Source organism: Pleurodeles waltl, chromosome 5 (assembly GCF_031143425.1).
Source record: "Pleurodeles waltl isolate 20211129_DDA chromosome 5, aPleWal1.hap1.20221129, whole genome shotgun sequence".
Lineage (NCBI taxonomy): Eukaryota > Metazoa > Chordata > Amphibia > Caudata > Salamandridae > Pleurodeles > Pleurodeles waltl.
The window spans coordinates 1,852,897,114-1,853,185,471 of record NC_090444.1 but is presented as its reverse complement, the minus strand read 5'-3'; the positions used below and the strand labels follow the sequence as shown (position 1 = coordinate 1,853,185,471).

The 288,358-nt window shown below is 47.4% G+C and overlaps 1 long non-coding RNA gene across 1 annotated transcript; it reads right to left on the bottom strand.

The window, feature by feature from the left end:
* Positions 1 to 55,744: 55,744 nt before the first annotated feature.
* On the bottom strand, positions 55,745 to 245,154 carry LOC138297446 (uncharacterized). The gene is made up of 3 exons (XR_011204111.1): positions 245,073 to 245,154; positions 147,901 to 147,984; positions 55,745 to 56,180 (listed from the first exon to the last, which is right to left on the bottom strand). It is a non-coding gene; the product is annotated as an uncharacterized lncRNA (long non-coding RNA).
* Between the last annotated feature and the right edge of the window lie 43,204 nt (positions 245,155 to 288,358).

Below are 288,358 nucleotides of genomic sequence, written 5' to 3'. Positions count from 1 at the left end.
TCAACCAAGTAACCAAGACAGATGCTAACCCTATACCCAGGGCAGATGATCTAATAGATATACTGGCTTCTGCCAAGTATCTAAGCACTTTTGATTTAACGGCAGGGTATTGGCAGATTAAATTATCAGAAGATGCTGAACCTAAAACTGCATTTTCAACCATTGGAGGGCACTATCAATTCACTGTAATGCCCTTTGGTCTGAAAAATGCACCTGCCACTTTTCAAAGGTTGGTGAACACAGTCCTGCAAGGGTTGGAAGCTTTTAGTGCCTCATATCTAGATGATATAGCTGTCTTTAGCTCCACCTGGGATGATCACCTGGTCCATCTGTGGAAAGTTTTGGAGGCCCTGCAAAAGGCTGTCCTCCCTATCAAGGCTTCAAAGTGCCAGATAGGGCAGGGGAAAGTGGTTTATCTGGGCCACCTGGTTGGTGGGGAACAGATTGCACCACTGCAGGGGAAGATCCAAACCATTATGAAATGGGCTCCCCTACAACTCAAACCCAGGTGAGAGCCTTCTTAGGCCTCACAGGGTACTATATGAGGTTCATCAAGAATTATGGCTCCATTGCAGCTCCCCTTAATGACCTCACTAGTAAGAAGATGCCTAAGAAGGTATTGTGGACAGATAGCTGTCAAAAAGCTTTGGATGAGCTCAAACAGGCCATGTACTCTGCACCTGTCCTAAAAAGCCCTTGCTACTCCAAAAAGTTCATAGTCCAGACTGATGCTTCTGAATTGGGGGTTGGGGCAGTGCTATCACAGCTTAATACTGAGGGCCAGGTTCAACCTGTTGCTTTTATCAGCAGACGGTTGACCCCTAGAGAAAAGTGTTGGTCTGCCATAGAGAGGGACGCCTTTGCTGTGTTCTGGGCACTGAAAAAGTTGAGACCATACCTGTTTGGTACTCACTTTATTGTTCAGACAGACCACAAACCTCTACTATGGCTAAAACAAATGAAAGGTGAAAACCCTAAATTGTTGAGATGGTCCATCTCCCTACAGGGAATACACTATACAGTGGAACATAGACCTGGGAGTACCCACTCCAATGCAGATGGACTCTCCAGATATTTCCACTTAGACAATGAAGACTCATCTGGGCAAGGTTAGCTTTATTGTCCCTCGTTTGGGTGGGGGGGGGGGGTTGTAGGAAAGTACCAGCTTGCCTGGCATGTTACCCCCATTTTTACTTGTGTGTCAGTTTGTTTTTGCCTGTGTCACTGGGATCCTGCTAGCCAGGACCCCAGTGCTCATAGTTTGTGGCCTATATGTGTTCCCTGAGATGTGCCTAACTGCATCACTGAGGCTCTGCTAACCAGAACCTCAGTGTTTATGCTCTTTCTGCTTTTAAAATGGTCACTGCAGGCAAGTGACCATTTTCACCAATTCTGATCGGCACACTGGAACACCCTTATAATTCCCTAGTATATGGTACCTAGGTACCCAGGGTATTGGGGTTCCAGGAGATCCCTATGGGCTGCAGCATTTCTTTTGCAACCCATAGGGAGCTCAGGCAATTCTTACACAGGACTGCCACTGCAGCCTGAGTGAAATAACGTCCACGTTATTTCACAGCCATTTTACTCAGCACTTAAGTAACTTATAAGTCACCTATATGTCTAACCATCACTTGGTGAAGGTTAGGTGAAAAGTTAATAATTGTGAGGGCACCCTGGCACTAGCCAAGGTGCCCCCACATGCTTCAGGGCAATTTCCCCAGACTTTGCAAGTGCGGGGACACCATTACACGCGTGCACTACGTATAGGTCAATACCTATATGTAGCTTCACAATGGAAACTCCGAATATGGCCATGTAACATGTCTAAGATCATGGAATTGTCCCTCCATGCCAAATCTGGTATTGGGGTGCCAATCCCATGCATCCCCGGAGCTCCAGCATGGACCCATGGTACTGCCAAACTAGCCCTCTGGGGTTTTCTCTGCAGCTACCGCTGCTGCCAACCCTCAGACAGGTTTCTGCCCTCCTGGGGTCTAGGCAGCCCAGTCCCAGGAAGGCAGAACAAAGGATTTCCTCTGAGAGAGGATGTAACACCCTCTCCCTTTGGAAATAAGTGTTAAGGGCTGGGGAGGATTAGCCACCCCCAGCCTCTGGAAATGCTTTGAAGGGCACAGATGGTGCCCTCCTTGCATAAGCCAGTCTACGCCGGTTCAGGGATCCCCCAGCCCCTGCTCTAGTGCAAAACTGGACAAAGGAAAGAGGAGTGACCACTCCCCTGTCCATCACCACCCCTGGGGTGGTGCCCAGAGCTCCTCCAGTGTGTCCCAGACCCCTGCCATCTTGAATGCAGAGGTGTGAGGGCACAGTGGAGGCCTCTGAGTGGCCAGTGCCAGCAGGTGACGTCAGAGACCCCTCCTGATAGGTGCTTACCTGGTTAGGTGGCCAATCCTCCTTTGAGGGCTATTTAGGGTCTCTCCTGTGGGTTTCTTGTGGTGATCTGTGTAAGCATGGAACATCTTGACATCATTACTATGATGTCATAGTGTTCCATGTTCTATTGTGACAGTTGGGGCCACAGAGAGCTTTGTGCCCCTTTTCCTGGATACACGCCTGTTTTATGCTCTCTTTATCTTTCTGAATAAATTCGTCTTAAAACCAATGCTGCTTTGACCGCCTTACTTCAATGGCGACGAGGATCAAAATGGATTGATAACCCTGGAAACTGATCGCTTGAAGCTTCTACTGGCACTCGGAAGTTCGGTCTCCACTAAACTCTCATAGGTGTCTACGTGAGCTTCAACATCGATGTTTATGTGAGCTATTTTTATTACATCTTCAATTTACAAGGGGCACAGAGCGTGTGGGCGGCGTGGTACACTGGTTGCGCAAAAGATTTTAACTTTACCGATACGTTGTGCATATTCGCTCGTGTCACTGCACGAGCGCTACCAGTTTCACGCGGCGTTGTGCAGGCACGAGCACAACCGGCTTCATGTGGTGACTGTGAATGCTTTTTCTCGCGCATCTGCACGAGCGCGCTCAGCCTACATTTTTACATTGTATGCGCGTCTCAATACGAGCGCGTTTGAGTTTAAAAAAGAAAAATAGAAGGAAGCAAAATCACTTACCTGAGACCGGCGATCGTTCACACTGAACGTCATAGTCCATAGAATCCTGAGATCGGCGATCGCTCAAACTGAACGTCATGGTCCATTGAATCCTAAAAAAAAAAAAAAAAGTTTGGTGATAAACATAGAAAAGGGTTTCAGTTTTAACCCTAACATTGCAATAGAAGAAGGACTTTTACAGGTTGTTCATTTATTTTTCGGCCATCTTTTAGTTGGTGACTTCGCTTGTACATCTAGAAGAAATAAATAAGAAAAAAAAAGCAATATAAGAAGCAATACAAACATATGTAAGAAGCAATACAAACATATTGAAATAAAGAAAAAATATGCAAAACTTTTTACCACCAGCACCTTTTCTACAAGATCCTGGTGATCCAACCCTTGAATGGAAATTGTGGCAATGCTTGTTTAAGGCATATCTCGGTGCCATAGATGGCCACAAATTTAGACCGGAAAGAAAAAAAAGTTTATTATATTATCATTTAGGGGTTGAAGGTCAGAACATTTTTGATCACCAACCGGCTTATGAATTGGCTGAAGAAGAAGAGCTGGATGAGTTTGAAATGGCCACTGCACAGCTAGATAAATATTTTATTAAAACAAAGAACATTGTAGTACATCGTTACAAGTTTTTTACGAGATCACAGAGCTCCAGTGAAAGCATTGACTCTTTCATTACTGCGTTGAAGGTGTTAGCAGCTAAGTGCGAATTTGAGAACTTCAGATCGCAACTCATCAGAGATCAGTTAATTGCCAGATGTCATTCGAAAAGGATCCAAGAGAAATTATTAACATGCAAGGTTCCTTCATTAGACAAAGCTATTGACATTGCTAAAAGCATTGAGTGTTCGATGGAAGACGCCAAACAACTGGAAGCTTCTATGTCCAATACAACTATTTCTGCAACAACTATTTATGCACAGAACAGCAACAACAAAAAACAAGATCATTTTGAGAAAAAAACTGACAATTCTTCAGTCAAGAATAAGTTTAATCAGAGACCAATTTGTTATAGATGTGGTTCTTCCATGCATGTGTCATCTTTTAAAAACTGCCCAGCGATTCATCAACAGTGCAGAAATTGCAACAAAACTGGGCATTTTGCGAGAGTGTGCAGGAGTGCCAGAAAGAACAACATTCGCTGTGTATTGCATGATGAAGCTGAGAGTGTTGTGGGAGAACGAATGAACGAGTATGTGTTAGTTGTCAAGGATGTTACTGGTATCAACAAGGTTATCATTGATCCGGATGTTGATGTAATTATTGAAGGGACTAAAATTAAATTATTAGTAGATACAGGGGCCCGTTTAACTATAATAGCACAAGACAAGTACAAGGAAAGTTGGGCCTCCAAGATTCTTTATTCTCCAGATGTGGCCACTGTTGCATTTGAGGGCAGTAAAATTGACTTATTAGGTTACTTTTGGGCATCATTGACTATCCTGGATAAGACTTTGCGAGGTAAGATTTATGTTGCCAAGAAAGGTATCAATGTTTTAGGGCTGCTTCATCAAGCAGAATTCAATCTTACCATCAAGCCGGGTCGAGACAAACCTGTTGTAATAGAAAAGGAAGATTCGAGTTCCATCAAAGTTGCTTCTAGTCAGGTACTTGATTGGCAACAGAAATTAAAAAAGTTATTTTGTGAACGGCTAGGTAAAATCACCAATTATACACATAGGATAAAACTCAAGCATGATGCTGTTCCTGTCAAACATAAACTAAGAAATGTCCCTCTAAGCGTCAGATCTGAATTGTCTGATCTATTAAAAGAAATGTGTCAACAAGGGGTGATCGAAAAAGTTGAAGCAACCTTATGGTTATCTCCTATAGTTTTAGCCAAGAAAAAGACTGGTGATTTAAGAATGTGCGTGGACTTGAGGAGTGTAAATGAGGCAATATGGGTGGACAGTTATCCTTTGCCCAGAATTGATGATTTAATTACTAAGATTGGTAAGGCCAGGTGGTCCACCAAACTGGACTTAAATTCGGCCTACCATCAAGTAGATTTAGATGCGGATTCTAGACATCTAACAGCATTCATTACTCCGGATGGAACTTTTCAATTCTGCAGATTACCCTTTGGCTTAGCTTCGGCGGCCACAGTGTTTCAAAGATTAATGTTGGACATGTTTCCTAATAATCCTAATGTTGTGATCTTTCAAGATGACATTTTGGTGTTTTCATGTTATGAATTGACACATGATAAGGCTCTAGAAGAGGTTCTATGTACTTTAGAAAATAGAGGCGTGACATTAAGAGGAGACAAATGTGTATTCAAAGCCAGGGAGATTGAATATCTTGGCCATGTCTTTTCAGAGGGTGGTGTTAAGCCTAAACCAAGTTTGGTCAAAAGCATTTTAGAAGCACCAGCTCCAAAATCTAGAGACCAACTTTTATCTTTTCTTGGTTTATGTGAATTTTATGCTAAATTCCTAAAAAAGTTCGCAAAAAACACAGAATGTTTTAGAGTGGCTTTGAAGAGCTCTGTATTCACGTGGTCTGATGAATGTAACAGAATGTTTGAACAGATCAAACGTGAAATTGTTGATGTTCCTGTTCTACAACCGTTTTCGTTAAAAAGAAGTACTGTTGTAACCGTTGATGCATGAGAATATGGTCTTGGAGCTGTTCTTTCTCAATTACCTGACGATGGGAGAGAAAGTACAGTGGGTTTTGCATCAAGAACACAAGTTGAATGCAAGTATTCTGTTATCGAAAAAGAACTTCTAGCTTGTGTGTGGAGCATTGAGAAATTTAAGCAGTATCTGTGGGGTAGACCCTTCACGTTGAAAACTGATCACAGGCCTCTGGTGGAAATACTATCTGGCAGGAAAAGGAAGCGTTCAACTGCACGAATTGCTAGATTGTCTGCCAAGTTACTGGAGTTTACCTTCACAGTTGAATATATTCCTGGTGGGAAAAATAGGAGGGCAGACTGTTTATCTAGATTACCTGTAGAGGATAGTGAGGAACAGGAATGGGAAACAGAAATAGAGGAATGTTTTTTTTGCTTGTGTAACTGAAAGTGACATGCCTTTAGATGAAAAGGAATGGACAAAGGCAGTGTTGAATGACAAAATGTTGTGTGAGGTAATGCGCATGGTCAAAGTAGGCTGGCCTAAGGAAAAATGTCTACCTTCAGAGTTACAACCTTTTTGGAAGATCTCTGACGAATTCTCCATCAAAGGTGACAAATTAGTTAGAGGGAAGAAACTAGTTCCACCATTGTGTCTGAGGAGGAATTTGATTACTGCATCACATGCTGGTCATCTAGGGGCCACAATTACTAAAAGAAGGTTAAGATCTGATTTTTGGTGGCCAGGGATGGACAGAGAAATTTATGATTTTGTGAGAAACTGTACGAGATGTTACACCAGTGATAAGGTGTTAACTACTGAAGGCGTGACTAGTGCATTTGTTCCATCTCCCACGAGAGCTTGGCAAAAGCTTGGTCTAGATTTTCTTGGCCCTTATCACATTCTGCCTCCCGATATGAGATATTTTGTGGTCATCATTGACCATCTATCCAGATGGGTAGAAGTTGAACCAGTAAGGTTTCCCACTACTCAAGTTGTGATTAACTGTCTTAAGACGTGAAGGTTTCCCGGAGCAAATTTTAACTGACAATGGAGTTCAATTTGTTTCATCAAAGATGTTCCAATTCTTGAGTAAATGTGGTATCAAGCACATAAGAACTCCACTTTATCATCCACAAAGTAATGGCATGGTAGAGCGATTTAATCGTGTCTTAGTAGACTGTATTCAAGCTTCTTACAGGAATCACTCATCAGTAGATCAGGCTATAAAGGAGCTAGTATGGTCTTATCGAACCACACCTCATGTTGCCACAGGGAAATCCCCTTTTGAACTGATGAGAGGGAGATTAGCTTCTACAGAAATATGTCCTTTTTGGATGATAAAGTTATTCCATGAAGGTAGTGACATAAAAGAGACCTGGGAAGCTGCAGAACACCACGCCAATTTGAGTAGTTTACAGAGGTTAGACGAGAATAACAGATTTAAGATTAAGAAGTTGTAAGTGGGTGATTGGGTAAGAGTAAAGAATCCTGTATTAGTTAAAAAGGGTTTATCCAAATATAAAGACTCGCAACAAATTTGTGAAATACGTAAGAATGCAGTAAAGCTATCTGATGGGAGTTGGTGGAGTACTTCACGTATTGCATTGGATCCGGTTGCTCGGAAACAGGTTGAGAATACAAAACGGCTTGAGAATACTCATTTTAGCAAAATAAGTAGTCCCGGTAGTGAGTACTATAAAAATAGAATAAGTACCAGAATTTGTCACAAACCTAAGAAATGTCAAGACTTTGTTGTATATTAGCAATATTAGTATGGCATTTATATGCATTTTTTATGTATTTCAACATATGTGGACTACAGCAATGTGGAAGTAATTTATTTTTTCCTTTGGTTATGATGTTGTTTTATTTTAGTCTTCAGTATTTCAGTCTTCAAAAAAAAAAAGGGGGAAATAATGTGGTGATCTGTGTAAGCATGGAACATCTTGACATCATTACTATTGGAAATAGGTGTTAAGGGCTGGGGAGGATTAGCCACCCCCAGCCTCTGGAAATGCTTTGAAGGGCACAGATGGTGCCCTCCTTGCATAAGCCAGTCTACGCCGGTTCAGGGATCCCCCAGCCCCTGCTCTGGTGCAAAACTGGACAAAGGAAAGGGGAGTGACCACTTCCCTGTCCATCACCACCCCAGGGGTGGTGCCCAGAGCTCCTCCAGTGTGTCCCAGACCCCTGCCATCTTGAATGCAGAGGTGTGAGGGCATAGTGGAGGCCTATGAGTGGCCAGTGCCAGCAGGTGACGTCAGAGACCCCTCATGATAGGTGCTTACCTGGTTAGGTGGCCAATCCTCCTTTGAGGGCTATTTAGGGTCTCTCCTGTGGGTTTCTTGTGGTGATCTGTGTAAGCATGGAACATCTTGACATCATTACTATGATGTCATGGTGTTCCATGTTCTATTGTGACAGTTGGGGCCACAGAGAGCTTTGTGCCCCTTTTCCTGGATACACGCCTGTTTTATGCTCTCTTTATCTTTCTGTATAATTTCGTCTTAAAACCAATGCTGCTTTGACCGCCTTACTTCATTTCTCTTCAGATAACAAAGGCATGAGCTCACCAGAGTTCCTCTGCATCTCTCTCTTCAACTTCTGCCAAGGATCGACCGCTGACTGCTCCAGGATGCTTGCAAAAACTGCAACAAAGTAGCAAGACGACTACCAGCAACATTGTAGCATCTAATCCTGCCGGCTTTCTCGACTGTTTCCTTGTGGTGCATGCTCTGAGGGCTGTCTGCCTTCACCCTGCACTGGAAGCCAAGAAGAAATCTCCTGTGGGTTGACGGAATCTTCCCCCTGCTAACGCAGGCACCAAACTTCTGCATCACCAGTCCTCTGGGTCCCCTCTCATCTTGACTAGCGTGGTCCCTGGAACACAGTAGCTGGATCCAAGTGACCCCGACAGTCGAGTGGTCCTTCTGTCTAAATTTGGTGGAGGAAAGTCCTTGCCTCCCCACACCAGACAGTAATCATGTGTACTGCGTGATCTGCAGCTGCTAGGGCTTCTGTGCACTTTTGCAAGGATTACTTTGTGCACAGCACAGCCCTGGTCCCCAGCACTTTGTCCTGCATTGCTCAACTCGCTGAGTTGACCACCGGCTCCGCGGGACCCTCTTTTGTTGTGTTGTGACGACCGCCATGCTCAGATTTCTTGAACGCCTGTTCAAGTGCTTTTGTGGGTGCTGCCTGCTTCTGCATGGGCACTTTCTGTTGCTGACTGCCCCCTCTGTCTCCTCCTCCAAGGGGCGACCTCCTGGTCCTTCCTGGGCCCGGGCAGCACCCATTATCTTCAACCATGACTCTTGCAGCTAGCCAGGCTTGTTTGCGGTCTTAGTGCGTGGAAATGACTCTGCATCTTCCAGCACACTGTGGGACATCTTCTGAACAAAGGAGAAGTTCCTGGCACCTTCCGATGTTGCAGAATTTTCGGCTTCTTCCACCTGGAGGCAGCCCTTTTGCACCTTCATCCGGGGTTTAGTGGGCTCCTGCTGACTTTTGGACTTGGTCCCCTTCCTTTGCAGGTCCTCAGGTCCAGGAATCTGTCTTCAGTGCTTTGCGGTCAGTTGTTGCCTTTGCAGAATCCCCTATCTCGACTTTACTGTCTTTCTGGGGTAGTAAGGTAACTTTACTCCTACTTTTCAGGGTCTTGGGGTGGGGAATCTTGGACACCCTTAGTGTTTTCTTACTCTGCCAGCGACCCTCTACACACTATACTAGGCCTGGGGTCCATTTGTGGTTCGCATTCAACTTTTGGAGTATTATGGTTTGTGTTGCCCCACTGCCTATTGTATCCTATTGCATCCTATTGTATTCTACAGTGTTTGCACTACTTTTCTAACTGTTTACTTACCTGATTTTGGTTTGTGTGTATATTTTGTGTTTTTTACTTACCTCCTAAGGGAGTATATCCTCTGAGATATTTTTGGCACATTGTCACTAAAATAAAGTACCTTTTTTTTAGTATCTCTGAGTATTGTGTTTCTTGTGATATAATGCTATATGATATAAGTGGTATAGTAAGAGCTTTGCGTGTCTCCTAGTTCAGCCTAAGCTGCTCTGCTGTAGCTACCTCTATCAGCCTAAGCTGCTAGAACACCACTTATCCACTAATAAAGGATAACTGGACCTGGCACAAGGTGTAAGGACCATCAGGTACCCACTATAAGCCAGGCCAGCCTCCTACATCCCCTCTTCTACCGTCCTTACTTCTTCTCATGTTCTCACTCCTCGACTCCTAGCATGTTCCTTCTCTCTCTTCTACCTTCCTCACTTCTTCTCATGTTCTCACTTTACTCCTAGCATGTTTCCTCCCCCTCTTCTACCTGTCTCACTTCTTCTCATGTTCTCACTCCTCGACTCCTAACATGTTCCCTCCCCTCTTCTACCTTTCTCACTCCTTCTCTTCTCCCTACACCTTCCTTGCTCTCTCTTTTAGTTTTTCAATGACTCAATGTTTCTCCAGTTCTCTCTGTTCTCTCCACCCTTTGCCCTTTCTTACTGTCTCCCCAGCTTTCACTCACCTCCAGTCCTTCCTACCTCCCTGCTTAGACCTCTCTCCCACTGCTTCGTCCTCACCCTCTGCTTCTGCTTCCTGCTCACTTCCTCTGTCCTCCACCGAACCTTCACTCTCTTTTCTTTGCTTCTTCTTTGCCCCCTTACCTCCCTCTCTCTATCCTACCTCCTTACCTATCTCTAGTACCTGCTTATCCCCTCTCTGCACCCTTTCTCCTGCTCTCTAGTCCTCACTTCACTGCTTTATCTCCGCCTTCATCCCACTGCATCTTCTTCACCTACCTACTCTGTAGTTCCTTTGAGTTTTCACTGCTCTCCTTCCTTGCTCTGCTGGCATTCATTCTGTTGGACCTATTATTAGTGCTGTGATGTTGCATTAGTCATCCAGTGTGTGTTATCTGTACAACCTTTGTATCACTGCTGTGCTTTGTAAAGCCCTCTTATTCATACCTTCAGATGCTCGACATACGGGCTGATGGATAGATAGATGGATAGATAGATGAATGGATGGATGGATGGATGGATAGATAGATAGATAGATAGATAGATAGATAGATAGATAGATAGATAGATAGATAGATAGATAGATCACCTCCAGACTACATTTTAGGACAACCTAGGGGGTTAATGTGTCTGATGGAAATATCCATGTGTGCAGCTGAATTCGGGGTGTAATCATGGTACAAAATAACCCCAGTGGTTAATGCACATAGAGGAGACCCCAATCTGTAATCTCTGATCACAGGATGAATCATTATGACAATGCTCAGAGAGTTGATGTGCCTGATGCACTGTGTATGTGTAGATTGGATGATCATTCAGTACATACCCGTGCCCTGAACCTCTTGTGGCAGAGACCCATGCATACCTCGCAGCTCACAATTTACAATCCTGGTACATATTTAGTAAATTATGCATACACTGCACACAGCTGCTTTTAGAGGTATACATTTGAAACCGCTCAGGTTTAATCTTTCACTGGTCTAAGGTTAATTGAGTAGTAATAAACATCTTTTAATAAGCGCCCAAAATGCAGTTCAGATTGTATTCTGTATAAATGGTTCTTGTTAGTGCAATGACACAGAGATAGCCAACACTTCGCTCTACCTCTCCTAGGGTGATCTAGGGCTTGAGTCCGACCTCTCTTCCTCTCTTGGTAACAGGTAAGGCGGCCCGCAGAGGCGGCCTCTGGTCCCTTGAGGTGCTGCTGCTCTACAAGGTGAAGGATGCTGAATGCCACAGGCCTCTCTTCCTCTCTTGGTAACAGGTAAGGCGGCCGCTGAGGCTGCCTCTGGTCCCTTGAGGTGCTGCTGCTCTACATCGTGAAGGATGCTCAGAGCCACAGGCCTCACTTCCTCTCTTGGTAACAGGTAAGGCGGCCACTGAGGCGGCCTCTGGTCCCTTGAGGTGCTGCTGCTTTACAAGGTGAAGGATGCTGAGAGCCACAGGCCTCTCTTCCTCCCTTGGTAACAGGTAAAGCGGCCCGCAGAGGCTGCCTTTGGTCCCTTGAGGTGCTGCTGCTCTATAAGGTGAAGGATGCTGAGAGTCACAGGCCTCTCTTCCTCCCTTGGTAACAGGTAAGGCGGCCACTGAGGCGGCCTCTGGTCCCTTGAGGTGCTGCTGCTCTAGAAGGTGAAGGATGCTGAGAGTCACAGGCCTCTCTTCCTCTTGGTAACAGGTAAGGCGGCCACTGAGGCGGCCTCTGGTCCCTTGAGGTGCTGCTGCTCTACAAGGTGAAGGATGCTGAGAGCCACAGGCCTCTCTTCCTCTCTTGGTAACAGGTAAGGCGGCCCGCAGAGGCGGCCTCTGGTCCCTTGAGGTGCTGCTGCTCTACAGAGTGAAGAATGCTGAGAGCCACAGGCCTCTCTTCCTCTCTTGGTAACAGGTAAGGCGGCCGCTGAGGCTGCCTCTGGTCGCTTGAGGTGCTGCTGCTCTACAAGGTGAAGGATGCTGAGAGTCACAGGCCTCTCTTCCTCTTGGTAACAGGTAAGGCGGCCGCTGAGGCTGCCTCTGGTCCCTTGAGGTGCTGCTGCTCTACAAGGTGAAGGATGCTGAGAGTCACAGGCCTCTCTTCCTCTTGGTAACAGGTAAGGCGGCCGCTGAGGCTGCCTCTGGTCCCTTGAGGTGCTGCTGCTCTACAAGGTGAAGGATGCTGAGAGCCACAGGCCTCTCTTCCTCTTGGTAACAGGTAAGGCAGCCGTTGAGGCTGCCTCTGGTCCCTTGAGATGCTGCTGCTCTACAGAGTGAAGGATGCTGAGAGCCACAGGCCTCTCTTCCTCTCTTGGTAACAGGTAAGGCGGCCCGCAGAGGCGGCCTCTGGTCCCTTGAGGTGCTGCTGCTCTACAAGGTGAAGGATGCTGAGAGCCACAGGCCTCTCTTCCTCTCTTGGTAACAGGTAAGGCGGCTGCTGAGGCTGCCTCTGGTCCCTTGAGGGACTGCTGCTCTACAAGGTGAAGGATGCTGAGAGTCACACGCCTCTCTTCCTCTCTTGGTAACAGGTAAGGCGGCCACTGAGGCGGCCTCTGGTCCCTTGAGGTGCTGCTGCTCAACAAGGTGAAGGATGCTGAGGGCCACAGGCCTCGCTTCTTCTCTTGGTAACAGGTAAGGCGGCCGCTGAGGCTGCCTTTGGTCCCTTGAGGTGCTGCTGCTCTACAGAGTGAAGGATGCTGAGAGCCACAGGCCTCTCTTCCTCTCTTGGTAACAGGTAAGGCAGCCGCTGAGGCTGCCTCTGGTCTCTTGAGGTGCTGCTGCTCTACAAGGTGAAGGATGCTGAGAGTCACAGGCCTCTCTTCCTCTCTTGGTAACAGGTAAGGCGGCTGCTGAGGCTGCCTCTGGTCCCTTGAGCTGCTGCTGCTCTACAACGTAAAGGATGCTGAGAGCCACAGGCCTCTCTTCCTCTCTTTGTAACAGGTAAAGCGGCCGCTGAGGCTGCCTCTGGTCCCTTGAGATGCTGCTGCTCTACAAGGTGAAGGATGCTGAGTGCCACAGGCCTCTCTTCCCCCCTTGGTAACAGGTAAGGCGGCTGCTGAGGCTGCCTTTGGTCCCTTGAGGTGCTGCTTTGTTCCACCCCCTTCCCCTTCTGTCACTGGATCTCACTCTTGCAGCTTCTATGTCATTTCTTGGTTATTTCTTTGCCACGATTTCCACATCTTTCTCTTCTGCCTCATTTCTTCCTTTTCTGCATTTCTCTTTCTTGATGTGGATCAAAGTCTGTAGATGAAAGCTGCTCGTGATGCCCAGCGCCCGCCCCTTGAAGGCACCAGCACAATGTTGTGAAGTCGAGATGGGCATCCAAAGAGCACCCTTCTTAGGAGAGAGAGAGGCTATGGCCCTGTGTACCCAGTCCTCGTGGGACTGGCAGTGGTGCCAATGAGTGGGTGGCTTTTTACCTGTCTCCTTCAGGGAGAGATATCTACTGACCTTTCTTGCTGGAATGGCTGTGCCAATCTCCGCTAACCAGGACCTTTCACTCCCATCCACACGAGCGGAAGGGCTATGTGCGTTACCACTAGTGTGTTACCATGGCGACAACCTTGCTTTTGATGCAAAACCCTATCTATGGTTGCTCCAAAACATAATGCCACTTTGAAGCAGGCGTTGAAAGGAGCAATGCTTTTATTTCGCCTTTCTTTTCTAGCTCTGCATGTGCGCTGCACTGTTCAGCACACAAACAACGTGGGAAAGTTTTACAGTTTATCTAAGCATGGTATATAGCAGTGTTGTCCAACCTTTTTACCGCTGCGGACCGGTAAATGTTTGATAATTTTTCCGTGGCCCGCTTGTCCCATTGTGTGACAAGCGGGCCACGGAAAAATGATCAAACATTTACCGCCCGCCACAGTGGGGCGGCCCGGTGCCGATTGATCCACGGACCGGCACCGGTCCGCGGCCCGGGGGTTGGGGAACACTGGTATATAGTACTCAATGGGTACCCTTCCAGTACAGAACGATGCTAGACTCACGCAGACACCCTTGCACTATGGCGCTTAGGTGTGACTGCGGCGCTCGGCAGCCTACTTGTGCCCCAGGTTTGGGAGAGGGGAGGAGAGAGCCGTATCAGTGCAGGCATGGCGCTGTCCTGCTCTATTCTCACACAACGCAGCGCAAAGCAGCAAGTTCGAGTGCTGTGCCTGGAGTCCTTACGTGTGCCATCAAAGGCACTAAACACTGAACAATGCTCCTTCCCTCCGTTTTATGGCGGAACTGAGTCACCAGGGCTCTGGCTGGGGTTTATGGCCATCCAACCCCTCAAGCGCATTGAAGCACGCTCCCTTCATTAAAGCACACACATGCACAGTTCATCGCTGGATTTTTTGATCTGGGATTTACAAACCCCATGTACAGGACAGTGCCATTAAATTAACATTGACTAGAATATAGCACATAGTGGGTAGCCACTATAAAGACATTGGGGCTGGTGCATAAATGTAATCTCAGAGGCAAACATGCACTCACAACCAAAATGAGATCAAGTGCACAGACCTCCAGAGCTGTAAAGCCCACCCAGTGGGCGGAAGTGGCGTTCCAAGGCGTGGTTTGTCTTGGAAGTTTGTGGACGCTCACAAACATGGATCCTGAAGGGCATTCACAAGCTCTCCTTTGTCCCCTTCAAATCCTTGAGATGCTTGAAGATTTACTCCAGGACAGGGCTGAAGTAACTCCCCTTCCAGAATGGAAAGAGGAGTGGATCAACCCCAGATTTGGTGGGGGATAGGAAAAGGGGTTTCTCCAAAGAAAAAAATACTTTCCCCACAGAGGAAAGGGAAAGAGTGCATTTGCACATCAGGCTGAATTCCCCTTGCGTAGTGTTTTTTCAGTATGAAAAACATCACACAGAAGAAATAGCAGCCCTTTGTAAAAGTCACATGACTTTCATAGCAGCGCACCTAGAAACAGAGCTTTGCGCAGTCTTCCAGGCGTACTGTTGGAAATGTTTGTCAGTTCCCTAAAGTTGTAAATCTGCACTTGCATGTTGGTGTAACTTCGCGGGTGAATTAGGCCCAAGGACTCAGATCCAATGCTTAATTTGAGCCGGTGCTTTCCGGTGCTCCGCACCGGCACTTAATTGTCAACACCCGCACTTATGACAGTCTTCCACATGGTGGCGCTGTCTGTCTAATTTAGAAATAAGCAGTGGCTAAAGATGTGCTTGAGAGCTCTGATGTTCTGTGCTCGTCTTCTCTTTATGTGCACAAAGTACTTTTCATGTTAAACATAAAACACTGACAGAAGGGGGCATCCTTACTGAGAGATATTACTGTGTTTCAGTGTTTGTGGGGGATCGGTCCGACAACATTTCCTCACTGTTCAGAGTCAAGTGTTCAAGGGGAGTCCTTGGTAATCCAGTCTGGGGACCAGTAGTACAGACACCAGGACACTAGGGGGCATATTTATACTTCGTTTGCGCCGGAATTGCGTCGTTTTTTTTTACGCAATTCCGACGCAAAACTAACTCCATATTTATACTTTGGCGTTAGACGCGTCTAGCGCCAAAGTCCATGGAGTTTGCGTCATTTTTTAGCGTGGACACCTACTTTGCGTTAATTATATGCAAGGTAGGCGTTCCCGTCTAAAAAATTGACTCCGCGGCATGTGCGCCGTATTTACACTCCCGGGCAAAATTCACGCCCGGGAGTGGGCGGGTCAAAAAAAATGACGTACGGCCGATTTTGCGCCGTTTTTTAGCGCCTGTAAAAGGCAGGCATTAAGGGACCTGTGGGCTCGGAAGGAGCCCAGAGGTGCCCTCCCATGCCCCCAGGGACCCCCCCTGTCACCCTTGCCCACCCCAGGAGGACACCCAAGGCTGGAGGGACCCATCCCAGGGACATTAAGGTAAGTTCAGGTAAGTGTTTTTTAAAAAAAATTATTGGTGGCATAGGGGGGCCTGATTTGTGCCCCCCTACATGCCACTATGCCCAATGACCATGCCCAGGGGACAGAAGTCCCCTGGGCATGGCCATTGGGCAAGGGGGCATGACTCCTGTCTTTGCTAAGACAGGAGTCATTTCTATGGGGGTTGGGAGTCGAAAGAAATTGCGCAAACCGGGTTGAGGCGAAAAATTTGCCTCAGCCTGACTTGCCCCATTTTTTCACGCCCAAGCTCCATATCCCCCTACGCCGGCGCTGCCTGGTGTACGTCGTTTTTTTCAACGCACACCAGGCAGCGCCGCCGGCTAACGCCGGCTAACGTCATTGATTAAATACGGCGCCCGCATGGCGCTTCAGAATGGCGTTAGCCAGCGCTAATTTTTTTGACGCAAAACTGCGTTAGCGCAGTTTTGCGTCAAAAAGTATAAATATGGCCCTAGCTGTAAATATCTCAGTCTGTCACAGTTGTATCCCAGTGACCTTAGATTGCTGTGAGATGATTCCAAACCTGTCTCACACTGAGGCCAAGACAAAGGGGGACCTGGGGAGCACATCTGGGAACAAACTGACAAAGCATACCCTGGGGTAACTGGAGACAGCATCTGCCTCAAAAGGGAACAGGAGACTGTGATCCTTGCAGAAAATATTTTAAAAAGGAAGCCATAAATGGGGAAGTTCTGGAGTAGTGATGGGGGCATGGGTGCTACTTACAGACATCGCATGGGGTGACAGGCGTGGAAAGGAAGCTTTGGGACATAGAGATCTGTTTCAGACACTTGATTAGGGAGATGAGGGCACAGAATCTCATCAGTTGCTAGTGTTTGAAGAGGAACCAAAGTGGGACAGAGAGCGTGGGAGGGACCAGGGTGTAGGATGGCTCTGGATGCTTGGAGGGGTCCATAGTCGGTTGCAGAGCACCAGTGCTCACCTTACTGTTCCATCCAAGCTCAGAGCCTGCAGAGCTGCAGAGCCTGTGTGTGTACTTGTAAACTGGCATTTCAACCTGGCAAGTGCAACTACTGGCCAGGCCGAAAGCTTCCTTTTTATTACTGTAGGAAGCTGGCTCTGTATATTCTATATCAAAGTGAGATATAGTGTGCACAGAGTCCAGGGGTTTCCCGGAGGCTTAACAGAGGCTAAAGTAGATAATACTAATGCTCTCTTTTGTGGTAGTCTGGTCGAGCAGTTTATATTTTTTATATAGCAAAAATATATTTTCTTAATTTATTTCTAGAATCACAAGATTCAACTTACAGGTAAGTACTTCAATAGATTCTATTTCACACATATATCAATACCACTTTGTTTGAAATAGATAAGTAATACAGTTTGCGAAATAATGGCACAAATCTGTTTTAAAACCTAACACTGCAATTTGTAGAAACAGTTCCTGGGGGAAGAAAAGTTGGATCGATTTGTAGGTAAGTACAACACTTACAGTTCCAGTCTCCACAGGTTTGGAAGTCCACAGGTTGGGCTTCAAGTTAACCCCAAACACCCACCACCAGCAACACGGGCCAGCTAACACGGGCTCCTCTGGAGACGGGGGGCACTCGGTTTCAGATCCACAGGCAGGTAAGTACCCGTGTCTTCGGAGGGCAGACCTAGGGGGGGTTAGAGGAGCACTGGGGGGCCACAAGTAGGCACCAAACGTACACCCTCAGCAGCACTGGGGCGGCCGGGTGCAGGGTGCAAACAAGATGTCGAGTCTCTAATGATTCTCTATGAGGGGTCCCCGGGGGTCACTCAGAGGCTGCAAGCGAGGTCCAGGGAGTCCTCTCAGGCTAACCACAGGCTGGACAGGGAGGAGAGTTGCCTGCTGAACATTGCTGCACTGGGGGTTGATTTCTCCAAAGCCTAGGGGCTGCGGGTGCAGTGTTTCTTTAGGCGTTGAATATCTTTGTCCAGTGCTTTCGCGGTCAGGGGGTCCTCGGGATTCCCTCTGCAGGTGTCTTTGTGGAGGGGTGAAGAGGTCAAACCAGGGTGGGCTCTTGCTCCGAACCGCCTGGGGTTCCTATCTAGCTGGTTGGGCCACCTGGACACGGGCCATGGGCGTCAGGTGCAGAGTGGTTAAGACTCACGCATTCGGCGTGGGGTTGGAGTCCTTAGTTGTTGTTTGTTCTTAGACAGGGCTGCATCCACAGGAGTTCTTGGTCCTCTTGAGTGCAGGGCTGTCCTCTGGAGCATGCCAGAGGTACCTGGTCCCACTGGATGCGTCGCTGTTCTTTTGCTGGTTCTCTGAAGTAGGAGACAGGTATGTAGGGATGGGGCCAAATCAGTTGTCGTCTTCCTTCTTCTCTGCTGGGGAATTCAGCTATGCAGTCCTTCTTCTTGTTGGGTCACCAGGAATCTGGTGAGTTGGGTTCAAGGAAGCCCTTAAATACAAGATGTATGGGCGTTACAGGGGTCAGAGGGCAGTAGCCAATGGCTACTGTCCGTGAGGGTGGCTACCCCCATCTTGTGTCCACACCCTTTGGGGAGGGGGACACAGACCTAACCCTATTGGTCCCTGTCCTACAAACCAAGATGGAGGATTCTGCACGGAGGGGGTCACTTCAGCTCTGGACACCTTAGGGGTGGTCCCAGCTGAAGTGGTCATTCCTCCTTGTTTTTCTTAAGTTTCCAGCCAAACTGGCTGACAAAAGTGGGGCTTTGTCCTGGGGTGGGCATCTCCACCAGCTGGAGTGCCCTGGGGCACTGTAACACGAGGTCTAAGCCTTTGAGGCTCACCACCAGGTGTTACAGTTGCTGCAGGGGGGAGGTGTGAAGCACCTCCACCCAGAGCAGGCTTTGTTTCTGGCCTCAGAGAGCACAAAGGCCCTCACCCCATGGGGTCAGAAACATGTCTGCTTGTAACAGGCTGGCACAGACCAGTCAGTCCTACACTAGAGGATTGGGTAAAATACAGGGGCATCTCTAAGGTGCCCTCTGTATGCTTTTAAAATAAATCCAGCACTGGAATCAGTGTGGGTTTTTTGTGCTGAGAAGTTTGATACCAATCTTCCCAGTATTCAGTGAAGCCATTATGGAACTGTAGCGTTCGTAATGACAAACTCCATACTTGATATGGCCACATTGCACTTACAATGTCTAAGAATGGACTTAGACACTGTAGGGGCATATTGCTCATGCAGCTATGCCCCCACCTGAGAGGGATCCCTGAGAGGGATGCCATGTCGACTTTGCCTTTTTGTCCCCACCAACACACACAATCTACAATGGCAGTGTGCATGTGTTTGGTTAGAGGTCCCTTAGGTTGGCATAACACATGTTGCAGCCCTTACCTTAGGGACCTTCCCTTATCACAGTGCCCTTGGTACCACTGGTGCCTTTTCCAAGGGACTTATCTGTGTACCAGCGGTGTGCCAATTGGGAGACAATGGTACATTTGTAGGGAAAGAACACTGGTGTTGGGGTCTGTTTAGCAGGATCCCAGCACACTCTCAGTCAAGTCAGCATCAATATCAGGCAAAATGTGGGTGAGGTAACTGCAACAAGGGCCACTTTCCTACACAAGCCCCTTCCCCTCCCCCAGCCCACAGGCCAGGAGACTCACCCAAACCTGGAAGAGTCTTCCTAGTCCGTCAGGCGAGGAAGAGTAGGGAAACAGACTGGTTTGTTGCAGGGCCTACTCTGCCTTAGATCCTCCTGTCCAGGTCATTCCCTCTGGGGAATTGACCCACTTCCACAGTGATAGGACCTAGTCTGAATTGCTTCTTGTCTGTGCTTTTAGTGTCTTCACCCATCCTTTTTATCTTGGGGCTAGAGGTATCCACCTCTGCTAATCCTATCTTACCCAGGGCCACCCCCAGCTTACCCAAAGAGGTTACCCAGAGCTGGAGTAACCCCACCATGACCAACAGGGTCAGGGGGCCTAACTTGCTATTTGGCATGGGGTCAGACCACCATGCCAAGGATAGTGCAGCCATAAAGGCTAACACCCAGCAGAGGCCACTGACAGCTGTCACTGCCCAGAACCACACCTTTAGCTCTTCACCTACAAGGGAAGGGGCTAGGGTACAGGGTTCTTTGGGTTCAGGGTGCCTGGCTGCTGTGGTAGAGTGGGGTTTGCTACATCTCGTAGTAAACACCCTTCTTCCACTCTCGGTGTTAGCTGAGGAGCCACCCACTCATGCTTAACAGTTGCCTCACTGGTCAGGACTTCTTGTGGGTCAGTTACCAGTGCCACTTGTGGAGTTCTCCCTTATTTGAGCAGAATCTCCTGGGCTTGCTGGAACCTTGGCTAAAAGTTATCCACCTTTCCTGCACTGCTTTCTCTTTTTTTCTCTTCTGGGGCCTACCTTTAGACACTGACAGGGCAGCACCTCCAAAATCCTGGGGAAAGCGTTGGTATTGGACCAGCTCCTCTTATGGGCTCTGACTGACCTCTGGGTAGTCATTTCCAAGGAGACAATCACGGGAGAGGTCTGTACTGACTTCCACCCTTCTCCAGCTAAAGTCCCACCCACTTCTATGGGCACAAAAGCCACAGGCCTATCAGTGACCCTGTCTGGGCTAACTCTTACTCTGGCAGTCTGACCTGGGATGTACTAGTTGGAGAACACCAGCCTGTCATGCACAATAGTGTGACTGGCACAAGTGTCTCTCATGGCAGTGGCTGGGATTCCATTCACCAGTAGGTGGTAGAAGTGTCTACTTCCCTCTGGAATCTCCAACTCACCTGTGGGGCCCATTTTCCAGTTGAAGTCTATGAAGACCTCCTCATCTGAGGAGTCATCCCCAATGGCTACACTGGTCACCCCTGGGATTTTGCTAGGGGGTTTGTTTTTGGGACAAGTGTCCTTGGTGTGGTGCCCTGCCTGTCTACAGTTGTGGCGGCATGCCTTAGTGGCATCCCAGTTCTTACCCTGGTACCCACTTTTGTTTTGGGGTGTGTCTTGGGGCCCACCCACCTGGACAGGTTTTTTGGGGCCTACTAAGGAATCTTTTTCTTTATTTCTAGTGTCACACACTTTCTCCTGAGGAGGCTTTGTACCCCCTTTCTTTTGGTCACCTCCATTGGAAGTCTTGGTCACCCTAGTCTTGACCCAGTGGTCTGCCTTCTTTCCCAATTATTGGGGAGAAATTGGACCTAGGTCTACCAGATATTGATGCAACTTTTCATTGAAGCAGTTACTTAAAATGTGTTCTTTCGTAAACAAGTTATAAAGCCCAACATAGTCATGCACTTCATTTCCAGTTACCCAACCATCCAGTGTTTTCAATGAGTAGTCTATAAAATCAACCCAGCACTGGCTCAAGGGTTTGTGAGCCCCTTAACCTAATTATATACTCCTCAGAGGTGAATCCAAAGTCCTCAGTCAGGGTAGCCTTCATGTGGTCATAGGATTCAGCATCGGCACCAGTGAGTGTGAGGAGCCTATCCATACACTTACCAGTAAACAGTTCCCAAAGGAGCGCTCCCCAATTAGACTTTTTTAATCTTTTGGTTCCACAGGCCCTCTCAAAGTCTATGAACCACTTGGTGATGTCATCTCCATCCTCATATTTGGGGACAATCCCTTTGGGGATTTTAGGGGTGTTAGAATACTTTCTATCCCTAGTTCTTATGTTGCTGCCACCATTAATGGGTGCTAAACCCATTTCTGTTCACTCCCTTTCTCTAACCAGGAGCTCTTTCTCCAAAGCTAACCTTTTGGCCATCCTTGCTAGAAGGAGGTCCTCTTCATTAAGACTGCCCTCAATGTTCTCAGAAGAACTGGACTCCCCTGTGGGAGACCCAGATCCTATGAGTACTATCCTTGGGGACAGGGACCTTGGGACCTAGGGGTTAGAGAGCACAGCTAGTTTTCCAATGTAGAGGCCAGGGAGGATGGGTGCTGTGCAAACAGGTCAGCCAGGAGTCGTGCATCCTAGGGTCCTTGGAGCCAGGGCAGGTCACTTGGAGGGTTGCTTGCAGGTCAGCAGGGCCACTCTGGGGGCGGTGCTTGTGTGTCCTGCAGTCCCTTGAATGGGGCTATTTTTGATCCTGTGGGAGTCAGGAGTGAACTTTCTTTCTGGGTGTCCGGCATTGGGGATCCAGTACAACGGGTATTGGGACGTTTCGGGCATAGAAGATGCAGTGCCAAAAAACATGGCACACAGGTAGGTGTTGCCCTCTGGGTCAGTTAAATTAATTTTGGTCAGTCTGCTATGTCTGGTTCGTCGGTCAGCAGCTGGCCAGTTAACTGGACTTCACGCAGTTCTTGCCTGTGGGGTGCATGGAGTGATGCCTTCACCCAGAGGGAGGTACTTTTCAATTTTCAGAAGGCTGGAGGTCCTCTGGGGTTTCTTGAAGTCCCTCCAGTGTACAGTTGACCCCTCAGCGGTGATTGTCGAGTCCTGGGTGCAGCAGGCAAGGTTTGGCACCTTTTTCTTCTTGCAGCAGGACTTCTGTTCTCAAGCCTTGGGTCTTATTTGTCACTGGTCGTGTGTCCATTGAATCGGATCTGCTGGTGTAGGGGTGCCCACTAAATACTGCATTTGGGGGCTCTATAGGGGGTACCTGGAAGCGGCCAATGGGCCACTTACCCTTGGGTGGCTTGTGGGAAGGGGTCACATCCCTAACCCTGATATGCTATTTTCCTACCATACAAGGAGGAAGAAAATGAAATGGAGTGGTCACCTAGCCAGCCACACCTGAGGTGTGGTTCAGGCTCAGGGTGTCCACTCCTACTACCTTTCTTAAGTTTTCCCGCCTGTTTTCCCACCCAAAGTGGGGGAGAAACTTTGGGCTGCCTTCTGCTGCTAGGTGGTAAAGCCTGCGAAGCTGACCACTAGTGCAGAGTGCCTGCCTTGGGGAGGAGGTGTAACACCTCCACCCAGGAAAGGCTTTGAGTTCCGTCTCCTGAGAGCAGATGCGCTCACCCTCGGAGTCCAGAATCGTGTCTGGCGGTGGCAGACTGGATAGGATCCGTTAGCAACCATGCCAGGGCTGTTAGGTTTGGCAGGGGGCACCTCTAAGGTGCCCTCTGGGTACATTTTCGGATAAATCTCACACTGGCATCAGTGTGGGTTTATCATCTTGAGTTGTTTGATACCAAACAACCCATGGTTCAGAGAGGCCATCATGTAGCTGGGGAGCTTGCAGTGACCAGTGTCCAGCACACACATTTGCTATGGCTTCCCTGTACACTTACTATGTCTTAAGGGTTTTGCAAAGACACAGTAGGGGCATATTTGCTCATGCACACACGTGCCTTCACATGCAATATAGTGCACCCTGCCTTGGGTCTGCAAGGCCTGCCAGAGGGGTGACTTACCTATACTGCATGCAGTGCTGGTGGGCATGGCACTCAGGGTGTATGCCATGTTGAGTTTGTAATTTGGGGACACACCTGGTCATGTACTTGCAATGGCAGCCTGCATGAGGCTAGTGTGCCCCCCACCACCCCAGAGTGGCACAATTGATGCTGCAGCTCTGGGGGGGTCCTCTTCAGTACCCATGCACTGGGTACCAGGGGTACCATTTAGTAGGGACTTACAAAGGTGGCTGAAGAGCCAATACACAGAACGGTTTTAAGAGAAAGAGATCTAACCCTGGTAACCTGTTTAGCAGGGGCCCAGGGCATTTACACTTGAAACCACATCATTTTCCAGGCACAAAGTGAGGGGTTAACAATGCAGAAATAGGCTTTTCTCACAGCTGTAAGGTCGTGCTCATTCAGTGTCCAAAATTAGACTTTGTCCGGGGAACAGAACATGTTACTTGATTCGATTGCGAGTTCAACATGTTTGGGGACTGTATTATTTTATCCCATATGAGGTCGAACACCAGACAACATGGAGGTAGTCCGTCCGACTTGAGTCCTACGGTCAGTCCATGCTCTGGAAGCAGTGGTTAATTGCCTCTTGGCAGTTACGCACCTCCAATTCTCTAAATAGAGGCTTGAACCAATATCTCAATATCGGTTGCTACAACATGTCGATTAAGGGCTTTTAAGTGTAGGACCTGGAGATCTTCCTTTGCTGAGAGTGTTTTTACTGCCTTTCCTAAAAGGGATTTGAAGGCCCCGTATGTTATGTTCAGATCCCCTAGCTGATCTACCAAGGACGTCCGCACTACATCATGCCACAGCAGTGCTGGTGACTTAAGCATATCTTTGCCCAGATAGAATCTGAGGGTCCCATCTTCAGCTTTCTTCAATTTAAACCAGAATTTCAACAAGGCAGCCCTCTGTGCCAATGTTTGTTCTGTGAGACTAAATTCTAGCCTTATCTGTGGTTCTCTTGTGCACTTTGGGAGTCTGAATATTTGAGTCTTGATTGATGTTTATTTAACCAACCGCCAAATCTATCAGAGAATATCTCTGAGCCATAAGCTAATGAAGGCAAAATTTTGCTTTTATGACCTGTAGAAATGGTAGTAGCGAGGGCTCTGTAATATGATTTCCAATTTTGCAGAGGGCAGCCGCGATCCATATACTCAGTTTTTGCTGAGCTTCCAAATGGATTACTGAAGTTCCGTAGGACTGAAACTCACTGCCCAGATACTTATGAGAGCTGAGCTTAACAATCGTGTGCTCCCGTAATTTCCAGCAGCAAGGAAGCTACTTGCGCATCCTTATGAAGGTGACAATTGTCTTTTCCCTGGATTAAGTAAAATGGGTTATTAAGAAAGTTTTGAAGCCCAACCACAGAGACGTCCAGCAGTACTCTGTGATCAGTATATTGCATGATGGGCAGTGGTTTGGGCATTATGTCTTGGGGAGCAGGTTTTAGGGTTTTTCAAAGCTGTTTTGATGTCTGCAGTGAATATCTTAAAACGGATGGGGGCCAAAACATAACCCTGCTTTAGTCCTTTATTTATGGGGACTGTTTTGGACAGGGTGCCATCCCTACTGATCTTGACTTAAGCCCAATTGTTGGAATAAAGGGTGATGATGGGGTTTACTACTTTTGATGGCAGGCCCCTTTTGCTCAGCTTCTGCCATAGCTGGGGCCGGTCAATACTGTTGAAAGTGTTTTCATAATCAATTAAAACATGCATGTAAGGCTTGTTTGTTAACCACGGTTCTATGTGATGGAAAAGTGATTGTCATAATATTGTCTGTGGTTCCCACGTTTTTATGGAACCCTGTCTGAGTCCAGGGATTATATTCTTCCTGGAGGCCCAATTTTTAATGTGAGACACAAGAAGCAAAGTGGATGTCAATGTGTTTATTAAAGCAATTGCATTCTGGTATAAAACGCATGTGCTGCAATAATTAGGCAGATGAAACATGGTAAGGTAACCAACAGTACAGCCATGGTGAAGAAGATAAACAACCCCCTCATGTTGTGTGTTTTTCTTTGTTAGAAGTAAATGAAAGGATTTGTTATCTTATCATATTTATCTCATTCTGTCATGCTTACTTTCATCACTTTACTAGCAAGAAAGCTTCTGCTTACTCCAAATAATATTCCTTCTTACTCTTGCAGCTATTCACTGTCGGTTACTCTGCTAAATGTTCCTACTCTTAACTCTACTTCCTCCTTCTTACTCTGAATAATCCTATTCTTACTCCTACTGAGTCCCTCCCACCTGCAGCTGCGGTTCCTGCTCTAACCTGCATTTCAGTAAAGAGAGAGATGGGTGCCTCAACTGCTACAGTTTTGCATGTGTGAGAAATGCAATGATGAGCGCAGGGTTTGGATAGCCATCTTAAAGGGTGCTCAGAGGTTCGCGCTGCCCTTCTTTTCCTTTAAGGAAAACAGTGACCTGCCTTCTGCTGGAGGAAGGTTGGCTTCCTCAGCATCAGGTTCATGTCTGAGGAGATATCACCTTCTTAGTGTACTGGCACTGAGATAGTTTGAATAGGAAGTTACTCCCATTGCATTTCAGTTATAGCTCAGCTATATATGGCATTCAGATGCCATCTGCAGCAGACTTTTCTATTGAAGGTCCTTCTGCGAATGTAGCCAACACTGCCCTTTTCAGATTGCTGATGTTAATGCCAGAATTCCCAAGAAAATAAATGTTTAAATTGGCTGCTTAGTGGTTGTGCCATATTTGTTGCTAAGGATTGTCAGAGATATGTATTCTATTTAGTTCTGTGACATGCAGAATATGATGCAAGCTGCTGCCACTGAAGAAGATGCTTTCATGGCAGGAACGTGTGGTTTAAGGCTTCAAGGCCTGGAGTAAAAAGGAGAGGTGGTAAAGTGAGTATTTGTTACTGATAAAGTGCTTTATTACAGGATCAGTTCAGTGACAAAGTAGATCACAACTACGATTATAATACCTTCATAGCAATTAATTTCAGGGAGGAAAATGGAAGTACCCCCGATGCCGGGCTTACATCCTCCCACCGGCCAAAAAAAGTAACGTAATGGCGAGCCACGGCCAACTGCCAATAGGTCAAGGGAGCCGCGGGTCGCAAAAGTTTGGGAAACACTGCCTTTGGGGATCTAATTTACTTTTATGTCTTTTTTGGGGAGGAGGTTAATTTTTTTGTATGAGATTCTGACAGGATCTCTATTACTGTTGTCAAACAGAGGGTCGTCTGGAGTATTAGGGCAAGTGGCAGGCATTCCATAGCACAGGAATATGCATTCTGTCTGGCACCTTAGCCTACCAACTGGGACTATTAAACAGAAGGGTGCAGTAACAAATCTTACAGCATGGTTGACGAACGTTGTCGCCCTCTCCTCCCTGCTCCATAGATTAACACCAGATATATGAGCTTGCAGACTAAGGGGGTAATTTAGAGTTTGGCAGAGCAGGTGAATGGTTCAAACGCCATTTTTAGAGTGTGGAACCGATGATGACCACCAAAGGAGACCATCGGCTACCAGGCCACCAGCTTGGAAGCTGCTTCCCTGCACGGATCCATAATGCGAAACACTGTGGACCAGGACAGAAAAGACAAACAATGGCCCCCACAGCCTGGGAAGGACCACCATGCCCATAATTGTTCTTTCTTCGTGGTAGAAGCACTTTTGTTAAAATGATCTCCGCCATGGAAATAGAGCTTTATCAATGCTCCAAAGAGATAGTTGCTGGAAAAGTTGAGGTGTTGGCACCCGTCAAAACATTTATCTTATGTTTTTTAACATTTACTCTCTTCTTTTTAAGATTTACTTTCTTCTTTTTAAGATGTACTCTCTGTTTAGGTCACTAACATCTTCCCAAATCCTATCTTTTATTTCCCTTTAAATTTCGTCTGAATCGAAGAGGAGGTCCCTCGGTTACCCTGACACTGAGAGACATGACACATCTTTCAAAGTTTCTGAAGGATTTTAAAATCTGGTTCTTTTCGGCTTCTTACCAATCTGGCTGCACCACATGTTATCATTCCTGGGGTTCTTTTAGTGCCTAGAAGACCATTTGAGGATCAGCAGTACTCTATGAATATTTTTTACTGTACATTACCCAGTGGCCTTGTAGACATCCTCCTAGACCCCCATGGACTCATGACTTGATCCCGGAAGATGCTAACATTTCTCACTTTTTTGTATTTCAAAATATAATCATATTTTTGTACTTGCACGTAAATACAAACTTATTTCTTCTTTGTAATCAATGTTGAGTTAATTGTCTTGTTTGATTGTGTCTATAACTCCCAGCATGTTTTTGAAGAAAATAGTGACATTTCTCTGCTGTTTGTCAAACCACCAAGCAAGCAGCACGTGATCTCATATACGGGTGACCAGAGACGCTTCTTTGCGCTTTGTCCAGATGCTGGCCAAATAGACAAAAGGCGCATATTTACAAGAATGTGGCTCATCACAGCTGATGCACCAGTTTTCTCGCGCCCCCTACTGGCACCTAACGACACCAAAGTTGCACCGTATTTACAATACAGCGCACCATGTCGGTCATTAGCAAAATAGCGTCAACATTTTTTACGCTATTGTGGCTCTTTGCTACACTAGCGTAAAAAATGTTGACACTAGTGCAACAAAGCTTAGGGAGGCCCATTAAACATATTGGGTGCATCATTATATTGCCTGCTCTGAGCAGGCATTAAAAATGATGATAAAAATGGCGCTGTGAAATTGTGTAAATTTCACTGTGCCATTTTTTCGGGCCTCCCAGCGCAGGAACGCCCCCTTGCATACATTATGCCTGACGCAGACATAATGTGGCAGAAGGAGTTGCAAAGTGGGCAATGCAAGCATTGCGCCACTTTGTAAATTTTGTGCATCGGTAATGCCTACCTAACGCCACATTAGCGTAAAAAAATGACACTAATGTGGCGCAAGGAGGCGCAGGGGACTTGTAAATATGCCCCGTAATCTTTGCTTTTTTACGAAAATCTAGCTACATAGCAGTACTCAGCCTGTGTTAGTTTGCTAATTTGCACCTATATAAAAATTTTAACTACTGAAAGTATAGAGATGGTCGAGGGAGATCTGTGCAGGCTCACGTGGGTGTGCCGCCCCCCCACCAGAGATGTGCAGTGCTTCACTTTGCAGAAGTAAAGATATTCTCTTCATTTGAGCAGGGAAGTTGCGTGTTTTGAATGAAAGAATAGCTTTGCTAACTAACAGTCCTAAATACACATTTTTATTTCAGGAATGGCTCTGCTATCTTGGAAAATGGGGGTTGGCTCCAGTAACATATGAGGCCACTCCAGGCCCTGCACACATCAGTTGCTCGCCTTCCATTGGCTGATCTGAGCCAGTGAGAGGGACCACGGGATTGGCTGGCCTGTCATTTGGGCGACCAGATTTACATTCAGGACTCTTTAAAGAACAGACCGGAGCTCTCATTGTTAACTCAGTTTTGTTCATTTAATTCTGTTATTTGCAGTTAATTTTCCTTTTTATTACACATGCAGGACTACAAATACCAGAATGCAAAGTTAAAACAGCACTGAACCAGCTACTGACACCACGTTGGAGCAACTCATTTTAAATCCAGTTTGTAATCGATATATTGTGGGAAAGAAACAGACTAGAAAAATGCAGAATCAAAAATGTAATCTATTATAAAGAATAGAGTGAAATAAAGTTACAGTCACAAAAACATCAACAAATGTTGCGCCTCGTCGGAGAAAGTGGGGAGGGGGTACTAGAAGCGGGGGGAAGAGGGCGTCCGTCACCTTAAACAGAGAAGACGTACTGTGAGGAGGGGAAGCGGACGTAGGACAAGCCAAGAGGTTTTTAGGGTTCACCGAAGTATAACGTTAAGGGCAGGTAATGCGTTGGTAGTTTTAAGCGGTTGTTAGGGGCTTTCGGGGTTCAGGGAGGATAGTGTTAAGGGGAAGTTGGGTGTTTTACGGTTTAGGGGAACAAGAAAAGTGGTAGTATTAAGGGTTAGTACACTTTTTCCGAGTTCAGAGAAGGACTGCAATGAGAGCAAATAAAGGGTTTTAGAATTCAAGGAAAGGTAGAATGGGGGGGTAGTTTGAAATTTGAGGGTTCAGTGTTGGGAAGCGTAAAGAATTCTTAAGAGGTTATTAGGGTACGGCTAGATAAATTAAACAGTGTGTGTAACAAAAACATTGACATTTGTGGAACTGTCATGGATAAAAGTGAAAGACACGACATTAATGCCTTGACAATTTCAGCTCGATCTTAACGTAATTGAAGTTTTAAAAGTCGACTTTTTTCGCAAAGAACCCCCAATCCATGTCTCTCTTTGAAAGAAATGTCAAATGCTGTGATGTGTTGTTATTTCCATAGTGCCTCGCAAACCTAGTTAGAGATCAGTGGGCAAAGTAATTAAAATTAGGACTGACATTGGAATGAAGTCTGGTGATAAGAGTGAGAGAGAAATATCTGCACTGGTGGCTGCTTTGGCTTTTATAAGCGGTGGTTGGCGGCGGCCACCTCCAAAGTTTGGTCAGTGGCAGTTATTTATAAGTTTTACAAATTACGCCTTGGGTGTTTGTTTGCCCTGCTCAAATCAATTTATTTAATTTAGCACACATCCGTGCCTGCAGGAGAGCTTGACTAATTGCATCCTCGATTCAAGTTAAACGGTCTTTGGCGCCCTCTGCTGTTACTGCAGGTCATTTGTAAGTCACCGGCAGGTTAACCTCGAGTATCTCACGGTCTTTGGCGCCCTCTGCTGTTACTGTAGGTCATTTGTAAGTCACCGGCAGGTTAACCTCGAGTATCTCACGGTCTTTGGCGCCCTCTGCTGTTACTGCAGGTCATTTGTAAATCACCGGCAGGTTAATCTCGAGTATCTCTAGGTCTTTGGCGCCCTCTGCTGTTACTGTAGGTCATTTGTAAGTCACCTGCAGGTTAACCTCGAGTATCTCACGGTCTTTGGCGCCCTCTGCTGTTACTGCAGGTCATTTGTAAATCACCAGCAGGTTAACCTCGAGTATTCCACGTTTTTTGGCGCCCTCTGCTGTTCCTCTTAGTGACCTTTTGAATGTCTTCTAGGTACCTTCTCGTTAACTAGCGCCACATACAATTATTTTAAAATACTATTTTTTCAGATTTAAGGTCATTTGAATTTATGTCAAACATTCTGGCTAGAGAGTCTTAAACATATTTCAAATATATTATTATTATTTGATACAGAATCCTAAACACTTGAGAATCCTAAACATTTTTCAAAGTATTCGATCAAACTCATTCTTTCAAACCAATAGTTTTGTAAAGTAATTCATTGAAAGCTGACGGTGAAATCTGATATTAATGTTTGATTCACAAAGCTCTGGTGTGATAAAGTGGGAAAGTTGCTCCATCCGATTTTGAAACACATACTTGCTCCTTGTAAGTGTTCACCCCAGTGCTTAATTTGTATAATAATAAGTGCCGGGCCCAAAGTTTTGCTCAGAGGCCGGCAGTCACTGCTATTGAACGTTGGTGCGGTAAATACCGAGGCTTCCGTCTCAGTCTTCTGTAAACGAGCACCAGACGCTCCCTGGCCTCTTGGTACCTGCTTTTTTCCATTTGTCCCAGTTTTTCTGTCTTTCTTTCTGCCATGTGTCAGTTTCACTCTTTCACAGGGTCAAATTCTGATGAGGAAAAGTAAATGCCGGTCCCCAAAAACGAATGTGGTTGGACCCCACATGCAGCCACCGGCTCAAATTTAGCACTGGTCACTAATACTGAGGGGCTTATTTACTTTTTCTTGTAAACAAGGCCCTGAGTTTGTAGGTAGGCTGATGCTTCTACTGCCTCCCTGCAGTATGGACAGGTATTTGGATCATCTCACTGCATATTGATAAGTGACAGATTGATCCTAAGAGGTCAAACCTGTAGTGCTTTGAGCCCGACGCCCGCACACTGCTAAAATAATTGGCACACACAAGAATTTGATGGGTAGAACTGGCCCAGGGCATGTTCACCTGGCCTCTTTTATTGACACGGTCACCTGACTGGTGACGTCTGTGATGGATGGGTGTGGGGTGGGTGAAGAATATCTTCAATGGAGGGACTGAATTATAACGTGTCCAATAGCACACTACATTCCTCCCAAAACCCAAACGAAAAAGACAAGTCCAAACTGTGAAAACAAAACAAACTGGATGCCACATAGTCCTTCAACCTCTAGATGGAATCATCAGGACAGCAGTGGATATTTGGACAAATGATGCTGGTTGCAACAGGACATCTCTGCTCGCATTTATATTTTAATCTGTGAGAGACAGGACACATACACACTGTTTCAAGGGAGACTGAAACCATCTGGCTCCATGCGGACTGGAGTCATGTCCATTGGTTGGAGTTGGACCACTCTGCTGATGCTCTGATGATTCATGGTTGGTGTCAACAGTTCAAAAACAGGGTGCACCAGAAGGTTTGTCGGAGTCCATAATGAAGCTTGCATTGGTGGGGTTGCTCGACCCCTTGAAGACAGTCTTGGCATGCTGCAATCATTGGAAGCATCCGCTCTTAGGCACCACTACCTCCTGGTGTCCCTTGGTGGGGCAGTGTCAAGTCCATCTCTCGTACTTGTGGTGTTCCCTTGGTTAGGTTGCCAAAGGGCTACATGTGGTCTGCGCTGGGGCTGCATCTGTGCTGCTGCAAGACCACCGTGCAGCCACTGCTGGACTCTTGTGCAACCACAGGGGTAGATGTGTCCTGGTCAAGACATGCTCCTACCTCTAGGATCAGGGTGAGCATGTAGTGGCTGGTTGACTGATTCTTCAGAGCGTCACTGGTGCCTCTTGTCTGTAGGTATAACAACTTTGCTGGACTCCACTCTGGTTGTTCAGTGCTGCATGGGTGGTAGTGATGATGCACAAGACGGGCTTGCCAGTTGTGTGGTGAGCATAATGCCATGTGGCAAAGACTTGCCTTGATGGTTACAGGCATTCATTCTTGGGTCATCAACAACTTGGACTGATGATGGCCAGGTGCTTATATTCTTTCCTTGTGGAGGAAGCTGTATCCTTCAGCCTGTGTTGCTCCCGCTTGTCAAACCATACCTGAGCATCTACGGGGCTGGCCACTGCTGTTGGATTTAGGTGGGGTGTCTCTGTAGACGGTGCCACCCTGATTCTCTTCTGCTGTCTCTCTTTGGCAGTGTTGGCAGGCAGTGGGTTGGAGTAGCGCTGGATGCTGACGCTATTTGCTTTGACAGATTGTGTAATGAGGTCCCTCTGTGAGCTGTTGGCCATCCAACTTCTCCTGGGTGTGATTTGTGCAGTTCTGAGTGGGCTTTGCGCCCCTTGTGTTGAGTGTTTGCCTCTGCTGTGCTTGCTGCACTCTCAGACAGTCCACGAGGGTCGTTCTCCACTGCCATCATGGCTTCGGTTAGTCAAAGTGACACTGAGGGGGGCTTGGGTGGCTGCTTCCCCTGTCTCATCTACTTGGGTTAGTTTGGGTAGTTAGCATGGCTTCGTACTTCCTTGATGGGCTGTGCCCAAGATGCAGCGCTGATTGTGCTTTGTGCTGTACTTCTCTGATCTTGCAAATTGGTACTGATGGGTTGTCATGGGAACACATGGACTCTCCTCCCTAACGTCCAGTCTCTCTCTCTGGGAAGCTGGGTAGCACCTCAACCCGAGCATCGGGGTGCTGATGTGTGTGCAGAGGCTGCACCGGGACAATGAATCTGAGGGGCAGCAGGGGCCTATGCTGCATGGAAACTCCTCAGTGTTCCAGGCTGTCTCATGTATGTGCAATCACATATGCCGCCAGTAGGGGGCGTATGGTGCTGTCCGCAGCTGTCACCACTTCTTGCTCTTGTCCGTCTCCCTTGCCTGTCTGCCTTTTTTTTACTCCATTCTCCCGTGGGCAGGGTCAGATTGGCAGGGCGGGCAATCGGCCATTACCCGAGGGGCCTGTGGCAAGGGTCAGCTGGTGGGCTGTTTTTTTTTTTTTTTAAAGGGGGCTCACTTTTTCCATTGAGCAGAAAAAAATAAATGAGGCCAACAACCTAACTGAGTAAAAAGAAAACTTTGACAACTCAAAACAGTTGTATGTTCTCACAGCATTACTGGGAAAAACATTAATCCTGGGACAAAATGACATAGGGAAGGGAGGATAGACATGGCGGGAGTGTAACAAAATGGAAAGAGCGAGGGGCACAGTGTGGAGACAAAAGGAAAAGTGAGAAGTGCAGAATGGAGAAGAATGACAAAAAGAGGGGAAGAGAAAAGGAAAAAAAGAGAGAGGAAAATAACTCCCCTGAGACTTAGCAACAGTTTATGAAAAGACATTGGGCTTGATTACAACTTTGGAGGAAGGTGTTAATCCGTCCCAAAAGTGACAGATATACCACCAGCCGTATTACGAGTCCATTATATCCTATGGAACTCGTAATACGGCTGGTGGTATATCCGTCACATTTGGGACGGATTAACACCTCCTCCAAAGTTCTAATCAGGCCCATTATCTGCAAGTGGAGGCTACTTTTTCGGTTTGTGCCCGGGCCTAATTTTGATCCCAATCCAACCCTGCTCATGGGGACTTCAGCCACTACACCTAGTCCTCAGCTTGCTCGTGTCCAACAAACTAGTACAGGACTGCTGCTCACCAGTGGGGGCAGCAGCTCAAACAGCACAGCTTTCAATGGGAAGTTGAGGCAGTGTGGCTGCTGCGGAATCACTGGTGAGTTCAGAGCAGGTATGTACTGGGCTGCAACAATAACAGAAAGGGAAGGATTAAATTCAATGCAAGAATTATTCATATAAACATTGAGGCGTCCGATTCACAAAGGTAAACGTAGACCAAAAGTATAAGTTTAGACCAAAAGTGTAAACTTAGACACAAAGTCTAACTTTACTTTTACTAAAGTTAGACTTTTAGGGCTATATTTATACTTTTTGTGGCAAAACTGCGCCGGCGCAGTTTTGCGTAAATAATTTTACCGCCGGCTAACGCCATTTCTTTGCACCGCTTAGTCGTCAAATTTATACTTTGACAAACGGCGGCGCAAACCACTGGTGTGAGTCTTTTTTTTTTACTCAAACCAATGCGTCACGTCGTAAAGAAAAACTACGTTAATGTGGCGCAAATGACTGTGAGACGGTTTACGACGTCGCAAACCGGATACGCACCTTTTTTTGACACAATTGCATCAAAAAGCGGCGCAAACACAGCAAAATGTGCTAAGGAGAGTCAAAATGGATCCCAGATGCTTGCACAGACCCCAGGAAGATGACAACAGACCAGGAACCAGCTAGGAGGACCCACAGAACACCCAGGAGAGGGATAAGAAGAAAAGAAAGTGTAGCTTCAGTGTAGAGGAGCAGGAAATTCTGGTGAAGGAGGTGATGGAACACCAGCACCAACTGTTTGTCACCTCAAAGTTGCCAATCAGTAGGAGAGAGGCAATATGGCAACAAATTATTGACAAGATAAACAGTGTGGCAGAAGTACGGAGAACAGTAATCAAGTGCAAGAAACGCTGGCATGACTGCAAGCGCAGGACCAAGGAAAGGATGGCCAGGAACAGGAAGGCAGCACTGCAGACTGGAGGTGGGAGTCCAGCACCGCAGGAGGCCCTGGACCACATGGAGAAGATGGTGGCAGCCGTCATCCCGGAGGAGATCGTCACAGGGATTCAAGGACAGGACAGCACAGACTACCAGGAGACAACACAGATGCAGGGTAAGTCGCATGGGGAACTAAAATGCACAAATGTTAACTGCAAGCGGTGAGGGGGACATACCTACTACACAATGCCTGTAAGTCATGATATTCAGGGAGTGGCATGGGTAAAGGGGCACGGGGGCATGGCCCGTTCAGGGGAAACATGCGGCACAGTCCTACACTACAGCAACAACTTTTACATGGGGGTATGCTGCCATGCCAAGGATGTTGGAAAGGTAAAGCCAGGCCAGGAGGGTAGGGTACAATGTTAAACTGGCCTGCTGTCACACGACAGCTGGTATTCTCCCTACATGAACTAGGGCTCAATTAACAGTCTCAGGCCATATCTGCAAGTGGAATTTACCATTGACGACAGTTGCCACTACCACCTCCGCCGTGTGTGCTGGTCAAGTAGCTAATGGCAGTAACGTCCCCATAGATCAAACACACCCAAATTAGAGGGTTCAGGATGACAACGTTATCAATCCCCTGAAATCAATACAAATGTTCCAATCCTGTCAAATGTGATTGTCCAGAGTTGCTACAAACATCAGCCATTGTCATAAACATTATAAGGTACACAGCACTAATGTCATACCCATGCTGCATATGTCAGGGTCCACCCTGTGCCTGGGTCACAATAGCTCCAATGACACCATGCAACATCCCAAAAATTATACTGCTCAGGCAACAGCATTGAGGGGGAGGACATACGTAACTGGCTAGTGAAATACACCCGCACAGTCAGAGGAGGAACTGGAACACTGCTAGGACCATCAGTGCATTCCAATGTAGCACACATTTCCCAACATCAGCAGTACACACTACCAATGCTGACACCTGTATCGTGCCATGCCAATGCAATACATAGTATATGCTAGGTCTCTGCAACATATAGGTGGATGTGAAATATCTGAGACTGGGTCAGTTCCAGAATGTTAACTGTGGTGCAAGTGCCATTAGAATACCCACAGCCAGTGAAAGGCCTCACCATGAGAATGGAAGTAGATGGAGGGTTGAGTAGGACAAGAAGGTGGCAATTCACAATTTGACCAGAACCAACACCTAGAGGATGTGATGCTGACAAGTCCCCAAACTGACCACAATACATGTGACATGCAGGTGGGGCATAGGCCTGGGAGAATGCTAATAAGAAAGACAGGAACAATGAACAGGAACCAAGATCACAATGTGCAACTAATAGGAAGGCAGGCACGTCACATTACAAATCCCACAACACAGACACACTAATTGTACCATATCTCACTGCAGAGGACAATGACTCTCCTGCGGATATGCCTGCCCTAGACTTCCCTAATGACATGGATGGCGAGCTGACAAACATCAGCCAGCAGACCCTCCAAGATGTCCTTGGGACCCTCCAGACCCCACCTTCAGTCACAAGGAGGAGTACAGAAGTAGCAGCCATCACAGAGGACCCACCCACCACCCCAATTGTACGACCTGCCAGCTCCAAAACAGCTGAGGACTCTGAAGACACTGGCACCAGCTTTGAGAGAACTGTAGTTGGAGTGCAGCAGGAGCTGACCAAGGAGGTGCGGGTGGGGATGGAAAATACTGCAGCCAGCCTAGAGAGGGTGCGTTTGTGCATGATGTCATCTGCAGAACAGGCAGCAGCCATGCAAGGGCAAACATCAATCTTGCAGGAACACGAAAAAAGGTTGAAAGAAATCAGCACAGCTGTAAGAGAGTTGACACAACACCTACAACAACAATCCTGTCAACGCGTGCACGAATGCAATATTGAACCCCTCAGGGCCGACCTGGTTGCCTACCACAGTGACGTAGCTGCTATACTTAAGAACCAGCAGCTCCTCCTTGCTGCAGTACTGCCCTTCATAGCCCCACAGTTGGCAGCTAACGGGATGTCTGACTCCACGTCTTCAAACACTGAGGTGTGTGTTGCCCCTTCACAACCACCACCACCAAGAGCAGAGGAGACTACACACACATCAGAAAATGAAGACGTGGAACAGATCACCTTCACCCGTAAAAGTACCCGGTAGCACTAGTCCCTGCCACATGGCCACCTATTGCCAAGGTCTTGTGCTTTGTAACATGCCAGTCTTGCAACAACTGTACTCAAGCACTGTTCTGCAAACCACTGTCTATCTTGTCAGCCTGCCTTGTGATTGTCTCTCACTTACTCATTGGCAAATCCTGTCCCTCCGCACTGTCTGACACTTCACCCCAGCATGTCCAATGACATGTCCTTTTGCACTTGTGTAGGATCACAATGGAAGGTGTCACACTAATGGACTCACAATCGTGGACAATGTATGTATAGCACTACAGCACTTTCAAATAAATAGCACTTACACAACAACTTGGTCTCTGTGTAATGTGACACATCAATCGTGAGGGTGATCAGTGATGTTTACCTCAGGTCAATGATTATAGATTGTCAATACACCTGACCTAAAAGAATGTTGGCTGATAGCTATGCACAGTGGTCTGGATTGTACCATCATCTGCCCTTCCTGAGGCTTAATGCTGAGGAAAATAGAAACTATACACCATAATGCTGTGTTGGACAGAATAACGGTTCCTCAAGGGATGTCTAAGCCACAAATTATTGCCTTCAACTTTTTCTTCAAGCCAAAACCCACGTATGTGACATTTGACCCAAATTGTAGCTAACACACTCCATACTGCATGAATGGATGGATGTGTATGAGTTTATGTACAAATATGTAACCGGGCTGAACATTGTAACAAATGATAGGTGTGAGTTATGTATACCATACTACATGAGAGCATACTACCACTTACCTTATAAGGATTTGCTTGGACATCAGGCTGCAGGCAGACTTAACACAGTGTCCTCAATACCAATTCTGGTAGCAAAGTATGTGACATTGAAAACATACATAAAAAATTAACAACACTTTGGGATCCATAGTAACCTTGAGTGGTGGGTGCAATGGATGGCAGAATCCTAGCAAAGTAGCTTTGGTGTAGCTGCCAATGTAACAGCTCAGTTTTGGACTTGGGTGCAGGATGGGACACAAAAGCTAATACTATAGAGACACTGTTCACTCATGCCAAGGCCCTGATCCCCAAGCATGTGACACATACTGTAAAGGGTTACCTAAATATTTATTAAACAGTAAAAACAGAAGCTAAAAGCAGGGGAAACACCTTACCTAAGCTAACCTATCCTAACTACACATTTCCCACAACTGGCCCTAACTAACCTAAGCTAAACTTACTCATCACATTTAACGAAATGATCTAAACATCAACCCCCCACCCCCTTTTTAAGATGGGACATATGGAGGACAACATATACTAACTTAAACACATACTATCTTATACTAAACAAATATATATTTTTTTGTATTTTTATATTTTTTTCCCTTTATTTTGTTATTTAAAACACCAAACCAACATCATCAACACACACATAATAAAAAACAGATATTAAAAGTATCATACCTCCACCCTCCCACCCACTACTACTAACTAAACAGCCTATTCTAACCTAACACTAAGCCCCCTAAACCCACTAATGAAAAGAACCAGGAAAGAGGAGGGAGGGGAGGGAATCATGGCTGAGGGTATATTGTTTACAAGGTTGCCCTCCGCAGGGTCTTTTTTATGGAATGCACCCTCCGATTCACTTGTGCCACCTCCTGCTGCAGCCTGGTCATTTCCCTCAACATACGGTCCAAGTTCCGTTGCATCTGCTGAAAATCTGCTGGGTCAATGACTGCAGCAGGGGTGGTCTGGGTGCCAGTTGAAGAAGTATGTCCCCTTGTCGGTGCCATGCTTTAGGAGGAGGTGCAGGTGCTGCTGTGACAGGTCCTGGAGCAGTGGAGGTTGACAGCCCTGCAAATGTGCCTGCTAAGGTTGGTGCCACCTGGGTGGTAGTGGTGGTGCTGGTGGTGGTGGCTGTGGTGGACACGGGAGGGCCCCTTTGGGCAAATGCCCTCCACTCTCCAGAGGTTCTTTCATGGGGATGACACCTTGCCATGTTGCGGAACCCAGACTCCACATCCAGAATGTGGCAGTAACGCATCGCCCTGCGCTGAAACTCCCGAATCTGGATGGGATTCATTTTGGCAGCTGTTAAAACAAATATAAAACCAAACACCAGGTACCTCCTTGTGTGATATGGCTCAAGAAGTAAATCAGACAATACATCTAATGTACCAGAAACAGCCCATATCATCATACAGATCACTGATTGTCCCTGAGGAAGTACATGCCAATGCAGCCTACACATGTCCTATCAAACAGCACAGCAATACTCTAAAAGATGGGTAACAACTTGAATGTCCTATGCATCATTGTTCAGCCATTTGTCACATAAAAAAATGCTGCAAGTCCTCCACCACTGACAGGCCAACTAATGACTATCTTCTGGATGACAATCAAGGGCCACAAGATCTGCGAGTTGTAAATGGAATTGCCAGGATAGAATTCAGTTGCTAATCATGAGTAGGTATCCTAGGTTTGGACAAGTGACTTACAGATTTACATGTCTGTGTATTAAACTTGGATCATCATTCCTAGGTACACTTTTCACAACCCTACACCTGTGCCTGAGGGGGGGGGTAGACAAGCAATACATACTTTCAAACAACAAGGACACCCAGGAAGCTTTGGACAGCTGTACATTGGGTTTGGGGAGTCCACCACAGGTAAGGAGGATGTTCAACTAGGATACACCCAAACCTTGGACAATCCCATCCACACTTATGTTTGGAAATGCAGACAATTGTCAACATCATTTCCTACCAGTAACACATGACTTACAACAAGCAGATAGATGCAAGCACACATCTGGCCATGAGCTGCATGCACACCTAGGCCATTGTACTCAAGTGCCTCATACACGTAGCACAACATGTGGAGCTACATGCTGCTAGGAAGTCAAACATTCAGTCAAACATGTTCATTAGTGAAAAGGGAAGCTGAAGTCTGTGGGTAAGACTTTGGCATCCCTATTCTGTGAGAATCAGGGTCTGACTTGCTAACTAAATCACAAATATGGTCCTCTGCTACAATTTCTGAATGTAAGTTTTATCCACAAAAGTCATCCCTATTCACATGGCCGTGCCTACAGGACTGCCCTACAATCCCAAATTATGACTATACGCTAATGATTGCCCAACTCAAAGATGGAAAAAATGATACTTCACTCAAGGAACATATCCAATCATTGACCAGCGCATCACACCTTGCTATGTGTCCAACACACAGGAGTCAATCACACAACAGCAGCAAACACAACACAGAACAGAAATATCAACACTTACTGGAGATGTCTGGGTCCGCAAATCGAGCCACCTCTGCAATAGTGTAGGTGGCAGGTCCACCTGTAAAGCATGGAAGGGAGAAATGTGCTCAATGTCTGTGCACTGTACAACACTTCCAAATACAAATACTATGTGTAAGATTAAATCAGAAAGTCAAGCCTCTGAGACATGATGATACTGCATCTGACATACCACTGCAAACATGTACAGACCTGGGCACTCCAGTGAGTGAGACACACATATCTGCACACATGCAGTGGCCCTAACTATCATGTGGTGGCAAACATGCTCCATCATTTGTTTGCAGACTCATTCATGGAGTGTATTCCTCTCATCATGTGTATCCATGAGAGACATGCAAAGCCACTTTCCTGGAGGACTGCAATACCAGTCACCCAGCTTTTGTGACTAAGACCAATGCAAAACACACAGGTACAATGTACAGAGGGCCAGGGACAGTTGTTACCCCTCAATTTGTATCATTTGCTTCATTTTATGTGCCACAACTATGGTAAGTTGCACCAAACATTGAGATATGAACCAGTGTGCATTACTTTTGGCATCCATCCCTAATTTAATTGTGGCACAACAAAGTCCAAATATCAGTCTAAGATGTTACCTGAGGTCAGCTATAACTTGTTATGTATGTGTCAGAATCCAGTTCAGACTTGTATCCGAAAAAATTGAGGGACACATTATTTCTTAAAAATATGGTGGTCCAGGTCAGCCCAACGATGTTTCAGCTGGTGGTCGTTGCACGGTGTGTTGTAGATTTGCTTAAGATGGTACAGGACCTTTGCCCACCGGAGCCTCCTTGCCTCTGTGTCACACGCCCACCTGCTTCTATCATTAAGGGTAGGAAGTGGCACACCAGCCAAATAAATCCCCCAGCTCCTCCTCTCCCATCCTGCCAAGACGAGGCCTACCCAACATGCTTGCACAAAAAAAGGGAATAAAGGGATACAGAGGAGAATGAAGGGAAAGTAGGAGAGGGAACTGAAAATAAATTAACAGAAAACAGCCCAACCATCCCCAAACTAACACTACCCACAACAGACTCCCAACAGTACAAAGACAAATTTATACACAAGAAATGACAAAAAATACACTTACACAGGATACCACAGACACTTAGGAAACACAAAAAGACAATTTAAAGACCAGACAGGAGACAAAATCACAAAATTCACAGAGAGACAAGTCAAAACACAGCCACACAGTCAGGAAATATCACAGACTGCAAAGTGAAAGTGAAAGTACACCCACTGTACCAATTCTGTAAACAGGATATCCTATTACATCAGTTCCTGCCTCAAATGCGGTGCGTTTTTATTCTTATACGTCCAAAAATTATAACGCTTACAGTCTGTGCGTCATTTTTTTTACACACATGCTTAGAAATTACCCTGCATCCATATTTTCAATTATTTTTCAGAGTTAACCAATTTCATGGGGTACAGTGTGGGAATTACCACTCAGGGCCAATGGATGTATCATGGCAGTGAGCATCATTTTTTGACGCATATGCGTCATTTCTTGACGCATTTGCGTCTTTTTTTGACGCATATGCGTCAAGATTTCTCTCTTTGACAGGGTTTGGGTCATTTTTAATTTTTAATAGTACATGACAGGTGTGACAATACAGAGATAGGCTGTTTTCACCTACGTTGTGCATTCCGGTGTATGGGCAGATGTGACAGATCATAATACTGTGGACCATGATCCTCTAGTTATTGTACCGGATTTGCACTCTTCACTGACGCAATAGATGGCCAAACGTGTGGAATACAAATAGGTATTACCCAATTTGGGCATGTTTTGCGTCAATAGAGGATAGCAAGGCTATGCAACTCAATACAGTAACTCAATGCCTGTGTGTCAATGTGTGTGAATTGGCTCTTACTAATGTCGTTGTCCCACTGTGTGAACATCACAAGATGCGTTTTCTCAAATCTGCTTGTATGCATGTGTTGTCAATGTGTCCAACCATCAGATGCTATTCAGTGTGGAAATGAGAAGGAAATGTGTTTGTCATACATGTAGCAACAAATGCTGTGTGAACTTCCAAGGTTTTTTGGGCCATAAGCATCACCAATGACAAACCATGCACAGGATAGATAGAAGACGGTTGATCATGGCAATGTTCCAAGACTAAGCCATCACATGTCCTGGAATGTTGGATACCACTTCCTAGGCACTTGTTTACTACCCATGAGTCAGGCATTGATAAATGCTATGTGGGTACGGTGTTTGTGACACAGAGTCCCAAAAACAATACACAAATTTCATGTCACGCCACAGTTTGAGTCATATAAATGAGCCATGTTTCTCCTGTGGCAGTGGAGGACCAGCAGACCAAGTAGCACATGTGCACATATTTCCAGTGGGTAATTGCACAAAGGTGTCCCGTTCAAGTGTGTGGGGCCATGTGTAGCCTGAGTCATTATTGGGGTCCATGTTGTCACAGTTACATGCAGGTCTAGTCATGAGTCTATGGAGCCATTTCCTGCATTTACAAAGTATCCTTCACAGCTGAATTGAAGGAAAGCCGAAGAGGAATTGAGGACACACATGGTCATAGTCCAGCTATGGCACTGCTGACGTGTTATGAGACTGACAACATGGCAGCCTTGGTGTGCTGACAAAGTTAATGTGTAGGAGGCTGGACTGGCTTGTGGTGAGTACCAAGTGGTACTTGCACCTTGCACCAGGCCCAGTTATCCCTTATTAGTGTATAGGGTGTCTAGCAGCTTAGGCTGATAGATAATGGTAGCTTAGCAGAGCAGCTTAGGCTGAACTAGGAGACGTGTGAAGCTACTACAGTACCACTTAGTGTCATATGCACAATATCATAAGAAAACACAATACACAGTTATACTAAAAATAAAGGTACTTTATTTTTATGACAATATGCCAAAGTATCTTAGAGTGTACCCTCAGTGAGAGGATAGGAAATATACACAAGATATATATACACAATAGCAAAAATATGCAGTATAGTCTTAGAAAACAGTGCAAACAATGTATAGTTACAATAGGATGCAATGGGGAAACATAGGGATAGGGGCAACACAAACCATATACTCCAAAAGTGGAATGTGAACCACGAATGGACCCCAAACCTATGTGACCTTGTAGAGGGTCGCTGGGACTATTAGAAAATAGTGAGAGTTAGAAAAATAACCCTCCCCAAGACCCTGAAAAGTGAGTGCAAAGTGCACTAAAGTTCCCCTAAGGACAAAAGAGTCGTGTTAGAGGAATAATGCAGGAAAGACACAAACCAGCAATGCAACAACTGTGGATTTCCAATCTAGGGTACCTGTGGAACAAGGGGACCAAGTCCAAAAGTCACAAGCAAGTCGGAGATGGGCAGATGCCCAGGAAATGCCAGCTGCGGGTGCAAAGAAGCTTCGACTGGACAGAAGAAGCTGAGGTTTCTGCAGGAATCAAAAGGGCTAGAGACTTCGCCTTTGGTGGACGGATCCCTCTTGCCTTGGAGAGTCGTGCAGAAGTGTTTTCCCGCCGAAAGGACGCCAACAAGCCTTGCTACACGCAAATCGTGCGTTTGGCGTTTTTGGACGCTGCTGGGGCCCAGGAGGGACCAGGAGGTCGCAAATTGGACCTGCAGAGAGAGGGGACGTCGAGCAAGACAAAGAGCCCTCACTGAAGCAGGTAGCACCCGGAGAAGTGCCAGAAACAGGCACTACAAGGATGCGTGAAACGGTGCTCGCCAAAGTTGCACAAAGGAGTCCCATGTCGCCGGAGACCAACTTAGAAAGTCGTGCAATGCAGGTTAGAGTGCCGTGGACCCAGGCTTGGCTGTGCACGAAGGATTTCCGCCGGAAGTGCACAGGGGCCGGAGTAGCTGCAAAGTTGCGGTTCCCAGCAATGCAGCCCAGCGAGGTGAGGCAAGGACTTACCTCCACCAAACTTGGGCTGAAGAGTCACTGGACTGTGGGGGTCAATTGGACAGCATCGCTGGATTCGAGGGACCTCGCTCGTCGTGCTGAGAGGAGACCCAAGGGACCGGTAATGCAGCTTTTTGGTGCCTGCGGTTGCAGGGGGAAGATTCCGTCGACCCACGGGAGATTTCTTCGGAGCTTCTGGTGCAGAGAGGAGGCAGGCTACCCCCACAGCATGCACAAGCAGGAAAACAGTCGAGAAGGCGGCAGGATCAGCGTTACAGAGTTGCAGTAGTCGTCTTTGCTACTATGTTGCAGGTTTGCAGGCTTCCAGCGCGGTCAGCGGTCGATTCCTTATCAGAAGGTGAAGAGAGAGATGCAAAGGAACCTAGGAGAGAGGAAAGGCTACTAACACCTGAAGGAGCCTATCACAAGGAGTCTCTGACGTCACCTGGTGGCACTGGCCACTCAGAGCAGTCCAGTGTGCCAGCAGCACCTCTGTTTCCAAGATGGCAGAGGTCTGGAGCACACTGGAGGAGCTCTGGACACCTCCCAGGGGAGGTGCAGGTCAGGGAAGTGGTCACTCCCCTTTCCTTTGTCCAGTTTCGCGCCAGAGCAGGGGCTAAGGGGTCCCTGAACCGGTGTAGACTGGCTTATGCAGAATTGGGCACATCTGTGCCCAACAAAGCATTTCCAGAGGCTGGGGGAGGCTACTCCTCCCCTGCCTTCACACCATTTTCCAAAGGGAGAGGGTGTCACACCCTCTCTCAGAGGAAGTTCTTTGTTCTGCCATCCTGGGCCAGGCCTGGCTGGACCCCAGGAGGGCAGCTGCCTGTCTGAGGGGTAGGCAGCAGCAGCAGCTGCAGTGAAACCCCAGGAAGGGCAGTCTGGCAGTACCAGGGTCTGTGCTACAGACCACTGGGATCATGGAATTGTACCAACAATGCCAGGATGGCATAGAGGGGGCAATTCCATGATCATAGACATGTTACATGGCCATATTCGGAGTTACCATGGTGAAGCTACATATAGGTAGTGACCTATATGTAGTGCACGCGTGTAATGGTGTCCCCGCACTCACAAAGTTCAGTGAATTGGCTCTGAACAATGTGGGGGCACCTTGGCTAGTGCCAGGGTGCCCTCACACTAAGTAACTTTGCACCTAACCTTTACCAGGTAAAAGTTAGACATATAGGTGACTTATAAGTTACTTAAGTGCAGTGTAAAATGGCTGTGAAATAACGTGGACGTTATTTCACTCAGGCTGCAGTGGCAGGCCTGTGTAAGAATTGTCAGAGCTCCCTATGGGTGGCAAAAGAAATGCTGCAGCCCACAGGGATCTCCTGGAACCCCAATACCCTGGGTACCTCAGTACCATATACTAGGGAATTATAAGGGTGTTCCAGTAAGCCAATGTAAATTGGTAAAATTGGTCACTAGCCTGTTAGTGACAATTTAGAAAGAAATGAGAGAGCATAACCACTGAGGTTCTGATTAGCAGAGCCTCAGTGAGACAGTTAGTCACTACACAGGTAACACATTCAGGCACACTTATGAGCACTGGGGCCCTGGGTTACCAGGGTCCCAGTGACACATACAACTAAAACAACATATATACAGTGAAAAATGGGGGTAACATGCCAGGCAAGATGGTACTTTCCTACACAACCCCCCCCCCAAACGAAGGACAATAAGACTAGCCATTACCTGATGAGTCTTCATTGTCTAAGTGGAAATATCTGGAGAGTCCATCTGCATTGGAGTGGCTACTCCCAGGTCTATGTTCCACTGTATAGTCCATTCCCTGTAGGGATATGGACCACCTCAACAATTTAGGATTTTCACCTTTCATTTGTTTTAGCCAAAGTAGAGGTTTGTGGTCTGTCTGAACAATGAAGTGAGTGCCAAACAGGTATGGCCTCAACTTCTTCAGAGCCCAGACCACAGCAAAGGCCTCCCTCTCAATGGCAGACCAACGCTTTTCTCTAGGGGTCAACCTCCTACTAATAAAAGCAACAGGTTGATCCTGGCCCTCAGAATTAAGTTGTGATAGGACTGCCCCTACTCCTAATTCAGATGCATCAGTTTGGACATAGAATTTTTTAGAGTAACAAGGGCTTTTCAGGACAGGTGCAGAGCACATGGCCTGCTTCAGCTCCTCAAAAGCTTTCTGACAGCTTGCTGTCCATAATACCTTTTTAGGCATTTTCTTGGATGTGAGGTCATTAAGAGGGGCTGCAATGGAGCCATAGTTCTTAATGAACCTCCTGTAATACCCAGTGAGGCCTAGGAAGGCTCTCACCTGAGTCTGAGTGGTAGGGGGAACCCAATCAATAATAGTTTGGATTTTCCCCTGAAGTGGTGCAATCTGTTCCCCACCAACAAGGTGTCCCAGATAAACCACCTTACCCTGCCCTATCTGGCACTTTGAAGCCTTGATAGTGAGGCCTGCCTTTTGCAGAGCCTCCAAAACTTTCCATAGGTGGACCAGGTGATCATCCCAGCTGGAGCTAAAGACAGCTATATCGTCCAAATATGCTGCACTGAAAGCTTCCAGCCCTTGCAGGACTGTGTTCACCAACCTCTGAAAAGTGGCAGGTGCATTTTTCAAACCAAAAGGCATTACAGTAAACTGGTAATGTCCTCCAATGGTAGAAAATGCAGTCTTAGGTTTAGCATCTTCTGACAATTTGATCTGCCAATACCCTGCAGTCAAATCAAAAGTGCTTAGATACTTGGCAGATGCCAGTGTATCTATAAGCTCATCTGCCCTGGGTATAGGGTGAGCATCAGTTTTGGTTACCAAGTTGAGACCTCTATAGTCTACACAAAACCTCATTTCCTTCTTTCCATCTTTAGAATTGGGTTTTGGTACCAGTACCACAGGAGAAGCCCATGGACTGTCAGAGTGCTCAACCACTCCTAGTTCCAACATTTTCTGAACTTCTTGCTTTATGCAGTCCCTGACATGGTCAGGCTGCCTATAGATCTTACTTTTGACAGGTAAACTGTCTCCAGTATCTATAGTGTGCTCACACCAAGAAGTGGTGCCTGGCACAGTAGAGAAGAGTTCTGAAAATTGTCCTAGGAGATTTATGCAATTGTCTTTCTGCTCAGCAGTAAGACAATCAGCCAAAACTACACCTTCCACAAGAGCATCTTGATCTGTGGAAGAGAAGAGATCAGGTAGAGGATCACTGTCTTCTTCCTGTCCCTCATCTGTTGCCATGAGCAGGGTGAGATCAGCCCTGTCATAGTAGGGTTTCAGGCGGTTGACATGGAGCACCCTAAGGGGACTCCTGGCAGTGCCTAAGTCAACCAAGTAGGTGACTTCACCCTTCTTTTCAACAATTGTGTGGGGTCCACTCCATTTGTCTTGGAGTGCTCTTGGGGCCACAGGCTCCAAGACCCACACTTTCTGCCCTGGTTGGTACTGAACCAAAACAGCCTTCTGATCATGCCATTGCTTCTGGAGCTCTTGGCTGGCCTGAAGGTTTTTACTGGCCTTTTTCATGTACTCAGCCATCCTTGATCTGAGGCCAAGTACATAGTCCACAATATCCTGTTTAGGAGCTTTTAAAGGTTGTTCCCAACCCTCCTTTACAAGTGTGAGTGGACCCCTAACAGGGTGTCCAAAAAGAAGTTCAAAGGGGCTGAAGCCCACTCCTTTCTGGGGTACCTCCCTGTAGGCAAAAAGGAGGCATGGTAGAAGGATATCCCATCTCCTGCGGAGTTTTTCAGGGAGACCCATAATCATGCCTTTGAGAGTTTTATTAAATCTCTCCACCAGTTCATTTGTTTGTGGATGATAGGGTGTTGTGAACTTGTAAGTTACACCACACTCCTTCCACATGGCCTTTAAGTATGCAGACATGAAATTGCTTCCTCTGTCTGATACTACTTCCTTTGGGAAGCCCACCCTGGAAAATATTCCCAGGAGGGCCTTTGCCACTGCAGGAGCTGTAGTGGTCCTTAAAGGAATAGCTTCAGGATATCTTGTGGCATGGTCCACTACCACTAAGATAAACCTATTGCCTGAAGCAGTAGGAGGGTCAAGGGGGCCAACTATGTCAACCCCTACCCTTTCAAAGGGAACCCCAACCACAGGCAGTGGGATAAGGGGTGCCTTTGGGGTGCCACCTGTCTTGCCACTGGCTTGACAGGTTTCACAGGACTTGCAAAATTCTTTTGTGTCCTCAGACATCCTAGGCCAATGAAACAGGGGAACAAGCCTGTCCCAAGTTTTCATTTGTCCTAGATGCCCAGCTAAGGGAATGTCATGTGCCAGTGTTAGGAGGAACTTTCTGTACTCCTGAGGAATCACTAATCTCCTGGCAGCTCCAGGTTTAGGATCCCTATGCTCAGTGTACAAAAGGTTGTCCTCCCAGTAAACTCTGTGAGAGTCACTGACATCCCCATTAGCCGGTTTGACAGCTTGCTGTCTGAGACCCTCTAATGTGGGACAGGTTTGCTGTGCCACACTCAGCTCCTCTCTGGCAGGCCCCCCTTCACCCAAAAGCTCAGCAGTGTCTGCTTCCAGCTCCTCTGGTGTAGGTTCTGCACAGGGAGGGAATTCTTCTTCCTCAGAAGTAGAATCCACTGTAGAGGGAGGGATAGTAGGAAGTGGTTTGCTTCTACTAGCCCTAGTTTTAGGGAGCACTTGGTCCTTTGTTCCAGGATCCAAGCTTCCCTGTCCTTTTTGCTTTTTGGCCTGAGCCCTTGTCAAAGCAAAAATATGCCCTGGGATGCCCAGCATTGCTGCATGGGCCTCCAACTCCACATCTGACCAAGCTGATGTCTCCAAATCATTCCCTAATAGACAGTCTACAGGTAAATCTGAAGCTACCACAACTTTCTTTGGACCAGTTACCCCCCCCCCCCAGTTGAGATTTACAACAGCCATGGGGTGGCTTTGTGTTATGTTGTGAGCATCGGTTACTTGGTACTGGTGTCCAAGTATGTGTTGTTCAGGGTGCACCAGTTTCTCAATCACCATTGTGACACTGGCACCTGTGTCCCTGTAGGCCTGGACCTCAACACCATTTATTAGGGTTAGTTGCTTGTACTTCTCCAAGTTATGGGGGCAAGCAACCAAAGTGGCTAAATCAATAGCCCCTTCAGAGACTAAAGTAGCCTCTGTGGTCTCCCTAATCAGACCAACCCCAACTAAATTACCAAAAGTGAGCCCAGCTACTCCCTTGGATTGGCTATTAGTAGGTTTGCTCCCACCACCACTGCTATTAGTAGGGACACTAGGTGTAGCAGTAGGGGTTGTAGTGGTAGGAGCTGTGGTGCCTTTCTTTGGACAACTGGGATCTGTTGTCCAATGGCCTTTTATTTTACATAAATAGCACCATGGTTTCTTTTCCTTGTTCTGATTAAAGGAGGATTTGGGCCCACCACCCCCACCAGAGTGTTTTTGTGGGCCTGATGAAGACTCATTTTTAGATTTGTCCCCACCCTTGTCAGAAGACTTACCATCCTTCTTTTTGTTGCCATCTTTGTCACCCCCTGTATGAACTTTTCTGTTCACTCTTGTTCTCACCCATTTGTCTGCCTTCTTTCCCAATTCCTGGGGAGAGGTCAGATCAGAGTCCACCAAGTACTGGTGCAACAAATCAGACACACAATTATTAAGAATATGCTCTCTCAGGATTAAGTTATACAGGCTGTCATAATCAGTAACTTTACTGCCATGTAACCACCCCTCCAAGGCCTTCACTGCCTGGTCAATGAAATCAACCCAGTCTTGTGAAGACTCCTTTTTGGTCTCTCTGAACTTTATCCTGTACTGTTCAGTGGTTAAGCCATAACCATCCAGGAGTGCATTCTTAAGAACTTGGAAATTATTGGCATCATTTTCTTTCACTGTAAGGAGCCTATCCCTACCTTTTCCACTAAATGATAGCCATAGGATAGCAGCCCACTGCTTTTGAGGGACATCCTGTACAGCACAGGCCCTCTCAAGTGCAGCAAACCACTTGTTAATGTCATCCCCCTCCTTATAAGGGGGAACTATCTTGTGCAGATTCCTGGAATCATGCTCTTTTGCAGGATGACTATGGGGAATACTGCTGCTGCCACCATGGGTATCTAAACCCAACTTCTGTCTTTCCTTCTCTAATTCTAAAGACTGTCTATCCAAATCCAGCTGTTGCTTCTTGAGCTTCAGTCTGGTTTGTTCCACTCTCAATCTATTGAGTTCCCTTTCTAACAATCTGTCATCAGGGTGGGTGGGAGGGACATTTCTAGATACAGAGGTATGATGGGAATGAACAGAAGGAGACCTGTCCCTTACAGAGGGCACCCTAACAGCTTGGCTACCAGCATAATGTGAGAGCACACCATCAGTATGGTGTGATTCAATTTCTGTACCAACTATGCTAGACTGTCTAGTAATGGGCTGGCTGAGAAGTTTCTTTCCTGAACCTTTTCCTGGGGGAGTCCCTGGATCAGATTGAGAACCATTAGCTACTTTTTCACCAGATTGGGCACTTATGACCTTATCCTGTACTCTAAGCATATTAATTAACAGTTCTAAGGAAGGATTCTTCCCTACACTCAAACCTCTCTCTATGCAGAGACTCCTTGCTCCTTTCCAGCTAAGGTGATCATATGCAATTTTGGACAGTTCAACATTTTGGCCTGTACCAGACATTTTTTAGAGAGAGTTAAAGTGATAGAAAAAGAGAAAAAAGTTTTCAGAACTTTTTGGAAAGACAGAAAAAAACTTTTTAAACTTTTAAGAACTTTTTGAAAGTTTAGGAGTACTTTTCAGCACTTAGAAAAGAGTGAAAAGAGGAAATGCAAAACTTTTTGGCTATGTGTATATACACTGACCTTGTTTTGTATATTTTTCTCTTATGAAAAGTACAATGACAAGAGTGGTAAGTAGTCTCAAGCACTTATCTCACCACTGCACAACCAATGTAGGAGGCTGGACTGGCTTGTAGTGAGTACCAAGGGGTACTTGCACCTTGCACCAGGCCCAGTTATCCCTTATTAGTGTATAGGGTGTCTAGCAGCTTAGGCTGATAGATAATGGTAGCTTAGCAGAGCAGCTTAGGCTGAACTAGGAGACGTGTGAAGCTACTACAGTACCACTTAGTGTCATATGCACAATATCATAAGAAAACACAATACACAGTTATACTAAAAATAAAGGTACTTTATTTTTATGACAATATGCCAAAGTATCTTAGAGTGTACCCTCAGTGAGAGGATAGGAAATATACACAAGATATATATACACAATAGCAAAAATATGCAGTATAGTCTTAGAAAACAGTGCAAACAATGTATAGTTACAATAGGATGCAATGGGGAAACATAGGGATAGGGGCAACACAAACCATATACTCCAAAAGTGGAATGTGAACCACGAATGGACCCCAAACCTATGTGACCTTGTAGAGGGTCGCTGGGACTATTAGAAAATAGTGAGAGTTAGAAAAATAACCCTCCCCAAGACCCTGAAAAGTGAGTGCAAAGTGCACTAAAGTTCCCCTAAGGACAAAAGAGTCGTGTTAGAGGAATAATGCAGGAAAGACACAAACCAGCAATGCAACAACTGTGGATTTCCAATCTAGGGTACCTGTGGAACAAGGGGACCAAGTCCAAAAGTCACAAGCAAGTCGGAGATGGGCAGATGCCCAGGAAATGCCAGCTGCGGGTGCAAAGAAGCTTCGACTGGACAGAAGAAGCTGAGGTTTCTGCAGGAACGAAAAGGGCTAGAGACTTCCCCTTTGGTGGACGGATCTCTCTCGCCTTGGAGAGTCGTGCAGAAGTGTTTTCCCGCCAAAAGGACGCCAACAAGCCTTGCTACACGCAAATCGTGTGTTTGGCGTTTTTGGACGCTGCTGGGGCCCAGGAGGGACCAGGAGGTCGCAAATTGGACCTGCAGAGAGAGGAGACGTCGAGCAAAACAAAGAGCCCTCACTGAAGCAGGTAGCAGAGAAGTGCCAGAAACAGGCACTACGAGGATGCGTGAAACGGTGCTCGCCAAAGTTGCACAAAGGAGTCCCACGTCGCCGGAGACCAACTTAGAAAGTCGTGCAATGAAGGTTAGAGTGCCGTGGACCCAGGCTTGGCTGTGCACGAAGGATTTCCGCCGAAAGTGCACAGGGGCCGGAGTAGCTGCAAAGTCGCGGTTCCCAGCAATGCAACCCAGCGAGGTGAGGCAAGGACTTACCTCCACCAAACTTGGGCTGAAGAGTCACTGGACTGTGGGGGTCACTTGGACAGCGTCGCTGGATTCGAGGGACCTCGCTCGTCGTGCTGAGAGGAGACCCAAGGGACCGGTAATGCAGCTTTTTGGTGCCTGCGGTTGCAGGGGGAAGATTCCGTCGACCCACGGGAGATTTCTTCGGAGCTTCTGGTGCAGAGAGGAGGCAGGCTACCCCCACAGCATGCACAAGCAGGAAAACAGTCGAGAAGGCGGCAGGATCAGCGTTACAGAGTTGCAGTAGTCGTCTTTGCTACTATGTTGCAGGTTTGCAGGCTTCCAGCGCGGTCAGCGGTCGATTCCTTATCAGAAGGTGAAGAGAGAGATGCAGAGGAACTCGGCTGAGCTCATGCATTCGTTATCTAAAGTTTCCCCAGAGACAGAGACCCTAAATAGCCAGAAAAGAGGGTTTGGCTACCTAGGAGAGAGGAAAGGCTACTAACACCTGAAGGAGCCTATCACAAGGAGTCTCTGACGTCACCTGGTGGCACTGGCCACTCAGAGCAGTCCAGTGTGCCAGCAGCACCTCTGTTTCCAAGATGGCAGAGGTCTGGAGCACACTGGAGGAGCTCTGGACACCTCCCAGGGGAGGTGCAGGTCAGGGGAGTGGTCACTCCCCTTTCCTTTGTCCAGTTTCGCGCCAGAGCAGGGGCTAAGGGGTCCCTGAACCGGTGTAGACTGGCTTATGCAGAATTGGGCACATCTGTGCCCAACAAAGCAGTTCCAGAGGCTGGGGGAGGCTACTCCTCCCCTGCCTTCACACCATTTTCCAAAGGGAGAGGGTGTCACACCCTCTCTCAGAGGAAGTTCTTTGTTCTGCCATCCTGGGCCAGGCCTGGCTGGACCCCAGGAGGGCAGCTGCCTGTCTGAGGGGTTGGCAGCAGCAGCTGCAGTGAAACCCCAGGAAGGGCAGTCTGGCAGTACCAGGGTCTGTGCTACAGACCACTGGGATCATGGAATTGTACCAACAATGCCAGGATGGCATAGAGGGGGCAATTCCATGATCATAGACATGTTACATGGCCATATTCGGAGTTACCATGGTGAAGCTACATATAGGTAGTGACCTATATGTAGTGCACGCGTGTAATGGTGTCCCCGCACTCACAAAGTTCAGTGAATTGGCTCTGAACAATGTGGGGGCACCTTGGCTAGTGCCAGGGTGCCGTCACACTAAGTAACTTTGCACCTAACCTTTACCAGGTAAAGGTTAGACATATAGGTGACTTATAAGTTACTTAAGTGCAGTGTAAAATGGCTGTGAAATAACGTGGACGTTATTTCACTCAGGCTGCAGTGGCAGGCCTGTGTAAGAATTGTCAGAGCTCCCTATGGGTGGCAAAAGAAATGCTGCAGCCCACAGGGATCTCCTGGAACCCCAATACCCTGGGTACCTCAGTACCATATACTAGGGAATTATAAGGGTGTTCCAGTAAGCCAATGTAAATTGGTAAAATTGGTCACTAGCCTGTTAGTGACAATTTAGAAAGAAATGAGAGAGCATAACCACTGAGGTTCTGATTAGCAGAGCCTCAGTGAGACAGTTAGTCACTACACAGGTAACACATTCAGGCACACTTATGAGCACTGGGGCCCTGGGTTACCAGGGTCCCAGTGACACATACAACTAAAACAACATATATACAGTGAAAAATGGGGGTAACATGCCAGGCAAGATGGTACTTTCCTACATAATGGATCAGGAATTTTAAACCGGCAGGTTTCCTCACAAAATTTGAACACAGGGTGGCCTCTAAAATTCCCACTGCAGCCGGGAACATCAGTGCCTCTGTGCTGATTAATCTCACAGCTATTCGCCACACAAGCCCCATCATTATGTTGGGGGCAATGTGAATCAGTGTGTGGACTATCAGGGTACTAACATGTGTTGACATTTCATGCACATTATCTGACGTTTGTTGTGCTGGAGGCACCATACCCAATCCATGCATACAGCCATGGTACACTGTCACTATTTGTCACTAATGCATACATGAAACCCAGACAAGGGATGGGCCATGATTAGGCTATTTAAAGACAAGTTCCACCCCATGATACGATAAGTAAACTGATTACGCTATACAATGTATTTGAGTATTTATTGTAGACCTACCTGACACAATACCCCAGGAGGAAAGTGAGGGCATGGAAAGCAACTATGAGACAAATGTAGCCACAGGGAACCTTTATGGTGACGCAAAGACAGGAACCAGTCAGGCTAACAGGATGCAGGGTCAATCAGGAACAAAAATAAACAAGGCAAATACACAGTGAGCAGACTGAGACTGGTCAAAGCTGGAACAACACTGTGGAAAATGAAAAATGTTTTTGTCCTGTGTGTTTGAACGTAACACAATAACCCAAGGCCTGTGTTACACAAGTTATTTTTACGGCAATGCATAACAGTGTTATACATATAATGGCAGTTTCTATGCCGTTCCCGGCAGCTGCAAGGGCAGTGCATGGTCAAATGGCTGGTCTGCATGGAGGTGCTCACAGGTGTGTGCACCTTCAGTCTCTCACAAGTCCTGTAGCTGAGAATCAAGTTCAAAGGGCCAACAGTACCTTTCACATGGGAAGCAATGTACAGGTGATTACAGGTCCTACAGACTACAAGGTAGTGCATTATTCAACCAGAAGTCCATGCAGACAGAAGAACGATGACTATGGCATACCACACTAAAGAGGGAAGCATACTGGATTCCCATTGTGAGTCTGGGTGTGTGTAGAGGAGGGATTATCTGGGTACACAGATTCCCATTCCAGGGTGCTCTGAAGAAGGGTGGGGTGAGACCGTGAACATGGCAGTGACAGGACTTGTGACCTGGGATGGCATGTGCAGGGGATGTCTTGTGAGCAATGCTAGTCATACCTGGGGCACTCGTGCTATCCATTTGCTGCTTATATGGAATTCTTGTCACACATACTCCTTGCAAAGATAGGTGATGTAACACTTACTGATGTCAAGGGTCTGGTTATACCTTCTTGTTACCAATGCAATAGCACATCCACTGCCTCATGTATGAGGTATTTTTTGTCCATATTGAATGATGGTGTCTTAGTTGTGTGCCATATGCTGCAATGAACCGTGTAGCCAACATGTATGTGTGGAATAGCTGTGCTCCTCTGATATTGCCCTTCAACTGTGAAATGGACAGGATATATGTCATTTACAGTGTGTGTGAAGTTGGGTGTACATCATACCCGTCAAATATGATGTTGATTTTTCTGTATCCTAGTCTGTATTTCTGCAATGATCCATGAGGCTACACTCTGATTATGATTCTTAGCGATACGTTTATGCAAAAATGATTAACCAGACCATGATATAGTGAATAGAATAGGTGTTTATTGACATGTGGTAAGACAGTGGTGATGGTGAGTAGAGTTAAAAGATATTTTGGACAATATGTTGGCGCCGACGCAATCCTGCAGCTGTGTTTGGATGGTCCCCCTCATGTTGATGGACAGCATCCTCCTTTTCCTCCTCTTCAGGCATTTGTGGGTCGGGTTCATATAGGGGAATGTTCCTCTTTACGCATTTGTTGTGCAGGATGGCACAGGTCAAAATGATTTTGCACACCATTTCAGGTGAGTATAGGAGGCTGCCTCCGGTGATGTCGAGGCACCTGAATCTTGACTTCAGGATGGCAAAGGTCCTCTCGACTATGGTGCGTGTCCTCCGATGTGCCTCATTGTAGGCACACTCTGCTGCAGTGCTTGGGTTTGAAACGGGGTCATGATCCATGGCTGGATCCCATACCCCTGATCAGCTGAAAGAGAAAATGATTGAGAAAATGTTGATGTTGCTTGCACCATGATTATCACTTTGCATGGCAGTTGTTCTCTTGTGCTGTCTGTGACTCATCGGTGTTTGTGTTATTGTGTGGAATGCTAGGCTTCTAGGATGTACCATCAGCATTGGGTTGTTTCCTTATCTGAACTTGCGTTTGGCTGATTGACCGGATGTCAGCGGTATTTTTGTAGAGTTGCAGTACATTGTGTACTCCCTTGCATTATGTCATGTGAAAGAGGTGTCCATGTGTCTTAACTGGGGGTGACATGATACTTCCATACATAGAATCAATTCCACAGTGGTGGTAACACGGTTGCATCTATATGGCCTGGACATCCCATCCAATTTAACATATGCAATAGAATTAGTTAAACATCAGTGAGGCCCTTAGATTTGGCAAGGTGACAATGTACAACACATCTCCATGCGTTGTCAGCACTGACGTGTTGACAATTGACTATGCACAAATATCCCATGTGTGACAAATTCTCTGCAGACCTATTTCTCTGCCCTTGCCAAGTTGACTCAGGTTCAAACGTGTACCTATACTACTGAACATGTTCTAGTTCAGCTGGCTAACTTGGTTGTGAGGTTGTCATTTTGAGTGTCAGAAGGTCCATATGCCTGTACATCTGTTGTGTGTGTGTGAAATTGTCTCAATCCATATGTGTAGGAATGTGCACTTTCAATATTGTCACATCAATATGTGTTCTTAGCACAGTCCACTTGCTTACTGGTAGTGGGCAATGTCAGAGCAAGAGTGATATGAGATATTGGTACAGCCTCAATGATTCCATGTCACCTTTCTTGTAGTCATCATCATGCTATGTGTGTCATGGTGTTTGACCTGCAGCAAAAAACATTACACACCCCTTACACCGTATTTATTGCTTGTAAGGGTGTTTGATTGTTATTGATGTGATATTGAAAGATTAATCTTCCATGTTGTACTGCCAGTTAAGGCCATGTCATTGTCATTGTGTTGTTTTAAGTTGTTCCCTTGTGTCTGTGGACTGGCATCTGTTGTTATTTGGATCTGTCATTTGTCTATAGGTGTGGATATCAAACGTACAATAGGTTTGATAAGGTTATGGTGACAAGTCAATGATAACCGTTGTAGGCTTGATTGGTGTGCAGGGAAATGTTATGCCTGATGCAATAGGTCTGGTCTGTTTATTGTGAAAAGTTATTTCAAAAGCAGTCGACATGGCTTATTTGTTGTGTAAAGCATATGGTAAAGCCAGGAGGCCCCTAACAGTGGATTGTTGTCACATTATGTTCAGGCCGTAGAAAGGTATTTAGTTACATGTAATCTCAGAGATTACCATAGTAGATAAGGACTTTGGTGTAATTTGCACACTCTGGTAAACCCTGGGAGTAGAAGTTCACTGTAATGATTCTAGTTAGGTTCTATTGAGAGGGGTTACATTTTGTCTTTCAAACTTAAATTTTGTACATATTTGTAGTTTTATAACTGTATGCCACATGGTTGACAGCGTATGCACACTTCATTAGGCCTGGGATGTATACGCATTAGGAATGACATCGGTTGTGAAAAGCGTATGTTAAAATAAATAGGCATGTAGGATGGTTTGTTATTTCTCCGTATTAAAGCTTACAGACAGGTATTTTGTTACATGAAATGTCACAAATTACCTTTGTAGGGAAAGATTTTGGTGTTGGCTGTACCTATAACAAACCTCTCAGAAAGAACACTTGCACTGCAATAGTTCTAACTAGAATCTTTTCTTAGCCAACTTCAGAGATCCTGTAATAAGAAATCATTAAATAATGCACCCATCCATATATAAAATATATATTCATATGCATACATAGATAGCCTTTGTGTCAGATCTGTTCTGTCGTTGGTCTGTCTTTCATCCCTGACAGTGAACTAACTGCAAGGAGTAATGGTTCAGTCCACACCAGTCAAGGGCTCTCTTACCTTGTGAACGGTGGTAATTTCTGTGTACGTACAACCACCTGAAAATGTTTGTACTTTAGCACTAGCTCTGGGCCCGCTAGTAGCACTTAATTTACAGGCCCAGGGCATATATAGCGCACTTTACTAGGGACTTACATGTAAATTAAATAGGCCAATTGTGGAGAAGCCAATGTTACCATGTTTTAGAGGACAAAGCACCTGCACTTTAGCACTGGTCAGCAGTGGTAAAGTGCACAGATCCCTAAAGGCCAGCAATAATAGGTCAGAAAAACAGGAGGTCAGAGGGCAAAAAGTTAGGGGAGACCACGCCAATGATGCCAGGTCTAACAACAATGTTCTATGGCATCATTGATAACATGACTGCAACATCTGAAAGACATAATTTATGACAACACAGTGCATGACGTAGTGCAAGTTATAGTTACTTTTGGGCACAGGTTATAGTTGCTCAAGATAACTGTAATTGGTGAATGTCAGTGTTTTTGTTAGTTTAACATGGTATGTTTAAACTGTCATCATCACCTAACAATATAGTCACTATAATCTTTAGCTTTTTCAGTGTGTTTGCATATATATACACACACACACACACACATATATATATTACCTTCTGGCAGTCACCACTAAGTAGTTATAGTTAGAGTAGAGTTTCCATAGGAAATACATTTTTTTGTTTTGCTAATACCTTTCACGCTGTTCGACGAATCTTCATTAAATATTCAAAACTAGTTTGCCAGTCACTTTAGCTGCTGTCTGTAAAATATCAGGGCAATCTGTCAAGGGGCGCTGAGAAAAGGGAGGGGTCCCAAAACATGTTTTCCCCATGCAATTTCCCATAGGGATTTTAGACACGACTACAGCCCGAACCGCTGAACGGAATTACACCAAATTTGGCAGAAAGATAGATATTGGTCCAGAAAGAGCGCTTTTTGTAATTTGGTGTAAATGTGTTCAGTGGTTTTAGAGTTATTAAAGTAAAACGATTTATGTAGATCAAGAGACTCCGATCTGCTGCAGATCCTCCATGGATCCACGGAGATTCGCGGAACAACTCGCCAACAACAATGCCGTGATTGGCTGGCCACAACTTGAGAGGAATGTTGTCGCTGCTATTTTGTTCAACAGGACTCGGTTACCAGCAGCGAAAATAAAATTTACAAGTGATAGAAGGGGTCAGGGTAGAGGTACCCTGACTCCACGGGACTGATGGAAGGGTCTGTAAGGGATCCCTCATGGGCAAGAAATTGTCCAAAAAACATTGTTTTTTGCTCGCACATGAGGATCTGCGAATCCACCCAGGTCCGCAGATTCAGGTGAATTCAGGTGGATCCATGGATCCAGACCCCAATTTAAAAAAACACACATACACACTCACAGATCCACCCACCTACTCATACACTCACTCACACACCCACATGCAAACCCACACAACCACTCACACACCCACTCAGACACCCATACACTCACACATCCACTCACAGACCAATAAAAACACTCACACACCCACAGAGCCACTCACATACCTATTCACACACACTCACGCAGCCACTCCCACACCGACTTACACACCTACACAGCCACTCACACACCCACTCACATATCCATATAGCCACACACACACACCCACACAGTCACTCACAATGCCACTCACACACCCACACGGAGGCAGAGATACACTTAAAGAAATTGCAATAGCATATGTTTGTATTAAATGTGTTGTTGTTTTAGTATTGAACGTGTGCAATGTAACGAGCAGCCCCCTTATTTGTCCAAGGATTCATAACAGATCCACGGATCCATAACATAATTTAGAAAAAGAAAGATTTGGTGCATTTCATTTATGGAAAGGCTACATTAGTTACCTTACCTTCATTTTTAAATATTTCGTTTTAAAATATATAATAAGAATGAATGTGTGAATAAAATGTATTTATAAACTTGTGAAAATGTATATTACTCAAATCATAGTACAATTTATATTTTAAAAAACTGTGAAATTCATTAAAAAAACAAAGTCTACAGGGACATTATAATTAGGAAATAGAATTTTAAAAAAACTTAGAAATTCACTGAAAAAAACCACAAAGGTTACAGGGACGTTATAGTTAGGTTCAAATTTTACACACAGACAACCATAGAAATTCAGCAGCTATAGTTATCTCAAGCAACTATAACTCGTGCCCTAAGGTAACTATAACTCGAGTCCTTGCCATGCACTGCTAATTACTCCACATATTACATCACTTATGACATCTTCAGTGACATCCTTGATAACATCACTGCATACCGCAACATTTGCAGTGAAATTATTGATAAGAAAACTGTGCATGCCGGGGGTGCGAGTTATAGTTACCTTAGCGCACAAGTTTATAAATGCCAATATCCCTATAAGAACTGGACATACCTGCTGCTCAAGTAAGACTCTGAGGTGGCTACCAAGCAGTTATTTCTGTTCAGTAATTATAATCATGAAGATGTAATTTCAACATCATTCACCCCTCCCAAACCAGCTGTCACACCCAACACTCAAATATGCACTTTTGCTTAAAGTGTTTGTCTCATTTGCTTGCCTCACTCATGTAGTAACAAAAGAGTATTGTAAACTGCCTATAGTTTTAGTGAGTTTATGCACAGGCCCACAATCCCACTCTGCAAATTAATCCACCACCTCTGCTCCCCCTTTATGCCAGGAATTACCACCATAGTCCATGGGTCAGCATTATAGCTGACATGAGAGCCGTGGATGTCTACAATATGTCAAGAAGTAACACCGCTGTACAAAGGATGCCCGCATTATGCCAGGAATTACCAGCATTGTGCAAGGGTGAATATTATGCCAGGGCTGAACACCACTATACAGTGGATGCCCACAATATGCCAATAATTACCACATTTCCAGGACCACCATTATGCCATGGATGGGTTCAACTATCACATGGATTCACACAATATGTCAAAAATTAACACCATTCTTTAAGGACCAGGACTATGCCAGAGATATGCACCATCATTTCAGGTATCCACACAATACCACCACTATGCAAGGGCCAGCATTTCAGCAGGAGCGCACAATATCATGGATGTCTCCAAGTTCCCAAGAATTGCCACCGTTGTTCCAGGGCCAGCCTTTTTCCAGGTGTGTGCAATAGGTATAATGACATGGATGCCCAGATGCCACCAAGATCGACTAACATTTTGCAAGCCTTGGGCAATGGACATCAACCTATCGATGCCCACAAATTGCCAAGAATTACCATCACTATGCGAGGGCCAGCATTTATTACAACTCAGAAACCAGCATAATCCAATGGATGCACACAAGTTACCAAGAACTCACATTCCAACTCATGCTCATTAACGCTTGCTCTGAAGTACTCAATGCATCAGATATCTCAAACATCATCACCTTTCACATGTGTGACACCCTCTTCATCACAGACACGTGGTTCAGTCCGACATCCCTGTACATCCTAGACATCCTTCTTGCCAGCATCAGCATCCATCAAGTGGACCATACACATATGGAGGAAGGAAGCCTCTCTGTCATTTATAAGGCCTCCTGGACCTGCACCCTAGTCAAGCAAGTAACTCAATGGAGCTCAACTGACATGCCATTTCCCAGTCTCTGCAACTCAGACCTCCACCTTCCCTCTCATCTACAGGACTCCCAGGCAGAACAAGAAACTCACTGATACATTCCTACATCTCCTCAGACTCCTACACACTACTTTATAATCCTAACCTGTGGATCCTTCAAAGACTTCTCCACAGACAATCTAATTCTCGAGCTAATCTCTCACCCTGTCAACCCCACATCCAATGTCAGCACCCTCCTAAACAACTTAAACACTGTGTGAACATCAATGCCTCAATTAAAACATGCAAGCCAAAGCCTACGTCACCCAGTAACGTTAAAGAGCGTCTGACAATAAATAATCCATCTGCAGACAGGAATCAAAATGGAAGAAAATCAAAACATCACTTCACATCAGCAAAAGCAAAGAACTATGCCAGTGACATCAACAAAGTCATGAACAGAAGCAGAACCCTTTCCAAAACAATCAAGCACCACATCAGCCCCGTGCCAAACCCACCTATTCCTTTCTGCACAGAAAAGTGCAGTGAGGGATAGGTGAACTGAAAAAAGGGCAGACGATCCAATAGTACATTGACAACACCAAGCATGTTTCATCTCTTATGCCCACCACTTCCCATAGCATCCTGCAACGGTCAGCCTTCAAATCCTCTCTTAGCCCTACTCACAATTGTTAGGGCCTCTCTAATAATCTCTCAAGACTGGCTAGATCCTCTCACTCCTAAAAAAAACCTACAGTAGATCCTACTGACCTTGCCAACTACCCACCCCCACTGACCTGCAATACTTCAGCAAGATCATTGAAAAATAAGTCTATGTTCAACTCCAAGAACACATCAGTGCTAACCATCCCCTGCATGATTATCGGTCTGGCTTCACATCATGCTGCAGCACAGAAACCACTACCTTACACATTGTAAACATAGTCCTTGTGACCACAAATGAAGATGACCTCTGCCTCCACTTGAAAGTCTCCTCTGCTTCAGATATCCAACATCTCAAAAACTGCCTGGATCTTTAGTACCTGTCTGAAGCTGAACCAAATCAAGACATGATTCTTGTTATTTTCCAAGAACAAGAAGCAGGAAACAAAACAAACCAAGCTCAATGACATGAACTGTGACATCTTCAATGGGATTCACCATCCACACCCACCTCAGCCTCAAGGAAAACACAGCCAAAAACACAAAGACAGCCTGGTACCTAATCTATTTTCTAAAGAAAGTAAAGCCATTTTTTCCAGAAAGCAACTTTGGAACTGCTATTCAAGCCCTCATGGTCTTCCATCTGATTAGTCGTAAAGCCCTGCTCCACAGCCTTCCCGACTCCATACTAGCACCCCTTGAAGGCATCCTACACGCAACAGCAAGCCTCATCCAAGGCCTGAAGGAATGTGATCACATCATGCCTGTGCTGATAGAACACCGTTGGCACCATTTGCCAGCCTGCACCATCTTCAAAACTAGTTACATAATTTACAAAACCATCTCAACCAGCACCCTCGCTTATTTTACAGACAATCTCACCATCTCAGTACATCTGCAACCAACAGACTGGAAACTAAGTGTAAAAAGATAAAACAAGGCAGCAGACCTATACACTCAGGATCTGGAATAACATCCCCTTGTTCATCAGGACCACCCCAACTCTGCTCTAATTTAGGACAAAGTTGAACACACATCATGCTAAAGTACACTACATCATGATGCAGTAACCATCCACAAACCAGCTTCCTCTCCACTCCCTTGTTGACTTTAGGCTTGTCTGTACAGTGCTCCGTTGCTTTTTGGCTATGTTTGTGCTACAGAAATACCAAATAAATAGGTGCATACCTGCATACCAAGAATTGCCACTATTTTATCAGGGTGGACAATGGGCGCACATTAACATGCGTACTGGCACCGACTCTGTTATGCGCACACATACACATAACAGCAGATAGCATCAATACTGTTCAAAAACGTACCACCCTCTCAGTGCTGCTGTCCTGACCCCCAAGGCTGCTGCCCCTCTCCCTTATGTGGCCACCCGCAGCTCCCTCATCAGTGCTTCTGGGAGAGCAAGGGGGTGAAGAAAAATATTCTGGGAAGGTGGGCACATGGGAATGCCTATGGGAGAAAGTGGTAATCCAGAGTTCCTATGGGGAAGGGAACATTTAGGAGAGACTTGCGGAGCAACCAAGAGAGACATAAGGGAAGGGGAAAGCAGAGAGCCTCCGGTGGCCTTTGGCTTAAAGAGCGGGCAAGTAAAGGCAACCCTGGCAGCCTGGGATTTGGGGTTGACAGATCATGCAGGGAAAGCTCTAGCATTCTAGGAGAGGGGACAAGTGGACTTACCTGGGGGAGAGACAGGCTGGCAGGCCCTCCTTTCCTGCTCCTTTTCTCCCAGTTCTTGGGTCATCCAAGGCCTTTTATCTGTTTCAATTCTCAGCCCAAGAGACTGACTGTTTCTTGGGGGGGGGGGGCGAAGGTTCCCTGCATGGCAACAAAATTTGACTTGGAGTCTGTTTTCCCTCAGTGTAGAGCTGGCGGGCACTGTCGAAGCAAAAACCTAAGAAGCACTAAAATCTATAAAAGTTTCTTGACGATGACCTACCATGAGAGGAGATGCATTCAAACACCGCGTTGTACTGCCATCTTGTAAGCAGTCGCTTCCAAACACATAACTATCATGTAGCCGGGAGCTTACAACCACCGTCCTGAGAGTCAGGGGCTTGAAGTGACACCGCCATCTTGTGGTCAGGTGCATACAATCACAACACCATCTTCTGGTCAAATGCTGACAATTACACTGCCTTCATGTATTCAGGTGCATGCAATCACACCACCACGTTGGACTAAGGTGCACACAATCACCGTCTTGCATGCAGTGGCAGCGCCATCTTGTGGTCAGGTGCATGCAATCACACCACCACGTTGGACTAAGGTGCACACAATCACCGTCTTGCATGCAGTGGCAGCGCCATCTTGTGGTCAGGTGCATGCAATCACACCACCACGTTGGACTAAGGTGCACACAATCACCGTCTTGCATGCAGTGGCAGCGCCATCTTGTGGTCAGGTGCATGCAATCACACCACCACGTTGGACTAAGGTGCACACAATCACCGTCTTGCATGCAGTGGCAGCGCCATCTTGTGGTCAGGTGCATGCAATCACACCACCACGTTGGACTAAGGTGCACACAATCACCGTCTTGCATGCAGTGGCAGCGCCATCTTGTGGTCAGGTGCATGCAATCACACCACCACGTTGGACTAAGGTGCACACAATCACCGTCTTGCATGCAGTGGCAGCGCCATCTTGTGGTCAGGTGCATACAATCAGAGGTACCATCAATCACGCTGTCATCTTGTGGTCAGGTGCCTACAATCACATTGCTTGTAGTCGGGCGCATATAATTCACCTTGCTTGATGTGAAATAAATTAGCTGCGTCCTAATCCAACAAGAGTAGTCCGTTGTCTTTGTGGCAGGAGGGAGGACTGAGTAGTTTGTAAGGGTGGACCCCAACACCACTGCACTAGCGAGTGCTCTATGACAGTTCCACTGCTCTGGTCACACCACCATAGCCTTAAAAGGGGGTTACATCACCCAAACCAGGCTTCCCAAACATCATGAAATATGAAGCACTCAGTACATTTCTCTTCTATCTGTGCTATGGGATGGTCTGTGTAATCCCCTGCTATTCAGGGGAAACCAGGAGACGGTGATGCAAAACACGTCTATTTGCAGTCGTACTGGGGATTGTGGAATGCAGAACACACCCATGAACTTCTAGACGCCCTAGCGAGGCAACATTGCAGCCACAGATACGTTTTGCTCAAAGTATTTTGGTTTCATCTAAGCAGCCAATACCATTTATTTCACTGAAAGTAAATCTGAGAGATTAACGATTAATGAGCTAATTACATTTTTTTTAATACCATAAACCAATAATATTCTTGATCATTATTTTTTTCATCGCTTTCCAAACCACAGACATACTTTATAAAAGTTCTCATTATTTAATCATAATCTTCTCTCATTTTAAAGAAGTAGAGGCATGCCTTAGCATGGTTTACTCCTGTGCTCAGATTTCAATTTCTATTTACTAAAATATGTGAACACAAAGAAAACTACAAGAGATTGGAAAGACAAATCTACTTCAGCTCCCAGCCCTCCTCCCCCCGAGACATTACCCAAAGGTAGTTCTGCTCTAGTACTGCAGGCATCTGGTCTCAAGGTTCATATAATTTAATCAGAGGAATAAGAACATGTGTCTCTCAATTATTGCATGCAGTTTGGAAAAGCTCATTGATTAGAAGGAATTAATAGGAATTAGTTCTGTGGACACCACACCCTGGGTCTGACGCAGAGAAGAGAACATTCATGGAAAGGGAAGAGTTACTGTATTGGAAATGACCCGGTCTGAAGGAGCAACGTGTTCAGCTTGTTCTTAGTTTTGAGTAAGAAGTTTTTAAACGCTTCAGGCGGAGGGCACCTTGTGTACATCTTTTCCAGGTACCTGTCCAGTATTTTAATCTTGCAATCTGACGCTCCACCACCATAAAATGTTCTAGATTTGATTTTTATACTCTGACCATTCTCGTTAACCACAAGGGTTTCAGGCTTGCACACATCTGTCCAAACAGGACACCGTCCTTCAATGCTGAGGCTTTCCTTACGAAAGGTCTTGTACTTCTCCAGGAGATTCTCTGATTCTTTGATGTAGTCATCAATGTAGGACAAGATACGTTGTCTACCACCAATGTCAAGATCTGCATTACGGGACCCCTGGGCCCGTCTCAGCGCTTCCTGGTAGATGTTCATGTGCACATGAAAGGCTGCCCCATGCATCCAGACCCGCACTGACCTGGTATTGCCCTGCCCATCTCGAAGCATGGAGTTCCTCACCCTGGTGAGTTGGTCACTCAGCAATTGCTCATAATGTCTGGTCTCCTCGATCATCTTCTCGCCATCCCTAATATTGGCCTTCCACCGCTTGGTGTAGGCGTCCACCAGGTCTCGGACCTCAGAAACTTTCTCCTGTGAAAAGACACTCAGCAGGACACTCTCAGCACTAGGGGTCTTCTTGGCTGTGCTCAGCGCCAAGTCTAGGAACATTGACAGAATAAGAGCCCCGATACCAAAGGCGTTGGGCACTTGAGCGATGCCTCCCACTGATTTTACAAACTCACTGGCATAAGTGGATGCTTTGTCCCCCAAGAAGTTCATGTTCGCCTGGTTGTAGCCACCCAGAGCCTGCGTGGAGCCAACATCGAGGAACGTCAGGAACCTGTGCTCCATGCTGATCATCTCGGGCCAGATGACATCACATCCGGTAATACGCAACACATCTTCTTCGAAGGCATCAATAGACTCTGTTGACATTGAACAGCCCCCCATGAAGGCTCGGAACAATTTCACTGCGATTAAATCTGATAAAGTGTCAAGAGCCACGTCTGGTCTGTATTTCACCTCTTGGAAGCAAACACCATCAGCTGCTGTAGTCAGTGAGCCAATGTCTTATATAGAGTGCAGGAACACACCCAGTAACCTGGCCAAGGTACATACTCTGCTCCCACATACTTCTCAGTGTGTTTATATTCCTTATCAGCGCAGGTATGATAACTTTAACAACTCTCTACAGGCAGCAGCTCTAGCTGGTGTGGCCTGATGCTGTCACTTGAAAGGTCATGATTTGGAAACACTGTGTCATGGAGTGCACGCCTTACACGTCCCACCTTACAAACAAAAGAATCTCACAATCGAGAATATATAAAAAACATTGGCAGTGGCAATTGGTGAGACTCCTATATAGTAAAAGGCTTTTTATTTTAGCACACCAAGTAAGCATGGAATGGCAGACAGCAATGTATAATTTTGTTTCCTACATTAACAGACAAGATGAGTGATAAAAGCAGTACACAAATATCTTTAACAAACAACAGGTACATGTAGGAGGCTGGCCTGGTTTGTAGTGGGTATCTAAGGTACTTACATCTTATACCAGGTCCAGTTATCCCTTATTAGTGAAATGTAGGTAGTGTCTAGAAGCCAGGCTCTCTAGGAGTAGCTGTAGCTGAGCAGCTAAGGCTTATCTAGGAGACATGCAAAGCTCACACACTACCACTGTAGTCACACAGTACTCACACACATGAAAGAAAATACTCGGTGTTACAAAAATAAAGGTACTTTATTTTGGTGACACAAATGGCAAAAATACCATAGAGACTATACTCCCTTAGGAGGTAAGTAATACACAAATTATATACACTAGTATGCTGAAATAGCTGTAAAAACAGTTAGAAAACAGTGCAAGTAGTGAAAGTCACAATAGTTAGAAATGAGCCTAGGTGGAACATAAACCATATACTAAGAAAGTGGACTGTGGATATCGGTTTCCCACCTAGGCATGTGTAGTGTGTAGAGGGGCGCTGGGAGTATTAGAAAACACCAAAGGTAAGTAATAGAACCCACTCCAGAGCCCAGGAAACCATTAGTAAATCACAATAACCCCCCTAGAGCACACAAGAACAGAGAAAGAAGATTATGCAAGAACCAGAAGAGATTGCAAGACACCAAACAGTGGATTCCTAGACCTGAAGTGGAAGAAGGAGACCAAGTCCAAGAAGCACAGAAGAGTCCAGGGAGAACAGGAGCCCCTGTTAACACAGATGAAGGTGCAAAAGAAGAACCACCGGTGAAGAACAACAGTCAATACTGCACCCAAGAAGAAGGAGGCGGGATCCTGGTTGGTGCACAAGATGTCCCACGCCAGGTGGATGCACACGCAAAGCTTGCAGATAGCGGAAAATGGCACTGCCCTGGACCAGGAGGGACCTGGTGGACTCTACCCAGAGTAAGAGGGGAGTCTCGGCAACTTAGAGAGCCCTCAGAAGATCAGGCAGCGCACACAGGAGTCCCACAGCACAGGGACAAAGAAGGTGCAAAAGGAGGCCTATGCAGCTCTACAACAAAGGGTCCCACGCCGCCGGAGAACCACGCAGGAAGCTGCGCATCACAGGAAGGAGTACTGGGGGACGGAGCTGCATGGTGCATGAATAACTTTGTGGAAGGATGCCAACAAGCCTTGGCAACTGCAAAACACGTAGTGCAAGGGGGTCCTGTCTTGCGTGGGGAGGCAAGCTCTTACCTCCACCAATGTTGGACAGTAGGACGTCAGGACCGCCAGGACCACTTCAGTCCACCACTTGTGAGGCAGGATCCGCACAGCTCATCAGGAGAGGGAACCCACGCCACTGGTCATCATTGCAGAGAGGTGCCTACTGAAGCAGGGGAGTGACTCCTTCACTCCAAGGGAGATTCCTTCATTCTTCTGGTGCAGGCTGAAGACAGGCTATCCTCTGAGGATGCACGACCGGGAAACAGTTGCAGTTGCTGGCAGGAGCTGAAGATACAATGTCGCATAAGTCTTCTTTGCTTCTTTGCTGACGTTTGTAGAGTTCATGGAGGGTCCAGGTGCAGTTTCTTTAGTAAGAAGGTGAAGTAAGGGATTCTGCTGGAGTCTTGCAATCTGAATTTGAAGAACCACTCAAGAGAGAGACCCTAAATAGCTCTGAAAGGGGGACTGATCAGTTAAAGCACCTATCAGGGGCGGGCTCTGATGTCACCTGCTGGCACTGGCCACTCAGATGCTCTCAGAGTTCCCTGCCAACTTGGAATTCAAGATGGCAAAACCTAGGGACCCTCTGGAGGAGCTCTGAGCACCACTCCTGGGGTGGTGATGGACAGGGGAGTAGTCACTCCCCTTTCCTTTGTCCAGTTTTGTGCCAGAGCAGGGACTGGGGGTCCCTGAACCGGTGTAGACTGGATTATGCAAGAAGGGCACCATCTGTGCCCTTCAAAGCATTACCAGTGGCTTGGGGAGGCTACCTCTCCCAAGCCTGTAACACCTATTTCCAAAGGGAGTGGATGTAATCCCCCGTTCCCAAAGGAAATCCTCTGTTCTGCCTTTCTGGGCTTGAGCTGCTCAAGCAACAGAAGGGCAGAAACCTGTCTGAGAGGTAGCAGCAGCTGGGGCTGCCTGGAGAGCCTCACAAGGCTGGAATTGCAATACTGGGTGTCCTCTAAGGAGCCCCCAGAGTGCATGGAATCATACAACCAATGCTTGCAAAAGCATGGGGGTATGTTTCCAACATGTTTGATACCAAACATGCCTGTGTTCGGAGTTACCATTATGTAGCTGGACATAGGTAGTGACCTATGTCCAGTACACTCATAAAATGGCGTCCGGCACTCACGAAGTCCGGGAAAATGGTCCTGGAGATCGTGGGGGCACCTCTGCTAGTGCAGAGGTGCCCTCACACACAGGTAGTCTGCACCCTGCCCTCAGGGCTGAAGGGCCTGCTATAGGGGTGACTTATAAGTAACCTGGTGCAGTGTAAGTGGCAGTGAAAGGGTGCATGCACCTTTTCACACAGGCTGCAATGGCAGTCCTGCAGAAGCCTTTCCATGGGCTCCCTATGGGTGGCAAAAGAAATGCTGCAGCCCATAGGGATCTCCTGGAACCCCAATGCCCTAGGTACTTTTGTACCATATACTAGGGACATATAAGGGGGCACCAGTATGCCAATTGTGCGTGAAATACTGGGTTACCAGTATGCAGTGACAAAATCTAGAGGAGAGAGAACATAATCACTGGAGTCCTGGTTAGCAGGATCCCAGTGAACACAGTCAAGCACACCGACATCAAGCAAAAAATGGGAGTAACCATGGCAAAAAGAGGGTACTTTCCTACACAACCCCCTCCCCCAAACGAGGGACAATAAGGCTAACCTTGCCCAGAAGAGTCTTCATTGTCTAAGTGGAAATATCTGGAGAGTCCGTGGCTGACCAACGCTTTTCACTAGGGGTCAACTTTCTGCTGATAAAAGCTACAGGTTGATCCTGGCCCTCTCTATTTAGTTGTGATTAAACTGCCCGAACCCCTACCTCTGAAGCATCAGTCTGAACTATGAACTTCTCAGTGTAGTTTGGGCTCTTTAAGACAGGTGCAGTGCACATGGCCTGCTTTAGCTCATCAAAAGCTTTCTGACAGCTGGCTGTCCCCAATACATTTTTAGGCATCTTTTTTGAGGTGAGGTCATTAAGAGGGGCAACAATGGAGCCATAGATCTTAATGAACCTACTGTAATACCCAGTGAGACCAAGAAAGGCTCTGGGTCTGTGTTGTAGGTGGAGCCCAGTCTAAAATAGTCTGGATCTTTCCCTGCAGTGGTTCAATCTGTTCTTCACCTACCAGGTGCCCCAGATGAACCACCTTCCCCTGCCCTATCTGGCACTTTGAGGCCTTGATAGTGAGGCCTGCCTTTGCAGAGCCTCCAAAACATTCCAAAGGTGGACCAGGTGGTCATCCCACGTGGTGCTAAAGACAGCAATATCATCAAGATATGCTGAACTGAAAGCTTCCAGACCTTGGAGGACTGTATTCACCAACCCCTGAAAAGTGTCAGGTGCATTCTTCAAACTAAAGGGCATAAGAGTAAAGTGATAATAACCTCCAATGGTAGAGAAAGCTGTTTTAGGCTTAGCATCTTCTGATAGTGTATCTGCCAATACCCTGCAGTCAAATCAAAAGTACTCAAATACTTGGCAGATGCCAGTGTATCTATTAGCTCATCTGCCCTGGGTATAGGGTGAGCATCAGTCTTTGTGACTGTGTTGAGCCCTCTGTAATCTACACAGAACCTCATCTCCCTTTTCCCATTCTGAGAGTGAGGTTTTGGTACAAGCACCACTGGGCTGGCCCAGGGGCTATCAGAGTGCTCAATCAAGTCAAGCATTTTCTCAACCTCAGATTTAATGCAATCTCTGACATGGTCAGGCTGCCTATAAATCTTACTTTTGACAGGAAAACATCTCCAGTATCAATGGTGTGCTCAGACCATGTAGTCTGACCAGGTGTCAGAGAAAAGAGTTCAGAAAACTGACCCAAAATGTTCCTGCAGTCCTCCTTCTGAGACTCAGTAAGGCAGTCTGCTAGGATAACTCCTTCCACTGAGCCACCAGCTTTAGTGTTGGAGAAGAGATCAGGGAGAGGGTCACTCTATCTTCCTGTCGCTCATCAGTGGCCATGAGCAGGGTTAAGTCAGCCGTGTCATAGTAGGGCTTCAGGCGGTTCACATAAAGTACTCTAAGAGGACTTCAAGGAGTGCCTAGGTCAACTAAATAAGTGACCTCACCCTTCTTTTCCACTATGATGTGTGGTAACCACTCAATTTGTCTCGGAGTGCTCTGAGTGCCACAGGCTCTAGGACCCACACCTTCTGTCCTGGTTGGTACAGTGTCAGGACAGCCTTCTGGTCATGCCATTGCTTTTGCAATTCTTGGCTTGCCTGAAGGGTTCTTAGTGGCCTTTAACATGTACTCAGCCATTCTTGATCTTAGGCCAAGCTCATAATTCACTATATCTTGTTTAGGGGGCTTCGAGGGTTGCTCCCACCCCTATTTCACAAGAGCTAATGGACCCCCTCACAGGGTGACCAAAGAGGAGTTCAAAGGGCCTGTAGCCCACTCCTTTTTGGGGTACCTCCCTATAGGCAAAAAGGAGGCATGGTAATAGGACATCTCATCTCCTCCTGAGTTTTTCAGAGAATCCCATAATCATGCCTTTGAGGGTTTTGTTAAACCGCTCAACCAACCCATTTGTCTGGGGATGGTAAAATGTGATGAACTTGTAAGTTACCCCACACTCTTTCCACATTGTTTTTAGGTATGCAGACATGAAGTTGCTACCTCTGTCTGACAGCACCTCTTTTGGAGAACACACCCTGGAAAAGATTCACAGGAGGGTTTTGGCCACTGAAGGAGCTGTAGTGGTCCTCAGAGGTATAGCTTCTGGAAATCTAGTAGCATGGTCCACCACCACTAAAATAAACCTATTACCAGAAGATGTAGGAGGGTCAAGGGGGCCAACAATGTCAATCCCTATCCTTCTAAAGGGTACCCCAAACACTGGCAGTGGGATCAAGGGGGTCTTTGGAGTGCCACCAGTCTTGCCAATGGCCTGGCAAGTGACACAGCAGCGACAAAACTCCTTTGTGTCCTCTGACATGTGAGGCCAGTGAAAGTGATGGAACAGTCTGTCCCAGGTCTTACTTTTCCCCAGATGTCCAGCAAGGGGAATATCATGAGCTAAGGTCAACAAAAATGTTCTGTACTGCAAAGGAATGGCCAGTCTCCTGGTGGCACCAGGTTTTGGGATCCTTGCCTCAGTATACAAGAGATTGTTTTCCCAGTCCACCCTATGGGTGTCACTGATATCCCCTGCCTCTTGTTTGACAGCTTGCTGTCTTGAACCCTCAAGTGTGGGACAGGTCTGCTGTGCCACACTTAATTCCTCCCTGGTAGGTCCCCCTGCACCTAAAAGTTCAGCTGTGTCAGCTTGCAGCTCCTCAAGTGTAGGTTCTGTCCATGGAGATGACTCCTCCTCCTCAAAGGGGGAATCATCAGTGGAGGGAGGGATAGTGGATAACCTTTTACCCTTTCTACCCCTGGTTTTGGGAAGCTCTTGGTCCATTGTTCCAGGATCCAAGTTTCCCTGCCCTCTTTGCTTCTTGGCCTGAGCCCTGGTTAAAGCAAAGATGTGCCCAGGAATACCCAGCATGACAGCATGGACCTCCAACTCCACTTCAGTCCTCTCTGACCCCATAACTCCTGAAGCTGCTGCTGCTGCCACCATGGGGTACTAACCCCAAACACCGCCTTTCCCTTTCCACAGCCAAGGCCTCCCTATCTAGGGCTAGCTGTTGCTGCTGCAGCCTCGGCCCGGCCTCCTCCAGTCGCAGTTTCCTGAGCTCCCTATCTATGGAGTCATCACCTGGAGTTGTACCATGGGATCTCTCAGACACTGAGGTGATATGAGAATATGCTGAGGTATACCTTTCCCTAACTTTTGTGACCCTAGTGACTTGACCTCTGGCTGTGAAGGGAGACCTACCTGAGTGACTACCCCTCCCACTACCAGCTAAACTACTGGGTCTGCTAGGTGGAAGGTCTTTGGAAGAGCCCTCCCCTGTACCTGAAGGATGATTTTCTGATTCTAAGGGGTCAGAATTTCCATGTACCTCCTCCGCCTCCTCCGCCTCCTACTCCTCCTCCTGGATACCAGCATGCTACTGGTCATCCTGGAGAAGGAGGCTCAACAGGAAATTCTTGTTGGGGTTCTTCCCCACATCTAGCTTTCTGTCTGTGCAAAGCCCCTTCAATTCATTGAAGATTATGCCCTCATAGGGAGTACCCATGACTTCAGAGCTAGGCCCAGCAGTAGACATGACGTGTGTTTGTTAGTGTAGGGAAAGCCTATCCTACCTAACCTCTAGTGTCACAGAAAGAAAGGTAGAGACTAAGGGCCAGATGTAGCAACTTCCCAAATTGCGACTTGCAATTTGCGAGTCACTGCGACTCGCAAATTGCAAGTCGCAATTTGGGACGCAGAAAGGTGTCTCAGACACCTTCTGCGAGTCGCTATGGGGTCGCAAAGACCCATCTCATTAATATTAATGAGGTGGGTCGCAATTTGCGACCCCAAAGCGATTCAGGGCACTCACGGACATGGAGGCCTGCTGGGAACAGCAGACCTCCATGTCCGTGACTGCTTTTAAATAAAGCAGTTTTTTTTTTCAAAGTGCAACCCGTTTTCCTTAAAGGAAAACGAGCTGCACTTTGAAAAATAAACCGAAACCTTTTGTTTCGGTATTTTTTAGGGCAGGTAGTGGTCCATTGGACCACTGCCTGCTCTGAAAAATAATTTTTTAGGCCAGACACAAAGGGGAAGGGGTCCCATGGGGACCCCTTCCCGTTTGCGACTGGGTTACCATCCACTTCAAGTGGATGGTAACTGCGAGTCCATTTGCGACCGCGAATGGAATTGCATACCAGTGCGACTCGCAAATAGGAAGGGAACACCCCTTCCTATTTGCGACTCGGAAATACATTTTGCGAGTCGGTTCCGACTCGCAAAATGCATTTCTACATACCAGATGGGCTTTAGCGACTCGCAAACGGCGTTTTTCGCCGTTTGTGAGTCGCTAAAGCTTTCCTACATCTGGCCCTAGATTCCTGTACTAAGTATAATGTATATCTCTAGGTATGGAGTATTCCTTCCTGTGTAAAGCACCGGTGACAGAGTGATAAGGCAATTGCAAGTACTTATCCCACCTCTGCAGAACCAATGTAGGAGGCTGGCCTGGTTTGTAGTGGGTACCTAAGGTACTTACACCTTATACCAGATCCAGTTATCCCTTATTAGTGAAAAGTAGGCAGTGTCTAGAAGCCAGGCTCTCTAGGGGTAGCTGTAGCTGAGCAGCTAAGGCTTATCTAGGAGACATGCAAAGCTCACGCAATACCACTGTAGTCACACACTACTCACACACATGAAAGAAAATACTCAGTGTTGCAAAAATAAAGGTACTTTGTTTTGGTGACACAAATGCCAAAAATACCATAGAGACTACACTCCCTTAGGAGGTAAGTAATGCACAAATTATATACACTAGTATGGAGAAATAGCTGTTAAAATAGTTAGAAAACAGTGCAAATAGTGAAAATCACAAAAGTTAGAAATGGGCCTAGGGGGAACACAAACTATATACTAAGAAAGTGGAATGTGAATGTCGGTTTCCCACCTAAGCAAGTGTAGTATGTAGAGGGGCGCTGGGGGTATTAGAAAACACCAAAGATAAGTAATAGAACCCACCCCAGAGCCCAGAAAAGCAGGAGTAAATCACAGTAACCTTCCTAGAACACACAAGAACATGAGAAAGTAGATTATGCAAGAATCAGAAGAGTCTGCAAGACACCCACAGTGGATTCCTGGACCTGAAGACCTGTGGAAGAAGGGGACCAAGTCCATGAAGCACAGAAGAGTCCAGGGAGAACAGGAGCCCCTGCTAACCCGAATGAAGGTGCAAAAGAAGAACCACCGATAAAGAACAACAGTCAGTGCGGCATCCAAGAAGATGGATTCAGGTTCCTGGTTGGTGAAGAAGATGTCCCACGCCGGACGGATGATTGCAGTCTGGTTTGCATAGCTGGATCTGCCAACAAGCCATGGTACACGCAAAGCTCACGGTTAGTGGAAAATGGTGCTTCCCGGAACCAGGAGGGACACAGTGGACTCTACCCAGGAGGGGGAGTCAGAGGGAGCTCTCAGCAACTCAGGGAGCCCTCAGAAGACCAGGCAATGCACACAGAAGTCGCACAGCACGGGGACAAAAAAGGTGCAAAAGGAGGCCCACGCAGCACTACAACAAAGTGTCCCACGCCGCCAGAGAACCACGCAGGAAGCTGTGCATCGCAGGAAGGAGTTGGCAACTGCAAAACACACAGTGCACAGGGATACTGTCTTGCGTGGGGAGGCAAGCTCTTACCTCCACCAAAGTTGGAAAGTAGGACGTCAGGACCATCGTGACCACTTCAGTCCACCACCGATGAGACAGGATCCACGCAGGTCATCAGGAGCGGGGACCCACTCTGTCAGTCGTCGTTTCAAAGAGGTGCCTGCGGAAGCAGGGGAGGGACTCCTTCACTCCAAGGGAGATTCTTTCATTCTTCTGGTGCAGGCTGAAGACAGGCTGTCCTCTGAGGATGCACGACTGGGCAACAGTTGCAGTTGCTGGCGGGAGCTGAAGATACAATGTTGCAGAAGTCATCTTTGCTTCTTTGTTGCAGTTTGTAGAGTTCCTGGAGGGTCCAGGTGCAGTTTCTTCAGTAAGAGGGTGAAGTAAAGGATGCAGAGGATTCCTGCTGGAGTCTTACAATCCGAATCTGAAGAACCACCCAAGAGAGAGATCCTAAATAGCCCTGAAAGGGAGATTGGTCAGCTAATCAGGTAAGCACCCTTCAGGGGAGGGCTCTGACGACATCACCTGCTAGCACTGGCCAGTCAGATGCTCTCAGAGTTCCCTGTCAACTTGAAATCCAAGATGGCAAAACCCAGGGACCCTCTGGAGGAGCTCTGAGCACCACCCCGGGGGTGGTGATGGACAGGGGAGTTGTCACTCCCCTTTCTTTTGTCCAGTTTTGCGCCAGAGCAGGGACTGGGAGTCCCTGAAGCGGTGTAGACTGGATTATGAAAGGAGGGCACCAACTGTGCCCTCCAAACCATTTCCAGTGGCTTGGGGAGGCTACCCCTTCCAAGCCTGTAACACCTCTTTCCAAAGGGAGAGGGTGTAACACCCCTCTCCCAAAGACAATCCTTTGTTCTGCCTTCCTGGGCCTGAGCTGCTCAAGCAACAGGAGGGCAGAAACCTGTCTGAGAGGTGGCAGCAGCTGGGGCTGCCTGGAAAACCTCAGAAGGCTGGCATGGCAATACTGAGTGTCCTCTAAGGAGCCCCCAGAGTGCATGGAATCATACAAGCAATGCTTGAAAAAGCATTGGGGTATGATTCCAACATGTTTGATACCAAACATGCCTATGTTCGGAGTTACCATTATGTAGCTGGACATAGGTAGTAGCCTATGTCCAGTACACGCGTAAAATAGCACCCCCACACTCATGAAGTCCAGGAAAATGCTCCTGGAGGTCGTGGGGGCACCTCTGCTAGTGCAGGGGTACCCTCACACACAGGAACTTTGCACCCTGTCCTCTGGGCTGGAGGGCCTGCTATAGGGGTGACTTATAAGTGACCTGGTGCAGTGTAAATGGCAGTGAAAGGGTGCTTGCACCTTTTCACGCAGGCTGCAATGGCAGTCCTGCAGAAGCCTTTGCATGGGCTCCCTCTGGGTGGCAAAATATATGCTGCAGCCCAGAGGGATCCCCTGGAACCCCAATGTCCTGGGTACCTAGGTACCATACACTAGGGACTTATAAGGGGGGACCAGCATGCCAATTGTGGGTGAAATACTGTGTTAACAGTATCCAGCAACCAAATTTAAAGGAGAGAGAACATAATCACTGGGGTCCTGATTAGTAGGATCCCAGTGAACACAGTCAAGCACACTGACATCAGGCCGAAAATGGGGGTAACCATGCCAAGAAAGAGGGTACTTTCCTACAACGAGCCATCCACATTCTGATGGGCCATCCTGAGCAGAATGAAATAGAGGAGCTGGCCACAGTCTCACACTAACACTTGAATAGGCTGTGTCCTGCCCTCACACAAAGGGCTTTTTAACCTCCTGTAGTGAGTTTGGAGCCAGGGCAGGAAGGGAGGACATCTGTGCACTTTAAAGCCCTTCTTTGAAGTCTCCCCCACTTCAAAGGCTCTGCTGGCTCTCAGAACTGGACGTCTGACCCTACCAACTCAGTACACTTCTGGACCTGTGGATACTCTGCCAGGAAGAAGGACTGCTGCCACTCTTTTGGGCAGCTGCTCTGGAAGAACTGCTTTCTTGCTGTTCTTCCCTGCTGTCTGCTGCCCTCTTAGCCTGGGTGAGAAGGACTGGCCCACATCACTTGAACCCAGAACCAGAGTGACTCCAGGACTTGCTGACTTGCCTCTTGTTTTCTGAAGTCTCAGGGGCACAAAAGACTTCCAACTCACCTGATACAGCACCTGGACTCTGCCAACTGTGAGTCTTGCCTTACCAAGTGGTGCCAATCCAGTCCTGGGCCCTTGGAAGTGGGTATAAAGTGCTTCTGCAGTCAAAACCAACGTACTGATGCTGTTACACTGCTCAAAACCGACGCATCTACGGCAATGCATTGCAGCTGTTGTGAGGATATTGCATCGCTCATGATGCAGTGTATCACTTCAATTTCCAATGCATCTCTGACTTTGTGCGGCTTGGAGGAGATGCATCGCCTAAATCCCAAGGATCAACAACAACGCATCGCCTCCCCTGCTTCTCCAATCTCCCTCGACGTTGATGCATACAAGGTACATTTGCAGTGGGCCAAGGCTGTTCCCTATATCCAACCTGCGCTCCATAGTGGTTGGCCTGACTTTTCAGATATTACCTGGTCTAGCACGACTAGATAGCCCAGGTTGGCGCTTTATAATTTTAAGCACTTCATTTCAGTTTACACTTTAAAAATTAATATGTCAAGTTCTAATCATTGGATTTTGTCATGTTGGTCTTGTTTTGTTCATTAAATTAAATTCTATTTTTCTAACCAGGTGTAGCATCTTTTTCTGTGTATTTTTACAGTTTTACTATTTGAAGTGTTGCACAAATACTTTACACCTTGCCTCTCAAGTTAAACCTGACTGCTGTCACACAGACCAAATGATACAAGATGGGTTACAGCAGCAGGGCTACGTTCTCTCATACAGACCGAACGGTACAGGACAGGTGACAGCAGCAGAGAAATGTTCTCTCACACAGACCGAACAGGCACAGGACAGGTGACAGCAGCAGAGAAATGTTCTCTCACACAGACCAAACAAGTACAGGATGGGTGACAGCAGCAGTGCATTGTTCTCTCCAAAGACCGAACAGGTACAGTATGGATGAGAGCCACAGGGCAATGTTCTCTCACACAGAACAGGTACCGGTTGGGTGACAGCAGCAGAGCAATGCTCCCTCACAGACTGAACAGTAGAGGACAGGTGACAGCAGTGGAGCAATGTTCTCTCACACAGACGGAACAGGTACAGGATGGGTGACATCAGGAGAGGATTGTTCTCTCACACAGGACGGGTGACAGCAGCAGTGCAATGTTCTCTCACACAGACTGAACAAGTACAGGGTGGATAACCGCAGCAGAGTGTGGTGAGAAAGACACAGTCCAAAAGGGTGAGTTCTTTAAATGAAGATTTAATCTCCGTAACACGACCTAGCGTCCAGCCATAAGCGAGAGAGGCTAGTAACTGCCGCCTCTCGAATGTCAAGACGTTCACATTCCATAGAGCATTACAAGTAAGAAAACACTACACATCCTCTTCCCTTCGCATTATCAATCACTAGGTGTATGAGAATACAAAACATGAATACGAAATGACTGAGAAGATAAAAAAAAAACTGAATATGCATCAATCTCTAACATAATCATCTAAGTATGCTGGGGACTTATGTGTCCTCACCTGAAGCATCTGTGTGTCAGCTCTTTTCTCTGGTGCAAACTGAAGATCATCTCCACTTGGCAAATCTTGGATATTCCCACTTGTACCAGGGTTGACATTCTCTTTGTCCCTCTCATTACACATGAAAAGAGCACCCGAGCATCCTTCCTCTGACCTCCTAGTACACAGACCACCCCTTTGGTACAATGCCACATTTCTAATATTCCACTTCTCCCCTCCTTCTACCTCAACTTGAAATCTTCCAACCTTCTCAACACGAAGAGGCCCCCTGAATTTTGAGATGTCGCTCTTGACTCTACCAGATTTGATCTTGACACAGTCTCCTACATCTAGTCTAATTGCACTCGGTGCACTCACACTCCTCTCCCCACCAAAAGCAACCCAATCCTGAAGCCACTAGGGAACCAACTTTAAACCTATTGAACGCCCCCTCATCAATTGAAAAGGACACTTTTTAGTAACACTGTGAATCATGGCCCAATATGCCCACACCATATCAAAAACAGACTTCCTCACACAGCAATGATTCGTCAGAGCTAACTGTATAGTTCCCTTAACCAACCTATTAATCCTTTCCACAATACCATTGCCCTGGGGATAATACAAAGAGGTCCTAGAATGCCTCACCTCACAATTCTTCAAAAATGTACACATCTCATTGGAAGTCAACTGGGTACTATTGTCGGTAATCAGAACCAAAGGAAAACCTTCCTCAAGAAAAATCTAATCCAACACCCTTATCACGGTGTTCATGGTAATATCCCAAACAAATTTTACAACAAGCTATCTCGAATGTACATCAACCACAACCACAGCAAATCTCAGCTGAAAAGGAAGCTCTGAAATTGGACCGATGAAGTCCAGACACATGGTATGCCAAGGTTTACCTAGATCCTCACTATGACCACCAATTTTCCCTACTCCCACTTTCAACCTTTTTTCACTCTCCTTGCACAGTGTGCACTTTTCCACCCAGTCTTTAACTTGTGCATCTAATTCCGGCCACCAAAATATTTCTTTTAACCTCCTGCACGTTAACCCTTGTCCTAAATGACCTTCATGTGCTAAACAAAACAATTTGAACCTTAAGCCTTGAGGTGGAATAAAATGATCACAATGCATCAGCACACTGTCTCCACAAATTGACAACTCGTCTAACACCCCCAGAAAAGGTCTAAGAGACAATGGCAAGGTACTTTCTTTCCGAGCTCCCTTACAGACCAATCTAAATAACTGCTTAAGACAATCGTCCGCATGTATCTCACTCTCCCATTCTTCCTGTGTGAATGTACCCAAACCACACTCAACAACTTCGAGAACTGACGCAACAGCATCCCCAGTGTCACTGTTCTTTACAGACTGAGCATCAACCTTTTCCCAATCAAGGGACAATCTCGACAAACAGTCCGCTTGCACATTCATCCAGCCTTGGACATATTTCACACGATAAACGTACTCTTGTAACCTGGCCACAAGTCTAGCTAACCTCACTGACTCTTTCCACGCTCCACCAGAAGACAAAATCTTAAATAAAGGTTTGTGATCACTCCGCAAGACAACCTCCAAACCCCAAAGGTATGTTCTAAAATATTCAGCACCCCAAACAGCAGCCAAAGCCTCATGTTCAATCACTGAATAATTACACTCCGCTTTAGTAAGGGTCTGCGAAGCAAATGCAACTGTTCTCTCCTGATTCCCATGCATTTGAGATGACACAGCTCCCAAGCCAGTTCCACTTCCATCCACTGTCAAAACAGAACGCAATTTAATGTCAAAAGCAGTCAGTATACCTGCATCACAAATTAAATTTTTTATATTATTGAAACAATGTGATTGTTCTGTTGACCAAGAAAACTTGTTCCCCTTCCTCAGCAATTTCCTTAAATCCTCAGTCTTGTCAGCAAACTTGTCCACAAATTTGGAATAGTACTCAACCAAACCCAGGAAAGACCTCAACTGGTCCTTTTCGCTTGGTGCAAGTGCCATTCTAATAGCTTCTAACAAACTTTTCTTAGGTTTGATGTTCCCTTTTGAAATAGTGTATCCCAAGTAATCAATTTCTTCCATTAGAAAAGTGAATTTTTCCTGATTTAAACACAAACCCGCTTCTCCTATAGCCTTCAGAACCTCCTTCAACGTGAGATTGTGTTCATCAACAGTTTCTCCCAAAACTAAAATGTCATCCCGAAAGAACAGCACATTCGTTACGTTGTCAAAAATATTTGTCATCATGCATTGAAATACACTCGCAGCAGATGCGAGACCAAAAGGCATGCAAGTAAACTGAAAAGTGCCTTCAGGGGTCACTAACGCCGTCAAATGTTTAGACTCAGGATGAAGTTTTATCTGATGATAGGCATTCTTCAAATCCAGCTTTGAAAAATACCTCCCATTTTTAACTGCTGTCAACAAATCAGTAATATTATGGGAGAAGATATGTGTCAACCACAATGTTTTGATTTAAAGACCTTAAATCAACACATAACCTCACCCTACCATCGGATTTCCGTGTGATAACCACTGGAGAAATCCATGGATAGACTTCAACAGGTTCTATTGTACCTTCAGACACCATATTATCAATTACTTTCTTGACCTCATCTCTCACTACAAAGGGTATCTTGTGCAGTTTGTGCTGCCTTGGCAAAGCATCGTCTTTCAAAATGATCTTGTGTACATAGCCCTTCAAACATCCCAAAGGTTCCTTGAAAACATGCTTGGCCCCCTCCAGAATATCATGCAATTGCAAATCCTCAACCACAAGAATTTGATTGGAAGACCTTGGACTAATGTCAATATTAAGATCAAATTGATGCATCCACCCTAAAATAGGTGTACCTTCAACAGCTACATAAACTTTCCCCATGACACTTCTTCCTTCAAACTGTATTTGCTTTAACATATATCCCAACAAATGAATTTTCCCTCCTTGATACCCTCCTGGAGAAATGTTTTTTGGAAACAACTCCTCATCCTTCCAATGCTTTCTAAAAAGACCCTAAGAACTTATGGTATACAATGAACCAGAATCTATCATAAGACTAATCTGAAATTCACCTATAGTGAAGGTGGCAGTAGGTCTAGAAACCCTTCGCCCACTACTATCCTCCACTAATGTCTGTTCATTACTCACAACTAAAATTCTAACTTCACATGGAATTTCAGAGCATTCTCCCACCACATTTATACTTGATCTTGTATCTTTAGAGGATTTACTACTTTCTTTTCACATACAAGCATAGTGCCCCCTGCGGCCACACTTACGACACTCTTTGTTGATAGCAAATCAGTTCTTAGATTCAGCTGACTGATAAGCACTACCACATCAAGAGCATTCTTTACCTTTCACTTTGAAAGTAACTGTTCACTTTGATACTGTACCTACTTCTTGCTGAGTCCCCATAGTGTCATTAGTCAAAACCATAACATCCACAGATGTATCTTTTTTTCTAATTCTTTTATCCACCACTGTGACTCTTCAATAACTTTTGCCATGTCAATTGCTTCCTGCAAAGTAGGGTCTTTAGCAGCACATAACCTCTCCTGAATCTTCCTATCACGACACTGAACGATCAGTTGATCCCGTATTAACTCTTCAGCCATAGACCCAAACCTACATTTGACTGACAGTTCTCTTAATCTCGACACAAAGTCATCAATGGACTCATGATGGTCCTGTGGTTGGGTATAGAACTTATATCTGGCTAACACTAAATTCGTCTCCTTAGCAAACCTATTTTCCAACCTCTTAATAGCTTCCCTGAATACGTCATCCATTGGTTGACCATTAGGACCCAAAACAGGAGGTAAGTATTTAAAAAAGCGTTGTTCTTCACAACCTAGAGTACTCAACAGGATAGCTTTTTTCCTTTGGGGAGAAAAATTCTGACCATCTAAAGTAATAATATAATTATCCAGCATCTCTATCCAATCTTCCCAGAGCAAAACAGATAACCCTGGAAGAGGTAGAAACAAAGGCGGAGGAGAAACATTACTCTGAGTAGACATAACAAATATGCAGTGTTTGTTTCAGAAATAAGAACCGTAATACACCTTAGAACAGTAGATTGCAACTTCAGTTAAACAAACACAACAAGAGAAAAGACAAGAGGTGCGCAGATCACCGTTGGATCAACTTTGGCAAAACTTGCAACAATCCCTCAAGCAAGCGTTGCACCAGAAGTTGGCTCTGCACAAATAGTTGCAAGTGCGTAGATCACTGTAAACAAGCTGACTCAGTAAGAGGTACAAGTGTGCAGATCACAGTGGGCAGGAACAAATAAGGAGAAAGTCCTGGTGTGCAGATCACTGAACAGATGTAAATAAGAAGACAGTCCCAGTGTGCAGATCACCGTAGAAAGGATGGCTCTGCACTTGCACTTCTTCGCTTTAGCCTAGGATCTAATACGAGAAAGAAAGAGGATCAGGCCTGGATATTCCTCCCCTTTCTCCTCCCCTTGCTTCTTGAAGAGAAGGACAGGCACGATGTGAATCAATACACGAGAGGAAGGGGAATGTCCGTTGCCCTTCGACGCTCCTCCCCTTCCTCCTCCCTCTGCACCTTTGTAACACAAGCAGCTCACCAGCAAGTGCGCGTCCGTTGGTGTGCAGCACTTCACCTCCTCGCTCCCACCGGAGATCAACGCCAAAAACAATCAAGGGCTGACCTAGGTCGTGCTCCACCAACACTCATTGCGAAAATGTGGTGAGAAAGACACAGTCCACAAGGGTGAGTTCTTTAAATAAAGATTTAACATCCGTAACATGACCTAGCGTCCAGCCATAAGCGAGAGAGGCTAGTAACTGCCACCTCTCGATTGTCAGGACATTCAAATTCCATAGAACCTTACAAGTAAGAAAACACTACACAGAGCAATGTTCTCTCACGCAGGTACAGGATGGGTGACAGCAGGGGGGCAGTGTTCTCTCACACAAACTGAACAGGTACAGGATGGGTGACAGCCGGGAGCAGTGTTCTTTCACACAGACCGAACAGGTACAGGACAGGTGACAGCAGGGGGGCAGTGTTCTCTCACACAGACCGAACAGGTATAGTATGGGTGACAGCAGCAGGACAATGTTCTCTCACACAGAACAGGTGCAGGATGGGTGACAGCAGCAAAGCAATGTTCTCTCACACAGATTGAACAGGTATAGCATGGGTGACAGCCACAGGCGTAAAACAGGCCTCCACAGCCCCTGCTCCAGGGGACCCCTCAGTGCACAGTACACTGACAGCAGGGTCCATCTTGGACCTAGTTTTAAAGTTATGCTTTCCGTGACCCGGGCCCAGCCTCGTAAATTACATGGTGCATGGCAATGCTGCATTCTGCACGCAGCTGCGTGGTGGTCTTTAGCCTCAAGGTGGGCCATAGGGTGGAACAGGGCAGGGCTGGGCTAGCTGGTATTGTGATGCCGCATGTACAGGGTAAACTGCAAGTGAGGTGGCCTGGGGCACTCTGGACCATAATTTAATTTCCAGCTGCAGTTTGTTCTGCTGCCCGCCTGTGCTGGCACTGATGCTGCAGGTCTCAGGTGAGTCGGAGAGTGAGACAAGGCGACTAGTACTAGTAGTCCAGTCGCTCTCGCTCACTATGGCCCTCATTATGAACATGGCGGTAAACACCGTTGGCTGCCGTGGCGACGGTGAATAGAATACCGCCATTGGCGGTGAACAGAAACCCACCATATAAAGATGCCAAAAATAGATTCCGCCAAAATCCCCGATACCACCAGCCACCGCCAGGGCCTTGTCGGCGAAAAAGCTGCACATCCCACCCCGCTACCGCCAAGCACACAAATTCCCTGCCCTCCAAATAATGATGCACAAAGCACCGCGGCGGTCAGTGGATGCCGAACGACCATTGGCGGTACAGACCGCCACGGCCAGCAATGGGACCCAACAGTAAGAAATGCACACATTGGCAAGTTTGTAACCCACACACCTGACACACATCCATAACACTATAAAACATGCACAGACACACCCCACAATTCTTTGCATCGCCAATAGGAGTAGCCAGACTGACAACACTACAAGCAGACGCTGAATGCAACAGCACACAACTCACACACCCAACCACACAACAGCACCCTCACCAGTATCCACACAACACACCACCCACAACACACCATGGCACCACCTAAGCACCCACGCTTCACAGAAAGGGAGCTAAGGACAATGGTGAACGAGATACTCAATACACAAATATTCGGTGCACAGGTCCAGCACACACCCATTGCCAGGAAGATGGAGTTGTGGCAGACAATAGTCAAAAAGGTTAACGCAGTGGGAAACCATCCACACACAAGGGACGACATCCGCAAGAGATGGAACGGCCTGCGCAGGAAGGTGAGGTCCATGACATCCAGGCACAACATTGCGGTCCAGAAGACTGGGGGAGGACCCCTACCTACACCCACCGACTACAACGACTACGAGGAAAAGGTACTGGCCATCCTGCACCCTGAGGACCTCACTGGACTCACTGGAGGAATGGACTCGGGTAAGTCATTTACAATCACCCCATATCCACCACACGTGTAATGCATGCACCTCCACACCTCTCCAACTACCACCAGCACCACTACCTCACCCAGGTCACAATCACTACATCCAGTCACCCTGCATGCCCACAAACCCACCAACAGGCCCACATCCCTCCCTCTGTGCACAGACACCTACCCTTGCAAGTAATCACAATGGCACTACACCACCCACAATGCACCTCCACATCTGCTGCTAAATGCAATGGCAACCCCACTATAGGTCCCTGCATGGCCCAATAGTGGAAAACCTGCACAAAATAGTCCTGCCTTGTGCACCCCATCTGATTCAGTAAATGTAACATACATCTCCATTCCCCCCCCACAGGCACCACCCATGCCACCCTGACGGAAAGGACAAGGAGTTCCAGTGCCCCACATGGAGACAGAGGCACCACTCAGGACACCTGTGACGGTAGTATGGACAGAGAGGAATACCCTGGCACATCACACAGCCCTGGAATGTCCCCATCCGGCAGCCCCACCCAGGATACCACTGACACCCCAACCACCCAGCCACCAACATCAGCTCTGGCCAAACGACCCCACACCAGTCTATCCAGGCCACAGACTGGTGGAACACAAGGACAGAGGCCACAGTCACCACCGAAAAACAGGCAGGATGACGATGGCCCCAGTACAAGTGGTCCCGCCAGACCTTGCAGGGGACACAGGCACAGAGGGCTAGGCCCAGTGGGAGGGCAACAGTGGCCCAGGGGGGATCCCAAAGGATGGATGCTGCAGCCCAGGAGGTGATCTCTGAGGTCCTGAGAGCATACCACCATACCCAGGACAGGATGGGCCAGATCGTGGCCACCCTGGAGCAGAATCAAAGGTTGCAGATTGCACACCACCAAGAGGCCAAGAAAAATCCAAGAAAAATCTCAATGCCACCATGTCCGCCATTGCCGGTGCACTGCTGCACCACTTTCTAACCCAGCCTAAGAGCCCCACAAACCAGGAAGCCTCTACCACAGACCACAATACAGACCAGCCATCAACATCAGCAGGAGCAACTGGACTGGTGCAACTATCTGAGGACACACAGGACACACAGGAGACCAGCACCCCTACCCGTGCATTCTAACAACAGCACCCAAACGGTCCCTCAGGCCCAGATATGGTACTGGTACACCTGCCAAGACCAAGGCACCGTCAAAGAAGTTACTCTGACATGAACTGTCTCCCAAGTGTGCCACTGAACCAACATCCCCACCAGCCAATACCAACTCCACAACCTGCAAGGTACAGATGGACACATTACCACAGCCTCCAATCGCTGAGACCATGTAGCCAGTATGGACATCCACCATCAGCCCACTCCCATCGGTGTAAAGAGCACCATGGCATCCCTGACATCTATTAAACACATGTACACCAATGTCAATATCCCCTGTCATTATGACACATGGCACTTGAATACCTTGTTACTGTGTAAATGTCTACAAACCCAACACCCCCCTGGAGAATAAGTCAGACAGACAGTATGCAGTACAGGCAACAATATCAGCAAACAGTACCTCTTAATCACTGGAAGTATAGGTGGATCAGTTGGTCCCTGGAGTGGACATCTTCCCCCTCCTCTTCATCACCATCACTCCCATCCCCTCTCAGAGGAAGCTGGTCTGGATATACAGCACCCTCCTCCTCCAAGAGGGGAATAGATTTCCTCACAGCCACGTTGTGCAGCATGCAGCAGGCCACCACTATTCTACACACCTTCTCAGGACCATAGCACAGGGAACCCCCAGAGACATGGAGGCAACAGAATCTCGCCTTCAGGAGACCTATAGTGCGCTCAATCACCCTCCTAGTACGTCCATGGGCCTCATTGTAATTCCTCTCAGCATCAGTTCTAGGATTCCTCCATGGTGTCAGTAGCCAATGCATGTTGGGGTAGCCAGAATCTCCTGCAAACGTGGGAAAAACATGACTGTAAATAACTACCCTCATTTGCAGACAGCCTGGCTGTCAGCAATCTACAGCAAAATTGTTAGCCACACTCACCTATGAGCCATCCTCTGTCCCATTTAGTTGTTCCATCATGTCTGGCACACTGCTGTTCCTCAGCACAAATGAATCATGGACTGATCCAGGGAGCATGGCATTCACATGTGAGATGAACTGGTCTGCAGTACACACCAATTGAATGTTCATAGAGTGAAAGTTCTTCCTGTTTCTGTATACCTGTTCACTCACTCTTGGGGGGATGATAGCTATGTGGGTGCCATCGATGGCACCTATCACATAGGGGATGTTGGCAAAGTCATAGAAGTCTGACTTGATGGCAGGTAGGTCAGCACTTTGGGGAAACCTCACACATGACTGCTGTTGTTGTACAAATGCATCCAGGAATCTGGACAGGATGATGCAAAACATTGGCTGTGAAAAGCCTGCACCCATGCCCACAGTCACCTGAAACAAGCCTGTGGCCAGGAAATGGAGTACAGAGAGCACTTGCAGTTCAGTAGGGATGGCATGCTGATTCAGATTAGCCATTCTCAGTGCTGGATCCAGTAATGCACAAAGTTCATGAATAGTAGCACAAGTGAGTCTGTAATTGATAATTATGTGACGTTCCACCATGGTCTCCAAATCAACAAGTGGTCTATACCCAGATGGAGCCCTCCCTCGCCACACGGGTCTATACCTAGGAGGAGTGGAGAACACATGTGAGGTACACAATTTAATTTGCACAACATGTTGTGTATATGACACTGCGGTTATACAAATAGGTGACACGCATTGTAGGAAGTTAAACTGTAATGACATGTCCCAACTGATACATCTGGACTGTTGTGTTGAGTAAATCTGCTATCGGGCATGCGTTTTAGGGCTGGGGTCCATAGGGCCAGCATGGGGCCAATGACCAAATAATAACTGCGTAGTAGTTTTCAAAATGTCAACCCCCTGTCATCCAGATATGTAGCAGTGGAAGTGACCTAATACCGCTAGCGGTTGTCGTAATGTCGTAAGGCGGTGTTCACCGCCATGCACCCATTCATTGGTTAACATGGTTGTCAATGGGGGAATATGGGCCTATCATGATCTCCGCCGGCGGTGACGGTGCACACCGCCGCGGAGCGTACACCATTTCGTCATCCCAGCTTCACTTGACTCCCGGATTCCATGCATGCAAGTACTCCACTGAGTGTACTGCTGTGTCCTGACCCTGGTCCTGGAAATGGCACGAGTCACAGGGGAACGGGCCCCGGCCTTCATCATGGAGGAGCTGGACAAGCTGGTGGATGGGGTCCTACCCCTGTATGCCAAGCTATATGGTCGACCAGAGGTGCAGGTGAGTAGGCGGATTGGGGTGCATGGATGTGTGTGATGGTGGTGGATGCCTGTAGAAATGTGTGCTCGATTTGTAAATGCACAGCCGTTTGATGCATGACAAACTGCCTGAGTGAGGTGCTGTAATGCAGTTTAAAGAGTCTGTCCCATAGGGGATGTATGGCCAGCGGTATCACATGTGCATATTCTGACCTCAGTGTTTCTTTCCTGTGTGTCTATTACAGGTCAGCGCCCATCAGAAGAGGGGACTCTGGCACACCATCACCAGGGAGGTGCGGACCCTGGGGGTCTACAACCGGCGGAGCACCCACTGCAGGGAGCGGTGGGAAGACCTGTGGCGCTGGGTGAGGAAGACCAGCGAGGCCCAGCTGGGGAAGTCCTCCCAACGAGGAAGGGGTGCCCGTCGAGCCCTTACCCCCCTAAGGTACCGCATTCTGGCAGTGGCATATCCAGACTTGGATGGGCGCTTGAAGGCTGCACAGCAGACACAAGGGGGTGAGTACCAAGACCATTGTATGCCTCCTTGATGGAAGTCTGAGGGTGCTGTAGTATGTATGCTGTCTAGTGGCAGGGACTCTGACAGATGTCATTTAGCATATTGGCCCCCATGGGCAGTTAGAGGATAAGGGGCAGGTCTGCAGTTCTTCAGGTCCTTCTGTGATGTTGGAGATGGATGTATACCAGGGTTGTGGCCACTAGTCAGGGGCATAGCCATGAGTATAGCTGTAGGTACTGCATGATGGTATATGTGCTGGGTGGGAGTATGTGTGAACCAGTTATGTACATCCATTCAGCTATTTACAAATGTCTCTCCTGTTTTGTCTCCCCACCCCTGTTCTCTTGTGTTGTCTGTGTACATCAGCATCATCTGGCAAGGGAGCAGTGGCACCGGTGAGTTGGGATGCAGAGGCCCACGGTTCCAAGGAGGCAGAGTCGAGCACCGCCAAGGGGACCAGTGGGTTGGAGAGCGAGGGGAGTACCACGGGGGAGGCTTCTACCACTGGCGGTAGTGACTCTGATACCTCCTCCGATGGGAACTCCCTGGTGGTGGCAGACCCTAGTGGGCCCCCCATTCTGTGTCATCTTCCGCCACCCCCATACCATCACCGCTCTCCCAGTTGCTCCCCACCCAGTTGCACGTGCCCGCTCACCCAGAAGGGTGGGCATCTCCTTCGCCCCAGGCACCTCATCCCCTGCCCCATTCAGCCCTGCTGCCCTCACGGACGAGGCTATTGACCTCCTGAGGACCAACTCTGTAGGGCAGACAACCATCGTCATCGACGGTGCCGTGTTTGACCTACAGAGATCTTTTCAGGCTCTGGCCTCCTCTTTGACGGCAGCCAGTGTCCCTGGTCTTTCCGTCCCCCCTCCAACCACCTCTACCCCTTCCAGCACCCCACTCCCTTCACCCGTCCCAAGCACACATTCTGACAGCCATGCACACACCTCAACACACAAGAAGCACACAGAGAAACACAAGCACCACAGTTCCCACCACAGGCATACACACAGCCAACATACAAAGGCACACACAACATCCACTTCCCCCAGTGTGTCCACCTCTTCCGCCCCCCTGTCACCTCTACATGCACACTCACAGGCACTGCACCTTCATTCACTTTTTCTGGCCCCATTCTTGCAGTCACCACAACATCAGACATCCAGTCATGCACCCCAGACACCACACCTGCACTAACCACAATGTCTCAGAGTTCCACTTGCAGCACACTCACCAAACTTGCAGACATCCAGACAACATCCATTTACACTGGTAGCCTGTCTTGTCCCACTGTGTCCACCTCCCCTCCTCCCAAGACAATCAAACGTTCCCAGACACCCACCCAACACACATCCACCACACCTCAGCATACTGTACAGTCATCTGCATCCACGTCACGCACACCTACACCTGTTACGACCACTCCCTCTACCTTCACTCCCACACCTTCCTCCTGGTCCACCCCGACTGCCCCTAAGAAACCTTTCCTATCCCGTGTAGACCTTTTTGAACCCACTGGCCCACCCCTTCTCGTCCCTAAATGTGCTCATCTCCTTGCCCTCTCCACTCCTCCCACGTCCAAGTCTGCCCCTGTCCGCCCTTCCCATTCCAATGCACCTTCCCCTGTTAGCAAGAGACCCCGTGCTGGCCCAGCTACATCTGCCACAACCCAGTCCTAGCCCGCTCCCCCACCTTCCAAGGCAAAACCCAAGCCCCCACCACCTCCCAAACGTAAGCCCAAGGCCCCCCCTCCCAGATGTAAGTCCCCACCCCCGCCACTCGCTGCCCCTGTTCCCTGAGGTGCCTGGCTGCCCCATTGATGCCCCTTTATGGTGGAGTACCATGTGTACATGCGGGAGTCAAGTTGGGGCCATTTGGGCCCATCAGCCTTTTAGCTATGGACTGGCCATTGGCCTAATGTGGACATTCTGTTGCTCCTGGAGCTTTATTAAAGTTTGTGTGGCCAGTGTTGGTGTTGGCACACTCTGGATCCATGGTTCTTCGTTTCAATGTGGGGGGGGGGGGTGTTGTGCACAGGTGTGCCCTTTGGGCAGGTTGTCTTGGCCTTGTGTCGGGTAAGTACCTCTTGTTCAGGTGTGTATGGCATGTGCTGTTGTGAGGGGTTGTGGGTGCGTTGCGGGGTGGGAGGAGTGGGTGGGTATGTAACTGTGCCCTTTCTTCCCTTGTTTAGTAGGTTGAGGTATTTACTGTCGTCGTCTTCGTCGGCGATCTCAGTCGTGGAGGTATATGCCAAGGAGCAGGACTGGCATGATTTGCAACTCTCTCTCCAGGTCTGCTTCGGCGTGTTGTGTGAGCCTCCGGTGAGTGTTTCCTTTTATTTGGTTCGTTTCCGCCTGGCTTTGCCCCAGAACTGACGGCAGTCTAGTGCTTCATTATTTGTTGGGCGGGTAGGGCCTTTCCATCGGACTGTGGGCGGCTTCTTCCATCGTTGTCGGCACTTCTCTGCTGGCGGTGAGTGGTTTTCAGGCTGCCTGTTTTTCATGTGCTTCATTATTTGGCGGCCCAGAACGCCTGACTGTTGGCGGTAGTTACCGCCACCGCCGGCGGTGCGGTCTTTCCCGCTGTGTTCCTAATGAGGGCCCATGTCTCTTTTCCTCTGTAGTGGGTGGGGGCTGCTTTTATTCAGGGCCCCGGGCCTGCTTGTGTTGCGAGAGAATCGAGCACAGTCAGCCCATAATAAATCTACTGGGCGATATTGGGAATTCAAGCCTGGCATGCAGCGCTGCCAGGGCATTGATTTATGGCTTTATGCCTTATTTGAAGGTCCGGTCAGGGGAGTATCTTCAGGGGAATGGTTGGAGTGTTACACCCCCCTAAGAAATTTATTTTCTGACTAACAGTTGGACACAGTCTGCTTTTTGTCAGGTATGGTGAGATGTCTGTCGGATTTCATCAGGAATTTTAGCTACATACAGACAAAAAACACACGCTCTTCCTCTCTGTTTTGAAAGTGTAGGAGGCTGGCCTGGCTTATAGTGGGTACCTGATGGTACTTATACGTTGTGCCAGGTCCAGTTATCCCTTATTAGTAGATTAGTAGTGTTCTAGCAGCTTAGGCTGATAGAGGTAGCTATAGCAGAGCAGCTTAGGCTGAACTAGGAGACATGCAAAGCTCCTACTATACCACTTATATCATATAGGTACTATATCATAAGAAACACAATACTCAGGGTTACTAAAAATAAAAGTACTTTATTTTAGTGACAATATGCTAAAAATATCCAGAGGATATACTCCCTTAGGAGGTAAGTAAAATACACAAAATATACACACAAACCAAAATCGGGTAAGTAAACAGTTAGAAAAATAGTGCAAACACTGTAGAATACAATAGGATGCAATAGGCCTAGGGGCAACACAAACCATATACTAAGAAAGTGGAATGCGAACCATGAATGGGCCCCTGGGCTAGTGTAGTGTGCAGAGGGTCCTTGGGAGTGTAAGAAAACACTAAGGGTGTCCAAGATACCCCAACCCAAGACCCTGAAAAGTAGGAGTAAAGTACTTCTATTTCCCCAGAAACACACTAAACTTGTGAAAGAGGATTTTGCAAAGACCACAACAGACTGCAAAGCACTGAAGACAGATTCCTGGATCTGAGGACCTGTAAAGGAAGGGGACCAAGTCCAAGAGTCGTGAAAGTGTCCAGGGGGGGCCAGGAGCCCACTAAACCCCGGATGAAGGTGCAAAATGGCTGCCTCTGGATGGAAGAAGCTGAAGATTCTGCAACAATTAAAGGTTCTAGGAACTTCTCCTTCATGCAGAAGATGTCCCACGGAGAGCTGGAGGATGCAGAGTTGTTTCTTTGGCAAAAGACCACAAACAAGCCTTGTCAGCTGCAAGAGTCATGGCTGAAGAAAAAGGGTGCTGCCTGGGCCCAGGAAGGACCAGGATGTCGCCACTTGGGAGAGGAGACAGAGCGGGCCCTCAGCAATATAGAGAGACCACGCACAAGAAGGTAGCATCCACAGAAGCACTTGAACACATGTTCAAGAAGTCTGAACATGGAGGTCATCTCAACACTGCAAAAGAGGGTCCCACGAAGCTGGAGATCAACTCAGGGAGTTGAGCAATGCAGGACAGAGTGCTGGGGACCTGGGCTAGGATGTGCACGAAGGATTTCTTGGAAATGTGCACAAAAGCCCTAGTAGCTGCAGTTCACATGGTGCACAGGATTATTGTCTGGAGAGGGGAGGCAAGGACTTACCTCCTCCAAATTTGGACAGTTGGACCACTGAACAGTCTGGGTCACTTGGGTCCACCACCAGTGTTCCAGGGGCCACGCTCGTCAGGATGAGAGGGGTCCCAGAGTACCGGTGACACTGAAGTTTGGTGCCTGCTGAAGCAGGGGGAAGATTCAATCGACCCACGGGAGATTTCTTCGTGGCTTCCAGTGCAGGATGAAGGCAGGCAGCCCCCAAAGCATGCACCACCAGGAAACAGTCGAGAAAGCCGGGAGGATTAGGTGCTACAATGTCGCTGGTAGTCTTCTTGCTACTTTGTTGCAGTTTTGCAGGCGTCCTGGAGCAGTCATCGGTCGATCCTTGGCAGAAGTCGAAGAGAGGTGCAGAGGAACTCTGGTGAATTCTTGCAAGTCGTTATCTGAGAAAAAGCCCACTGGAGAGACCCTAAATAGCCCTCAGAGGAGGATTGGCAACCTAGTCAGGTAAGCACCTATCAGGAGGGGCCTCTGACGTCACCTATTGGCACTGGCCACTCAGAGGCCTCCAGTGTGCCCTCACACCTCTGGATCCAAGATGGCAGAGGTCTCGGACACACTGGAGGAGCTCTGGGCACCACCCTTGGGGTGGTGATGGACAGGGGAGTGGTCACTCCCCTTTCCTTTGTCCAATTTCACACCAGAGCAGGGACTGGAGGTTCCCTGAACTGGTGTAGACTGGCTTATGCAAGGAGGGCACCATCTGTGCCCTTCAGAGCTTTTCCAGAGGCTGGGAGAGGCTACCCCTCCCCAGCCCTTAACACCTATTTCCAAAGGGAGCGGGTGTAATACCCTCTCTCAGAGGAAATTCTTTGTTCTGCCCTCCTGGGACTGGGCTGCCCAGACCCCAGGAGGGCAGAACCCTGTCTGTGGAGTGGCAGCAGCGGTAGCTGCAGAGAATACCCCAGAGAGCTGATTTGGCAGTACCCGGGGTGCATAGTGGAGCCCCGGGAAGGCATGGGATTGGCACCCCAATACCAGATTTGGCATGGGGGGACAATTCCATGATCTTAGACATGTTACATGGCCATATTCAGAGTTACCATTGTGGAGCTACATATAGGTATTGACCTATATGTAGTGCACACGTGTAATGGTGTCCCCGCACTCACAAAGTATGGGGAATGGCCCTGAACTATGTGGGGGCACCTTCACTAGTGCAAGGGTGCCCTCACACTTAGTAACTTTGTACCTAACCTTCAGCAAGTGAAGGTTAGACATATAGGTGACTAATAAGTTACTTAAGTGCAGTGAAAATGGCTGTGAAATAACATATGCGTTATTTCACTCAGGCTGCTGTGGCACTCCTGTGTAAAGGTTTGTCTGAGCTCCCTATGGGTGGAAAAGGAAATGCTGCAGCCCATAGGGATCTCCTGGAACCCCAATACCCTGGGTACCTAGGTACCATATACCAGAGAATTATAAGGGTGTTCCAGTGTGCCAATTGAAATTGGTAAAAGTGGTCACTAGCCCATAGTGACAAATTTAAAGGCAGAGAGAGCATAAGCACTGAGGTTCTGGTTAGTGACACAGTGACACAGTTAGGCACTACACAGGTATACACATTCAGGCCACAAACTATGAGCACTGGGGTCCTGGCTAGCAGGATCCCAGTGAGATAATAAAAACACACTGACATATACTCACAAACAGGCCAAAAGTGGGGGTAACAAGGCTAGAAAGAGGCTACCTTCCTACAGAAAGTGATAAAATATATTGGTTATTATATAAAATAGTGTGTTTTCTTCCTCAAAAGTCCTACCAATCTGCATTCATCTCCCTTTCCACTGCCCCTCTCATGCACTCGATTTATCCTATAATGTATTTAAACATAATATGCCAGCCTGATTGTTGGAAAATCTGAAGCTCACCACCCACCCTCCATTCTTACTGACCAAGCTATGGCCCTGGGTCCAATGACTCTGGTCGCTGCAAGGGAGAGAGGGGGTGGGTCGGATTCCTATGTAGGTTGTGGTGGCAGCGCTACTTTTTAGGTCGAGCATAAGCGTATGGCCTCTTGTATACTTTTAGCATAGTTACTTATGTAGGCTTAAAGACATTTCATCTGCTTGTGTCAGTTTCATTTAAAAATCCTTGCTTACTAGTGGTCAGTCATGAGTCTTTGTCCCTCCTTTTTCTCTTTGGGAGCAGGGACTAACTACTATATAATTATGCTTTGTCGTGTTTACCTGGTCTTTGCAGGACTTTTTTTTTCTTGGTTTCCTGCTCCTGTCAGTCAATGTGCTTACAATGTTGAGCTTGGGGGCAATGTACACAAAACTTACTGCTTCATCCATAGTGCTTAAATGGGACTCCCCCACGCAATATTCTCACTTGTCCCGCCACCCGCTGTCAGTTGCTAACTTGTGTGCCATTGTGGCCGCTTGCCCTTTGCCCCCTTGTTTTCTTTTGCCTCGCCGCTTTGCTGATGGTGGTATGCTGTTTCTTCGTCTTCCTTGTTTTCGGGCATCTTGCTGTTTCTTTGCGATGTCTGCAGGGTCTTTTTTATTTATATATTTTTATGCAGTTTTATGTAGCGCGAACTCAAAACGAAGGTATTGGAGTGCTTTTGTTTTTGCAGTTTTATATAGTGCAAACTTGATACAAATGTATTACAGAGCTTTTCGCGAGCATCGGTTACATTATACAAGAACACATTAATTTTTGGTAGAAAGGGGAGATTAGGTGATTTGCCCAAAAGCACAGGATGTTGAGCCGGCGCCAAGACTTGAACCGTGTTCCCCAGCTCCAAAGTCGGCAGCTCTGGCCCTTTGTCTTGTGTGTGTTTGAGCAGTGTGGGAATAACTTATTTTTTTTATATAGCTCTTGGTAACACTGGGTCTGCCGTTTCATAACGCTACAAAGCAGGTGCCCTTCTTAACAAAATCGCTATAATTAATTTTCATCGACCTTGCAGAGATGAAGACTTGAAAAAGCTATGGCAGGATTGTAATCTGTGACATTCTCGTTCTGTCAATACCTCTGCAGTGGGTGCATTAACCAACTGACTTGAGTAGAGCTTCAAACTAGGCAATAGCACATGCTCTTGATATGCTCCAGAGGGTCACCAAACAAGCACATAGGTAAGTTCTAGGCAAGAAGATGGTGAAAGGTGTTGTCTCCAAAATGGTGGAAAAGGAGACATGACTCCAGACCCTAGTACTTCACGGCCTCAAGCTTGATAGCAAAAAACATCTAGCCTTTCGATGTAAATTGGGCCTCTTCAAATAGAGTTCAGTTTGTAGAGGCAGCCATTTTCCTAACCCTGCAGCGCAAATAAGCTAACACAAGGGTGCCACAGTAAGAGGAGCAGCGTATCATAGGGCACAAAAGTGGAGCAAACTCCATCACTTCCTCCTCTCAGAATTCACTGGTGTTGTGGCTTTGATGACAGTCCCCTCACAGCTACTGCAACCTTGCAGATGCCTCTTCCGGAAGTGCTGTCGAAAGCAGCGCTTGAATAGCACAGCTTCCTGTTTGAATACCCTCCACAGTCGCTGTCACAGGAGTAGAGCGCTTCACCGTCACCCTCTGGAATCCTGTGTGTAATGATACACGCATCGTCTGTCACAGACAAGTTATTGTTAACCTGCCCTTCTTTCTTCCAATCCCAGACTTCATGTAACCACTCCACTAAGTTCCCATGCATCATTTGATGTAAACTCTATGTATTGTTTCTGATTGCCGTGGTTACCAAGAACATGGAAAATCAATGTCAAGAAAATATCTTTCTGACGCTATCAAGTGGCCCTTTTCTCAATTCTGCTTCTACTGGTGTTCCTCTCGGTGCTTTACCACGCCTCCCAGTGTCTATAGGAATATATGTGTGTTTGTTTATATGGGTACACACCCCAAGGACTACATCTCAAAGTCAATCCTGGACAGTAACAGTAAAGACTCCATGGGCAGGAGATGTTTTAAACAGGAGAACTGTTGTTTCACAAACTGTGACCACCAGGACCAGCCACTGCTTGTACTTATGTAACCCAAATGTGTCATTTTGACTGGTCTTTTTTTGTATAAGACAACAAATAGGCAGGATGTATGCCATCCTTGCAGGGTAACCACTGTGTAAATAAGTTCCATATAAATTATTTTTACGTACTTTATCTTATATGGGTATCAAGAAACTCTGACATGGTTCTGGACCTACCTTGGATTCCCCCAAAAAACATACACTTGAATTCTTTTCATAGCCTGAAAAAATGCCAATGAAGCAGCCTTGTAGGAGCCTCACAGAACCCCACATGTCTAGGTGAAAAAAACACTCTACAGTCCAAACCAAGGCTTCCCGCTCTACTCTGAGTGGTCCAGATGGCAAGGCCAAGATAAAAACATTTGAGTAGCCACCCCAACAGAGATAATTCTGACTTCAAAACCATCAGCCAGTGCACAAACATCTGCATCGAAAAGGCACCGTCAAGGCCCAGGAGATTCAGGTACATGTATCTGTTCTACAGAGTCCAGTCCTGAGAGAGGGCTGTTATGAAACTATTAACACAAGGCAGTGATTTAAATGAATACAGAGTACCAGCCCTTCTGTATTTCCATTTAAAAGATGTCGCACCTCTGGAACCTATCTTGTCGGCCCATCTACCACTGAAGCTCTGTTTCACGAATCTGCACACATTTGAAGCCACCTGTTCAGTTAAGCTGCCTCTTGTAACTCTCTTTGTATACAGTCAATGTTTTTAAAAGTTAGGCTGGTATTGCTAATGTAGAGGAATAATTCCTTTAAAAGTTTAACACACAGAAATACATGGCTTCCCCTTTTCTTTCTTTTGAGCCCCTCATTCTCTAGGTTAAATGCCATAAAGGTGCCTCTTTGTGGCTTGTTTGGTGCTATAAAAGTTTAGGTAAACACACTAGAAGGTGTTCTATCTCTAGGGTATCACAGCCAGTCTGTAGGAATGAAGCAAAAACACTTCCAAGATGGCAGCCTTGTTGTGTCCTCTCTCCTGCAGCGACAGGCCTGGGAGGGTTGCTGTGGCACTTGGCATACATCCACTATACTCCAAACCAAAACACATGGGTAAAAGACATTGGCCCTCATTATGACTTTGGCTGTCTTTTTCAAAGACCGCCAAAGCCACGGGCGCCAGAAGACCCCCTGTGAGAGAGGTTTTCCACCCACCATATTACGGGTACTGCCGGATTTCTGCCACACTTTGGGAGGAAATCCGGCAGTAGTCGTGCTGGCGGGCGGAGGCGGTTCCACCACCTGCACCGCCCCGCCAGTAGGACACCGCCCACCATATTATGGGCCATAATACGGCTTGGCGGTGTCCTGCTGGCGGGGCGCTGCCGGCAGTGGAAGCACCCCTGCCCGTTCCCTGCCAGACAACCTTCTCCCCGGAGCAGGTAAGATGATCGGCCGACAGGGGAGGGGGTGGGAGAGTGTTGTGTGTGCGTGTGTGAGTGTGTGGTGTCTGCGTGTGTGCATGAATGTGTATGTGTGTCTGTATGCGTGTCTGAATGCTGAAGTGAGTGCATGTCTGCATATAAGTGTGTATGCGTGTTTGGATGGGTGTGAGTATGCATGCTTGAATGCGTGTATGAATGTTGTTGTGAATGGGTGTATGGATGCTTGCTTGAATGCGTGTATGAATCTTGTTGTGAATGCATGTATGAATGCGTGTGAGTGGATGCGTGTATGTAAGTGTAGGTGAATGGGTGTATGGGTGGTGCGTATGGGTGTCTGTGTGCATGTATGCGGGGAGGGGGGCGCCATGTCTGAAGGAGAGGTGGGGGTGTGAGGGGTGGTGGGATGGGACACTGTGGGTGAAGGGGGGGTCTAGTGCTTGCTGGGGGGGAGCCGTCTACCGGTGACAGGGATGAAATTCCCTGTCAACGGTAGCCTTTCCGCCATGGTTTTCGTGGATTTGGTGGAAAGCCGGCTCCTAATACCGCCGACGGTCTTCTGTGGACTGCCGGGTCGGAGATGATCATCTCCGGCCTGGCGGTTCCAACCGCCATGGCGGTATAATTGGAGATGTGGCGGGCTGGTGGTGGGACCGCCAGCGTCAAAATGACCCCCATTGCCTTTACAAAGCCAATAGCTCTAACTCTCACAAATGCAAGATCTATTGCTTTGCAAATACTTGTTTGGAATTGCAGCTAGCTATATTGGAGGGCCCACTGTCCCAGTATATGTCTTTTGTGCGTGTGTGTGGGGGGGGGTGCGGCTTGGTCGCACGATTACCTGTTTTATGGGAATGCAGTGTACTGGAAGAAAACATGAATTTCTACTGGCCAAACTAAATTTGCATTGTTAAAGTCAATAGGTCTGGCTTTTTTTAGGTGTATGTGTTTGTTCTTTTTTTTAATTATCTGTATGTATTAACAGAAAACAGGGAGGCACCAGCACATGATTACAATTCAAATGTTTAGGCCACACCTATATCTACACATACCACACCTCTTGTGAACGATTACCGACGCGTGCCTTTAAGAGATCACCTCTTAGCCCTCCTTTTACATCCTATGTAAAACACTGACCCTTAAGTAGGGCAAAAACACCTGCAGAAACTGGATACAAATAAGCACCGGAAAGAGTTTGCAGCCAGTTTGGAGCATTACTCGTTTGAGCTGCATTTTCTGCAGAAGCAAAATCTGCCGGCCCTACAAGATCACTAAGGCCCTCATTACAACATTGGCGGTAAAAGCCGCTTACTGCTGTGCAGAAGACCGCCAACACACCGCCGTGGCCGCGGAATTCCGCCACAGCTATTACGACCCACAGCTCGAAATCCGACAAAATTCAGACACCCACACAAGTCCGCCACACCAAAGGTCAGTGCTAAACTGGCGAAAACAAAACCGACACCGTCACGCCAACAGAAATACGCCCATGCTATCACGACACACGAATCCACGCGGCGGTCTTTCCACCGCGGTATTCCATTGGTGATACACACCGCTGCACTCAAAATACACACACATCTCCAAAACACCGCCACATTGGACAATGTGAAATACACACACCTGATACACATACACACACCACTCCCACACACCCAATACAATATAAAACACACACCCACATCACCCACAAACCCCTACGACCACCATTACAGAGAGAAGGCCAGAGAGAGACACAACCATCAACAAACTAGCAGCCACAGGCACTCAACACCATCACCCACACAACTGCCACGCACAAAACACCACACAACACTACATATCACCACACTTATCACCACACACACCACCCCACACATCACCTACACCAGCCCATGGCACGGCAAAGACAGCACAGGTTCTCGGAGGACGAGCTCAGGGTCATGGTGGAGGAAATCGTCCGGGTAGAGCCACAGCTATTTGGAGCACAGGTGCAGCACACCTCCATAGCTAGGAAGATGGAGCTATGGCGAAGAATAGTCGACAGGGTCAACACAGTGGGACAGCACCCAAGAAATCGGGACGAAATCAGGAAGAGGTGGAACGACCTACGGGGGAAGGTGCGTTCCGTGGTCTCAAGACACCACCAGGCGGTTCAACGGGCTGGCGGCGGACCCCACCTCCTCCCCCACAACTAACAACATGGGAGGAGCAGGTTTTGGAGATTCTGCATCCTGAGGGCCTCGCAGGAGTCGGTGGAGGAATGGACTCTGGTAAGTCAAATCTTAACTATCATATTCCCCACCCTACCTGCATGCTATCACAGACCCCCACCCTCGCACCCTCCCATATCACTCCAACTCCTCACAAATGTACTAATAACACAAACCACACATCCCAACACCAAGCCCTGCATGACAAAACAAAGCATGGACACCCATCACTAAAGCATGCCCACTGCACATACCCATAACACCCCCCTCAACCATCATCACACAAGCCCCCACACAGGAATGCCAGCACTGGGGTGCACGCTCACCCACCCATTGCACACCATGACACACACAGATGCAATAATCATGCTTTAACACTCCTGCAGGACCACTACCCAACGTCACCAGACAGCAGGGTCCAGACATCTCGACCCCACCCACAGAAGAGGCCCACAGTGATGACAGCAGCTCTGTCCAACTGGATCCAGATGACCAGCCCAGACCATCGGGGGCCTCGGGACAGTCGGTTCCCCTCACACAGGCACAGCCCACCACAGACCTTCCACCCTCTGGTAACACCAGCACAGCACCCACCCAGCGGGCCCATACCTCCGTGCCCAGGACACGTCAGTCAGCTGTGTGTCCACCACTACAGGGAACCCAGGATAACCCACCACCCCAACAACATCAGGGACCTGGGGCAGTGGCAGTGGGTACACGGTCCAGGGGACGGAGGCACAGGAAAACAGGAGAACTGGGAGGTCTGCTGTGCGACAGGGGGCGGACAGGCCAAGGGAACCCACTCTCCACGAGGCCCTCTCCTCCATCATGGGAGCATACCACCACTCCCAGGAGACTATGGCAACGGTACTGGCCAAGTTCCAGGAGACCCAGTGGCTGCAGGAGGAACAGTATTTGGGCTTCAGGGAGGAACTCAGAACCATCAGCTCCGCCTTGGGCACAATCGTAGGGGTGCTGAATGAAGTAGTCACCACCTTGAGGGACACTGCGGCACTACAAAGGGCCCCTGACACTAGCATGGACGATGAACTGCCCACCACCTCCGCCGGCGCTAGTGGACAGGACGCCCCGCCACAGGACCACCACACCAGCACCCCACCCCCTTCAGACGGAGAACCACCCCGCAAATGGTCCCTGAGATCCAGGAACAAGACAGAGCACGATGCCAAGACCCCCGCCAAGAAATGAGACCACCCTGATTGTCATCCTACTGTCCCACTTTGTAGCCCTGTCCATATAGGAACTTCCCCAGCTCCACTTCCTATGCCCATATGGCCAATGCACCTGTGAGACTAATAGACTGGACTCTGCCATGGAAATTCCTCCACCATCACCCCTCACCATTTACAACCCCCCTCCAATACTGAGCACTTCAATAAACACCCTTGAAGCACAAAACAATCTGGAGTCAGTCTGTGATTTTGAAAATGTGTATTAGCAATGACAGTGACAAAGTGAAAGTACTTGTAATAGGCAGGAATGTGTTCTCACCAATATTGCTGGATGACTGAGTCCCTGTTGTCAATGTCTTCTTCCTCTGCTTCCTCCTCATCACTGTCCACAGGCTCCACAGCTGCCACAACACCATCATCTGGACCATCCTCCTGCAGAAAAGGCACCCGTCGTCGCAAAGCCAAGTTGGGAAGCATACAGCAGGACACGATGATCTGGCACACCTTCCTTTGTGAGTAGAATAGGGAACCACCTGTCATATGGAGGCACCTGAACCTGGCCTTCAGGAGGCCGAAGGTCCGCTCGATCACCCTCCTAGTTCGCCCATGGGCCTCATTGTAGCGTTCCTCTGCCCTGGTCCTGGGATTCCTCACTGGGGTCAGTAGCCATGACAGGTTGGGGTAACCAGAGTACCCTAATAGCCACACCCGGTGCCTCTGTAGTTGACCCATCACATAAGGGATGCTGCTATTCCGCAGGATGTAGGCGTCATGCACAGAGCCAGGGAACATAGCATTTACCTGGGAGATGTACTGGTCTGCAAAACATACCATCTGTACATTCATGGAATGATAACTCTTCCGGCTCCTGTACACCTGTTCACTCCTGTGGGGGGGGGGACCAGAGCTACATGGATCCCATCAATGGCACCTATGATGTTGGGGATATGTCCAAGGGCATAGAAGTCACCTTTAACTGTAGGCAAATCCTCCTGAGGGAAAACGATGTAGCTCCGCATGTGTTTCAGCAGGGCAGACAACACTCTGGACTACAAGTTGGAAAACATAGGCTGGGACATCCCTGATGCCATGGCCACAGTTGTTTGAAATGACCCACTTGAAAGGAAATGGAGCACTGATAGCACCTGCACTTGAGGGGGGATCCCTGTGGGATGGCTGATTGCTGACATCAGGTCTGGCTCCAACTGGGCACACAGTTCCTGAATTGTGGCACGGTCAAACCTGTAGGTGATGATCAAATGTCTTTCCTCCATTGTCGACAGGTCCACCAGCGGTCGGTACACCGGAGGATTCTGCCATCTCCTCACATGTCCCAGCGGACGGTGCCTAGGAATGACAACAGCGACCACAGAGTCAAACAACTCAGAGGTATGTACCCACAGCCTACACAGAACACCATTCATTCACAAAATCTGGCCTGTATTTGTGTAGTGCGACAAGGCCTAGGTCTGTGTGACGCAGTTGGTAATTAGGCCATGTGGGCCCCTGAAATGGCGGCTGTCTGACCTCTAAAGTGGGACAATGGGATGTGAGGTAACTGCGCTGGCGTTGTACACCGTCGCGGTAGGCGGTCGAAGACCGCGGCGCAATGCTGCATTGGTTAACATTGGACCCTATGCGTCCCAGGAGCCAATGACGATGTACGCGGCGGTGCTGGTACTCACGGCCGCGGACGTGACCGCCGCGGACGTGACTGCCATTTTGTAGCTGTTCAATCACTCAATACCTGATCTTCGACAGGAGAGGACCTACACTGCAAGTGCTGCTGTGACCTCGGTCTGGAAGAGACAATGGCTCGTGCGTCTGGGGAAAGGGCCCCTGCCTTCACTGCAGAGGAGTTGGAGAAGCTCGTGGACAGGGTCCTCCCCCAGTACACGCTACTCTACGGTCCTCCAGACCAACAGGTAAGTACACAGGGAGCACGTTGTATGGGCTATGCCTGTGTGGAGAGGGCTGGTTGTAAGAATGATGGGGGCACAGTTCTGCGTGCATGAAGGACTGTGAATGCATGTGCCACATGGCAAGGGTAGGGATGGGGGCCACTCACTTTGACGTTGCAGTTGGTAATGACTTCTCTTCTTCCCCTGTACATGTCATGTAGGTCAGCGCCCACCAGAAGAAGGATATTTGGCGTGCCATCGCCAAGGACGTCCAGACCCTGGGGGTCCACCACAGACAGAGCACCCACTGCCGGAAAAGATGGGAGGACATTCGCCGCTGGAGCAAGAAGACGGCGGAGGCTCTGCTGGGGATGGCCTCCCAACGTGGGAGGGGTGCCTGTCGAACCATGACCCCCCTGATGTTCCGGATCCTGGCGGTGGCCTACCCGGAGTTGGATGGGCGCTTGAGGGCATCACAGCAGACACAAGGGGGTGAGTACAACATCATTCTGCAGACTTTGCGCGCAGTGAAGGCGTCTGGGTGGGGGAGGAGGACTGTGGGATTCCCTAGGCCAGGGCGAGTTCCGTAGGCTAGGCCCCTCCGTAATGCAGGCCATGTGGCACCCCACCCCACCTCTGTAGAGTGCCAAGTACAGGTATACATGCCCCTGTGTCATCTATGTGTGCAGATGTCGACCATAGCCATGTAGGACATATCGCAGGAATTGCATCTGTAGAGCCCAGCAGCGCGACGTAGTGCAGGGTGCTGCTGTTTCTGTCTTGTCCGCCAATGGTAGCGGTAAGCCATGCACTCAACCTGTCTTTCTTCTGTCGTCCCCCCCCCCTTTTTGTGGTCTCCCTGTTCTTGTGTGCATCAGCATCATCAGGCGGAGGTACAGTGGCACCAGAGCACGAGGTAGCTGCATACCACATGGCCGTGGAGGGCCACACCACGGACTCAGAATACACCAGTGGGACGGAGGGCGAGGGGAGCACCACAGCGGTCACAGGATCTGCAACCAGCGACACAGACTCGTCCTCCGATGGGAGCTCCCTTGTGGTGGCGGCAAAATCTGTGCCCCCCACTTCTACAGGTACAGCCGCCACCCCCCCTACCAGCACCGCCCTCCCAGCAGCCCCTCAGCCTTCGTCCCGTGCCCGCTCACCCAGGAGGGTGGGCATCACCTTCGCCCCAGGCACCTCAGCCCCTGCCCCTGTCACCTCTGCTGCCCTCAGTGAGGAGGCCATTGACCTCCTCAAGTCACTCACTGTTGGGCAGTCTACCATTTTGAATGCCATCCAGGGTGTAGGAAGGGAATTGCAACACACAAATGCATTCCTGGAGGGCATTCATTCTGGTCAGGCTGCCCTTCATCGAACCCTGCAAACTCTGGCCTCAGCACTGATGGCAGCCATTGTCCCTGTCTATAGCCTCCCCCCTCCAACTTCCTTCACCCAGACCCAATCCCCTGTACCCCAGCCTATCCCAAGCACACTATCAGACCAGCCTGCACACACCTCACCACACAAGGGAAGCTCAGGCAAACATAAGCACCACACATCCCACAGGCACTCACGCAAGCATCACGCACATACAGACACACCAACATCCACTGCCTCCACTGTGTCCCCCTCCTCCTTGTCTCCCTCCTTCCTCCCAGTTTCGTCTACACTCACACCTGCATGCACTACCACTACAGCCACTATGTCCCTCACCAGCACACCCACCACCACACCCCGCTCACGTGCACTCACCACCCCCACTACCATTTACACATTCCCTGTGTCCTCTCCCAGTGTGTCTGTGACGCCCCCTCCGAAGATACACAAATGCAGGCACACACCCACCCAACAGCCATCCACCTCACAACAGCCTCCAGCCCATGCACCTGCACCCAAATCCACAAAACTTACACCTCCTACAACCACCACCTCTTCCTCCACTCCCAAACCCCCTCCATCTACCCATCCCAGTGTCTCCAAACAACTTTTCATGTCCACCCTTAACCTATTTCCCACCACCCCCCCACCCCTTCCAACTCATAGGTCCCGTACTAGCACCTCAGCCAAAAAATCTCCAGGACCAGTGGTGCCTGTTGTTACAGGTATGTGGAGTGCACCCGCCACCAGGACAGCCAGTGTGGCACAGAGCCACAGCACAGCCAATCCCCCCCATGTGAAGCACCATAAGTTGGACAGTGCCCGGCGGGAGAGGGGGAAGACTCCAGCCAGCAAACCGCTCACAAGGGTCCCGGGGGGAGTGTCGACTCAGCTGTGACTCCTCCCAAGGTGGGGAAGGGGCAGAAGAAATCTCCAAAGTCTGGGAGGAGCAGCACGGCGGAGAAGACCGCCATCATCCCCACTGCCCAGGAGGCCACCGCCAGCCCCATCGTCACTGGCCAGGAGGCCACCGCCAGAGTCACTGCCCAGGAGGCCAGCCCCATCGTTACTGGTCAGGAGGCTACCGCCAGAGTCACTGCCCAGGAGGCCAGCCCCATCGTCACTGGCCAGGAGGCCACCGCCAGCCCCAGAGTCACTGGCCAGGAGGGCCCCGCAAGCCACAGCCCAGCTGACCCATGAAGGACCGCCAGCCACAGGCCTGCTGGGCAATGAAGGACCGCCTTGGCAAGCACCGCTGAACAGGCCAGGGACCGCTGAACAAGGCAAAGACCGCCATGGAATGCACTGCTGAAAAGGGCAAGCACCGCTGAACAGGTCAGAAACTGCCAAGTCAAGCACCGCTGAACAAGGCAAAGACCGCCATGGCAAGCACCGCTGAACAGGGCAAGCACCGCTGAACAGGGCAAAGACCGCCGTGGCAAGCACCACCAGCCCCATCGTCACTGGCCAGGAGGCCACTGCCAGAGTCACTGCTCAGGAGGCCAGCCCCATCGTCACTGACCAGGAGGCCACCGCCAGAGTCACTGCCCAGGAGGCCAGCCCCATCGTCACTGGCCAGGAGGCCACCGCCAGCCCCAGAGTCACTGGCCAGGAGGGCCCCGTAAGCCACAGCCCAGCTGACCCATGAAGGACCGCCAGCCACAGGCCTGCTGGGCAATGAAGGACCGTCTTGGCAAGCACCGCTGAACAGGCCAGGGACCGCTGAACAAGGCAAAGACCGCCATGGAATGCACCGCTGAACAGGGCAAGCACCGCTGAACAGGTCAGAAACTACCAAGTCAAGCACCGCTGAACAAGGCAAAGACCGCCATGGCAAGCACCGCTGAACAGGGCAAGCACCGCTGAACAGGGCAAAGACCGCCGTGGCAAGCACCGCCAGCCCCATCGTCACTGGCCAGGAGGCCACCGCCAGAGTCACTGCTCAGGAGGCCAGCCCCATCTTCACTGACCAGGAGGCCACCGCCAGAGTCACTGCCCAGGAGGCCAGCCCCATCGTCACTGGCCAGGAGGCCACCGCCAGCCCCAGAGTCACTGGCCAGGAGGGCCCCGCAAGCCACAGCCCAGCTGACCCATGAAGGACCGCCAGCCACAGGCCTGCTGGGCAATGAAGGACCGCCTTGGCAAGCACCACTGAACAGGCCAGGGACCGCTGAACAAGGCAAAGACCGCCATGGAATGCACCGCTGAACAGGGCAAGCACCGATGAACAGGTCAGAAACTGCCAAGTCAAGCACCGCTGAACAAGGCAAAGACCGCCATGGCAAGCACCGCTGAACAGGGCAAAGACCGCCATGGCAAGCACCGCCAGCGCCATCGTCACTGGCCAGGAGGCCACCGCCAGAGTCACTGCTCAGGAGGCCAGCCCCATCGTCACTGACCAGGAGGCCACCGCCAGAGTCACTGCCCAGGAGGCCAGCCCCATCGTCACTGGCCAGGAGGCCACCGCCAGCCCCAGAGTCACTGGCCAGGAGGGCCCCGCAAGCCACAGCCCAGCTGACCCATGAAGGACCGCCAGCGACACGCCTGCTGGGCAATGAAGGACCGCCTTGGCAAGCACCGCTGAACAGGCCAGGGACCGCTGAACAAGGCAAAGACCGCCATGGAATGCACCGCTGAACAGGGCAAGCACCGCTGAACAGGTCAGAAACTGCCAAGTCAAGCACCGCTGAACAAGGCAAAGACCGCCATGGCAAGCACCGCTGAACAGGGCAAGCACCGCTGAACAGGGCAAAGACCGCCATGGCAAGCACCGCCAGCCCCATCGTCACTGGCCAGGAGGCCACCGCCAGAGTCACTGCTCAGGAGGCCAGCCCCATCGTCACTGACCAGGAGGCCACCGCCAGAGTCACTGCCCAGGAGGCCAGCCCCATCGTCACTGGCCAGGAGGCCACCGCCAGCCCCAGAGTCACTGGCCAGGAGGGCCCCGCAAGCCACAGCCCAGCTGACCCATGAAGGACCGCCAGCCACAGACCTGCTGGGCAATGTAGGACCGCCTTGGCAAGCACCGCTGAACAGGCCAGGGACCGCTGAACAAGGCAAAGACCGCCATGGAATGCACCGCTGAACAGGGCAAGCACCGCTGAACAGGTCAGAAACTGTCAAGTCAAGCACCGCTGAACAAGGCAAAGACCGCCATGGCAAGCACCGCTGAACAGGGCAAGCACCGCTGAACAGGGCAAAGACCGCCATGGCAAGCACCGCTGAACAGGGCAACCACCGCTGAACAAGGCAAAGACCGCCATGGCAAGCACCGCTGAACAGGGCAAGCACCGCTGAACAGGTCAGAAACTGGCAACTCAAGCACCGCTGAACAAGGCAAAGACCACCATGGCAAGCACCGCTGAACAGGGCAAGCACCGCTGAACAGGGCAAAGACCGCCAAGGCGAGCACCGCTAGCCCATTAGCGGCAGGGGCAGTGACGCAACTGGGACCGTCACGGGGTGAGTGCTGCACTCTGGGCACCAGTCCCCCTCCAGAACCAGTGGAGACATGCATCCACTTCGTCTGTCCTGCACAGGATGAAGCACTCTGGGCACCATTCCCCCTCCAGAACCAGTGGAGACCTGCATCCACTCCGTCTGTCCTGCACAGGATGAAGCACTCTGGGCACCAGTCCCCCTCCAGAACCAGTGGAGACCTGCATCCACTCCGTCTGTCCTGCACAGGATGAAGCACTCTGGGCACCAGTCCCCCTCCAGAACCAGTGGAGAACAGCATCCACTACCACTATCCTGCACAGGATGAAGCACTCTGGGCACCAGTCCCCCTCCAGAACCAGTGGAGACATGCATCCACTCCGTCTGTCCTGCACAGGATGAAGCACTCTGGGCACCAGTCCCCCTCCAGAACCAGTGGAGAACAGCATCCACTCCGTCTGTCCTTGCCAGGATGAAGCACTCTGGGCACCAGTCCCCCTCCAGAACCAGTGGAGACTGTTATCCACTTGAGAGACTGTGGCTTTGCACTCCCCAGGATGGTACAGTGGGCAAACCAACCACTGTAGAGACTTGAGAGACTGTGGCTTTGCACTCCCCAGGATGGTACAGTGGGCAAACCAACCACTGTAGAGACTTGAGAGACTGTGGCTTCAGTGGGCAAACCAACCACTGTAGAGACTTGAGAGACTGTGGCTTTGCACTCCCCAGGATGGTACAGTGGGTAAACCACCCACTGTAGAGACTTGAGAGACTGTGGCTTTGCACTCCCTAGGATGGTACAGTGGGCAAACCACCCACTGTAGAGACTTGAGAGACTGTGGCTTTGCACTCCCGAGGATGGTACAGTGGGCAAACCACCCACTGTAGAAACTTGAGAGACTGTGGCTTTGCACTCCCCAGGATACATCAATGGGCATGGAGGCCCCTCGTGGATCTGGTGTCGTGCACTCATCCGGTAGAGGTGCCCCCCTTCCCTTCCCCCTGAGGTGCCTGTTGTATTTCTATCTGATGCCCCTGCAGTGTTCTCTCCGTTTTGCTCAGGTATCTAGTGTGGGCCTCGCCCATGCATTTTGGGCCCAGTGGTCCACGGACAATGAATAGTGTATTACCTCCACTACTAATTGTATATTTTGTTTAATGTATATATATATATATATATATATATATATATATATATATATATATATATATATGTGTATATATTTGGTTACTGTATTTTGATATATTACAATGGTTACACTCATTTCCTTTTGTCTTTGCATTATTCCGGGGGGGTTGGGGGTTGTTACTGTAATGTTTGGATATGCATTGGTGTGTGTGTTGTAGTGGGTGAGGGTCGGGGTGGGGGTTGGGATGTTGGTTGTGTGTGTCCCTGTGTTTTTGCGTCCCCCTCCCCTATGTCGTAGGTGCAGTACTCACTGTGGTCTTCGCCGCCAGCGTTGATGATCCTCGTATAGGAGCAGGAAGACTATCGCTGGCAGAATATGGAGTTCCAGCTCCATGGTGTCGTCGTTCCTCGTGGAGTGTGTAGAGGTGAGCGTTTTCCCTTTGAAATGGCTGTTTCCGCCGTGTTTTTATCCGCGGTGAATCCGCCCCGGAAAAGGTGGCGGATTGGTAGGTTGTGATACTGTGGGCGGTACATTGTCCTCCGCCTGTCTGTTGGCGGTGACCGCCGCGCTGTTTGTCTGTACCGCCGTGGCGGTCAGAGTGTTAAAGTGGCTGTCGTTGTTGGCGGTTTCCGCCACGGTCACAATTCCAATTTGTTTACCGCCGGCCTGTTGGCGGTTTTACCGCCGCTTTAACACCATCAGCCAGGGTTGTAATGACCACCTAAGTGTTCTCTGCTTTCCCACTGTCCTACATACCCGTGTTTAAACTAACTAACTAACTAACATTGTCGTAGAGGTTGGTGAGCCACTGAAAGGTCTCACCAGATGCCTGGCTCTGGCTCTTGCTCAGCTCGAGATCCTAAGCCCCAAATGAGCCGTGCTTTAGTGTGCTTTGTGCCTGACATCCACACTGTAAAGTTATGCTCTAAGAATTAAAAGCAAAGGATTAGTATTTGATGCATCTAGTTGCTGAATTTGTGGAGAATCTATTTTAGTTCCTATTGGGACTCAGGATTTTAGCTTAGCCTTTTGGCTTGCAGGCCTTTGCCCCCGTCAACTAGTGACTTTTAACCTACTTAGCTTGCTCTGTTTTATTTCATTTATTTTATTATTTCTTTTAAGATGACTGCCATTGTTTATAGTTTATAAAGATATCTTGATTTGCCTATCAGTGCCACTCTGAGAAGGCGTCATTATCAGCATTATGATCAGTGATGTACATAGATAATGTCATTATGTCCCTTTCTCACTGTCGTAGTTGGACTCTTGCTCTAGGCAAGAGAGCTGGTTTAAGGATGACAGTAATTATGTTTGTAGGCGACTATGCCAATCCTACAACAAATTGCACCTGTCGTCCCAACCCTCCTGGCTCGCAAGCAGCATCTCACCAAAAACCCAAACAGTAAAAGGTGATTTGTGGCAGCCTTTACGCATGGACTCAAGAGTGTGACATCTCAGGGAGTGTCGTGGTTAAATGGAGATTACCCCTTTCTCACATAAATCTCATGTCTCAATCAAACACAGGCAATGAAGAAGATGCAGTAGGTTTTATTTAGCAAAACTGCAACCTGTGATAAGTTGCAAGGGCTGCAATGATTAGGATAATGAACCATGCAAGAAACAGAATGGTAAAGACAAGAGTCATTAATATAAAGACCCTCACCATCTTGCAATGACATGAAGACATAAAGTATGGGATATGTCCTAATTCCCTGATAGTGTGAAATTAATCTCTAACCTAAAAGAGAGCTAGGCATGTGTAGGAAAGTACCATCTTGCCTGGCATGTTACCCCCATTTTTCACTGTATATATGTTGTTTTAGTTGTATGTGTCACTGGGACCCTGCTAGTCAGGGCCCCAGTGCTCATAAGTGTGCCTGAATGTGTTACCTGTGTTATGACTAACTGTCTCACTGAGGCTCTGCTAATCAGAACCTCAGTGGTTATGCTCTCTCATTTCATTCAAATTGTCACTAACAGGCTAGTGACCAATTTTACCACTTTACATTGGCTTACTGGAACACCTTTATAATTCCCTAGTATATGGTACTGAGGTACCCAGGGTATTGGGGTTCCAGGAGATCCCTATGGGCTGCAGCATTTCTTTTGCCACCCATAGGGAGCTCTGACAATTCTTACACAGGCCTGCCACTGCAGCCTGAGTGAAATAACGTCCACGTTATTTCACAGCCATTTTACACTGCACTTAAGTAACTTATAAGTCACCTATATGTCTAACCTTTACCTGGTAAAGGTTGGGTGCTAAGTTACTTAGTGTGTGGGCACCCTGGCACTAGCCAAGGTGCCCCCACATTGTTCAGGGCCAATTCCCCGGACTTTGTGAGTGCGGGGACACCATTACACGCGTGCACTACATATAGGTCACTACCTATATGTAGCTTCACAATGGTAACTCCGAATATGGTCATGTAACATGTCTATGATCATGGAATTGCCCCCTCTATACCATCCTTACATAGTTGGCACAATCCCATGATCCCAGTGGTCTGTAGCACAGACCCTGGTACTGCCAAACTGCCTTTCCCGGGGTTTAACTGCAGCTGCTGCTGCTGCCAACCCCTCAGACAGGCATCTGCCCTCCTGGGGTCCAGCCAGGCCTGGCCCAAGATGGCAGAACAAAGGACTTCCTCTGAGAGAGGGTGTTACACCCTCTCCCTTTGGAAAATGGTGTGAAGGCAGGGGAGGGGTAGCCTCCCCCAGCCTCTGGAAATGCTTTCATGGGCACACATGGTGCCCATTTCTGCATAAGCCAGTCTACACCGGTTCAGGGACCCCTTAGCCCTGCTCTGGCGCGAAACTGGACAAAGGGAAGGGGAGTGACCACTCCCCTGACCTGTACCTCCCCTGGGAGGTGCCCAGAGCTCCTCCAGTGTGCTCCAGACCTCTGCCATCTTGGAAACAGAGGTGCTGCTGGCACACTGGACTGCTCTGAGTAGCCAGTGCCATCAGGTGACATCAGAGACTCCTTCTGATAGGCTCCTTCAGGTGTTGCTAGCCTATCCTCTCTCCTAGGTAGCCAAACCCTCTTTTCTGGCTATTTAGGGTCTCTGTCTCTTGGGATTCCTTAGATAACGAATGCAAGAGCTCATCCGAGTTCCTCTGCATCTCTCTCTTCACCTTCTGCCAAGGAATCGACTGCTGACTGCGCTGGAAGCCTGCAAAACTGCAACATAGTAGCAAAGACGACTACTGCAACTCTGTAACGCTGATCCTGCCGCCTTCTCTACTGTTTTCCTGGTGGTGCATGCTGTGGGGGTAGTCTGCCTCCTCTCTGCACTAGAAGCTCCGAAGAAATCTCCCGTGGGTCGACGGAATCGTCCCCCTGCAACCGCAGGCACCAAAGAACTGCATCACAGGTACCTTGGGTCTCCTCTCAGCACGACGAGCGAGGTCCCTTGAATCCAGCAACTCTGCCCAAGTGACTCCCACAGTCCAGTGACTCTTCAGTCCAAGTTTGGTGGAGGTAAGTCCTTGCCTCCTCACGCCAGACTGCATTGCTGGGAACCGCGACTTTTGCAGCTACTCCGGCCTCCGTGCACTTCCGGCGGAAATCCTTTGTGCACAGTCCAGCCTGGGTCCACGGCACTCTAACCTGCATTGCACGACCTCCTAAGTTGTTCTCCGGCGACGTGGGACTCCTTTGTGCGACTTCGGGTGAGCACCGTTTCACGCATCCTTGTAGTGCCTGTTTCTGGCACTTCTGCGGGTGCTGCCTGCTGCTGAGAGGGCTCCTTGTCTTGCTCGACGCCTTCTCTGTCCCCTGACGCAATTGGCGACATCCTGGTCTCTCCTGGGCCACAGCAGCATCCAAAAACACTAACCGCACGATTTGCAGCTAGCAAGGCTTGTTGGCGGTCTTTCTGTGGGAAAACACTTTTGCACGACTCTCCACGGCGTGAGGGATCCGTCCTCCAAAGGGGAAGTCTCTAGCCCTTGTCGTTCTTGAAGAAACCTACACTTCTACTGACCAGTAGCAGCTCCTTTGCACCCACAGCTGGCATTTCCTGGGCATCTGCCCATCTCCGACTTGCTTGTGACTTTTGGACTTGGTCCCCTTGTTCCACAGGTACCCTCGACTGGAAATCCATTGTTGTTGCATTGTTGGTTTGTGTCTTTCCTGCAGAATTCCCCTATCACGACTTCTATGTCCTTTGGGGAACTTTAGTGCACTTTGCACTCACTTTTCAGGGTCTTGGGGTGGGCTATTTTTCTAACCCTTACTATTTCTAATAGTCCGAGCGACCCTCTACAAGGTCACATAGGTTTGGGGTCCATTCGTGGTTCGCATTCCACTTTTGGAGTATATGGTTTGTGTTGCCCCTATGCCTATGTGTCTCCATTGCATCCTATTGTAACTATACATTGTTTGCACTGTTTTCTAATACTATTACTGCATATTTTGGTATTGTGTACATATATCTTGTGTATATTTGCTATCCTCATACTGAGGGTACTCACTGAGATACTTTTGGCATATTGTCATAAAAATAAAGTACCTTTATTTTTAGTATATCTGTGTATTGTGTTTTCTTATGATATTGAGCATATGACACTAGGTGGTACTGTAGGAGCTTCACTCGTCTCCTAGTTCAGCCTAAGCTGCTCTGCTAAGCTACCATTATCTATCAGCCTATGCTGCTAGACACCCTGTACACTAATAAGGGATAACTGGGCCTGGTGCAAGGTGCAAGTACCCCTAGGTACTCACTACACGCCAGTCCAGCCTCCTACATTGGTTGTGCAGCGGTGGGATAAGTGCTTTGAGACTACTTACCACTCTTGTCATTGTACTTTTCATAAGAGAAAAATATACAAAACAAGTTCAGTGTATGTACACATAACTAAAAAGTTTTGCATTTCCTCTTTTCACTCTTTTCTAAAGTGCTGAAATGTACTTCTAAACTTTCCAAAAGTTCTTAAAAAGTTTAACAAGTTTTTTTCTGTCTTTCTAAAAGCTCTAAAAACTTTTTTATCACTTTTTCTGTCACTTAAACCCTTTCTAAAATGTCTGGCACAGGCCAAAATGTTGATCTGTCCAAACTTGCATATGACCACCTTAGCTGGAAAGGAGCAAGGAGTCTCTGTGTAGAAAGAGGTTTGAGTGTAGGGAAGAATCCTTCCTTGGAATTGTTACTTAACATGCTTAGAGAACAAGATAAGGCCAGAAGGGCCCCATCTGTTGAAAAAGTAGCTAATGGTTCCCAATCTGATCCAGGGACACCCCTAGGAAAAGATTCAGGAAAGAAACTTCAGAGCCTGCCCATTACTAGACAGTCTAGCATAGTTGGTACTGATGTAGAGTCACACCATACAGATAGTGTTGTCTCACATCATAGCAAGAGCATTCATTCTCACCACAGTAGAAGTGATGTTTCTGTTAACCAAGCTGTTAGGGTGCCCTCTGTAAGGGACAGGTCTCCTTCTGTCCATTCTCACCATACTTCTGTTTCAAGACATGTCCCTCCCACCCACCCTGATGACAGATTGTTAGAAAGGGAGCTCAATAGATTGAGAGTGGAACAAACCAGACTGAAGCTCAAGAAGCAACAGCTGGATTTGGATAGACAGTCCTTAGAAGTAGAGAAGGAGAGACAGAAACTGGGTTTAGAAACCCATGGTGGCCGCAGCAGTATTCCCAATAGTCATCCTGCAAAAGAGCATGATTCTAGGAATCTGCACAAGATAGTTCCCCCTTATAAGGAGGGGGATGACATTAACAAGTGGTTTGCTGCACTTGAGAGGGCCTGTGTTGTACAGGATGTCCCTCAAAGGCAGTGGGCTGCTATCCTATGGCTATCATTTAGTGGAAAGGGTAGGGATAGGCTCCTTACTGTGAAAGAAAGTGATGCCAATAATTTTACAGTTCTTAAGAATGCACTCCTGAATGGTTATGGCTTAACCACTGAACAATACAGGATAAAGTTCAGAGAGTCCAAAAAGGAGTCTTCACAAGACTGGGTTGATTTCATTGACCATTCAGTGAAGGCCTTGGAGGGGTGGTTACATGGCAGTAAAGTTACTGATTATGACAGCCTGTATAACATGATCCTGAGAGAGCATATTCTTAATAATTGTGTGTCTGATTTGTTGCACCAGTACTTGGTGGACTCAGATCTGACCTCTCCCCAAGAATTGGGAAAGAAGGCAGACAAATGGGTCAGAACAAGGGTGAACAGAAAAGTTCATACAGGGGGTGACAAAGATGGCAACAAAAATAAGGATGGTAAGTCTTCTGACAAAGGTGGGGACAAATCTAAAAATGAGTCTTCATCAGGCCCACAAAAACACTCTGGTGGGGGTGGTGGGCCCAAATCCTCTTCTAATCAAAACAAAGAAAAGAAACCATGGTGCTATTTATGTAAAATAAAAGGCCATTGGACAACAGATCCCAGTTGTCCAAAGAAAAGCACCAACCCTCCTACCACTACAACCCCTACTGCTACACCTAGTGTCCCTACTAATAGCAGTGGTGGTGGGAGCAAACCTACTAATAGCCAATCCAAGGGAGTAGCTGGGCTCACTTTTGGTAACTTAGTTGGGGTTGGTCTGATTAGGGAGACCACAGAGGCTGTGTTAGTCTCTGAGGGGGCTATTGATTTAGCCACCTTGGTTGCTTGTCCCCTTAACATGGATAAGTACAAGCAACTACCCCTAATAAATGGTGTTGAGGTTCAGGCCTACAGGGACACTGGAGCCAGTGTGACTATGGTCATAGAGAAACTGGTCCACCCTGAACAACACCTACTTGGTCACCAGTACCAAGTAACCGATGCTCACAACAAAACACTTAGCCACCCCATGGCTGTTGTAAATCTCAACTGGGGGGGGGGGGGTTACTGGTCCAAAGAAAGTTGTGGTAGCTTCAGATTTACCTGTAGACTGTCTATTAGGGAATGATTTGGAGACATCAGCTTGGTCAGATGTGGAGTTGGAGGCCCATGCAGCAATGCTGGGCATCCCAGGGCATATTTTTGCTTTAACAAGGGCTCAGGCCAAAAAGCAAAAAGGACAGGGTGACTTGGATCCTGGAACAATGGACCAAGTGCTCCCTAAAGCTAGGGCTAGTAGAAGTAAAGCACTTCCTACTATCCCTCCCTCTACAGTGGATTCTACTTCTGAGGAAGAAGAATTTCCACCCTGTGCAGAACCTACACCAGAGGAGCTGGAAGCAGACACTGCTGAGCTTTTGGGTGAAGGGGGGCCTGCCAGGGAGGAGCTGAGTGTGGCACAGCATACCCGTCCCACACTAGAGGGTCTAAGACAGCAAGCTGTCAAACAGGCTAATGGGGATGTCAGTGACTCTCACAGAGTTTACTGGGAGGACAACCTCTTGTACACTGAAGCAAGGGATCCTACACCTGGAACTGCCAGGAGGTTAGTGATTCCTCAGGAGTACAGAAAGTTCCTCCTAACTCTAGCCCACGACATTCCCCTAGCTGGACATCTGGGACAAATGAAAACTTGGGACAGGCTTGTTCCCTTGTTTCATTGGCCTAGAATGTCTGAGGACACAAAAGAGTTTTGTAAGTCCTGTGAAACCTGTCAAGCCAGTGGCAAGACAGGTGGCACTCCAAAGGCACCCCTTATTCCACTGCCTGTGGTTGGGGTTCCCTTTGAAAGGGTAGGGGTTGACATAGTTGGCCCCCTTGACACTCCTACTGCTTCAGGCAATAGGTTTATCTTGGTGGTAGTGGACCATGCCACAAGATATCCTGAAGCAATTCCTTTAAGGACCACTACAGCACCTGCAGTGGCAAAGGCCCTCCTGTGAATATTTTCTAGGGTGGGCTTCCCAAAGGAAGTAGTATCAGACAGAGGAAGCAATTTCATGTCTGCTTACTTAAAGGCCATGTGGAAGGAGTGTGGTGTGACTTACAAGTTCACTGCACCCTATCATCCACAAAAAAATGGACTGGTGAAGAGACTTAACAAAACTCTCAAAGGCATGATTATGGGACTCCCTGAAAAACTCCGCAGGAGATGGGATATCCTTTTACCATGCCTCCTTTTTGCCTATAGGGAGGTACCCCAGAAAGGAGTGGGCTTCAGCCCCTTTGAACTCCTCTTTGGACACCCTGTTAGGGGTCCACTAACACTTGTCAAGGAGGGTTGGGAACAACCTTTAAAAGCTCCAAAACAAGATATTGTGGATTATGTACTTGGTCTCAGATCAAGGATGGCTGAGTATATGAAAAAGGCCAGTAAAAACCTTCAGGCCAGCCAAGAGCTCCAGAAGCAATGGCATGATCAGAAGGCTGTTTTGGTTCAGTACCAACCAGGGAAGAAAGTGTGGGTCTTGGAGCCTGTGGCCCCAAGAGCACTCCAAGATAAATGGAGTGGACCCCACATAATTGTTGAAAAAAAAGGTGAAGTCACCTACTTAGTTGACTTAGGCACTGCCAGGAGTCCCCTTAGGGTGCTCCATGTCAATCGCCTGAAACCCTACTATGACAGGGCTGATCTCACCCTGCTCATGGCAACTGATGAGGGACAGGAAGAAGACAGTGATCCTCTACCTGATCTCTTCTCTTCCACAGAACAAGATGCTCTTGTGGAAGGTGTAGTTTTGGCTGATTGTCTTACTGCTGAGCAGAAAGACCATTGCATAAATCTCCTGGGTCAGTTTTCTGAACTCTTCTCTACTGTGCCAGGTACCACTTCTTGGTGTGAGCACACTATAGATACTGGAGACAGCTTTCCTGTCAAAAGTAAGATCTATAGGCAGCCTGACCATGTCAGAGACTGCATAAAGCAAGAGGTGCAGAAAATGTTAGAACTGGGAGTGGTTGAGCACTCTGAAAGTCCATGGGCTTCTCCTGTGGTACTTGTACCAAAACCTCATTCCAAAGATGGAAAGAAGGAAATGCGGTTTTGTGTTGACTACAGAGGTCTCAACCAGGTAACCAAAACTGATGCTCACCCTATACCCAGGGCAGATGAGCTCATAGATACACTGGCATCTGACAAGTATCTAAGCACTTTTTACTTGACTGCAGGGTATTGGCAGATCAAATTATCAGAAGATGCAAAACCTAAAACTGCATTTTCAACCATTGGAGGCCATTACCAATTCACAGTAATGCCTTTTGGATTGAAAAATGCACCTGCCACTTTTCAGAGGTTGGTGAACACAGTCCTGCAAGGGCTGGAAGCTTTTAGTGCAGCATATCTGGACGATATAGCTGTCTTTAGCTCCAGTTGGGATGATCACCTGGTCCACCTATGGAAAGTTTTAGAGGCCCTGCAAAAGGCAGGCCTCACTATCAAGGCTTCAAAGTGCCAGACAGGGCAGGGGAAGGTGGTTTATCTGGGACACCTTGTTGGTGGGGAACAGATTGCACCACTTCAGGGGAAAATCCAAACTATTGTAGATTGGGTTCCCCCTACTACTCAGACTCAGGTGAGAGCCTTCCTAGGCCTCACTGGGTATTACAGGAGGTTCATTAAGAACTATGGCTCCATTGCAGCCCCTCTTAATGACCTCACATCCAAAAAGATGCCTAAAAAGGTATTGTGGACAGCTAACTGTCAGAAAGCTTTTGAGGAGCTGAAGCAGGCCATGTGCTCTGCACCTGTCCTGAAAAGCCCTTGTTACTCTAAAGAATTCTATGTCCAAACTGATGCATCTGAATTAGGAGTAGGGGCAGTCCTATCACAACTTAATTCTGAGGGCCAGGATCAACCTGTTGCTTTTATTAGTAGGAGGTTGACCCCTAGGGAAAAGCGTTGGTCTGCCATCGAGAGGGAGGCCTTTGCTGTGGTCTGGGCACTGAAGAAGTTGAGGCCATACCTGGTTGGCACTCACTTCATTGTTCAGACAGACCACAAACCTCTACTTTGGCTAAAACAAATGAAAGGTGAAAATCCTAAATTGTTGAGGTGGTCCATATCCCTACAGGGAATGGACTATACAGTGGAACATAGACCTGGGAGTAGCCACTCCAATGCAGATGGACTCTCCAGATATTTCCACTTAGACAATGAAGACTCATCAGGTCATGGCTAGTCTTATTGTCCTTCGTTTGGGGGGGGGGGGGGGTTGTGTAGGAAAGTACCATCTTGCCTGGCATGTTACCCCCATTTTTCACTGTATATATGTTGTTTTAGTTGTATGTGTAGTCAGGGCCCCAGTGCTCATAAGTGTGCCTGAATGTGTTACCTGTGTTATGACTAACTGTCTCACTGAGGCTCTGCTAATCATTGGCTTACTGGAACACCCTTATAATTCCCTAGTATATGGTACTGAGGTACCCAGGGTATTGGGGTTCCAGGAGATCCCTATGGGCTGCAGCATTTCTTTTGCCACCCATAGGGAGCTCTGACAATTCTTACAGAGGCCTGCCACTGCAGCCTGAGTGAAATAACGTCCACGTTATTTCACAGCCATTTTACACTGCACTTAAGTAACTTATAAGTCACCTATATGTCTAACCTTTACCTGGTAAAGGTTGGGTGCTAAGTTACTTAGTGTGTGGGCACCCTGGCACTAGCCAAGGTGCCCCCACATTGTTCAGGGCCAATTCCCCGGACTTTGTGAGTGCGGGGACACCATTACACGCGTGCACTACATATAGGTCACTACCTATATGTAGCTTCACAATGGTAACTCCGAATATGGCCATGTAACATGTCTATGATCATGGAATTGCCCCCTCTATACCATCCTGGCATAGTTGGCACAATCTCATGATCCCAGTGGTCTGTAGCACAGACCCTGGGACTGCCAAACTGCCTTTCCCGGGGTTTCACTGCAGCTGCTGCTGCTGCCAACCCCTCAGACAGGCATCTGCCCTCCTGGGGTCCAGCCAGGCCTGGCCCAGGATGGCAGAACAAAGGGCTTCCTCTGAGAGAGGGTGTTACACCCTCTCCCTTTGGAAAATGGTGTGAAGGCAGGGGAGGAGTAGCCTCCCCCAGCCTCTGGAAATGCTTTCATGGGCACACATGGTTCCCATTTCTGCATAAGCCAGTCTACACCGGTTCAGGGACCCCTTAGCCCTGCTCTGGCACGAAACTGGACAAAGGGAAGGGGAGTGACCACTCCCCTGACCTGTACCTCCCCTGGGAGGTGCCCAGAGCTCCTCCAGTGTGCTCCAGACCTCTGCCATCTTGGAAACAGAGGTGCTGCTGGCACACTGGACTGCTCTGAGTGGCCAGTGCCATCAGGTGACGTCAGAGACTCCTTCTGATAGGCTCCTTCAGGTGTTGCTAGTCTATCCTCTCTCCTAGGTAGCCAAACCCTCTTTTCTGGCTATTTAGGGTCTCTGTCTCTTGGGATTCCTTAGATAACGAATGCAAGAGCTCATCCGAGTTCCTCTGCATCTCTCTCTTCACCTTCTGCCAAGGAATCGACTGCTGACTGCGCTGGAAGCCTGCAAAACTGCTACATAGTAGCAAAGACGACTACTGCAACTCTGTAACGCTGATCCTGCCGCCTTCTCGACTGTTTTCCTGGTGGTGCATGCTGTGGGGGTAGTCTGCCTCCTCTCTGCACTAGAAGCTCCGAAGAAATCTCCTGTGGGTCGACGGAATCGTCCCCCTGCAACCGCAGGCACCAAAGAACTGCATCACCGGTACCTTGGGTCTCCTCTCAGCACAACGAGCGAGGTCCCTTGAATCCAGCAACTCTGTCCAAGTGACTCCCACAGTCCAGTGACTCTTCAGTCCAAGTTTGGTGGAGGTAAGTCCTTGCCTCCCCACGCCAGACTGCATTGCTGGGAACCGCGACTTTTGCAGCTACTCCGGCCTCCGTGCACTTCCAGCGGAAATCCTTTGTGCACAGTCCAGCCTGGGTCCACGGCACTCTAACCTGCATTGCACGACCTCCTAAGTTGTTCTCCGGCGACGTGGGACCCCTTTGTGCGACTTCGGGTGAGCACCGTTTCACGCATCCTTGTAGTGCCTGTTTCTGGCACTTCTGCGGGTGCTGCCTGCTGCTGAGAGGGCTCCTTGTCTTGCTCGACGCCCCCTCTGTCCCCTGAGGCAATTGGCGACATCCTGGTCCCTCCTGGGCCACAGCAGTATCCAAAAACACTAACCCCACGATTTGCAGCTAGCAAGGCTTGTTGGCGGTCCTTCGGTGGGAAAATACTTCTGCACAACTCTCCACGGCGTGAGGGATCCGTCCTCCAAAGGGGAAGTCTCTAGCCCTTGTAGTTCTTGCAGAAACCTACGCTTCTACTGTCCAGTAGCAGCTCCTTTGCACCCACAGCTGGCATTTCCTGGGCATCTGCCCATCTCCGACTTGCTTGTGATTTTGGACTTGGTCCCCTTGTTCCACAGGTACCCTCGACTGGAAATCCATCGTTGTTGCATTGTTGGTTTGTGTCTTTCCTGCAGAATTCCCCTATCACGACTTCTATGTCCTTTGGGGAACTTTAGTGCACTTTGCACTCACTTTTCAGGGTCTTGGGGTGGGCTATTTTTCTAACCCTTACTATTTTCTAATAGTCCCAGCGACCCTCTACAAGGTCACATAGGTTTGGGGTCCATTCGTGGTTCGCATTCCACTTTTGGAGTATATGGTTTGTGTTGCCCCTATCCCTATGTGTCTCCATTGCATCCTATTGTAACTATACATTGTTTGCAGTTTTCTAATACTATTACTGCATATTTTGGTATTGTGTACATATATCTTGTGTATATTTGCTATCCTCATACTGAGGGTACTCACTGAGATACTTTTGGCATATTGTCATAAAAATAAAGTACCTTTATTTTTAGTATATCTGTGTATTGTGTTTTCTTATGATATTGTGCATATGACACTAGGTGGTACTGTAGGAGCTTCACTCGTCTCCTAGTTCAGCCTAAGCTGCTCTGCTAAGCTACCATTATCTATCAGCCTATGCTGCTAGACCCCCTATACACTAATAAGGGATAACTGGGCCTGGTGCAAGGTGCAAGTACCCCTAGGTACTCACTACAAGACAGTCCAGCCTCCTACAGCATGTTAAACCTAATCTGCCAATGCCATGTCCATGAGAAGAGCCTCCCAACCCTCGTTACCTTGGAATGAGGTCTCTAGCTCAGACTCCGTAGGGACACGAAGTCTGGGTCAGAGTAAGGCGACATGCAGCATCGATAGCAGCGATGGCAACTGGTTGGAATCCCTCTGACTATCTGTCCAAATGAGGAGTATTTATGCAGATCTGCTTGGACCCCTTACGTAGGTCTGTTCCTAAACAATAGATAACAAGACATGCTTGTGATGGTAATTTACATAAACAATTCCCTCGAAAGCGTGAAGAGGGAAAGTACCTAATGTGAACACCTACAGTTTGTTCATCTTTGTCACTCGATATTGACGCCTTAGCACAGTGGCACTGATAACGCATGGGCCTAACTCAAAACAAGGCACCATTCTTAAAAGAAATAATTAAATAAATGCGCTAAAACAGAGCAAGCTAAGTAGGGTAAAAGTCACTAGGTGGCGGGGGCAAAAGTCTGCAAGCCAAAGGCTAAGCCTTTGCAATTTGATCCTTTTAGGTACTACAGAAAGCCAAGAAATGTGCTGACCCAGATTAGATCCTAAGGAACTTTATTTTCTCAAGGTCACCCTTGTTTTTATCCTGTATCCCATTAAAACAAACTAGGGGCCATATGCACGAACACATTTTCCCATAGACATAGAATGGGTAAAACCCTTTGCCACATCTGGCCCTAGGATTCACTACATCACTTACATGTGATAGGAACATAATGTGCACTTGTTGGGGATTGTTTATATAATTGGCGTCAGGGATCCTACATGATCTGTATAACTATATCTCAAACGGACAAGGTATAGGAAAGTAACATCTTGCCTGGCATGTTACCCCCATACTTCACTGTATGTGTGTTGTTTTAGTCCATGTGTCACTGGGACCCTGCCAGACAGGGCCCCAGTGCTCATAAGTATATGCCCTGTATGTGTTCCCTGTGTGATGCCTAACTGTCTCACTGAGGCTCTGCTAATCAGAACCTCAGTGGTTATGCTCTCTCTTTACTTCCAAATTTGTCACTAACAGGCTAGTGACTAAATTTACCAATTCACATTGGCATACTGGTACACCCATATAATTCCCTAGTATATGGTACTGAGGTACCCAGGGTATTAGGGTTCCAGGAGATCCCTATGGGCTGCAGCATTTCTTTTGCCATCCATAGGGAGCTCTGACAATTCTTACACAGGCTTGCCACTGTAGCCTGAGTGAAATAATGCCCACATTATTTCACAACCATTTTACACTGCACATAAGTAACGTATAAGTCACCTATATGTCTAACCTTCACCTGGTGAAGGTTGGGTGCTAAGTTACTTAGTGTGTGGGCACCCTGGCACTAGCCAAGGTGCCCCCACATTGTTCAGGGCAATTTCCGCGGACTTTGTGAGTGCGGGGACACCATTACACGCATGCCCTACACATAGGGCACCACCTATGTGTAGCGTCACAATGGTAACTCCGAACATGGCCATGTAACATGTCTAAGATCATGGAATTGTCTCCCCAATACCATTCTGGTATTGGGGAGACAATTCCATGATCCCCTGGGTCTCTAGCACAGAACCCGGGTACCGCCAAACTGCCTTTCCGGGGTTTCACTGCAGCTGCTGCTGCTGCCAACCCCTCAGACAGGTTTCTGCCCCCCTGGGGCCCAGGCAGCCCTGGCCCAGGAAGGCAGAACAAAGGACTTCCTCAGAGAGAGGGTGTTACACCCTCTCCCTTTGGAAAAGGTGAGAAAGGCTGGGGAGGAGTAGCCTCCCCCAGCCTCTGGAAATGCTTTGATGGGCACAGATGCTGCCCATCTCTGCATAAGCCAGTCTACACCGGTTCAGGGATCCCCCAGCCCTGCTCTGGCACAAAACTGGACAAAGGAGAGGGGAGTGACCACTCCCCTGACCTGCACCTCCCAGGGGAGGTGCGCAGAGCTCCTCCAGTGTGCCCCAGACCTCTGCCATCTTGGATTCAGAGGTGTTGCTGGCACACTGGACTGCTCTGAGTGGCCAGTGCCAGCAGGTGACATCGGAGGCTCCTTCTGATAGGCTCTTACCTCTCTTAGTAGCCAATCCTTCTTCCTAGGTAGCCAAACCTCCTTTTCTGGCTATTTAGGGTCTCTGCTTTGGGGATCTCATCAGATAACAAATGCAAGAGCTCACCAGAGTTCCTCTCCATCTCCCTCTTCACCTTCTGCCAAAGGATCGACCGCTGACTGCTCAGGACGCCTGCAAAACCGCAACAAAGTAGCAAGACGACTACTAGCAACCTTGTATCGCTTCATCCTGCCGTCTTTCTCGACTGTTTCCAGGTGGTGCATGCTCTGGGGGTAGCCTGCCTCCTCTCTGCACCAGGAGCTCTGAAGAAATCTCCCGTGGGTCGACGGAATCTTCCCCCTGCAACTGCAGGCACCAAAATACTGCATCACTGGTCCTCTGGGTCCCCTCTCAGCACGACGAGCATGGTCCCTGGAACTCAGCAACTCTGTCCAAGTGTCTCCCACAGTCCAGTGACTCTTCAGTCCAAGTTTGGTGGCGGTAAGCCCTTGCCTCCCCACGCTAGACTGCATTTCTGGGTACCGCGTGATTTGCAGCTGCTCCGGCTCCTGTGCACTCTTCCAGGATTTCCTTTGTGCACAGCCAAGCCTGGGTCCCCAACACTCCTTCCTGCAGTGCACAGCCTTCTGAGTTGTCCTCTGGCGTCGTGGGACTCCCTTTTGTAACTTCGGGTGGACTCCAGTTCACTTTTCTTCTAAGTGCCTGTTCAGGTACTTTTGCGGGTGCTGCCTGCTTCTGTGAGGGCTCCCTACATTGCTGTGCACCCCCTCTGTCTCCTCCTCCAAGTGGCGACATCCTGGTCCCTCCTGGGCCACAGCAGCACCCAAAAACCTCTACCATGACCCTTGCAGCTAGCAAGGCTTGTTTGTGGTCTTTCTGCATGGGAATACCTCTGCAAGCTTCATCGTGACGTGGGACATCCATCTTCCAAAGGAGAAGTTCCTAGTTCTCTTCTTTCTTGCAGAACTCCAAGCTTCTTCCAACAAGTGGCAGCTTCCTTGCATCCTCAGCTGTCATTTCCTGGGCTCCTGTCCACTCTCGAAACTGTTGCGACTATTGGACTTGGTCCCCTTGTCTTACAGGTACTCAGGTCCAGAAATCCACTGTTGTTGCATTGCTGGTGGTTGTTCTTCCTGCAAAATCCTCCTATCACAACTTCTGTGCTCTCTGGGGATAGTAGGTGCACTTTACACCTACCTTTCAGGGTCTTGGGGTGGGCTATTTTTCTAACCCTCACTGTTTTCTTACAGTCCCAGCGACCCTCTACAAGCTCACATAGGTTTGGGGTCCATTTGTGGTTCGCATTCCACTTTTGGAGTATATGGTATGTGTTGCCCCTATACCTATGTGCTCCTATTGCAACCCATTGTAATTCTACACTGTTTGCATTACTTTTCTTGCTATTACTTACCTAATTTTGGTTTGTGTACATATATCTTGTGTATATAACTTATCATCATACTGAGGGTACTCACTGAGATACTTTTGGCATATTGTCATAATTGTCATAATTTGACATAATTGTCAAAATAAAGTACCTTTATTTTTAGTACTTCTGTGTATTGTGTTTTCTTATGATATTGTGCATATGACACTAGTGGTACAATAGGAGCTTTACATGTCTCCTAGTTCAGCCTAAGCTGCTTTGCAATAGCTACCTTCTATCAGCCTAATCTGCTAGAAACACCTCACTAAGAAGGGATAACTGGACCTGGCACAGAGTGTAAGTACCCTTGGTACCCACTACAAGCCAGGCCAGCCTCCTACACAAGGTCATTACAGGGGTTCCTTCCAGATGCCATCTATGCTGCACGTCACCTCGCTGCAGAACTCAGCCTTTCTGCCTCCACGGAGTCTAATCTAGAGACCTCATTCCAAGGTAACGAAGGTTGAGGGGCGCTTCTCATGGACATGGTACTGGCAGATTAGGTTTATCATACCTAGCTCTCATTAGGGTAGAGATTAGGCTTTCTATGCTAGGAATTATATATCTCTTGTTTATTGTCAGATGGGGGTTTTACTTTCACAACTCTCATCTGTGCAATTCTGCTTCTGTTCCTGTTCATTATCCTAATCATTGCAATACATGCATTTTATCATAGATTGCAGTCTTTTCAATAAATATATTGAAAACTCTCCTGCATCCCCTTCATTGCCTTTGTGTGTATGAGACTTGCTGCTAATGAGAGAAAAGGGTAACTTCTGTCTCACCATGACGTTCCAGTAAGGTCTTATCTACAGTCCATGCGTAAGGCTGCTAGAAACCAGCTTTGCTGTCTACATTTTGGTGAGGTACTGCTTTTGAGCCAGGAGGGTTGGACTGACAGTTGCGACTTGTTATAGGAGTGACTCGGTTGCCTACAAACAAAAGTGCTGTCATCCCTAAACCAGCAGTCTCGCATAGCAGTGAGAGTACAACTACGACTAATTGCCCCAATAAACCAGAAAACCTGGGATAAATCCCAATTGTTTCCCACTGCGCCTCCTTTTTTCAGTATCACGTATGAGAGCGCCGTCTACTACATGAGTTAAGGACATGTGCAGTACTGTAACCTCATGCGTTGGATTCAATACTGTACTGTTGTCCATGTATAGGGATCTAGGCCACATGTGGTTCACTAATGACACTGATGTCAAGGAGGGAAGGGGAGGAGAGTGTCTAAGATCATATTTAAAAATTAAAACGTTTTATTAATGCCTTCCAATGCTGTGATATAATCTCATGTACCAACGTCTAAGGCTTCTGCATGATTGGCATGCCAAACATCTTCCTGGCTTAGCTCGGGCACAGGCTCTTAGAGACATGCTGAACCCATAGCTCGGCTGTCCCTGGTAATTTGTTGGCTTGCCTACCTCTGCATTGTTTAGAGTTTACCTTCTGTCCTGGCAACAGCACTAGTTATTACTTTCTGTCCAATCACTTTGTATATCCAGTTTAAACTTTATGAAGTCTTGCACCTCAGAAGTAAGCACTTATTTCATACGAGGATAAAGGGACCTGGACAGACGGTTCAATGAATAAACCTCTCAGTTTAAGTGCTCGCCATGGTGGCCACCATCCTCACCCTGAAATGCCATTTTCACTCCATCAATGGGCCAAACTCTTTAGTGCAGTTTTTTTCCAGATTCATCACTCACTGTAGATTTGTACAACATTTTATAATCAAGTAACTCATTTCAGAAAAGGTAACCCTGTAATTTATTCAAAACTAAAATACTGTAATAAATTTCCTTTTGCTCATTATTTTTAAGAGTTATAGAGTATGAACTAAATCTTCACAAACAACCTGGCCGTAAACAGTAATTTAGTCTGGGACAAAGCCTATACTTTAAGCACAGGACAGCCAATTATTTGGTAATAAAACTTTCAGAATACAAATACCAAATAAATGAAAACAAATACGGCATTTTAAGCAAACGGCATGTAAAGCATCCTACCAAAAATCTTATGAAATAGGTTATTCAAAACTGATTATAATTATAACTTATTACTGTGCGGAATTGTTTATTAAAATGATTAAATAATCAAATCAGCAACTGTGATCCATCTCGTCTCCCACCTAATAAAGAAACAAGTGTACTTATCAACATTGTCAATAATATTGTGGAAGTAGGGGCACGCCACAGGCCTCTGCGGCGCAGGGGGGGGGCGCAAACCTTCAATGGGCACCATACATCTCATAGCCAATAAATATATCTGTGAGGTATGGGTGACTCAGGGGACCCACTTCACTTTCTGCAGAGGGGGGCCATCATTTTGCATTATGCCACTTTGTGGAATTCTATCATCATTCGCACACATGGTTTTTTTACTGTGTAGGTTATATTGTAATTTTACCCTATGTCCCAGATATTTCTACCATTCCTCTCAACATTCTCACCCATCAGGTTCCAGACATTTTATACAATTTGTGTTAGATATTTCAGCGAGACATTTTTAATCAAAATCTGTCCCGGGCACTTATCATTCCTTCTAGGCACTGACCACCACCTGTCCCATACTTTTCGACCATCTATCTGCCCAAGACATTTTCAAACATCTGTCTCAGACATTTTCTACCATCCATCCCAGACATTTTCTACCATCCACTCAAAGCATTTTCTACCCTATGCGACAGACATTGGAAACCTCCATACCAGACATTTGCTTCCGTTTGGTGGCCTCTTACTAAAATGTGCATGCTTTGGGGTTTCTGGTTGCGAACCAATACGAGAGGCTGCAAGACATTTTTTCAAATGATTTGTGTACCAGAGTTTTTGTGCCCCGTTGCCTGCAAGACTGTCTGTGGCCATCAAGCTACTTGCATTTATATGCCCACCCTTTCTTGCTATCTTCTTCACACTTCCTTTCATGCACAGTAAGGGCCATATGTACGAACACTTTTTCCCATAGACACAGAATGGGTAAAAACCTTTGCTACATCTGGCCCTAAGTGCTCAGCTCCTGCTCCACACCAGGGCCCATGCCTGATTCCCAGTGTTCTGCCACGAATCATGTTTATCGAGCTGAACCCTTGTGCTCGCTTCTTGCCAGGGCCTCCTTTGCTTTCCCCAGGTCACGACTGCAGCCTCTTATTAAGCTGCCATTACTGGATGGGAGATTGTTGCATCCATTAAGGGCTGATGCCATTCAAAGACGTTTGAAAAGCACGGGCAAAGTGGGCTCTGGCCCAGGGCCTCATACTTTCAGGGGGTGCCTGATAGAACCAGCTCCGTTCTGCAGAGTCTTGCCCAGACCCCTTTGAATGATTCTTAAACAGATTGTTTTAAATACCATTTTCCTTTTATTTAATTTCAATGTTGGTGATATGTGTGTGTCTACTGCAGATATTTTGTAGAGAAAAGTTGTGTTTATGTTTCATGCAAAGCAGTCATAAAAAAGTATCTTTTAGATCAAATCAGGACCTCACATGTGAGAAATGGGAGAGTGTCACAGAAATTATTTGTAATAACTAGGACCAAAAGTCTAAACTTGGACCAAAAGTCCAACTTTACTACTGAGTAAAGTTGGACTATAGGTTTAAACTTGGACTTTTGGTGTAAACGTAGACCTTTGGTGTAAGTTTACCTTTGTTTACCTTTGTGAACCAGGCCCCAAGTTTGCATTGCGGTCCCCTCTCCATTCATACCAATGGGGCCAGAACTTCCCAGTGTCCCTGATGAGATCCGAGTATGTTTACTACATTCACAATTGAAGGCATGTTTTCCTTGCATATAGGACACTCTCCTTAGTGAATAGAGCAACCCAGCACAGGCATACTATGTCAAAAAAGAAACTTTGCACCTGATTTTTAGAAATGATCTCTGTGTATTACATGTTGTATGTCGTGCCTTTTTACATTCTAGGTTCTACAACGACACTGCAGCCTCAAGACTAGGAGTTATTGTAGTTTCCTTAAAAATATACATTCTTTGTGTATGACACCAGGTGCGGGCCTACCAGAAGGGCACCTTTACAAGCACCACCTAAGTCAGGTTGACCCTCCTACGTAGATTAGGAATCATAAATTAGGTCCTGATGAATTGCCATTTGATCCTTTTAGGTACTACAGAAAGCCAAGAAACGTGCTGACCCAGATTAGATCCTAAGGAACTTTATTTTCTCAAGGTCACCCTTGTTTTTAACCTTAACAAAGGCCCCCGCAAATTAAAATTATTTTAAGGGGGGGTTGTTGAGCTAATTTTAAGTCTCCTTCACCCATCATTGTGATCAGTCTACCACATACACTGAGTCCACTGAACTCTCAGGCCAATACTAAAGATCTCTGGCAAAGAGCCCCCTTGAGGGACCCTTAAGGCACTGCAGCACTAGCCCTACCAGGAGCATATGCCCAATGATTAAGCATGCCACCAGTTGAATGGGCAAGGGCACTTACTCCTACAACATTAATGCTGTGTTTGACCCTAGTGAGATCCTCTTATCATAAGAGATAATTTGGACTTTTTACCAGAACTGCACACCCTATCCTTTTTTTTTTAGCTGGTGCCACAGCTTTGCTAATAGTTTGTTGTAGCTCCGGGGGCCATTTAGAACCTCCACCAATGCTCAGCAGAAGGACTAACAGCCTGACGTGGCTGTAGGACCACTTCTTCCTTAACTTTAGACTGCACAAACCCGGCTGACTCATAGCTGGAGTACATAGTGCTAAGCTGCTACGTCAGATTTGCAGTTGGACTGTGGTAGTAATCACAGTAGCACTGGCTATTGCTCAGATGCCTCGCCCTTTTGAAAACATAATTAGGAGTGGGCAGAACCTGTGGATTTTCTGCAAAGTTACATAAAAATTCTGTGAGATTCTGAGCTGCAATTTAGCACCAATAGCGCGAGCAGCACTAAAAAATCAGCGCAAACTGCACCATGTGGTGCACAAGAGTGTGCAGCCAATCATTTTGATTGTATATTTACCTGAGAGGAACCCCTCTGACCGGAACTCCGCATTACAAGAGTCACAGGAGGTCGCCAAGTTCCGCAAATTCCATGGGCGGAATGAAACTTTCCGCCCACCCCTGGTTATAAGACATACACAATGTATTTGCCCAGAGATAACCTCAATCTTAGTGATGGTGCCAGAAGAAGAAGAGCTAGTCCTTAGTCCTTTCTTTAGTTCAGGCCTTAGGGAGGTGCCAGGGTTAAAAGATGATGTGTATTTGTTGAATTTTGTGAGAGTAACTATGGTCTACACGTGGAGGCGACGGCCTCATTCATAAGAGCTTGGATAAGGTATGCAAGAGAGGGAGGTGATGGGGAGATGGGTAGTCAGAGAGCAGAGGAGAAGAAATAGCCATTAGTAGAAGTAAATGACAGAGTGAGGCTGGGGCGGAGTTGGTGAGATATACAGATTTGTAAAAAGGGATAGTTTCCGGCGGAGATGTACTGGCAGAACAGCCAAAAATTGAAGAGGCATTTGGATGACCAATTGAGAGAAAGTGTCGACAAAAATTGGCAAATAAGTGATGGTGAGGTAAATAGTAAGTAGATGGAGGAAACCCCGTTTCACACAAATATCAGCTCTGAGTTCAGTAGTCACAGCAGTGAGTGCGCTGCAAGAAACCAGGCAGTCATGTGTGAAACCACTGGAAGAGACCTGCAGGCTCTGAGCAGGCAAATGTGGACACCAATCTGGAAGAGTTGAAAATGTGCACACCTCAGTACTGTGTGTAACCCACAGTGTGACCCCTAAAGAGAATGAAGCAGCCAGGGCGTGCAGAGTGATGTCATACGAGTGCAGCAGTCAATATGCAGAGTCAAGATACACAGTGATAGGGAAAAAGTGTGCAATAGAAAAAATATACAGTGTTCCTTTAAAAAATGTGCACCTTTCAAAGGAGACAGCGTGGTTCCAGTAAATACGATTTAGTATTCTGGAGTAGTGGGGAAAGGAGAAGAAGAGGTGGTGAACACCAAGAGAGTAAATGTTGGGTGTTCGGGCTTAACAATGGAGTGTTGATGTTAATATGGTTAATGAATGTTGGGGATGAGGAATGCTGTGTGTGGCAGCTGAGAGGAGCGTTAGAGACGGAGGTTGATGTTACTGACCGTCCTGCTGTACAGATGTAGGAGGCTGGCTTGGTGCGTAGTGGGTACCTAAGGTACTTACACCTTACACCAGGTCCAGTTATCCCTTATTTGTATATTGTAGGTAGTGTCTAGAAGCCAGGCTCTCTAGAGGTAGCTGTGGATGAGCAGCCAAGGCTTATCTACGAGACATGCCCAGCTCATGCAATACCAACGTAGTCACACTTAGTACTTACACACATGAAAGAAAATACTCAGTGTTACAAAAATAAAGGTACTTTATTTTGCTGACACAAATACCAAAAATACCATAGAGACTATACTCCCTTAGCAGGTAAGTAATACACAAATTATATACACTAGTAGGCAGAAATAGGTATACAAACAGTTAGGAAACAGTGCAATTAGTGAACATTACAATAGTTAGAAATGGGCCTAGGTGTAGCACAAACCATATCCTAAGAAAGTGGAATGCGAAATGTGGTCCCCCACCTAGGCAAGTGTAGTATGTAGAGGGGAGCTGGGAGTACTAGAAAAACCCAAAGGTAAGTACCACAACCCACCCCAGCAACCAGAAAAACAGGAGTAAATCACAGTAAATTTCCCAGATCACACACAGAGAATAAAAGAAGAACTATGCAAAACCCAGAAGAGACTGCAAGACACCAACTGTGGATTCCTGGACAAGAAGACCTGTGGAAGAAGGGGTTTAAGTCCAAGAAGCACAGAAGAGTCCAGGAAGAGCAAGAGCCCCTGCTAACCCGGATGAAGGTGCAAAAGGTGAACCATCGGTGAAGAAGAAAAGTCAGTACTGCACCCACGAAGACGAAGTCAGGTTCCTGGAGGATGCAAATGATGTCCCACGCCGGATGGAGGATTGCAGTCGGGTTTGCGTCGTCGGAGTCCGCTAACAAGCCTTGGCCCACGCAAAGCTCGCGGTTAGTGGAAAATGGCGCTCACGGTACTATCGGTTCAACTATGGGTGGAAACTGTGACTCATACTACTACCAGATGGACTCTACCCAGGAGAGGGACTCAGAGGGGGCCCGCAGCGATACAGAGAGCCCACAGAAAACCAGGCAGCGCACACAGGATGGGGACCAGGAAGTTGCAGAAGAGGCCCACCCAGCACTACAACAAATGCTCCCACGCCACCGGAGACACACTCAGGGAGCTGTGCACTGTCGGAAGGAGTGCTGGGGGCCGCAGATTCAAGATGCATGAAGATCTTGGAGGAAGGATGCCAACAAGCCTTGTCAGCTGCAAAAGAAACGGTGCACGGGGTACTGTCTTGCGTGGGGAGGCAAGATCTTACCTCCACCAAAGTTGGACAGCTGGAAGAGAGGACCGTCGGGACCACTTCAGTCCAGCACCTGTGATGCAGGATCCATGCAGCTCAGCAGGAGAGGGGATCCACGCAGCCGGTCGTCATTGCAGTTGGTGCATGCAGAAGCAGGGGAGTGACTCCTTCACCCCAAGGGAGATTCCTTCTTTCTTCTGATGCAGGCTGAAGATGGACTGTCCTCAGAGGATGAACGACTGGGGAAATGTTGCAGTTGCTGGAAGGAGCCGGAGATACAATGTTGCAGGAGGCGTCTTGCTTCTCTGTTGCAGTTTGGTCCTGAAGAGTCCAGATGCAGTTTCTTTAGTCAGAAGTTGAATTGGAGGATGCAGAGGATTCCTGCTAGAATCTTGCAATCCGAATCTGAGGAACCACACAAAGGAGAGACCCTAAATAGCCCTGAAAGGGGGATTGGTCACCCAGCTGGGTGACCACCTATCAGGAGGGGGCTCTGACATCACCTGATGGCACTGGCCACTCAAATGCTCCCATAGTTCCCTGCCAACCTTGAATCCAAGATGGCAAAACCCAGGGACCCTCTGGTGGAGCTCTAAGCACCATCCTTGGGGTGGTGATGGATATGGGAGTTGTGCCTCCCCTTTCCTTTGTCCAGTTTCGTGCCAGAGCAGGGACTGGGGGTCCCTGAGCTGGTGTAGACTGGTTTATGCAAGAAGGGCACCAAATGTGCCCTTTAAAGCATTTCCAGTGGCTTGGGGAGGCTACCTCTCCCAAGCCTGTAACACCTATTTCCAAAGGGAGAGGATGTAACACCCCTCTCTTAAAGAAAATCCTTTGTTCTGCCTTCCTGGGGTCGAGCTTCTCAAGCAACAGGAGGGCAGAAGCTTGTCTGGGAGGTGGCAGCAGCTTGGGCTGCCTGGAAACCCTCAGAAGGTTGTAATGGCAATACTGGGGGTCCTCTAAGGAGACCCCGAGTACATGATATCATACAATCAATGCTTGAAAAAGCCTTGGGGTATGATTCCAACATGTTTGATACCAAACATGCCTATTTTCGGAGTTACCATTATGTAGCTGTACATAGGTAGCGACCTACATCCAGTACACGCGTAAAATGGTGTCCCCGCACTCATGAACTCCGGGAAAATGGGCGTGGAGTTTGTGGGGGCACCTCTGCTTGTGCAGGGGTGCCCTCACACACAGGTACTTTGCACCCTGCCCTCTAGGCTAGAAGGCCTACGATAGGGGTGATTTATAAGTAACCTGGTGCAGTGAAAAATGGCAGTGAAAGGGTGCTTGCACCTTTTTGCGCAGGCTGCAATGGCAGTCCTACAGAAGCCTTTGCATGGGCTCCCTATGGGTGACAAAATATATGCTCCAGCCCATAGGGATCCCCTGGAACCCCAATGCCCTGGGTGCCTTGGTACCATATACTAGGGACTTATAAGGGGGAGCCAGTGTGCCAACTGTGGGTGAAATACAGAGCTTTGGGAGAGAAAGCATAATCACTGGGGTCCTAGTTAGCAGGATCCCAGTAAACACAGTCAAGCACACTGACATCAGGCAGAAAAAGGGGGTAACCATGCCAAGAAAGAGGGGACTTTCCAACAACAGAGAAACCTCAATAAGGGGTTACTTTAAGATATCCGCATCTTTGTATTGGTGTATTGGAGCAGTATTTCTCAGCAGGACGAGTGTACCCACATGCTTTCTTGTGTCCCACCTGAATTGCCCATGTCGCCTGATCTGCTGGTGTTCTTCCTCAACCACAAGTAATATGGCTGTTGAGTGGTGAGTTTTGTTCCTCTTCAAACGCCTAATGGCACAGTTGAAATCCAGACCTTTACCACTACCGCAAACGTCGTTCTGTGGCTCAGTTCGATGTGGGGAGAGCTTGGGGAGGAGCGCATGCAGTGCAAAGCCTGGCTCCAGCGCGTGTCTTGTACACGTACTGCCGGCTCCAGCGTGAAAGAAGGAACGCATTTTCATCGATTTTCAGCACATGATTCATATTACCATTTGGAATGCGCACATCATCACGCTGGTGAACAGTGTTGGCAGATTTTAAAAGCCTCCAAACCTATTGAACTACCAGCCCAAGGTAAGCCCAAAATGAACCTGTCCTAGCCCAAAAAGTAGCCCAAAATTTTAACACTGAAAACATTTCTATTTTAAGCAAATATGTGGAACTCACAGTGCCTGAATTCTTCATTGCATTACACAGTCAAAATGGAAATAAACATGGAAAAATGGCAACTCCTTCTTATGATGAGCAGCAAATTGGAACAAGTAGTAGGGAAGGTGGAAGGGGGTCAGGGGCACCAAGCTGACCACACAGAGTAGGTGGGAGAGAGCAGTAGCAGCGCAAAAGACCATACATTGCAAGCGGGAGGGCTAGAAGAAGCACAACGGCCATTGTGGGCAAGCGGGAGGGAACAGGGCTATCCACTAAGGACCACTGAGGGCCGAAATCCAAGAAATTCACTGAAAAAACAAAAAGTGAAGTTTTAGTTAAAAAATTTAAGAATATCTAACTTTACGTTAAAGACCCTTAGAAATTCATTGAAAAAAACAAAGGTTAAAGGGATGTTATAGTTAGGTGACAATGTAAACCATACCAATTGTAACTAACAAAACCACTGAAATTCACCCTAAACTAACTATGACTTGCGCCCTTTCCATGCACTCTTTTCACTCTTGCATATTGAATTACTCATGACATGAATGTGTTAACAAATGTTTGGCAAACCATCAAGTGTAAGCACAAGGAGGGCTTTAAGAGACAATACCTTGATTCTGACGAAAGCGCATGGAAAGCTTTATCTGATTAATACACTCCTTTATCTTCAGCATCTATTATTACGTTCCTTTACCTCCAGTACCTGTTGTTTGCTGTCTCCCAGTTGCCGTCAAAATGATTGCAGTTCACAGGTGCTGAGCTCCCTCCACAGCTGCTCTCTTGGCCCTCAGTGGCTGAGCAGCTGGGCAGCAGCAACTCTTCTATCGCTGTGGCTCAGAGGCTTCCAACACCAGCTGAAGGTGCACAGACTGGAGGAAGTAGGGCACGAGGTCTGTAGGAGGGGAGTAGGGACTAAGGGATACAAGAAAGGAGAAGAAAGAGGTGCAGGGTTCAAAGTCTCCAAGAAGAAAGCACTTTGGAAAGCTGGGCATGAGGTTGAGGAGACGAACAGGGACTGGGGAAGAGAGCACAGGCTAAAGGCTGCCAAAATAGCACAGGTAGTGAATGACGTGGTGGGCTGTGATGTGACCTGGTATGGTCTGGCACAAGAAAGGGTCAGTGAAAGCTTCCAGTGACCTTGGTGAGAGAAAACATATGAGCTGCCCTCTTTGCACGCTACTGTGATCAGTCTATAGTTCCTTTCCTGAGACCAGTGCCTCTCATATGGGTCTGTGCACTACCTAATAACTACAATAACTTTCAATTGGACATATCCATTGGCGTATGAAATATTTTGAACTGCCCAGTTGCATACACAAAATCTGTATTTTCTTTTCCTTCCCACGCTTTCCCATTTGCCCACCTCTCTCTACTATCTCTGCAGAATTCAGACATTTAATCAGCATACTGTTTGAATACATTGATGACACAGCCTTTAGTTTTGCAGTATACAGTCTACAAAACTGGCATGTTGCATGAAAAACAAAAGTAAAGAAACGTATGGGGACATTTTAATTGGTGCTTAAATAACCATTGCTTTGTGTGCTCTGCAGAGAGGCCAAGGCAAGGATTCGATGAGCGTGTAGTTTGAAAACCTTTTTGACAGAGACAAGACATTTTGAAAACACACACACACACGGTTTTCAGCCTTAACTTCAACAATCAATCATGCCCCATCACAAAAATCCATCCACTCTCTGAGCTCACCCACACACTTAGTTGCATGAAATTGAAAACTACGAAACCACATGTGGAAAACATTTAAATAGCCATCTTGCCAACGAGGCCCAGGAGTCCATGATTATGTATGCTTCACACCTTTATGACAGTGACAGGGAGAAACTGACACTGATTTTAACTGAAGGTTCAACTCTATAGCTCTCACTATGCGCTGCAGTGAGCAGTGTACAAGGCTCCTAAGTTGCATGCAAAACAAGGCCACAGAAAAACATTTGGCGAAATATCAACACATATTTATGCAGTTGCAGTTGTTATATTAAGGGCTTTGCCCCTTACCCCTCGTAATTCTGTTAGCAGCTCTGGCCGTTAGGCCAAATTTCCATCATGTTGACAAACCATGCCAATGAAAAGCAACATGTAAAATGTGAAGAAAGGTCAGCATAACTCCTTTCCACACACAGCAACAATCTGCAGAAAACACTCTGAGACTCATTTAATACGAGGTCACTGGTTCTGAACAAGGAGTCTTGGGGAGGCTCACTTGTGCTAGCTTAAGCTAATGGTGGCGCCTGGAGGGCCTGCTGCCTGAAAAGTCTAAGGATGGGGGCAGAGCCCTGTAGAGTAGCACATGCAGAGACTTTTCTGCTTCCTCTGCTCCATTCAATAACAGCGTCAAACTGGACTTAAGTTCCTCCAAATGAATGCACAAGTGAGTGCCCTGCTCACACAAAGCGTCAGTTTTACTTTTATTGCCATAACTGGGCGACACCCCAGCCTTAAAAAAATGTGCACAAAGGGCAAATATCAGACCAAAAATCAGGCACCCGCCAATTCAGTTTTTTCCTGCAGAAATGGGAACAATGTCACCTATTTGTGTGGGAAATAGCCCAATCTGGCAACACTGCTGGTGAAGGGGAACTGGGAGGCAGAAATGCTTCACCAAACTGTGACGTAATGGGGCGGCCATCTTGGATTGGGCTTATCTGCCGGACCAATCCATTTTACAACGTGTTTTTGGTCTTCACACACGGTGACAGGCACGCCTGATGCTAAAAAACATAATTGAGCAGGAAGAGTTATTCAGGTCTCTTTTTAATGTACTTACCTGAAACGGAGAGGCTGTGTCTCAGTATTGGAAGACAATTTAAAAGCAGAAGTATTGTAGACATGTATATTGTGCAGTGCTATCATCACAGGTGGTACAATTTTCCTATTACATCCATTGTAATCAGTTTGTACTGTTAACATTCAGCATTCAATAGTTCCACCCCCAGCCTTTTCACCGAACCCGAAAGCTCCAGAATCAGACTAGGAACAGTGGAAAGAAGGTTTTGAAGCATATCTTGATGCTCTAGAAGGAGGGTCTTTCATCCATAAAAATAAATTGACCATTCTGCAGCATTGTTTGGGTTTTGAAGGTTGTAAAATATCAACATATATCCCAAAGACCTGGTTATGTTGGGTGATGGTCAGGGCGATGGTAATATAGATGAATATGCATCTTTTATAGAATATTTAATGTAAGATTTTAGACATGGAAAAATATAATCTTGGAGAGGCACAAGATTTACAAAGGAGTCCAAATTGCTTGCGACTTGGCCTCAAGTTTGGTGGGAGGTTGAAGAATTCCGCAGTGTCTTGCGAAGACAAAGCTTTTGAGGAGGAAATTATCAGGGATCAACTGGTTGAAAAAACTAATAGCAAAAATGTTGAAGAGGTGTTGTTGTCACACCGAACTTAACATTAGAAGACCAAAAAGAAAAAGGGAGCACACTGCCTTGCATTCAAGTGGAAAATAGCCCCAAGGCATCATGGTAAATGCAGTCATTTAAATATAAATAGCAAGAATTTTTCAAAAAATCATTCACCCTTAGTAGGTGCAGCAAGTGCCGTATCGCTGTAGAAAGTCTTTCACCTAAGGTAGGTGCAGCGAGTGCCGTATCTCTGGACACGTGTTTCTGGCTTTCGGCCGTCATCAGCAGAGAGCGTATGTAACTGAAGGGGTCGCTTGAAATGCCGACAAACGTCTTTACAGGTTTTTGTACCACTCAGTAGGCACACAGGTGCATCGCCAGTGCTCGTCAGCAAGAGGCTCACGGGAGCCGTCATTTAGAGATCCAAAAAGAAAAAGGGAGCACACTGCCTTGCATTCAAGCGGAAAATAGCCCCAAGGCATCATGGTAAATGCAGTCATTTAAATATAAATAGCAAGAATTTTTCAAAAAATTATTCACCCTTAGTAGGTGCAGCAAGTGCCGTATCGCTGTAGAAAGTCTTTCACCAACGGTAGGTGCAGCGAGTGCCGTATCTCTGGACACGTGTTTCTGGCTTTCGGCCGTCATCAGCAGAGAGCGTATGTAACTGAAGGGGTCGCTTGAAATGCCGCCAAACGTCTTTACAGGTTTTTGTACCACTCAGTAGGCACACAGGTGCATCGCCAGTGCTCGTCAGCAAGAGGCTCACGGGAGCCGTCATTTAGACATCCAAAAAGAAAAAGGGAGCACACTGCCTTGTATTCAAGCGGAAAATAGCCCCAAGGCATCATGGTAAATGCAGTCATTTAAATATAAATAGCAAGAATTTTTCAAAAAATTATTCACCCTTAGTAGGTGCAGCAAGTGCCGTATCGCTGTAAAAAGTCTTTCACCTAAGGTAGGTGCAGCGAGTGCCGTATCTCTGGACACGTTAGAAGACCTTCTAACATTAGAAGAAGTAGCAGAAATTGCAACTAGAACTGAAAGTACAATATTGTACATGGAGCAAATAACTGTGTCAGAATTTAAGTCTATTCCTCTAAATGTGTTATACCTGAAGAGTAAATACAAGAAAGAAAAAAAGAAGAAAGAATCTGAGAAACTGACTGCAAAAAACTAAAAACAATCTTTACACAGCTACAGTGATGCAGGTGAGGTAGCACATCCCATCTGGGAAATGCCAGTGAGTGCCTTGTCATAGATCTGTTGTGTTAAATGCATGAAAAAGGCAATTTTGACAAGGTTTGTAGATCTTTAGGCAAAATGCAATCAAGCAGGGAGGAAACTAGCAAGTTGTGTGAGAATGATTTTTACACAAGTGATGAAGGCGAAGTATTAATAGTCAAGGATATGTCCACGAATGAGCATAATGAGGTTTGAGGGGTGTATCTTTGAACATGATAAAAAGACCTTTCTGCACACTAGCCATCAATGGAAAAGAGGTAAAGATCATGGCAGACTCGGGATTCCCTTTCACATTTTTGAGCAAGAAAAAATTGAAAAAGGCCTTTAGTGGAGTTCAACCGAAGGATTCAATAATTTGTCCTGTTGGTTATGGAGGCAGGCCCATATAAGTAGTGGCAGAATTTTAAGCAGAACTTAATTTTCAAAACAGTATCACGCAACACGTTTTGTACGTAGCCAAAGATGATGCTTGTTTGTTGGGTTGGTAAATTCAAAAGAATTTGAGAATATTGTTAGATCCCAATAATTCACTCAAGTATTACTAAAGAAGGAGTATGTTCAAATTCTCTCCATAAAAATGCATGGGAGGATGCTTTCCCTGAAGTATTTCAAGAAACTTTGGGCCTATTCAAGGGTTTCATGCAAAAGATAAAAAGAGGTAGATGAAGCACGTCCTGTTGTACATAAAGTTCGAAGAGTGCCCTTAGCCTTGCGTTCTGAGTTAAGAAAAAACTGGACAAACTATGTGGGCAGGACATCATTTAACCCACTAAATGTTCTGACTGGGTTGCACCAATTGTCTTAGCTCACAAGGCTAATGGATCTGTTTGTATGTGTGTGGATCTGCATGACTTGAACGATCAGATATGGGTTGTTCGCCACCCCCTTCCCAACATCACAGAAATGCAATCCACTTTGAAGGAGGTAAGATGTTCAGTTTGCTCGACATGGCTTCAGCATACCATCAAGTCAACCCAGATTCCAGGAATTTTACATCTTTTACAACCCTTAAGGATCTGTCTCAGCTGAAGCGCATGCATTCCGGACTGGCATCAGCTTCTGCTGATGTATTCCTACTGGTAGTGGAGAGTTTGTTTAAAGGCTTGGAAGCTTTTTGTTGCATTCCAGGATGAAGTGCTAGTTTTTGAAAAAGACCAAGTGCAGCACGATAGAAGGTTACATCAGGTGTTGTCCATTTTGAAAGGAAGAGGAGTGACGCTTAGTGCGGAAAAATGCAAATTTAGCACTTCCAGCATTGATTACTTAGGATACAAATTGTCAGCCAATGAGGTTGAATTTCAGTCATATTTAGTTAAGGCAATAAATGATTTCCATCCACCTGAAAACAAGGATCCATTACGATCAGTCATTGGACTAGTTGAATTTTATCCTAGATTTATTCCTAGGTGCGCGGAAAAGACGTACAACATGAAGAATTTTCTGAAAAAAATACTAAATGCGTTTGGAGTGCAGATTGCCATCAAGACTTAAATTTGATTATTGAAGATGTGGTGCATGCTATTCCAATGAAATCGTTCGACACTTGAGATGAAAGCATATTCATGACTGATCTCAGCCAGTAGGGACTAGGAGCAGTTCTTATGCAACATAGGGAGGGCAGAGATGAAGTAGTTTGCCTCAAGAAGCGTATGGGGTACGCAGTCATTGTATTCTTCAATTGAGAGAAAGGCCCAGGCATGCTGGTGGGGTATCACCCATTTCAAACCTTATTGGTGGTGCATATGTTTCTCTGTACATCCCGATCACAAACCCCGGGTACAGCTGTTTACCACTAAAGGTGGGGAATGTGCTACTAGTAACACAAAAGAATGATGGACGGAGTGCTGACAATGCAAACACTCACCCCCAGTCACAGATCTGGGTTTAATCCATCGTTTTTTTGCTGCCCATGCCATTCCAGTTTGGACCCAGCCATATGCAAATCAGTCTTGACCCTGTTCTCCATGGGAACAGTCCAGCCCGAACTGCCAGGCCAGGTCTTCCCTGGACTGAAAACAAGCATCCTGGGACCGGTTTCGGGGTTTCACCCCTCATCAGCCAGGCTAGCTTGAGTCCAGTGGCATGGGAAGCACGGGACCCACGTCTGGGCATACCCTTCCCACTTAGGGCAACATTAGTAACACAAAAGAATGATGGACGGAGTGCTGACAATGCAAACACTCACCCCCAGTCACAGATCTGGGTTTAATCCATCGTTTTTTTGCTGCCCATGCCATTCCAGTTTGGACCCAGCCATATGCAAATCAGTCTTGACCCTGTTCCCCATGGGAACAGTCCAGCCCGAACTGCCAGGCCAGGTCTTCCCTGGACTGAAAACAAGCATCCTGGGACCGGTTTCGGGGTTTCACCCCTCATCAGCCAGGCTAGCTTGAGTCCAGTGGCATGGGAAGCACGGGACCCACGTCTGGGCATACCCTTCCCACTTAGGGCAACATTAGTAACACAAAAGAATGATGGACGGAGTGCTGACAATGCAAACACTCACCCCCAGTCACAGATCTGGGTTTAATCCATCGTTTTTTTGCTGCCCATGCCATTCCAGTTTGGACCCAGCCATATGCAAATCAGTCTTGACCCTGTTCCCCATGGGAACAGTCCAGCCCGAACTGCCAGGCCAGGTCTTCCCTGGACTGAAAACAAGCATCCTGGGACCAGTTTCGGGGTTTCACCCCTCATCAGCCAGGCTAGCTTGAGTCCAGTGGCATGGGAAGCACGGGACCCACGTCTGGGCATACCCTTCCCACTTAGGGCAACATTAGTAACACAAAAGAATGATGGACGGAGTGCTGACAATGCAAACACTCACCCCCAGTCACAGATCTGGGTTTAATCCATCGTTTTTTTGCTGCCCATGCCATTCCAGTTTGGACCCAGCCATATGCAAATCAGTCTTGACCCTGTTCCCCATGGGAACAGTCCAGCCCGAACTGCCACACCTAGAATTGCCAGAAGGTAGTATAGGTTTCAGGAGTAGAATTGTCGTGCAGAATACGTACTGGGCGCCAGGAACTTGTTGGCTGATTGCCTTTCTCGTTTTCTAGGATGCGACCAAGATGTAGAAAAAGAAGAATTGTGTGAGTATGAGGCAGATTTGGTGTGCATTGTTGAAGGTCATTGTAGGAAGCTGGCTCTGTATATACTATATCAAAGTGAGATATAGTGTGCACAGAGTCCAGGGGTTCCCCAGAGGCTTGACAGAGGCTAAAGTAGATAATACTAATGCTCTCTTTTGTGATAGTGTGGTCAAGCAGTTAGGCTAATCAGAGGGTAGTGCAAAACATTTGTTGTACACACACAGACAATAGAAGCAGCACACACTCAATGACTGAACTCCAGACCAATGGTTTTTATATATAAAACATATATTTTCTTAATTTATTTTAGAACCACAAGATTCAAGTTGCAGGTAAGTACCTTAAAAGTTTCGTATTTCACATAGGTATCAGGTAAGTAATACAGTTCTTGAATTTTTGGCAATAGTCTGTTTTAAAAATGCACACTGCAATTTTCAGAAACAGTTCCTGGGGGAAGAAATGTTAGATCGGTTTACAGATAAGTACAGCACTTACAGTTTCAGTATCCAGGTTTTAGGAAGTCCACCGGTTTGGGTTCAAGTTAACCCCAAACACCCACCACCAGCAACACAGGGCCAGCCGGGTGCAGAGGTCAAACATGAGCAATTTTAACGTGGGCTCCTAAGGAGACAGGGGGTACTCGGAATCCGGTCTGCCTGATGGTAAGTCCCCGTGACTCGGAGGGTAGACCAGGGGGGATCAGAAGAGTACTGGAGGGGCCACAAGTGGGCACCAAACACATACCCTAAGAGGCACAGGTGCGGCGGGGTGCAGGGTGCAACCAGGACGTCGGGCTTCCAATGCTGGTCTATGAGGAGTCCCCGGGGGTCACTCAGAGGCTGGAGGCGAGGTCCGGGGGGGGGAGTATCTCGGGCACACCACAAGGTCAGAGAGGGAGGAGGGCCGGCTGCTGAACGTAGATGCACCGGGGCCTGGGGACTGCGGGTGCAGTGTGTCTATGTTATCTTCGCCCGGAGCTTCACGGTCAGGGGGATCCTCGGGATTCCCTCTGCAAGCGTCGTCGTGGAGGGGTGGAGAGGTCAACCCAGGGTGGGCACTTGCACGCAATCGCCTGGGGACCCTCTCTTGCTGGGTGGACTTCCTGGACACGGGCTGTGGACATTGGGTGCACAGGGGTCAGGACTCAAGCATCCGGAGTGAGGTAGGAGTCCTTGGTTGTAGGTTTTTCTTAGACAGAGCCGCTGTCCTCTGGAGTTCTTGGTCCTTTTGGTTGCAGGGCAGTCCTCTGGAGTTGGCCAGAGGTCGCTGGTCCCACTGGACGCATCGCTGGTCTTTTGCAGGTTCTTTGAAGCAGGAGACAGGCCGGTAGGGCTGGGGCCAAAGCAGTTGTCGTCTTCCTTCTTCTCTGCTGGGGGTTTAAGCTTAGCAGTCCTACTTCTTCTTTTAGGTCACCAGGAATCTGGTGAGCTGGGTTCAGGGAGTCCCTTAAATCCTAGATTTAGGGGTGTTTTAGGGGTCAGAGGGCAGTAGCCAATGGATACTGTCCCTCAGGGTAGCTACACCCTCCTTGTGCTCACTCCCTTTGGGGAGGGGGGCATATTCCTATCCCTATTGGTCCCTGTCCTCCAAACCAAGATGGAGGATTCTGCAGGGAGGGGTTCACCTCTGCTCTGGACACCTTATGGGTGGTCCTGGCTGGGGTGGTTAATCCTCCCTGTTTTCCCTAATTTTCCTGCCGGACTTGATGCCAGAAGTGGGGCTTTGTCCGGGGGGCGGGCATCTCCACTTGTTGGAGTGCCCTGGGGCACTGTAATCTGAAGCTTGAGCCTTTGAGGCTCACCGCCAGGTGTTACAGTTCCTGTAGGGGGGAGGTGTGAAACACCTCCACCCAGGACAGGCTTTGTTTCTGACCACAGAGTGCACAAAGGCACTCACCCCATGTGGCCAGAAACTTGTCTGAAAGTGGCAGGCTGGCACAGACCGGTCAGTCCTACACTAGCGGTTTGGGTAACATTCAGGGGGCATCTCTAAGATGCCCTCTGTGTGCATTTTTCAATAAATCCCACACTAGCATCAGTGTGGGTTTATTATGCGGAGAAGTTTGATACCAAACTTCCCAGTATTCAGTGAAGCCATTATGGAGATGTGGAGTTCGTAATGACAAACTCCCAGACCATATACTCAATATTGCTACACTGCACTTACAATGTCTAAGAATGGACTTAGACACTGTAGGGGCATATTGCTCATGCAGCTATGCCCTCACCTGTGGTATAGTGCACCCTGCCTTAGGGCTGTAAGGCCTGCTAGAGGGGTGCCTTACCTATGCCATAGGCAGTGATGTGTGGGCCTTTTACAATGAACTTAACTGTGTGCCAGGGTTATGCCAATTGTGGAACAAAGGTACAGTTTTAGGGAAAGAACCCTGGTGCTGGGGCCTTTCAATCAAAGTTGGCATCAACACTGGGCAAAAAGTGGGGGGCAACCATGCCAATAGTGGCACTTTCCTACAGTCATTCTGAGGGTGCTATGTCAGAAGATGAATGGATGGCTACATGCAATTCAGATGAAGAGATGACAGAGGTGAAGGATGGCATCCTTCAATGGTGTACACGATGGAAGTCGAAAGGAAGTCAAGTGAGGCATATAAACAAGTTTTCAACGAATTGCCCATTGTCAATGGCCTCTTACTCTGGCCTAATGTTCTAGTGGTGCCTGAGGGAATGAGGAACAAAGTACTGGCTTTAGCTCACAAGTGATGCATAGGTATGCGTGCAAAAAAGAGAAGGATTTGTAAAAAAAATGTTGGTGGCCAGGATTAGACAGGAGAGTTGAACACTATATGAGGGATTGCATGAGTTGTGCGATTAGTGATGAATCACAGGTCACCGTTCCTAGTCCTGTGAAGGCTATACAAATACTCAATAATGCTTGGAGTAAACTGGCCATTGGCATCATTGGTCCCATGGTTCTTCCTGGTGGCATGCTTGAGTATGGCATAGTAGTTATAGATTTTTACAGCCGCAGGCCGGAGGTGAAATTTGTGAAGGTTCCCAATAGTTTAAACTTATGGAGTTTTTGGAGTCCATTTTTGATAGGGACGATATTCCTGATGAAACTTTAATGGACAATGTGTGCCAGTTCACTTCTGCACAGTTTACATGGACTTTGACATTTTTGGGAATCAAACACACGAAAACTTTTTTGGGTCATTGTTAAGAAACAGCGCAGTACTCAGTTCATGTTCCAGGCATTTTTATTAAACTTCAAGTTTGTCTGAAATACCCACCACAACAGATCCACAATAGAGCCTGCTCCTGCTCCTCCTGCTTCTTTCTTCCAACTCCCCTTGTTGCCTGGTTGCAGACATTCTCTGTGATGTACCCAAGAATCCATTAGTTACATCACATAATAATAAGGACACTAAATTACAACAATACAATAGGCTGAAAATATTACTCACATACTTTGTGTAAAATATAAAAGCACAACACAATGTGGAAAACCATGATCACACATAGAGGGTCATTCTGACCCTGGCGGCCGGTGGCCGCCAGGGCCACCGACCACGGGAGCACCGCCAACAGGCTGGCGGTGCTCCAACGAGCATTCTGACCGCGGCGGTTCAGCTGCGGTCAGAAGCGGAAAGTCAGCGGTCTCCCGCCGACTTTCCGCTGCTCGTGTGAATCCTTCATGGCTGCGGAGCGCGCTCCGCAGCCATGAGGATTCCGACCCCCCCTACCGCCATCCTGTTCATGGCTGGAAAGCCGCCATGAACAGGATGGCGGTAGGGGGGGTCGCGGGGCCCCTGGGGGCCCCTGCCGTGCCCATGCCAATGGCATGGGCACGGCAGGGGCCCCCGTAAGAGGGCCCTGCAAAGTATTTCAGTGTCTGCCTTGCAGACACTGAAATACGCGACGGGTGCCACTGCACCCGTCGCACCTTCCCACTCCGCCGGCTCGATTACGAGCCGGCATCCTCGTGGGAAGGTCGTTTTCCCCTGGGCTGGCGGGCGGTTTTTCAGCAACCGCCCGCCAGCCCAGGGGAAAACTTGTAATACCCGCCGCGGTCTTTTGACCGCGGCGCGGTATTTCGGAGGGGGGATTTGTGGCGGGCGGCGGACATTGGAATGACCCCCATAGTCTTTGAGATACTCTGGCCTCCTTCGAGTGCAAACTTCCCTGGGTGACAAAGCAGAATTATGATGCTGTAAGGTTACTACGTTGTCTCCCAGCTCATCAGCACACAGTTTGGCTTCCACCAATTTAGTATTCCAATCACACCTAGCAAGTCTAAACATGCTCCAAACTTCTCCATTCTCTAGGATCACTACATTCTTCTTAAGTTTCTTAATGCGATATGGTCCTATAAATTTAGACTCCCCTTTGCATGACCACCTAGGTTTCTTTACAAACACCAACTCTCCTACTTTCCAGTTCCTGACCACTGCACCATGTTTGTTATCAAATCGTTCTTTGTACCTCCTCTGATGTACATGGACTCTGCAGCCATCCGCACTCTCACCATTACCATAGCGTCCTAACCACTTGGGGAACAACTTAGACCCTGCCACTCGTCCTCTCAAACACTGAAATGGAGATTTCTTTGTCAAAAAAATTGGAGCAGTGCGATGGGCCCACATCTTATCCCTCAAAATATTTCTGAACTCTCCTGTATTTGTCATGGCTAACTGAGCACAATCTCTTATAAGCCCATTCATTTTTTCAACAAGATCATTGGCTTGTGGAGCATAAAGTACTGTGCGCTGATGTTCAATTGACAAATCCATCAAAAAAAAATTCATTTCATCAGCAACAAATTGCAACCCATTATCTGTAACAATCACTTTGGGAATGCCCTCCAAAACGAACACACCCACTTTACCATGTAATTCTCTGTTGTCCCTTTATATTTCTTTGGTTTGGCAGTCTTTTTACTGTTTCCTTTGCTGTTTGTTTTGTACCCACTGGTACATGTAATTCCTTGTTGTCCCTTTTCTATTCTTATGGTTCTGGCAGTCTTTTTACTGTTTCCATTGCTGAGTTTGTTATCATTATTATTTTTTTATGATGCAGCCTCATCGGAGGTTCCTCGATATTCACTGCATCGCTGGAAGCGTTCGCGGTAAGTTTATTCATCTTCTCTCTCTTTTTTCTTTTTTTTTTTTTTAAATGCTTATACGCGTGTATGAGTGCTGAGAAAGAGTGCCGGCGTCCGTGTATATTTGAATTAAATCACAAGTGTGCTTCTGTATAATAGAAAGATGCAGTGACTGCAGGCGCGCGCTATGCGCGCGTTAGCAGTTTATTCAATGGATGCTCAACACGCGAGGTAACCACAGGCCGGTAAACACACACACGCACTCTGCTCTACTTAGCAACAAAGCTCACGCACGCGATGTCTGCCTTGACGCGATGTCGGCCAAGAAAAGGAAATATTGAAGAAAGAAAAAAAAACGGGTACGAAGGTTTAACAAAAATGGTTTGTCAAAAATAATTTAACTCACCGGTTGGTGAGCAGAATGCGATTAAATCTTCACAAAGCTGGGTCCTTCGGCCTGATGCAGTTGGTTTCCACTCGTTGCCAACTTGTTAAGAAACAGCGCAGTGCTCAGTTCAAGTTACATGCATTTTTTATTAAACTTCAAGTTTGTTTGAAATAGCCGCCACAACAGAGCCTGCTCCTGCTCCTCCTGCTGCTTTCTTCCAACTCCCTGTGTTGCCTGGTTGCAGACATTCTCTGTGACGTACCCAAGAATCCATTAGGTACATCACAGTTAAAGTCACACCACAACCATCATCCAAAGAGCAAAGTTCTCGTTGAGAGATTCAATAGAGTTATCAGGGAAAAGGTGCAGTTAGCCAGAGTCAATGGTTGAACTGTAAATTGGAGTTGAGGAAGTTACTATGGGCTGTATGCAACCCACCCAATGTGGACACAGGTGTGTCACCTTTTGTGTTATTGAGAGGAAGGGTTCCTGCATCCAAAAAGACAAGGCAGTGGATGGGGGAATTTTCTATTTCTAAGCACAAAGTGGAAGATGTGGGTAGAAAAGGGTTGCAAGCCCATGATAAACATGTGGGCAAGCTCAGATGGGTGGCAAATGTGGCAGTGGGAGATTATGTGAGGATCAAGATCTCGACAATTGTACCCAAGGTGGAGTCGAGGCTCTTGGCACCTAATAATGTGTTGGAAATGAGGAAGAGTGTGGTGAGCGTAGAGGATGGCAAGCAGTGGAATAAAGACAAATTAGCAATAGAGCATGCCATGTTTTGAAAGAAAACTCGAGAATACATTTCTTGATTTACTGAGTTAATAATGGTACTGTTGTGTAGCCATTTTAGCTATAGCTCCAGGCACGTTCTTGTATCACACTAGGCCAAGCCGCTGTGCACTCTAACCTAGATATATTTTATTCAATTTTATTTTATTATTGTTACAATAGCCACTTTTACGGTCTTGTTTTATTTTCTGTTTAACTGTTTTTGCCTAGGTCAGCACTCTGTTCTCAAACAAGACATTCTTGCTTACTCTGTGCTTCTTCCAAGGCTACAGCGCGGTACATTGCCGGTGAACGTGGTAGAAGTTTAGTCTCCAACATTCGTAGAAAACACACATCCTTACGTAGGGACATTTTCTTAGAACATTAGCTGTGTAGTTATAAAAACACTTCCTTGTTCCTTATACGTTAGAGGGAGATTCCAGCAAGGGAACCACGACTGTATGCTGATTGCTGAATGCTTCTCTACAGATGCTAACGCAGACCGCAGGCCTTTGCTCAGGTATGAAGGATGATGTCTTCCCAGGGGAATCTGAAGGGCAGAATTAGAGCTTAACATGCTGTGCTCAGTCATAGCATAGGTAGGAGTTAATCTATTGACAGTAGTGACAATATGAAAGCGTTGTTTTTATGCTTCACTCTTCTCGTCACAATTATAATACTGTCATGTTGTGTCGTCCTGGTTATTGCAGCTCACGCTTTGCTATCTAAGATGCAGTTGTTTTATTAAACTCATTGTTAAAACATATACTGCTTCTGTTTGTCATTTATATAATGAGACAATTATAAATGAGAGAAACGGATAAGACCTGAGTGAGCACGACTTCCCTGAGAAGCCAAGTAAGTCATGCGCTCGGCTGCCCAGTCATCCCTACCCTCGGGTTGAGATGTGGCACTGCTAGTTAGCTGGCACAAAACCCGGATTGTAGCGACGGGTGTCACCTGCAGTGGGTTAGACTTAGTCCCCCACATCGCGGGCGATCCTGCCACTCAAAATCCAGTAGTCTCATTAGAATAATGAGAGTCTACCCGAAATGGGGCCGCCAACGTTTGGTCAGGCTCTAATTTTTTGGGTCCTCCCAAGTATCTCAGTCTCATTATATACAATGACACCTCAATACTGTATACGGAAACGTCCGTGGTACTGAGGATTTCCACCCCAGCTACGTAGGCTATCCTATTTGAGGCTGGAGGTTGTTCAAGCTTGAACTTTAAAAGGAAACCCCTATTTGGTGTGCCTTCTCTGAACATTCCTTGATCTTAATTCAATTCAAAGAAGCTTTATTGCGGCTACAAGAGCCAAAAAAGCGCGAGCAGTAATAAATATAAATAAATTCACATAATAAAATTACAGGTAAATATAATGATAAAAGGGAGTAAAAGATAAGATAAAATGGAAAAAGTGAAATAAAAAAGGAATAAAAATGGAATAAAATGAAATAAAATAAAATGCGCTGCGCAGGGTGTTGGGACAGTCTTATTTGGAGTCTTTGGGCCTCATTCTGAGGCTGGCGGGCACCGCCAAATGGCCGCTCCGCGGTCGAAAGACCGCGGAGGCCATTCTGTTTTTCCCGCTGGGCTGGCGGGCGACCGCAAGAAGGCCGCCCGCCAGCCCAGCGGGAAACCCCTTCCCACGAGGAAGCCGGCTCCGAATGGAGCCGGCAGAGTGGGAAGGTGCGACAGGTGCAGTTGCACCCGTCGCATATTTCAGTGTCTGCAAAGCAGACACTGAAATACAAAGTGGGGCCCTCTTACGGGGGCCCCTGCAGTGCCCATGCCATTGGCATGGGCACTGCAGGGGGCCCCACGACACCCCTCACCGCCATCCTGTTTTCCTGGCGGTCGGAGCCGCCAGGAACAGGATGGCGGTGAGGGGGTCGGAATCCCCCATGGCGGCGCAGCAAGCTGCGCCGCCATGGGGGATTCCCAGGGCAGTGGAAAACCGGCGGGAGACCGCCGGTTTTCCTCTTCTGACCGCGGCCAAACCGCCGCGGTCAGAATGCCCTGCGGGGCACCGCCAGCCTGTTGGCAGTGCTCCCGCATCCCCGGCCCCGGTGGTCCTTGACCGCCGGGGTCGGAATGACCCCCTTTGTCCAGAAGAGTTTTCCCTCTGACAAGCCAACTAGCTCCGAGGAATTTGGCGATGGCGATCACTAGCGTTGGCCTGGTGTCTGATCTGAGGATTCGCAGGGCTAGCGCAGAGCAGCGGACTCCCAGTAGTCTGCATGCCGGGGCCAGCCATTTCCTACGGGGGCGGAGTACGCGGGGCATGCAAAAAGGAGGTGAGGGAGATTCTCGACGGGGGCTTTGCAAGCTGGGCATGCGGTAGATTCATTGTGTGACCAGCTACTGGTGAAAAGTCTTAATGGGAGTGTTCCAATGCGGAGCTGGAAGTACAGTTTCCTTTCCCTTGGGGCCGTGATTAGGTCCCAAAAAGCTTCGTACTTGCATGACTCTTTTAGGTTGGCAAAGTCACAAGATAATGTAGTGTGGAGTGCAGCCCTCGTGTCTTCGTGGTTGGCCATTTGCCAGTATAGTTTCTTTAGTTCGCTTTTCGAGGGAAAGACTGACGTGGCTGGTGAGTTCCAGAGATCATCGAGCCCGAGTGAGTATAGTAAATCCTTGATGCATCGTAGCCAGGGGATTCTGTGAAGATGGTCGGCTTTTAGGATGACCTGTAGGGCTTCAGTGAAGATGTCGAGCTCCGGAGTGGTCCAGAGACGCCGCCAGTACAGCAGAGGTCGCAGGCGGGCTTTGTGACCAATGCGTTTGATGCCGAGATCCTTGAAAAGAGGGAACAGTGGGGTGCTTAGCGGAAGGGATACAAGGTTTCTTAGGAAGTTGTTTTCAGCGGTGGTTAGGTCTTGGGTTTTGGTATGGCCCCAAAGTTCAGCCACGTAAAGCGCTGAGGAAACGGCCTGGGCTTCATATAACTGTAATGCTGGGCAAATTGGTTTTGTGTGTGAGAGGTGGAAGTTTTTTAGTAGAGCCCCAGTAGTTTGTCTTAATTTAAGGGCTTGTTTTCCTATGTGTGGCTTCCAGGACATGTTGTCAGTGAGTGTTATGCCCAGGTAGCTGAAAATGCCCACCTTCTCAAGTGAGGAGCCCTCTAAAGTAAACTTCCCTTTGAAAGATCTGTGGGGATTAAGGGTCATTAGTTTTGTTTTCGAGGCGTTTATTTCGAGTCCCTGTGATGAGCAGAAATGCTCGAAGCACGCAAGGAGTTTCCTTAGACCACTGGGGGTCTTGGATATCAAAAGAGTGTCATCGGCAAAAAGTAAGACTGGGATTTTTTGTGTGCCAAGTGAAGGTGCGTCAGCCTGCAAGCTGAGGAGGGAGGGGACAATTTCATTGATATACAGGGAAAAGAGGGTCGGGGCAAGTACGCAACCTTGCCGCACACCCCGGGAAACGTGGATTCTGTCAGTTAGTTGGCCCTTGTTGCCCCACCTGACTTGTGCGTAGTTGCCCTCGTGGAGTCGTATCAAAATGGCAAGGATGTGCTCCGGGATTCCCATCCGAGAGAGAGTGACCCAAAGTTTGTTGCGAGGTACTAGGTCAAAAGCAGATTTGAGGTCCACAAAAGCTACATAGAGGCTGCCTTTACCAATGAACACTGTTTTCCAATATAATAATAGGAATCTGAGGGCTTGATCGGTGGTGGAAATCTTCTTTCGGAAACCGGCTTGGAGGGGGCTAAGGATATCGTGGTCAGTCATCCATTCCTCGATCTTTCCTAGGAGGCAGTGGCAGAAGACTTTTTGGACACAGTCAATTAGACTAATAGGTCTATAGTTACAGGGAAGAGATCTGTCGCCCTTTTTAAAGATTGGAATAACAATAGCCGCTTTCCAAGAGTCAGGAATTGGCGCCCCAGATGCTATTGCGTTAGCTAGAATGGTGAGGTATCTTGACCAGAATGCTAGGTCTGTCGATCTAATATGGCGAATCCCCAGCAGATAGTAATAGCAGTTAATATGAGACAACCTCTAACTGCTCACCTATTAGCAAATGGCCTAATGGCCCAGGGGGGTCCAGTCACATTTGTGGTGGACGCCCATTCAGCTTATAGAACAGAACGCTTCTATTCTTGGGTCATATTTCCAGCAGTAGATGGGAACACAAACACATTCGATCACTATACACAAGCAAACACACCTGGACAATACAGGGCATATGCATACTTAGAAATACCATTATCTTATCAAGAACATAATAATTGGCTTGATAGCGCCCTACCCCACACAATCTTACCAGTAAGGTTAGGTCCTCTAAGTAATGAGGGTCCAACCTGGCCTTTATTGGCCACCTATACACCACATCCTGCAGTAGCGACTTTAGCAGTAGCTGAGGTTCGTCGCTTATATACTGAATTAACAGCGACATATAGATGATTAGTACAGTTTGTGATGCAAACATTAAATACAAACCTAGCACGTGCTGCTCCAGCACAACCACATCCAGTCACGTCAGGTATAAACCCTGCGACTGTACATTTGATCATGGGTAAAGTACCTGCCAAACGAGAGGAAACTCCGTTTTGGTTAGCACAAAAAATAAATGCGCTGGAAGCAGTATTTCCCCATACGGGACCCCAGGATAAACATAGGATTCTAACAATGTACTTGCCATTTGGGATGGTCCCTATAGTAGATAACTGTAACACTTGGGGCACGGTATTTGCTGCACTCTATAGAACTGCACACAGTACACCGACACTTGCCAATTTGCCGGAAGTGTTGAAACAAATTCAAGATTAATACGGGGCTGTCCTGGCCCTGGACTTGGGGATGCAACTAATGGGCAATTTTGCCACAGTATCCTCAATTATTTTAAGTAATCTTAAAGGGGAAGCGGTTGCACTAGCAGTGTGTATGCGGCTCTGTGACGTTCCTCAACAGGATCAGGAACGCGAGCTGCCTAAGATTATCGCAGAGACTTACTCTAGTATTGGTCGAGATAGTTTAGGGGCCAGACCAATTAAGCCACAATTTCAGGGCAAATCTAACAAAGATTTTTCCAAGCAAGCTCCTGAGGGTAATAAGACACACTGGGATAAAAAAACAACAAACTCCTGAAAAAGAGAGGGAAGAATCTCCACGCATGGAGACCCCACAGAATAGGTACAATCCCAGAAATAGAGATAATATAAAAACGCCTGATAGATATCAATATACTGATACGCGCCAATCTCGTTCCTTTCAGGACTCATCAGAAAAATGAAATGAGAGAGGTGGGCGATCAGAGCGAAGATCAGAGTACGTAAAACAGAGACAAGAATCACAACGCTTGTCAGAGGTTTCTGTTAAAAAGGAAGAGAAACCTGCCCAACAAAAACCCCAATTCAAAAAGAAAAAGGTGGCAGCAGTCGCAGTTCGACATGCCACTCAGGAAGAGGGTCCTCTTGAAGAACAGGAAGTGGGCACTAGCACTGCTAGACAGCACGGCAGAGATCACAATAGTTCGCCGGAGTCTTCTAGAGCATCTGGAGGTGAAAGCAACTGATGACTTTATACAAGTAGAAACTGCGGACATGTGTGTCTCCAAGCCTAATAGGGTGTATAAAGTAAAGCTACAGTTAGAAGGAGACATTGAGCGCAAAATAGACGCAATCGTTTGGGATCGCGTAGTAAACATATATGATGTTTTGTTGGCTGTACAAGATTGGCCACCTGAATTTGTCTGCACCTGCCCATATGGCGAAGACGTTATTAAACGTTCCTTCTCGCCCCTTGTTCCAGAGGAACTCGCTGAATCTATGCCATTGATTGGGCTTTGGCACAGGCACCTGCGTTATATCGCAATCACGTAGGATGGGCTAAAGAATCCCCCTACCATGTAATTTCTATTAAAAATCAACCTCAGCCACAACCTCAATATCCAATAAAACATGAGGCTAAAGCACCTGTGACGGAAATACTCACACAACTAGAATACCAGGCCGTAATTGAACCTTGTGTTTCCCCAATGAATAATCCTTTATTCCCGGTAGCTAAACCTGACCATTCATACAGAATAGTCTTAGACTACAGACACTTAAACAGTCACACACGCACATATGCTATACAAAAATCACATAGTACAGCACTGATGAACAATATAATGCGTAAAAAATACAAAACAACACTGGACATTTCCAATGGTTTCTTCTGCCAGAATATAGCGCCTGAGAGTAGAAACCTAACAAGTTTCAGTGCACTAGGCTCTCAGATTTTTTTTTTTGTTTACTCCAGGGGTATAAGAACAGCCCAGGACTGTTCACAGCTCGTGTTACTGCAATTTTGCACAAGATTGACCCTGAAGCAATGTCCTATGTAGATGATATTTATCTTACGGATTATGAATTGCTACAACTTTTAAGAAGGGTAGCCCGCATCGTTGTAGGATTTGCTGAATTTGGTTACAAATTCAACTTCAAAAAAACTAAAATTGCCTTCCTGTTCTTGGGATATGAGCTATCAAGTGAAGGAAAGAGCATAGAGCCACAATTCTTAGAAAAATGCGCACAACTAAAACCTCCAAATACAATTAAAAAACTCCTATCTCTATTGGGTTTCCTAAATTTTGGCAGAATTTACATTCCGGATTATGCTTCACACATAAAACCTTTATGTGATCTGATACGTCCTGATTTTTCAAACAAATTCTGGACAATTGAACATACACTCATTCTTAGAGAATTGCAAACAGACATGCTTGTTGCACAACATCTACACACAAGGGACAACAAAACACATTTGGGCATCAGAGTAATTGCTGGTGCCATCGGTTTCACCTATGTGACATTTAATGAAGGTGAGACGGTCTCGATTGCATACAAATCACACTCATATTCAGCAGCAGAACAACGATTTGCTCCAACTGAGAAAATACTCACTGCTGTACAGATGGCAGTCATTAAAGAAAGACCTCTAGCTCAGGGCAAACGCATAATTGTTGTTTCCCCAATTCCAGCCCTAGAGTCTGTTACAAAAGCCAGCGTTCCAAATGCAAAAGCATTACATCCACGTTGGATACAATGGGCCACGTCTTTGACAGCCACTGGTGTAGACTACATTTTTGACCCAAAATTACAAACTCAAGAATTTTTGCAGTATGAATTAGAATACCCAGTTCCAGCAAATACACTACCTATCGAACAATATCATAGAGTCATGTACACCGATGGCTCTGCACAACCTGCAATTGGCACAAAGCACCAATATTCTGCTGCTTGCGCAGTCGTCAGCGGCTATATGGAGTACAATAAATTTTGTTCCCTACATACATTCACGCAAACTCTAGGGGATGGCACAGCACAATTGGCAGAGCTAAAAGCTCTGTTGATGGCACTGGAACATACGGATCCTGCACAGCGTACGCTGATTGTTTGTGATTCATATTATTGTGTCCAGTCCTTCAATGAATATCTGCATTACTGGCACCAGAATGGGTTCAGAGATTCTAAAGGCAACACCATTAAACACAGAGTCCTGTGGGGGAAAGTAGCAGATCTGAAAGAAACGCTACCAAATATCCATGTTGTACACACACTTGGACACCAGCGCGTTGGAATACATGTTGCTGGGAATACATTGGCTGATGAAGCAGCAAAGTCAGCAGTGGCTGCTGTAGCTGCAGTGACTCGTTTGAGTTCAAAACCGGACGCAGACATATGGGCTGCCCTATCCAAAAGGATTTCCTGACAAATATTTCTACTGAATGGGAGGTATGCTGAAAGCTGAGGTTAAAATACCTGGCGTAGGGGTACGAGATATTCCCAACAGAGATATAAGATCACAATTAATTAAAGCAGCGCATGAAGGGGTGGCATCTGCACATGCTAGTATGGCGGCTACAATTTCAATCTTACAATCCCGCTATTGGTGGCCAGGCCTCTACAAAGAGACCAAGTAGTATGTCCTGTGCTGTGACATCTGCCAACAAATCAAAGTTTACACTGCTAAACGCCTGCTGCAGACACCCCTCTTGATTTCAAATAAACCATTACAATGTGTGTACTTGGACCATTGCGGTCCCCTAACACCGGATAGTGCATACAAGTATATACTAGTCGCTGTTGATTCTTGCTCCAGATTTTTATCAGTATGGCCACAACGCTCGGCTGACACTCGGACTGTTATTAAAGATTTGCGAGTCTTTATAGGTACATATGCAGTTGCGGCTTTCCATTCGGACCAGGGCCCTGCTTTCGCATAAAGGGCATTCAGGGACGTCATAGCTTTGTTGGGGGTCCAACTCCAGTACTCATCTCCATTTCATCCGTAGGGAAATAGTGTTGTGGAGTGATTAAACCGTGATTTAAAGCAATCCTTAACAGCCAGAGTCTTAGGTACGGGTCGTAGTTGGCTTAGTAACCTGAATGGAGTCCAGAGAGCACTTAACAATCTGCCTAGAAGGTCCCTGGGGGGGTCTTACTTCATATGAGTGCCTGTTCAGAACTCAAATATATGTTCCTGATCTTGATGGTCCTGGCGTGGAGGCGGGAGAAACACCTTTTGACATAAATTAAAGTGTCACTGTCTTACAGGAATTGCAACAGTTCAGTGATGACAATTCTTCTATCAGGACTGCCTCCACAGGAATCAAGGATGTACCTGTAACGCCTACCGGCTGGATTCCTAGAATCGGGAATCTAGTACGTGAAAAGGTTGCTGTGAAAAAGGAATTTGGTCCCTCCTATCGAGCACCAGTCCCAGTCTTGTGGATACACGGTACCAGAACTGTAGTTCTACCGCCGTTGGCAGGTGCCAAAGAAAATCGTTTTGTCTCCATCGACAATGTCAGACTACACCATGTGGCCGATCCTGCACCACAGACCAAGAGGAACACCTGGTAGTTCCCAAATCCCTCTCACTACTGGTCAAGAAGTTCCTCTACAAGTTGTAAAATGATCTGCATTGGTTCCACTAACATCAAATAATACAGAAATAATTGATCGCTTCGATACAGCTTCAACACAAACGGATGGTGCGATTTATTCTGTGCCACCGCGAGAAACTCCAACTCCACCAATGAACACAACTCCAGCCTTTGCACGAACTGCTTCTGGATATTTTGCCGACATCAATGATGACGTCTCAGACTCATTCGCCTCTTCGACACCTGAACTGTCAAACACACGTAAGCTAATGAACTGGCTTAAAATAACATACTTTTTTTTTTCCATGGAACTATCTATGGCTTTCCTTCACTGTGCTAGCTTTCCTACTGTGGAATGGTTTTGTTATCACTTTCTTTTTATTAATACATGGTCATTTTCTTCCTGACAAATCATCAGTTGAACTGGTGGATGAGGTCCTAAAACCACATTTTTCATCACACAAGGTCCGAAGAGACAAATCTTTTGTGAACATTTCCGCAATACCAATTCCTGATGGGATTGTTTGGGATAAAGTTATATTCGATATATACGGTCCCACGGAAGTTATTCAAATATCATATGTGTTCAAATTATCAATGAATTATATTATAATACCAGGCATTGTTTCTGATGATTGGGATGTGAAAACAGTTGATTCTATGATGACTGAATTGCAGAATTATACTGTATTTGAAAACAAAGATGTTTATCAATCTAAAGAAAATTATGGTGATATGTTTTGCTATAAATATTATGGGCACCATTTCATACATAGAGCAAGCAGCCCCAAAACAATTTTTAATTATACACAATGGGAACATTGTCCGACTCCACCACAAGGGAGTTCCAAAACATATTCTGCAAAGTTTACATATTTTTCTGGGCACAATGTAAAAAATGCTGAGTCGTATTATTTTAAATTGCCACCTACTAAAGATATCCTATATTATTGATGAATATGAAATGTATATATTCTGAATCCTTTGTTTCCCGGTTGTCTATAGAAGTCTATGAATATTGGCTTAAATCGATTGACTTAAAAAGTTTATGGGAAACTAAACATTGGCAAATAAGGGGAAAGGAAGCTTTATTCAGAGCATGCCTGATACCTGTACAAATTATGGCCCTCATTCTAACCCTGGCGGTGTAACACCGCCAGGGCAGAGGGCAGAGGAAGCACCGCCAACAGGCTGGCGTTGCTTTCTGGGCCATTCCGCCGCGGTCAGAAAAGGGGAACCGGCGGTTCCCCGCCGGTTTTCCCCTGGCCCAGGGAATCCTCCATGGCGGCGCTGCTTGCAGCGCCACCATGGGGATTCCGAACCCCTTACCGCCAGCCTGTTTCTGGCGGTTTTCACCGCCAGGAATAGGCTGGCGGTAACGGGTCGCAACGGGTGCCACTGCACCCGTCGCACCCCTGCAACTCCGCCGGCTCCATTCGGAGCCGGCATCCTCGTTGCAGGGGCATTTCCACTGGGCCGGCGGGCGCTCTTTTGGAGAGCGCCCGCCAGCCCAGCGGAAATGTAAGAATGGCCGCCGCGGTCTTTTGACCGTGGGGCGGTCATTTGTCGGCGGGAGTTTGGCGGGCGGCCTTGGCCGCCCGCCAAAGTCTGAATTAGGCCCTATATTCTTAAAGAAACAATACAACAAACAAGTTGTTTAGGCTTAGCTAAGATTAAAGAATTAAGCATGCCCAGTATACCTGCCGCTGCAAAGTTTTATAAATGGCAAAAATCTACAAATGCTACTGAAGATCAGCTCGACAAATGGGTCCAGAATGGTACATTTAATGTTTCACTGACACATCCTGGCGGGTGGTTATTGTGGCCAGTAGATACCAATGGGTGTCACCAAAGTTTTATCAGCTCCTCGGGGGTTTTGGAACTAATAGGTCGGACCCTCGCTATATATTATCCGAACATGGGTATAGTTACAACATATAGGGGGTCATTCTGACCCTGGCGGTCTTGGACCGCCAGGGCAAGAATGACGGAAGCACCGCCAACAGGCTGGCTGCTTCATTTCCCATTCTACCGCGGCGGTAAAGACGCGGTCGCACCGCCCAGGACGGCGGTGTCCCGCCGATTTTCCCCCGGCGGTGATAATCCGCCAGGGCAGCGCTGCAAGCAGCGCTGCCCTGGGGAATATGACCCCCTTACCGTCAGCCTCTTCCTGGCGGTTTACACTGCCAGGAAGAGGCTGGCGGTAAGGGGTGTCCTGGGGCCCCCTAACAGGGCCCCGGCCTGCTTTTCACTGTCTGCATGGCAGACAGTGAAAAGCGCGACGGGTGCAACTGCACCCGTCGCACCGCCGCAACACCACCGGCTCCATTCCTGTGTTGCGGCCTCATTCCCGCTGGGCCGGTGGGCGCTAACTTGGTTAGCGCCCGCCGGCCCAGCGGGAATGTCAGAATGGGGGCCGCCCGCCAAAGTTGGAATCACCCCCATAGTGTAGGGAAACTATTCCAGCAATGGTTAAGAACTTCCTCACTAGATGCGGTTAGAGAATACCTCAGTCTCCTGTTTAATAATACCAACTTACAGGACTCCCTGTTAGGCCCCAGAAAACACCACACAAAGCGTTTCTTATATGAAGTATTTAATGAAATTTGGAAGCTTTCCCAACAAGAAGCAGCTGCCCGGTTAAGGTAAATAGACCAGGAAAATTTAAAAAAAGCATTAGCTGTTGTGGATAATGGGATTAATACCATGTCCGACCGAATATATACCTTAAATAACATTGGGCCTCATTACGACCTCGGCGGTCTTCTTTGAAGACCGCCGAGGAACCGCCGTGCTGAAGACCGCCAGTGCGGCGGTTTTCCGTGTGGCATATTATGACTGCTGGCAGCCCTCCATCCTTTTTCGGACGGAGAGCCGCCAGCAGCCATACTGGCGTTTGGCGGGGAAGTGGAGTTTGCTCCACCTCCACCGCCCGTCATCAGAACACCGCCCACCGAATCACGTCCCATGATTCCGTGTGGCGGTGTTCTTGTGACCGGGAGCTGGCGATGGAGCAGCCCCCATTGAACCCGTCCCCTCCCGGAGGATCAACGGACAAGGTAAGTTGATCATCCGTTAGGGGAGGGGGGTGGGGGGTGTTGTGTGCGTGCATGGTGGTGTGCCTGTGAGTTTGTAGAGGGAATGTGTGAGTGCGTGTATGCATGCGGGGGTGTTGTGTGTTTGAAAATGTGTGCGTGTCTGTCTGTTTGTATGTCTGTGAGTATGTGTGCGTGGATGTCTGTATGTATGTGTGCGTGTATGACTGTGTGTGTGTCTGTTGGTACGTTTGTTGGTATGTGTGCGGGTATGTGTAATGGTGGTGTCTGTATGCGTGTAGGGTGGGGTATGTTACAATGTTGGGAGTAGGGGTGGGGAGGGGGGTCCTGCCAACTTTGGTGGGTGGGAGGGGGGTGGGGAGTGTGAAGTCTCCAGCCCAGCGGTCGGAGTGGAGATAATGGTCACAATTACATTTTTTATTACGCCGGCCTGTTGGCGGTATTACCGCCACTTCTCCCCTGTCTGCCAGGGTCATAATGAGGGTCATTGTCTGTTTTGCTATAGACATTATACAAACAGATATGTCTTTTTTACACCATGGACAGAGTCAGCTAATGTCCATTATGCAGTTGGGTTGGACACTTCAAACATTGAAGGCGGGTCGCGTTCCATGGCAGCATGTCAGCGCAAGGGAAATATTTTCTTCCTTTAATTTGACGCGACAACAACAACTAATGGCTAAGAAAGAAGTGACTTATGTCATGCTAAACATCGAGAAATTAGAAAAGTTGCCTTTTACTGTGCTGAGTGGCTAATACACGGGGTCATCAATCTGCCTATTTCTACACTTCAATTCACCTCCTGTTTAAAACACATTCCGGTAGGCAGATATGAAAGGCTGGGAGATAGTTACATCCATGAGGTGTGGGAGCTTCTCTTCTTATACAAATGTCTCAGTGGCATGAAAGAAGTCTTTCTTAGCGGTAGTGAATGTGAGATTTCAGTCAGCCATTCGATGGTTTGTAAACAGCTGTCCTTGCATGAGGCGTGTAACACGTCTGCAGCAAAGTTGGCTTGTTATCTGAAGGGAGTTCCAGTTCCCTTGATTAGATCTACGCTCCAGGTGCTTTCAAACGGCAGCTAAGTCCTCCTCAATGGTGTTGTGGTATGCGAGCAGGAATAGCTTATGTCGTTTCGGTCTCTAAGGTCATTAAATGCTGTGGGAACGTACTTTTCCCCCCACTAAGATTAAAGAGGTAGCTGACATTTGGCCTCACATTGCTACTTCAAATGTGAATTTTGACAAATTGAGCAGACTCAAGGCTTTATTGTTTCAAAAGCATGTGGCCCTTACATCTGCTTGCAAGACCTACACCCTTCAGGTGGCAAGGTCGTCAGTAGAAATACAGTCCCTTTTAAACAAAAACTTTTCGAGACACTTTAGTGAACTTGTGGGACAGATATTTAATGCGTCCAGTACAACTGGAATCGTACATTTCTTTAAAGCTGTTGGTTCCAGTTTCATTCACACATTCTCTTCCATATTCGGTTTAATACCATCAGCAATACACTCAGGCCCTCATTACAACCCTGGTGGTAAATTCTGCTTACTGCTGTGCCGAAGGCCGCCAACTTACCGTGACCACGGCGGTAATCCGCCACGGGTATTATAACCCACACAGAGAACACTGCCACAATACAGACACCCAGACCAAAGGTCAGTGATAAACTGGCGGTACCAAAACCCACACCGTTACGCCAACAAAAATCTGCCACAGTATCACGACCCACGAATCAACGCAGCAGTCTTTCAACCGCGGAAAACCATTGGCGGTACACACCGCCACGCTCAAAATACACACACATACAAAACAACACCACATTGGACATTTCAAAATACACACACCTGACACACATACACACACCACACCCACTCACACACACCCCAATATAAAACACACACCCACATTACCCACAACCCTTTCAACGAAAAAAAAGAGACCAAGCACAGAGAGACAAGCAAACAGCACACATCCAACAGAGGCACAGAACACCATCACTCATACACCATCCACGCACATCACAGTATACACCCCAATACATCACCCCACACATCACCTTACACATATCACTCACACCACATCCATGACACCTCAAAGACACCCCAGGTTTTCTGAGGAGGAGCTAATGGTCATGGTTGAGGAAATCATCCGGGTATAGCCACAGATATTTGGATCACAGGTGCAGCAGACGTCCATTGCAAGGAAGATGGAGTTATGGCGGAGAATCGTCGACAGGGTCAACGCCGTGGGACAGCATCCAAGAACCAGGGATGACATCAGGAAGAGGTGGAATGACCTACGGGGTAAGGTGCGTTCCATGGTATCCAGACACCAGATTGCTGTACAGAGGACTGGCGGTGGACCCCCACCTCCTCCCCCGCAACTAACAACATGGGAGGAGCAAGTCTTGGTGATCATGCATCCTGAGGGCCTCGCAGGAGTAGCAGGAGGACTGGACTCTGGTAAGTCAAGCCTTAAGTACTTCATCCCCCCCTACCTGCATGCCAGCACATATCCCCACCCTCACCCTCACTCCCATCACTCCATCACCTCACACCTACCCCACCATCATAACCCACACATCCCAATACCAAGCCCTGCATGCAACACCAATGCATGGACACCCATCACCCCAGCATGCGCAGTAGAGAGACTCACCCAGTCCACACAATCAGCAATCACACAAGGCCAATGCGACAGGAAAACCACTATTTTATAAGGGAAACACACCCATCACAAAAGATGGCACACACGGGTACAATAACAATGCATTTGCATCCCAACAGGACCCCTAACCAACGTCACCGGAGAGGAGGTGCCAGCTACATCCAGTCCCCCCCAGAAGAGGCCCACCGTGATGACAGCAGCTCTGCACGCCTGGATCACGATGACCAACCTGGGCCAGCAGGGACCACTGGACAGTCGGTTTCCTTGCCACAGTCCCATACCACCACAGAGCCTCCCCCCTCAGGAAACACCACCACAGCACCCACCCAGCCGGCCCATGCCACTGTCCCCAGGACACGCCAATCAGCAGTGTGTCCACCACTACAGGGACCCCAGGCAACCCCACAAACACAGGACAATCAGGGACCTGGGGTCAGTGGCAGTGGGCACACGATTCAGGGGACAGAAGTACAGGACAACAGCGAAGCTGGGAGGACTGCTGTGCGACAGGGGGAGGACAGACCAAGGGAACCAACACTCCAGGAGGCACTCTCAAACATCATGGGAGCATACCACCACTCCCAGGAGTCCATGGGCATGGTACTGGCTAAGTTGCAGGAGACCCAGCGGCTGCAGGAGGGTCAGTACCTGGGGATCAGGGAGGACCTGAGGGACATCCACACCACCTTGGTCACCAGTGCAGGGCTGCTGGCAGACAAGGCCAACACCATGAGGGAGGCAGTGGCACAACAATGTGCAGTGGCACAACAATGGGCCCCTGACACTAGCCAAACGGAGGAACAGCCTTCCACCTCCGCCGGCGCTAGTGGACAGGAGGCCCCGCCACAGGAACAACAGGCCACCAGCACCCCATCCCCTGCAGAAGGAGAACCACCCCGCAAACGGTCCCTGCGATTCAGGCAGAAACCAGAGAACATTGCCAAGACCCCCGCCAGGAAATAAGACTCTCCTGATTGTCACCCTTCTGTCCCATTATGTCACCCTGTCCACCTTCAACTGCCATTGCTCCCCTTCCTGTGTCCCCTTGGACAATGCACCTGTGATACCAAGAGACTGGACATTACCATGGACCTTCCTCCACCATCATCACAGCCCCTTGCCCGTACCCCCATCTTATTCAGCACAAAAAATAAACACCACGGATATATAAACCATACTGGAGTCAGTGTAATGACTGGAAAGATGTATTCTTACATCATTCTCAAAGCTTTGCAAAGTCCAACCCCATACCCAGACACCTACATATACTGTGTGGGTACCTTGGCCTCACCTACTAGCCACACCCGGTGCCTCTGGTGTTGGGCCATCACATTAGGGATGCTGCTATTTCTCAAGATTTAGGCGTCATGCACAGAGCCAGGATATTTGGCATTCATATGGGAGATGTACTGGTCCGCCAAACACACCATTTGCACATTCATCGAATGATAGCTTTTCCTATTCCTGTAGACCTGTTCATTTCTGCGGGGGGACAAATGCCATATGTGTACCATCAATGGCACCAATGATGTTGGGGATATGTCCCAGGGCATAGAAGTCAGCTTTCACTGTGGTCAAATCCTCCACCTGGGGAGAACGATGTAGCTGAGCATGTGTTTCAGCAGGGCTGACAACACTCTGCTCAACACGTTAAAGAACATTGGCTGAGACATTCCTGATGCCATGGCCACTGTAGTTTGAAAGGAGCCACTTGCCAGGAAATGGAAAACTGACAGGACCTGCACCAGAGGGGCTATTCCGTTGGGGTGGCGGATAGCTGACATCAGGTCTGGCTCCAATTGGGCACACAGTTCTTGGATTGAGGCACGATCAAGTCTGTATGAGATGATAATGTGTCTGTCCTCCATTGTCGACAGGTCCACCAGGGGTCTGTACACCAGAGGATGCCGCCATCTCATCATCTGCCTCAGCGGTTGTAGCCTGTGGAAGAGAAAGGTGAGCAGAAGTTCATTTCCCACAGAGATGGCACAACTGTGTATGCATGAATGTCACAGAAGCAGTGTGTGTGAACTAGAGTCAGTATATGTGGCAATATGTGCTGTGACGCAGTTAGGTGCCATGCCATGTGCCCCCCTGAAATGGCGTCTGCCTGACCTGTGAGGAGGGACAAGGGGAAATGAGGTAACTGCGCTGGCATTGTGCAGCATCGCGGTAGGCGGTCAAAGACCGCCGCGCAACTCCGCATTGGATATCATTGGGCCCTATGGGTTCCAGGAGCCAATGGTGATGTACACCGGCGGTGACGGTACGTACCGGCGCGGACGTCACCGCCATTTTCTATCTGTTCTCTCACTTGCTACCTGACCATCAACAGGAGAGGACCTACACTGCAAGTGCTGCTGTGACCTGAGTCTGGAAGCGACAATGGCTAGAGTGTCTGGGAAAAGGGTCCCTGTCTTCACTGCGGAGGAGTTGGAGAAACTGGTGGATGGGGTCCTCCCCCAGTAAACGTTACTCTACGGTCCTCCAGACAGACAGGTGAGTAAACTGTGAGCATGATGCGTGGGCCATGAATGTAGGGATTGTAGGGATTGCTGTGTATATAAGCCACTTGTGGGGGGGGGGGCTGAGGCGTCCTGGCCTGAATGTTGCATGAGAGATGGTCAGTGTATGTGCGTCAGGGCATGGGTGGGAACTGGTGGGCAATGAGTATGATGTTTCGGACGGGTGAGTAAATACTATTTTCCGTTGTCTTTTCCCTCTAGGTCAGCGCCCACCAGAAGAAGGGTCTTTGGCATGCCATCGCCAAGGAGGTGCGGACGCTGGGGGTCTATCACAGGCGGAGCACCCACTGCTGCAAGAGATGGGAGGACCTGCATAGCTGGACCAAGAAGACAGCAGAGGCCCAGCTGGGGCTGGCCTCCGAACATGGAAGTGGTGCTCATTGCACCATGACCCCCCGATGTTCCGCATCCTGGCGGTGGCCTTTCCGGAGTTGGATGGGCGCCTGAGGGCATCACAGCAGCCACAAGGGGGTGAGTACCATTTCAGAAAGCTGACTTTGCACGCTTTAGGAACTAGCTGGGTGGGGGTGGGGGCTGTGGGTGCCCCTAGGCCAGGGAGACCATGCCAAGGTGGGTTCCTTGTCTGCAGGCTCTGAAGCACCCCTACCCCAATGGTACAAGTGGCAAACTACTACTGGGCAGGGTCATGTGGGTGACAGGTGTGCAGGTGCTGGCGTTAGACATTGTACCCCATGGGTTGGTGACTACTTTAGTGAGTGATGGGCATGGCCTAGTGCATAGGGAAGCTCAGTGTGTGTTATGTACGCCAACGGTAGTGTTGTTGCTGGCATTGACCATGTGTATTCTCTGTCTCTCCCCCACCTTTTTGCTTTGTCACCCTGTCCTTGTGTGCATTAGCATCATCTGGCGGAGGAGCAGAGGCACCGGTGACAGAGGAAGCTGCATCCCACATGGCCCATGAGGGTGAATCCACTGAGGGTGAAAGCACCAGTGGGATGGAGGGCGAGGGGAGCTCCACGACGGGGAGAGGAGGGGATACCAGTGACAGCGACTCCTCCTCTGATGGAAGCACCCTGGTGGTGGCGGACACCTCTGTGCCCACCCCAACAACATGTACAGCCGCCACCCCCCCTACCAGCACCGCCCTCCTAGCAGCCCCTCAGCGTGTTTCCCGTGCCCGCTCACCCAGGAGGGTGGGCATCTCCTTCGCCCCAGGCACCTCAGGCCCTGCCCCAGTCAGGCCTGCTGCCCTCAGTGAGGAGGCTATTGACCTCCTGAGATCCCTCTCTGTTGGGCAGTCAACCATTCTGAATGCCATCCAGGGTGTTGAGAGGCATTTGCAACAAACAAATGCATACCTGGAGGGCATTCATTCTGGCGTGGCAGCCCAACAGAGAGCATTTCAAGCTCTGGCCTCAGCACTGATGGCAGCCATTGTCCCTGTGTCCAGCCTCCCCCCTCCAACTTCCACTACCCAGAGCCAATCCCCTCTACCTCAGCCGATCCCAAGCACACCTTCAGACGAGCATGCACACACATCAACACGTACAAGTGGCTCAGGTAAACATAAGCACAACACATCTTCACACAGGCACTCACACAAGCACCATACCCATGCAGACATACCAACATCCACTTCCTCCACTGTGTCCCCTCCTCTTCGTCCACCTCCCTCCTAGTTTTGTCTCCACTCACACCTGCATGCACTACATCATCAGCCACTGCCTCCATCACCAGCACGCCCATCACAACACACCCCTCACGAGCAATCACCACCCCCACAACCATGCACATGTCCCCTGTGTCCTCTCCCAGTGTTTCTGTGAGCCCTCTTCCCAAAGTACCCAAACGCAGGCACACACCCACCCAACAGCCATCCACCTCACAACAGCTTCTAGCCCATGCACCTTCACCCAAACTCAGCAGACGTACACCTCCTACAACCACTACCTCTTCCTCCACTCCCACACCCCCTCCATCTTCCAGTCCCAGTGTGTCAAAGAAAGTTTTCCTGGCTAACATTGACCTCTTCCCTACACCTCCCCCCCATCCTTCCCCTAGGGCCAGGATGTCTAGATCCCAGGATGGCACCTCAGCCACCAAATCGGTGTCCGCTGTGGTCCCTGCTAGTCCAGGAGGATCGAAGGGTGCACCCGTCCGGGCTGCCAGTGTGCCACCTACCGCAGCTAAGGACCACCCGATTCCGCCACCTGCCAAGGTAAAGAAGGGGCCGGCACGCAGAAGAGAAAAGATGCACCAGCCACCCAGCAAGGCCTCATCCAGGACCAAAGAGGACAGTGCCAAGGTCCCAGCAGCGACTACCAAGGTGGGGAAGGGACACAAAAGCAAGGGCAAGTCACCTCAGGGCACGGAGCCTCCTGGTGAGGGACTGGTGACCCCCATTTCGCAAGACAGGGCAGCAACCTGTATCACGGTGAGCAGCACCGCAATGACCGCCACTTGCAACACCACCTGCCCCGCCATCTGCACTGCCCCCTGCAACGCAGCTGCCACAACTACAGTCAGCAGCATCATCCCCAGTGGGCAGCTGTCCAAGGCTGCTGGAGATGGCTTGGTGTCTCCCTTCACTACTACAGACACCTGCACCACGGGCAGCACCAGCAGCACCTCTGCCGCAGACACCGCCGCAGCCACTGCCACCTGCACCGCCATTTGCACCGCCACGTGCCCAGCCAGTACCACTACAGCGGATTCAGGAGCATCCCCAGTGGGCTGCCGTCCGAGGCTGCAGGAGACATCCTGGACGCTGCACACACTACATGAGGCACCAGCACTGGCACTACCAGCAGTTTGCACCCTAAGTCTCCTCAGGATGGAGTGTGGCTCTGCCTCCATGGAGTATCATGCTACCTGTTCCCTGCAAATCTCGTGCCTCAGACACCCAGGTGAGGGAATGGGAACTGCCACACCCCAGGTGCAGCATCACTGGGCACAATGCTACCTCCAGAACCAGTGGAGAAAGGCATCCACTCACCCAATCCTTGGCAGGATGAAGCAGACTGGGCACCAAGCCCCCTCCAGAACCAGTGGAGAAATACATCCACTCACCTAATCCTTGGCAGGATGAAGCAGACTGGGCACAAGGCCCCCTCCAGAACTAGTGGAGAAAGGCATCCACTCACCCAATCCTTGGCAGGATGAAGCAGACTGGGCACCAAGCCCCCTCCAGAACCAGTGGAGAAATACATCCACTCACCTAATCCTTGGCAGGATGAAGCAGACTGGGCACAAGGCCCCCTCCAGAACCAGTGGAGAAAGGCATCCACTCACCATATCCTTGGCAGGATGAAGCAGACTGGGCCCCAAATTGTATATACTAATAAAAAAAATTGATACTCATTTGCTATATCTGCATGTTCTAAAATATCACTGATTGAACTCAATTCTGCTTGTCCTTGCGTTCTTCCAGGAGGTTACGGGGTGTATCTGTAATGTTGTTGGATGTGTTGTTGTGTATGGTGTGGGTGAGGGTGGGGCTGGGGGTGTTTCGTGTTGCACGTGTGTGTCACTCTCTTTTCCCTCCCCCCCTCCCCTATCTGCTAGATACAGTCTTCACTGTGTTCGTCGCCGCCTTCTTTGGTGTTCCTGGTAGATGAGGAGGTAGACCAGCATGGGCAGGACCTGCAGCTCGGGCTCCATGGCGTCCTGGTTCTTCGTTGAGTCTCGAAAGGTGAGTGGTTCCCCTTCAGTGTGCTGTTTCCGCCGTGCATTTGATGGCGTTGGTACCGCCCCGGAAAAGGTGGCAGATAGGCCTTTTGTAATATGGTGGGCGGTACATTGTCTTCCGCCTGTCTGTTGGTGGTGACCGCTGCAGTGTTTGTTGCTACCGCCCTGGTGGTCGGAGTGTTAAAGTGTCTGTCTATGTTGGCAGTTTCCGCCATGGTTGTGATCCCATTTTTTTTTACTGCCGGCCTGTTGGCGGTGTTACCGCCGCTTTAACACCGACCGCCAGGGTTGTAATGATGGTCTCAATCTTTTCTAGTATTTTCGGGGGATTTCCGATAACTTTGGCTTTATTAGCTGGCATTTTTCTGTTGCTATTTTTTATGCTCAATGGCTGTCCCGCCGTAACAAGGAGGAATGAAAGCGCTCCCATCAGCGCAGCTGTGTCGTGAACGCATGATGCACTATTTTGGAGCGACACTCCTGGAGCAATTGGAGTGTGGCTGGTCTCTGTCATTCAGACCGGTTTTACATTGTGTGCAGCCCGTGTTTCGGTGCCTCTGGTGCTCTTTCGAACACGCACTGGAAGTCTGTCTTTCTATGCAGCGCTTGCTTTCATTGGACGCTGATCTGTTGATGTTCTCGCTGAGGGTTCATTACCAGACATGCGCGTTGAGGTTGCGTTTGCTAGGGGAAGCTACTTATGAGTTGCCCTTCCTGGAGGATGTGGCTCGTGACTCATCATTGGGCACACCACGGAATGCTGCCTTGGCAGAGGCTGAGGCTACGGAACACAACTGCTCCTTGATCCTTCTTGGCAATGACTTTCCAACTTTAACATCGGCCGAAGTGGAAGATATCCTGTCCTCTATGGTCCTGGAATCAATTGGAACTTTTCAAAAATAACTTCGCCTTTTGAAATTCGGCTTATGCCACGTTTGTGTTTTAAATTGTCCTTCTACATGCTCACGTGTCCCTTCGACTTGTCATCATTGACATTGCTTTTATATATATATCTTAGGCTGAGCTTTTTAGTAACAATTTTATATGTTTTAGGCTTTGAACCACCTTCAACCGACAAGGGGAGGGTGTTGTGTAGCCATTTTAGCTATAGCTCCATGCACGTTCTTGTAACACACTAGGCCAAGCCGCGGTGCACTCTAACCTAGATATATTTTATTCAGCTTTATTTTATTATTGTTACAATAGCCACTTTTACGGTCTTGTTTTATTTTCTGTTTATCTAACTGTTTTTGCCTAGGTCAGCACTCTGTTCTCAAACAAGACATCGTTGCTCACACTGTGCTTCTTCCAAGGCTACAGCGCGGTACATTGCCGGTGAACGTGGTAGAAGTTTAGTATCCAACATTCGTAGAAAACACACATCCTTACATAGGGACATTTTCTTAGAACATTAGCTGTGTTGTTATAAAAACACTTCCTTGTCCCTTACACGTTAGAGGGAGATTCCAGCCAGGGAACCACAACTGTATGCTGATTGCTGAATGCTTCGCTACAGATGCTAACGCAGCCCACAGGCCTTTGCTCAGGTATGAGGGAAGATGTCTTCCCAGGGGAACCTGAAGGGCAGAATTAGAGTTTAACATGCTGTGCTCTATCAGAGCATAGGTAGGAGTTAGTCTATTGACCGTATGCTTCACTCTTCTCATCACAATTTTAATAGTCATGTTGTGTCGTCCTGGTTATTGCAGCTCGCGCTTTGCTATCTAAGATTCAGTCATTTTATTCAACTCATTGTTGAAACATATTCTGCATCTGTTTGTCATTTATATATGAGACTGAATTGTAAATGAGAGAAACGGATAAGACCTGAGTGACCACGACTTCCCTGAGAAGCCAAGTATGTCATGCGCTCGGCTGCCCAGTCATCCATACTCTCGGGTTGAGATGTGGCACTGCTAGTTAGCCGGAACAAAACCCGGATTGGAGCAACAGGTGTCACCTGCAGTGGGTTAGACTTAGTCCCCCACATCGCAGGCGATTCTGCCGCTCAAAATCCAGTAGTCTCATTAGAATAATGAGAGCCTACGCAACAGTACTACCTTTAGGATGTTTCCTAGTAACACGTCTTTTCTAGTACGCGGTTTCTATTGCTGTTAATTATTTGTATTTTACATCCTTGATTTGTAGTTCTTATTGTCACTTTAAGAAGGAGTATACTATGCAATCTCAGTTGTAATGTTGTTAGAAGTTTAACTTTTATGTTCAATGTTATAAGGGTAAATATGTGTTGGGGCTCAACACTGGAGTGTTGATGTATGGTTATGGAATGTTGGGGATGAGAAGGGAATGAAATGCTGTGGGTAGCATTGGAGGCGGAGGTTGATGTTAATGATTATCCTTCTGCACAGAGAAAACTCAATAAAGCCTTACTTGAAGATATCTGCATCTAGTATAGGGTTTCTACCCTGTCCAGATCTACAGGGCTGCGTTTGGTCCTCCGGAAGCTAGAAGCTTCTCATAAGAACTTTCTTTCCCGGGCTCTGAGGTTTTGGGGATTTTTTGTGTTTAATTTGTTTGTGTTTTTATTTTTTGATTTTTGCTAAACTATTGTGGCAATTGGCAGTCTAAACTCTTTGTAGTGGAACTTTTTGTAGTGCTCCCCCATTGTTTCTTCGCCATTTTTTTTATTTTGATCCCTGCACCAGTATACACCTTTCACTCCATACAGTAAAGTGTGTGTTTACTTCTTCATCCTGGCAGTGCATCAAATCCTGGCGTACGCTTGGTACACTACTACTTTGTTCCACCTTGGTTTGGTTTCTCTCATTGATCTGCAGAATGAGTACAGTCATTGGTGCCCCTGGCTCAGCTTCTGGTCGCAGAGTGGGCATGTCATCATCCAGGCGTTCATCTTCTCCTCCTCCCCTTCCAAGAGTGAAAGAGAAATTCCCAGATGATGGAGTCCTTCAATGTAATATCCCGCCCAATCATCTCACTGGTGCAGACCACTTTTTCCTCACTTTCTGCTCCTCCTGCTGAGATGAGGTTCCTTCCACCATTTGCTAACTCCTCTCTGCTAGTTTGATGTCTCCCGGGCAAGTACTTTCAAGTGGCTTCAAAGAAGTGCTTAGACCAGGGTTCTCCAACGAGTATCTTGTGAGCTACTTACTGGTAGCTCCCCAGCTGCCTAGAAGTAGCTCTCCTGTGTCCAGCCCAGCCTTCCAAAGTAGAAGCGCTTGCTTGGATGATGTAATATATGTATACCAAAACTGAAAATTTTGTATTCTAGACGAAAATAGTTTAATTTACAAAATATATTTAAAGAGGACATTTAAGGGATAAACCATATGGCATAGGGTAGACATTTTTATTAATGTTACTTTGGTGCTAGAGGCATTGCAGCTGTGGCTCTTAGGTGTTACCCATGTCATTTAGCATGGTCAAACCTGACTGACGCACTGAGGTGATCACTGCTGGTAATCTTGCACAGTATGGCTACTAATGCAATCTGGTCTGAGGTGGTCCTTATCAAAACACTAGTTAGTAGCACTGGGTGACTTGCACTGAGCATAAGTAACTTATTATAGAGAAGGTTGGGTTGGAGACCCTTGGCTTAGATCATTAGCTGAATTGAAAATGAGTAATCTTCCTTGCAGTTCCTGGTTTTCTGGTGTTTCAGCGAGTGAATCACACATCAGAGGAAGTTCAGCCCTAGTAGCTACGAGTGCTGCGTCCACAGATTTGCAGGAGGACCACGGGCTTGGTGCACTTTCAATGAGTTTAGCTAACTAGGTTCGACCCGCAAAATTTCCAATATGATCCAAAGACACTTAAGGGAGCTGTCTTAATTGAAATAAATGTATCAGTTGTCCATGATCTTGATTCTTCATCCACTGACTTGCTGACACATCTAGGTTGGTGGCGATAGTCCACCGTATACTTTTCTGGACTGCGGACACCATACTGGCTGCAAGTGGCCTAGTAAACTAGTTCAAGGACCTGTTGCCATTTCATAGGTGTGGAGTGAGGAGTCCACAGAATATGCACGGAGTTTGGGGTCTGCTGTGTCTTTATGTTTTTTCTATTTATTTGGGGTCCTTTGAGGGACCACTTACTGTTTTCAGGGGGTCAGATTGTGGACTCCTTTGTCCATTTTCTTGTAACTGGGCCACAAAGTTTTTGCCCCATGTCTTAAAATGGGCAGTGCCCAAAAAATCTTTTTCTATTGCATCCAGCCAATCAGTTGTTTTGGGGTCTGCAAACTAATCTTTGGGACCGAGGTCCCAAAATGTAGCTCGTCCTATCTGAGAATTTCTTTTTTGAATTATTATTCCACAAACCTAGTCCTTTAACATCCACGGACTAAAACGGCCAAGACGTTCAAAAGTGTTAATCCTTTCAAGACCAGTCTTCTACTTATTTTAACACTTATATCTCAAAAACCGGTAAACGGATTTATACTACACTAAAAGAAACACTTTCGGAATAAAGTTCCACTTTCATGCCAAGTTTTGTGTAAGTCTGTTCAGCCATTTGGGCTTGAGATTTCAGCGCAGTTTTTTAAGAGAGCTATAATGGGGAATCACTTTTTTCCCAGTTTGATATACTGAAACTCAGCTGACCGACAGGAAGAGAGCCAAGTTCCATGAAAATCAGTCCATGGGGGCAAAAGTTATAAGCGAATGAGTTATTGCCCCTTCAATGAAAACACTGTGCCAAACATAACTACACAGTGGCTACCACCACCGTGTAATATATGGAATTCTGCCATGGCAGTGAAAATAAATGTGATTTAGTGGTACATTATTTAGAGGAAGTGTCCTAAAAATGCACATTCACCCAATTATTACTACAATGCAAATGTCAAGTGCGTACAGCACAATTGACGGGAGAAAGGCAGCCTTTACAGGCTCACAGAGTGATGTAACACCTACTGTGTAAAGGGAACCAACCTTTCCAAAAGTAGTGAGCCCTCTTCATCATTGATTTTCCTTCACTGTATAAATGTAACCCTTGCATCCTTGTTTTGGTTAAATTGTGCGGCAAAACCATATCTGCAGATGCATGGATTGTAAAATGCTATTTATTGCCATTGGTAGGGAGGGGAGGGGCATCATGACTCGCTCGAGGCTTCACACCCCTTTCCCACACTCAGAATGGCACACTAGTCTCTCTGAACTATAACTGGCAAATGTCAGTGTTTTTGAGTTATTAGTTGTTTTTTATCTCATTTTAACACCTAACTATAAGAGCACTTAAATCTATGTTTTTTTCAGTGACTTTTGGGGCTTTTCTAAAATGATACTACTATGCCTAACCCTAGCGTCTGTTTATCCTTTGCTTTTTTCAGTGAATTACTGGGATTTTTTGATCATATTCAAATTCAGCGTACGGCCATGCACTAGGGTGACCACCTGGCATTGAGGCAAATTCTGGACAGGACTGTAAAAAAATTCAGGACAAAGGGTCAAAATTCAGGACAAAAATTCAGGACAAAGGGTCAAAATTCAGGACAAAAATTCAAGAACAAACGTCAGTTTTACAGACACACACAAGAGAGGCCATGCCTCACTATGTTGTCAGTGCATTTATTTACTCTTTTTTAACCTAGCACTATTTATTCACTGTGGTCTTTTTGTGATTGCCTCCTGGTATGCTACATTTAGGTGTCACATTACGTCCTTGTTCAGTAGTAAATTAATGCCCTTCAGTACTGCGGCAAGGCCATCACCCCTACCCAAATCTACCAGATCTTTCCTGAAGAGAAAGTAACAGCAACATTTTTATTATGTTTCTGAACATTTTAAAACCCCTGGCAAACAGTTTGGGAAACATTAAGGTAATTAACCTTATGCTAGTTTAAACAAATTGAACAAAAACATCTGGCTTACCCCAACCGCCGACGGACTTTCAACTTAACGAGGCAGGGCAGATGTTGTGTGCGACAGTCTCACACCTAGGCCCATATTTATACTTTTTGACGCACAACTGCGCCAACGCAGTTGTGCGTCAAAAATTTTACCGCCGGCTAACATTATTCCAAAGCGCCATGCGGGCGCCATATTTATTGAATGACGTTAGCCGGCGCTGCGGACTGGTGTGCGTAAAAAAAAATGACTCACACTAGGCGGCGCCGGCGTAGGGGAAAATGGAGGTTGGGCGTCAAAAAATGGGGCAAGTCAGGTCTGAGGCAAAACTTTGGCCTCAACCCGATTTGCGCCATTTTTTTCGACGCCCAACCCCCATTGAAATGACTCCTGTCTTAGCAAAGACAGGAGTCATGCCCCCTTGCCCAATGGCCATACCCAGGGGACATATGTCCCCTGGGCATGGTCATTGGGCATAGTGGCATGTAGGGGGGCACAAATCAGGCCCCCCCTATGCCACAAAAAAAATACGAAAAAAAATACTTACCTGAACTTACCTTTCTTTCCCTGGGATGGGTCCCTCCATCCTTGGGTGTCCTCCTGGGGTGGGCAAGGGTGGCAGGGGGTGTCCCTTGGGGCATGGGAGGGCACCTCTGGGCTCCTTCCGAGCCCACAGGTCCCTTAACGCCTGCTCTGACCCAGGCGTTAAAAAACAGCGCCCATCAGGCTGGGCGTCGTTTTTTAAGGCCTGCCCCCTCCTGTGCGTCAAAATGACGTCACAGTATAAATATGGGGCACAGGCCTTAAAGTCATTTTTTGGAAGGGAACGCCTACCTTGCATATAATTAACGCAAGGCTGGTTCCCCCTTCCAAAAAATGGCGCACATGGTGGAACTTTGACGCCCGCTGCGTCGGACGTCAAAGTATAAATATGGGGCAGGGTTTGCGCCGATTGTGCGTCAAAAATTTTGACGCACATTCGGCGCAAACAGAGTATAAATATGCCCCCTAATGTCAGGATGTGATGTACCCATAACTTGTCTGTGGTCTCACAGCACTAGAGTGTATGTCCGGGACTCTACATTTATCTCAGAAATGGGAGCCCGGACTACCAATCAAAGATAATAAAAGAGGAGGATGAAATTGAGAGCAAATGGGAGATCCACGGCAAGTAATTCAAAGGGTTGTTGCCAAGAACTGGGTAAATAAGGAAGAGAAGTAAACGGTGGGACAAGTCCTAAAATCAGACAAGATGGGTCCACCAAGACTATTCGAAGGTATTGGGAACCTGGGGAGTTGTCTCTGCACACAGGAGCGAAACAGAAGGGGCACTGTCAAGTGGTTGAACAAGCAACACCCATCCACCTTGGCAAACTCTTCTGGTGCAGTGGTGCGCTGTTAGTGCTTTTGAAGGGTGAGCAGGGGCCAGACCCCTTGCAAGGTTGTGCAAGGCAATTGCCCGCTTTGTCCATGTCTTTATATGGTTTTGAAATTGAGCAAAAGCCAAACTAGAGATCTGGGTTATCCCTAAGTGTCAAGTACACATAGAATCTTCAAAATATTTGGGATGTAAATTGCAGAAACACAATTTACAAATTTTAAAATGTAATTAGTGTTTCTTTGACATATGGCACTGTTTTTGCCTTTATATACATTTAGATCTCAGATTGAACTGGGAACCAGTTACCTTTTGATACCTAATGATTAATATCTACCATTCTTACACTGATTTCCAGGAAGAAAATCTCGGCAGAGCGAACTGTCCCTCCAAGCCCAGTTTGATTTTTGGTCTTCTCTTCTGCTTTCTGTAGTGGACCCTGTGGCACTAGTGAAGATGGTGTGCTACCCCAATGATAGTATTATTTTGCAAACCTTCCCCTGCTTGTTCTTCATTCCTTCTTCAGATATGCCACACATCTGATTTGGTCACTGCGGCGCCATCAGGAGCTCTTTCCACCCTAAAGCTAACTGTGACTGCGGGTGGATTAGGTCTTCTTGACTTAGAATGCTATATTCAGCTGCACAGGTCCAATGGGTGGCTCGCTGGCTTTCTGCTCACCTCCCAGCATGAGATGGGGTTTATCAGTAAAGACTTTTAAGGAAGGCTTAATGCACTGCTCATTGTTTCCTACTGACCATTCTACGGATCACCATTCAGGGTTATCATGCACAGCTTTCTCTTGCCTTGCCAGAACCTGTACACCACTGCACTGACACTCTACTCTGCAACGCTGCACTCTACACCACTCTACTCTATGCAACTGCACTCTAGGCACTATACTCTACTCTACACCACTCTACAATACTCCACTCTGCACCACTCTACACCACTGCACTCTATGCCACATAAGTCTACTCTGCACTCTGACACTGCACCACTCTGCATTACTGCACTCTCTGCTACTCTATTGTATGCCACACTACTCCACTGCACTCTATGTAACTCTACCCCATGCCACTCTATGCCACTGCACTCTGCGCCAATACACTCTAAACAACTGCACTGTACGCCACTGCCCTCTACTCTGTACCACTGTACTCTACGCCACTGCTCTCTGTGCCACTCTACTCCACTCTACATCACTGCACTGACACTCTACTCTGCAGCGTTCCACTCTCCACCACTGTACTATACACCAATGTACTATGTACTACTGCATTCTATGCCACTGCACTCTATGCCACTCTACTCTGCATCACTCCACTCTACAGCACTTTGCTCTACTCTGCACCACTCTACACTACGCCACTGCACTCCCTGCAACGTCAGTCTACTCTGCAATCTATGACACTGCACCAATCTACACTACTGCTCTCTCTGCTACTCCATTGTATGCCACTCTACTCCACTGCACTCTATGCCACTCTACTCTGTCCCACGCCACTCCATGCCACTGCACTCTAAACCACTGCACTCTACACTAATGCACTCTAAACAACTGCACTGTACCCCACTGCACTGTACTTTGCACCACTGGGCTCTACACCACTGCTCCTATGCCACTCTACTCCACTCCACACAACTATGCCACTAACTTTAAGCCATGCTGAACAGCAGCTACTCTGGTGTACAACATTGCTAATGGCTAAAACACATTAGCAAAGCCAATAACTCTTTCGTAGATGAGACCTATTGGCTTTGCCAATGTTTGTTAGTACTATGAGGTACCGAGGTACCTGAAAGAACTGTGAAAAATACAATTACATCATAATAAAGGCTGCTACAAAATGCGCAAATACATTTCGGTTAAATAAAAAAAATGTGCTTCTCAAATACAGATTTGAATAATATACAGTTTATACCTAGTGCTAAAAAATGTTATAACACTCCATTAAAACCACACACTCCACAGCTCACCTTGGAACACCATTACAATACCTCTCTGAAAGAAATATCTTTGCCAACAGAAAACTTCAAGTGACTCCTTTCAGTAAAGTCAATGCAGGTTTTCAAGCCCCTTTGTATTTGCAGATTTACCAGTTGGGCACATTTGCATGTCTTTAGGGAGGGAGACCCCCTGGCAAGAAGGTCTGATTCTTATCTGTCTGCCCCTCCCTCAGAGCACAGGAGACTCCCAGCCTTTCAGCCCAGCTGGGAAAACTGATCTGCCTGTAATTTCGCCCTGCCTCCGTTGTCCTTCAGGTGAAAGACTAAAATTACAGACAAATGCTGTTCGTGAAGACTTTCATCACGGACAACGGACAGCAGGGCGAAATTACGGACAGTCCCTGAAATTTACGGACGGGTGGTCACCCTACCATGCACAGAAGGGGACTGCGTTTTTTTTTCATCTAGGGTGAGCAAAATGAACACCAATGATTTGGGAAGTAACTCATTTTAACATTGCTACTAAATTGTGACACTGAGATAGAAAGCTCCATGCAAAAAAACAAATAGAAGTGTGTGTCTGCGCCTACATTTAAAGTGCCCTGTCATGTTGGTGTGAGTGCAGCCTAAACTTCAGGTTTTGCTAGAAGCAAAGCAGGTTTGCTGACCACGGGGACACATTCAGGGGGTAAGAAGGACAGTGGCAGGCGGAAAGCAAGAGAGGATGGTGGAGAGAGGGGATTTAAGGGTAAATCAATCAGTACTTTTTTGTCTTAATAGGTTAAAATAATTTTCACAAAATACAAACGTGATAAGAAATTAAAATATTTCCAATAATCAAGAGAAATGTCTATTATGTTGGGACATTAAAGCAATCCACTGGTATCTCCCTTACCATGCAAAGCCAACACAGCTTTACGATAAGCTGGTGTAGATGCTCAGGAGTGTTGACTATCAACATATACAGAAAGCATAAATTGAAGAACAATAAGGTTCACTTAACTCTAAACACTAAAAAGAATCTAATGGTCACAGTTGTTTTATTTATTTCTCAAAATAAATACACACGCTTAATCACCTTAAAGGAGCAAATACACTTCTGAAAACCCTCTCCCCTTCCTTCCTGACACATTTCAGTCAAGATATTTCCAGCTTGTGCTAACCACAAATATGTAAAAGTTTAATTATTTCGATGTGGAAGGGTGTTATTATTAGGTCCCATGTGAGACAGCGTATGCGCCGTATCTTGCAAGAATTTTTGTTAACTTAAAGGGAGCTGAGAGCCCGGGCAATTACTTACCATTTCCTTGCTTCTCATTGGTCAGCACATGCCGGTTTCACTTTCTGTCTGCGGGTGCTTGTCTTTACGATGGAGCATGGACCAACTACTGATTAATGTCTTTATTAGTGTCCTTCCACTGCTCGAGATCAGACTGAGGCACTTTGCCACCATAGCTCCTGACGTATTAAAGCTTTAAAAACATTTTCTTTCTTTTCAACATGCAATTTTATCTTTTTTCTTAAAGCAGTTTGCGCTACTGCAGAATTTTGTCTTCAGTGCCTCTTCTCTGTGCTAACACTGTACCATGGATGTATTTTATGTTTAAAAGTTCCAGGCTGATACTGCAGTGACAGACTAGTTTAATGTGTAATGCACTTTGTTTTCCAAATGGAATCTTTATTACAACCAGCCGCTGCCCGTCCATTAGGGTGTAGTGGCCACACCCCCCCCACCTTTTGCCCCTCATGAAGAGTGCCTGTCAGGATGAGCAAAGGTCAGCCTGACAGACACTGTTCATGTTCAGGTCAGGCAGCCAGGAGCAGACATGCACGATTTGCACAGACTCCTGGCTGCCTGAGCTGAACTTTGCTGGGCTGAAGAGGTCACAGCTCCTATGGACGTGATCTCCTTGGCTCAGCAAAGGTGCCTCGAGGCCCTCACCTCGGTGACGAGGGAAAGCGTCACCCATTGACACTCGCCCTGGGCGCTTCAGGTTTAAGCCCTGAAGCGCCCAGGGCGAGTGTCAATCAGTGGCACCTCGTCACAGAGTGGGGTGGAGTCAGCAGTCTCACTGACCACATCCCACTCTGTGACGAAGTTGGGACTGCTGCCTTCCCTCCAGACAATGAGGGAAGGCAGCAGTCCCAACCCTCCTGGGACCTCCGAGGTGAAGGTAAGTGTGTGTGTGTGTTTTTTAAATGAATGTTTGGTGCGTGAGTGTATGTTTGAATGTTGATGAGTGTTGTAAATGGATGTGCGTGCGTGTGTGAATGAATGAGTGTGCGTGCTTCCCGCCCACCCCTCTCCCTCCTAAAATTACCGCCCGCCACTGATTACAACCTTGCTGTTATTTCCCCCAGGGTGACACTGTAGCCACTGACCTATTTCATGTCTAAAAGCATTTTCTTCTTTCTTTCAAGCATATAATTTTACTTTTTACTAAAGCAGTTTGTGCGACTCCATGTTTTTCTCTATTGCGCCCCTTCTCTGCGCTAACCCTGTAGCCACAGAAACCATACTATACAATGACAGACCATACTATACCACGCCAAACTAGGGAGTGAAAATTAATATCATATCATTCCCTCCCATAATATACTATAAAATGTATTAAATGGCATACCACACCATACAATGACAAGCCATACCACACCATACTATACAATAACAGGCCATATCATGGGCAAGAACTATTGGCTTTGCCAATGCTTGTTATATTTCATTGAGCTCTTATGCCAGAGGCTCGGTGCAGTAAGCTTGCTGCCATGGTTATTGCTCCATTTATTCCCAGCAGTTTCCTGAGTTTGGGCCTAAAGGGAGGGGTTAAATTGATTATTTCTTGTGTTTGTGCGGACAGGGAGAGTCTCAGTGAGTTATCGCTTGTGTTTTTTGGGTCTGTGCAGACAGGGAGCGCCTCAGTGGGTTATCACTTGTGGTTTCTTGTGTTTGTTTAAGGAGGAGGCGTTTCAGTGCATGTAATTTTTAGTTCTGGCTGATAACATGTGAGCTGGACCAATGGGTTCAACTGCAGTGCCTCCTGCCAGGATGGGCTGCTACTTTTCATAGTTCTCCCTTCCACTGAAATATGTATTTTTCTGGGACGGTCTCTGCTTTTAATATGACTGAGAATTTGCTGATGTCACCAACTTTCGTCCTCAAAGGTTTTTTTGTGACTGTGATCGGATTTGTTAGAGTTTAGTTGAGACTTCCCTAGAAAAAAGATTTTTGATTGCCTGATAGTCTGAACAATCTGCCTGGAATTTGGCATATTGCACCATCTCTGGTTTTACAATCTAAACGTTGTGCACACCAGTAAGGGATGCAGTTATCTGTGCATGCACTATACGGGGTGGCCTAGAAATTCTGTTTCCAATTTAAACAACAAATTGACACTAAACCAGTGCTTAATTTGTAAATAAAAACGTGCCGGTGCCCAAAGCTCTCCTCTGAAATGCGCGGCTGCTACAATTAAATGTGCTAGCACTGAATACTGAGGCAGCCTAACCTTGAAGCCATCTCCGGCCTCTTTGAATTCATTTAAAGCCACTCCCTGCACCTTCAGCTCACTCTTGCAGCTTTCTGCTTTCTCCCTTTGTGACACTTTTTCCGTATTTCTCTTCCTTCGTCTTTCCAATATGTGTTTTGTCCTCGCAGTAATTGCCTGATGAGAAAAAGAAATGCCGGCCCTTAAAAATAAGTGCCGGTGCCACCCACTGGAAACCACCGGCTGAAATTAAGCACCGAGCATGGCGCAGTGGGAGGTGTTGCCGCCTGTTTGATTACAGCGCCTTCAAGGCAGGCTATACTAAGCTTTCTCTCTCGCCCTCCAAGAAAGCTGCTGTTGCCCCCGACTGACAAGCTTCATATACCCTGCGATCCAGAGCCACATTAAACACCACACCCTGCCCGAAATTGTGCTTTGGAAGGTTTTCAGAACCAAACATGCAGCTAGTGCTTCACTGAGGTCCGTCAAAAGCAACCACATTCTAAAACAGAGACAGGCTCCTAAACGCAACACCTTCTAAACACCTAGTGGCTGTTAGGATAAAAAGCTCTCTGAATACATGTAGTTGAAATGTTTTAGTGCATGGCTAGTCATTTTGCCGACTCGATAATCAGATCCCCTCCAGGCGATCGAATGACAGGTGTTACGGTTACAGGACTGAACACGTTATTGACCTTGTAAGGATGAAAGGCAAAGTAGGCCCTGTTGGAATGCTGTAGGGCTTGGTGCGGAACTTCAGGCAATTAAGGCACCCTACCAGCCTATATACCAAGGACACTATACACAGCACAGCGTTATTGACATTGGAGGCATTTTAAACCTAGTGTGAATTTTTTGCACTTAACAGTGTGTGTGGAGGGGTGCAGTCCAATGAAAAATAGAGACATGCAGTTGAAACAGTAATACACACCATCCTACAAATTCATTTTTTCAGGTGCACTTCTTCACACGAGGGCCTGCTTCAAATACAACTTTATTTAATGATTGAATGAAAGCAGAGATTCACAGGCCTCTTTTTATATAAATGACCCAACTCTCACATTTTACATTTTTAATATTTCAACATTTAACAGACTTTCACAGGGATTTTCTTTTAAATCAAGTACCTCTCGCAAGTTGGGCAATCTAATATTGCTCGTGCTGGGCTTTTTACACAGACACCTCCCTCTCCACACCGCCCCTCCCCAGCTAAATTCAATTCAGCTAATGTGAGCAGCTGTTTGAAGCAACTCCTGCAAAAGCCCTCAAATTAACAAAACTTTTAGAAAAGCCTCATTTACTTTTATTGCATGGCATAAAAGTGCACTAAAATGGATATAGGGGGACTCGAGCTACTCACAGGGTGTCAACGAGCTACCAGTAGCTCGCAATCGACCAGTTGGAGACCTCTGCTCTACCCACAAGTTCCTCACCCTTTGAATATGCATGAGACTGGATCCGGAAACTTTTCAGCACTACCTCTGTGTGTCTGTAGGTGGTGCCATGCAGCTCTGTACTTGACACCGTTCCTCTATAGAACTGACATGCGGAGAATACATAGGCGCCACTCCCATGTGCTGATGTCATTCGCTTTTGAAGCTGTCCGCAATCCCAGATGCAGAGCCCCAAAATCCAATTGGTGTGGCCCATGTGCAGATTCGTAGACTTGGAACCTTATTAATGGATAGACTTCAATCACAGAGAATATGAGACGGTTGGTGAGGAATCAGCAGCTAGACAGATGCTATAGTAGAAAGATCATTAAAGGAGGTAAGTAACTTGCTCTTCTGATGGAGACTTCTAGCCCCAGATTCCTCCCTTTTGAATAGATACCGAAGCAGTACGTATTTGGAGGTGGGTCTGTGAATGGACTCAAACTAGAAAGACCTGCAGAACCGAGCTGTAAAAAACCAGACCTGACTGTCTGACAATAGTGCTTCATGTAGGGATGCCCATGTAGCCGACTGGCAAACATCCAGAAGAGGGACTCTGCATGCTAACGCAGTGCTAGCAGCTTTGCCTGATAAAATGAGCACGCAGTCCTTCTGGAGGCTGCAGATCTTAATGCAGAGCATGATACAGCTTTAGGTGAGTCTGTTTTGCATCGTTTTGCCTTTTTTCGCTCCAGAGAACCCCATACAGAGCTGATCAGCCACCTGGTGTTCTTTGGGATGATCTATGTAAAAGTTTAGCGCTTTCTTGTGGTCCAAGTGATGGAGTCTCTCCTTCTCCTTAGAAGGGTGAGGCGGAGCATAGCTGGCAAGGTGATGGTCTGACTGACGTGAAAAAACCACAACTTTAGCAAAGAAAGATGCCCGCACTACCAGCTTGTCTTGGAAGAAGTTTTTGTACCCCGTGTCCATGTAATAGAGACGAGGAACACTGTCTTGAGGGTGCAAGCCGCAAGGTGCAGCTGTGAAGCGTCTCAAATGGAATGCACATCAGGAACATAAGGACAAAGTTAGGGTCCCACGGAGACACGACAAAGGGAGAGAGGAAACAAATGTAATCCTTAAAAAAATGCATGACAACTGGAGACTTAAACAATGATTGCTGATCCGGTGTGAGACACTGGGATGTTGGCTGGGGCTGTCAGGGGGAGAGGAGTTGAAAACCCTATGCAAGCAACAGCTACAATCCTTCTCGGGGTAAACCACAAAAAGTCACTAAATCAACTTGGGCTTAACCCCATAATAGCCTGGCACAAAAGCTGTCAGGCTTGACGAGGAGGAAATATGTAATGTTTTGATGCAGTACTCAAACACTAAGAAGGTGAAAACACAACACAAGAAAAATACCATGCTATGCAAGAAAAACAGGGTAAAATTTAATAAATCATTTGACACCAAAATGACCAAAATCCAATCAGTCGATCTGGAGTCATGAATTTTTAAAGGTTTTAGTGTAATTTAGTGCCTGAAAGATCATAGCACCAAACACAGCCATCTAGTCGCATGAGACCAGAGCAAACTCAAAAGTTAAGGATGACAGCGATGGATAGTGGAATGGGGCCTGGTCTTGGCTTACCTTCAAACTTAGATGAAATTCCACAGAAAACATCTGAGAAGGTAACGTTTAGCAGGGCAAGGCAGCCAGAGGTGTCCATGGAGTAGGTGTCGTTGTTAGGGAGCCACTAAATAAAGCTGCGGTGAAGATTTCTATGTTCGGTCTCTTTTTTGGAAGTCAAAAATCTTCAGGGAGACGAAGCTGCAGGTTGTATCCAATGAGGGTTCCAGGAGGCTGGATTTCCTTACAGAAAAAGGCGCTGAACAGGATTTGCTGCTGCAGAGAAGAACATAGCAAGAGTTACCATGAAGTCAAGCTGACCGGTAATGCACCTCGGGTAGGTCAGCGATCAGGTAGATCCCAGTGTCCTCTTGGTTCTCTGAGCACTTTTTGGCAGGTTTTGGATTTTGGTTGGTTGGGCACATTAATTCCATTGGGTCCAGGACTGACGGGACACCTTTTGAAAAGTCAGGACTCTGGTCAAGCTGGTTCAAGGTACACTTAAAAAGTTGATGGAGCTTCTTGTGTCCCATAGCTCTGAACAGGCGGCCAGGAAATTAGCCCTTGGAGTCACTCTGGTGGTCCTAGGTTCAAGCACCAAAGCAGGTCTCAGGCAGCAGGGCATTCCTCTGATGTACACAGCAGGCCTCAGGCAGCAGGGCATTCCTCTGATGTACACAGCAGGCCTCAGGCAGCAGGGCATTCCTCTGATGTGCACAGCAGGCCTCAGCAGCAAGGCAGTCCTCTGAGAGTCCTGCGCAGGTCAAGAAGTGAACTGAAGAGTAGGTCTGAGGGTCCTATATTTATACCTGGTGCCAGTTTTGAAGTGAAATAAACTTCTGGAGCCCCCCCTCCCCGCCCACAGAACTTTCTCCCATTTCCTGCCTCGATGCCCAGGCTCCACTGGGTCTGGGATTGCAAAAGGCTAGTGTGAAGTTCTTTGAGTGTGTTTGCTAAGACAGATTCTTTGAACTGTAAGTGGGGATGTGCTAATAGGATGGGCCATCCTGCGAACACCTAGTCTCACTTCGTGTGACTGTCTGGGAGGAATATGCAAAGGCCAACTATTACTAGTCATGTGACCCAGGACACAGGCTGCAGACACCAAATGTTTCGTGCAAGAAAATGCCAACTTTCTTAAAGTCTACAAAAAAAAAGTTCCTGGAGGAATTATTTCAAATATACTTTTCAATTTGTTGGTCTCTCAATCCAACAATGTAGTTAATATGCAAAACACATTATTCACAATATAACCAAAAAGGAGGCTTTAGCCGTACTGATCTGACAAGACTTTTCTTATTTGGTACTTGTAGTTTTCTCTTGATCATTGTAAATGTTTTTTATTTATGCTTCCTATGCTGTAAAGCCAGAGAACCTTCCACCTTTTTCAGCCCATTTAGAGAACTGGTAAATATTTTCAGGAAAAAGAGTGTTCACAGATGTATCGTTAGGATGCCAGGGGCTGAACGCAGGCTCCTGGAAAGCTGTATGTTGAAATATTGACTAACAAAACATTGCGTGTCCAAAATATCACATGCAAGAAAACAAGGTAATCGATGGAATGTTTGGCTTAATCTCAGCCACTGGCAATTGCTCTGAGCCACATCCCAGTCCATCATTTTCCGCCTACCATGCCGCCTCAGTTTAGGCCCAGTCATGTGCAAATCCGTCTTGACTCTGTTCCAGTGGGAACAGTCGAGCCCAACTGCACTGCCAGATCCTCCCTATACGAGAACAAAAGCAACCTAGGACTAGTTTTGTCGTGATCATGGCTCATCAGTCAGGTATAACTTGGTTCCAGTGGCACAGTGAGCACAGGACCCCTGTCTGGGCACACCTGTTGCACTTAAGGCATCTACTGCAACAACAACAAGGTGATGGAAGGAATGCTTGCATTAATCTCAGCCACTAGACAAGTTGGAATCACGTCCATAATTTTTTGTCCACCATATCACCTCAGATTAGACCTAGCAATATGCAAATCAGTCTTGAGCCTGCTCCAGAGAGAGCAGTCCAGCACAAACTGACAGGTCAGGTCCTCCCTGAACCGGAACACAAGCAGCTAAGGACTAGTTTTGCCCCGATTAGGTGTTCATCAGCCACGTATATCTTGGTTCCAGTGGTACTGTAATATTGTGAGTTCATATGCATTGCATTTGGTGTGGGAGTTTGGCAATGCACAGCAGGTGTTATTCACGGGGCCTACCCCGGTCCCTGTACCTATCCCTCCCTGGCTCTCTAGCGGAGAAAGGGAGCCCTTCACCTTCCTCTGCAGACACTGACAAACTGACTCAGCATAGCTACCAACAGGCTATAATCTCTACAATCACATGTACTATTCATGGTCTCTGTATGATGTGACTGTGATGTAAAGTGCTCTGTCACCCTACACTGGTATGAGTAGCGCTATAAAACGAATGACATGGATATTACAGAAGGGTTATGGAGAGATGTGGGGCACTGTTGGAGGGTGGTAGTGAGGGAATCCTGTAGAAGGCGGTCACTGGGGAGGCACCAGAAAAGACTGGGTGAGTCAGTGACGTCTGTCACTGTGCTGTGCTGTTTAAGAATAATGTCATAGTAATGTTTAGTACTGTATAGATAGAGGAAAAGGGGGTGGATCACAAATAAGTTGTGATGAAAGGCGTTAATGTAGCCAGGTTACAGTGGTCTGGCAATTTTACAGTGGCTGTTCAGAGACACCAATGGATGTAATAATTTGTCTAAAGTACTGCAAGCAGCTCAGCTGCAGAGGTCAGAAGAGGTGTAGAATCATGTAGGGTATGAGGAAGTTGTGCAAGTTAGTAGAGTGTTTCCATTTTCAGAGAGAGGAGTGGGAGTAACATGTGCATGACTTAAAGCTGAAGAAGAGTGGGGTACTGGTGTTGGCTCCTTTTGAGGAGGATTCCAGTGAGGTTTCAGGGAGCATCATAATCACTCCAGATCATGTCTACCACTGCGTGGCCAGAAAGGAAAGGAAATTAATCGAATCCTGGATGGCCCTAAGGGAACAGTGAATTGTGTATATATAGTGCTATAAGGTCCCAGCCCATGATGGAGCACTTAGAGTTTCTCTTTGCTCAAAAGGATGCAATATCTGGCATTTATCTGTTTCCATTGACTTTGTTGCTTGGGTTTGCGTTCAAGAAAGTGTCACTGTTATATTCTGTATTGCTGTAATATGCTCCTATGACTCAGCTGCAGCCCAGGCAAATGGAATGTTCACCATGCGGACATCATGGGTTATTACATCATGGGTTCTGGAGGGCCTGAATGATGCCAAAGCAGCTGCAGACTGAGCCTTGCCTGGTATGCTGTAAGTCAATCAATCAATCAATCAAGTATTTGTAAAGCACGCCATGCAAATGTTAAAAAGAGTTGGGCTGAGAGAAGACCCTTGGGGAATGCCGCAGATGGTCTTGGTGGCTTCCGACAGGAAGGGAGGGAGGCAGACTCTCTGAGTTCTGCCGGAGAGGAAGGATGTGGTCCTGTCCAGGGTCTTGTGGCAGATCCCGGCGTCGTTGAGGCGAGTGCATAGGGTGTGGTGGCAGATGGTTTCAAAAGCAGCTGAGAGGTCCAGGAGGATGAGGGCTGCAGTTTCGCCTTTGTCGAGCATGGTCCTGATGTTGTCGGTTGCGGTGATGAGGGCGGTCTCGGTGCTGTGATTCCTACGGAATCCGGATTGGGAGATGTCCAGAGTGTTGTTGTCCTCCAGGAAGCGGGTCAGTTGACCGTTGACGACCTTCTCGATGACCTTCGCCGGGAAGGGAAGGAGGGAGATGGGTCAGTAATTCTTGAGGTCTTCAGGGCCCACCTTGGGTTTCTTTAGCAGGGCGTTGACTTCGGCGTGCTTCCAGCTCTCCAGGAAGGTGGCGGTCTCGAAGGAGCTGTTGATGATCATGCGGAGTTGGGTGGCGATAATGGGGCTCGCTTTTTTGAAGACATGGTGGATGCAGGGGTCGGAGGGAGATCCGGAGTGGATGGTTCTCATAGTTTTTGCGTTGTCCTCGTTGTTGATGTGGGTCCAGAAGAGCAAGAGGTTGGTGCGGCTGGGTGCGTTGGGGTTGGTGATGGTCATGGTGGGCGAGGAGTTGAAGCTGTCATGGATTTCCATGATCTTGCGATGGAAGAAGGTGGCGAGGGAGTCGCAGAGGCCTTGCGATGGAGGGTCGATGGAGCATGACCTGGGGTTGGCGCGTTCCTTGACGATGTTGAAGAGATCTTTGCTGTCGTGGGCGTTGTTGTCAAGGCCATCTTTGTAGAAGGATCTTTGGGTGGTCCGGATGAGCTGGTGGTGCTTGCGGATGGCTGTTTTGAGGGCTGCGTGGTTGCTCTCTCTTGGTTCACGGCGCCACTTCTTATTGATTTTCCGGCACTCCTGCTTTGAGGTCTGAAGGTCGGCGGTGAACCAGATGGCCTTGGTGCTAGTGCGTTTTTTCTAGGATTTCCTGAGCGGGGCGAGGGTGTTGGCGCAGTTGTCTAACCAGTGTCTGGGGTTGAGGGCGGCTGTGTTCGGGTCAGTGGTGCTGGGTGGCGGGGCCCGGGCGAGGATAGAGACCAGTTGGCCTTCCGAGATCTTGCTGCGGCGGGGGATCTGTTGTGGGTGGTGGTGAGTGGCGGGTTTCTGGAAGGTGAAGTGGACGCAGCGGTGGCCGGTCCAGTGGAGTTCGGTGGTATGGCTGAAGGTGATGTGGCTGTTGGTGGAGAAGACAGGGTAGAGTATGTGGCCGGCGGAGTGGGTGGGCATCGTGACCAGTTGTTTGAGACCTAGGTTGGTGAGGTTGTCGATCAGAGCAGTGGAGTGGCTGTCGTTGGCTTTCTCGAGGTGAAAATTCAAGTCGCCAAGGAGAATGTAGTCTGTGGAGGCAAGGGCCTGGGTGCTGATCATGTTGGCGATGGAGTTGCTGAACTAAGGTGGAGGGACTGGGGGACTGTAGACAAGGGTTCCCCCGAGGGTGGTGTTGGCGTTGATGTGGATTTTGAAGTGTAAGTGTTCGGCAGCATCGAGGGTGTCATCGGTGTTTGTTGAGATTCTGATGGTGATCTTGTGGACTATTGCGATTCCTCCTCCTGGTCCGCTGGAATGGTCTCTGCGGGTGATCTTATAGCCTTCTTCGGGGATGGCTATGTCGATGTCAGGTTCCGAGGAGGGACTCATCCAGGTTTCGGTGAGGAAGGCGATGTCTGAGGAAGATGAGGTGATAGTTCCCAAAGTTCAACGGTGTGCTTGTGGATGGAGCGGGTGTTGAGGAGGATGCAGCTGAGATGGTTCTGGCGTGGTGCTTGGTGGCTTGGGGGCAGGTGAAGCTGCAGATCCGACAGGAGAAGGGTCTGTGGGTGTGCCTTGGGGTGGCTTGGAAGCAGGAGGTGGAGCGGCCTGGGTTGAGGACGTGGAGTTCGTTGGCACTGTAGTGGCGACTGGCGGCATGGGGAGTGCCCAGGCCAAGGGGTCTGGCACTGGGCGCAGTCCAGGCACGGAGGGGCGCAGATGGTCTTGCCTCTGGTACACTTCCTGCGCACCCGCTGCGCGTGGCCGCCATTAAGAAGGGGAGGTGGGAGGGAGGAGCAGCTGGGAGGCAGGAGCGGTGGGCAAATGGGGATGTGAGAGGGGTGGGCCGCAGGGGGCCGCAGGGGGCCTGGGTGGGGTGGGGTGGGGTTTTCTCCTGACGGAATAAAAGGACAACCAATCAAAGTGTTGTGTCCTGTGAAATTACTACATTTATTTGGCAACGGCTTGGTCAGGCATCGGTCAGCCGTCGGGAGAACCCCAAGAAAGAACCCAGAAAGAAATTTGCATCTGCTGTGTCATGGTAAGCCATGCTGTGTGTTATCTCCATGGATTGAGTGGTATGATTCACAGCTCCTCACGTCAGATGGGAGCTGTGAACAACATATTTAGTAAGTGAGCAGCACAAAATTTGAGCCAGGAGAAGCAATTTGTGACAGCCTGCGCCTAATAAATCGTACAGAGCATTGGGCTCTTACACAGATCATAATCAGCAGCAGTCAAGTGTTTTACATCAAATGGTCAAGTGATTTCAGGTGTTCACATGCCATCTAGTGGATGAAGTGTGACATTGCAGTTGTCAATTCAAGTCCTTGCTAATTTTTTGTTTTAGAATTAAAGTAGCACAGCTTTACATTATTTTCACGTGCTACAGCAAACATAAGGTCAGTGTTAAATACATTCTGGCAGGACATTGATATACCTATATCACCGCAATGTATACACCTACCAGATTAATATAAACCAATATATAGTTACTCCACCATCATTTTTAATGCTGCCCGGAGATCCCCCCCATTGAATGGGAGGATTGGATAGACATTTTTTTTAAATTATTTGCTAGCTTTGGATGGTTCTGACATCCCTGCAATGTGGAAGAAAGCACTTTTATTAGGTTCTTTAGGCAAGGAGGGTCAACATGTCTATCTACCACACGTTTATGATCACCAAGGGAATGAATTTTGAGAATCTTTACAAAGAAGCAAAACTGCGACTCTAAACCAGATTTGCGAAGATTACAAATATTGTAATGAGACAATACAAGTTTTACACTCAACCTCAAAGACCCACAGAATCTGTTGATGATTTTGTGGCCAGGTTACTTGAACTATCACCCAAATGTCAATTTGGCCAAATGTCTGAGGAGTTGATTCATGATCAATTAATCGTTCAATGCAGCAGCAAGAAAATACAAGAACGAATATGGGCTGCCATCTTTGAAAGATGCTGTTACCAGAGCGAAGGTAGTGGAGATGTCTGAGAGATGCATGAGGGAATTGCAGAGAAATAATGCAAATAACAATCCAACTGCTGAAGTGGCAGAAGTGGTCGACGAAAATGCTTCTGTCAATGTACTGAGGAAGAAACTACTTGCCACCAATCTGTGTGCAAAAAAATGTAGTGGCATGAAAACAGCAGGCACAACATATAACCCTAGCAAAGGTCCTTCACGCATGAGCTATTGATGTGCAAGCACATATCATATGTGAGAGTCACAAATCTGTTTTGCAGTAGGCAACGGGGAACACAAACCATATACTAAAATAGTGGAATGCGAAATTCGTTTTCCCACCTAGGCAAGTGTAGTGTGTAGAGGGGCGCTGGGAGTGTAAGAAAACACCAAAGGTAAGTGAAATACCCCACCCCAGAGCCCAGGAAAGCAGGAGTAAAGTACAGCAAGTTTCCTAAAACACACTAGAAGTCGTGGTAGAAGACAGTGCAAGAACCAGAAGAGACTGCAAGACACCAATGATGGATTCCTGGACCTGAAGATGTGTGGAAGAAGGAGACCAAGTCCAGGAAGCACTGAAGTGTCCAGGGAAAACAGGAGCCCCTGCTAACCCGAATGAAGGTGCAAAAGGAGAACCACCGGTGAGAAGACAAAATCAGTATTGCACCAAAGAAGATAGATGCAGGTTCCTGGTTGGTGCAGAAGATGTCCCAGGCCTGATTGATGAATGCTGTCTGGTTTGTGTCGCTGGATTCTGCTAATAAGCCTTGGTAAACGCAAAACTCGTGTATCACAAAAAATTGCGCTGCCCGGGCCCAGGAAGGACCAGATCAACTCTACCCAGGAGGAGGAGGCAGAGGGGGCTCTCAGCAACTCAGAAAGCCATCAGAAGACCAGGCAGCGAGCACAGGAGTCCCACAGCACGGGGACAAAGGAGTTGCAAATGGCTGTCATTGCAGCACTACACAAAGGGATCCCATGCTGTTGGAGAACAAGTCAGGGAGCTGAGCGTCAAAGGACAGGGTACTGGGGACCTGGGCTACGCTGTGCATAAAGGAATTCTTGGGAAAGTGCACAGAAGCCCTAGGAGCAGCAAAACATGTGGTGCACAGGGGTACTGTCTGTCATGGGGAGGCAAGCTCTTACCTCCATCAAATTTGGACAGCTGGACCTTTCGACAGTCAGGGTCACTTTAGTCTATCACCTGTGTTCCAGGATCCACGTTCATCATCAGGAGAGGGGACCCAAAGTACTGGTCATCGCTGCAGAGACGTGCATGCTGAAACAGGGAAGTGACTCCGTCACTCCATGGGAAATTCCTTTGGTTCTTCTTTTGCAGGATGAAGACAGGCAGTCCTCTGAGGGTGCACAACCTGGAAACTGTTGCAGTTGCTGGCAGGAGCTGAAGTTACAAGGTCACAGAAGTCGTCTTTACTTCTTTGTTGCAGTTTTGTAGAGTTTCTGGAGCAGTCAGCTGTTGATCCGTCAGTAGAAGATGATGTAAAAGATGCAGAGAATCCCTGCTGGAGTCTTGCAATCCAAATCTGAGGAAACACCCACAGGAGAGACCCTAATTAGCCCTCAGAGGGGGATTGGTCACCTAACCAGGTATGGACCTATCAGGAGGGGTCTCTGACGTCACCTGCTGGCACTGGCCACTCAGATGCTCCCAGAGTTCCCTGACCCTCCTGAAAACAAGATGGTATAACTCAGGGACACTCTGGAGGAGTCTGGGCACCACCCCTGGGGTGGTGATGGACACAGGAGTGGTCACTTCCCTTTCCTTTGTCCAGTTTTGTGCCAGCGCAGAGAATGGGGGTGCCTGAACCGGTGTAGACTGGATTATGCAAGGAGGGAACCATCTGTGCCCTTCAAAGCATTTCCAGAGGTTCTGGGAGGAGCTCTTATGACATGGGTTCTGGAGGGCGTGAATGATGCCAAAGCAGCTGAAGACTGAGCCTTGCCCGGTATGCTGTAAGTGGGGCTTTCGCCTGATGGAATAAAAGGACAACAGATCAAAGTGTCCCGTACTACATTCACTCTAAGTGACACATATTTGGTTGTTGAATGTCACTCATAACAATATGAGAATATCGCCCATAAGCAATCTGAAAACTTGGCAGTTTTAAGCAGAAAAATAAAAAGTGTGAGATTGGATGAGAGCAAGAGAGCTAAATGGTGCATGGATGCACTAAAATTGTGAAAATGAGCATGTGAGAGGGAAAGGGACTAAGGGCCATATGTACGAACACATTTTCCCATAGACATAGAATGGGTAAAACCCTTTGCTATATCTGGCCCTAAGTGACACAAGTAGGAGTGAAAAGAATGTGATTTGAGAAAAGAGACAAAAGAAGTAAAAAGACAGAAAGATGGGGAATGATAAAAGTGTTGTAGGAGGAGCAGAAAGGGACAGTGCTTGGAAATCCTCGCAGCTGATAAGTTGCACTCTACAAATCGACTTAACATAACATAACAGTCGCAGGTGGGAGAGAACTGAGAAGGGATGCAAAAGCTAGAAAACCAGCGAGCTGGAGAGAAGAAGGAGACAAAGGGAGAGTGAGGAAGACACAAGAGCGAGAAGATAAAGTGAGAGGAAAGGATGAGTGCGGAAAAGGGGGGAGAATGAAAAACTGCCAAATTAACAGTAAAGGGCGTAGGGTTGCAGAAAATGTGGGCAAGAGGGAGACAACAAAATAAAAGAGAGGCATGAATGGGAAGTTGAAAGATGGAGAAAGAAGAGGAAGCTGTCAAGAGAGTCTGGAGTTGTAGCAAAAAAGGAAAGATTGGATCGAGTCTCACGTTTAAGTTCCAACAGTCTAGAAACCTGATTGATTGGTTGATACTAATGCAGAATCTTCTGTTCCCTGGACAAAGTGCTAAATTTAGCAAAGAATCCACTCGTTTATTTTACTTCACCATGGGGATATTACGGTAAAGGAAATGCCACCAATGGATTATCCTACTTTTAACACTTTCTACAGAAATCTGAGGATTTCTTGCTGCCACTCAACTCAAAATAAGGCCCTAAGCCTGCCCATGGCCTAAGTCAAAACAGGCCGCTTCACTTCCCTGGCTCACTTCAGGAGGGATGAGGCACTGAAGATGCTTGCAATATAAAAACAACAAGCCATCGAAACTATAAGGGGAATGGTTGACACCCACAAATCTTGAGGTCCGTTACTGCAGGCAGGCACCGGCCGATGCTGTGTGTGTAGTCAGCGACTGCTGCTGCATGTGTAATCACTGACTGTTGCTGCTCTGATTACTTACCGGTATTCCCCTTTTTTCTTAGTTCTACTGATCCTCGACCCAGTCCTGACGTCATGAGGTAATCCCGCATCCAGACAGAAAACAAAACAGGAAACTGTGCCCAACCCACACTCCAGGTCAGGCATAGAACCAGCCACCAATTGGAGGACTCTTGAAATACCAAGCCCACAAAGTCCTCCACTGTGAGGGTGGGAGGGGAACAGGACTGGACCGAGGACAAGTAGGACCAAGAGTGATCGGACTACCGGTGAGTAATCAGGGCATTGCCTCTACATCCTTCGTCCTCGATCCAGTCCTGATGTCATGAGGCATACCAAAGCAAGTACTAGAAGGAGGCCTTTGTGTAGGCCCGGAAGAAAAGAAGCACACACCACACAGCCAAATGAGTGCAGTGAGTTTAATGAATACAGGAAAACAGTCAGAGTGAAGGGTTACCAGCAACAGCCTGCAGAACACCATTACCAAAATTGGCAGAAGCCGGCTGGGCACAGTTCAGCCAATAATGCCTGAGAAAAGTAGAGTCCGAAGCCCAGGTCCCCGTCTGACAAATCTCCACCAACGAGACTGCCTGAAAAGCCGCCCAGGATCCTAGTGGACTGTGCCTTTATGGACACGGGGCAAGGTAACCCTGCAACCTGATAAGCCAGGGAAATCCTCTCCTTAAGCTAGCAGCAGAGAGTCAATTTGGAAGATGCCTTAACCGATCCGGCAACTCCAAAAGTCACAAACAGGCTATCCGAGGACCGCAAAGGAGCAGTGCATTTAACATAGACAGAAAGGGCACATTTCACATCCAAGGTGTGGAGAAGAACCTCCTCCGGAGAAGAAGGAGAAGGACAAAAGGTAGGAAGAAACAGTTCCTGAGCGGAATGGAAGCAGAAAGCAACTTCAGGAATGAACACCTGATCCAGGCAGAGGACCACAGCATCCTCCAGGAATCTCAGAAAAGGAGGGGAACAGCGCAGAGCAGTCAACTTCCCAAAATGTCTTCCCGAGATAATACCCACCAGAAAGGCAACCTTACAAGACAGAAACCTCAGATCTACAGAGGACAGAGGGTCAAAAGTAGCAGACTGAAGTGCATGGAGGACTACAGAAAGGATCCCATGGAGGATCAGATGACCTCACCACAGGTGCAGACACTTCGAAACAACTGAGAAACCAAAGTAAAAACAGTAGAGAACCAGGAAGAAGGGTCCCGAAAGGCCCAGATAGCAGCCCACTGGCTCTTCTAGGTGGAAAGGGCATAACCCTTACCAAACCCATCCACAAAATACCGGAGAACAGCAGAAACCAGACAGGAGACAGGAGAAAAATCCTGAAGGGAACACCAAGAAGCAAAGTGAGCCCAATGCTTAAAATAGGAAGAGAGAGTAGACCACCTCTTAGAACCCTGCACCAGTGAAACCAGATGAGTAGGCAAGCCACCTCTCAGCAATACTCTCTGTTCAACATCCAGACCGCAAGTGTCAGGGAGGCCGGCAGACGGTGACCCAGAAGCTGCAAGGGTGAGGGGACCCATGAAAGAACCCACGGAGGAATATTAGCCAGACTCTGTGGCAACAGAAGCCAGGACCTGCGGGGCCAAAAAGGAAGGGCTCAGACCACCCAAGCACTCTCCAGTCGCTCCTTCAGCAGAATGGATTGGATGAGGGGAAAGGGAGGAAAAGCATACAATATTCCCCGAGGCCATTAAATGGGCAACACGTCCACCTCCCAGGCAGGGTAGAAGAGACTAGCTCCTGGAGGTGAACAGATCCGGCGGGGACACCCGAACCATGTGCAAATCATGCAAAACACCAGAGGAGAGACCCTCAGGTCTAGGGAAGAGGGGAACTTCCAGCTCAAGACAGTCCACCACCACATTGTCCACCCCCCTGATGTGCTGAGCATTCAGGGACTGAAGATGATGCTCTGCCCACTGTGCAATACAGCATTCCACCAGACTGAGAGTTTGACTATGCGTACTGCCCTGATGGCTGATATAGGCAACAATCAGCATGTTGTCCGACCAAACCAAGACATTGCCACTGTAGGAGGCTGGACTGGCTTGTAGTGAGTACCAAGGAGTACTTGCACCTTGCACCAGGCCCAGTTATCCCTTATTAGTGTATAGGGTGTCTAGCAGCTTAGGCTGATAGATAATGGTAGCTTAGCAGAGCAGCTTAGGCTGAACTAGGAGACGTGTGAAGCTACTACAGTACCACTTAGTGTCATATGCACAATATCATAAGAAAACACAATACACAGTTATACTAAAAATAAAGGTACTTTATTTTTATGACAATATGCCAAAGTATCTTAGAGTGTACCCTCAGTGAGAGGATAGGAAATATACACAAGATATATATACACAATAGCAAAAATATGCAGTATAGTCTTAGAAAACAGTGCAAACAATGTATAGTTACAATAGGATGCAATGGGGAAACATAGGGATAGGGGCAACACAAACCATATACTCCAAAAGTGGAATGCGAACCACGAATGGACCCCAAACCTATGTGACCTTGTAGAGGGTCGCTGGGACTATTAGAAAATAGTGAGAGTTAGAAAAATAACCCTCCCCAAGACCCTGAAAAGTGAGTGCAAAGTGCACTAAAGGTCCCCTAAGGACAAAGAAGTCGTGTTAGAGGAATAATGCAGGAAAGACACAAACCAACAATGCAACAACTGTGGATTTCCAATCTAGGGTACCTGTGGAACAAGGGGACCAAGTCCAAAAGTCACAAGCAAGTCGGAGATGGGCAGATGCCCAGGAAATGCCAGCTGCGGGTGCAAAGAAGCTTCTACTGGACAGAAGAAGCTGAGGTTTCTGCAGGAACGAAAAGGGCTAGAGACTTCCCCTTTGGTGGACAGATCCCTCTCGCCATGGAGAGTTGTGCAGAAGTGTTTTCCCACCAAAAGAATGCCAACAAACCTTGCTAGCTGCAAATCGTGCTGTTAGCGTTTTTGGACGCTGATGTGGCCCTGGAGGGACCAGGAGGTCGCAAATTGGACCAGTAGAGAGAGGGGACGTCGAGCAAGACAAGGAGTCCTCTCTGAAGCAGGTAGCACCCGGAGAAGTGCCAGAAACAGGCACTACGAGGATGCGTGAAACGGTGCTCGCCGAAGTTGCACAAAGGAGTCCCACGTCGCGGGAGACCAACTTAGAAAGTCGTGCAATGCAGGTTAGAGTGCCGTGGACCCAGGCTTGGCTGTGCACAAAGGATTTCCGCCGGAAGTGCACAGGGGCCGGAATAGCTGCAAAAGTCGCGGTTCCCAGCAATGCAGCCCAGCGAGGTGAGGCAAGGACTTACCTCCACCAAACTTGGACTGAAGAGTCACTGGACTGTGGGGGTCACTTGGACAGAGTTGCTGGATTCAAGGGACCTCGCTCGTCGTGCTGAGAGGAGACCCAAGGGACCGGTAATGCAGCTTTTTGGTGCCTGCGGTTGCAGGGGGAAGATTCCGTCGACCCACGGGAGATTTCTTCGGAGCTTCTGGTGCAGAGAGGAGGCAGACTACCCCCACAGCATGCACAAGCAGGAAAACAGTCGAGAAGGCGGCAGGATCAGCGTTACAGAGTTGCAGTAGTCGTCTTTGCTACTATGTTGCAGGTTTGCAGGCTTCCAGCGCGGTCAGCAGTCGATTCCTTGGCAGAAGGTGAAGAGAGAGATGCAGAGGAACTCGGATGAGCTCTTGCATTCGTTATCTAAAGTTTCCCCAGAGACAGAGACCCTAAATAGCCAGAAAAGAGGGTTTGGCTACCTAGGAGAGAGGATAGGCTACTAACACCTGAAGGAGCCTATCAGCAGGAGTCTCTGACGTCACCTGGTGGCACTGGCCACTCAGAGCAGTCCAGTGTGCCAGCAGCACCTCTGTTTCCAAGATGGCAGAGGTCTGGAGCACACTGGAGGAGCTCTGGACACCTCCCAGGGGAGGTGCAGGTCAGGGGAGTGGTCACTCCCCTTTCCTTTGTCCAGTTTCGCGCCAGAGCAGGGCTAAGGGGTCCCCTGAACCGGTGTAGACTGGCTTATGCAGAATCGGGCACATCTGTGCCCAACAAAGCATTTCCAGAGGCTGGGGGAGGCTACTCCTCCCCTGCCTTCACACCATTTTCCAAAGGCAGAGGGTGTCACACCCTCTCTCAGAGGAAGTTCTTTGTTCTGCCATCCTGGGCCAGGCCTGGCTGGACCCCAGGAGGGCAGATGCCTGTCTGAGGGGTTGGCAGCAGCAGCAGCTGCAGTGAAACCCCAGGAAGGGCAGTTTGGCAGTACCAGGGTCTGTGCTACAGACCACTGGGATCATGGGATTGTGCCAACTATGCCAGGATGGCATAGAGGGGGCAATTCCATGATCATAGACATGTTACATGGCCATATTCGGAGTTACCATTGTGAAGCTACATATAGGTAGTGACCTATATGTAGTGCACGCGTGTAATGGTGTCCCCGCACTCACAAAGTTCAGGGAATTGGCTCTGAACAATGTGGGGGCACCTTGGCTAGTGCCAGGGTGCCCTCACACTAAGTAACTTTGCACCTAACCTTTACCAGGTAAAGGTTAGACATATAGGTGACTTATAAGTTACTTAAGTGCAGTGTAAAATGGCTGTGAAATAACGTGGACGTTATTTCACTCAGGCTGCAGTGGCAGGCCTGTGTAAGAATTGTCAGAGCTCCCTATGGGTGGCAAAAGAAATGCTGCAGCCCATAGGGATCTCCTGGAACCCCAATACCCTGGGTACCTCAGTACCATATACTAGGGAATTATAAGGGTGTTCCAGTAAGCCAATGTAAATTGGTAAAAATGGTCACTAGCCTGTTAGTGACAATTTGGAAAGAAATGAGAGAGCATAACCACTGAGGTTCTGATTAGCAGAGCCTCAGTGAGACAGTTAGTCACTACACAGGTAACACATTCAGGCACACTTATGAGCACTGGGGCCCTGGGTTACCAGGGTCCCAGTGACACATACAACTAAAACAACATATATACAGTGAAAAATGGGGGTAACATGCCAGGCAAGATGGTACTTTCCTACACAACCCGCCCCCAAACGAAGGACAATAAGACTAGCCATGACCTGATGAGTCTTCATTGTCTAAGTGGAAATATCTGGAGAGTCCATCTGCACTGGAGTGGCTACTCCCAGGTCTATGTTCCACTGTATAGTCCATTCCCTGTAGGGATATGGACCACCTCAACAATTTAGGATTTTCACCTTTCATTTGTTTTAGCCAAAGTAGAGGTTTGTGGTCTGTCTGAACAATGAAGTGAGTGCCAAACAGGTATGGCCTCAACTTCTTCAGAGCCCAGACCACAGCAAAGGCCTCCCTCTCAATGGCAGACCAACGCTTTTCTCTAGGGGTCAACCTTCTACTAATAAAAGCAACAGGTTGATCCTGGCCCTCAGAATTAAGTTGTGATAGGACTGCCCCTACTCCTAATTCAGATGCAAAAGTTTGGACATAGAATGTTTTAGAGTAACAAGGGCTTTTCAGGACAGGTGCAGAGCACATGGCCTGCTTCAGCTCCTCAAAAGCTTTCTGACAGTTTGCTGTCCATAATACCTTTTTAGGCATTTTCTTGGATGTGAGGTCATTAAGAGGGGCTGCAATGGAGCCATAGTTCTTAATGAACCTCCTGTAATACCCAGTGAGGCCTAGGAAGGCTCTCACCTGAGTCTGAGTGGTAGGGGGAACCCAATCAATAATTGTTTGGATTTTCTCCTGAAGTGGTGCAATCTGTTCCCCACCAACAAGGTGTCCCAGATAAACCACCTTACCCTGCCCTATCTGGCACTTTGAAGCCTTGATAGTGAGGCCTGCCTTTTGCAGGGCCTCCAAAACTTTCCATAGGTGGACCAGGTGATCATCCCAGCTGGAGCTAAAGACAGCTATATCGTCCAAATATGCTGCACTGAAAGCTTCCAGCCCTTGCAGGACTGTGTTCACCAACCTCTGAAAAGTGGCAGGTGCATTTTTCAAACCAAAAGGCATTACAGTAAACTGGTAATGTCCTCCAATGGTAGAAAATGCAGTCTTAGGTTTAGCATCTTCTGACAATTTGAACTGCCAATACCCTGCAGTCAAATCAAAAGTGCTTAGATACTTGGCAGATGCCAGTGTATCTATGAGCTCATCTGCCCTGGGTATAGGGTGAGCATCAGTTTTGGTTACCAAGTTGAGACCTCTATAGTCTACAGAAAACCGCATTTCCTTCTTTCCATCTTTGGAATGGGGTTTTGGTACCAGTACCACAGGAGAAGCCCATGGACTGTCAGAGTGCTCAACCACTCCTAGTTCTAACATTTTCTGGACCTCTTGCTTTATGCAGTCCCTGACATGGTCAGGCTGCCTATAGATCTTACTTTTGACAGGTAAACTGTCTCCAGTATCTCTAGTGTGCTCACACCAAGAAGTGGTACCTGGCACAGTAGAGAAGAGTTCAGAGAATTGATCTAGGAGATTTATGCAATTATCTTTCTGCTCAGCAGTAAGACAATCAGCCAAAACTACACCTTCCACAAGAGCATCTTGTTCTGTGGAAGAGAAGAGATCAGGTAGAGGATCACTGTCTTCTTCCTGTCCCTCATCAGTTGCCATGAGCAGGGTGAGATCAGCCCTGTCATAGTAGGGTTTCAGGCGGTTGACATGGAGCACCCTAAGGGGACTCCTGGCAGTGCCTAAGTCAACTAAATAGGTGACTTCTCCCTTCTTTTCAACAATTGTGTGGGGACCACTCCATTTATCTTGGAGTGCTCTTGGGGCCACAGGCTCCAAGACCCACACTTTCTGCCCTGGTTGGTACTGAACCAAAACAGCCTTCTGATCATGCCATTGCTTCTGGAGCTCTTGGCTGGCCTGAAGGTTTTTACTGGCCTTTTTCATGTACTCAGCCATCCTTGATCTGAGGCCAAGTACATAATCCACAATATCCTGCTTAGGAGCTTTTAAAGGTTGTTCCCAACCCTCCTTTACAAGTGTGAGTGGACCCCTAACAGGGTGTCCAAAAAGAAGTTCAAAGGGGCTGAAGCCCACTCCTTTCTGGGGTACCTCCCTGTAGGCAAAAAGGAGGCATGGTAGAAGGATATCCCATCTCCTGCGGAGTTTTTCAGGGAGACCCATAATCATGCCTTTGAGAGTTTTATTAAATCTCTCCACCAGTCCATTTGTTTGTGGATGATAGGGTGTTGTGAACTTGTACGTTACACCACACTCCTTCCACATGGCCTTTAAGTATGCAGACATGAAATTGCTTCCCCTGTCTGATACTACTTCCTTTGGGAAGCCCACCCTGGAAAATATTCCCAGGAGGGCCTTTGCCACTGCAGGTGCTGTAGTGGTCCTTAAAGGAATAGCTTCAGGATATCTTGTGGCATGGTCCACTACCACCAAGATAAATCTATTGCCTGAAGCAGTAGGAGGGTCAAGGGGGCCAACTATGTCAACCCCTACCCTTTCAAAGGGAACCCCAACCACAGGCAGTGGAATAAGGGGTGCCTTTGGGGTGCCACCTGTCTTGCCACTGGCTTGACAGGTTTCACAGGACTTACAAAATTCCTTTGTGTCCTCAGACATCCTAGGCCAATGAAACAATGGAACCAGTCTGTCCCAAGTTTTCATTTGACCCAGGTGCCCAGCTAGGGGAATGTCATGTGCCAGGGTTAGGAGGAACTTTCTGTACTCCTGAGGAATTACTAATCTCCTGGCAACTCCAGGTTTAGGATCCCTATGCTCAGTGTACAAGAGGTTGTCCTCCCAGTAAACTCTGTGAGAGTCACTGACATCCCCATTAGCCTGTTTGACAGCTTGCTGTCTGAGACCCTCTAATGTGGGACAGGTTTGCTGTGCCACACTCAGCTCCTCTCTGGCAGGCCCCCCTTCACCCAAGAGCTCAGCAGTGTCTGCTTCCAGCTCCTCTGGTGTAGGTTCTGCACAGGGAGGGAATTCTTCTTCCTCAGAAGTTGAATCCACTGTAGAGGGAGGGATAGTAGGAAGTGGTTTGCTTCTACTAGCCCTAGCTTTAGGGAGCACTTGGTCCATTGTTCCAGGATCCAAGCTTCCCTGTCCTTTTTGCTTTTTGGCCTGAGCCCTTGTCAAAGCAAAAATATGCCCTGGGATGCCCAGCATTGCTGCATGGGCCTCCAACTCCACATCTGACCAAGCTGATGTCTCCAAATCATTCCCTAATAGACAGTCTACAGGTAAATCTGAAGCTACCACAACTTTCTTTGGACCAGTAAACCCCCCCCAGTTGAGATTAACAACAACCATGGGGTGGCTAAGTGTGTTGTTGTGAGCATCGGTTACTTGGTACTGGTGACCAAGTAGGTGTTGTTCAGGGTGGACCAGTTTCTCTATGACCATAGTCACACTGGCACCAGTGTCCCTGTAGGCCTGAACCTCAACACCATTTATTAGGGGTAGCTGCTTGTACTTATCCATATTAAGGGGACAAGCAACTAAGGTGGCTAAATCAATAGCCCCCTCAGAGACTAACAAAGCCTCTGTGGCCTCCCTAACAAGGCCAACCCCAACTAAGTTACCAATAGTGAGCCCAGCTACTCCCTTGGATTGGCTATTAGTAGGTTTGCTCCCACCACCACTGCTATTAGTAGGGACACTAGGTGTAGCAGTAGGGGTTGTAGTGGTAGGAGGCTTGGTGCCTTTCTTTGGACAACTGGGATCTGTTGTCCAATGGCCTTTTATTTTACATAAATATCACCATGGTTTCTTTTCCTTGTTCTGATTAAAAGAGGATTTGGGCCCACCACCCCCACCAGAGTGTTTTTGTGGGCCTGATGAAGACTCATTTTTAGATTTGTCCCCACCCTTGTCAGAACACTTACCATCCTTCTTTTTGTTGCCATCTTTGTCACCCCCTGTATGAACTTTTCTGTTCACTCTTGTTCTGACCCATTTGTCTGCCTTCTTTCCCAATTCTTGGGGAGAGGTCAGTTCAGAGTCCACCAAGTACTGGTGCAACAAATCAGACACACAATTATTAAGAATATGCTCTCTCAGGATCAAGTTATACAGGCTGTCATAATCAGTAACTTTACTGCCATGTAACCACCCCTCCAAGGCCTTCACTGAATGGTCAATGAAATCAACCCAGTCTTGTGAAGACTCCTTTTTGGTCTCTCTGAACTTTATCCTGTACTGTTCAGTGGTTAAGCCATAACCATCCAGGAGTGCATTCTTAAGAACTTGGAAATTATTAGCATCATTTTCTTTCACAGTAAGGAGCCTATCCCTACCTTTTCCACTAAATGATAGCCATAGGATAGCAGCCCACTGCCTTTGAGGGACATCCTGTACAACACAGGCCCTCTCTAGTGCAGCAAACCACTTGTTAATGTCATCCCCCTCCTTATAAGGGGGAACTATCTTGTGCAGATTCCTGGAATCATGCTCTTTTGCAGGATGACTATGGGGAATACTACTGCTGCCACCATGGGTTTCTAAACCCAGTTTCTGTCTCTCCTTCTCTACTTCTAAAGTCTGTCTATCCAAATCCAGCTGTTGCTTCTTGAGCTTCAGTCTGGTTTGTTCCACTCTTAATCTATTGAGCTCCCTTTCTAACAATCTGTCATCAGGGTGGGTGGGAGGGACATGCCTTGAAACAGAAGTATGGTGAGAATGGACAGAAGGAGACCTGTCCCTTACAGAAGCCACCCTAACAGCTTGGCTAACAGAAACATCACTACCAGTATGGTGAGAATAAATGCTTTTGCTATGATGTGAGACAACACTATTTATATGGTGTGGCTCATCATCATTACCAACTATGCTAGACTGTCTAGTAATGGGCAGGCTAGGAAGTTTCTTTCCTGAATCTTTTCCTGGGGGAGTCCCTGGATCAGATTGAGAACCATTAGCTACTTTTTCAACAGATTGGGCACTTATGGCCTTATCCTGTACTCTAAGCATGTTAATTAACAGTTCTAAGGAAGGATTCTTCCCTACACTCAAACCTCTCTCTATGCAGAGATTCCTTGCTCCTTTCCAGCTAAGGTGATCATATGCAAGTTTGGACAGACAAACATTTTGGCCTGTGCCAGACATTTTTTAGAGAGAGTTAAAGTGATAGTAAAAGATAAAAAGTTTGTCAGAGCTTTTAAAAAGACAGAGAAAAAAACTTTTTAAACTTTTGAGAACTTTTTAGAAAGTTAGAAGTACTTTTCAGCACTTAGAAAAGAGTGAAAAGAGGAAATGCAAAACTTTTTGGCTATGTGTATATACACTGACCTTGTTTTGTATATTTTTCTCTTATGAAAAGTACAATGACAAGAGTGGTAAGTAGTCTCAAAGCACTTATCCCACCGCTGCACAACCAATGTAGGAGGCTGGACTGGCTTGTAGTGAGTACCAAGGAGTACTTGCACCTTGCACCAGGCCCAGTTATCCCTTATTAGTGTATAGGGTGTCTAGCAGCTTAGGCTGATAGATAATGGTAGCTTAGCAGAGCAGCTTAGGCTGAACTAGGAGACGTGTGAAGCTACTACAGTACCACTTAGTGTCATATGCACAATATCATAAGAAAACACAATACACAGTTATACTAAAAATAAAGGTACTTTATTTTTATGACAATATGCCAAAGTATCTTAGAGTGTACCCTCAGTGAGAGGATAGGAAATATACACAAGATATATATACACAATAGCAAAAACATGCAGTATAGTCTTAGAAAACAGTGCAAACAATGTATAGTTACAATAGGATGCAATGGAGAAACATAGGGATAGGGGCAACACAAACCATATACTCCAAAAGTGGAATGCGAACCACGAATGGACCCCAAACCTATGTGACCTTGTAGAGGGTCGCTGGGACTATTAGAAAATAGTGAGAGTTAGAAAAGTGCACTAAAGTTCCCCTAAGGACAAAGAAGTCGTGTTAGAGGAATAATGCAGGAAAGACACAAACCAACAATGCAACAACTGTGGATTTCCAATCTAGGGTACCTGTGGAACAAGGGGACCAAGTCCAAAAGTCACAAGCAAGTCGGAGATGGGCAGATGCCCAGGAAATGCCAGCTGCGGGTGCAAAGAAGCTTCTACTGGACAGAAGAAGCTGAGGTTTCTGCAGGAACGAAAAGGGCTAGAGACTTCCCCTTTGGTGGACGGATCCCTCTCGCCGTGGAGAGTCGTGCAAAAGTGTTTTTCCGCCGAAAGAATGCCAACAAGCCTTGCTAGCTGCAAATCGTGCGGTTAGCGTTTTTGGACGCTGATGTGGCCCTGGAGGGACCAGGAGGTCGCAAATTGGACCAGTAGAGAGAGGGGACGTCGAGCAAGACAAGGAGCCCTCTCTGAAGCAGGTAGCACCCAGAGAAGTGCCAGAAACAGGCACTACAAGGATGCGTGAAACAGTGCTCGCCGAAGTTGCACAAAGGAGTCCCACGTCGCCGGAGACCAACTTAGAAAGTCGTGCAATGCAGGTTAGAGTGCCGTGGACCCAGGCTTGGCTGTGCACAAAGGATTTCCGCCGGAAGTGCACAGGGGCCGGAGTAGCTGCAAAAGTCGCGGTTCCCAGCAATGCAGCCCAGCGAGGTGAGGCAAGGACTTACCTCCACCAAACTTGGACTGAAGAGTCACTGGACTGTGGGGGTCACTTGGACAGAGTCGCTGGATTCGAGGGACCTCGCTCGTCGTGCTGAGAGGAGACCCAAGGGACCGGTAATGCAGCTTTTTGGTGCCTGCGGTTGCAGGGGGAAGATTCCGTCGACCCACGGGAGATTTCTTCAGAGCTTCTGGTGCAGAGAGGAGGCAGACTACCCCCACAGCATGCACAAGCAGGAAAACAGTCGAGAAGGCGGCAGGATCATCGTTACAGAGTTGCAGTAGTCGTCTTTGCTACTATGTTGCAGGTTTGCAGGCTTCCAGCGCGGTCAGCAGTCGATTCCTTGGCAGAAGGTGAAGAGAGAGATGCAGAGGAACTCGGATGAGCTCTTGCATTCGTTATCTAAAGTTTCCCCAGAGACAGAGACCCTAAATAGCCAGAAAAGAGGGTTTGGCTACCTAGGAGAGAGGATAGGCTACTAACACCTGAAGGAGCCTATCAGCAGGAGTCTCTGACGTCACCTGGTGGCACTGGCCACTCAGAGCAGTCCAGTGTGCCAGCAGCCCCTCTGTTTCCAAGATGGCAGAGGTCTGGAGCACACTGGAGGAGCTCTGGACACCTCCCAGGGGAGGTGCAGGTCAGGGGAGTGGTCACTCCCCTTTCCTTTGTCCAGTTTCGCGCCAGAGCAGGGCTAAGGGGTCCCCTGAACCGGTGTAGACTGGCTTATGCAGAAATGGGCACATCTGTGCCCAACAAAGCATTTCCAGAGGCTGGGGGAGGCTACTCCTCCCCTGCCTTCACACCATTTTCCAAAGGGAGAGGGTGTCACACCCTCTCTCAGAGGAAGTTCTTTGTTCTGCCATCCTGGGCCAGGCCTGGCTGGACCCCAGGAGGGCAGATGCCTGTCTGAGGGGTTGGCAGCAGCAGCAGCTGCAGTGAAACCCCAGGAAGGGCAGTTTGGCAGTACCAGGGTCTGTGCTACAGACCACTGGGATCATGGGATTGTGCCAACTATGCCAGGATGGCATAGAGGGGGCAATTCCATGATCATAGACATGTTACATGGCCATATTCGGAGTTACCATTGTGAAGCTACATATAGGTAGTGACCTATATGTAGTGCACGCGTGTAATGGTGTCCCCGCACTCACAAAGTTCAGGGAATTGGCTCTAAACAATGTGGGGGCACCTTGGCTAGTGCCAGGGTGCCCTCACACTAAGTAACTTTGCACCTAACCTTTACCAGGTAAAGGTTAGACATATAGGTGACTTATAAGTTACTTAAGTGCAGTGTAAAATGGCTGTGAAATAACGTGGACGTTATTTCACTCAGGCTGCAGTGGCAGGCCTGTGTAAGAATTGTCAGAGCTCCCTATGGGTGGCAAAAGAAATGCTGCAGCCCATAGGGATCTCCTGGAACCCCAATACCCTGGGTACCTCAGTACCATATACTAGGGAATTATAAGGGTGTTCCAGTAAGCCAATGTAAATTGGTAAAAATGGTCACTAGCCTGTTAGTGACAATTTGGAAAGAAATGAGAGAGCATAACCACTGAGGTTCTGATTAGCAGAGCCTCAGTGAGACAGTTAGTCACTACACAGGTAACACATTCAGGCACACTTATGAGCACTGGGGCCCTGGGTTACCAGGGTCCCAGTGACACATACAACTAAAAAAACATATATACAGTGAAAAATGGGGGTAACATGCCAGGCAAGATGGTACTTTCCTACAGCCACCCAACAGGCAAGTCCGTAAATGCTGCAGTGCCCTGTCCACTACGGGCAACTCCCTCCAATTGGACGAATGATGGGCCTCTGATGGATATCACTTCCCCTGCTCCACCACAGAGCCCAGCGCATGAGGCTCACATCTGTCACCAGCACCACTGGAGGAGAAGGATGCATCAACACCCCCTTGATGAGATTCGAGATATGCAACCACCAGATCAGGCTGGGAACCTCTGCAGGGGACATCAGGCCCAACTGGGACAGGTTTAACAGAGGCATGGACATAAACCTGCGGAGATGCCACAGCAACAGTCTCAGATGAAGATGGGCCCAAGGGATCGAGAAGACCTCTACCGCCATATGACCCTGCACCTCCATCCACAGGTCCAGAGGGGCAGAAAACTGATCCAACAAGGAGCGAACCAAGGTCTGCTTCTTAGGAATCTGCAGCTGAGGGAGAAACACGTTGGCCAGAACCATGTTGAACTCTGCGCCTATAAAGAACTTCCTGGTTTCAGGCTGGAGGTTGCACTTGGGAAGATTCAGAAGGAAACTATTTTACTGGATCATGTGGTATAGGGGTCACCACAATGCCAGAGGGTTCCAACAGGAAAGGAACTCGATCAGGTAGCCCACCTCCACAATGTCCAACACCGACTTGTCCTTTGCGGTAAGGTGCCAAATGTCCCAAAATCATTGCAACCGCCCCAACCACAGAGGTGACCTGTTAGACCTGGCATCCTTTGGCGTGTTTGCCCTGTCTTTTTGCCTTCTGACCTCCTATTTTTATGGTATACTGGATTTGGTTGTTGCTGGTTTATTGTCTCTGCGCACTTTACCAGTGCAGATCAGTGCTAAAGCGGAAGTGGTCCCTGTGTAAATTGTATTGGTGATTGGTTTATCCATATTTGGCATATTTGATTTACTACTAATTCCCTAGTAAAGTGCACCATGTGTGCCCAGGGCCTGTAAATCACATGCTACTAGAGGGCCTGCAGCACTGATTGGGCCACCCACATGTGTAGCCCTATAAAAATGTCTCAGACCTGCCACTGCAGTGTCTGTGTGTGCAGTCTTGCACTCCCAAATCGACCCGGCAAGTCTACCCATTTGCCAGGCCCAAACCTTCCCTTTAAATAAATGTAAGTCACCCCTAAGGTAGGACCTAGGTAGCCCCATGGGCAGGATGCAGTGTATTAAAAAGATAGGACATGTACTGGTGTGTTTTACATGTCCTGATAGTGAAATACTGCCAAATTCCGTTTTCACCATTGCAAGGCCTATCCCTCCCATAGGTGCAGTTCCCCATTGGGAGCAGATAGAGATTTGGAGTTTGGGGTTTCTGAACTCACGATTTAAAAATACATATTTTGGTAAAGTTGGTTTTTAGATTGTCAGTTTGAAAATGCCACTTTTTGAAAGTGAGCATTTTCTTGCTTAACCATTCTGTGCCTCTGTCTGCTTGTGGAATCCAAGTCTGGGTCAGACTGACAGTTGGGCTGCTTATGAATTCCCTCTAGACAGTGACAAAGGGAGCTGGGGAGTGTCCTGCATATCCTGATGAGTCTCCTGGGCTAGAGTGGGGAGGAAGGAGCTGACACCTGCACCTCAAAGGGCTGTGCCTGTCCTCGCACAATGCAGTCTCCAACCCCCAGGTGTGTGTCTGGGGCAAGTCCTGGGCAAGGCAGGATCTTCTCAACAACAGAGACTTTCCTTTAAAGTTTGCCTACTTCAAAGGCAGAAATGGGTATAAGTACTGCACCCAAAACCCCAGACTTTTAGAATACTTCTGGATCAAGAGGAACCTCAGCCAAGGAGAAGAGCTAAAGAGCTGCAGGAGGAGTACTGCCCCTTTGCTGTGTGTGCTTTGCTGGGTTGGCCTGCAGTTGCTGCTTCTGCCTTCAAGAGGACAAGGACTGGACTTTTCTGTGTACCCTGCTTGTGAAGTTTCTCTCAGAGCTTGAAGTAGAGTTTTCCTCCTGTTGGAAGTGTCAGGGATATCAAAGACTTCAGATTAATCTGCCTACACTGGGAACTGTGTGTTTTGTGCTGCAACAAAAGAAAAACCACCACGACGCAGTCAACATCGCCGCTGCCTGCACCGTGATCTGACAATGCCACATGGAGCCATGCCCTGCTCGCACCGCAGCCCTGGTCTCACTGACGCCACCACCTGATGCCGTCACTGAGCCACTGCTTGCACTGTGACCTGTGGGCCCCGCACTCCGCATCGCCTTGCTCACACCACAGCCTTGGTATCCCCGCCACTGATGCTCTACGCTGATATCGATGCCGCTGCCCGCACCGTGGCCTGAGGACACTGCTCTTGAGGTGCACGAAGCCCCGTCTGGTGCCGCACCACAGCCCCAGTCCACTGACGCCAGCGCCAATGACTTCAGCATCATTAACAGTCGCCCCTGTCTACACCACGACCCGTGGGTGCCGCAACAACAGCGCTCCAGCAACAATGTCACCTCTGCCTGCAAGCGACCTGGAGACACTGCACGTTGCACCACCCTGCTTCACACCGAAGCCCTGGTCACACCTGCACCGCAGGATACCGTCACCAAGCCGCTGCCTGCACCGTGACCTGTGGGCACTGCACATCGCATCACCCGCTTCGCACCGCAACCTCAACGCCATCAATGCCAGCGTTCCTGACTTCATCATCAGCCCGGAGTTCTATCTGCAACGCGTGTGACTTCAAAGGCCCGACGACCCCTGCACCGGCCTCTGGAAGTGACGCCTGTCGACACCAGGCACCACACTCCAGATCTCATCGCGGGGATCACAACACCCTACATTTCCAAAGTACTGTTTGTGGGTCTTCCTGGCACAGTAGTTGGTCCACAACCCCATGGTCGGCCTGAACTGTTGGATTTGTTGTTCACGTGATAGCCCCAGACAAAGCAATTGACTTCAAGGAACTGTATTTTTAAGTTAATTCAGTTGGATCTTTCTCATTTTGGTCTTGTTTTACACAGATAAATATTGGCTATTCTTCTAAGACTGGTGTGGTGTCCTTTTGTAGTGTTTTCACTGTTTGTCTGTGTCTTATGTGCAAATGCTTTACAACTGGCTTCTGGGAGAAGCCTATCTGCTTGTGACAAGCTACCAAGGGAGGTGGACAGGAGTTATCTGAGTTGGGTATCTCCCTTACCCTGACTAAACTGAGGGTCACTCCTTGGACAGAGTGTAAACTGACTGCCAACTATAAACCCCATTTCTAACAGATCCCCAGTGGGGGGTGAAGGCGGCATAATCAGGACCATTGAAAGTCCGTGCCAGGTGCAGGGCAGGACTTCTTCTGGAACTTCCCTTGAAAATCTCTAGGTTGGAATTTCTGAGGCCCCACTACTGCAGGCTTATAACGGGAAGGTTGATTAAAGGACCTGGAAGAGGATCACACCAAGGATGACCTGGACTTCTGAGGCCTCCGGAATGATGAAGAATGCTTCCGTTCCTTAAACACCTGATGCAGCTTCTCCTCCAACTCATGCCCAAACAGTCATGATCCAGTAAAAGGCAGACGGAGGCCATGGAACATTGCGCAGCATCCATATCCCAACCCTTCAAATACAGATTACGACGGGCCACAACCTAAGTACCACAGGAAAGTGCGGAGGCCCCCAACAAGTCGAAAGCAATATCAGATAGAAACACAGCTTGCTGTTCCATAGACTCCAGAAGCATGGTACACAACCCAGCTTCCTGCATGATGGAAAACAGGGTTTTGAAGTCAAACAAGAGGGACTGGGACACATAAGCCCCATACACACCACCACGTAAAGCGAATGGAGCCCCTGCATAAGCCTTCTTCATGGAAAAGTCTAATTTCTTGCCAGCTCCATCCTTTAGGATATACTCCTCCACCAGAGATGACTGACCCATGCAAAAGAAAAACTTGGTAAACTAACTGCGATTTTATATGTATTTTTAAAGGTGACTTTCCATTGATTCCTCTGGTGCGTAATTACGCACAAAAAGACTAATTTTATTAAACTTCAAAAATTAATATCTCAAAAAGTACTTAAACAATTTTGATAATCCCGGTCTTAAAAAATACATAAAATCTGAGGTATTTTTATAAATTGGTCTCAAGTTATTCCTTCGAATGTGTGATTTGCATGATTGATACTGTGTGTACAACAAATGCTTTGCACTTCTCCAAGATTAGCTGAACTGCTCGACCAAGCTACCTTAAACATTAGAGCATTAGGTGATCTAGTTTTTACCCCTGTAAACCAACATGTGGTTGCCTGAACCCCCTGGACATTGTGGCTAGCTTTTCACACTACATAGAGGGCCTGCCTCCTACATTTGGTCAAATCAGCGGTGGGATAAAGCCTTTGCATTTGCTGATACCACTTTGTCAATTTTGTCAGTTCCGGGCTGGACTGTTCCCATGAGGAACAGGGTCAAGACTGATTTTCATATTGCTGGGTCCAAACTGGGGTGGCATGGTGAGCAAAAGAACGATGGATTAAACCCAGATCTGTGACTGGGGGTGAGTGTTTGCAGTGTCAGCACTCCGTCCATCATCCTTTTGTGTTGCTAAAGTTGCCCTAAGTGGGAAGGGTATGCCCAGACGTGGGTCCCTTGCTCACTGTGCCACTGGAATCAAGCTAGCCTGGCTGCAGGAGGGTGATACCCTGAAACCGGTCCCAGGATGTTTTTTTCGGTCCAGGGAGGACCTGGCCTGGCAGTTCGGGCTGGACTGTTCCCATGAGGAACAGGGTCAAGACTGATTTGCATATGGCTGGGTCCAAACTGGGGTGGCATGGTGAGCAAAAGAACGATGGATTAAACCCAGATCTGTTACTGGGGTGAGGGTTTGCTTTGTCAGCACATCTTCCTTTTGTGTTGCTAGAGTATAGAATAAAGTTCAGGGAGGCTAAAAAAAACCAGAGCCAGACCTCAGTAGACTTTGTGGACTATTCAGTATAAATGCTGGGTGGTTGGGTAGCTGGAAACAAGGTACAAGGTTATGATGGGCTGTATAACCTGTTCAAGAAAAAACATCTGCTAAGTAATAAAATCATAAAATACTAAAAGGCCAATTTTAGAGTATACAAGCTTAGTTGTGGATTATTACAGGTTTGCTTGTAAACTAATTGTGCACACATATCTTAAGTTCTCAATCTCTGGGAGCTGGCCCCCTAGTTTGTCCAAAAGTGCCACCAGTCTGCAGCTGAGCTGCACATCGTCTCCTTGAAATCCAGCCAAATCTCCGGCCTGCACCTGCGCAGCCCCCTTTGAAGCCATGCTGGTCTTAGGAGCCTATTACGGTCCACCATAGTACTTTCACAGAGGCATACCTGATGGATCAGTGTTTCCGGTGCCAGCCCGCAGAGCCGAAAGATGCCCGTCATATTGCTTAGCTTCCACCTGGGTAGATGGGCGTACATTGGAAGACAGCCCATTCAGTATTTCATAAGGGCTGTTTTAATCCATAGATTGACTGCTACTCCCAGGTAAGACTGCAAGACAAGGCTATCATATGATGACAAGACGAGCGAATCGTGGCTTCACTTTGATGAGCTGATATGAGCTGAGTTAGAATGGTTGGTCTGCCAGGCCTAGTCCCACCAAAGAGGACTCAATATAAACATGGAGAGGAGAATTGGATTGCACAGAGATTTCAGCCCAGAGGAGGGAGCTTAGAGTACCTTGTCTTGCTGTCTTGAGTTTGTAGCATAAGTTAATAAATGCCCCCTTCCTCGCAAGAGACTGTCTGATAAAGCCAAATTCAAGGCAGACCTGGGCCAGTGAAGCACGATTTGGCAGACTAAACAGCCCCTTGAAGAGTTTGACGATCATTTCGTCCAAATGCTCCCCTCCTCTACACCTCAATGTTTCACTGCTGTATGTTATTGTGGGGATTAGTTTGGCTTGAATGGCCTTCAGTAGGAGGAGGTATGTTGAACAACCAGTGGCATTTTTCACGTGCTTAAATGCAAAAGAAGAGAGATGGATTTCAGGGTGAGACATTGCAGGTGGGGCCGTTGAAATCAAGGAGGACACCTAGGTATTTGTATTCGGGCACAGATTAAATTTTTCTGTTGCCCAGGTACCACTGGTGCCCCGGCCGTGCTGTCAACGTAAAGCACATGATTTTTTATTTTCCCAAATTGATGAGAAGAGCGTTTTCTTCTGAGAATTCATCCATTACATTAAGTAGTCCCTGGAGTCCTATTCCGGTATGGTTAAAAAGAATAAGATCGTCAGCATACATCAAGCATGCCATAGCAGTTTTCCCTAATCCTGGGGGGAGAGAATTCACCTTGTTCTGGAGAGGTGCGTGCCATCACCTAATTTGACCCTCACCCAAGTATTTGTATGGAGAAGGGTTATTGCTTTTAACACGTGGGCCGGGATACCCCATTTTGCACACTTAGACCATAGTTTTTTTCTGTCTACATGATCAAATACTGCTTTATAGTCTATGAAAGAGAGGAAGAGGGGCTTTTTGGCATGCCGACATTGGTCGAATAATAACGATACAGCCATAAGGTTAGCAGTTGTGTATACCCCTTTGGAGAAGCCGGTTTGATTGAACGGGATCAAGTTGTTGTCAGCAACCCAGGTTTCAAGTTCCTCCAAGAGGATCCCCACAAAGATTTTTGACTCGACATCTAGGAGTGCAATCCGTCTGTAGTTTGCTGGATCATTAGTCAAGCCCCCTTTGAAAATTGGGGAGACGAATGAGCCTCTCCATGATTGCAGAATGATGTTGGTGACAATTGTGCTGTTGTAGAGTGCCGAAAAATGTTTTGCCCAAAAGTCCAAGTCCTCTTTGTACAAGGCAGCAGGGATACCATTAGGTCCTGGGGCTCCCTCCCTCTGACACTTAATGATTCTCTTTCTCACTGTTTCTGAGAGAATTTGAGGGCAGCTGCGTGGTTGTGAAGAAAAGCAAGCAATACTTTGGCCCTGAACTTGAGTGTTTTGATGGGTCCGATGACCCGCACCTTGGGTCCCCTGAGTCAGGGGGCCAAACTGGCAGGAGAGATATTGATACCAGGTGGACTCTGAGATGTTAATTATGGAGCGAGGGTGCGTTATGGAACTTAAGCTGTTTATATGTTTCCAAAACTGTGCATGCCTATTTGACTTTAGTGCGTACAAGAGCTTTGGTGCTAACCCGGTTGCCATGTTTCTTTGATGCATCCGAAAGTGGGCGCTGTAAGCAGATCTGGAAGTGGACACCAGCGCTCTCAAAGCCTCGTCTCTGGGCTCTTTTTGAAGGAGGTGAAGGGTGCTTTTCAGTTCCATTTAAGTATCTTTGTTTGCCGTCCGAATGGAGGTCCTTGAGTACTGCGATGTTTTGTGCCTTGAGATTGTTGTTGACAAGATGCCATAAATGTGTGTGCAAACTCATCCCAGGCTACTTGTGCTGCTTGTGCTGTTTGCTCAAGGTCAGTGTAGTTCAGTTTAAAGGACCACATTCGCTTGACTTTTCCTGCCAGGTCTGGTATGGTACCTGGTGACCATTTGATTTTCCTCCCGTTGTTTGTATACGTTGCACGCTCCAGCGCTTCTGTAGGGTCATGATGGTCAATTGGATGAGCAAATTGCAGCCCTTGTGGTAGATGATTGCTTTCGCCTCTGTTTGCTACCTGGAATTACGAGATTCAATGGAACAAAGAGGATGATAGAATCGTAAAGTCTATTAGCGTTCTTGCTTTCTGATTCAAAAACGTGAATGAGGTAAGTTGATCCGTGCTGTAATGGCCATTAGTGGATCAAAGACCCATTGCTTCGAGGTCTTTTATTAGCAGTTTCCATACCCTGTCTCATTTGTAAGTTCCAGATGAGATTTGATCAGGGATCTGCCTAAAAAGGGTTCTGTGCCGTAATGGCCTCTTCAGAAATCTCCGTGCCCAATAGATTCATGTTGAAGTCACCGGATAGAATCAGCTTGGGGCAAGGAGCATTATTTAGCAGTTCATTTATCTTCTCTTTCAGTTGCAGTGCAGCCTCCAGTTTACAGGATATAGATATTCATTAAATCTAGATGGAAGATGGAGGGGCTTTGTGACATGGAGAGAAAGACTGCCATTAGATTTTTATATGTGGCTGGGAACATATAGTGGTTCCCCTTCATAGCTGAGCTGAGATATATGATGAACCTGTAGGAAAGTACCCTCTTGCCTGGCATGTTACCCCCATATTTCACTGTATATATGTTGTTTTAGCCCTTGTGTCACTGGGATCCTGCCTGGCAGGACCCCAGTGCTCATAGTATGTGCCCTGTATGTGTTCCCTGTGTGGTGCCTAACTGTATCACTGAGGCTCTGCTAACCAGAACCTCAGTGTTTATGCTCTCTCTGCTTTCTAAATTTGTCACTGCAGGCTAGTGACTAAATTTACCAATTCTCATTGGCACACTGGTACACCCATATAATTCCCTTGTATATGGTACTGAGGTACCCAGGGTATTGGGGTTCCAGGAGATCCCTATGGGCTGCAGCATTTCTTTTGCCACCCATAGGGAGCTCAAACAATTCTTACACAGGCCTGCCACTGCAGCCTGCGTGAAATAACATCCACGTTATTTCACAGCTATTTTACACTGCACATAAGTAACTTATAAGTCACCTATATGTCTAACCTTCACCTGGTGAAGGTTGGGTGCCGAGTTACTTAGTGTGTGGGCACCCTAGCACTAGCCAAGGTGCCCCCACATCGTTCAGGGCAAATTCACCGGACTTTGTGAGTGCAGGGACACCATTACACGCGTGCACTATACATAGGTCACTACCTATGTATAGCGTCACAATGGTAACTCCGAACATGGCCATGTAACATGTCTAAGATCATGGAATTGTCACCCCAATACCATTCTGGTATTGGGGTGACAATTCCATGATCCCCCGGGTCTCTAGCACAGAACCCGGGTACTGCCAAACTGCCTTCCCGGGGTTTCCACTGCAGCTGCTGCCAACCCCTCAGACAGGTTTCTGCCCTCCTGGGGTCCAGGCAGCCCTGGCCCAGGAAGGCAGAACAAAGGATTTCCTCTGAGAGAGGGTGTTACACCCTCTCCCTTTTGGAAATAGGTGTGAAGGGCTGGGGAGGAGTAGCCTCCCCCAGCCTCTGGAAATGCTTTGATGGGCACAGATGCTGCCCATCTCTGCATAAGCCAGTCTACACCGGTTCAGGGATCCCCCAGCCCTGCTTTGGCGCGAAACTGGACAAAGGAAAGGGGAGTGGCCACTCCCCTGACCAGTACCTCCCAGGGGAGGTGCCCAGAGCTCCTCCAGTGTGTCCCAGACCTCTGCCATCTTGGAAACAGAGGTGTTGGGGAACACTGGACTGCTCTGAGTGGCCAGTGCCAGCAGGTGATGTCAGAGACCCCCTCTAATAGGCTCTTACCTTTCTTGGTAGCCAATCCTCCTTTCTTGATAGCCAAACCTCCTTTTCTGGCTATTTAGGGTCTCTGCTTTGGGGAATTCTTCAGATAACGAATGCAAGAGCTCACCAGAGTTCCTCTGCATCTCCCTCTTTGACTTCTACCAAGGATCGACCGCTGACTGCTCCAGGACGCCTGCAAAACCGCAACAAAGTAGCAAGACGACTACCAGCAACATTGTAGTGCCTCATCCTGCTGGCTTTCTCTACTGTTTCCTGGTGGTGCATGCTCTGGGGTCGCCTGCCTTCACCCTGCACCAGAAGCCAAGAAGAAATCTCCTGTGGGTCGACAGAATCTTCCCCCTGCTAACGCAGGCACCAAAAGACTGCATCACCGGTCCTCTGGGTCCCCTCTCATCCTGACGAGCGTGGTCCCTGGAACAAAGGAACTCTATCCAAGTGACTCCCACAGTCCAGTGATCCTTCAGTCCAAGTTTGGTGGAGGTAAGTCCTTGCCTCCCCACGCTAGACTGCAACCCTGTGTACTGCGTGATTTGCAGCTGCTCCGGCATCTGCGCACTCTTCCAGGATTTCCTTCATGAACAGCCTAGTCTGGGTCCCCAGCACTCCGTCCTGCAGTGCTCAACCCGCTGAGTTGGCCTCTGACGTCGTGGGACCCTCTTTTGTAACTCTGCGTGGACTCCAGTTCACAAATCTTCCAAGTGCCTGTTCATGTACTTCTGCAGATGCTGCCTGCTTCTGTGAGGGCTCTCTGAGTTGCTGAGCGCCCCCTCTGTCTCCTCCTCCAAGGGGCAACATCCTGGACCTTCCTGGTCCTCAGCAGCACCCAAAAACCTCTACTGTGACCCTTGAAGCTAGCAAGGCTTGTTTGTAGTATTTCTGCTTGGGAACACTTTTGCAACCTTTATCGCAACATGGGACATCTTCCATCCAAAGGAGAAGTTCCTAGTCCTCTTCGTTCTTGCAGAATTTCAAGCTTCTTCCATCCAGAGGCAGCTTCCTTGCACCTTCATCCGGGGTTTCCTGGGCTCCTACCCCCCCTGGACACTGCCGCGACTATTGGACTTGGTCCCCTTGCTTTGCAGGTCCTCAGGTCCAGGAATCAATTTTCAGTGCACTGCTGGTGTTTGTTGTTCTTGCAGAATCCCCCTATCACGACTATTGTGCTCTTTTGGGGTAGTAGGTGTACTTTACTCCTACTTTTCAGGATCTTGGGGTGGGGTATCTTGGACACCCTGACTGTTTTCTTACAGTCCCAGCGCCCCTCTACAAGCTCCCATAGGTCTGGGGTCCATTCGTGATTCGCATTCCACTTTTGGAGTATATGGTTTGTGTTGCCCCTAGACTTATGTTTGCCTATTGCAACCTATTGTAATCCTACACTGTTTGCATTACTTTTCTGACTCTTACTTACCTGTTTTGGGTTTGTGTACATATAACTTGTGTATATTACTTACCTTCTTACTGAGGGTACTCACTGAGATACTTGTGGTATATTGTCATAAAAATAAAGTACCTTTATTTTTAGTAACTCTGTGTATTGTGTTTTCTTATGATATTGTGCATATGATATAAGTGGTATAGTAGGAGCTTTGCATGTCTCCTAGTTCAGCCTAAGCTGCTTTGCCATAGCTACCGTCTATCAGCCTCAGCTGCTAGAAACACCTCTATTCTACTAATAAGGGATAACTGGACCTGGCACAAGGTGTAAGTACCTTTGGTACCCACTACAAGTCAGGCCAGCCTCCTACAGAGCCCAACACTCAAACGCCCAAAGCGGTCTCTCCTTGTTGCCGGGACATGATAACTCAGGAATCCCGGATTGCAGGTGGAGTTTACGCCCAGGCCTATGCAGCATTATTATTTCGAAGGATGTTAGGTAGTTCAATAGATTCCTATCCCACAGTTTGTCCAGGAGCCCGCTGATATTCCAGGAGCACATTGCAAGGTTGGTTTTATCTTCCGAGCTGCTGGGAGTTGGCTGCACCTTCATAATTGTCTTGGTACTGTGATCAGGGTACCGGGTAGCCAGCTCCAATCATCAGAGGGTGAGGGAGCCTTGGAGCAGGACAAGGGTGCTTGGATCACCCGTGCTGTTTGAGGAAAGAACAGCTTTCTATGAGAGTTCCTTGAAATATATCTAGGGGTACAGGACAGTGGCTGAGCCCCCGTGCCATCCGGTCACGGCAACAGAAGATATGGATAGACAGGGTCAATTACAGGGGAGACATGAATCCCCCAGTTCCTGAAAGACCCTCCAACTCCAAGTACTTACTCTGCTACTTTAGCAGAGATCCAGGTCACTTTGGTTGCTTCATTCGTCTGGGATGCAGAAGGCGGAATGGATTCCACTGATACCATATCTGCCAAGGTGAGACTCGCCATCGCAGGGAGCTTTCTCAGTAGCCATAAAATATTCTTCCGGTTCAGCAGGTCAGATGTGCCCCTCGATTTATACATTTATACATCAAAGTTGCTGTAGAGTTTATGCCACAGTTACGGAAAGTCAGTGCTGGAACCGCGGGGGCGGCCTGAGGGGAGGGCGACTTGCTGCAAGGCTTTGTTTGAAGTCTGGTAGCCTCCTGAGATGCTGACGCTGCCAACATGGGTTGCTCCCTTGCACACTCCACCTGGGAGTTTCATGATATGATGGATTCAAGGACAATTTAACCAGGTGAGACTTTTTGTTGAGATTTGTTGTAGCAATGAGTGATGCATTGGATGAAACACAACTATCAGCATCAAGAGGAGCAATCCAGGAAGTACTGACATGCCCAGAGGGTTGATTTTGTACAAAAGGAAGGCTTGACTGATTCTCCAATCTGGGATCGCTGAGTGGTGTTCTTTGTCTTAGCAAAGACAGGAGTCATGCCCCCCTGCCCAATGGCCATGCCCAGGGGACTTCTGTCCCAAGTTAGGCCCCCCATGCCACTTAAAAAATATATATATATATACTTACCTCTACTTACCTGTACTTACCTGGGATGGGTCCCCCATCCATGGGTGTCTTCTAGGGGTAGGCGAGGGTGGCAGGGGTGTCCCTGGGGGCAGGGAAGGGCACCTGTGGACTGCTTCCATGGTCAGAGACCATGGAAATGAGCCCACAGGTCCCTTAACGCCTGCCCTGACCCAGGCACAAATCAGACTGGGTGCCATTTTTTAAGGCCCGCCCCCTCCTGTGCGTCAAAATGACACGGGAGTATAAATAAGGCGCACAGGTCTTAAAGTCATTTTTGGGACGGGAACGCCTACCTTGCATGTCATTAACGCAAGGTGGTTTCACGCATCCAGAAAATGACGCACACTGCTGAATTTTGACGTTCGCTGGGTCAATGTATAAATATGGTGTTAGGTTTGCGCCAAATTTGAGTCAAACATTTTGACGCAAATTTGGCGCAAACAGAGTATAAATATGCCCCTTAGTTGCTGCTTGAGAAGCCGATGACTCCGGTAGTGAGAGAGCTAGTGGGCTTGGTGGACATCCAATGGTCTTAAGGCTACATGATGTTCTTGCAGCTAAATCAAAGGTGACTACTTAACTAATAATAGTTGGCTCCAGAGGAGATGGTAGGCCTGCAATACATGAGTTTGCTGCATAGATGGTTGAAACTGGATCCTTGAGAAAAAGAAATTTGGAATCAATTTTAGACTGACGCTTAGTGGCTGTGAGGATTTCTTGCACAGTCCTGTAGCCTCTTTGCTTAGTCTTGGTGTATTGCTCCACCTGAGTAGCTGTGATTAAACTACTGCCCTGCTGGATCAGTGATGTTTGCTAAGGCTTCAGGTGTTTCAGGCCCCCTTCCCCGACTTGGCTTCTTTCTCTGACGAGAGGTAGGGGGCTCTAGTTTTTCCAGAACGCATTTTGGCCAATTCGGCTGGATGCTTTCCTTTCTGCTATCCTAGATCTTTTTGTTCCTTGCCACCTTGCTGCACTCTTCCCGTGTAGCTGCTTGGTCAGTGATTTCGCTGGATAGCAGGGATAGGTACTGGGTTAGGGCGCTCCTGTCTGCAATCTTTCGGAAGGTATCCTGGAGGGAATCTGGATGACCTGGAGTACCTGGAGTAGCCCAGTCAGGCAGTTGGACAGGCAGTTGAAAGAAAGATGGGTCATGAGGGGGTCTCACCGGGTTCCCACAAGCCTCACCCAGACCTAGCTGTGCAGCTTCCGTGAGAAGCCCAGGGCGCACTCTCAGCAGCAGCCCACTATGACTGCTGCGCTCATAAATCACCCTTCGCCGACTCAGAACGCTAGCAGGTTTCTCAAGCTGCACAGGGTTATGCTGGGCTGCACTGCTGCTAAGAGGTGCAGGAGGATGCTAGGACCGCTCTAGGCCCTTAACCACAAGCCTGCCTGCCCACCTGCCCACCACCTACCCGCCCAGATCACGGCCAAGGTGGCCTGAGTAGTGGCCGCCGGTAGCAAGGGCAAAGCAAGGCAAAGGCAAGATGAGAGTTGGTGGTAGTGGATAGGGGATGGTGGAAGGGGGGAAGCAAGGGAGGCAAGGAGGAAAGCAAAGGAGGGAGCTGGAGTACTGTGGACAAGAAGGAGCAGAGGACCGGAGGGCTGGATGGCAGGAGAACAGGCCATAGCCTCAGCCCTATCCAGCCCCATCCAGCGTCCACCTGGACCCTGCCTCAGCCTCAACCCTCCCCTCACAGCTCTCCCGATCAACCGATCTCCCCCTGGGCCCTAAACCTTGCACCCCACCGCTACTTGCTCCCTGGCCACTCCTCACTGCCATACCGCCACTCACCTTGTGCACAGCATGCAAGCAGACCTTACAGAGCAGCTTTGCGGAGCAGCTGCTATCTCCTGTCTCCACGGCTCTCGTCTCCTCGCTCGTCTAAAGTATGAGGTGCAAAACCTGGCCTGCTAAGTCATTCTTTCAGTGATAGGCTACATCAACATCTGGTAGACCTAGGTCCACTTTCCCCTCAAGAACTGGGGAGGAAGGCAGACCATTGGGTCAAGACAAGGCTGACCAAAACTATCACTGTGGGGAGACCAAAAGAAAGAGGCCAAAAGCCTCCCCAAGGGAAAGATGGGAGCCAAAATAAAAATAACAAAGACTTTTCTCAAGGCCCCTAAAAATCTGTACAGGAGGGTGGGCCCAGAGACCCCTCACAGTCTAGGGGTGGGTACAAAGGTATACACTTTGGTCCCAGCAAGGCTTGGTGCCATGATTGCAAAACTAAAGGGCTCCAAATAGGAGACTCTAGCTGCAAAAACAAAAAGAATGCCTCTAGTCAATGTGCAGTAAATGCAGTTGTCAATCTCCAAATAGGATCAGAGGTGTGGCATGACCATTTCAGTGACCTCACAGAGCCAACATTAGCCACTCAGGGTGGGGTAGAATTATCCTGTGCTGTCTGGCCAAGTAATTTGCAAAAATACAGACAGCACCCTATGCTTAATGGGGAGAAAGTAGAAGCACTGAGGGACACAGGAGCTAGTGTTACCATTGTAACTCCCCACTCAAATCAGCTCCTGGTAGGGAAATCTTATCCTGCCACTAATGCTGACAATGAGACAAAGTTCCATCCCATGTCTATGGTAACCTTTGATTTGGTGGGAGAAGTAGGGCAAAAAGAAGTGGTTGTGCCCTCATCCATCCCTGTAGATTGCCTGCTTGGAAATGACACGGAGCATTCCCCCTGGTCTGATGGATAATTGAAGACCCATGCAGCAATACTAGTGACTCCTGAGTGGGCATGTGGCAAGACAAGGGCACAGAGTAAACTTCAGAGAGAAAAAGGAGAGCTGGGTCCTGAAATAGTTAACCAGCCTCCCAAGAGAAAAGGCAAGAAGACTGGGGACCAGATCCTAAACAGGACCCAAATCAGGACCCCTCTTCCCAGGAAGAGGAGTCAACCTTCTTGGAGAGAGCTGAGCCTCAAGAGCTTGGGCCTTACCACCCAGAGCTCTTGTGCCCAGGGGGACCCTCCAGGGAAGATCTGTGCCAGGGGCAGAGGGCCTGCCCCACTCTTGAAGGCCTGTGGCAGCAAACTGCACAGGAAGAGTTAGGGAATGTCAGTGGTACCCACAGGGTTTATTGGGAGGAGGGGCTCCTGTACACTGAGGCCAGAGACCTCACACCTGGTGTAACCAGGAACGTGGTAGTATCCCAGAACTTCAGAGAATTCCTCCTCAATCTATCCCATGACATCCACCTAGAAGGGCATCTGGGCCAAAACAAAACTTGGAGTAGGTTAGTTTACCACTTTTATTGGCAGAAGAATGCCCCAAAAAGTGAAGGACTTTTGTCAGTGCCAGGCCAGTGGGAAAGCTGGTAGGCACTTAAAGCCCCCCTTAATGCCACTACCTGTGGTTGGGTTACCCTTTAAAAGGTTAGGGGTTGACATTGTTGGCCCCTTTGACCCTCAAACAGCACCAGGACACAGATATATAATAGTGGTAGTGGATCATGCCACTAGATATCCTGAGGCTTTACCCCTTTGAACCATTACTGCACTTGCAGTTGCTAAAGCCCTCCTGGGTATCTTCACCAGGGTAGGGTTCCCTAAGGAGATAGTGTCAGACAGAGGTTCCAACTTCATGTCTGCATACTTAAAACACATGTGGCAGGAATGTTGGGTGACCTATAACTTCACTACCCCATACCATCCACAAACAAATGGGCTGGGAGAGAGATTTAACCAGACCCTAAAAGGCATAATTGGAGAACTCCCTGAAAAGCTCAGAAGGAGATGGGATGTCCTACTTCCTTGCCTACAGAGAAGTGCCACAAAAAGGAGTACTTTTCTCTCCATTTGAATGTTTGTTTGGGCACCCTGTTAGGTGACCACTAAGTCTTGTTAGAGAAGGCTGGGAGAAGCCTCTCAAAGAGCCCAAGCAAGCAAGACATTGTGGACTATGTGCTTGACCTACGCTGAAGAATGGCTGAGTACATGGAGAAAGCTAGCAACATTTTTTAGGCCAGCCAAGAGCTGTAAAGGCACTGGTATGACCAGAAAGCTGCCATGGTGGAGTTCCACCAGGGCAGAAAGTTTGGGTGTTGGAGCCTGTTGCCCCAAGGACCCTCCAGGACAAATGGTCTGGGCCCTATCCCATACTTGAGAGAAAGGGGGAGGACACTTACCTAGTTGACCTAGGCAGTTGCAAAAACCCAAAAAGAATCATACATGTCAACCGCCTAAAACTCTTCTATGACAGAGCTGATGTGACCATACTTATTGTTACATATAAGGGATAGGAAGATGAGAGTGAGTCCCTGATCTTCTCTCCAGCAACCCACAAGATGGTTCTGTGGATGGAGTGGTCTTATCAGACACCCTCACAGAACAACAGCAATCTGATTGCAGGCAAGTCCTCAACCAGTACACTGAGTTGTTCTCTCTGACCCCTAGAAACTGGTGACAGCTTGACTGTGAAGAACAAGATTTACAGAGAGTAAGACAATGTTGGAGAGAGTATTCAAGGAGAAGTTAAGAAGATGTTGGATTTGGGTTTCATTGAACCCTCTGGAAGCCCCTGGGCTAGCCCAGTAGTTTTAGTCTCCAAACCTCACTCCAAAGGAGAAACAAAAAGAGAATGAGGTTTTGTGTGGACTACAGGGGCCTCAACTCTGTGACAAAAACTGATGCACACCCAATTCCTAGAGCTGGTGAGCTCATAGACAGACTAGGGGCAGCCAATTATCTGAGTACTTTGATATAACAGCTGGGTACTGGCAGACTGGTCTGATCCCAGGAGCAAAAGAGAGATCAGTATTTTCTACTCTTAGTGGACATTATCAGGTCACTGTTTTACCCTGTGGACTAAAGAATGAACCTGCCACCTTCAAGAGGTTGGTAAACCAAGTCCTTGCCGGACTGGAAACTCTTAGTGCACCTTATCTGGATGGCATAGCTGTCTTACTTCCACGTGGCATGATCACCTGATCCACCTAGGGAAGGTCCTTGAGGCTCTGCAGAAGGCAGGCCTCACTATCATGGCCAGTAAGTGCCAGATAGGGCAGGGAAAAGTTGTTTACTTGGGTCACCTGGTTGGTGGAGGCCAAGTACAACCCCTCTAACCCAAGATTCAGACTGTTCTGGCATGGGAAGCTCCCACAACCTATTCACAAGTCATGGCATTCCTTTGCTTGACTGGGTCCTATAGGAGATTTGTGAAGGCTCATAGCACTATAATTGCCCCACTCACAGAACTAACCTCCAAGAAAATGGCCAAAAAGGTTAACTGGACAGTGAGTTGTCAAAAGGCCTTTGACACTCGGAAGGAAGCTATGTGCTCTGCTCCGGATCTACAAGCACCAGACTACTCCAGGCAATTCATAGTCCAAATAGATGCTTCGGAAATGGGGAAAGGAGTGGTCCTTTCCCAGAAAAATGATGACGGACATGACCAGCCACCTGCTTTTATAAGCAGGAAACTACTCCCTAGGGATCAATATTGGAGTGCTATAGAGAGGGAAGTATTTGCTGTGGTTTGGGCCCTAAAGAAGCTGAGTCCATACCTGTTTGGTTCTCCCTTCATAGTTCAGACTAACCACAGGCCTCTGAGATGGCTACAACAGATGAAGGGTAAAAACCCCAAACTGCTTAGGTGGTCCATCTCCCTACAGGGAATGTACTTTCAAGTGTAACACATACCTGGGACTTCCCATACCAATGCAGATGGCCTTTCCAGGTTCTTCCACTTAGATAATGAAGACTCACTAGGGAAAGGGTCGTCTCATCCTCTTTCTTTTGGTGGGGAGGGGAGTGTGAGAAAAGGCCTCTTTTTGACATGGTTAGCCCCCACATTTTGGCTGATGTATGATGTAGCCTAGAAATGGTAGTGCTCAGGGCCCCTGCTAACCTGGTGACCTGGGCCAGAGCTATTTCCCTAAACTGTTGTGATGCATTGCCACAATTGGATACACCTTTAGCTACCACTATAAGTCCCTAGTAAAAGGTCTTTAGGTACCCAGGGCATGAGGTACTAAGGGTAGGCCCCTCAGGGCAGCAGCACTGAGTGTGCCACCCTCTAGGGCCATGTATCCAGCTGCACTCAGCACTGCCATTGCAGGCTGAGTGTCCTGGTGTAAATCTAAAACACAAACTCGACATGGCGCACTGCCTGTGTGCCCTGTCCACTATACACTGCATACACTATGGATAAGATATCTGTGCCATTCTCTGCTTAGAATGTAGATTGTAGATAGGAGAACGTGGTGATCGTAACCAAGGGGATCGGAACGGCAGTTGGAAGAAGAGATTGGAAGAGAGCAGCAGCACAACTGAAGGATGGGGTGTAAACCGTCTTACATATATTAAACCAGTGAAATTGTACTCACAATACGCCTCCCTCTTCATTTCACTGGCGAAGAGCGTGCTGGAGGATCCATTGACGTCATCACCCCAACTCAGCGGCTCTCAAGAAACTCTCCGAACCGTATGTACTTAGGCCTCTTCCCTTAACTTGGACGTGGTTTTGTGGGCCTGTCTTCTCCAAGTTGCAGTGCATGCTGCAGACTTCGAGGGATTGGCACAGCGCTGCCTTCCCCTGACACGCACAGTTCACCGGTGTTCTCTCCCCATGCGATGCTCCTCTTGCGCGTGCGCCAACACAACACCAACGTCATATCAACGTTGGAACTTCACGTGGAAACAACAACGTCGTGACGTGACGTTGTGGCAGCCATTTTAATTTACGCTCTTCGGTGATAGGCGTTTCTGTGCTCGTGGCAGCCATTTTAATTCTTTGGGCTCGTGTCCATTAACTACCACGTGTCACACGCTCTTCGGTGGCAGGCATTTCTGGCAAAGTTCAAACGGGGAGTCTACACAAAAAAAAAAACCTGTGTTGTGATAAGTCTCCATAACTGTCTGTGACAAGCACACCTATTCCCGTTTTTTATACCAAGGAAACTAGTGACAGGCACACCTATCCTCAACTTGCAACTGCACATCTATCCACTTCCCGACGGAGTGCTTGTCCAGGAAAACCGGTGACACGCACACCTATTCTCTTTCAAACAGAGTCCTTACCCAGGAAAATCCTCGGCAATTACTACTAATTAAAACTTACCCGTTTATTTGAAAATGCAGAATGTAACTTGCCCACCTTTTTTTCTGACCTCTCCACTGGAACCCCCAATACATTGGAAAAAATGGAAGTCTGTTTTTGCGCATTATGCAAGAGTTTGCGGTACTTCTTTGAGTGCCGAACGGAAAATGACTCTTTTGATGCATTGCTTGGGTTCTGAAGGTCAGGAAGTCTTCGAGAATCTTCGAGAACTCTCTGTGGAAGAGACTGGTGAACTCAATGACTTTGAAGTTTGCATAAAAAAAGCTGGATTTACATTACTTACAAAAAGTCTCGACTGTTCTAGAAAGATATCAATTTGGAAAAAGGGTTCAAAAATCTGGGGAATGTGTGGAGGAGTATGTCACTGTTTTGCAGAAATTAGCTTCAACGTGTAGCTTTGGGGAAACTAAACAAGAAAGATTAAAGGACCAATTTATGTTAGGCTGCAATATTGATAAAGCAAAAGAATCCTTTTGGAATAAAGATAACCCATCCCTTAATGAAGTAATAACGATCGCCAAGACATGTGAACACAGTTCAGCGTGTCTTGATGAAATAAGAAAGACCAGTCTTAGGGACAAAGAGAGTGAGGTACAATCTGTCACCCAAGGCAAGAGTAGGGTAGAAAGAGTAAAGTCACAGTGTAGTATGAAGTCTCAGTGTGGCATGAAGGAGGAAGATAAGAATGTCAAAGAAAACAAATTTGAGCAAGGTAGATGTTTCAGGTGTGGTGATTTGGGGCATTTCGCCAATTTGAGGGGTTGTGATGGATGGAAAGCTTATTGCAAAAAGTGTGGTAAGAAGGGACATGTTACCTCATGTTGTAGGAGTACAAATCCACGAAAAGGAAAGGTCCAGGAGGTGACATTTACAGACAATGAATTTTCTGAGGATATCATTTTGCAGGTAACGAATGGTCTCGGTGGTCCAATAGAAGTTGTTCAGATCGATGGAATTTCTGTACCCATGATGTTTGACTCAGGAGCAAAGATTACGCTCATTCCCAGAACGCTTTTCAATAAACATCTTAAAAACGTGGTTAAGCTTTTCAGGCCAGACATTTGTCCCAAGGGTTATGGTGGAGAACCCATTAAGTTATTTGGCTATTTTATGGGCTATATACAGTTTAAAAATAGATTCACAGCTGGAAAAATCTAAATTTCCATGAGAGGCGACTCTCTCATTAGTTGGTTACACCAGAGAGACCTGAAAGTGTATCTAGACCCTAATAAAAATCCTTCAGTTCGACTGAAAGACGTAGAATGTGTGGATACTGTGGACAGCTCCTGACCCCTGTTTGAACAAGAGTTTCCTGAACTCTTCCAAGGGAAGCTTGGTTGTCTGAAGTGTTATGTGCATAAAATTAAGTTAAGGGATGGTGTCGCACCTGTAGTTAGCAAAGTGAGGAGTGTACCTTTAATGGTTAAAGAAAAAATGAAGGCAGAGTCAGACAAATTAAAGCAGAATGGGATAATTGAGGAGGTCGAGACCCACCGAATGGTTAGCCCCGGTCGTCATGGCTGAGAAAGCCAATGACGAGCCAAGGCTGTGCATTGACTTGAGAGAATTAAACAAGTATGTGGTGGTTAATCATTACCCTCCGCCCAACATCAATGAAATGTTATCCATGCTGCAGGGGGCAAAATGTTTTTCCTCCATTGATTTAACATCTGCCTATCACCAAATTAAACTGCACAAAGACTCACAGGAGTTAACTGCATTCATAACTCCCTTTGGCTCCTATAAATTTATTTGCATGCATTTTCGTTTAATCTCAGCTGCTGCAGCGTTCCAACATGCTATGGAAAAGGTACTGGAGGGAGTTCAAGGGATTAAAGTGTACCAAGATGATATTCTGGTTCATGGTGAGGATGTAAGCCAGCACAATGAGAGGGTATGACTGGTTCTTCAGAGACTCAAAGAGTGTGGACTTACCTTGAAAGCGGAAAAATGCAAATTCAATCTTGATGAGATTAACTATCTTGGGCACGGGATCCCCTCTACGGGAATAGAACCAAAAAAAGAACTAGTTGACACCATTTGCAACCTTATAAGCCCTTCTTCTAAAGAAGAAGTGAATACATTTCTTGGTATGGCAGAATTTTATAATAAGTTTGTGAGCAATTGTGCGGAAAAAACTAAATTCATGAGAAAATTAGTAAAAAAGGGTGTCCCTTTCAAATGGAGCACACAATGTGAAGAAGAATTTCTTAATATAAAACTTAACTTAAAGAATGCCTCTAGTTTACAGAGTTTTGAGCCAGGTCAGGAAACAGTAATAATGTCTGATGCTAGTGCCAAAGGACTTGGTGCAGGTCTAACACAAAAACATCATGGTGTAGCTAGGACAATTCTCTTTATATCTAGATGTTTGAAAGGAGCTGAATTGAGCTACTCTGTCATTGAGAAAGAGGTGTTAGCTGTTTTCTGGGCAGTGCGTAAGTTGAGAAAATTTTTGTGGGGTAGTAAATTCTTAGTGAGAACAGATCATAAACCATTAAAAGAGATTTTTGAAAAGAAAGGTTTGGATGCTGTATCTGGAAGGATAAGGAAATGGGTTGTAGCTTTGCAGGAGTTTTGTTTTGAGGTTCAGTACATATCTGGAGTAGAAAACAACATTGCTGATTGTTGTTCAAGGTTGGTTGAAGGAATTCCAGAGTCTGGGGTTAACATTGTCAGTGAGGATGAGGAGTTTGATGTTTGTGTGGTGAGAGAGGGAATAATTAAAGAAAGTGAGTGGCTGGCGGAACTACAAGGTGATGCAATAATGCAGTAGGTGGTTTCGAAAATTAAGAATAGTTGGAATGGAAAGAAAAAAATTATCAACAACTGTGTGGTTTCTGGAGAGTTAGAAATGAGTTATCTGCACATGGTGGTTTAGTTTTGAGAGGGACTAGACTTGTTCCACCGTTGAAATTAAGGAATTAATTAATTTCCCTAGCTCATGAGAGTCACCCAGGAATTTCCAAAACCAAGGAGAGGCTAAGACTTATGTACTGGTGGCCAGGTATGGACGTCCAAATTGAACGTTGTGTAAGGGGATGTGTAGCGTTCTCAAGGGCAGACAAGTCATTGATGTGTAGGGTTCAACCGATGGAAGTGAGGGAGTTACCAAATAAACCTTGGCAAGAAATTTCTATGGATATCCTAGGTCCTATAAGACATTCCAACGCAGACAAATATGTCATAGTCCTGCTAGATATGTACTCAAGATGGCCTGAAATAGGAATTACCACCTCAGTAGAAACGCGTGATGTGATAACTTTTCTTGATCAAATTTTTGACAGGGAAGGCTTCCCGTCTTCCATTTTAACTGATAATGGTGTACAATGTGTTTCGCATTGCATGGAACAATATCTGAATGACAGGGGCATCAAACATAAGAAAGCCTCCCTTTACCATCCAGAAACGAATGGCATGATAGAATGATTGAATAGAGTATTGAAAGAAACTATACAAATGGCCTTAGCGAACAACAAGAGTAGGAAGGATGAGGTATTTTGCAAGATAAAAAACTATCGGTTGACCCCTCACTCAACTATAGGGTTTTCACCATTTGAATTGTTTAAAAGAAGAAAACCTAACACTCTTATTTGTCCCCATGGGTAAAAGACAAAGTGGGTGTGAGGTTAGAAATTGGTAATTGTGATGAAAGGAAAAGTGAGAGGGAGCATAAAAAGATTTCTGAAAGGAAGATTGAGTTTGATAAACGGAAAGCTGTAAAAAAAAGTGGTGATTCAAGTGGGTGATTTTGTCAGGGTGAAAAATCCTCGCTTTGGTCTCTCGAGAGATCATTCTAAATTCTCTATTCCCCTCAAAGTGACAAAAGTCATAGAAAATGCTATAAGGACAGAGGATCATAGGATGTGGAATATTGGAAGGGTAGTAAAAATCAAATCAGGGTTTGTCGGAGATGGTGTGAGAGAAAGGAAGGATGACGATGACAGTGTTGAGTTGAGGAAGAGTTCAAGAATAACCAGACGCCCGAAAGCTCTGGATGACTTTGTGAAATAAGTGACGTTGAAGTTCAAGTCTTCATGTAATTCTTCTCTTATGTATTCTCGTTATATAAAGTGTCATAGTATAATTAGCTATCCTATAATGCTAAATGTGTTTGCTAAACATGAGAAGGAGTTGTTTATGTATTTATGATTTATTATAATTTATGCTTATTACTTTCTTGTTATGATAAGAGGGAGATGTGTGGCATTCTCTGCTCAGAATGTAGATTGTACATGGTAGAACATGGTGATCGTAACCAAGGGGATCAGAACGGCAGCTGAAAGAAGAGATTGAAAGAGAGCAGCAGCACAGCTCAAGGATGTGGTGTAAACCGTCTTACATATATTAAACCAGTGAACTTGAACTCACAATACGCCTCCCTCTTCATTTCAACATCCTTCTGGCAGGCCTTCCAGCCCTAAGGCAGAGTGCACCATATTATATGTGAGAGCATAAGCAATATGCCCCCCCTGTGTCCTTGCCAAACCTGGGACATAGTGAGTGAACAAAGCAGCCATTTTAATACATATGCTGGACTCTGGTCAACACGAGTTTCCCAGCTACATGATGGCCACTCTGACCCCTGGGTTGTTTGGTATCAAACAACTCAGAATGATAAATCCAAACTGGTACCAGTATTGGATTTATCCCTAAATGTACCCAGGGATCACCTTAGAGATGCCCCCTGCAAAAGCTAACTACCCAGGCATGGTTGTTGACTGGTCCTATCCAGCCTGCCACCTCCAGCCACTCAATCTAAAAACCTTGGTGGAGAGATCCGTCTCTCCGGTTTGTTAAACAATGCCTTTCATGGGTGGAGGTGCTAACTCCCCCTCAGCCAGGAATGTGCACTGCCCTGGAGGTGAGCTTCAAAGGGCTTACCACCTTTCAAACTCGACCCCCAGGCCAGCTGCTAGCAACAGATGGTCAATCCCCTTGCAAGCCCCCATTTTTGGTGGGAGCAAAGGCGGGAAACTATACAAAGAGTAGGGGGAGTGGCCCCACCTGGTATGTACCACCCCTAAGGTGTTGCCTGCGAGGTGGGCACGCCATTTAATTTTCCTCATCTTAGATGGAAGGAAAATAGCCAATCAGGGATAGGGAAGTGACCCTTCCCACAGGAAGTGGTCACTATAGTGGGTGTAGCCACCCAAAGGGAGGTGTTCCATAGGACACTACCAGGTTCTCCCTAAAACACCCACTAAATTCAGTATTTAGTGGGTACCCCTAGACCATGTAATCAGATTTGACGGACAAAAGAAGACCAGCACAAAGACAATCCAAGGCACGAGAACTGTGGACCTGCTGCACAAATAAAAAGGCGCCAAACCCTGCCAGCTGCACCCAGGACTCAACAATCACCGCTGAGGAGCTGCTGGACACTGGAAAAACTCTAAAAAAAACCAGAGGACCTCCAGGCTTTGAAAATCTCCCAATAACCCCCTCCAGAGTGGAGGTACCACTTTGCAACAAGAAGAAACCAGCAAAGCAGTGAGGTTCACTTCACTGACCAGCCACTAACTCCCGAACTGGAAATTGCAGCTGGACTTGATGACACACCGATGACCGTGAGGACAACCCCTGCGAGTGTGCCAAGTTTGGTGGCATTGCACCCTCCAGTGGTCAAACCGTACCAATATCCTGGGTATTGGTCAGCTGACATCGGACCCAGGAAGACCAGCCCGCCCGGGGCTGAAAAAGGACCAGGAGAAAACCCCAGTCGAGGGACTTCAGGAACACCCTGGATCTTCCACCAGAGTGCCCCAATTGTCCTTTAAACGACCCTTTAACCGACTTACCTCCAGCTCCAAAGGGCATCCTTGCGCACAGCTCCTGGCTCACCAACTTGCTCTGCACTCGGCCTCCCTGTGCCCTGCAATGAAGAACCTGCTGTGTCCTAAGGGTCCCCCACCCCTTGAGACCTCATCACTCCAAGGAGACCCCAAGGAACCACTTCTAAACCTACCTGTGCAGTGCTTTTCCAAGTGGTCCCTTGCATTGACCATGCACCAGCTCCAGAGACTTTTTATTGTTGCTCCTGCCGGAACCAGGAGCCACCAAAACTTCTCCAGTGTGCCCACTGACAAACTCAACCAACCTGCAAAAAAAGAACTTGGTAACTCAACTGTACGATTTTATATGTATTTTTAAAGGTTACTTTCCATTGATTCCTATGGTGCGTAATTACGCACAAAAAGACTATTTTTATTCAACTTCAAAAATCTATTTCTCAAAAAGTACTTAACCAATTTTGATAATCCTGGTCTTAAAAGTTACATAAAAGTATTTTTATAAATTGGTCTTGAGTTATTCCGTTGAATGTGTGAGTTGCATGATTGATACTGTGAATACAACAAATGCTTTGCCCTTCTCCAAGATTGGCCTAACTGCTCGACCAAGCTACCTTAAAAATTACAGTATTAGGTGATCTAGTTTTTGTACCCCTGTAAACCAATGTGTGGTTGCCTGGACCCCCTGCACAGTGTGCAGAGCTTTGCAAGCTAAACAGAGGTCTAGTCTCCTACAGAGCCGTCAATGGTGACGTTGCTGGCGGTGGAAAAGATGGGGTCGAGTATGTGTCCGGATATGTGCGTTAGTGAGGTGACCAATTTCTTGAGACCGATTGTTTCAAGATTCTCAAGTAGCGATGAGGTGTTGTTGCCGTCAATGTGGAAGTTGGGGTCTCTGAGGTGAACGTAGTTGGTGGAAGCGAGTGCGTGGGGACTATGAGGTCGACGATGAAGTTGCTGAAAGCTGGGCATGGGCCGGGTGGTCTGTAGATGAGGGTGCCATGGGTGGTGGTCTTCGGGGTGATGTGCACTCGGAAGTGAAGGTGCTCCATGACGGGGGAGTGTTCCTGTGCGTTGATCGATAGGCGGAGGATAGTCTTATAGGCGATGGCTAGTCCACCGACTGGTCTGGATGGTCGGTCCTTGCAGAGCAGTTTGTAGTCGCAGGGGATGGCGATGGTGATGTCTGGTTCAGATGCTGCGGTGAGGAAGGCAATGCCCGGCAAGTGGAGTCTATCAGGTCCTAAACTCCACAGCCTGCTTGTGCAGGGAGTGGAGGCCTGGAGGAGTTTTTGATGGTTCTGCGGCTTGGGAATCTGGCATTTGGAGTGCTGAGAAGGTGCAGTGGCAGTTGCGACAGGTAAAAGGTCCATGGATGCCCATGGGGGAAGCAAGGTGGTAGGTGGTCCAACGTCCTGGGTTCAGTGCGTGGAGTGCTTCGGCGTCGTATGGGTGGATGGTGCGAGAGCCAGGGTCTGTGGCGCTGGTAGCGGTCCAGGTGCGGAAGGGTGCAGACGGGTTTGCTTTTGCCGTGCCATTGGTGTGGCCGCACAGCGGCCACCCTTCAGAAGGGGATGGAGGGGGGAGGGATTGGTTGGCTGGAAGGTGGGAGGGCAGGAAAGCGATTTGAGTGCAGGCTGTGGGAGCAGCAGGGATCGGGAAGCACGGGGAGAAACGTTAACAAAAGGGAGAGCAGAAAAAGAGTAAAGCAGCAAAATCAGAAAAAAAGAGGAAAAGAGAAAAGACATACAAACCAGACAGACACAGATGGCCACTAGGCTATCAGGGACGAGGCGCAGGGGGGTGCTTGCGGCTGAAGGCGGGCCTCTAACATAGAGCCGGCAGGCTCTGTCAGGCAGAACAGCAGCAGCAGCAGTGGCCACGCAGGAGGGAGAGACGGACGCTGCCCAGAAAGGTCAGTGAAGTCGCCTCAGTGTCACCTGCAAGTATCCGGATAGGAAATAAAACAGGAAGTTCTCCTATTGGTGGTCGGTTATATTGCTGACCTTTAGGGTGGATGGGGCTGGAGAGTGTTTCCTGTTTTGTTTCCTCTCTGGATGGAGGTTAACCTCATGACGTCAGGACTGGGTCGAGGACGAGGGATGTAGAGCTAATGTGTGTGTTACAGGACAGGGTGTCACTGATCATTGATCATGGTCTAAAATCCTTCATCCGCACAGGGCGCAGATTTACACAGTGGAAAGATTATTTGGTTAACAAAGGTGCCAGGTGGCCTGAATACAGCGAGGACAGGGATAGTTAGTGAACTCAAGAAAACTTCAGGAGCATTGTGTCTGTTTTGAGGCAGATTCAAGTTCCTCATAGTTTACACAAAACACGCCCTTTCTGATATTTACCTAATTACATTCTTGGACTCGCCATAACGTGCCACTCAAAGTGTCACACATAAGGCAGTGAAATATCAATCGTAAATGCACTGAAATCCTGTCACACGTAAGCAAACTGGAACCATGGCAGCTATGTAACCATCTGCCTACACCCTCATTATAGAGTCCAGGGGTCCACAGGTGCACAGTCATTGCAGACTCAAAGGACGTACCATTTTTATTGTGTGAGGGTCAGACACTGGGCTGCTGTGGACTTCAGCTCAACTATAGGGCCAAGTGCATCGGTCAGAGAGATCATTGGGTAGAAGTGAGTAGGGCATATTGATGAAGTCCTAAACCCCTGCTGCATCACAGCACATGGGAAGGCCCCAGTGCTTAATTTGTAAACAAAAAGGTGGCAGTGCTCAAAGCCCTCCTCTTAAACACGCAGCTGCTGCAATTAAATGTACAAACACGGAATACTGAGGCAGCGTAATCCCGCTGCCATCTCGGGCCTCTTCAATCCATATAAAGCCACTCCCTGCCCCTTCAGCTCACTCTTGCAGCTTTCTGCTTTCTCCCATTGTGACGCTTTTTCGTTTTTCTCTTCCTCCGTCTTTCCCATGTGTGTCTTTTGCTCGCAGTAAATGCTTGAGGCAGAAGACTAAGCTCCGGCCCTCAAAAATAAGTGCTGGTGCTCAGCACCGGAAACAACAAGCACAAATTAAGCACTGGAAGGACCCCTACCCCGAGACCCTGCATATTCCTTTCACAAGACGCCATTGTACATCAAGGTGGGGCGTTGTATATTGTGCAGGGCTTGTAAAAGTTTGGTGGTCCGGCCTGGCACGTAGTTAGGCAGACCTCTGCGCGTGCTCCCTGTACGCATCCCCTGTCCCTGAGAGAGGACGAGGATGGTGTGCCTGCTCCGAAGAACAGATACTGAAAGGGTTTCTGCAGATGCCCAGACCTGATTCTATACTAGAACTTTATGTGAAGTCATGTCAGTTCTGCGCATGCTCAAATGTTAAAGCCTCTGGTCACATTTCCATCCTGCAGCAGAGCCTGGCAGCGGATCTGGGGTGGGCAGGGTTTCGCACAATGGTAATTACCTGGCTTCGAGGCACTGAATGAATGGGCCTGGCCCTGCGGTGTGTGACCTTGAGGTCAGTGGTCTGACCCCCAGGCGCCCTCAGGTCACGTAGTCACATGATCTAATTTCTGTTAAAGGCCTTTTAACATTTGACAGTCTTTCAGCAGCACATTTACAGAAAAAAATGAACATTCTCTGATGACAACAGCTTTTAATGTGGAGACAAAAATCGATGGTTTAACACATAGGCCCTCATTATGACATGGCGGTAAGTCCCGCTTACCGCCCTGCTGACTGCCGCCAACATACCGCGACCGCGGCGGTATACCGCTACCCGTATTATGAACCACACATAGAAATCCGTCACTATACGGACACACACACAAGTCCGCCAGCCCAAAGGTGAGTGATAAACTGGCGGTACCAAAACCTACACCGTTACGCCAACAGAACTACGCCCATAGCATAATGACCCACGAATTACCGCAGCGGACATTCAACAGCGGTAAACCATTGGCGGTACATACAGCTGCGCTCAAAATACACACACACATTCAAAACAACACCACATTGGACAGTTCAAATTACACACACCTGACGCCCATACACACACCACACCCACACACTCACACTACTATAAAACACACACCCACACTATCCACAAACCCTTACGACTTTAAAAAAAATGACAACCGAGAGAGAGAGACACCAAAAGCACCCACAGAACCAAAGCCACAGAACACCATCACCCATGCACCATCCACGCACCACACAGCACACACCCCAAAACATCACCCCACACACCCTCACACACACCACTCACACTACACCCACGGCACCACAACGACACCCCAGGCTCTCAGAGGAGGAGCTAAGGGTCATGGTGGAGGAAATCATCAGGGTAGAGCCACAGCTATTCGGATCACAGGTGCAGTAGATGTCCATTTCTAGGAAGATGGAGCTATGGCGGAGGATCGTGGACAGGGTCAACGACGCGGGACAGCACCCCAGAACAAGGGATGACATCAGGAAGAGGTGGAAAGACCTACGGGGGAAGGTGCGTTCCGTGGTTGCAAGACACCAGATAGCTGTACAGAGGACTGGCGGTGGACCCCCACCTCCTCCCCCACAACTAACAACATGGGAGGAGCAAGTCTTGACAATACTGCATCCTGAGGGCCTGGCAGGAGTAGCAGGAGGACTGGACTCTGGTAAGTCATCTCTCTATTACTATCACCCCCCCTACCTGCATGCCATCACAAACCCCCACCCCTACCCTCACCCCCATAACTCCACCACCTCCCACATACCCCACCATCACAACCCACTCATCCCAATACCAAGCCCTGCATGCAACACCAATGCATGGACACCCATCACAGACCTGCATGTGCAACCATCACCACTGCATGCACACTAGAGACAAACACCTAGCCAACCAAATAACTACTCACACTAAGGCTAATCTGCCATGGCAATATCAACCAACACACCCATGCACAAGATGACACACGCAGAAACTATAACACTGCATTTACATCCCCACAGGTCCTCCACACAATGTCACCGGAGAAGAGGTGCCAGCAACATCCAGTCCCCCACAGAGAAGCCCACAGTGATGACAGAAGCTCTGGACGCCTGGATCAGGATGAACAACCTGACCCATCAGGGACCTCTGGACAGTTGGTTACCCAGCCACAGTCCCATACCACCACAGAGCCTCCCCCCTCAGGAAACACCACCACAGAACCCACCCAGTGGGCCCATACCTCTGTCCCAGGACACGTCAATCAGCAGTGTGTCCACCACTACAGGGACCCCAGGGCACACCACAAACACAGGACGATCAGGGCCCTGGGGTCAGTGGCAGTGGGCACACGGTTCAGGGGACAGAGGCACAGGACAACAGGGAAGCTGGGAACCCACTCTCCACGAGGCACTCACCAACATCCTGGGAGCATACCACCATTCCCAGGAGACGATGGGCCAGATACTGGACAAGTTGCAGGAGACACAGCGGCTGCAGGAGGGACAGTACCTGGGAATCAGGGAAGACTTGAAGGACATAAACACCAACCTGGTCACCATTTCAGGGGTGCTGGCTGGCATTCCCAACACCATGAGGGAGGCAGTGGCACACCAACGGGCCCCTGACACTAGCCACACCGATGAACAGCCCTCCACCTCTGCCAACGGTAGTGGACAGGATGCCCCGCCACAGGAACAACAGGCCACCAGCACCCCACCCCCTGCAGCAGGAGAACCACCACGCAAACGGTCCCTGCGATCCAGGCAGAAGCCAGAGAACATTGCCAAGACCTCCACCAGGAAATAAGACTCTCCTGATTGTCACCCTTGTGTCCCACTCTGTTACCCTGTCCACCTTGAACTGCCATTGCTCCCCTTCCTATGCCCCATTGGACAATGCACCTGTGATACAAATAGACTGGACTCTATCCTGGACTTTCCTCCACCATCACCCAAGCCCATTGCACATCCCCATTTACTTCTCAGCACTTAAATAAACACCCTTTTAAAAAATACAAGTATGGAGTATGGCAAATGATTTAAGGATGTATTTGTTTAACAATCTGTAGACATTGCAATTAGACTGTACAGTTATGTATACATAGGTATGACCAGTATTGTGCTGCAGTCAATACACCAGGAGCCAGAGTAGGGCACAAATATCTATGAATAGACATGTTACAGGGCACAGTAAGTGGCCATAGTAGTGGGAACAGCAGCCTGCCAGAGAAAATTCACTACACAGAACAGCAATGGAAGATGAAGTTACAGTGTCTTACCTGTGTGTCACTGGAAGTACTGTCGAATGATAGTTGTTCTGTTGTCCACATCCTCATCCTCTGCCTCCTCTTCGTCACTGTCCACAGGCTCCTCCGCTGCTGCACGCCCATCTCCAGCCACATCCTCCTGCAGAAAAGGCACCTGGCTTCTCAAGGCAAGGTTGTGCAACATGCAACATGCCACGATGATCTAGCACATCTTCTTTGGTGAGTAGCACAGGGATCCACCTGTCAGATGGAGGCACCTGAACCTGGCCTTCAGGAGGCCAAAGGTGCACTCAATAATTCTTCTTGTTTGCCCATGTGCCTCATTGTAACGTTACTCTGCCCTTGTCCTGGCATTCCTCACTGGGGTCAGTAGCCATGAGAGGTTGGGGTAACCAGAGTCATCTGCAAATATCGAGGGATACCTGTTAGCCACACACTCGCCCTTAGGGCCAACCCCATACCCATATACCAACACACACTGGGTGGGGATCATGGGCTCACCTATTAGCCACACCCGGTGCCTCTGGAGTTGAGCCATCACAAATGGGATGCTGCTATTCCTCAAGATAAAGGCATCATGCACAGACCCAGGATACTTTGCATTCACATGGGAGATATACTGGTCCACCAGGCACACTATCTGCACATTCATAGAGTGAAAGCTCTTTCGATTTGTGAACACCTGTTCATTTCTCTTGGGGGGGACAAAGGCAATATGTGTACCATCAATTGCTCCAATGATGTTGGGGATATGTCCCATTGCATAGAAGTCAGCTTTCACTGTGGCCAAATCCTCCACTTGGGGGAAAACGATGTAGTTGCGCATGTGTTTCATCAGGGCAGACAACACTCTAGTCAGCACCATTAAAAACATTGGCTGTGACATCCCTGCTGTCATGGCCACTGTCACTTGGAAGGAGCCACTTGCCAAGAAATGGAGCACTGATAGCACTTGCACAAAAAGGGGGGATCCCAGTGGGCTGATGGATAGCTGAGATCAGGTCTGGCTCCAATTGGGCACACAGCTCTTGGATTGTGGCCCTATGAAGTCTGTAGGTGAGGATTATGTGCCTGTCCTCCATTGTTGCCAAGTCCACCAGGGGCCTGTACACGGGGAATGTCTCCATCTCCTAATCATCCTCAGCGGTTGTAATCTAGGGGGCAAAACGGTGAGCAGATGGTTATTTTCAAACATAATCAAACAACAACAAAAAGGGGGGGGCGTGAGCGGGAGGTTCGGAGAACAAACTCCTGGTCCTGTGTATATGTCTCCCAATAATGAATAAATCAAAAATTATATACACAGTTCCAAAAAGGTGTTTCTTGTAAAATTATAGTTCTATGTTCAGATTGGTTGGAAATCAATTATTTCGAAGCAAGTGCCCTCACTCACCTTTCGGTGACATGCTTCATCATAGGGCCATGCTCCTCGTCAGGCCGGCACTGCAATGCCTGACGGGCCCCACAGGGGGGCTCTTTGCCGGAGATCCTTTGCAAATGATAAACAGCCGGTCAAAAAACTAATCTAGGATAGGTATGAAGGTAGTTAAAAATTACTAGAGGTAGAATACAATTTATTAGGATCTTAGAACCTCTGACATGATTAAAAACAGTGTGAGGGGAGATAATAAAACAATGTTTACACTCCCCAATAAGCCAAAAAGTAATCCCTAGGTCTCTCAATAGGGAGTATAGTGAAAGTAGACACAGGGTCCCCTGTGTTACTTTAAGTAATAGGTCAACATGTTTCTCGCTAATTAGTCAAAAATGATCTAGTGCGATTCATCAGGACCATGTCACGTACCTAATCCTTAAGCAATTAGAAACCCATAATAGGGAATATCTGTTTAACAGGAACCTGAAATATAGAAGGGAGAAACAATCAACAAAGACTTTCTTTGTTTCAAATATAAATGTGTGCACAATGTCCTCAGTAATAAAGCCACAAACTCGTGAGAAATCCCTTCGGTGACATGTGCCAAAAGCAAAGCAGTGAAGAAGACAACAACACAGCAAAGGTGCCACAATGCTTACCCTCCATTTACTAAAGGATGGGCCCCATCGGGGAAAACATCAGGCTTGAGCGGTCCACTATGGTCTAGATATGCATGGAGAAAGAATATCTTAAATTGCAACAGAGTAGTGCGTAATGTCACAAAGAGAGGACTAAAAATTATATAATCTAAATGTGACATAAAAAGCCTCGAGACACACAGGTGGAGAAATATCAAAACTAGAAACTACCAAAAAAGAGAACACATATATATACACACACATCATCTCATGTTGGTAGTCCTTAGTCACTTAAAGATTGCCCCGGAGTGGTGCTAGGGCAATACAAAGTGAAGTGCTAATAGCAGAGCCCCAACTAACCTAGGTAGGGAAGTTACTGTGAAAAAGGGGCGTTGCTAAACTCGTAACTTGACATACCATCCCCCCGGTTAAGCCATAAATTAATGTCGTCATGGAGTAGGGAGATGCAAGATAAATGTCAATATTTGCAATGTGGGCATACTGTAGTGGAACCCCAGGGATAGTACCTAACGCGCGTTAAAACTCTTGTAATAATGCGAAATACACAAGCGAGAGTCGAAATATGTAAATTAGCAGGGGAGCCTGTCTACCCCTGTACCGATACACGGTTAGCTGCACTGGATTCGGACACTAATTAGGGCAGAGCGCGCGAGCGAACTCCCGTATACTGCCGCGTGTAGTTTTAAAAATGAAAGGAAGTCAAGAATCTTACTTCAAAAGAAAGCGCGAGGGAAATCGCTCGTATCTTGCCACGTACCGTAAAAAAAAGGGGAGGGTAGAGGAGAAAGTAATAATCCGAAATCCAGAACAGAGGCACTTCCTCTTGGTGGTCCCGTGTTTAGGCTGGACCGGACATTACAGGAGGCAGAGCGCGCAAGGGAATCAAAGCCTACTGCCGGTGTTAGAAAAAGAGGGAAAGGAAACAAGGGCCTTACTTGGAAGTAAAGGGAGGGACGCGAGGAGGCTCTCCCATATTATCGGCGGTTAATAAAATTAGAAGTAGAGAACAAAGCTCCACAAAGAGAGGCACTTACTCGTAGTCGTGCAACGATCGACGATACATCTACATCGTTCTGTGAAATCCCGGAACGATGAAGGGTCTACGATGGGTGGAGCTTTTAAAGGAAGCTGAATGCATTGAAGGCAGGAAATAAAAAGAGGACTGTGACCAAGAGTGAGTCATGGACACAAACAAGGGACAAAGTGGGAGCTCCAGCCATGTATATAGGGTAGATTACCCAAGCAAAAACAGAATGGAATACAGATAGGTGACCACAATTATGGTATCTATTCAAAAGTGAGAGAGATGTTCATTTCTAAAATTTAATCAAAAGAAAAAATTTAAGAAAAGTGTGAAGAACAGAACATGGATAATACCAGGACCATAGTGTGGTCAAAGATAAGGGGAAAACAGCTCGAGGAGGTGAACAAAACCCAAGTGGGGGGCATAACTACCTATGGATAAAGTTGGTCCAAGGAATCTCATTGTTGAGTCCAATGAGATGAGTCTTCAACCTGAAAACCCAACGTTGTTCTTTCTCAAATAACTTAGTGGCACAGTCTCTAGTGGCTTTAATGGTCTCCAGAATAACCCACTGGAGGTCACCGGGGTGTGGTGTTTCTCAATGTAGTGGTTGGTCAGTTTCGTCGAGGATCTCTTACACCTGATGGTACTACGATGTTCATTGATTCGTATCTTAACCATTCTAGTTGTCATACCTATGTATTTCAGATCACAAGGACACATAGGCGGTCATTCCCGCCAGGCGGGAAGCGCCATTTGGCCGCCACGCGGCCAAAATACCGCTTCCCCTATTCTGACATTCTCGCTGGGCCGGCGGGCGCTAAGCAAGTTAGCGCCCGCCGGCTCAGCAGGAATGAGGGCCGCAACACAGGAGCCGGCTCCGAATGGAGCCGGCGGTGTTGCGGCGGTGCGACGGGTGCAGTTGCACCCGTCACACTTTTCACTGTCTGCTAAGCAGACAGTGAAAAGCTTCATGGGGCCCTGTTAGTGGGCCCCTGCACTGCCCATGCCAGTGGCATGGGCAGTGCAGGGGCCCCCAGGGGCCCCAAGACACCCGTTCCCGCCAGCCTCTTCCTGGCGGTGACAACCGCCAGAAACAGGCTGGCGGGAAGGGGGTCAGAATCCCCATGGCAGCGCTGCTTGCAGAGCTGCCCTGGCGGATTCGCCCAGCCGGGGGAAAAACGGCGGGAAACCGCCAGCCCCGGTTTTCTGACCGCGGCTTTACCGCCGCGGTCAGAATGGGCTTGGAAGCACCGCCAGCCTGTTGGCGGTGCTTCCGTCATTCGCGACCCTGGCGGTCAAAGACCGCCAGGGTCAGAATGACCCCCATAATCATGTATATGCAATCTTTAGTACGGCAATTAGTGTGTGATCTTAATTGCCATTTCTTGGGTTCACCCAGGTCCAGCTCCTGTGTGCTGATGGTGAAAGGGCAAACATTACACCCGCCACAGGGGTGATGTCCTTTAACTCCCAACCATTGTGTAACACCAGTGGAGTTGGAATTCTGGCGGGGTGCAGGTCTTGTATGGACGACTAGGTCTTTAATGTTCTGTGTTCTCTTGAAGGAGAATAGAGGCCGTTCTAATGATTCCCCGGCACTATTAAGGGTAGGCCAGTGTCTCTGCACAATGTTCTTGATCTGGTTACTCAGAGGGGTGAATGTGGTCATGCATGTCAGTCTCGATTGCTGAGTACGAGTAGTGTTGGCCAAAAGAGTTTCCCTGGGGATGTTACTGGCTCTTTTCTTAGCCCGTCTAAAATTAGAGATAGGGTAGTTCCGTTCACTTAATTTGCAGCATAGGGTATCCGCTTGGGTGTGAAAGTCAGAAGTTTCTGAACAATTGCGTTGTATCCTTAAAAACTGTCCAAAGGGAAGGTTATCTCTCAGTGCTTTAGGATGGTGACTGTTAAAGAGTAAAAGGCTGTTCCTGTCGATGGGTTTGTGGAACACAGAGGAATGAAGGTACCCCTCTCTTAGTGTGATGCGCAGGTCAAGGAAGGATAACTCTATGTCTGAAATGTTGGTGCTAAAGCGGAGGTGAGTATCTAAAGTGTTAACCCCCTGAGTAAAGGCTTTCGCTTGTTCTGCATCACCTTTCCAGATCACCAGGATGTCATCTATATAACGGCGCCACAATCTGATATTGGAAAAGAATGGTTGTGCAGGAGTAAGTATATGGCGCTGTTCAAACAAGCAAGACTAGGCCCAAAAGTATTCCCCCTGGAGATACCTTGTATCTGATGGAAGAGGCGTTCTTCAAATTGAAAGAAGTTTTCTTTGAGAGCCAAACTTGCACATTGCATGATAAAACTGATAGGGGTGTTGTAAGTCCATGTATCTGCCTGGAGTATGTCTTCCACTGCAGCAAGAGTTGCTTCCTGTGGTATATTGGTGTATAAAGCCTCCACGTATAGACATATCAGCATATCAGTGGTACCCGCATTGTTGATATCTTCAAGTAGAATCAGGGTGTCCTTGGTATCTTTCAAGAATGTGGACGTCTTTTGGACAATTGGCTGAAGAAAAAAATCACAAAATTTGGATAGTGGTTCTAGAAGAGATCCTATCCCAGACACTATAGGGCGTCCAGGTGGAGGAGTGCCCTTGTGGATTTTAGGGAGACAGTAAAAATAGGGTATCCTGGGATTCTTTGCATCCAGGAACCCTGCTTCATGCTGGGTTATCCAGCCAGCTGATTCTGCTTCAATTATCATCCCACGAATCATGCGTTGTAAACGTGGGGTAGGATCAATCGATATATGCTTGTAATAGGCTCCATCGCTGAGCAATCTGAGGCATTCTTGTTTATAGTTGGTTGTGTCTAGAACCACAATAGCGCCTCCTTTATCTGCGGGTTTAATGGTGATTTCCAAATTGTGGGATAAGGAATGGATCGCTGTTCGTTCCAGTTTCGAGATATTCTGAAATGAAAGGAGAGGTTCCAGGAGTTGGACTTCATGGCGCACCGCCTTCTCAAAGGTGAGCACTTCTATAGGGACCGAAGTGGGGGGAGGCATAAAGGTGGAGGGATTTCTTAGGTTAGTATCACCTCTCGAATCTACCAAAGGACGGTCTTTGACGAAAAAGTGTAGACGGATCTTCCGGAATGGGGCTGACATTTCACAATTTAGTCGGAACTGGTCCTCCTTAGGAGTAGGTACAAAGCCTAAGCCTTTTTCTAGAACTGCCGTCTCTGTAGGTGTGAGAGAGACACTAGAGAGATTGACAACTAGGGTTTCTTTTGTGTTGTCACACTGCGGCTCCTGGTAACCATTTGAGGTTCCTCCTGAGCCCAGTGAACGTTTCTGCCTCTCCTTCTGTTTCTGCCTCTGCCTCTGCCCCGGCCTCTTCCTAAAAAAGGATTGAAATTGTACTGTGGCTGCGGTTGAAAAAAAGGTATAGGCATTTGTTGCCAGGGAGGGACCTGTTGGTATGGAAATGTAGGGTTGAAGTGCACAGGAGGAACATAGCGATTCTGATTCATTCTCTGTCCCTCGTCGCTACTCCAATCGTCTGAGCTGGAGCTGAAATGAGATGTCCGGGGTCTCCGTTGTGGAACATCGGAATCATCTGAAGTCTCAGGGGCTCCCTCACATTGGTAATCATCTTTCGTGTAGGGATAGATTTTCTCTCTACTAAATCGCTTTATGTCTTTCTGAAGTTTGTTGATCTTCTGTCGCGTAAGGTATTTTTTAGTCTCGTTAAGTTCCAAGTTAATTTCGGCCAGACGAGATTTAAACTGGGAGAGTTGGACCGTGGCACTTCAGCCGTCCGAGGCTGCAGGGGATGGGCTGGAGCCTCCCCCCACCACTGGCAGCACCTCCACCAGCACCACTGCCAGCCCCTCCACCTGCACTGCCATCAGCACCACCACCAGCACCACTGCCAGCAGCAGCAGCCCCCATGGGCAGCCGACCGAGGCTGCAGGGGAAGGGCTGGAGCCTCCCCCAACCACTGGCAGCACCACCACCTGCACCTCCATCAGCACCGCCACTTGCACCGCCAACAGCACCACTGCCAGCACCGCCACCTGCACCGGCACTACCACCACTGTGCAGCCGTCGCCGCCGGCAGATGGACTGTACTCCTGCCTCCATGGAGTGTCATGCATCCTGCCCACTGCAAATCTCATGGCTATGACACCCAGGTGCACTCCCCAAAGCACTGCATCACAGGGCACAAACCCCCTCCAGAACCAGTGGAAGAAGGCATCCACTCACCCCCTCCTTGCCATGATGAAGCACACTGGGCACTATGCCCCCTCCAGAACCAGTGGAAGAAGGTATCCACTCACCCCCTCCTTGCCAGGATGAAGCACACTGGGCACAAAGCCCCCTCCAGAACCAGTAGAAGAAGCCATCCACTTGAGAGACTGTGGCTTTGCACTCCCAAGGACCAAGCAGTGGGCAAACCACCCACTTGAGAGACTGTGGCTTTGCACTCCCCAGGACCACGCAGTGGGCAAACCACCCACTTGAGAGACTGTGGCCTTGCACTCCCCAGGACATCGCACAGGGAATGTAGCCCCCTCCAGGACCAGTGGCGTTGTCCCATGTTCTGGCTGAGGTGCCCCCCCTTTCTCCTTCCCCCTGAGGTGCCTTTGTATTTTCGACCTGATGCCACAGCAGTGTTCTATCCGTATTGAGGCAGGAGTCAAGTGGGGCCTTGGCCTATGTGATATGGCGCTGTGGCCCACAGACATTATGGACTGGGCAGTGTCCATGCATTTGTAAAAATGTATATACATTTGGTTTTTGATGCACTTATTCATAGTATTTTTACATATTACACTGACTTTCTTCAAATCATTTTGTCCTTGCATTATTCCTGAGGGGTACGGGGTGTATATGTAATGTTACTGCATCTGTTTGTGTGTATGGTGGTGGGGATGGCAGTGAGGGTGGGGGTGTTGCATGCATGTGTCACTCTCTTTTTCCTCCCCTGTGTGCTAGGGGCGGTACTCACCGTGGTCATCTTCGCCGGCGTTGGTATTCCTGGTGTAGGAGGAGGTAGACCAGCATGGGTAACACCTGTAGTTCGGGCTCCATGGCGTCGTGGTTGTTCCCTGAATGTCCAGAGGTAAGTCGTTTCCCTTCTGTGTACTGTTTCCGCCGTGCTTTTGATGGCGTTGGTACCGCCCCGGAAAAGGTGGCGGATTGTCCTCTCATAATATAGTGGGTGGAACATTGTCTTCTGCCTGGCTGTTGGCGGTTACCGCCGCAGTGCTTGTTGCTACCGCCGTGGCAGTCAGTGTGTTAAAGTGGATGTCTGTCTTGGCGGTTTCCACCGTGGTCATTATTCAATTTTTTTCACCGCCGGCCTGTTGGCACTATTACCGCCGCTTTATCACCGACCGCCAGGGTTGTAATGAGGGCCATAATGTACTAGTGTGCCGCTAGTCTGGGGATGGCAGAAGGCAGCAGGAATGCCTTGCATCCACTGTCTCTCTTCAGAGCAAAAAAAATAATAATTAAGCTACAGAAAGTTTAATACCTGAAAATAATGATAAATCAGTGAAAGGGTATAGTTAATCTCAGGGGTGACTGGTGTTCATGGGCACAAGGGGCGTTGCCATGCTACCCTTGGGGAGAGGCAAGAACGGGGAAATAAACACAGAGCAGCAGAAAATAAATCACTGTCTTGAGACAGTGTGCTGACTCTCCTGGGTGAACTCTAGTGCATTTGCAGATGTCCTACTGTACAAGTGCCAGCTATGAGGATTCCTTCGACCTGCAGGCACGGGCGTAACAAAGGCCCCTGAGGCCCCTGCATTGCAAGGGGGGGAATTTGGGAGGGGGGGTGGTGGCTGAGCTCCAGGGGGCCCCCTCAGCATAGTATAAGGGGACCCCGACAGGTACTTTGCAGGGGAGGGTCTTTAAGTTTTGTACACCACTGCCTGCAGGCACAAGCTACAGCAGTGACATCACAGGACAGGGACTGCTGAATTAGAAAGCCATGGCTTCGGTTGCTTTTGGGGTGCATAAACAGTGGCCTTGGGAGGAGGTGGCAAAGCTCCATTCACTTCACCGGCTGAGGGTGGGGCTGGCCAATGAGGACAAGGAGAAGTTGGTAGCAACATTTTCAGGTCATCACAGATGGGCAGGGTGTAGGACGAGTCAGGGGCTGCTGTCCTGGCAGTATCAGGTGTTTAGTACTACATTTGGTTTCACTTTGAAAAAACATCATGGAGCTGAGCTCCTTATCTCGACTCTGTAGAGGCCTAAGAGAAGGAAGGAACCAGCTGCGGACAACAATTGCACTAGTGGACTAAGATGTGAGTGTGCAGTTAAGTTTCTGCCAGCATCAGGGGCATCATCACCCTCCCCCTTTAACAGCTACAATGGGGTGGGATTCTTGATGGGCCTCTTCTGTCTGCTGTTTGGCAGACAGAGGCTCATAATTAACTTGGCAGAGTGAGTACAAGGAAGGATGGTTAGATGGATTGATGGATGAAATGGTGGATGGATTGATTCATGGATGAATGAGTGAACGGATGGATTAAATAATGGAAGAGTGAAATGCAGGGAGGAAGTATGAGTGAAATGGAGGGTGGATGGATGAGTGGATGGACAGATGCATGATGGATGGATGGATGGAAAGGGTGGGTTGATGGATGATGAGTGAAAGGATGGATGGATGAGTGGAAGTGTAAATGGATGGATGGAGTGAAAGTATGGATGGACGAGTGAAAGGAGTGATGAGTGAAAGTGACCAGACTTTCTGTGAATCAAGAAGCAGTGCATATTAACCCGTGCTTTCATTGAGAGTGACTGGCATCTCCCTCACCACATCTTGTGACGAGTGGTGGTCGGTGGAAGCTATCTTCATTGGGCTACAGACCTTTTATCCACACCCAGAGTTTGTGAACCAGCTTACTGGCCCTTCCTTGCACCATCTGCTGTGGAGGAAAAACTGCAGCACAAGACGTACAAGAGTTTAGTATAATTGGGTGCTTATGAGAGGAAGGGGTGATACCTCCCTGGTTGGGTGTGTGTGTGGGGTGCGTGGTGGTGTGTTGTTGGGGTGTTCATTTGTTCTTCCAACCCTCCCCACCCTGCAGTGCAGCTCTTGTTGTTGTGTCAAAAACACTAATCTACGTTTCAGCAGAGTACATTTTGTGTTTCCTCATGTTGTGAGCGAGATGTAGCAGAACTTCCTGTGGCCTGTGGAACTGGCCTCTTGCTCGCACATGTACTGTATTGTAAGACTTACATAGCGCTTTGTTTCATACCTGTGACAAAAACACAAAATGCTCAGATTTGCATTGTGGTTACACAGTGCAAAGGTCAAATTTCATGTTTTCACCAAAATATATATCTTAAACGACTTAATTAAACAATGCTTAGAATCATAATAATTCCATTCTAGAATGATTTTGCAAATGAAATCATCTAGTGCTACACCCACAGCGTATAGTTACTGTGATTGTGTCTCACTATTTATTGTAAACTGACCCCCTGTATTCTGGTTTTACCTATTTAATGTGGATTTCACTCTGTCTCTAAATTAGAAGTCCAGAGCTGGAACAGTCTTCTGACATCCCACCATCAACAATCCAGTTTTCAGATATTTAAGAAAAATCCTAAAACGTGGCTCTATCAACAGGTAGCTGCTGGTTGTCTAAGCACCAGGATGACCTTCCCTGTGTAACAGTATGCATTATAAAATAAATAAATAGATAGTTAAATAAATTAAATTACCATTGTTGTTGGAGGGATGCATGATCAGTCGCCTGCAGGTTCAACTCATGGAGTCCTAGCTCCTTTCTGCACTTGACAGTGATAATGAATAGCATATTGCACTCTAAACACATATATATCCATCCATCCATCCATACATATACATCATGTTAGTAGAAATGAATGTGGCCAAATAAAATGTGATAACACTATGGGCCTGATTACGACCTTGGCGGATGGGATACCCCGTCACAAACGTGACAGACGTGCCACCCGCAGTTTATACGGTCCATTGGATATAATGGAACTTGTAATACAGCGGACAGGATATCCGTCACTTTAGCATTACATAAACCACTTATGCAGACTTTCCATGACTGCTACCGTTTTTACGGGAGTGAAGGGCCCACTTAGGGCTTCCCTTCAGATCTCATGTTATGTCCCCTACTTACACTCAACTCAGTTTTTGCAATAAATGGAAGGTCACCCTTGGTGGCTGCTCTTCTGCATACACGGTGCACGTATATATATCAAAATATACACATACCTTCTACATGTGGCAAAAGAAGTGGAATCATATTGAACACCCAACCAGAAAAATGTATTTTCATAAAATTGACTGCGGTGGAAGAAATAAGAAGCAATGAGGCAGCACTCAGGAGCGCGTTCATCAAAGGCAGCCAAAAATATTTTTATATTTCAAACATGTGGCTCACATTTCAGACAAGAAATACATATTTCTGCCCCCTAGAGCAGCACCTCCCAATTACCTGCACAATAAATTCTGCAGCCTCTTAAAAAGGTCTTTTTCTCAACAACTTTGCTAATACATTCAGTTTATCCTAAATCGTTGTATTTCTCAGAGATGTATTTTTACGCTGACCACAGTAGGAATATTGCTCTCAATCCTCTATCGATCCAGGAGTAGCTATGAGAATTGTTTTGAGTGTTTCTTTCTTAAATTAATGTAAAAATAATGGCGCAACTAACTAAGGGCCTGTTTTAGAGGTTGGCGGATGTGGTTTTATCTGTCACAAATGTGATGGATGTAGCGCCTCCAATATTACAATCCCATTATAGCCTATGGAGATCATAATACGGCCCACAGGATATCCGTCACGTTTGTGACAGAGCAACTCCTCCAGCAAACTCTAAATCAGGCCGTCAGTTTTTAATCTGAGAATCTGAGCACATACTAGGGGAAAGCTTGGCCTGGAAGGTATATGCTATATTTTGGAAACCGGACAGTTAATGGTAATGTAGCGCTCGCTGAATGTTTGGTGAAAGAAAAGCATTCTCTGGCCTTTAAAACATCACAGTCGCGTGTCTCCTTGACAAGTTGGATCAGGTTTTTCTTGTCTTTTCTTTATTTTAACATCTTTGAATCATTTTGTAATCTACAAACTAAATTGCCAGAATTTGTGTACAAACCATGTCTGTTTCTGGTGTATCACCTGATTATGTAAAATCTAAACATGTGCATTATGCTACAGAATAATGACAGAATTAGAAGGAATTTTCCATCTTCTGTTGTTTCTGGGAAAAACCCTGTGCTTCTCTTCCAGTTTTGGAATCACATTTACCACAACTTTCCAGGGCTGAAAAGCATTTCACAAAATGAACTCTGTAGCCACAGATCCTAATGGCTGGTCCAAAGTGAACGGTCAATCTTTTCCCATACATAGTTAGTATATAGGGGAAAATAGTGTCTGAGACATCTCTGGTCACCAATCAGGGTACCAATATGCCCACCTTATCTACTAGATCATATTCTCTGCTTTGTGAGGCTTTCCAGGTGCCTCTGGCAGTGTCCAAGGATAAGTCTCGCCATTGCATTTGGGCCACTTTTAGCTTTTAAAGGAGTAATGCCTTTTTGGAGATTAGAGCCCGCTTCTCCAGATCCAATCTACTCTACACCACTGAGCTCTATGCCACTGCACTCTACTCTGCACCATTCTATGCCACTGCACTCTTCACCAATCTACTGTATGCCACTGCACTTTATGCCACTTTACTCTGTGCCATTCTACTCTACACCACTGCACTCTATGTCACTGTACTTTACATCACTGCACTTTACTCTGCATCACTGCACTCTACATCACTGCACTCTACTCTGCACCATTACACTCTACGTCACTGCACTCTACTCTATGCCATTCTACTTTGCGCTGCATTACTCTGCACCACTCTACTTTGCACCACTTCACTGTACTGCACTGCACTCTAATCCACTCTGTGCCACTGCATTCTATTGTCTGCCACTCTAACCTTACACCACTGCACTCTGCTGTGCACCACTCTATGCCACTGCACTCTATGTCACCCGACTCTGACCACTCTACGCTACTGCACTCTACTTCACTGTGCTCTGCACCTCTGCGCTCTACACCACTGAACTCTACTCTGCACCACTGCACTCTATACCACTGCACTGTACTCTGCACTACTGCACTCTATGCAACACCACTGTATCCTACGCTACTGCACTCTACTCTGCACTACTCTACTCTATGCCATTGCACTCTGCTCCACTATACTCTGCACCACTCTACTCTATGCCACTGCACTCTGCTCCATTGCACTCTACTCTTTGCCAGTGCACTCCATAGCACTCTACTTACTTTTCACCACTCTCCTCGATGCCACTACACTGTACCCCACTTTACTCTATGCCACTGCACTCTATGCCACTCTACTCTACACCTCTATACACCACTGCACTTCACACCACTCTCTTCTGCTGTACATCACTGTACTCTACTCTGCACCACTCTATTATATGTCACTCAACTCTACTGTGTGTCACTCCATGCCACTGTCACTCCATTGTATTCCACTTTACTGTACACCATTCCACTCCACACAATGCCACTCTACGCCACTCTACCCAACTTCACTCTACCCTACTCCATTTGGTGAGACTCTACCTCATTCTGCTGTACTCCAAACCACTCTACTTTGTGCTATTCCAATCTACGCCACTCCATGAGAAGTTATCGATAAAGAACCGCAGTACTATTGAAAAGTTTAAAAAATATCTATATATATATTTACATACATACATATTTATGTATGTATTTATATATATAAGATAGCAAAATAAACAACGTTATACGATTTGAAACCAATTTTTGAAAAAAACTGAAATGTGATGAAAAAAACAAAGGTTGAAAATAAGTTATAGTTAGGATACTTTAATTTATTATTTCCATACAAAACCAATTTGAATTACACAAACCTTAGAAATTGAAAAGTTATAGTTATAACTTAGTTATAATTTGCACCGTCCCAAACATTACTACAACTCACACACCTCCAAACACTGTGTTGTCTGCTCACTACCCAGTCTAAATTGGCTATAACTAGGCACTGCTTATACCCTTTCATATTACATCACTTATACCATGTTAAATCATAGCATTCATACCAACACGCATGCCATCCCACATGACGTCATTTATGAGAACACTGTGCACGGTAGGGGGAATTGATAAATGATTCCTCTTGAGCACGGCTCAAGCTTACATTTATGTGGTGCATCTTGTATTTCCTTTCCCCAGCTTAGGTTTGTGGAACTACTTCACCAGTGTAACAGTGATTGTGAACCACCAGTTGTATTGTCCACCTGAACACTGTGATGAGTGTGTCCCAAAGTATTTACTGACATGTATAGGTCCTGCTGAACTTCTCCCCGCCTTTGAAAAGCATGAAGAAGGCCAGTGCCCTCTTTAGCATTCCATCCCACCCCCAACATTTTACTATGCCTGTAAATGACAAACAGGTAAGTAACGCCATCTGCAGCGCAAATGATATTACTCCCTTGATATTCTAGGCAATATGCTCTGCAGTCACAGGGGTCACATCTCATTTGTGGATGCCTTGTTTGAGTCTATCTCACCTCCACATGTGCAGGTGTCAGGTGCTGTGTCTTGTACTGCTCTATATTTTGTAACATTCTACACTTGGCATTCGCTTTCTTGTGCAACCTGTTCCCACAGAATCTCCACTGTCTAGCTGTTCATCAATGACCGGTTCTAGCTTTGGCTGTGGTCTGGCCTCCCCTGCAGCATCCCAGAGCCCTCCAACCGTGCCCAAGCATCTTCCAGCATGGCAAAGAAGTGAGCGGTCCCATCCAGCAGAACTCTCAACTCTGCTGAATAAAGCAATGCATACTGAATTTCCTGTTTATGCAATAGTTGTTTTATGTCCGTAAAGATCATCTCTGTCGCTGCACCAGAGTACTATAGTTCACAAAAAATGTTCACTTTCTTACTTTCAGTTGTCCACATCCATGCTCACAAGGTGTCTGTAGGATTCTGTCCTTGTCCGGGGTCCAGAAGGCGATCCGCCATGGGTCTTTGGGTGCTCCGGGTGCAGGTGCTAGACCAGACACTCTTTGCACCTGCAAGAATTTGTATTCAAGTTGCACAGTTTGCCAGCCCTCAAGGAATTCTTCTGTTTTCATCCCTTCTAGTGCTGAGGTCCACACACTGGGTTTTTTCGACGTGAGAATGCTCCAGCCTAATCGGCTCTGTGGTGGAAGGTGCTGATTGCCTCTTTCGTTTGCATGGCTTCACATTGATGGCAACCAAATGAATCGTGGTCTCCCATGCAGTTTTCTAATCAAAGACAGCTTGTAATATCACATCACACTTCTTGTATGTCCTACATACAGAGTTGACAGTTTTCAGTAGGGCCACATCATCTCCCTCTCCTTCAGCCTGAGAGTTGGAGGTTCCCTTCTGTGAAAACATCTTGACAGTCATAGGTTTCACCATTCTGTCCCCTTGTCACTAAATACAAGTTTCAAGACCTCCATGTCATGTTACTATGATGTTAAGCATTATATTAATACACATGACAGAAATATTGCGCCCAAACTGTGAAATGGGTGGTGTGCTCCCCTGGCAGAATTAGATGCCTTTGTGGTGCCTTTGTGCAGTACACACTTATCGGGCTATTCCAAAGGTAACTTACTCTTGTGAGTAATTTATGCATGTAATTTATTCTTACACATTTGAGTAACTTTACACCACTTTCGATTATTCACAAAAAACGAGTGAAAAGTACCACAGCTAGCCAACCACTGATAGTGCAACCCCCTCCCATAGAAAATAAAGGAGGTAGTGACTTAAAATAAAACCCCACAGGGAATAATGTTAAACTAAACTATTTCAAATAGTTCGAAATATAAATAATTATAAATTAATGTTTAGAAAACCTAAAAATGAAACATTTATTATATAATTATAAAATATTTCAACAACCTTTTTCAAATTTATAAATTATTATAACACTTTATTAATAAAATATAATTACTTTTTATTAATTTATACATCACTTTTAATAATCATTAATGCATGACAAACATATTTTTTAATCTAGATGATAATTTATTTTTTAACTTAAACGTCAGAAAAATAATTTTTACTTTATTTAACATTTTTAATTAATTAAAGTTTTAATTCAAAATTAAGGGTCTGATTTAGAGTTTTGCGGAGCGGTTACTCCATCACAACGGTGACGGATATCCTGCCCACCGAAATCTAAAGCCCATTATGTCCTATAGGATTTAGATTTCGGCGGATGGGCTATCCATCACTGTTATGACGGAGAAACCCCTCCAACAAACTCTAAGTCAGACCCTAAGCTCATAGTGCTGGAGCATTTATTTTTATTTTGTTATATATTTAACATCAATTTATATAACTTACATTAGTATTTAACATAAAAATATTTGTATACATTTACTATAAACTTTTTCAATTTTTCCTGTTATTTACCATAGGGAGATCTCCACCCGGTCTGTGCAGTCTCTCCATGGTAAAGTACAGGGAAAAGAAAAAAAGTTTATTTAAGTTTACAGTCCGGGAAGATCATGACTTTGGATGATTCATGATGGATGGCTCCTTTCTGCCTGGCTAGTCTAAATATTGTATCTCAGTCCATGTCATTCAGGATGCAAACTATAAAGGGCCATGGCAGTGCACCAGCAGGGAACTTTGGGGTCAAATATCTTTGTTCCTTTTCAACTCCCAAACATGAAAACAGATACTGTGCCAGAATCCATGATTCTATCCAGGTTAATATGTATCAATGGAGTGAATCCCTTCTGATCCCCGCAGCAACACCTACAGTTCTTACGTTGTTACACCAACCTCTTCCCTCCTCAACTTCAACCCTTTTTTTAAGCTGTTTAACATTTTTTGTTAGTTCTGACACTCTGCTTTGGAGGTTTTCCATTGTATTTTTTAAATCCGGAAATTTCACATTTTGCCTTCAGCTTTTGTTACGTGGTCCACAACATTTTGCAAGTCTTGACAGATTTGAGAAAGGTCAAAAGTGACAGCCCTAATTTTGCCTTCTAGTGATAAGCATGTAGCTTGCATTGCCTGCAGGATGGTTGTCAAGGATAAGTTGCTGATGGTTCAGGTTGTGTTACAGTCTTGATTTGTGGGTCTAATGCATTTGTGGGCTTTGTGAATTGGTCAATTTATCTTTGTGCGGATGAGGGTCTAACCCAATCTACTTATAAGGATTTATTTTTCTGTTCCCTTACATTGAGTCAGTGCCTTGGATTCCAGTCTGCATTACTGGCCTTTTCTTCTGTTGATGCAAGGTGGTGTTTGTCATTTTGGACACATGCCCGATACCTTCAGCAGCAGCCTTTGCCAGGGGGGGCATGAGCAAGCCCTGTTTCCCCTTCACTCCTTCCTGCTCTCACCTTCGCATTAAGGAGGGCTCTGCCCACAGTCCTGCCTTTACTTGAACCAGCAGGACTCCTATTCAGAGCATAGCTCCAGAGCTTGAGGTACCCCAGTGAGTCACTAAAGGGTGGGCTTCTATGTCACCCCTGAGTTTCTTTGTCAGGGCAGGTCCAAACATCTTGCTGCACCACTACTGGATGGGGGCATGTGTAGGTCTGTCTCTCTTCACCTACTGTGTCCTACTGTCTCAATCACTGCTAGCTTCTTACCTGCACTTTGTACTCCAGCCTGTGGTGGGAAAAAGCATATGTGTACTGAATGTGGCAGTGCTTTTAGTAGAAATTGTTTACTATTAAAACACCAGGAAACCCATATGAGTGAAAACCCCTACAAAAATACGAATGTTACAAAACATTTAGCACAAAGGAGACCCTAATTTCACATAATGGAACACACACCAAAGAAAAACCATATCAATTCACTGAATGTAAAAAGGCTTTTTACTCTCCAGAGAAGCCCGAGAATACACCAAATATTCTACTCTGGATAAATGCTATATCAGTGTATTGACGGCCACAAGACGTTTATTAGGAATGGAAACCTAATGCTACATCAGATGAACCACTCTATGGAAACAAAGGGCCTAATTTACAAGCATTCACGCATTGCGGTATTGCGGTAGCAATGTATAAAAAAAAGTTACATTGCATGAAAATAGTTTATGACGCCATGGATGCGTCCTATTTAAAATATGGCATTCCATGGCGTAGGGTCCTAGGATGCATCCGAAATACTGGCGCAACTTCAGCAGTGCGACTGAGGCATGGAGCCTTATAAGTGAGGACCAATGTAAAAGACTCTAAGATGGTGGAATATCATTATCTACACTTTTACATTGGTCCTGGATGTAATGTATGCAGCATGGCTATGTGTTACATTACAGTGGGCATATTCTACGTATGTGAATGCAGAGACCCGAGTATGTGTGACATAGTGAGTGACAGTGTAATGTAAGTGAATATAAGTATGTTTGAATGTCAAGTGGAAATACATGTGTTACCTAGCTTATGTGTGTACTTACCTGTTGCCCTTTGGAGTAGGCAGACCCGGAGACCCATTTCTCCTTGGAGAAGTGACAATCCTGGCCTGTCCCTTGAGAACAGTACACAATGTCACATTGCCATGCTCCAGACGATGATGGAATCATAAGTGCCATGGTCCCAGGTTGGTCAAGGGGTCCTACAACATGATTGACACATTTATAGACCTACTACAACCAGTGGGGAGGTGCAAAACAGACATTCCCCTGGGTGTTAAGTGACTTCAAATGGCCAGATTAATATTGTAAAGCCACTGCGTCAGTCGCTACGCCTGGGTTTTTGTGGCATAGGAATTCTGACGCATTGCAGGCTATGCATGACGCATCTTGAAGAAGCGTCAAAAGAGGAAAATGTTATAAATATAATTGCATCAGTTGTATCAGAACACGATCACACTGCTGGAGTAACATATAAAGTCCACTCAAACAATTGATTCAAGATAAGTAGAGGTACTGGTTTATTCCACAAATAATCAAAACAATGAAGTCCAGAGCGATACGGCAGCCGACACATGTGTCGTCCTCTGTAGTTTATCAATGCTGCGAATGACACATATTTGAAAATATTTGATACAAACATAACTCATGTAATTCAAATAAGGACACGCCTTAAACCCATTACATTGAAAGCCGTGACATATAGTAGCTGATATTTGTCAAACCAGTTGAGACACTCTTGCAAGCGCGCATTACAGTAATCACAAATAATCCTAAAATTGAAAATGCCCACACATAGTGAGTAGTTGATGGGATGGAAAACCATGAAACCAGTTTGTGTACCATAAGACGTAAAAAAGTGACAAAAATTCAGGAAATGTTAGCGGGCATGCAGTGTGTGGCCAAACTGACCGACTGAATACAGTTGCAAGACCAAATGCATAATCAGACCTCATACTGTGATCAGACCAACAGAAACCCAGTCCCAGCAAACACAAAAAGAAAACAGGTAAAGAGTCCAATCATTTACCTCTTTCTTGAAAAGTGTATTCCATAAATTATATTGGAATGAAAAGTGAATGAAAAACAAAGCTGAGAGGAAAAGAAGAATATAAGTGTCAGTAGGGGGGCTCTCAGGTGGCCAGGCCACCTCTGTAGAACTGTAGTAGTAATGAGAGGGACAGAGATTGTATATAACCTGTGGTTGTAAACCGATGTAACAGCATAGTACTCGATCTTCTATCTGGGCGCTACATAGCGTGTGTACAGTTGTAAGACCGTGATGAGAAGTGATATTGGATTATAAGAGTTGAGTGTGAAAACACGGAAAACAGTAAATACAAACACGAGTAAGAAAGTAATTTGCAGGAAATCGTAGCCATGATGTGTGTATGGGCGCGTGACTATGCTATAGACAGTAAGAAAAAGGGACTTCACTGTCGTCATGATGAGATGAATGGAGAAAACATATTCAGGGGAATGCACAGGCACAGAGCGTATGTCAGAACGTGACCGCAGTAAAGACACAGAGGGAAAATATCTCAGCTGGCTGTGATGAAAAGAAGTAAAAGACAGAACCAAGGCAAGTGGTAAGGTGAAGAATTCCAGAAGTGGGAGGATAAATTACTAACCCAAAATGTGAATTGTATGGTATAGATTATGTGATTAGAAGATCCCCTAAATGAGAAATAAGTGCAAATCTGTTTGTGTGGTGGGTAACAGTAAGTGAACCAAAGTAAGTCCAAATTTGTAAAGTATCCATAAGACAGAAAGTTTTCACCATAGGAACTATACCCTAGATTGCTTAACATGTCGCTTCTCAATATCTCATATATTAATAAAGAAAACATTATATGAGAACCATACGAGGTTGACTGTGCATGCATTCTAGAAAATTGTTCATGGCAAGAGACAAAACTCATACGCACAATGGGCAGTCACACATCATAAATGGCTGAATGTACAGTCTAAATAAATTGGCTGGATGTACAATCTAAAAATGTTTAACCCAGGAGAGAACCCACACTTCAATTGCCAACATGAAACGAGCAGATATACTTGTCAATACAATGGTTTGTCAGGCCCAGATACATCGGTTGGTATGATATAAAAGGATTACCTCCAAATGCTGGAATTTTAAAATTCACCCATCACTGTACATGTGCAGAATAGTATTCATAAAAACACATACAGCTCCTTATCAACATTCAGTCCTTTCTAAACAGCTCCGAGTCGGATAATCCATTTACTTTCAAGCTGTCTCACAGCCAGAGTCCTGTCACCCCCACAAGAGTGGGATTCCATAACATCAATGCCATGAAATTTGATTTTGATTATTTCACAATGTTTATGTGCCGCGTTGTTGTGAATGGCAAGTGGCTAGGTGTTGTTGTTATTTCTTATACCGCGAAGATGCTCTTGTATGCGTTCCTTCAGTGGTCTTACGGTGCTGCCAAAGTAGATGCTGTTGCATTGGCAAGTGATACAGTAGACAACGAACCTGGTATTACTATTAATGTACTTAGTAATGTTGTATTGTTTGCTTGTGTTATAGTGGAAAACATAAGTCTTATCTTGAGCAAATTGACATATCGTACAACTGCCACAACAATACAAACCATTAGGAGGTGAAGGTAACCAAGTGTGAGAAGCAGACTTCCGGAAGCTGTGACACTGTATGTCACTTAATGTCCTGCCCTACTGTGTGTGATGGCGGGTTTTTTGCAATGTAGTTCTTGACCATACCATCCATATGCAACAAATGCCAGTGTTGTCAGATAATTTTATAAATAAATAGCTGAGTTTTATGACCCTGGGCCCCTCACCACTAAATTCCAAGGAGGAAAAGCATAACAAATCTTTTTTAGAAGAACTTCTTGTAAGCCAGGCTGCTTCCCCATACCAGGATTTTGAGAACATACATTTGTAAAGCATACACACGTCTTGTGAGATTTATTGAAGTCTTCACCGGGCTAATCAGGTCCCAATCATTTTTCACCTCTCGTAGAAATGGCTTTGAAAGTATTTGCTCAATATGTTTAAAGCAATAACAGACTTCTGCCAATATTAAAATAAAATGTGTACTTTTTACTGTTAGGTCCCAATGTAAAAAATACAGAATCAGTTGCAACGCAGAAGCATCTGTATGACTAACAGTGGCTCTTATGAACAAAGTATAGCTACTAAAATATTCCAGCTGCAAAATAGAGTTTATTACTGGTAGTTAATCTGTACCAAATCCAATCTTTGATAGACGCAAGCACTCTACAAATAAATTACCAAGCAATCAATCAGTTTATAAAGCACGCTACTCACCCGTCAGGGTCTCAAGGCGCTGGAAGGGCGTGGGAGCTATTGGTCGAATAGCCATGTCTTGAGGTGTTTCCTGAAAGTCAGGAGGTCTTGGGTCTGGCGTAGTTGGAACGGTGGGGAGTTCCAGGTCGTGGCGGCGAGGTAAGAGAAGGATCTTCCTCCTGTGGTGGTGTGGTGAATGCGGGGGACGGAGGCGAGGGCGAGGCTGGCGGAGCTGGCGGGCGGGTGTGTGGAAGGTGAGTCTGTCATTGAGGTAGGCCGGACCTGTGTTGTGGAGGGTTTGTGTGCGTGGATGAGTAGTTTGAAGGTAATCCTCTTGATACGGGTAGCCAGTGTAGCTCTCTGAGGTGGGCAGAGATGTGGTTGCAGCATGGGACGTCAAGGATGAGTCGGGCAGAGGCGTTTTGGATACGTTGCATTTTCTTTTATAGTTTGGCCGTGGTTCCTGCATAGAGCGCCTTACCGAAGTCCAGTCGGCTGCTGAATAGTGCGTGGGTGACTGTTTTTCTGGTTTCGGCGGGAATCCACTTGAAGATCTTGCGGAGCATGCAGAGGGTGTTGTAGCAGGAAGAGGAGACTGCGTTGACCTGCTGAGTCATGCTAGTGCCGAGTCAAGGATGATGCCCAGGTTCCGTACTTGGGTAGTAGGGTTGGGGGCGGCTCCGAGGGAGGTAGGCCACCAGGAGTCGTTCCAGGTGGAGAGGTTGCTGCAGAGGATGAGGACCTCTGTTTTACCTGTGTTTAGCTTGAGGCGGCTTGATTACATCCAGTTGGCGATGGCGTGAAGTCCCTTGTGGAGGTTCTTTCTTGCTGTTGTGGGGTCTTTCGTGAGGGAGATGATCAGCTGGGTGTCGTCTGCGTAGGATACAATGTTGATGTGGTTGGATCGTGCGATGTTGGTGAGGGGAGCCATGTACGTTGGAAAGTGTTGGGCTGAGGGATGATCCATGAGGGACGCCACAGATGGTTTTGGAGGATTAGGACAGGAAGGGTGGGAGGCGGACTCTCTGGGTTCTGCCGGAGAGGAAAGAGGAGATCCAGTCGAGGGCCTTGCCGCACATTGTGGAGGCGTGTTCGAAGGGTGTGGTGACAGACGGTGTCAAAAGCTACGGAAAGGTCCAAGAGGATGAGCGCTGCGGTTTCGCCTTTGTCGAGCATGGTCCTGATGTCATCTGTGGCAGCAATGAGTGCGGTCTCCGTGCTGTGGGTCTTGCGAAATCCGGATTGGGAGGTATCAAGCACTTTGCTGTCTTCCCAGTAGCGGGAAACTTGGCTGTTCACGATTTTTTCAATCGCCTTCGCTGGGAAGGGGAGGAGGGAGATATGCCGGTAGTTAACGAGGTTATCAGGATCTGCTTTGGGTTTCTTCATCAGGGCGTTGACGTCGGCATGTTTCCATCTCTCCGGGAAGGTGGCTGTCTCGAAGGAGCTGTTGATGATTGCGCAGAGGTGGGGTGCCATGATGTTGCTGGCTTTGCTGAAGATCTGGTGCGGGCAGGGGTCCGAGGTTGAGCCGGAGTGGATGGAGGCCACGGTGTTGATGGTGTCTTCATTGTTGACGTGGGTCCAGGAGCATAGAGTGTTGGTGTTGTTTGAGGCGTTGGGTTCGTGGTTGTCTGTGGTTGGCTGATGGGTCTGCGGTACGAAGCTGTTGTGGATGTCTTCGATTTTTCGACGGAAGTGAGTGGCGAGGGAGTTGCAGAGTTCCTGTGATGGGGAGGGTTCATGGGAGCAGGTCCTGGGGTTGGAGAGTTCTTTGATGATGCCAAAGAGCTCTTTGTGGTTGTGGGCGTTGGTGTCTATTCAGCTTTTGTAGTTGGTTCTTTTGGTAGTGCGGATCAGCTGGTGATGTTTGCGGATGGCAGTCTTGAGGGCGGTGTGGTTTGATTCGGTGGGTGCAAGGTGCCAGGTCTTCTCCATTCTTCGACATTCCCGTTTGGAGGCCTGAAGGTCGGGGTGAACCAGCTGGCTTTGGGTCTGTGGTGGGAGTCTGAGGGTTGTTTGAGTGGTGCAAGGGTGTTGCCGCAGTCTTCTAACCATTTGTAGAGGTAGGTGGCGGCTGTGCTGGGGTCCTGGGTCCTGGGAGGAGGTGCCTGGGTGAGGGTGGAGATCAGCTCTTCTGTTGAGATTCTGTTCCAATAGCGGCGGGGGGGTTTAGTGGTGAGGTGGTGACTGACCAGCTTCTGAAAGGAGAAATGGATGCAACGATGGTCGGTCCATAGGAGTTCGGTGGTGTGGCTGAAGGAGATGTGGTTGCTGGCTGAGAAGATGGGGTCGAGTGTGTGTCCTGCGGTGTGGGTGGACAACATGACGAGTTACTTGAGGCCCAGGTTGGCGAGGTTGGCGATTAGGTTGGTGGTGTTGATATCGTTGTTGTGAGAAAGTAGCCTCTTTCTCGCCTTGTTACCCCCGCTTTTGGCCTGTTTGTGAGTATATGTCAGGGTGTTTTCACTGTCTCACTGGGATCCTGCTAGCCAGGGCCCAGTGTTCATAGTGAAGACCCTATGTTTTCAGTATGTTTGTTATGTGTCACTGGGACCCTGTTAGCCAGGACCCCAGTGCTCATAAGTTTGTGGCCTATATATATGTGTTCCCTGTGTCATCCCTAACTGTCTCACTGAGGCTCTGCTAACCAGAACCTCAGTGGTTATGCTCTCTCTTTACAAATTGTCACTAACAGGCTAGTGACCAATTTCACCAATTCACATTGGCATACTGGAACACCCTTATAATTCCCTAATATATGGTACTGAGGTACCCAGGGTATTGGGGTTCCAGGAGATCCCTATGGGCTGCAGCATTTCTTTTGCCACCCATAGGGAGCTTTGACAATTCTTACACAGGCCTGCCACTGCAGCCTGAGTGAAATAACGTCCACGTTATTTCACAGCCATTTACCACTGCACTTAAGTAACTTATAAGTCACCTATATGTCTAACCTTCACCTGGTAAAGGTTGGGTGCTAAGTTACTTAGTGTGTGGGCACCCTGGCACTAGCCAAGGTGCCCCCACATCGTTCAGGGCAAATTCCCCAGACTTTGTGAGTGCAGGGACACCATTTCACGCGTGCACTATACATAGATCACTACCTATGTATAGCGTCACAATGGTAACTCCGAACATGGCCATGTAACATGTCTAAGATCATGGAATTGTCACCCCAATGCCATTCTGGCATTGGGGAGACAATTCCATGATCCCCCGAGTCTCTAGCACAGACCCGGGTACTGCCAAACTACCTTTCCCGGGGTTTCACTGCAGCTGCTGCTGCTGCCAACCCCTCAGACAGGTTTCTGCCCTCCTGGGGTCCAGCCAGGCTTGGCCCAGGAAGGCAGAACAAAGGACTTCCTCAGAGAGAGGGTGTTACACCCTTCCCCTTTGGAAAAAGGTGTCAGGGCTGGGGAGGAGTAGCCTCCCCCAGCCTCTGGAAATGCTTTGATGGGCATAGATGGTGCCAATCTCTGCATAAGCCAGTCTACACCGGTTCAGGGATCCCCCAGCCCTGCTCTGGTGCGAAACTGGACAAAGGAAAGGGGACCACTCCCCTGACCTGCACCTCCCAGGGGAGGTGCCCGGAGCTCCTCCAGTGTGCTCCAGACCTCTGCCATCTTGGAAACAGAGGTGCTGCTGGCACACTGGACTGCTCTGAGTGGCCAGTGCCAGCAGGTGACGTCAGAGACTCCTTCTGATAGGCTCTTACCTGTGTTGCTAGCCTATCCTCCTTCCTAGGTAGCCAAACCTCCTTTTCTGGCTATTTAGGGTCTCTGCTTTGGGGAATTCTTTAGATAACGAATGCAAGAGCTCATCAGAGTTCCTCTGCATCTCCCTCTTCACCTTCTGCCAAAGGATCGACCGCTGACTGCTCAGGACGCCTGCAAAACCGCAACAAAGTAGCAAAGACGACTACTGCAACCTTGTATCGCTGATCCTGCCGCCTTCTCAACTGTTTCCTGGTGGTGCATGCCCAGGGGGTAGCCTGCCTCCTCTCAGCACTAGGAGCTCTGAAGAAATCTCCCGTGGGTCGACGGAATCTTCCCCCTGCAACTGCAGGCAACAAAAGACTGCATCACCGGTCCTCTGGGTCCCCTCTCAGCACAACGAGCGTGGTCCCTGGAACTCAGCAACTCTGTCCAAGTGACTCCCACAGTCCAGTGACTCTTCAGTCCAAGTTTGGTGGAGGTAAGTCCTTGCCTCCCCACGCTAGACTGCATTGCTGGGTACCGCGTGATTTGCAGCTGCTCCGGCTCCTGTGCACTCTTCCAGGATTTCCTTTGTGCACAGACAAGCCTGGGTCCCTGACACTCTAACCTGCAGTGCACAACCTCCTGAGTTGTCCTCCGGCGTCGTGGGACTTCCTTTTGTGTCTTCGGGTGAGCTCCGGTTCACTCCTCTTCTAGTGCCTGTTTCGGCACTTCTGCGGGTGCTGTCTGCTTCTGTGAGGGCTCCCTGACTTGCTGGGTGCCCCCTCTGTCTCCTCATCCAAGTGGCGACATCCTGGTCCCTCCTGGGCCACAGCAGCATCCAAAAACCCTAACAGCGACTCTTGCAGCTAGCAAGGCTTGTTTGCATCTTTCTGCATGGGAACACCTCTGCAAGCTTCTTCACGATGTGGGACATCCATCCTCCAAAGGGAAAGTTCCTAGTCCTCTTCGTTCTTGCAGAACCCACAGCTTCTACCATCCGGTGGCAGCTTCTTTGCACCCTCAGCTGGCATTCCCTGGGCATCTGCCCAATCTCGACTTTGTCGCAACTCTTGGACTTAGTCCCCTTGTTCCACAGGTACTCTCGTCCGGAAATCCACTTTGGTTGCATTGCTGGTGTTGGTCTTCCTTGCAGAATTCCCCTATCACGACTTCTGTGCTCTCTGGGGAATATAGGTGCACTTTACACCTACTTTTCAGGGTCTTGGGGTGGGCTATTTTTCTAACCCTCACTGTTTTCTTACAGTCCCAGCGACCCTCTACAAGCTCACATAGGTTTGGGGTCCATTCGTGGTTCGCATTCCACTTTTGGAGTATATGGTTTGTGTAGCCCCTATACCTATGTGCTCCTATTGCAATCTACTGTAACTTTACATTGCTTGCATTACCTCCTTTTGCTATTACTGCATATTTTTGGTATTGTGTACATATATCTTGTGTATATTTGGCATCCTCATACTGAGGGTACTCACTGAGATACTTTTGGCATATTGTCATAAAAATAAAGTACCTTTATTTTTAGTATATCTGTGCATTATGTTTTCTTATGATATTGTGCATATGACACCAGTGGTATAGTAGGAGCTTTGCATGTCTCCTAGTTCAGCCTAAGCTGCTCTGCTATAGCTACCTTCTATCAGCCTAAGCTGCTAGAAACACCTCTTCTACACTAATAAGGGATAACTGGACCTGGTACAGAGTGTAAGTACCCCTTGGTACCCACTGCAAGCCAGGCCAGCCTCCTACAGTTGTTGTTTTCTAGGTGGAAGTTCAGGTTGCCGAGGAGGATGTAGTCCGTTGAGGCGAGGGCTTGGGAGCTGATGGGGTTGGCGATGTCATCACAGAACTGCAGTCTGGGGCCTGGGGGTCTGTAGAACAGTGTTCCTCTGAGGGTGGTGTTGGCATAAGATAACATAGGGTAGCAATGCTTACTTTCTATCCTTAGGGATAAAGCATCTTTTTATTTAGGCATGCTCTTTTGGTCCTGTAGTGGTACCCAGGGAGAGCTGTAAGGGAGACTGACTAGTGCTCTTCAGAAGGGAGTGAATTGGTACTGAACTGGAAAGATGGGTCAGGAGAGGACAAGGGGTGCTCGGTGTATTTTGAACGGCTATATGGGGGGAAATGCAAGAAAAACAGCCAGATGAAAACAATAATAGTTGAACCTGAATGTGATAACACAAGTGAGGCTGAAGATAATATTGGCTATTTGGAACTGCAGGAGTATGGTCAATGAAAGTAATAATTAGTCTCAATGTGAATTGTCTTAACAATTATAGTTTTTTGCACATCAGGGTGAAATTAATATTTTAGGAGGCGTTCAGTGTTTTGCATTGTAGTAAACACAATTAGGTAATCAACCCCTAAGAGGATGAAATACAAGCATGCCTGCTCCACCCCAGAGCAGTCCTTGGCTTAGAAATATGATTCGCACATATGTGTTGACAAAATAATCAGGCAGAGGCAGTTTATCTGCTACTCAAGCAACTATTCCACCGCTTCCCACCTCAACATTTCTTTGGTCTCTTGCACCATTTAAGGTGTGGTCATCTATCTTCCAGCCTCTTTCTTCATCCATGCTACATTGGTTGCCCTACTTGTTAACCAAGCTCCAGAATGCGATTGTAGATCATGAAGAGTGGACTCGGAATTTGTATCATTCCCTGAAGACCTGGCTATTTTGTTCATCAACTGGACCCTGCCAGTGCCTGGATACCCTCACAGGTGACAAGAAGCGCTCTACAAATCTACTGACTGATTGATCTGTCCGAGGGAGATTTATTGCAATGCTCTTTGAGGAGAATTCTGGATTGACCAGTTATGAGCTTTTGCAGAAACATCAACTTCAACAACAACTCATCAACTGACAGCAGTGCTTTTTCTGTGTCGTAATCATATGTATCTTATGTATCCTATATCAACCTGAAGAGGACAAAGCACATACTCCGCGAGTACCAGTACCAAGAACTCTGCAGTTCAGACTGATTGGGTAACGGAACACGTGGTGAAATGTCTTGCTAATGCCGCTCCTGAGAGATCAGATAAATTATTATAAAATCTATGACGGGTCCCCCACATGACCAATAAATCCACTTTCAATTATTCAAAAAGATAACCCTCTGCTTAGCTAACTGGGCTACGCCTACAGCAAAGAGCACAGTAGCAAAGAACATAAACCTTGGAAAGTACGATGTAATTTTAGCTGGTTGTTATGGTGGAAGGGTGACCACTGTAAATAACAAAGTAGTGAATATAATTAAAAGCAGCCATCCATCAAATATGGCAGAGATTAAGCTCTGCAGTATAATCCAAGGCTTGAAAGAGACATCAACAAGTTCTACACCTCCCTTGTGGAACAATACGTAAAGACTGTGCAAATAGGATGCCTACCCGACCACCGAGCAGCCCAACTACCTTCTGATTCTAAAAAAAGAGACGCGAAGAAGTAATTGCGAAATCTTCTCCAAAGACTTTTTCAAAAATAGACCCCCCCCGACCATCTAACACTCACTCACACAAAAAGGAATTTCATTTTGAAATATGATAACCTTAATAATCAGAACACAATAATAATATTTACAATAACATAAAGTCTGTTAACCCTAACCCGAACTCCCATCTGGTTCATGAATGGTATATATAAAACCTTCCCACCTCTATTTTACAATTAAATACAAAAACAACAATGTAACTGTGATATACATACAGCTACCAAAGAAACTAAATACAACCTACAGTGAACTCCTAAACATAATAAAAGAGAACATAAACAACTACTAATACAATAAAATAGTTACAGATTTCTAATTTTCTATGATACACACAAAATTGTAATCCAATACAATAGAGCAATCCGGAGCCACCAAAACAAATGCACAAAGAGAATTGAATAGTCACTCAACAATATATTCTAATTCCAATTTTTAAATAAAATGTATGGCCTTTCTCCCACATACAGATGTAACTACATGGTATGCCTTACTGATAGAACCTACCGTTTTACAAAGACAATGAAGAAAACATTAACCCCACTTCTGGACTACTGTGATACCTGGGTTGGCCATCTGCACTGGTCCATATAGAGTTTACCATGCTCATCTAAACAAAGAAGCAAGAACTAATAAAGCAGGTCACCACAGGAGGCCAAAACCGTACACTGTACCTCTTCATTTAAACTCTACAGAAGGAACACAGCTATCAAGACTAAAGAGATTTCAATAATCCCTTCCCCACAACATATAACCTAAACTATCCAAGCAAATCAAATGCATGCATGACTCATTAAGCAATTAAGTAAGACTGTATGAAGAACTGGCATCCCTAAACCATTTAGGCTCAGTATTATACATCCTTCTTAGAATCAAAAAAACATACACATCAACAATAAAATAACACTAGCCAAAAAATCTAATCTCTAAAAACACACCATCTAAAATCACAACTTTTTAAAAATAATTACTGAATATAGATGTACGTATTTCTATAGAATAAGTATTTTTTTATTAAACCCAAATTAACCCATACCTAATAAATATTAGGATAAAAATGGAAAAATCTCAAAGATAATATTTCTATCCTTTCATAAATTAAAAAAAGAGAAAAATAAATATAAGCAAGTAAGCAAAAGACGCACATCACATAAATAAATAATTAAAATATACAAACATAACACTTCTTAAGCACATAGCAAATAAAACATGCATAAAATGCAATGCAATCAAAACATAAACAATTTACCAATTCCTCCCATAAATTTTAGATAAATAAAATAGTATAATTCTGTAGCAGTTTTCAGCCATTGCTCATACAAATCAACAGAAAAAGGCAAAATTCCAAATACTAAAAAAAAAAAACAGTCCATCGGTTGGGAATATCCATCCATGCAGTCTAAATAACGCTGACAATTGATAAAAAACAATACAGACGGCACACCGAAAAACAAATAGAAAAGGTACTTTAACATTGATATAACATATCAAAAAGAATTGCATTTCAAAATAATTAAAACACCAACGGGCATATTTATACTTTTGATGCAAAACTGCACTAACACAGTTTTGCATCGAAAGGTTTAGCACCGGCTTGCGCCATTCCTGAGCACCAGCCAGGCGCCACATTTAATAAACCAGTCTACACCAATTCTGGGACCCACAGTCCCTGCTCTGGCGCGAAACTTGACAGTGGAAAGGGGAGTGACCACTCCCCTGTCCATCACCACCTCAGGGGTAGTGCTCAGAACTCCTCCAGAGAGTCCCTGGGTTTTGCCATCTTGGATTCCAGGTTGGCAGGGAACTCTGGGAGCATCTGAGTGGCCAGTGCCAGCAGGTGATGTCAGAGCCCTCCCCTGATAGGTGCTTACCTGGTTAGGTGAAACAATCCCTCTTTTAGGGCTATTTAGGGTCTCTCCTTTGGGTGGTTCCTCAAATTTGGATTGCAAGACTCCAGCAGGAATCCTCTGCACTCTCCACTTCGACTTCTTACTGTAGAAACTGCATCTGGACTCTTCAGGACCCTACAAGCTACAACGAAGAAGCAAGATACCTCCTGCAACATTGTATATCCAGCTCCTGCCAGCAACTGCAACAGTTTCCCAGTCGTGCATCCTCTGATGACAGCCAGTGGTCAGCCTGCATCAGAAGGAAGAAGAAATCTCGCTTGGGGTGTAGGAGTCACTCCCCTGCTTCTGCAGGCAAAAACTGCAACGATGACTGGCTGCGTGGATCCCCTCTCCTGCGTGGATCCTGCATCACAGGTGGTGGACTTAAGTGGTCCCAACGGTCCTCTATTCCAGCTGTCCAATTTTGGTGGAGGTAAGACCTTGCCTCCTCACGCAAGACAGTACCCCCATGCACTGTGTCATTTGCAGCTGCCAAGGCTTGTTGGCATCATTCCTCCAAGTTCTTCATGCATCTTGAAGCTCCGGCCCCCAACACTTCATCCTGCGAAGCCCAGCTTCCTGAGTTGTTCCCAGGCAGTGTGGGAGCCTTTGTCGTAGTGCTGTGTGGGCCTCTCATGCAACTTCCTTCTTCCTGTCCTGTGGGACTCCTGTGTGTGCTGCCTGGTCTTCTGTGGGCTCCCTGTACTGCAGAGGGTCCCCTCTGGCTCCCCTTCCTGGGTAAAATCGACCTGGTCCTTCCTGGTCCGCGGCAGTGCCATTTTTCTCTGACAGCGAGCTTTGCGTGGGACAAAGCTTGTTGGCGGACTCCGACGATGCAAACCCAACTGCAATCCTCCATCCGGTGTGGGACATCACCTGCATCCTCCAGGAACCTGACTCAGTCTTTTTGGGTGCAATGCTGACTCTTCTTCCTTACCGGTCATTTACCTTTTACACCCCTGCCCTTCCTGGACTCTTCTGTGCTTCTTGGACTTGGTCCCGTCTTTCCGCAGGTCCTCTGGTCCAGGAATCCACTGTTGGTGTCTTGCAGTCTCTTCTGTGTTTTGCAATATTCTTCTGTTCTTCTTTGTGTGTGTTCTAGGAAACTTACTGTGATTTACTCCTGCTTTCCTGGTCACTGGGGTGGGTTCTGGTACTTACCTTTGGGCTTTTTAGGCACTTCCAGCTCCCCTCTACACACTACCTTTGCCTAGGTGGAAGACTGACTTTTGCATTCCACTTTCTTAGTATATGGTTTGTGCTCCCCCTGAGCCATTTCTAACTATTGTGATTTTCACTAATTGCACTGTTTTCTAACTGTTTTTATGCCTATTTCTGCATACTAGTGTACAGAATTTGTGTATTACTTACCTCCTAGGGGGCATAGCCTCTATGGTATTTTTGGTATTTGTGTCACCAAAATAAAGTACCTTTATTTTTGTAACACTGAGTGTTTTCTTTCATGGGTGTGAGTACTGTGTGACTACAGTGGTATTGCATGAGCTTTGCATGTCTCCTAGATAAGCCTTGGCTGCTCATCCAGAGCGCCCTCTAGAGAGCCTGGCTTCTAGACACTGCCTACACCACACTAATAAGGGATAACTGGACCTGGTCTAAGGTGTAAGTACCATAGGTACCCACCATACATCAGGCCAGCCTCCTACATTGGTGGTGCAGCGGTGGGCGAAGTACTTGCAATTGCCTTATCACTCTGTCCCCTGGTTCTTTCCACAGGAATGACCACTCTATACCTAGAGGTATATACATAGTACCTAGTGCAGAAATCTAGGGCCAGATGTAGGTAGGAAAAATTTAGCAAGTCGGAAATTGCGAGTCGTTGTGACTCGCAATTTCCGACTTGCTAAATGGTATCCAAGAGGAAAAAGCGACTTCAATTTGCGACTTGCAAATTAAGTCGAACCGCAGATTGCGAGTCCGCTGTTTGCCAGGTCGCTTTTTGCGACCGCGCTAAAAACGAACACGCAAATTGCGAGTGGGTGTCGCAAATTGCGTCTGTTCTGGAAATTGAATGCAGGTGCAGCAGAACACTCTGGAAAACACTTCCTGGCTCCTGATGATGACATCACAACCAGGAAGTTTACAAATACACCTGGAAGGAGTGAGGACCACACCAATTTTAAACTGCTGAACTGCAAACAGGAGGAACAGCAGCTACCATGGCAGAGACAACAAGAAAGCGCATATTGAAATTTGCAGAAAAAGAGCTGGAGGTGCTGACTGAGGAATGCTGCCAGCACCATGAACAACTTTTTGGGAGGGCAGCCCTCAGTGTGCCAGAGGTGGAAAAGAAAAGAATCTGGACCGAAATACAGGACAAGGTGAACTCCATGGGTGTCAGCCACCGGAGTATAGAAGAGTTGAAGAAACAGTGGTATGACCTGCGCTCCCGGACCAAGGAGAGGGTGGCAGAGCGGCTCCGGGAGATGAGGGGCACTGGAGGGGGACCATCCATTATACCACCACCCACACCCCTGGAGGAAAGAGTGGAGGAGACCTTGGAGCCAGAGGCAGTGTGCGGGATGGGAGAGCTGGACACTTCAGAGCCAGGACCATCAACCGGTGAGTACCATGAGACATGCATGTACACCCATATTTGCCATACCCCCACCCACCTTGTACACAGCAGCATGCACAACCAAAATAGCTCCATTTCAGAGTAGCAACCACCTGCATGGTGCATTATGGGCAATGTAGTCAAGTAGGCAGTTGATAGGCAACAATTTATTAGGAAGTTGATGACAGATGGTAGATACTGACAGTGTGTTCCCTATGTCTCACAGGTCTCCCACACAACACCACCTCCAGCCAAAGCGTCCAGGGGCCACAGGTCAGCCACCAGCCTGCACAGGACTCCGGATCAGCCACCACAGGGACCTGCACCACCCACACACAGTCCCCTCCTGATGCACCAGTTGCCATACTGGTGAGTGAGCCAGCACCTGGTCCCAGCCACAGTGCCGGTGTAGATGACACGGAGCCTCCACTGTGTCGCAGGCGACATGTAAATGTCCTCCAGTGCCGCAGGCTGAGTCAGGGGACGCCTCCATGTCGGCCGCCGAGGCTGCACTCCTACGTGGTCAGCGCCTGCAGACACGGGAGATAAGGAACATATCAGGGGCAATGCAGCGCATGGAACAGAACCAGAACAGTGGGCTGCAGCTGGTACACACAGAGCTGCAACAACTCAATACCCATGTCGGCGACCTTGCACTCTCAATGAGACAACTGGTGGCAGAACTCATCACTGAGAGAGAGGGTGCAAGGCGCCGTGACAGGCAGCTAATGCACCGGCTGGACCGCATGTCTGCCTTCATCGTCAGGCTGGCAGTGAACACCACTGGCCTTTCACGGTGCACGGTCAGCCTCCAGGTAGACATGGGCCACTTTGCCAGTGATGTGGCACGTGGACTGGGACGTCTCAGCCACCCCATAGGCTCCACCATCAGCAGTGTCTCAGCCAGTGAAACCAGGGTGTTGTGCAGTGGTAGCGCAAGGCAGGGCACTGCTGACACACCAGGAACCAGCCATGCTGGGCAAGGCCGGCGTAGAGTGTGAGCTCCGCACTGTCCTGGAGTAGAGGCACATGAGATCAATGTGTCCTCATGCCAGGTGGACTTTTACAGCCCCTGAACTGTAGTTTATGTATATAGTTTTTTTGGTGCACATTATTAAAATTCCTTGTTTGTTCCACTTCACACCTGGACTCTTTGTGTGTGACATTAGTGTGACATTAGTGAGTGTGGTGACAGTTAGCACGTACCTTCCAAAGTATTGGTTTGCAATGTGGTCCCGTCTCAGTCTGCCTTGATTTGCAATGCTTCTATCCCCATGATGGCGATGTGGTAGCTCTTGCTCTTCATCCTCCGAATCTGGGTCTTCTGGAGTGAGAGGTAGCCCACGTCTGGTGGCAATGTTGTGCAGGATAGTGCATGCGCCAACTATCTTGAAAGCTGTTATTGGGGTATACTGGAGGGCACCTCCACTTCTGTGGAGGCATCTGAATAGTGCCTTCAGCAGTCCAAAGGTCCTCTCTATGATATTTCGGGTCCTCCTATGTGCACTGTTGTATCGCCTCTCTTTCTCATTGCTGGGTGTTAAGTACGGGGTAAGTATCCATGGTCGTAGTGCATATGCACTGTCACCTGTTTGGCACAAATTGTACAATGTTAGCTGGGCATAGATGGTTTCCACATTGACCTGTGTGTATGTCTGCAAGGTGTATTCAGCTATACTTAGGAGGTATCCGTCTCCAAACTCCCCACGTTCTAGGCGTTGGTGTATCCCACTGTGCCTGAAAATGTAAGAGTCATGTGTGCTCCCTGAAAATTTGGCAACCATGTCAGTGATAACATAATGGGAGTCACACACCACCTGGATGTTCAGTGAGTGGGTACACTTCCTGTTGCGGAACAGATATTCCAGATTTGCAGGAGGGCAGATTTGTATATGTGTCCCGTCGACACACCCTATTACATGGGGGAAGTTGGGAATCCTGTAGAATTCCAACTTGGTGCTGTTGATTTCTGCCTCATTCCTGGGTAGGTATATGTATCTGGACATGTGTGTGAGTAAGGCATCTAGGAATGCTCTGAACCGTGAGAGTGCACTTTGGGATGCCCCACCTGCCACAGCAATGACCCCCTGATAGCTACCCGAGGCCAAGAGGTGCAGTGAGCATAGCACTTGCACATGCGTAGGGATGGCGCAGCCGCGTACGGTCTGGCGTTGAAGCTGCGGATTGAGTAAATCTATTAAATCTAGTATTGCTGCACTGCTAAGTCTGTATTTATCATATATCTCCTCCTCAGTTTGTTGGAAAAGTGTCTGTCTGGTTCTGTATATCTTCTCCTGTCTCTGGCTCCTCCTCTGATGTGCGGCGTGGGCTCTCCTCCTCATTCCTATCACATATATCTCCGCCATCTTGAGTGGCCCAGGTGCCTTCTAGGTCCCCTTTTATACTTTGGTTCTGGTTACCACCTGCTCTGAGTTAGTGGTAAATTGGAAGTGCAAAATGGGCTTTTTGCGACTAGTCGCAATTTGCGAGTGGCTATTGCATTTGGTTTGCGACTCGCAAATAGCGACTTCCTATTTGTGGGTCGCAAAATGGGGTCGCTATTTTTGCGAGTCGGTAATGGCTCGCATCGCATTTTGCGAGTCGGAAATGGGATTTTTGCATCCCGTTTCTGATTTTGCGGGGTCGCAAATTGCGATTCGGGCCATTTGCGACTCGCATAAGTTTGCTACATCTGGCCCTTAGTCTCTAAGGTTTAGGCAAGCTAGGGTATAGGCATAGCCCTTGCTCTAAACGTTTTGAGAGACTAGGGATTAGGTAGGTTAGGTGCACCCTATACTATCCTAACAAACACCATGTCTGCAGCTGGACATAGCTCTGAGGTCATGGATTCTCCGTGTGAGAACCTGACCTTCAAGGAGTTGAAGGGGCTGTGTGCAGAGAGGAAGTTGGACATGGGGAGGAATCCAAACAAGAGTCTGCTCTTGGGCCTCCTCCTCCAGGATGACCAGGAACAAGCTGGTGACCAGGAGGAGAGGAAAGAGAAGACCCTGACTCCACCGAGGCAGAGAATGACATTCTAGACTCATGGGAGGGTTCCTTAAAGGATCTTGCAGTTCCCAGCAGACCAACTAGTGTAGCTGGTAGTGGGAGGGGAAGTCACACAAGTAGGGCTCCTTAGCCTAGAAGACAGGTGGAAAGGGTCACTAAGACTAGGGAAAGATCCACCTCTGCCCACTCTCATGTCACTTCGGTGTCTGAGGGGTCACACTGCACAACTCCAGGGGATGACTCTATAGATAGAGAGATCAGGAAATGGAGACTGGAAGAAGCCGGGCTGAGGCTGCAGCAGCAACAGCTAGCCCTAGAGAGGGAGGCCCTGGCAGTGGAGAGGCAGGGGTTGGGGTTAGCGCCCCACGGTGGCAGCAGAAACAGCTCAAGTTTCAGGGATTACAGAGTCAGGGAGGAATCCTTGGATTCCAGAAACTAATTGTTCCCCCATACAAGGTGGGGGTGACATTTATATGTGGTTTGTTGCACGTGAGAGGGCCTGTAAAATTCAGAGGGTCCCTCAAAGGCAGTGGGCTGCTATTCTCTGGTTGTCCTTTTCTGATAAGGGAGGGGATAGACTTCTCACTGTCAGATAGGAAGTGCAGACAACTACAACATACTCAAAACAGCACTCTTGGATGGTTTTGGTCTCACAACTGAGCAATATAGAATCAGGTTCAGGGGGGCCTCACAGGATTGGGTTGATTTTGTGGACTGTTCTGTTTAAGCTTTAGAAGGCTGGTTGTAGTGCAGCAAAGTGCCTGACTATGATGGCTTGTACAATCTATTACTGAGAGAGCATATTTTGAATAATTGTGCCTGACTTGTTGCACCAGTACTTGGTAGACCCAGATCTGACCTCTCCCCAAGAATTGGGAAAGAAGGCAGACAAAGGGTCAGAACCACGGTGAGCAGAAAAGGTCATACAGGGGGCAACAAGGACAAGAAGAAGGATGGTAAGCCTCAGGACAAGGGTGGGGAGAAAGATAAAAGTAGTCTCTTCATCAGATCCACAAAACTCCTCTGGGGGTAGGGAAAAAACATCTTCTTCATCTGCTACACACATTAAAAAGCCCTCGTGCTGTGTGTGCAGAAATAAAGGCATTAGGCCAGGGGACAAATCCTGTCCTGGTAAAGCCCCTGCGCCTTCCACCACTACTAACTCCACCTCCACTCCTAGTACCCCTAGTAGTAGTAGTAGTAGTAATAGTGGTGGGACCACTGGCAATGGTCAAAACAAAGGTGTAGTTGGGTTCACATTTGGGTCCATAATAGAAACTGGGGTAGGTGTAGAAACCCCCAAGTCAGTTCCTGTCTCACCAGGTGGCCCTGGCCTTGCCACCTTGGCTGCTTGTCCCCTTAATATGGATACGTACAAACAGCCCATTCAGATAAATGGTGTTGAGGCCCAGGCCTACAGGGACACAGGTGCCAGTATCACCATAGTCACTGAAAACCTAGTGTCACCTGCACAACACCTACTTGGTCAAAAGTACCAAGTCACTGATGTTAACAACTCCACTCAGTCCCTCCCCTTAGCTGTAGTACAACTTAGCTGGGGTGGAGTTACTGGTCCTGAACAGGTGGTAGTCTCACCTATGTTACCTGTAGACTGTCTCTTAGGAAATGACCTAGAGGCCTCAGGTTGGGCTGAAGTACAGTTTCTTACCCATGCATCCATGCTGGGTATTCCCAAAGAATTGTTTTCCTTAATCTCAAGAGAGATTAAAAAGCAAAAAAAGGGTGGGAGCCCTGGAGCCTGAAATATTGGCCCTGGACACTCCTAAAAACACAGGCCTGCAGGATATCAAAGTATCCCCTGCCCACCCTACCACTAAGGATATCATTCCTCTGAGGGGGGATACCACCCCTAGGGTGGAGCCTGTATCAAAGGGGTCAAAAGCTACCACAGCTGGACTCCTAGAGGTAAAAGTACCTCTCTATGAGAAACCTAAGACAGAGCAGCAACCCCGCACTGTCTTACAAAACTTGGAGCAACCATCTAGCCTTCCCAGAGAAACTTTAGTGCAGCACCCCTGCACTACATCTACCACCATAGGACAGCAACCCTGTCCTTATGTAGAGCCCTTGGGACAGAAACCCTGCTCTATCCCAAGAAGGACAGCAGCCCTGTCCTCCTTTAAAGGCTTTAGGACAAACGTTTTGTGCTGCTCTATCCCTGCTCAGACAGTACCCCGGTCTAGCATTACAACCCTTAGGACAGCAACACTGTCCTAACATGGGGTCCCAGGGGCAGTCATCCTGCCCCACTTTAAAACTTTCCCCAAATCTTAAAATAGGGAATCACAGGGTCCACAGTTTCAATGTACTTCAGGTAAAAGTAACGAAACAAAGTGGTTCACCTCCGCACAGGGAAGGGACCACATAGTGGATGATAAAGGGAGTAGCTACTCTACTGCAGAGCTACTCTCCACTTATCACCACTTAGACAATAAAGACTCAACTGGCCAAGGTTAGCCTTATTGTCCTTCGTTTGGGGGGGTAGGAAAGTAGCCTCTTTCTAGCCTGGTTACCCCCACTTTTGGCCTGTTTGTCAGTGTGTTTGACTGTGTCTACTTGGATCCTGCTAACCAGCACCCCAGTAGATATGCTCTTTCCCTTAAATTTGGTTGTTAGTTACTGTTATCACAGTATTTCACCAACAATTGGCACACTGGTGCCCCATTTTAAGTCCCTAGTATATGGTACCTAGGTACCCAGGGCATTGGGGTTCCTGGGGATCCCTATGGGCTGCAGCATATATTTTGCCACTCATAGGGAGCACATGCAACACTTCTGCAGGACTGCCATTGCAGCCTGCGTGAAAAGGTGAAGGCACCCTTTCACTGACATTTTTCACTACACCATGTCACTTATCAGTCACCACTATGGTAGGTCCTCTAGCCGAGAGTGAAGGGTGCAAAGAACCTGTGTGTGAGGACACCCTGCACTAGCAGAGGTGTCCCACGAACTCCAGGTCCATTTTCCAAGACTTTTTGAGTGCGGGGATGCCATTTTACGTGTGTACTGAACATAGGTCACTACATATGTCCAGCTACATAATGGTAACTCCGAACATAGGCATGTTTGTTTTCAAACATGTTGGAATCACACCCCAAGGCTTTTGCAAGCATTGGTTGTATGATTCCATGCACTCTGGGGGCTCCTTAGAGGACCACCAGTATTGTCATTTCAGCCTTCTGAGGGTTTCCAGGCAGCCCAAGCTGCTGCCACCTCTCAGACAGGTTTATGCCCTCCGGTTGCCTGAAAAGATCAAGCCCAGGAAGGCAGAACAAAGGATTTCCTTTGGGAGAGGGGTGTCATACCGTCTCCCTTTGGAAATCGGTCTTACAGGCTGGGGAGGGGTAACCGTATCAATATATCTGTAAAAAAAGCCACCCAGCTCTTCATGTGATACAAAACTAACATATAAGTTTGGGAGGAATATTAATCTCTTTAAGAACTTATTTTCTATAGTTAGGAGAAACATCAGCATATCCCCAGATGTCCCTTCTATAAGAGGGATTGGAAACACATTTTACCTAAATCTTAAGAATTGCTGCTAGCTATCTGTTGACAAGTCTAGAAGCAAAATTCATAGTGGAAGAGATTGATCTCATAAATGTCATTGATCTGAAAGATAAAAGAGAAGACCAAGATACAGCTGGATCAAATATTAATCTTAAATAAATATTTGCTAATAACTTTGCTAATAGAATTGTTGTTCACCGTAAAAGCTTGAAATTTTGCATGTCTAGGGCTAAACACCATTACATGGCATTTCTTAAAATTAGTGCTTAAATGCAAGGAATGCATAAAAGGCACAAATGAAGTTAATAACCGTTGCAGGCCTAATGCCCCTCTCGCAATTACAATTTTGTCATCTACGTACAATAGAACAGAAATCATGGGTGACCAACAACAGGCACATCATAAGCCCCCTGCACTGAAGTGCATTCTAGTTGATTAATATAAAGAGTTAATGAAAAAGGAGCAAGAATGCACCCCTGGCAAACACCTCTATTTCATCTAAACAAAGCTGAGCATTCCCAACCCTGGCCATATCTCACTGAAGCCATTACCTTCTGGTGGGGATCTCATAGAAAATATGCAATATTTGATTCAATACCTATTTGATTTGAAACCTATCTGCTGACACTCAATTGGGACTATGTGCTTTATTTTTATTAGACATGTTATGGCCTCTGTGACCTTCCCCACTATGACCTGTAAGGCTCGAAACTGCAGATGTGGACAGGGGGACATGTCTAGAAACCAAACAACTGGGAAGATAATTTACTCCTTCAAAATGGCTAGCTCATTTGTCCCCGGAGATGTAAGCATACATGATGTTATTCTGATTGTGCAAAAAAGAGGACAATTGACAATTGCCCAGAAAAGAGCAGAGTTATATGTTACACTAGCATGCCATAGCTGACCCCAGACCTCCTACTGTAACAATCTCCTTCTCTCTTTAACTGCACGTTTGTAAGCAGCTCTACAAATTAACACCTCGATTCGAACTCAGGTTCATTTTGTTCTGAGCACAAATGAAGTCTCTGTGAGCAGACGTGACCACACCAGTGATGAGGGATAGCTCAAGAGGGCTTTAAAGGAACACTCAACAACTTCTCAACATTCTAACAGATTGACAAATGAATTAAGGCTAGCCTGTGGTATAGAATGATCGCCCAGACACACTTCAAAATCTTCAAAACAAAGATTCATCAGTTCCTTGTAGAAGGAACTAAATACAACTTTGGGCCATCTTACTCCCAGACCCTGATCATTAACTCTCACCTCACTTGGGGCCCACTCAGTAACTGTACAAGAAAAGACATTCCAAACCAAGACAACCCTTAGAGGGTTATGATCATTTTGGGAGTCCCATATTGCACATGCGTAATAATCGAGGGAATAAGAGGGGCAGAAACCAACCTATAATTAATGACAGATGAACAACCTCTGCCAGTAAATGTGGGAAATAATGAGGTAGTTTGGTCGACCTCTCCTGCAATGGTAGCAAACTGGTAATTAACTTTGGACAATGGGCCCAATTGAGGGTTACTCCATCGCAACGTTGACGGATATCCCGTCCCCCGAAATATAAATCCAATAGGATATAATGGGATTTATATTTCGGTGGATGGGATATCCACCACGTTGTGACGGAGTAACCCGTCTGCTGAGAACTAAACCAGGTCCAAAATGCCATTCATAATGTCTCCCTCTGCACCATGCTTAAAATAGGACCCCATGAATAAATCAGTAAACTAACAATGATTTGTGATAACAGGACATGAAGAGCATATGTACAAGTTGAAGCAACCGTCGTTGTGTATAAATCCGATTTTCCTCTGAAATGCTCCAAGAAGGATTTCAAGGAAGTCACATGATTGATATTCGTGAAGAGCTGTGGAAGTTATAGAAATTTATCACCAACAAACTGACAGAATTTGAGAAGGTGAGATATTTAGCTGAGAATTTAAGGGAGTTGGTACATATTTCCTTGATTTTACAATTCAGACAAGGAACACTCAATATAAGTAGACCACCCCTGGTTCTACCAAAGCCCCAGGGATGGCGGAGTGAAAAAGGAGCAAAAACCCTCCAAGTGAAAGTTATTTGACACAGCCCAGGTTTCCTGCAAGCAAATTATTTTATGACCTTTTAAAAAGGTCCGCCTGCTCAAATCACCCTTTTTACACTCAGTACCAGCAATTTTCCAGCTAAGAATATTAGAAGTCTCTGTGGATATATTCTTTAGACCATCATGAGCCTTCACAAAGTAAACCAGACTTCTACCTGTAAGAACTTCAAAATATGGGGTTAATAAATCAACACAAGACAGTCTACCCTCTCCAGACTGCCCAGGGGCTCAAATCGATTTCTCGATGGGAAGCCATGAGGAACCCAAGGTCCTATGTCACTTCTCAGATGTGGGATGTCATTCTTGGGTAAACACAAGGACTTATAAAGTAGCCCAAAGGTAGCACCTGGATGCAATCACCAAGCAGGGGCACAAAAAAGGAGAGTATTTTACCTACTATATCTGTTCTGTTGATGTTTACAACTACACAGTCCCTCTCAAAACCTTAAGCCCTCCCCCCAACCTAGGCTACACTTCTGAGCATGTCTATATGTTGGAACAAGGGAAATCCCTAGTTGGTTCTGTAATCAAGCCAATGTACAACTTTATTTTTCAACTGGGAATAATTTCTAGTGAACATTAAGCTGAGGAACATTAGCCAATACAAAAAAAAACAAGGTAGAATTTAGTGGTAAATCCAGTACCCCGGTAAGAGGGAAGTTACTAGATAGTGGCTGCAACTCACCGCCAGTTAGATGGGCAACCTGCTTGAAAGAAGAAGAAACAGAAGGTCCAATGTAGAAGTAGATTACTTCCCACAGTTAGTAACAGAAGTTCCAGAGGAAACAAATAAGGACTAGTCCAACAGCGCAGATGGTTTCTTAGTCTCAGACCTCTTTGAGGGAGCAGTTCCAGCACCATTTGAGGGGCCCCCTGACACCCAAAGACAGAAATGAAGGCAAGTGGTAACTGAGCACCATGCTGACTATTACTAGATCCAGCCTGATTGGTAATATTGTTTAATGATACCTGTAATTCGAGGACCGAACGTTCGATGTTAGTTAGCCGATGCAAACAATTGTCCAAGGAATTTGATATTAAATGTTCAATTTTCTTAAGAAACCCACCCAACCTAAAATTCAAATGATTAGATAATAATCGAAAAATAGGTTCCGCTTTCCCTCCCAAACATTTAGTTGGCCCTGATTCAAGTGCAGATTTAGTTACAAGCTCAGGTTTCTTTCTGCTTTTCCTTGTAAGTACAGGGGTAGTGGACCCATAAGACCTCAGTTGGTGCTTTAATAGTCAGCAAATTCCTCCTTTGTGTCTGCACAAGGTCAGCACAACATGAAATAGGCTCTGATGGAAGGTCTGTAATAACTCCTCCTTGTTGACGCTCACATGTATATAATCATGGGCATATAACCCTAATTACACCTCATCTGTTAATCTCATTAATGGTGCCCACAGCGGAGGTAAGAAGTGTCAGAATGAAAAGTTTATTACAAGCATCCTTAAAACCACTGCTAATAGAATAATTAATCAGTGGAAAAATGTTCTGCTTACCTATTTTGCTGCAAGCAGATGGCACCAAGAAGGGTTGCCCAGCACAGCCTCTTCTGGGCGATGACGGCTGAAGACGGGCCTGCTCTTGGCCCAGTCTACACCCAAGCGCCTCCCACTCTGTGGGGAATTGTCACTGCAATTAAGCTGCCTCCTGGCAGCAAGGGAGTCGGGGGTGTCCAGCCCCCTCCAACAGCAATTATCCAAATCACATATACAATTCAGACTCCAAGGGTAAAGTATATATGAGTGGGGGTAAAACTGTTCTAACTCAAACCCAACTAACATTGTGAATAGTGCATGTCATTGGGAGTTCAGATATTGTATCCTCGCTCCAACACAAATATTATTGAGGAAAAATGCACATAATTGAGGGGTCGGATTTAATGTTCCCCCTCCAACCTACGAAGAATTGTGGAAGGTGCTGGAGTATTTTTTGCAGGACGTCAGATTTAGTATTCAAACTGCAAACTAGGCAACAATGTGCAAAGTGCTGAGCTTTAGAGGGTCAGATTTACGATTCCTACTCCAATCTAAGCAACATTGAGGAATGTGTTGGGATTTGAGTGTTCTAAGTTACTATTCCAATTCCAAATTATGCAACATTAGGAAAAGGTTTACAATTTGGGGAAAATAGTCAAATATAGATTTTCTACTCCACCCTAAGCAACATTGTGAAAATGGTGCACTTTATCAAATTTACTATTCCCACTCCAACCTAAGCAAAATAGAGGAACATATTTGATTGTTTTTAAGGGGAGGCAGATTTACTATTACCACATCAACCTAAGCAACACTGGGGAAAGTGCTGGACTTTGGGAAGGGGCAGGGGGTCTGAATTCCTGTTCGCACTCCAAATTAAACAGTACTGGGGAAAGAGTTGGGCTTTGTTGTTTGGGATACTCCAATTTACTATTCTCAATCTCCAACCTAAGCAACATTGAAGAAAGTGTTGGATCAGATTAACTATTCCGACTCCATACTAAGCAAAAATAAATCTTCCTTACTTACAGCAAGCGTTTCCGGACGAGTTATTTCACTGGTGACGAGGGACTTTTCCGACTGGGAGGAGAGACGACCTCAGAGATTACAGCTCTCTTCTGTGTCCAAGCAGCGTGTTCTGAGAAGAAGCAGAGAAGCGGCGTGTCCCGAAGTTTCTGCTGTGCCGCTCTTGTATCAGCAACGGCGTTTGTCTCTGAAGGTGCCGGTATTCTTTTGGGTCAGCTTTAATCAGGGGCATGGTCCCATTCCCTGAGTGTGATTTTTGGTGATTTGCGCCTGAAGTTGACTGTTTAGGCGCGTCGTGAGCGCATTTCTGTCAGCTGTATACCTTGTTGCTAAGCAACCAGTGCTCTTCAGAGATTTACAGATTTATTGCTCTCCTACAAACCTTTACCAACGCGTGAGTGTTCGGTTTGTCAAGTGGGGGACATTTTCAGCTTCTGCATTTCTCAGCAACAGGCACGCAGTGCGTTTTGGTGCCTGTATTCAAACTACATTTATAAACTTATTAAGAAGAAAAACAAAAACAAAAAACAACAATAATAATGATAAATAAACTGTCATATATTATATTATGGAAGGTTGCAACTCCAGCATTCTTCATTAATTCTCCAGGTGAACCAATCACAGCATGGAAGGATTGGAAAGAAGGTTTTGAAGCATATGTTTTGGCTGTCGGTGGTGATATTTTCACAACATCTAGAAAACTTGCCATGTTAAAACACTGTTTAGGAGCTAAGGATAGATGCATTTTAAAATATCTGCCCAATCCGGAGGATAAAGACTCAGAAGACAGAGATGAATATGACCTTGCCATGGAACAGTTGGATTAAAATTTTGGCAAGAAAATGAATGTAGTAGTAGAGCGGTTTAAATGTCTAAAGAGACCTCAACTACCTGGTGAATCGGTGGAAAGTTATGTGGCTGGGTTGAGAGCTTTAGCATCCTCAAGCAACTACAAAAGTTTCCAGGAAAAGATGCTGAGGAACCAGCTAGTCCTAAACGCTCACAACAAAAAAATACAGGAAAAACTACTAAACATGCAAGATTTAACTTTACAATTAGCAATAGACATAATGAAAAGAGCAAAAATAACTGATGAAGGTTTGAAGGAGTTGTCGACTCCGAAAGGAACAGTGAACTCTATTCATCTTGATGGTGCCAAATCTAGAAGAACAGAACAGCTCTATGCATCTACAAAGTCAATTGAAAAGGGTGATTAAATGTGCTTCAAGTGTGGCTTAAAGGGACATTTAGCTTCTGACCCATGTTGTCCTGCAATTGGTCAAACTTGTAGGAGGTGCAAAGATAAAGGTCATTTTGCACGTGTGTGCAAGGGAAGACAATTTGGTGAAAGAAAACCTAAAGGGGTGGTCAATTCGGTGGAATGTAACAATGTTGAAGAAGTTGGGCAAGAATATATTTTGCAAGTTGTGGATGTTGGATGTGTTAGGATGAATGGCCCTCATTGTGTCATAAGTATTGATGGTGTGGATGTAAGGGTAATGGCTGATTCGGGTGTACGATATACCCTAATGGAGAAAGAGTATATGTCAAGGTTCCGGAACGTGAAATCAAACCTCCTGACGTGAATTTGGTAACCTATGGCAATAAGCCTATTAATTTGGTAGGATTCATGGAGGCTAATCTGGAGTTTCAGGGTGTGAATGCGACATCCAAGGTATATTTTTTTGAGGATGGTGCCAGTCTGGTGGGTCGGCCGCAACTAAAGGATCCT